The following is a 271,803-nucleotide window of genomic DNA, read 5'->3' as shown; positions in this document are numbered from 1 at the left end:
TGAACTAGACTTGAATTCCTGTTTGCGAGACAGCAAAGCCACCTTCATGGTCTTGAAGTTCTTTGGGGAAATCCCAGGAAGAAAACTCTGAGAATAATTGCAGAGGGTGAGAGCAGGTTAAGTGTGGTTTGGGTCTGAGGACCTGGTGTCTTTGTAGGTAGGCACACTGACACAAACTGATCGATATCTGTCTAGCCTATGACAATCAAAAGAACCAAGAGACTATTTGTGCACGTTTTACTATTTTCAAAGACTGAGGTTTTCAGAAGGCAAGTTCACTGCCCAAAGTTTTTGAGCTCATACATGATGAAAATTATAGTGTACATTCTGGCATTAGGATGTTCTTAGCTCTCACACACAAAACCAACAAGTTCTTGTTGCACGAATCCTAAATGGTCACATAATAAAAACCCAGAGCCAGATATTAGGGTAAATGCTGAAAGATCAGAGGACACAAGCCACAGCCACTTCTCACCTCGCCAACTCTTCAGCCAATCCTGTCTCCACAAATCCTCGGACTGAATGCCTCTGAGTCCTCAGCGGAAAGGGCCTCTAGTTCCTGTCTCCTCACGCCTTATATGCCTTTCTCCACCCAGCCATTTCACCTATCTCAACCTCCTTGGTTCTGGGATTAATGGCGTGTGCTGGAGTTAAAAAAAAGTGTGCCACCACTGCCTGGCTCTGTTTCTCTCCCAGACTGGATCAAGCTCTTGTAGTCCAGCGTGGCCTTGAACTCACAGAGATCCAGACAAATCTCTGCCTCCCCAGTGCTGGAATTAAAGGTGTGTGCCACCACCGCCTGGAGGTGCCTTTAATCCCAGGACTCGGGAGGCAGAGCCAGGTAGATCTCTGTGAGTTCAAGGCCAGCCTGGGCTACAGAGTGAGTTCCAGGAAAGGCACAAAGCTACACAGAGAAACCCTGTTGGTGGTGGTGGGGTTGTATGCCACCACTGACTGACCTCTGTGTTTAACTCTGTGGCTGACTCTGTCCTCTGATATCCAGGCAAGTTTTATTAGAATATAACAAAGTATCACCACAGGTTCTAGGTAAGGGGCCCTTGAAATGGCTTCATCCAAATTGCTAGCCTGCTCAGTGGAAAGAGGGAAGAGACTGGTTGTAGCGTTTGAATTCAGTTCAGATGGGTCTTAGATGGAAGCAGAAACAGGAAGTGCGTGAAAGCATTATAAATTGAATTGTGCCTACCCCACCCCCACCCCAGAAATCATAGATTATTCTCAGTTCCTCTGATCTTATTTGGGCATGTGATTAATTAAAATGAATCCTTTCAGAACAGACAGGTTTCTATTCCAATATGACTAATTTTAAAAGGAATCTGGACACACGGTGTGTACAGGAAGAATGCCATGAGAGCAGAGTGACGCATCTGCAAGGCAAGCACAAAGATTGCCAGGAGCCACACAAAGCCAAGAGAGAAGTGTGACCAGATTCTCCCTCGAGGAAAAAATTAAGTGACCCCATAGATACCTTGATCTTACATGTCCAGATTCCAAAAGTTTGGGATAACAAGTTTCTGGGTTTTGAGGCACCAATTTATGGCAGTCTGTTATAAAAGTTCTAGAAAACTAGCATAAAGTGAGTTCTAAAAGTCCAAATGTGTTTTGTAGACTGGTGTTGGGCTGCCCACCATTCACTCCAATAACCGCGCTGTTCCATGGAGCCCAGCCATCACTGGTGCCTCCCTCTTTTCTTTTGTCTGTGTGGTCGGGGTGAGACATTTGAATCTCAAGGAGTGCTGTGACCCAGATGCAAACCCACAGGCACAGCACAGCGATTGCTGAGGGACCAATACGAACAGTCAGGTTTGCATGATAAGGCTGGAATGGGACCTTCTCTCCTCTGCCTGCTGGGCAACAGCAGAGGCTGGTCCTCCTGAGCAGCTGGCTCCTGAGCTCCTGGCTCCTGAGCTCCTGGCTCCTGAGATGCTGGCTCCTGAGATGCTGGATCCTGAGATGCTGGATCCTGAGATGCTGGCTCCTGAGCTGCTGGATCCTGAGAAGCTGGATCCTGAGCAACTGGCTGTGCGTGCGACCTTCCGATGGTACAAAGGCAGCAGAAAGACCAAGGGGAGGGGAGAGAAACAGACTTCATAACAGCGCCTGAGCCCTGAGTCTTGCTGGGCCTTGGACCACATCTCCCATTACACCTTTCAGATGTCAGCCAAAAAATTTCCTCTTGTTCTTAAGTCATTTTGACATGGGTTTTCTGTCACTTTTAATTAAAAGACTCCTTACTGAATCATTTAAATTATCACTTGCACAGTTGGATCTTATACATGACTAATTACAGCTTTATTCAATAATTGTGGACTAACAAATGAAAAAATATTATAAAACAATATAATATCTCTTTTTACAACACATAGCTGTAGATTTAGATACAAACTGTTATAGTGCAAATGCTTTTTCAGAATAAAAAAAATGCAAAATGATCTCTAGTGCCTTGGAGCTTATCTTGGGATGGCAGAAACTAAAACAGTTTCTGTTTTCTTGTCTTTCTTTTTTGTTGTTGTTTCTTTCTTTTGTTTTTTGGTTTTTTTCCCCCCATCTCTGGCTAGGAAGATAGTTCATAGAGTAAAGCAATCGACCTCAAAGCCAGACAGCTTGCGTTTGACCCCTGGGCCCCACCTGATGGAAGGAAAAAATGAACCTTCTTAGTTGTTCTCTGACCTCCACACACGCACATACTCACACCTACACAGACTTTTTTTTTTTTTTTTGGTAAGTAAAAGGTTGGGAATTTAGCTCAGTGGTAGAGTGCTTGCCTTGAGTGCACAAGGCCCTGAGTTCAATCTCCATTGCTGCCAAAAAAAAAAGGAATATATATATATATATATATTATATATATATATATATGTGTGTGTGTGTGTGTGTGTGTGTGTGTGTGTGTGTGTGTGTGTGTACTCCTCATTCTGCCTTTCTCTTTGGGAGGCAAAGTGAAAGAAATTTTTATCTTCCAAACCTAAGCATTCCAATAAACAGTCATTCTTCAGGACTCGAGTTAATAACAGGTTAATATCCTGACTATATACTGAGGGGGCTATGGCAAAAAATTCCTTCAATAAACTTCCACCTGAAGGGACTTTGAAAATAAAATCCTTGCAGTAGATCAAATGAAAATACAGCTTCTGAGAAGATTTTTGACTTTTCCAAATGTTTCTATGTGCTCTAATGAAATTGACAGCTATAGGAACTATGATGAGTGAGGTCCTCACAAACATATAATTCTCTCTCTCTCTTTCTCTCTCTCTCTCTCTCTCTCTCTCTCTCTCTCTCTCTCTTTCATAAACTTAACTAAAAGATAGGCTTATGGTTACACCCTAGAGAGGAATGGGAGAAGAAAGCCAACTTTCAGAATTGTAGAGTCTGCCAAAACAATGTACTGTAAATTAAGGGTGGGAGAGCGCATTTGGCTCGGTTCACAATCTACTCACCCTTTGTCTTCAGTGAAAACTGAACTCAGACCTTTTGATATCTGAGTTCCATTTGCTCTTGGCAAAGCTCAGTTCTCTGGTTCAAATAAAAAAAAATTTAAGCCTTATGAGGCCCACAGGGTTTCTTGGACATCAAATGGTGGTTGTGAAAACAGTGTTTTGATGAGCTAAGTGTGACTGAATCCCAAACATACAGAGTACGTACAGAGTAAGGATTTTCTGGAGCACAGAGACCCTCCCATGCTGCTGGGGGGGAAGGCTGGGGGCAGTATGCTGCCTGTCTCTCCCTTTAAGGGGTATCCTTCTTTACAGTGTTTTATCCTCTTCTCAAGAAGCCTTCGGGTGGAGGGAGGAAAGCCTTTGCCAAATAGGAAGGGAAGCAAGCATGATGTTGATTTCTCACAGTCCTTTTCTGGTTACACTTGAACACATGGCTATGACCAGAGGAGGAGGTCAGGAGAGGATCTCTAGCCCATCTCTGCCACTGAATGGGAGGATGTCTTTAACTCAGGCACAGCCCTCTCTCCCCTGATGCCCTAAGCTTCTCTGCAGCTGTCAGGACCTATGCAGAGAATCTGAAGATGGGAGCTATGCTCTGTGAGGCCTTCACTGGGTTCTTTTGTAACAGCTTTATTGGGGAAACATGCACATACCGTACAATTAGCCTGTTTACAGTGGAGCTCAGTGGGTTTGGGTTATCACAGCCATCACCACAGGCAATTTCAGGCAATTTTCTTCATCTCAGAAAGAGATCCATGCCCTTCGTATTCACTCTCCGCCCCTTACCCTCATCTTCCATACCCTAGGGAACTGCTAATCTTTCTGTCTGAGTAAACTTGTCTCTTCTAGAAACTGTATATAAATGATATTGGATATTGGAGTTTTTGACTGGCCTTTTTCACTTATGTCATTTTTAAGATTTTGGGGTTTGGGTTTGGTTTTTGTGGTTTTTATTGCTGCTGCTGCTGCTGCTGCTGCTGCTGCTGCTGCTGTTTTGTTTTGGGGGTTTTGTTTGTTGTTTTGTTTTTCAAGACAGGGTTTCTCTGTGTAGCCCTGATTGTCCTAGAACTCACTCTGTAGACCAGGCTGGCCTCAAACTCAGAGATCCACCTGCCTCTTCTTCCCCCAAGCATTGGGATTAAAAGTGCATTCCACCAAACCCAACTTTGTTTTTTTTTTTTAATAATTTTATTTTTATTTTATGTGCATTGGCGTTTTGTCTCCATGTATGTCTGTGTAAGGGTGTCAGATCTTGGCATTACAGACAGTTGTGAGCCACCATGTGGTTGCTGAGAATTGAACCTGGGTCCTCTGGAAAAGCAATCAGTGCTCTTAACCACTGAGCCATCTCTCACAGTCTCCTAGCTTTGTTTTTTATTTTTAATTGCTTATATTGTGTCTGTGTGGGGATATGTATACGTGAGTGCAAGTGCCCTTGAAAGCCAGAAGAGGGCATCAGATCCCCTGGAGCTGGATTTTCAGGTGCTTGGGAACACCCTAAAATGACAATTTAAAGCTTATCCATGTTGTAGTATGTACCAGTACTTGATGCCTTTTTATTTCCAAATGCACTAATAATATCCCACGTAATGGAGGATTACCTTTCACCAGTGACTGAACATAAGTGATGTTCCCACTTCGGGGGTACATGACTATAGAGGTTTGAATGAGCATGTTCCCCGTAAGCTCAGATGTTTGAATGCTTCAGTACCCAGTTGGTGGAGCTGTTTAGATAAGGAAATGTCACTGGGGGCAGGCTTTAAGATTTCAAAGCCTCACACCGTTGCCAGCACCTTCCCCCTGCTTCCTGCGTGCAGTTTATGAGCTCTCTGCTTGCTCCTCCAGCCATTGTGCCTGCCACTTCCCAGCCATGATGGACATCAATCTGTCTGGTACCCTCAGCCCAAACAAACTCTTTCTTCTATGAATTGCCTTGGCCATGATGTTTTATCACAGCAATGGAGAAGTAACTACTACAATGAGCAATGCTAGTATTGAAGTTCATTTACGGCCTTTCATTTGCACATATATTTGCTTGTTTTGAGTAGGTAGCTAGGAGGTAAAGAGTTCATCACACAACCATTCCATTTACCCCTTTGAGGAACTGCTACTGTGTTTTCAAGGATGACTGACTGGGTCATTTCCCATTCCCAGCATCACTGCAAGGCCCAGGCACTATTCTCACCACACTTACTGTCCTCTTTCTTTTCTAGCCATCCTGGTGGGTAGGAAGTAGAATCTCACTGTGGTTTGGGTTTCTATTCTTCTGACACTAATGACAGCTTTTTTTTTTTTTTTCATGTTCTTATTACATTTGTGTGTCTCAACAGGATGATGTGTCTTTTCAGACCCTTTTCCAATTTTAAATTCAGGTTGTCATTGTTATTGCTGTCAGTATTGTTGAACTATAAGATTTCTTTATATATTCTAGACGCAAATCTCTTATCAAGTGTATAATTTGCAAATAATTTGCCCCCTTAAATTGCTGTAGGTCATTGCATTTCAAATTCTGCTGAGGAGCTGGAGATTACTCAGTGGTTAAGAGCACTTGCTGTTCTTGCAGAGAACCTGGGTTTGGTTCCTAGCACCCAGCTGAGGTGAATCCAGTTGCAGGGGATCTAATGCCCCCTTCTGGCCTCCACAGACTCCTGGGTGCACATGGGGCACATATGTACACATAAAATAAGATTAATAAATAAAACTTTAAATTCTGATTAAATGGCAACACTTTAAAAGAAGATGTCAGTATGTAAACACCCTTATGTTCAGTTTCATTTGAAAACTCACGTTGCTTCGGAGCCTCCGCCCTTCCTTCCGTTCAGGAACAGGCAGCACACGGGGAGGGGGCAGCCCCTCCCCCAAAGATGAGGTAGGCAGCCCTCCATCTGGGAAGCGGACCGCCGTTCTCTACCTGCCCGACATCTGATTTGTGACCCCTCTTCCCAGAGAATCTAACGAAGCGTGGCCTGGGTTTGAACCCCACTGAAGTTGTCCTTGGGATCGAATTAAGCAGCTTCTTGCCAGAATGCTGTCGCCTTTGGCACCGGAACAGACTTCCTCCCAACTTCACACCGGCCAGCAAGCCCTCCACTCTAGGTATTTTGCAGTTTTGGTTTTTCAAGTCCCGGGGCAAGTCAGTGGGACCTGGCAGAGCTCCGGCAGTTCAGCCAGGACTGATGTCATGAGTGTGCCCTGCCATATGCATTCTCTTTACTAACTCAAACCAGCCAAACAAACAAATGGAGCCAAGAAAACAGACCAACAGGCTGCTCGAACTTCAAAACACCACATTAAAATACTCAGAAAAAATAAAACAGTTCAGTGCTTAGGCCCACATCCAAGAATGAAAATCACCATTTCTCATTCTTAACCATCACTTGCCCTGGTCACAATTTGCCTGATAAAAGGCCTGTCTTGAAATAAGCTAGGTACCCCTAAATCTTCTATATGTTAGTGAAATGGCTGTTTGTATAGCATGTGAGCACGTGGGGTGAGCACATGGCGGGGTGCACCCATACGTGTACGTGGAAGCCAGGGGAGGGTGCTGAGTGCACCATCACTCTCCACCTTATTCCCATGAGACAGGGTCTCCCTGAACCTAGAGCTAAACTGGCAGCTACAAACCTAGACAGTCTCCTGTCTCTGCCCCCCACAGCATCAGGTTACAGGTGGGCAGGTAGCCACGCCCATCTCCTTATGTGGATGCTGGGGATTTGAGCTGCAAGCATTCTCATCCCTGAACCATCTGCCCAGGTTCCTTATTCAGAACGTTCCTATTCCTGTTTCTCACCGGCCTTTATCTTTTTACCTCTTGCTTCCCTTAAATATTCTTTTTCATTTAAACAGCTTTATTGGGATATAGTTCAGATACCTTACAATGCGTCCACTAAAAGATTACATTTTGGTGGGGTTTGTGTGTTTGCAGAATTGCACATTCATCACCACAGTCCATTTTGGACATTTTTATCACCATGCAAAGAAACGTCATATCCTTTAGCATAACTCATTTCCTTCACTCTTCCCAGCCTTGAGTGTCCCCCACTCTGCTTTCTCTTTCTTTGCTGTAACCTTGACCACTTCATATGAACATATGCCACTCTGGCCAGCTTCTTTCACTTAGCACAATGTTCTCAGGATTGACCTATGATGTAGCACGTCCACAACTTCTTTTATTGCAGAATAATCCATTGAATAGGAATGCCACTTTTTGTGGGGTTTGTTTCATTTTATTGTTGTTTTTGTTGTATGTGTGGTATATGTACACTAGTGCGTATATGCCAAAACATGTGTATGGATGTCAGAGGACAGCTTTGGACTCACTTTTCTCCTTCTGCACTGGGTTCTGGGTATCGAAATTAGGTCTTCAGATGTGTGCAGCAAATGCTTTTACCCACTGAGCCATCTCAGCACTCCTGATTTTACTGTATTTTTTTGAAACAGGATCTTGCTGTATAGCTGAGGCTAGCCTCAGATGCACTGTATACCTCAAAGTGACCTCAAATTCACAATCCTGCTTTAGCCTCCCATGTGTTGGGATTACAAATGTGTACTACCACACCGAGCCACGTTTTATCTATTCATTCAAACAGACCTTAGAGATTTTCTACTTTGGGAGCACTGTAAATAATGCTGCTATAAACATTTGGGCATAACACATTCTAAAAACACATGTCTCGCTAAGGATAGAATTGCTTGATTGTGTTATAATGCTGTGCTTAATATTTTGAAGAACTGACCAACTTTTTAAGAGTGACCGCTCTGCTTTGCATTCCCAGAAGCTGATGGCTAAGGGTTCAGTCTCCTCTGAATCATTGCTATTCTTGTCATGCTTTGTTAATATGGATTCCATCCTTCCGTCCACTCTCCCCAGATTTCAGATGAAATTCCTGATGGTATTTGCCATTTGGGGAATCATAGTAGCATTTAATTTTAGGGTGACCGTTATTTAGCCTCTCCTTCTAGGAAATCTATTGGGGGGGAAACAGCCTTCAGTGACTTCTTTACAATTTACAACCAATTATGTTTCCACGGCGCAGCATAAGCCTGCAATTCTAAGTACCTAGTCTGAGTACATTAAATACAAACAGAATGGAGCTAAATTCAAGCCATGGACATGGAATTTGGGAAGTAGAAGAAATACTAAGGATTCGTTCACCAACAGTTTCGTTTCATAGATCTAGATTCTTAAATCAAACCAAGAGACTCATGTGAGCACAGCTATTTATTATAGAATAAGACTGAAACCTGATCTTATCAGTCCACACTGAAGTCCCAGACAGCTCTGCTCAGCAAACACAGGAGCAGTAATAATTTCCAGAGCAAGGGCAATATACATGCGCACACACACAACAAAGGTCATAAATATTCAGGCATAGCACATGCTAAAACTGAAAAGAAAAGCTGGAGCTGATTCTGTCCAATTGTATTGAATCCATGTTACGTGGCATTTTAAGATTTTGCTGGGGGGGGGGATGCAAGAGCTGGCTCTGCCTTTAGGAACACTTAGCACTCTAGGAGCACTTAACACTCTTGAGGACCTGAATTCAGTTCCCATATGGCCACAAACCATGGTCTGTAAAGTCAGCTCCAGGAAAACCATTGCCCTCTTCTGGCCTCGTCTGGTGCTGCACTCACATGCATATACACACAGATACATACACATACACATAATTTAAAACTCAATCTTTAGCAGGACAGTGGTGGCTCACGCCTTTAATCCCAGCACTTGGGAGGCAGAGCCAGGTGGATCTCGATGAGTTTGAGGTCAGCCTGGCCTACAGAGTGAGATCCAGGACAGGCACCAAAACTACACAGAGAAACCCTGTCTCAAAAAAAACAAACAAACAAAAACAAAACAAAACAACAACAAAAAAAACCCACCTCAATCTTTAAGAAGGCTTTGCTTAAATAGTTGCTACTATGGTTTGGGTATGATTTATTCCTCTAGAGGGGCTAAGAGACTGTGTGCTAAGAGGTTGTGTGACCTTTAAGAGAAAGACTCTATTAGAGATTTGATAGGTCGTTAGGTACACCTATGTTGGTAGGGATGAAGATAGCTCTCCTGGGACCCTGAGGAGTTCTCATAACAGCTAGTTGCTATAAGAGGGAACCTGACTCTCCCTACTTTCCTGCTTCCTGTCTCACCACACATTCCCATCTTGCACACCTTCCTGCTGATGTGATACATCATCACCTACAGGTCTTCAGGACAGCTGAGCAAAGGTCAGCATGTCCTCAAGCCTCTGGAACTATAAGAAAAACAAACTCTGTTTCTTTATTGAAAAACACAGCTTTGTGTATTTTGTTATAGAAATTGAAATTTGGCTAATACAGCTTGCCCATTCAGGAAACAAAGAGACTTCATACACATATCCAAAATATCCATTGACATCAAGCCTATGGCTACTGTCTAAATTTTGCAACACCCAGACATAATGGTGCGTTTCTGTAATCCTATCACTTAGGTTGGAGGCAGAATAATCAGGAGTTCAAGGTCATCACCAGCTACACACTGAGGTGGAGGCTGATTTGGGCTTTATAAGACTCTGTTTCAAAAAGAAGAGTCAGCTAGAGAAGAGTAATACAGTCCAGTGTTGGCCCACTGGGCTCATGTTATTGTCCTTCACGCCCACCTGTTTCCTGAAAGGATCTGAACACTTACCCCCCAGATGACTGGGACATATGTGATGTGTTGGTACATGTGCTGACTGCAGTACTTTGACCATACAGAGCTCTAGGAGAGAGGGGGAAACAGAGAAAGAAGCAAAGTAGGATAGAGGGAAACAGAAAGAAAGATATGGACAATCACCATGGGCAACAGATCTTTGCCTACGTGCAGGCTTGTCAGAAACAGCCGGGGGCGGGGGTGTTGGTGGGGCCTCCCTTTGGCCTACATTCACAAAAAAAAAAAAAAAAAAAAAAAAAAAAACCGAGCAGCAGACACAGCAAGACTCCTGCAGAGAAATGAAGACAGCATATTGCCCAAGTTCCCCCAAGGGAAGGTCTGGGAACAGTGTGCATTCTTTGAACTGAAACCCTTCACCTCCTCTCCTGCAAGAAGCTGGCTGTGTTTCCAGAAAGTGCTCTGCTGTGTAGTACATCAGCTCTCACCGTCACTAACTGATGACCTAGGCCATGGTAAGCCACAGTCCGGAGGACTCCAGATCCTGTGGAGTGCAGCAGCGCACAAACCAAAGACTGCTGCCGGCTGGTCCCTCACACTCCTGTCGTCATAGGGAGGGTGAAAGAAATGCTGCCCGTCATCAGCTCTCTTTTGGTCCTAGGAAGTGACCAAAGCTCAGCCTTCAGTGAGAGGAGTTCTAAATGCCAGAAAGCCTGGACTGCTTCTAGATGCGGCTGTTTCAGTAACTTTGTTTCCTCTCTCAATGAAGCAAGGGAAGGAATGCCCAACTCCAAAGGCTGTTCTAAAGACCAAAAAAGAGAAAAGTGCTTTACACTGTCTGGGTACAGAGAGAACTCTGCTCCCACGAGGCATTTTAAAAAATCTCAAGTCTCTAAGTCTTCGTAAATCATATGCTGTCACAGCAGGAGGAGTCTTTTGAGACCATCTATTCCACTGAACTTATAAGACAAGCAGCTTGCTCTCCCATGACATGAGGTGATGGCCCTGATCAGTGTGTGGTCCCATCAGTCTAAGGTTCTGTCAATGCCCTCATTGTGGAAAGCACGGCACACCTGCACACACCAGAGTAGATTTGCCCCTCACCCCGGGGGCGGGAGGTCTTGCTATTATGCTAAGCAGTCACCTTTCCCGCAGGGTTGGCTCACTATCCAAACCAACTTCAGAGGCCCCTGGATGAGACTGGGAGGCACATGAGCTCAGAACACACATGGGAGAGCAAAGCAAGATCTACAGTCTGTACTCTTTCTCTCTACGCCAGCAAGCTGAGTGTGAGGTGTAGGACAGACAGCTCTGGGTTGGAGGCAGGGCAGCTGTGAAAACAACCTGTCCCAGGCTTCGCCCAGCTCTGTCACAAAGGGGCCCCAGCAGCTTCTCGCCGGGGAGGAACTCCCAGCCCAAACAGAGAGAACAAAACAAAAGCTGCTGTTGTGTGACCTCAGCACAACCAGGTCACCCCTCCTTCCTTTGAAGTTAAGTGGGATAGAAATCATGTGGGTGTAAAGTAATGGGGAAAAGTAACATTTAAAAAAAAAACTGAAGATTTTCTTGCAGTTGGGCAGACGATTCAGTTGGATAAAGCACTTGTCAGGAGAGCCTGAGAACCAGAGTCCAAATGCCCAGAACCCACACAAAAGCCAGGTAGGCATGGTGACACACCTATAATCCCAGTGCTCTAGAGACAGAGATGAGGGACCCTGGAGCAAGCTAGCTAGCTAGACTAGTCATATGGATGCATGCTGGGCCAAGTGAAAGGCCCTGACCCAGTGAATAAGATGGAGAGTGGCCAAGAAAGACTGCACATCAGTTCCTACCCCCACACAGAGGTGCGCCCACTCGTGAACATGCACACATCATGAACACACACATGTAAAAAAAAAAAGTTCTCTCACATACCTGGCAACTGAAGGTGGTCTTAAACTTTCTAAGTAAGTTAAGGATATACTGACATAAATGGAAAAAGAAACTGTGGCACTATGTACAGTATAATATCATTCAGTCTTTTAAAAGGACATTTTTCCATTTGCAACAATACAGATGAACTCAGAGGACATGACCAGACATGAAAGAAAAATACTACATACTCAATAATATCCAGAATCTGAAAGAAAAAAAAAAAGACACATAGAAACAGAATAAAATGGTAGTTATGGGGATCGGGTAGATAGCAGGTGGGAAAGAAAAGAGAGAAATGTATGTCAAAGGCATTACAAAGCAGATCTTTGGGGTGAGTAAATTAAAAGGCGCAATCCAAAGCCCAAGGACTGTCTTAGATACATTTCTATTACTGTGATAAAACACCATGACCAAGGCAGGTTATAGAAGGAATGGTTTGTTTTGGTTTATAGTTCCAAAGGGATAAAATTGCATCACCATCACAACCATTCCGGAAGTGTGGCAGCATTAGACACAGCAGCAGGAACAGCAGAGAGCTCACACCACCAACTGCAAGCAGGAAGTGTGGAGATCACACTGGGAATAATGTGAGGCTTTGAAACCTCAACCCCTTCCCCATGGCATACTTCCTCTAACAAGATCACACCTCCTAAGCCTCCCCAAACAGCCACCAACTGGGGCTAAGCATTCAAATGCCCAGACTATGCAAGAATATTTATTCAAATGACCACAAGGACAATATGTACATTGTACCAAAATACCAAGTAGGGCTCATTATTAAGTATGAAAGCTCAGCCTATGTCTTAGGCTTGTCCCACTAGTTCTTATAACAAATTAATCCATTTCTATTCATCTGCATGTTGCCACATGACTTATGGCTTTTACCTCTCCTCATAAATGTCTGTTCTCTCTCTGCACCTGGCTGGTGATGTCACCTTTCTTCTTCCCAGAGCTCTCTGTCCCCAGAAGTCCCTCCTAACCTCTTCCTGCCTAGCTAATGGCCATTCAGCTCTTTATTAAACCCGTCACAGTGACACATCTTCACACAGTGTAAAGGGATTTTCCACAACAGTCTGTCTGAGTTCGTCTGTACCCCAGCCCTGTTGTGTCCAGCAGGCCTCGATTCCTAAGTGTCCTCCATCCCTTCTAGGTCTTACACTTTCCAGTCTTGTCTGCAGGGTTCCCTGAGCCCTGAGGAGAGTGGTCTGATAGAGACATCCCTTTTAGGATTGCGTGCTCCAAAGCCTCTCATTCTCTGCATAATATCTGGCTGTGGGTCTTTGTATTTGTTCCCATCTACTATAGGAGGAAGCTTCTCTGATGATGACAGAGCAAGTGCTGACCTATGAGTACAGCAGAATGTTGTTACGAGTCACTTTATTGCTACGTTCCTTTAGCCAACCAGTAGTATTTGGTTTTACCCAAAGTCCCTGACCATCTGGTCTCAGGTTCTTAGCCACCCAAGCAGCGCTGGGTGTCCCACCTCATGGAGTGGATCTTAACTCAAATGATATTGGTTGGCGACTCCCACAAGCTTTGTGCCATCATCGCACCATCACATCTTGCAAGCAGGTCACTCTTGTAAATCAGAGGGTTTTCACCTTTCTCCTTTGGTAACATGCCGAGCACCTTCCAGCACCGTGAACACTGGTCAGTAGGGGAAAAGACTGTGTAGGCAGCAGCTTGACTTCTCTGTGTTCAATGTGCTGGGTGCTATCTTCAGCAACAGGGCCTTACTGTCAGTTTGTGGAGAGCAACCGATAGCCTTGGAAACAGCCTGGGTTGTCTAGGGGTACCCATGGGACCCCTTTGACCAATAACTCAATTATATGTAACCCATTCCCAGTACTGGAAGCTTCATTTGGCAGCAAGAGATATCCAGTTGGGCCTCTGTCTCCTCGTTATTTGGCAATTTTATTTAGATCCCCTTGATATATGTATAATAAGAAGCCTCTACCGCACAAGGTTTCCAAACAGCTCCTCAAATGGCCCTTAGTTTTAGCTGTCCCTCCACCCATACTTCCTCCCTCTCACCCCTCTTCACTTCCTCTCCCCATTTGATGCTCCCATCCCAGTCCCCAACCCCCATCCATCCATAAGTTCCTATTCTATTCCCCCCTTCCTAGGACAATCCATCCCCTGCCCCCTCTGTGGTCCCTTACTCTCTACCTAACTGTACCTAGAGTTTTCTCCAGTCCTGCCTGGCCCTCGGTTAGGACAAATCTCTCTCACCCGCCAGTCCCACAGCCACTCAGACCCAACCAAGTAAACACACAGAGACTTATATTGCTTACAAACTGTGTGACCATGGCCAGCTTCTTGTTATCTAGTTCTTCTATCTTAAATTAACCCATTTCTATAAGTTTATAAGTTGCCACGTGGCTCATGGCTTACCAGTACCTTACATCTCACTTGTCATGGCAGCAGCTGGCAGCATCTCTCTGCCTCAGCCTATGTACATTTTTACACACATTATAAAACATTTAAAGTCTCGTTCCATCTGAATCTGTCTTATTGTGAATCTGTTGCTTTAAACTGCAGCATTCTAAGACTGAAAAGGCAGCTGTGACTGATGGCTCTGCCACCATCAGCTTCCCAACATGGCAGTGGTACAGTTTACAGCCAGCTCTGGGTCTGGAGCCATGTGTACCATCAACTATCAGAAGCAATTCTATCAAAGCAGCATGTAGCCCAGACCTAACCTCTGTGGTTATAGAGATTGTAGCTTGCTTATCAATGACTGAACAGCTAACATCCACATATAAGAGAACATGTACCATATTTGTCTTTCTGGGTCTGGGATACCTCACTTGGGATTTTTTTTCCCTTGTTTAATTCATTCACCTGAAAATTTTATTTTTTTAACAGCTGAGAAATACTTTATTGTGTAAATGTACCATTTTTTTTATTCATTCATTCATCAATGGACATCTAGGTTGTTTCCAATTTATGGCTATTACTAATAGAGCAGCAATAAACATGGTTGACCAAGTGTCTCTGTAGTAGGATGAAGCATCCTTTGAGTATATTCTCCAGTGTAGTATAGCTAGGTTTGGGGGTAGATCAGTTCCCATCTTCCTGAGGAACAACCACACTGATTTCCATAGGGTGTACAACTTTACACTCCCACCAGCAATGGATGAGTGTTCTCCTTCTTCCACATCCTTGCCAGCAAGAGCTGTCATTTGTTCTATTGATCTTGGCCATTCTGATGGGTGCAAGATGAAATCTCAAAGCAGTTTTGAGTTGCGTTTCCCCAATATTGAACATTTAAGTGTTACTCAGACATTTGCCTTTCCTCTTTTGATAATTCTCTGTTTAGATCTGTGCCCCATCTTTAAATAGGGTTATTTGTTTCCTTCACATCCAGTGTTTTTATTTGTTTGTTTGTTTGTTTGTTTGTATGTATGTTTTTATATGCTTTGGATATTAGCCCTCTACTGGATGCAGAGCTGGTAAAAATCTTTTCCTGTTCTGTAGGCTGCTGCTTTGTCCTAATGGTGGTGTCCTTTGCATCCAGAGGCTTTTCAGTTTCATGAGGTCCCATTTATTAATTTTTGTTCTTGGTGCCTGTGTTATCAGTGTTCTGTTCAAGAAGTCTTTGGTGTTCTGTTCAGGAAGTCTTTTCCTGTGTCAATAAATTCAAGGCTGTTCCCCATTTCCTCTTCTGTCAGGCTCAGTGTACCTTGTTTTATGTTGAGGTCTTTGACCCATTTGGAGTTGAGTTTTGTGCAGGGTAATAAGTATGGAACTATTTGTATTCTTTTATGTGCAGCCATCCAGTTTGATCAGGAGCATTTATTAAAGATGCTATCTTTTTTCCAGTATGTATTCCCAGCTTCTTTATCAAAATTTAGGCGTCCATAGGTGTGTGGACTTATTTCTGAGTCTTAAATTCTATTCCATTGATCACATGTCTGTTTTGTACCAATACTCTGTTGTTTTTATTACTATAGCTCTATAGTACAATTTGGGATCGGGGATGTTAATACCTCTTGCAGTTCTTTTACCACTCAGGAGTGTTTTAGCTGTCCTGGGTGTTTTGTTTCTATATGAAGCTGAAAGATGTCCTTTCAAAATCTGTGATGAATTGTGTTGGAATTTGGGGCAGATAAGGCTCACACACCAGATGAATGGGCTAAGCCTCAAGTAAAAAATCTGTGACATGTGCAGTAGTGCCTTGACACAGAAGAGCCTGAAACTGGACCCCAGATGGCAACTGTCAATATAAGACCCAGGGCCAAATCAAGAAATGCCACAATAGCCATAGAAGCAAAATCTGCCAAACAGCCCACTCATAAATACCTCAGCCCTTTGTTTAATAAACAAGCTTTCTCGAAACTCCCAGAATCTGTGTCGTTGACTCTGTGTCTTCTCAACCCCTGCCCACAAGGGTACCCAGGCCAGTAGAGCCAGAACAGCATCAGGAATTTCGATGGGTGCTGTGGATATCACTCTGTATAAATAAACACTGATTGGCCAGTAGCCAGACAGGAAGTACAGGCAGGACAAACAGGAGAATTAAAGGAACAGGAAGGCAGAGGAGGAGACTGCTGGAGCCGCCATCAGGACAGGAAAATGTAAGGTACAATAAGCCATGAGACACATGGCAAAATATAGATTAATAGAAATGGGCTAAATATACGAGTAAGAGCTAGACAATAGGCCTGAGCTAATGGCCAAGCAGTTTAAATAATATAAGCATCTGTATGTTTATTTTATAAGTGGGCTCCAGGACTGCTGGGGCTTGGTGGGACCCGGAGAGAAAAAACTCCAGCTACAGATGGGGATTGCATTAAATCTGCAGATTGCTTTTGGGAGGATGGCCTTTTTTACTATATTAGCCCTACCAATGCATGTGGGCTCCTGACTTCTAATGGCATTCTTTTTGATCTGGACTTGTTATATGTCAACTGGGTGAAAACACAACCTGTGCACTTTTTTGTAGCTATATTTCAGGGGGAAATTCTTTAAGGTACTTTTAGAAGAAAATACAAGAGGAGATCATAGATTGACTTCTTTTCTTTCTCTTTGTTCTTCTCCATTCTTTTTGTTTTTTCCTCTTTTTTTGTTTTTTGTTTTGTTTTGTTTTTGTTCTTGTTTGAAATACTAAGGATTAGTTGAACATTGGGTCTTATACATGCTAAGCAAGAATTGTTAGTACCATTGAGGTACATCTTCAAATGAGGATTTTTTTTTTTTTTCATTTTTATTTTCAAGACAGGGTCTTACTAAGTTGTCCATGCTGCCTGGAACTTAGAATCTCCCTGCATTAACCTCCTGAGCCTCCACAACTGGGCCCAGTTTAAAGAATTATTGGATCTGGGCTTGAGATATAGCTCAATTGGTAGAATGCATGCCCAACATGCACAAAGCCCTGCGTTTGATTCTCATTCCCAGCAAACCAGGTATGGTAACACATATCTATAATCTTAGTACTTGGGAGGTAAGGCAAAACCAGAAATTTTCCTTATTTCTTATATAAGATACATAAAACATAAATCCTTAAACGTTTGATAAATTCAATTTTATCAAACATATTTTAAATCAAGAAAGCAGAAACATATTTTAAATCAAGAAAGCAGAAACATATTTTAAATCAAGAAAGCAGAAACAGCAGCAGCAAAGAAGCTGTAAACATTATAAGAAATAATATCATAAAGGCGGTGCATTCATTTTGCCAGGATCTATGCCAATCCTTTGTAAATGTTATTCCCTGGACCCTTGTAACTACCTCTCAAGGACAACGCTGTGATCATCCCTGTTTTGCAGATAGGAAAACTACTATTTGAAGAAATTCAGTTACTTGCTTATGGGCATTTCACCTTAGTAAGTATGAGTCAGTAGTTGAACTCAGGAGGGTCTGACTTGGAGGTTTTTGTCATCAACCAGGTACACAGAAGACTAGGAGTCCCAATTGGAGAGTAAGGTTGGGGTCATAAGTCATGTTCCAGATTCCTTTCCCCATAGAGTCCAGCAATGTTTTCAGACAGAGTGGGTAACTGCAGTTCTGATGCCACTGCTGCCTTGAGATCACGGTTAGAGCTCTCGCCTCCTTATGGGCTAGAGTGAGTGAGTAAAACGGGGACTGGGGAAGGGCCAGGAGTGGAGAGGGGAGCGGCTTCTCCCGTTCATTCTCTGTGCCTGTCACCACTTAGACTGATGGCTTTCACAGCAGCTCTGAAGCAGCTCTGCACTCTGACTGGCCCTGTCCTCTGGCGCACACCAGTCCATTCCAACCCCGAGCGCTGCTCCTCCCACCCGAGAACCCTTCCCTTCCTCTTTACTTTGGCCAGGATGGAACCGCACCTGTACTCTGTCGGTGGCATGTGCTGCTCCAGACTGTTCCATGAAACTTTCCCCAGCGTGACTGTTCATTTGCCCTCTCCAACCCGGTGACCACTGAGCCACATGTGGCTATTCAGCACCTGCTATAACAAGCATGACTAAAAATGGCTGCCTATGGCCAGCAGCTGCCACACTGACACTGACTGTAGATCATTGCATTGATTAGATTTCTTCCAGAACTGAATACTGCGGTTGCTTGGTTTTCTATTTGACTTGTGTGAGTCTTGTCTTTGGATGTGAGCCATTAGCATAAGAAAAGAATTAAAGACAGGAGAAATCTACTTGTGTGGCCCTACAGTTCAGTGCTGAGCCCAGAGGAGAATCATCACAGTGAATTCCTATTAACAACAGTTTCTGGCTCACAATAACAGAAGTAGAAAACAGCCTGGAGCACTTGAAACCCCAAGTAGCAGATGTTCTACTTTCAAAGTCCAGGTAGACTATGGATTCCAGGAAGAAGCTAATAGCTTCTCTGTGGCACAAGTCAGGACCTAAGACCCAGCTGAGGGCAGACATTAGTCCTGGCCAAGCATCCAAAGTCCTCCAAGGCCTCATTGCCATTACCTATAATCCTCCTGCAGCTCAGTGGTGGCTCAGGATTCCACAGTGGGTCCCAAGCAGGGTCTGGAGAGGTGATATGTGTCACAAGCCAGAGGGAGCAGGGATGCCGGGAGTGCTAATTATAGGCGTTAAGTACGGCAGTCCTGAGAGCCTTGGACTCTGCTTTCCCTTAGCCAAGCCCCACGAGCACAGTTCCTGAAACTTCCTCTGAAGTGATAACAGACAGGCAGAAGGTGAAGGAGAAGAAGCTGAACTGGGGACACCTTTGATGGGTGCCTTGTCCCCGAAGCCCATCCCTTAGTGCCTGTACAGAGGTCTGGGCTGCTTCCAGGACACAGTGGTTGAGGGGGGGCAATGCCAGCTGGGGAGAATCAGCAACAAAGGGAGCTGTGGTTCCCTTGAGACAAGAAGACACGGCAGTAAAGGGCTAAAGGACCGTTAAAGAGTGGCCCTCGGAGCCTCTCAAATCCCGGATCTAATAACGGCCCTAGGTGGATGACAGTCACACTGGAAGATAAAGATAGAAGTGATTGAGGGGTCTGGGCATTGTGCTCAGTGAGCTGTCTATAGTTAGACAGTCTGGAGGGCGCCTTTAGGGACTTGGGAGAGGCTCTGGCCCCTTCCTTTAGGGTAAAGTAAGAGAGAGATAAAGGGAGATAGCCTCTACCACACATATCACACAGGATGTCCCATCTGCTCATGGAAGATGTCCCTAGGCTGGGGCAGAGTGGACAGGAAAAGCAGGAAGTTAGTTGGATGCCTGAGCACATTACCAATGACACCCTGACACAGCATCAACCCTTCCTGGTTTAGGAAAAGGAAGTATCTGGGGTTATGTGCTGCATGTAGCATGTGAAGTAGATTCCACATCCCCACCACCACCACCACCACCACCACCACCACCACACACACACACACACACACACACACACACACCTAGCCAAAAGGGAGAAGCATTCTGAGGTGAAATGTCCCGATAAGAAGGCACCTGCCACCTCTCTGTAAAGCTCTTTCAGGAGACAGGCAGGACCCTTTCCTGACTTTCACTCTTTCTTCTCCTTCACCTCCAGGTTCTGCCTCAGCCACATGACCCCTCATGGAGTCTCTTTACAGCGATAGAAACTCTAACTAAGACACACACATCATGTGCTTCTGGAGAACAGTACCAGGCATGGTTACTAGCATACCCCCTCCTCATAGTCAACAAGTTTATTTTATGGTTAGGTAGACATTAATTCTGCCCCCCCCATTGGGGAAAATTATAAAGGCCACTCCACGTAGTTAAAAGGAAGATTTATTTAGTGGATGACTTACAAATGAAGGAATGGATAGGTTGCGGGGGTCTGGGGAAAGTGTATCGCAATCCAGCGGTGTTCTCTGGAGCTCTGCACAATCAATCTCCACTATCCAGGGTCCAGGCGCAGAGAGCGCGCCCAGAGCGAGCGCTTGCCCATCCAGCTCTCAGGTTTCCAGCACCTCCCTCGCCCCGCCTCGTAGGCGTGACAGTTGCCAGAGTCTCAATGGGGGTTGGAGCTTCCAGATCCAAGCTGGAATGGCTACCCACTACATCTCCCCCTTTTTGTCTAAATAAGAAGGTTCTAAACTAATACAAGACTATATACAAAGGAATGGTTATCAAATATTGTCCAGAAATAATGAGGAATAATGACCTAGATAAGATGTAACTACAACCAATGCAAACAATATCAAGCAAGAAACACATTCTAAAATCCAGAGAAGTATAGAGCATAGGTAAATGGCATGTTATAAAGATCATTCAAAGGTGTCCTATCCTAAAGAACCTGAATCTAATACTTAATATGTTCTATCTAAGATATTATATATACTAAGTTGTAACTATAACTGCTAGTAGCCTCATGGACTTCTCCATGATCTTAAAATGTCCCCATAAGATACAGCGCCCCCCTCCAGCAGGAAGTAGTTAAGACAAGCTACGCCCAAATTCCCAAATATACCAAGCTGGCTTTGGAGGTGGAATTGGCTCACTCCCCCTCTAAACCAGACATATTGCTTTAAAAAAAAAAAATGGTTAAGAGATTCTTGTGTCCCAAATCAGAAGAGCCCTCTGGTGTGGGACAGAGAAAAACCAATATTTTTATTTAAAACAGGTTGATTATAAATGTGATCTCTTTCTAAAAAAGAAAAGGGGATATGATATATAGGAGGATATGGAGATGATAAGATAAAAGGGTAGATTAATGAACCTACTTTTAAAGAACAACTTGTTTAAAATGTTTTACATTGGTATAGATTTTGGTTCATTGATACGGGCTTGAAGTTAATTTTGTTATACTGTATATATATATATATATATATATATATATATATATATATATATATATATATATGTTTCTATTCTTGTTTGAGGTATTGTGTTTATGTAACTCATTTAAAATTGTAATGGATAATTAAAAATAGATTAATAATTAGTCATCTATGATAATCATATTTGTAGCCATGTTAGTTAAGTCTTCTAGGTATACATAGATATATTTCAGATAGATAGGTAATCTTCAAACACTTCATAGACCTAGAGAATATGGCATTTAAATAACTTAGAATTCTGTTGACATGAGACACAATTGCTCCTGGCTGCACCAATTGATCCCGAGAGAATGTTGGGCTTCTAAGACATTTCCATTTGGAAGTTTGTCTTCTTGCACAAAATGGCCTACTGGGCAAAGAACTGCCCTTGCCTTGACGGCTGACAGTACAAATGCAATGCTGTCCTTTCTGGACAAGCGGGACACAAGGAAAGCGACCACTGTACTCTGCCAAGACAGGGTAAGATGGTCTCTTAAAATTCCTGCTTCTAAAAATGGTCTGTCAGATACTCTAGGCCTGTAGCCAATTTGAATGCACCAACAATGCTGAGAAACATTAGGTGACTGTCCAGGCTGCCAGCTGTCTTGGTCTACTCTTGCAAGATTCCCGAAAGTTGCTTGCATCCATCTACCATTTCTCAGGTACCATTATGTTCCTTCTCAGGTCTTTGATGTGGTTGAAGACTAGATAGTTGTAATTTCCTCAGTTATGATAAAAGATAAGTTAGCTATAAAACCTTAAACTCACAAATATAAGATAGATAGGGCATCTTCTTTAATATTGTAACTATAATTCTTGCTCGGTAATTGTTTTGTTATATGTAATTTTACCATGTTAAAGTTAAAACCTTCCTTTTTAAAAAAAAGAAGAAAGGGGAAGTGCTGTGGATATCACTCTATGTAAATAAAACACTGATGGCTAGTGACCAGGCAGGAAGTATAGGCGGGACAAAGAGAGAGGAGAATTGGGGAAACAGGAAGAAGGAGGAGAGACACTGCAGCCACCGCCAGGAGAGGCAACCTGTAAAGACGCCGGTAAGCCACCAGCCACGTGGCAAGGTATAGATTTATAAAAATGGGTTAATTTAAGATAAAAGAACAGTTAGCAGGAAGCCTGCCACGGCCATACAGTTTATAAGTGATATAAGCGTCTGAGTGATTATTTTATAAGTGGATTGTGGGACTGTGGGGCTTGGGGAACCTGGAGAGAAGCCCTCCAGCAACACCCCCCCCCACGCCCCAATCCTTCCCATGAGAGGCGATGCTCACAGGGAAAGAATTGCTTTACTTGTGTAAACTCCTGGGAAGCTACTATTTTTGCTCTGTGTGTAAACAAGATAAGAAACTTCTGGAAGCCATCAAGGAATACTCTAAAAGCCATCCTAAGATCAATGGGCAGCAGATAAGATAAAGTAGACATATTGGAAATCTGAGGAGGAGGAGAAAGAGGAGGAGGAGGAAGAAGAGGAGGAAGAGGAGGAGGAGGAGAAGGAGAAGGAGAAGAAGGAAGAAGAAGAAGAAGAAGAAGAAGAAGAAGAAGAAGAAGAAGAAGAAGAAGAAGAAGAAGAAGAAGAAGAAGAAGAAGCAGCTATTAGAACTATTAGATCAAGCCTTGATTGACATATGACCGCTGGTGTCGTTAATGAATTCTTGAGGGGGAGGAGGTTGGGATGCAGTTTAGTGGTAGATCACATGCCTAGTATACGTGAGGGCTTGGTTTGGATCCCTAAAAACACTTAATAAATATATAAATAAGTAAATAAAACATAAAACTTTTTTTGGTTTTAATACTGTAGGAATTAGAGGTGGCAGGTGCCTTCTTATCAGGACATTTCACCTCAGAATGCTTCTCCCTTTTGGCTAGGTGTGTGTGTGTGTGTGTGTGTGTGTGTGTGTGTGTGTGTGTGTGTGTGTGTGGTGGTGGTGGTGGTGGAATCTACTTCACATGCTACATGCAGCACATAACCTCAGATATTTCCTGCCTGGTCACTGGCTCCAGCAACATCTGGGTAATGAAACTCCATGGTCTAGCTAAACTACATCCACTCAGGCAGCACCCCAATGTCAGTAGATGCTTATTTTAGAGGCCTGCAGGAATAGAAGGACCCATGAAGCACCTCACATCACACCATGATGGTGTCTAACTCTGCAGACTACATGTGAGGCTGAGTCTTTATTTCAGTTTCTCTGTCCCTAAATCCAGGTGATAAAACATACTTCCTTCTACCATCCCTGTGGTCGTGTAAAAGTGGAGAAGTTGAAAGTATTCAACTTTGTGTGGTTTTGTTTTCCACATCAAGAAGCATGAACTGTGTCTTTGAAAAGCAGGTCTCCTCACCTCTGGAAGGGCAATGTCTCACGAGACACTTATGAGAGGCCTCTGGGTTGGCTCTTAACATTGAGAAAATCTCTAATGAGGTGCCAGAATCAGAGGTCAAACCTCCACTCTTTATTCCCAGGACAAACTTATTAAACAGTAACACCTTGAAAATGAGTGTCGAATTAGATCAGTGACTTTTTAGCCATGCAATTCTTACATTGGTAAAGGGCTGCCCACTGGGAATGTGCATTGCAAGTGTGTGCTTACCCATCATTCAAGCACCTCGTTTACTATAATCACTGTTTGTTTTGTCTTCATAAATTCCATTCTAGGGCTGAAAAAAATGTCTCTGAGTACTTAGGCATAAATTTGCTGTTCCTCAGACCTGAACTTGGTTCCCAGCACTGGGGTCAAGAGGCTCACAAATGCCTGCATCTCCAGTTCCAGGTACTCCAACACCATCTTTTGGCCTCCACAGGCACCCACACCCACATCCCCTGACCTAGTCTAGCCACCCTACCTGCACCCCAACCTACCTCTAGGATTCTGTCAAGACCCACTCTGCCTAACCCCCAACCCACTGGACCCTCCCATACAACATTCAACCTTTCCACCCAGCAAGATCTACGCCCACACTCTGGACTTGTACCAGGACTCACATCCTGTACAGCAGCCCAGCACCTCTGTCTACCCAATTTCATTCCACCTAAGTCATTTCTAACCTCTAGGCCCAACCCACCCACACATCCTCCCTTCTGCCCCAACCTGCTCTGTCCATAACAGACTCAGAACTAACAAAAGAAGTCCCCATGTCCAGATCTCGTTGAAAAAAAGCACAAAAAAGTTATGAATGATCAAGCTAGTATCTTCCCTCCCAAACCTTCTAGTCCTGGAGAAATGTCTGTTAGTGAGAATTACCTAGATGAACCCCAGGACACAGAATTTAAAAGAACAATCACAAACTTCATCAAAGAATTCAAAGAGTTTGAAGAAGACACAAACAGCTCAATAAAATCAAGGAGAAAGGATGTAAGGGGAAGAAATGCCTCCGTGACACTCAAGAAAACACAAGAGTAAGGCTGATAGGCATGGCAAAGACAAGCCAGGACTTAAAGATGCAACTCAATAAAGAGACAGAAACACTACAGAGGACTCAAACCAAAATGAAGATGGAATTGGAAAACTCAGTGTGGAGAGGATATGTGCATGTGAGTGCAGGTGCCCTCTGAAGCCAGAGGCATCAGACCTTCCTGGAGCTGTATTTATTGATGGTGTGAGCCAACCAACATGGGTGTTGGGAGTTGAACTTGGGTTCAGCAGTAAGAGCAGTATATACTACACTCTTAGCCACTGGGCCATCTCTCCAGCCTCTCTATTTGCTCTTAACATCTCTCCATTCTCCTTTCCGGAATAGCCACACCCAGCCACTGTCCATGTGGTTCCAATGAGGCTGATCCCACTTCTAACCCTACCCCCACCCTAGAGAAAGCAATAAAGAATAGAAACAGCCCAAGCTAACTATATACCCATTGCCTGGAAAACAGTGTCTGCCCAAGCAGGGATTCCACTTCAGTCCCAGGAGTCTTAGTCCTGGGACTTAGGTTGAAGTCATTAAGGAAAGAAAACTCTGTTTCCATGGAAGGTGCTAAGATTTGAAGACAAAAGCCTAAGGCTGCTGGGAGCTGTTTATCACTCGAGAAGAGACTGGACAATGTCAATATAAAGAAGAAAAGACCCTAGAGACAGATAGAAAGGAGTCCTGAGGAATCCATTTGAATCCCTGGATCACCTCATGACTGAAGCCTGAACTGCTACATACCCGTTTATTTCACAAGTCAATAAATTTCATCTCAAGTCAGTTTGGGTCAGCATTTTGTTACATACATGAATCCAGATTTTGTATTTGCACAAAATAAGTTGGAAAAACAAAATTGCTCTCATCATAACATCTTTCTCCCTTGTATGTGAAATACTTTTGTTTGTCAGAGTGGAGAATGAGCTGCTGTGGGATGTCTTTCTGTACGCTGTGACTATGTGTGGCTCCCATTGGATAATAAATAAAGCTGTTTTGCCTACGGCAAGAAAGCTTACAACCAGGGGGGAAATCCAAGCAGAGATACAGAGAGAAGATGGGTGGAGTGGAGAGAGATGCCAACTGCCACCCAAGGAGCAACAAGATGCCAGCAGACCGGTAACGCCACGGCCACATGGCAACATATAGATTAATAGGAATGGGTTAATTTAAGATGAAAGTGCTAGCTAGCAAGAAGCTAAAGCCATAGGCCATACAGTTTGTAATTAATATAAGCCTCTGTGTAATTATTTAATAAGTGGCTTTGGGACTGCAGGTGGAAGACATTCATCCAGACTACTGGACAAAGCAGGACTGGAGAAATTTCTGCCTACAACAAGCCAATATCAGCAATGACTTGACCTATATTTTAGGTATCTGTAGAAGTAAGAAACTAATAAAAATCTGAGCCTACTAAAGTAATGTGTCTTGTCCACGCACACGAGTCAACTGTCTTCACAAAGTAAAGATGGAAACAATTTTTCTTCTAAGACTGCAAGCATCTCATGTAGCCAAGGTTTGCCCCAAACTGTCTATGTAGCAGAAAATGGTCTTGAACTTCTGATCCTCCTTCAGAGTGCAGGGATTACAAGCATGAACCACCACACCCAATTTATATGAAAATCTCTTTACTGTGCTATTACTGGTGTTTCATCTCTGCAACTTCTAGAGTGTGTAATTGACTGTTACTATCACAGCCTGTTTCTATTCACAACGTTTCATATTTTCCAAAGCACTTCCCTGCTGCATTTGCATTCACGTAACCCTGAGCAGTCAACAGTGATTCATTCCAGCGACTGGATCTGAGCAGGGTGAAGCAGCCTGCCCTGAACCAGAGCAGGGAAACCAGATCCTCATCCTCCTCTTGTGAGGGCAATGGGATCATGAATAGGAAAGCACTTTGGAAGGAAAGGAAGTCTATTGATGCCAGATGTATTATTACAAAGCCAAACCTGAGTACATGGTGACCCTGTTATCACCCCCAGAGGTGGGATGCTTACAGATCAGTCCTGTTCAATCTCTTCTACCCTGGGGGAAAGTATGTGGGACTTTCTCCAGCTAGGTTAAGCCTTGCATATGTCTGACATCACCTTTTCCAGAAAGGACCCATCAGGAAGAAAAGAGTGACAGCTCCTTTATTCTTTAAGAACATCACCCTCCGATTACATTCAACCCAGGCCAATCCAGACGTAGAGGATAATTGCAGAGCTGTCAGAATTCAAAATTTATAGACAGTGTGGACATACATGATGGTTTGTTGGGGGAAATGGATTCGTCATGTGCACAATCCATGGCAGCAGATAAAACACCCTGACAATATTACACACTTGGGGGTGCAGGGCCTGAGCATATTATTTTGAGAGCATGCTGTTATGACATTTTGGAAATTCCAGGGTCGGTGCTGAGCAGATCCAGAGGCTACAGCCTGCCCCATTATACAGCTGTGCAGGACCACGGAGAGTCGTCCATTTCACAACACAAACTGTATTTTCTCATTTCCTTTCTGTCAAGTCATGGCGTTCATTAAAGGGGTGTTTCATAAAAATTTGATTGAGATGTGTTCAAAATAAATTAGTATGACAATAGTAATATTCCTTTTTGAGGTTCTTAAAATAATACAAACAACTCTATTTAGTTTTAAATTCCAAAATTGCAAAATTTTTAAGCTGAAAGCCCAACCAACTGTAAAATCTACTTATTTCTCTCCAGCTGGCCAAGAGGAATTTGTGCCGTGTGTGTGTGGTGTGGTGTGTGTGTGTGTGTCTGTATGTGTGTGTGTGTATGTGTGTGTGCATGTGTCTGTGTGTGTATGTGTGTGTTCTGTATGAGAGTGTGTATATGCATGCGTGCATATATGTGAGCGTTTATGCACATGGGTGCATACAGAAGCCTGAAGAGGAAAACGTCTGGTGTTCTCCATCATGTCCCTTGCACCTAATCTCTTGAAACAGTTCCTCACCGGCTCTAAACCTGAAGCTCACCTTATTTTGTCATTGTTAGTTTGTCTCGTTAGTCTGGTGACCAACAATCCCCAGCGATCCAGCTGTCTCATTCCACCCCTGCAAAGTGTGAGTGGCCCTGGGGATCTGAACTCAGGTCCTCATGGTTACACAACAAGTGTTCTTACCCACTGAGCTATTACCCAGCACTTCAATGTCTGCCTTTCCGTCAGAGAGAACCTTGTGTCCTGAGGTGCATTTGCTTTCTACTCGGAAGAGATTAAAGCGTGTCCCTTTCACATAACAGTTTCCTCCGAGTTTAGCGCAGTTCATACCTCAGAGAGCTTGGTGTGTGTAGACTTTCACACATCTGCTATTTTAAACCTCACAACAGCCCAACCAGAGAAGCAACTCTCACACCCTCATTTACAGGGGAGCGAATGGAGACCTAGAAGACCAAGTTGCTTGTCCACATTCCTAAGCAGGTGGTTTTAGAGTTAGAACTCAGAGGTTTCCATCCAACGCTGCAGTCATTCAACCTGACACAGGCAGAGGGTATGTCTGCATGTTTTCACTGGTCTCCAAGCATGTAAGGCCCTGTGACAAGCACTAGTTTGACATGCACAAAAAGATGCCATAACTGAGATTTTTCAAAAGTAGGCAGTGGCACATGACACACGCCCAAAGCTCCAAGTTGGAACCAGAAGGTGTTGGCATTTGAAGATTTCCTTGATGCTGATATGGAGGTGGGAGACATGAAGCTCCTCTCCTCCTGGTGGAGCGCTACTAACAGCACCAGCAGCCTTGGGGGCCTATCTTTCTTGGTGAGGTTAACTTGATCCCAGAAATGATGGTGATTGACTGTAAGGACAGACACAGAAATAAGAAAGGTCAGCCAAAGAGGCAGCTCTCTCTGTGAACCAAAGAAAAGCTAAACACCAGACTGGTCCAGCTGGGCTTTAAAGAGCTTGGTCCTGGTCTGGGAACAGGGCTGCTGTGGTTCATTCCCAGAAGCAGGCTGGCTCTGGACTCCCAGAACTAGGGCTCACTGAGCTCCAGTGTCCTGCCACTGCCAAGACTCAGCAGTTTCCCCTCCCTCCCTCCCTCATAATGCTCCTGATGTTACTAAACAGCCCTCACCACCTTCTCCCAAACCAGAGCTAATTTTCACATCCTCTTCTGAGCTGTAAACTCACCTTCTGCTTCTCGCTCTCTCTGTGTCTCTTGGCTTCTATTCCTCTGACTAATTCTCTCACATGATGACTCCAGACTCTTGAGAGAAAGCATCTCCTTGGTCGAAGATCGAATCACTGTTTCCCTTTAATGCAAATGTTTGCACCAGGCTCCCTGATAGGCTGTGAGCTGACCTGCGGACTCACATAAACGTCCTGTCTGCAGTCAAGTGTTCATCAAAGATCAGCTAAAGCTCTGGAGATGAAGGTGGGGAGGGTCCTATGGGACAGAGCATGACCACACCTACCTGTGCATAAAGACAAGCTTTAGTGAGCTGGGGCTGTAGCTCTGTGGCACAGTGCTTTCCAGGCTACAAGAGGCCCTGTATTCCATCTCCAGTGGTACAAAACTAATTAATTAAAATTTTTAAAGCTTAAGTCCATGCTTTCTTTCCTCCCTGAGATTGACCTTTTCTGTGTAACCTTGGTTGGCTTAGAACTCTCTACTGCTGTGGGATGTTCTGTATGGCAAATGTGTTGCTCTGATTGATCAATAAATAGAACACTGATTGGCCAGTGGCTAGGCAGGAAGTATAGGCAGGACTAATAGAGAGGAGAAAAGAAAGAACAGAAAGGCAGAAGGAGTCACTGCCAGCCACCGCCAGGACAAGCAGCATGTGAAGATGCCGGTAAGCCATGAGACGTGGCAAGGTATAGATTTATGGAAATGGATTAATTTAAACTATAAGAACAGTAAGAATCCTGCCACAGCCATACAGTTTGTAACCAATATAAGTCACTGTGTTTACTTGGTTGGGTCTGAGCGGCTGTGGGACTGGCAGGTGACAAAGATTTGTCCTGACTGTGAGCAAGGCAGGAAAACTCTAGCTACACTCTACGTAGACCAAACTGACTTAAACTTGTGAACATCTTCTTGCCTCTGCCTCCCAAGTGTTAGTATCATACCTAACCACCATGCACTATTCAGCCAGGCCCTTGAGCCTATTATTTCATCAAGGAACAATAATCATAGGGTGGTCAGATAAAATTCAAGATCCTCAATTAAATCTGAATTTCTGATAAAGAGCATAAAAGTGTTCTAATAGTGGTGTGTGCCAAAATATTGCATGGGACATACAAATAGTATTCATTGCATATTGAGAAGTTTGTATTCTGGCCTGTTACATATATGGCTGTGTTATATGAGGGAGAAAGAAGAGTTGCTTCATGATACACAAGGAACTTGAGTTTAGAAAAACACAGCTCAACTAAGGCCAGGGGTTAGCCAGATGACTCAGCTGGGAAAAGGACTCACCACACAAGCCTGATGGCCTGAGTTCAGCCCTAAGAACCCACATAAAAAAGCCAGATGTGGTGGTACACATCTGTAATCCCAGCATTCCTATGGCCAGATGGGGAAGAGGGGCAGAGACGGGAGCATCCAACTAGCCAGAAGTACACAGAGAGGCAGAAATGAGATAAACCCTGCCTCATCAAGGTGGAAGGAGAGAACAGATTCCTGAAAGTTGTCCTCTGACCTAAGCAGAAGTGCTGTGGCACAGGTCTGCCCTGACACATACATGTGCATGGGCGCGCACACACATACACACACACACACACACACACACACACACACACACACCACATACATAACAGTAATAAATAAATTTTTATATAAAATAAACTTTTAAAAAGAGTGATGTAACCCCTATCTGGAAACATAAAAGGAGAAATAGCTAAGATGTGGGACATTAACACAGCTGGCTATTTTGTCATGGGCGCCTCCAAATATCCTTCCTGATCTTTGTCACAGAAATTCCCGAAGAATGTATGTTTGTCCCTGGACTTCAGTGCATCCTGGTTAATCTGATCTGGTTGATCAGATCAATATCCCTGTCTTTTTGTTGCTGGTTTTGTTTGTTTGTTTTTTGGTTTTTCGAGACAGGGTTTCTCCATGTAGTTTTGGTTCCTGTCCTCAATCTTGCTCTGTAGACGATGCTGGCCTTGAACTCACAGAGACCCACCTGGCTCTGCCTCCTGAGTGCTGGGATTAAAGGGGTGTGCCACCGCCACCTGGCTGATGTCCCTGTTTTGACACCAGCATACCACCCACTTCAAAACTGCATACTGGCCTTTCAACTTGACAGCCTATAGTGGTCCATAACCTGTTCCTGGTCACCAGCAGAGTCTCTGCCATTTGCATTGACTCTACTCTGACTCCTTGCCTTAGGTATTCATCCTCTCTACTGTTTTCTAAATCTCTGTTACCTGACACAGCTATTGAAAGCACGATGTATCTGCGTACTATAGATGTTAAAGACTGAGAACAAAGGGCTGACAGATGGATGGCTTAGTCTGTTAAGTGCCTGCCACGCAAGCATGGGGACCTGAGTTCAGGTTCCCAGCACCCATGTAAAGAATCCAGGTGCAGTGGTTTGCATCCATAACCTTGGCACGTGGAGAGTAGAAGGCAGTTGCCAGGACTTTACCAGGCAGCCACTCTAACCAATCAGTGAGCTAGTGAGCTAGCTGGAGTTCAGTGAGAAACCCCATCTCAAAAAATAAGATGGAAAGCAATTGAAGAAGGCATCCAGCATCAACTGCTGACCGCAACACACACAGACACAGACACAAACACAGACATAGATACACACAGACAGGCAGACACAGACACACACAGAGACACATAAACCACAAAGGGAAAAATGATAAAAATGGAATAAAGAATTTGTAATTTCATAGTAGCAACTACCAAATGAAACTATGATGAAGTAAAGCCAATCAAACTGATGTGGCAAGCATATGGCTTTATTGATATGTGATAAGGTCTGACTATGAGACCAAAACAGGAACAGGAACAAGAACACACCTTGCAAGATAATGGAAGATCGAGACAAGAAAAATATACCTTGCAGGTTAAGGGTTCTGTTTATAGTTAAGACAGTTAAGAATAAGTTCCTGATAGTTCCATGCTTGTTTGATCCACCTGCACCAGTTGTGCTTGATCACATGTGGGTGGGAGGTACGTGGGCAGGAAATACATCAGGATATGGGCTTGCCCATGATGGGACCTGATGGGATATGCAGTGAATTATGGCTTTGTAACCTCTTGCAACATGACTGGTGGTCATTTCCTGGGAACCCAGGTATGAACCTAGCCAGAGTCTACCCACCTGGCCAGCATGTAATTAAAACTTGCTTCAAATCTGGCTTTAAATTGTGGTAATGGTTTCATTCTCAATTGGTGGGATTAACACTGGCCTGTGGAAAGACTGGAACATGTTGGTCTGTGTCAGTGGCATAGCCTGCCTATGACACTAAATGAATCTTTAGCAAATGAAGTCTTAGTAAATACTTGCAGGTCTATTACAGTTCTTCTGGACACTAATAGTCCATTACCACCCTTCTGCTCACATAGAGGCCACATTCATTCCCTCTATCAGAAGATAACCCACTGGACTCTTGCTCAGTCACTGTGTCTTACATGAGTGTTACAGTTTGGATAAAAATGTATCCTAGCAGTTGGGAGTCAAGGAATACCACAAAGTCACACTGCACAACAAACCTCACCCAGAGACTTATTGGGAGGGAAAACCCCAGAAGTGTGGCTGCCCCTGCTCAGGTGAGAAGAAGCAGGGAAATGAGCAGAAGGCAGGGTTTATATAGTTTCTTGGGCGGGGGGTACTTTTCAGGATGGCTTGGGTTTGGTGGGATTATGTGGCCTGATTTTGGGGGCAAACTCAGGAACTAGTGAGATTTTTTTTTCTTGTAGTACCGGGCCTGGCCACTCTCCCGTCTGAGGACTGGGCTGTTAGGACCATTAGAGAAGTCTGGGGGTGGGGCCTGGCCATGGAGCTCTTCAGGCAGAGGCCTGGCCCACATGCACACCTTGAGCATTAGCAGAGTTTACAAAGCATACAAAGTTTACAAAGGGAGCATCTGCTGGCTTGAGTTGACGTGAATAGCCAATATCTAACTCAAAGTCTAGGATGCTAGACCAAGATGATGCAAGCTCTTGGCCAGTTTTACATGGGGCTCCTCTTGGTTCAGCAATTTATTGGCTAAAAGACCAGTTATCTGTCCCTTTAATACAGTGGTTCTCAATCTTCCTGATGCTGCAACCCTTTAATACATGTTGTGGTGACCCCAACCACAAAATTATTTCTGTTGCTACTTCATAACTGTAATTTTGCTACTGTTATGAATCATAATGTAAATATCTGTGTGGTCTTTGGCAACCCTGTGAAAGGGTCATTTGCCCCTCAAAGGGGTCATGACTCACAGGCTGAGAACTTCTGCTTTATCAGATCCACTATCCATGGTTGGAACAAGGACTTGATAACAGCAGTGAAGGCACCTGCCACACAAAGAAGAAAGGAAGAGGAAATACTTACTGTTTTACTTAACAGTGAGCAGTGTAAAGATTCTCTCTCTGGCAGGCTAAACCCCTTGTTATCCCTTGTCTTGCACTCTGGAGGGGGGACTCTTTGCCTTTAGGGTCTTCTATCTACTCTCTAAGGGAGCCCTCCTCACTCATTATCAATGGGACTGCTTCTAGAGTGACCCTCACAAAGACTGTCCAGCCTCCCGTAGCCCACTTCCTGCTCAGACAAATTTAGGACAAAAAGATAAGGTGTGGCCAACCAGAGATTATTTGTTTGAGCCTGAGATCTTTGTAATGCGATCCCCTCAGTAACAATAACCTTCCCACTTCTTTGCTTCCAGTAAATTCCAAATGCTGGTGGCCACACCCAAAGTTTGTTCCTAGAGCTAGTTCTGGAGTCTAAATTACTTGCTTTCTTATCTCAATAGCTTTCTTTGGGTCTTTAGATCATCTGAACAATTGGTTTAGTTGGAAAGGCTCCACCCTTAATTTGAGCTTTGCTGCAGGGTTGCAGGGTTGAGTTTCAGTATCTAATTCTTAATGGTCTTTTTTCCTTGTGTGTGTGTGTGTGTGTGTGTGTGTGTGTGTGTGTGTGTGTGTGTGTGTGTGCATACTTTCCGGTCTTAATCACACTTTGGGATCCAGAATCAACAAGCTTCTCTAAATCTTGGGACTCTTTTTATTCTCTATTTTTCTTCCTTTATAGTTTATACTAGCAATTTATTGCCAAAGATGATCATTTTCTAGTAATAATTTGTCATAAGCAGCAAGGGGTTCAACTCACACACAAATTCTGAAACTCCATCTCTCTATAAAGATGCTCTGGTTAGACTTACATGTGATGGCAGAGAGTCGATTTAAGGGAGACTTTGCCACAGCATACTACAGGCACCATTTTTTCAGCCTCCTCTCTTTTCCTGTCTCCCACTTTTTAACTAGTGAGTACTCCCTGTTTGGGGCTTTTTACATTTTTTTTTTATCTTCCACGTTTTCATTCATGTTGAGAGACCAGTTTCTGTACCACTTAGGGTGAATAATCTACTGTTAAAAAGAGAGGAGAGCTACATCACGATTCAGACACAATAAAAATCTGTTTCCCACTTGCATGACTGTAGGCAACGGCTCTGATGCACATAGTAATTCAGGAACAGAACCCCTTTTCCTGTCCCTCTGAAATGGTGCACCCCATAGTTCTACCTGTTAAATCTGGCAACCCTGTTGGAGAGAAGTGGGAGGGTATTAGAAGGAGTTTTAGATATCCATCCAAGGCCTGGCTGGTACAAAGAGAGGGGAGATGTGAAGGGAACACCTTCTGTCTGTTCAGAGAACACCCAAAATAGTCACCAAAACAAGAGACTAGAAAACAGGTACAGGGTGCCTTAAGCATGAGACTGTAAGCCCAGAACTCCAGAGGAGGCATGCACGGGAAGAAGAAGGTAGACCTATGGACATGAAAAGCTGTTCCCTCAGCTAGTACTCAAGTGATCTCCATGGAAACAGGAGAGCATGTGGAAGTGGACCATGGAAGTCAAGCCCATGTTTCTTCGTGATCAGACACACATAAGGGACTTAACCAATGCCCATCAACAGAAAAGGGAACGTAAGAGGGATGTTGTCTAGAAGACAGAACAATGTGGCCTTTGAGAATTTAGGCAGATACTGAACTTCTACAGAGGTCATGGAGCAGAAGCCTTGAGTAGAAGCCCAAGTGTTTCCATTTTCTCTGAGAATAATATCCTGCTTCTCTCTTTGCAATGGGCTCCCCAGGAAAAGTGAAACTTTGGATTCTCGTGTCTATAATAAGACCAACTTGAGCATATCTAATATGTCCCCAAACAGATGACCAAGTGGTTTTGCCCAGGAATGTGGAATTGGGCCAGTGAGAGATAATTAGTGAGTGGTAGGTGGTCCTTGAAAAAGGCCTAGAACATATGGTCATGTAGGTTGTGGACTGCACAACATTAGGGATTACCAGATGCACAGTGTGTAATGTAAATGTGACTTCTAGAGTCACATAACACACAGTTTGAATAATGGAATTTAGCAGTCCCACTGGAGTTATAAGGCTAAAATGACCACATTTGATTATGTACTTGTAAAAATATGCATAAATTATATAATATATATTTTACAAAGTTATGCTAGTAACAGCTGGAACTGGAATTCAACGAGGAAAGGTATTTCTCTGTATGGAAAAGTACCTTGCTCATCTACTCAGAGAGTTCTTCAGCAGCAAACATGTATTGGTGCCATGATATCAGAAACAAGGAAGCCACTCTGCTTGAGACAAAGGAAAAACTTTCAATTTCTGAGTTTTCTACTGAAACAGGGAGAAGGGTATTTGAAGAATATTATTTTAAGTGTAGGTTGCTAGCCTACTACCTGGAATATCAGTCTTTAATCAGGAGTGAAAGCTCCTGGGGGTAATAAAAAATGTCACTGAAAATGTAAAGGAAATAGAAAATATCAGGTTTCCAAAACTGAGAAAAAAAAAAGATATTTGTAAGGAATACCTTGATAATCTGTACCACGTTCAGATAAGCCCTGTGGGATGTGATTGCATAAAAACAGATAGTTGGTTTGAATTAACAGCTTCAGTAGACTGTCCCAGACCAAGGGAACAGAGCACAGCCTGGAAGTGAACCCACACATCTAAAGCCAACTGACTTTCTTTCTTTCTTTCTTTCTTTTTTTTTTTTTTAAAGATTTATTTATTTCTTATGTATACAGTGTTCTGTCTGCATGTATCCCTGCGGGCCAGAAAAGGGCACCAGATCTTATTACAGATGGTTGTGAGCCACCATGTGGTTGCTGGGAATTGAACTCAGGACTTTTGGAAGAGCAGTCAGTGCTCTTAACCTCTGAGCCATCTCTCCAGCCCCCCAACTGACTTTCAACAAAGCACTAAAAATACATGTTAGAAAAAGTGCAAACTCTACAATAAATGATGCCAGGGAAAATGGATATCCATACACACACCCATGAAAGAGGTACCACTGTACCTCTGCAGTTCCAAAACTCAACAGGAAGTAGATTGAAGAGTGTTCAGATAATCTTTTTGTACACTGGGTAAAGATGTGTTTCTATTTTACCTCGTCTGCCTAAGGCACCTTCTGATTGGTTTAGTAAAGAGCTGAATGGCCAATAGCTAGGCAGAAGAGGATAGGCAGGACTTCCAGAGAGAGATAGGCACTCTGGGAAAGAATCTAAGGCATGGGAGATTTGTCAGCCAGATGTGGAGGAAGTTGGACGTACAGTACTAAGAAGAGGTAACAGCTGAGTGGCAAAACATAGATTATTATTAATGGGTTAATTTAAATTTTAAGAGCCAGCAGGGAACAAGCTTAAGCTAAGGCCAAGCTTTCATAATTAATAAAAAGTCTCTGTGTCCATTATTTGGGAGTTGGTGGTCCAAAGAAAGACCTATTACAGAAGTTGTTTTTTGTTTTGTTTTGTTTTTAATTTTGAGTGGGTGAGTGGGTGTAGGTACAGGTATAGATGTGGGTATAGGCCCGTGCACATGAATGCAGTGCCTATGGAGGCCAGAAGAGAGTGCTAGATCCCCTGGAACTGGAGTTATAAGCCATTTGTGAGCTGTTCTCTATGGCTGCTTGGAACAGAGCTTGGGTCTTCTGCAGGAGCAGTATTTGCTGCTAATTGCTGAGCCATCTCTCCAGACTGAAGATTTAAACGTAGAACCTAGCAAGGAAGAGTGAAGTTGAAATGGAGAGCAGCTGTGTTGTTGTATTAAGTAGACTGTGCTGTGTCAACAAGTAAACAAAATGTTACACTTGCTCAACAACAAGAGTTTATGAGGTGGTGGCTGACTACAAAACACAGCAGGGCAGTTGCATGCGGACTCAGATCAGCAATGAGAGCATGCACAAAACCTGTAAAACTCAAGCCGGATAAAACCCTCCATGGAGCAGGGAGGTGGACACAAAGTCCTACCTCCAGCTGAGGAGCTATTAGAAATTGATGGCTACTGGGAGATGAAGAGTCAGTGTTCCTTAAGGGTGGAGCCCCTGGTAGATTGACCAGGCTCCAGCGGAGCACAAATTGGACCTGATGGGGAGAAGGGCTGGAGAGATGGCTCAGCAACTAAGAGCACTGGCTGTTCTTCCAGAGGATCCCAGTTCAATTCCCAGCAACCACAAGGTAACTCCAGTTCCAGGGGATCCAGTGGGTGCTTCCTCTGGCCTCCAAGAGCACCAGGCATGCAAGTGGTACACAGACTCATGCAGGCAAAACACCCACACACATATAATAACTTTTTAAACTATTTTTAAAAAGAAGAGGTCATGAAATTGGGTGAGTAGGGAGGTGGGGGTGGATCTGTCAAGAGTCAAGGGAGGAAGGGCGAATGTGATGGAAATATATTGTGTGAAATTCTTAGAGTTTATGTTTTACTCACACAACAGTCAGAAGACACTCTTCATCCGAGTGACGACTCAGAGCCCAGACTCCTTCCATGTGGGGGCTGCACCATCCCCCAGGGCTTCATCTTTATTGATACCCAATCAGCAGAAGATGTAGTGCAAGCAGGGAACACACCAGCTTCTCCACCTGAAATGGCTTCCGTCATAGCCATTCAGATTCTCTTAGCTAAAGCTTACTCATACAGCCACGCCTAACTGTAGAAGGCAAACTGTGCTCACCCTGAATTGCTCCACTTTATACAGGGAGCTACAGTATTACCCTATGCCACAGCTGTTACTCTGTGTTATAGAGTAGCACTGTGCTGAGAAGCACACTTTGAATACAAGTGATAACACACTTACTTGTCTGTGTAAGTAGATAACTAATAAGCTTTAGCTACACACAACTTATGGAGAAGAAAAGCTACCTTCTGAATGGCACGATTATAGAGCACAGAATGATGAATAATGCCATGCTAATAAAAGATTACCTGTGAACTTACTGAATTAAATCAGAGTTTCGTACATGTAAGGATTCACCGGACTGTATCAGAAAGACAGACACATGAGCTTATGAAGGACACCAGTACAGGGAGCTACCAAGGAGGCTCAGCTGATAAACTGCTTGCCTTGCAAGAACATGATGAGTTCAATTCTAGAACCACATTACAAAAAATTAAAAAGCCAAGCCTTGGGGAGTACATCCTAGGACCAGGGAGGCAGAGACAGGCTAGTTGCCAGCCTAGCCTGTTAATATTCTGACTGCCCCCTTGAAATCCCACCCCCTTGATGCCACCCAGAGCCCTGATGTAAAAGCCTCTTTTTAAGGAAAGTCTCTCTCTCTCTCTCTCTCTCTCTCTCTCTCTCTCTCTCTCTCTCTCTCTCTCTCTCTCACTTCCGCTTTTCCTCCCACGAGATGTGTGTCCCTTTCTCTCTCTCTCACTTCTGCTTTTCCTCCCATGAGATGTGTGTCCCTTTCTCTCTCTCTCTCACTTCCGCTTTTCCTCCCATGAGATGTGCACCCTCGACCTCTCTCTCTTTCTCACTGTCTCTCTCTTTCCTATCTTTCTCTTCATTTCTCTATTATAATAAACTCTCCATGTGGATGCAGCGCCTGGGTTGTGAATTACTGGCTGCTGCCGCTGCCACCACCATGTCTGCATGGCGTTCATCTGCCCAGCCCACCGCTGCATCTGCCCAACATGTTTCCCTGCACACGTGGGATGCCCTCGAGGGTCCTGTACCACCATTTTTCAAGCTGGAGCACCACCGGGACTCTTCACCCTGCCGAATCAGTAAGATTCCTCCCTTCCCTTCTGGCCATTTCCCCACAAGTTTTTCTCATTTCGCTCTCTGGTACCACTTCTCTTGCAGGCTCTAAGCTCTCGGGTCCCCAGCCCCATGCAACAGCATATGGAGACAGCTTGTGTCCACTTCCTCACTGACTCTCTGGGACGCTAGAGGTCGGATTCCTCTTGTTTTGCTTGCTGGTACCACGTGTCTTTTGGGCTTATAGCCCTTCGTGCACGGCTCCCCCACCCCCAGCTTCCCCGGTCCCTATGTGACAGCATATGGAGATGGCCTGTGCCTTCTATCATTGGCCCTCGCTGACCCTCTGGGATGCTGGAGGTCAGTCCGCTGGGCTTTGTACCTCATTGTGGAAAATGCACCAATGGCCCCCCGCCCCCACCACTGCTGCCAACCCATGGCTTGGGTTCATTCCCCAGTGGCTGCTCACACCATGTTGCAGCCCCTGGGGAGTCTCTTTTTCAGGTCTGTTTCTCACCCTCGACAGTACCGCCTCCAAGCTCCAATGCATTAACCATGAAAGCTTCCCAGAAAAACTTTCCTCCATCTTTCTTTCACAAAGTCTATTTCCTATGTGCGAATAGAAACGTATGATTGATATGGTCATCTATATTTCTTTCTGACTGACTTTCTGCTTCAATTTATCTGTTCCTGATCCGCTCAGTTTATTGTGAGAAAAAAAAAAAAAACCCACATGAATACATGGCCAGGCGCCATATTTGATAGGGGCAATCATGTGATCAGGTGGCGCCATCTTAAATAAGGGCAACCACGTGGTCTAGCTGCCATCTTGGCTAAGGTCAAAACAGGCTGGTCATATGACCTCACTGCCATCTTTATTAAGGGCAGCATGGTCAGGGCCCAGAGATGTATGCGTTCCCCTCTGGGGCATCAGCAGAACTACATGCAGGCGGTATCATTATACTAAGATTTTAAAATTTCAGATCTTAACATTAATACAATTCTGATACACTTTGGGTTACAAGCTCAGGATTTTAAATTTTCCTTGGCTACTTATTACCTGCTTTCCCATGTTTGGATTTCAGTACTGACTGATAATACTAATTTATCTGAAACTTTTATTTTTTTCCTCACTTGTCTATTTCTAAGGATGGTATTTTTTTCTCTCTCCTGGCCTTGAGACTTCTGCTCTTCCCAATTACTAAGACCATGGGCCAAAAAGCTCCAAATAAATTCATAAATTTTAACTCCCGTCTCTGCTCTATATTTAAGGAGGCTGGTGGAAACATCGAGCGGCAGTTGTGGATCACAGCCTGCAGCGCTTTCCCTGCCACGGATGCCAGCAGAGACTCTTGTCTATGTGATGTAGACCAGCCCAGCCAAACGTAATTGTTTCCTTTCTCTACAGTCAGGTCAGATGATAAATACCCCATTGCCTGAGTCCTGAACACCTGTGCCCGTCTCAGCTTGAAGCGGTTATGGAAGAGAACACATCATACTACGCTCCCTGTTCCAAGGACAGGCTGGAGGGCTAGGTTAAAGATGGAACCCCTGGCACAGAGTCCACTGTAGTGGGTAGCCATTCCAGCTTGGATCTGGAAGTTCCAACCCCCATTGAGACTCTGGCAACTGTCACGCCTACGAGGCGGGGCCAGGGGCGGTGCCTGGAGACGCGAGAGCTCTCTCTGTGCGCTGTGCCAGGACGCTGAACGGTGAAGGTGGACTATGCAGAGCTCCGGAGAACACCGCTGAACGGTGAAGGTGGACTATGCAGAGCTCCAGCTCCAGAGAACACGGCTGGACTGCGATACACCTTCCCCAGACCCTGCGACCTACCTATCAGTTAATTTGTGAGTTACGCCATTAAATAAATATCCTTTTAACTACGTGGAGTGGCCAAAATAATTTCACCAACAGTCCACCAAGAGGGTCCTTTTCCTTTTCTTGGATGGTCCTTTTCTCAGAGCTGGGCTGCACCCTGACTCACAAGCCCCTTTTCTCCTGTTCTCATTTGGCCTTGGGATTTTTCTCTGTCACTCTTCTTTTCCTTCTCAGGAGACAGCTTAAGAAATAATTATTTCTATATAAGTTATTTAGGATTATAATCTGATGGTATTCAAAGATCAGCCCCCCTGTCCTTGCTAACTGCATTAAGCTGTAACTAACTGGGAAACCTGTATATTCATATTTAAGTCATATATATATGCTCTCAAAGTTATAAATACATCTAACAGATGCTGTTCCCCCAGTCCTCAAGCACCTGTAGAGATCTGAGAATATGGCATTTAATATAAAAGCTTTTGATGATAAAGAGACATGTCAACTCCTGGTAGCATCCTGTATCTCCTCCAAGAAGATGGATGACCGCAGAAGAACCTCCACCCAGAAGCTTATGGCAAGGCGGCCATGCAGCAAAAAGCTGAGATCTTGTCCAGACTGTGAATAAGTGGAACAATGGAGGACCCATTGCCCCCTACTGCAAAGCCAAGGTGGGTCAGTCTCTCCACAGTTCTACACCACAGAAAAAATCTGTCAGATCTTCTGGGCCTATCAGCTGAACAAGTGCTGCCTTTGGGGCTTCTGCCACCCCCCAACACACACAATGACCACAGAGAGACTTGGGATTGCTGCCTAGGTAGCTGGAAAGCTGTCTCCACTTCTTCTTAAATTTATCCTTCTCATATCTGACTATGTTTGATGACTAGGGTATCAGTTTAACAGCCCCAGACTTCATGATACAGGAGAGACTAGTTTTAGCTATAACTCCAGAGGTTCAAAGTTTTAATACTGATAAATGCAGCTTTGATAAACTGATAGAACATTGACTACAAAGAGTTCTTAAGAGTCCTTAAATTTCTATGGATTTTTAACCCTTTTGCTATGATGTAAATCCATTCCAGCTGTCTTACAGATACTTACAGGTTCCTAGAAAAAGTTCTGCTAAATCTATTCCAGCTGTCTTACAGATATCTACAGGCTTCTGGAAAAAGTTCTGCTACTGTATCAAGAAATCTGGTCTGATGAAAAATGACAGTCTCCAGAGCCCATTTCTGACCCCACCTATTTTTCAAGCACACTTTGCATATTCCCTGCTCCCACCTGACCTCCAGAGAAACAGCAGATGCCATGGCTTCTATACTCCTGGCTTGGCATGCCATTTCCCCCAAGCTCCTGGAACACCACTGCTACAACCTGCCTCCCCAGCTCCCTCAAGGAACATTCCTGAAATCTTCTGCCTGGTGTGACTCCCGGTTCCTCCCTCCCCACTTCACCCCTTGTCAACTTGAAGTAGCCTTGAGAATTCAGTGCCCTTGTTCTCCCACTTGCTCCCATAATTCACCTCTTTTTATAATAATCAAAATGGAGGAAAGTTAATGTTCTGACCCACCCCTTGAAATCCCACCCCCTTGGTACCACCCTGAGTCCTGACGTAAAAGCCTCGTTCTAAGGAAAAACTCCTCCCCTTCCTCTCTCCTCTCTTCTGCTCCCCCCAATGAGGTTTCCCTCTCTCTCTCTCTCTCTCTCTCTCTCTCTCTCTCTCTCTCTCTCTCCCCTATCTTTCTCTTCATCTCTTTATTATAATGAACTCTCCACGTGAGTGCAGCGTCTGGGTTGTGAATTACTGGTCACCTCCACTGCTGCCACCATGCCTGCATGGCGTGCATCTGCCCAGCACTCACGGGATGCCCTCGGGGTCATTCCCCCCACCCCCATGCAATAATTCATAACATAGCCCCATGAGACACCATGTCTCGAAAAGAAAACATGGACAGAAACTGAGGAACAACACCTGGAGGTATCCTCTGACTTCCACACACACGTGTGTGCACCTGTGTACACGTACACACACACATGCACTTGCACACATATCTAAAACAAGAGCAGTGTAATACTGCGAGTCTTCCACTTGAAGCATATGAAATGAGGGGTATGTTATCATGTGATGGCTTCTGGAGTGACCCTCATGAAGACTGTCCAGCCTCCATAGCCCACTTCCTGCTCAGACAAATTTAGGGCAAAAGGATAAGGCATGGCCAATCAGAGATTATTCGTCTGAGCTTGGGATCTTTGTAATGCGATCCCCTCAGTAACAACAGCCTTCCCATTTCTTTGCTCCCAGTAAATTCCAACCACCAGTGACCACACCGAAAATCTTTTTCTAGAGCTAGTTCTACAGTCTCAAGTATCTGCTTCTTGTCTCAGTGTCTTTCTCTTAACTTAGACCATCAGAACAATTGATTTGTGTAGAAAGCCTCCACTCCTAATTTGATCTTTGCAGAACTGAGCTACTACAGTATCGTGTGTGTGTGTGTGTGTGTGTGTGTGTGTGTGTGTGTGTGTCTGTCTGTCTGTCTGTCTGTCTTTCTGTATATTTTTCAGTCTTTATTCCCTATTTGAGGTCCAGAATCACCAAGATTTTCCAAACTGGGAGACTGCATTTCCTTTCATCTTGTTAGCTATTTCTAAGAATCATGCTTTTCTTGTAATCTGTCATAAGCATCAAGGGACTCAACTCAAACACACACAAACATTCTGTCTCTGTTTAAGGGCTTTTCCTAGTGCTATAATCTCATCAGTGTCTGGCTGTACTTGCAGATTTTAGTAGTCAGCAATTTTAAGAACTCTTTTGCTACTAATAACATAAGGCACCACTTTTTACAGCCTACTCTGGTTGTTGTTGTTGTTGTTGTTGTTATTGTTGGTGTTTTGTTTTGGGGTTTTATTTATTTGTTTGGTTGGTTTTGTTTCCCATTGTACAACTACTGAGTGCCACTTTTTGGATATTTTACACATTCTCATTCCCTTTCCTCCACTGATTTCTACATTACTTAAGGTAGGTAAGCTGCCTTAATCCATGCTATGTAGTGACTCAGACACAATGGAAATCTATTTTCCAGTTGCCTAACGGTGTGATGCAAATGTTGTATGGTCATTTGGTTGCTCAACTCCACACAGTGATACTCCTTTACTGGGGGAAGTTCATCGTTATATAAACCCATCCTCAGAAGGTAAGGAGGATGTAAAGGAGTGTGCTTGCTGACTTCAACTTCTGGCCCAGAAAATGTCCACATAACTTCCATTCGTGTCCCACAGGCATTAACTCAGTCACATGATCTCTCCCAATTATAAGAGAAGCCAGAAAATTAGTCCCTGACTGAGCACACTTTTTCCAACAACAATTCTGTAGTTCTAGAGGTCAGGCTGTATCTGGCCCACTGCCTGTTTTTGTAAATAAAAATGTCTTGGAACATAGCCATGCTCGTTCATTTATGCATGATCTATGGCTGCTTTTACGCTATTACAGTGGACTTGGGCAGTTGGAAACAGAAGCCATACGATCCTCAAATCCTAAACTATTTCCTATTTGGCACCTTTATGCAAAACAAAAATTGTCAATCCCTTGGCTGTAGTTTGGATCTTGACTGTCCTCCAAAGGCCTGTGTGTTTCAGGAACCAGCCTCCTGTGCTATTGGAGGTAGAGACACTCTGACGAGATGGGGTCTAGCATAAGGACATTACCCTGGGAGCTTTAAGCGGCTCTTTCACCATGTGCCCCCACCAGGAGGTACCTGGGCCACATCAATTGCCCACAACAACCAAGAGACGATGGATGGAAACCTCTACAACTATGAGCCAAATACAACCTTTCTGCCTTAAAAATGGGCTCATCACAGGTTTTTGTTGCACTCACAGAAAGCTTCCAACCGTACCTGCCATTCCCTACGGTGTCTGGAACTTCTACGGCAGTCCTGCCCACAAGGGGGAGTCTCGAATTGCTAGGGCCCACCACCTGGAGGCTAAAAATAAAGCCAACCTAACAGAAGGGAAAGGGAAAAGATGGAGAGAAACCAAGTCCCTATGACCTCACGTAAACCCGAAGCCAAGCTAGCCTCCAGCTTTTCAGTTAGTTGATCCAATACTTGTCCTTCTCCATTTAAACTAACGTGAGCTGGGTTTCCTGTCTCATCACAAAGGGCCCTATATTGATAACCCCTTGCTCTCTAGTGTTCGCAGGCAACATAAGAAACAGTTTCCTTATAATGAAGACATAGGGATGAAACAAGTTTGATTTAATACCCCAATGGGTCCGACAGGAACCATGGCCAAGTCGACTGAGGCATACAACCAACACGTGGCACTTGCCTGAATTAACCCTGCAAGCGTTTTGAGACACGGATGGCTGAGAGCTGTCTCTGTCTGAGTTGATCAGATTTCTCAAAGCAGGTGAAGTGAGAGCAAGAGACCCAGATTCAGTGAGGCAGCTGCTCGGTGATCCCGAAGCCGTAGGAGACCTTGGATAAAACTTGGCTGGGAAACAAAGGCAGAGATTTTTAGTCCAGTCTGCCCCAGCAAGACACTGTCATCTCACGCAATGAAACATAATAGGCAGTCTCTCTTCTAGGCTGAGCCCTGGGAGCTCTCTGCAGGTGTGCTGGCAGAGCAGGAGGGACTGGCCGAGGCCAGGTGGCTTTGTTCCCCTGGTGCCTCCTCCTTAGAAGGCAGCTGGTGGCTGGTGGTGTTATATAACACAGGCTTAGCCTGATTCCACTGGAGTGCAAGAGAGAGGAAAATACCCAAATAGCTTAAACACACCACAGACTGGGAGACCACATATAGAACCCTTTAGACTTCGACAGACAGGCAATGCACTGAAGTCCTTGTGTGCTCTAGACTTCCTATGAGGAGCCCCTTATAAAGACAAACACCCACTCCATGATAAGAGTCTTCTAGAGTAGGGCCAACAATAGTAGTGCCTGTGTTTCTAATAATTCTTGGCATGAGCCAAGTAACTTCCTTTCATGGATCTCTAAGAGCTTTGCAAACATTTGCTGTGAAATAAACCCCCCACCAACCCCCCCATCTATGCTTACATTTAAAAATAGCCCTGTGAATAAGCAAAAGGTGATTACCCACACTCCCCTTTAATTAACAAATATATCCACCTGTAGCTGAATGTCCCCTGAGACATGAATAAGGAATTCAACATCCAGGAGGTAGAAATGAATCCAGCTCTTTTTTTAACCCTTTGGAAAAGTATGAGAACACGGCGTAAAGAATGTGGTTTCTGAGCTAAGGTATGTAGGGCAAGAATGCTCTAACAGAGTGAGGTACAAAAGGGCAGAAGCTCTGAGCATGTGGATATCTGTGCTTGTACGGAGCTCACCAGACCAATCAAGGTCCCTCTGGGTCAACATGTGGGGTCTCAGGTTGAAGGCACATCAGAGGAAGTTCTATTCAGGAAAATAAACAGCATCCAGGGGTGAAAAGAAAGTTTAAATTACAGTCATCTATGAGAAAAATACAAGGCTGAGGCAGACATGTAGAGCTGAGGGGTGAGGCAAGTTTAGAGAAACAAGCCAAAATCTGAGAAGGTTAGGTAGAGCGGTCACGTACAAGGTAAATCAGGCAAATGGTTCTGGCAGAGAGCCGGTCTTTTTCTATGTGGCTATAGGGCTGGCAGATCTGAAGTCTGTAGGGCAGACCAGCAGCTTGCAAATTCAAGTAAGAGCTGCCATTTCTGCCTTCAGTCTGAAATTTATAGAGCTGGCCAACCAGATTCCAACTCCAGCAGAATTTCTCAAGTGTTAAGACAGAATTCTTCCTCTCTAGGAAACCTTTGTCTTTGCTCCAAAGGACTTCAGCTAAATAGGTGAGGCCTGTACAATATAGAAAACAAAACACCTGTTTTATTTAATGTCAACAAGTTGTAAGTGTGAACCATATCTACAAGGTGCCTTCACCACAGCATTTAAACAAGTGTGACCAAGCAACTCAACCTAGTCTAGATGATTGACAGAAAATTAAGTATCTATTATGTGGCATTTAAATGATTGCTAAGTTCCTGATTTACAGTCTTGGAGCTAGAAAGTGCTCTATAGACAGGAAATCTAAGAACTGAGCAATGGTAAGAGGAAATCTAAGAACCAAACAATCACTTGGGCCACCCAAAGGAGAGAGTAACACTTTAGTCTCTAAACGCCAGTTCTGAGTTTTTTCAAATTCTGTATCTGGGCCTGGAAAGCTTCGGTGTGCCAACTCCCACACAGTTTCTTTTTTGATCAGATTCGGTTGGCTGTAAAACATCCAGGGGCCTTTAAGTGAGTGCCAGCTCGATGACATTCTCATCATCCAAGTATCCATTTCTTCAACAGCCTCACGAGGAAGTTAGGGATAGCAGAAGGCTAAGCAAGCACAACAACAAAATTCAAGGGTTTCCAAAGGCTGGAAAGCATATGTGGGTTCAGAGCCTTGTCCTATTTTTTAATTTTTTCCTTAACTGGCTACATCTACTCAGCGATTGCTTTGGGAATTCTCATTTGCACCTGTGTTCATCTACTCAAAAAACTGGGTTGCATCAAGACAGGGCTGTTCACTTTTCCATTCCTCAGGCCTGAAATCGTGGACTCAGCATGTTTCTGACTTTCTGTGAATGAAATAACAGTGTTTGCTGTGCAGAACCATCTGGCCATGCACAGCACTCATCGTTTGCCTCTACCCCACCCCCACCTCCCAGCGTCCCTCTGAGGTCAGGATTCTGCTATGGCTGGGGTGGTCCCAGGATATGCTTAGAGCAACAAAAAACTTGGCAAAATAATCCATAAGAGTATCACCAATGCAAAAAGTCTTTCCACAGTAGAACAATTGCTAGAGCAGTCTGGTGCTTTTCAGTGGAGATCAGGGTGTACTTGAAGAAATCACCAGCGACTGAGGCACAAAGAGACAGTCTATGCCATCCTCCCAACTTGACCCAAGCCATGCTTGGCAATGTGTAGGTGTTCCTGCACTGTCCCTCTCAGCCCTGGCAGAACAACGACCAGGACGACCTTTGCTCTTCAACTGAGCAAGTTCCTGGGGACTTGTGTGGTCTGCAGGGAATAGCTAATCGAACGTGCTGGGGATGTTTTGAGCATTTTACACGAACTAAGTCACTGAATCATCACAACAACTCTATGAGTTAATAGTTAATTCTTTAACTATCACCAGTTTTTAAACAGGAGGACGAAACAAAGAGAGGCTAAGTTAGAGATTCAATTTCCTGCACAAATACCATAGTCTATAAATGCTACGACAAATGTTTTTTGTCAGATTTTAACATCCTTGTTGCTGTTGTTTTTCAGGATAGGGTTTCTCTACATAGCCCTGGCTGTCCTGGAACTCACTTTGTAGACCAGGTTGACCTTGAACTCAGAGATCTGCCTACCTCTACTGGGACTCAATGTGGGTGCCACCATGCCAGACAAATTCGAACGTCTTTGAAACTGAGATGTGTCCTACAGTTGATGGCACACTACTATTGTGTCATAATTGATCATGCAGCTTTATGTCTTTCTTATTGATGCTGAAGACAATGATGCATCTTATAATCAATGGCCTCTTACATTATATGTGTGTGGAAAGCAGGAGGGGGGTTCGGCTGTCTGGCCCTGAACTTGGTATTCTCAGGATGCACAAAGGTACTCCTGCCTGCCGTGGTTAGAAGACCAAGGAAAAGGCTTTGATTTTAGAATCAGAAAGCACACCAAGTAGGTTTTTTGAGACTGCCTCACCCCTTGGCTCCTTCTGCAATTAGTCATTATTAAATAGAGGTTGTAGGCTGAGTAGCATTTGATTAAACAAGCATAAGGATCAAAGTTCAAATCCCCAGAACCCACATAAAAAGGCAAGTGTGGCTATGTGTGTTATGAATTATTACACAAGGGGGGGGGGGGACACCGCGGCTATCCCGCGCATGCAGGGAAGCATGCTGGCGTGCTGGGCAGAGCAGTGGCGGGCTGGTGGGTGACCCACTCCATACGGGCATTGCCACAGGCGGCAGGTGGACATTCACAACCCAGAGGCTGCATCGGAGTGGTAATGGTTTATTATCATGAGGGATAAAGAGAAAGAGGAAAAGACAGAAAGGAGGAGAGAGAGGGTGTGCACCTTGTGGGAGGGAAGTGGAAGAGAAGAAGGGGCGGAGTTTTTCCTTTTACTCGCAGGGCGGCACCAAGGGGCAGGATTTCAAGGGGCAGATCAGAATATTAACAACATGGTCTCCTGTAACCCCAGCACTGTGGTAGGCAGAGACAGGAAGATTGCTGGAGTTTTCTGGCTCCAGGTTCAACCAGAGATTTGAGAGGGATAGAACAGGATCTGGGCCATCTCCCGCTGCGGGCACACATGCCCCACTCCAAACTCAAATAAAACAAAAAACAAACAGGTGAAAGGCAGAGCTGCATTCAGTTAGTTGGGAAGTGCAGTAGCAAGGACAGCCTAAGGCAGTTTCTGAGCTGTTTACTTTTTAACCCTAACTGCTTTCATCAACAAAGATTTCATACTGGCTCCCAGTCCACTGCTTATGGGAATTCTGCCCTATTTACTCCATGGTTAACCCACTCAGAATAAGATTATTAGCCTAAAACTGCCCCAAATTCTCCTATTCCGTGCACAACTAGGAGTGGTATGTATGTATGTATGTATGTATGTATGTATGTATGCATGCATGCATGTATGCATGTATGTGTGTGTATGTACGTACAAATGTACGTATGTATGTATGTACGCATGTATGTATGTGTGTATGTACGTATGTATGTGTGTGTGTGTGTGTGTGTGTGTGTGTGTGTACGTACGTACGTATGTATGTATGTATTATGTATTATTGACCAGTCTTACTATGTAAGCCAGGCTGGCCTTGAACTCGCCTGGGCAGTCCAGGGTGGTCTCAAACTCTCCCCCCTCTTGCTTCAGTCTCCTGAGTGCTAGCACAGGTGTGGGTCACACCCTACCACAGGGGAGAGTTGATCCACCTTTCTCTTTTCTTATCTTCTCAGGAGTAATAATATTTACACAGCAGTAAATGTAAAGCCAAGGTGAGTCAAAGGCTGAAAAAGGAGAGTCAGTTTTAATGTGTGTGTTGCTTGGAATTGTTTTGTTTTATATTGGGGTTGGCAAGGAGCGCTATGTAAAAGTAAAAAGAAGAAGAAAATGTGTAATTTTAGCCAATTTCTTATTCCTGGTTTTTCTATCAACAGCACGTTGACTTTGTTGCCCAGGAAACTGGTGGGTGTTTCTGGAGAACTAATTACCTCATTCCAAACCAAGAGGTCACCACACTCCGTCTTTCCAACTCGATTTTTATGGGCAACAAAGGTCATTCCTTGTAGCTCACCTGAGTCTCCCCAGAGTCTGAAACCCGAGCCCCTGCTCATTCCTGGGATTTCGCACTTCCTGCTGCAAACCATATGTCAGCCGTCAGGGGGAAACCCTGTAGTCACTGCAGCAGGGGTGGGGAGGAAGAATGAGGTCACAAGTCCCTGCAGGAGGCAATCACAGCTCTATCCTGAGGCCGCTGGAAAAACACAGCCCAATAAATTAAATAGGCTGTTTTTCTAGCCTCTTGACTTTACTCTTCAGCTCTTGGTGGCTGCAAGTGTCTTTCCCTCTTCCCACTTCCTCTAGCTTCGGCAAATGCGAGGGGCCCTGACTGTAATTCATCTGGATTTTGTTCCCTGCACCTGGAAATTCTTTTAATTAGATGCATTTTCTCCCTTTCTTTGATAGAGACACCAAATGCTAGGGAGAGATGGATCCTCAAAAGCCACTCACAGACTGAATGGAGGTCTCAGAGACCTGTGTGATGCTGGAGTGCTAAGGGAAGATACTCTGAGTGTCTCAAATTCTAAGCAAAACCAACAAAACAAAACATGACTGGCAGTAAAGGAACTCAAGTCAGGATGGTGGAAGAAGAAGGAGACTTCAGATCTCAGCAACCTCAATTTGAACGCCAGCCTCCAGGTTGCCAGCGGAGAAACTGCTGTAAACGGCCGGAGAAGACTGTTTCTCCCTTATGTGATTAGAATCATAGAGCAAAACAGGAACACCATGAGAATTAAGTTCTAGCATGTATGCTCAGTGCTCGAAACCTAGAGAACCACAGAATGGATGCCCTCAGTCAGGAGGGAGCCTCTCTCAAGACTGTGGCTAGACTCTTGTCTTCTTTCCTACAACAAAAACTCAGACACACCTTATTTCTCGGCACACCTTATCAACACAGCTTATCCGCTTCTCTGCAAGTTAGACTTGCTTTTTTTCTTCTACCTCAAGACAGAGAGTGCAGAATCCTTATAGGAATTGGACTACTTAAGCCAATGTAAGTTAATGCTCTGAACAGTTCATACAGATTTTCTACACTTCCACAACCAACTTAGAGAGAGACCTTTGTCACCTCTGTCTTGCGATGTTGTTTTCATTTTTACAACTTTTAGAAGTCATTGGCTCTGTTTCTGCTTTCAGTTGTCCTTCCAGTAGCCTAGACACCTTTAAATGGACCGCTCATCCTTGTATATCTGCCTAAGAGTCGTCTCCTAGCCTCTTTGAAACTCTCTCTAGCTGCCTGGGCCCTCCCTGCTCAGAACTGCTTCTCTGCTGATAATCACCACCATATGGCTTCACAGAGGACTTAGCTTGCTCCACTGTGCTCTGCTCATCCCTCCAGGTTGCTAAGTCCCTTGACTCTGGCTGTGGATAAAGTACAGGACACCCTGTCAAATCAGAATTTCAGATAAACAACAAATAACTGAATGCTGCATCTCCAGATTTGCATCTCGTGTTCATCTGCTAAATCTGCAGCAGGAAGGCCAGACTCTCAGGCATCTGCACCTGATATACCCAGCATGGTGACATCAGTTCTGGCTATCCGACAAATGAAAACTGACGACAGCAACAGCAATAATGGTTAAGATTCATCAAGCACCAGCTACCATGATAAAGAATTCACAAGGAGATGGTTCAAACAAAGGTATCATGAACATGAACATGCTGTGGACAATTCAAGACAGAATAAGATTGGGTTTTTCAAAAATTTATTTTATTTTATTATTTATGTGTGCATGTGCTTGGTCTGTGTGAGTATACACTACATGTATGCAGGTTCCTGTAAAGACCCAAAGAGGGTGTTAGATTCCTGGAGCTAGAGTTACAGATGGTTTTGAGCCACCTGGTGTGGGTGCTAGGAAAGAACTGAGGTCATCTGAAGAGTAGCAAGTGTTCCTAACCACTGAGCCATCTCCTCAGGCCAAAAAATATGTTTTGTTTTGTTTTTTCTATTTTGAGGTAATGTATTTTAAGGTCAGAGAGGTACTCTGAGACATATGGCCCAGCAATGCCACCGTCCTTATGGCTTTGGGATTTGTGTTGATTTGGTTTTTGGTTTGGGGGGTTTGTTTGTTTTTTTTTGGTGTATGCATCATCTGTTTATGACGATATACACATAAGTGCAAGTGCCAGCATAAGCAGAGACATTGGATTCTCATGGAGCTGGAGTGGCAGGCAATTTCAAGCCATCTGATACTGGGAATTGAACTCAGACACTCTGGAAGGTAGTGTATGCCCTTACACTGAGCCATCTTTCCAGCCCAGACCTTGAATTTTACATGATTTCTCCATATTCTCTCATAGTTGATAAGATGATGATGACAGTAGCTCTTTCCCCCTGAAATTATGGGTAAAAGTTAAATGTAAGAGTATATGCAGGGCTTGTCACAGTGTTGTGACACACGAAGGCCTCGGACAATGGTAGCCACTGTGGTGGTAGCAGTGGGAAGAATGCTGCTCTCCTGAGAACCAAGATCAAGCCTCTTCGGCTTGAGTAGTTAGAATAGCCTTCAGAGAGTCGGAATGTCTTAGTTACTCTTCTGGCTGCTATGACCAAATGCGCCAGAAGGGATGTTGTAAGGAGGGGAAGGTTTGTTTGTCTTATGGTTAGCAGGGCACAGTCCACCCCAGCAGGGAAGGCAAGGCAGCAGATGCAAAGCTGTTAGTCATGTAGTCTCCACAGCCAGCAAGCAGAGAGCAGACAGGGAGCCTAGCCAGGCTAGAAAACCTTCATGCCTCTCATAGTGACCTGATTTCTCCAGAGGAATTCCACTTCCTAAAGACACAACCTTCCAAAAGAGTGCCACCAGCTGAGGACCAACTGTTCAAAGGAGCCTACTGGGGACATTTCCCATTCAAAGCACCATAGGGAGATTCTGTAGGACAGAAGGAAGCAGTGTGCATTCTTCAGATAGTGAGTAGACTTCAATGTGTTGCTTCAGTCTGCATGAACTAACTCAAAATCTTCACCGTCAAAATTCAACTGAAACCTTCAGTTCTCATAGGTTGGTTTGGTTTTGTAATCTTGACTAAAGCAATTACAGGTCTAAAGACATAGGCTGAAATTTCAGCGATCGAATTGAAAGACAGAAAAAAAAATAAAAAGGAGACACCAGGAATATTCTGGTGTTTGTTACCTGCCACGGCATATTACCTTCAAACCTACCATGGAGATTTATTCACTGAGGCACTGAGGATCTGTCTATCCATTGAATCAAATTTTGGTATTAAAACCTTGAGGATCCTCTCCAAAAATTCCTCCCACTTCCTTCTCTGTCCCTGGAGGATGGGGGGCACAGAATCGGGGGCACAGTCCTCAGGGGTTTTTGCTACATCTGGGCTTCCGCTGAGGTTGCTACTCTGAGCTAGGACTGTGGGAATGAAACCAGAGAGGGTGCCAGATGGTAGGGTGTGGGAAGTCCCAGGCTGGAAAAGGATGGCCAAGATAAACAAGCGACTGGAGGTCTGAAAAATGAATGGATAAACATTCAGACCAAAGTCAACAGTGATGGAGAAGCCAACCCAGTCTCCACAGCCAGGGAGGTTTTGACATATGAGTTCAGCCACAAGTACTTAAAAGAACTTATGTGAATCTGATTCTGAGGTATCCCTGCCTTTGAAGGGAGCTCAGGAGGGGAGAGGGGCGCCCAGCAGGGAAGAGGGGTGCACAGCTCTTGTAACATTACAGGAGATGTTGGGTTTTGTCATTAGATCTTTCCGTCAGACTTCTGATTAAAATTCCACAAACAACTGCAAATTTTATCTTTTAAAAGAAGCAATTTTAATTTTATGAAGTGTGATAGTAGTTTGGTGTTTACAATTTTTAAAAGTTACTTATATTTTAGAGCGATGTATGGGACCCTCAGAGTGAAATGGCAGTGATGGAGTGGAGGCTAGGGCTGAGACCTAAGTACAGACGTGTCTAAGCTTAAAAAACAGCATTCTCTCTATTTTAAGATTTATTTTATATTTAGTGAAATATATGTTTGGGGGGGTACAGTATGTCAGATATGCATCAGATCCCCTGGAACTGGAGTTATAGGTACTTCTGAGGCACCTGATGTAGATGCTGGGAACCAGGCTCAGGTCCTGGGGAGAGCAGCAGATATGCCTAATTGCTCTGATCCACCTCTCAGCTGCTAGAATGAAATCAACAGAGACAACACTAACAGTCATTGAAGTGACCATGGTATATGGATGATCAGTGATTACTCACAATACCCATTCCCAGTGAGCTATGCTTTACCAGTATGTTAGAGCTATGTGGCTGAAATTCCAAAGTGTTGTGGGACATAGTGGTGCACACCTTTAACCCTGGCTGAGGAGGCAGAAGCAGGTGAATCTCTATGAGTTTGAGGACAGCAAAGTCTACATAGCAAGCTCCAGGCCAACAAAGACTACATGGTGAGACCCTGTCTCAAAAAAATTAAAGAAAGAAAAAAAGTCTCTCTAAAATACCCACGGTCTCATCTGTGGGTTCCTGTAAGATCAAAAAACAAGTTAAATATTTTCTTACTCCAAGAGGGAGAACAAGGGCACAGTTACAATCTGAACAAAACAAAACCAAAATCCAACAGCGTAAATAGTTCAGAGCTTGATGTCTGTCTGGAACACACTCAGGATCCTCAGTCTGGGCAGCTGGCCCCACTTCTTGGGCTCTGCCACACACAGCACACATACCTTGTCTCATAGGCCCAGGCTGGCTCCACTCCATGACTGCTGCCACCATTGGTGCTCATCCTACACTACTAGCATCTCCAAATTGCTCAGGTCTCCTGCTGCAATTGAACTGCACTTTCACCAACAGCCTCTCCTGAACTCTCTTCAGGGACTCTGACCCTGCCACATGGGGCCAGTCTTCAACTTTTCTCTGTGATCCTTTCAATCCTGGCCCTTCTACTGCACCTTCATCAGTGGCCTCTCCTGACCTTTCTTCAGGGACTCCAGCCCTGCCACATAAGGCCAAGCCTCAGCTGCTCTCCATGACCCCTTCATGCCTTCAAAACCAGAACCACTCAGGTGACTCTTACTCGTTACCAAATTCAGCTGCCCACACAGAGTGCAACCTTAGTCCTTTCTGGACCACAGCTTCTGTGTGCTGACCTGGAAGAAAAAAATTGCCAGAAGATTCTGTATCGAGTCTTTCTCTGTCCTGCCAGTCAGCTTCCAAATAATGACGTGGAGACTTATTAATTATGAAAGCTCTGCTTATAGCTTAGACTTGTTCCTAACTAGCTCTTATATCTTAAATTAACCTGTATTTTTTTTTTATCTACATTCTACCACATGGCTTTTTATGTTTCTTTCATTCTGTACCTCCAACTTGTTCGGAGTCTCCTGGCATCTCCTCTGTGTACCTACATTCATCTCTCTTCCTCCCCGACAACCAGGAAGTCCTGCCTATACTTCCTACCTAGCTATTGGCTGTTCAGCTTTTTATTACACCAATCATGGAAATACATCTTCACACAGTGTACAAATATCCCACAAGAGTCTGTCTCAATGATGCTGGTCTCTTCTTAATTATAGATGGATTCTTCAGCGCCCCCCATCAGTACTGATTGTCCCAGAAAAGCAAACATTTCACTTTACTGGTCCTTAATTCAAAATATTAATAACCTCATAAAGTATTTAAGGAACTCTCAAAAATTCCCTCTGAAACTTCCCAAGCCCAGCCTCCATTGTCCGCACTCTCTCAGGAGTCTTCTCTTCTGAACTCCCACAACACTCCTTTAAGCTCTGAAAAGTCAATGGTTTTCCCAGCCCGGAGTTCCCAAGTTCTTCCACAATCCTCCCCAAAGCATGGTTCGGGTCTGTCACAGCAATACTCCACACCTGGTACCAATTTCTGTCTTAGGGTTTCTATTACTATGAGAAAAACACCTCGACTATGAGCAACTTAAGAAAAGAGAGGGTTTGTTTCTCTTATACTTCCACATCATAGTCCATTACCCAGAGATGCCAGAGCAAGAATTCAAGCAAGGCAGGAACCTGGAGGCAGGAACTGAAGCAGAGGCCAGGAGGGAGTGCTGTTTACTGGCTTGCTCCTCATGGCTTGCTCAACCTGGTTTCTTATATCATCCACCATAAGATGGGCCTTCCCACATCAATATCATTCAAGAAAATGCACCATGGGCTGGGCATGGTGCCACATGCCTTTAATCTCAGCTCTTGCGAGGCATGGGCAGGTAGATCCTATGAGTTTAAGGCCAGCCAGGTCTACATAGTGTGCTGTGGGATGGTCTGTATGTCAAATTGCTCTGACTGGTCAATAAATAAAACACTGATTGGCCAGTGGCCAGGCAGGAAGTATAGGTGGGACTAACAGAGAGGAGAATGGAGAGAACAGGAAGGTGGAAGGAAACACTGCCAGCCGCCACCATGACCAGCAGCATGTGAACCGGTAAGCCACGAGCCACGTGGCAAGGTATAGATTTATGGAAATGGATTAATTTAAGCTATAAGAACAGTTAGCAAGAAGCCTGCCACGGACATATAGTTTGGAAGCAATATAAGTCCCTGTGTGTTTACTTGGATGGGTCTGAGCGGCTGTGGGACTGGCGGATGACAGAGATTTGTCCTGACTGTGGGCAAGGCAGGAAAACTCTAGCTACAATAGTGAGTTCTAATCTAGCCAATGCTACATTATGAGTCTCTGTCTCACCACAGGCTTTCTCACAAGCCAATCTGGTAAGGACATTTTTCTCAACAGACTTGCTCAGAAGTTAGTCTGGTGGGGGCATTTTCTCAATTGAGGTTCCCTCTTCCAAAATTACTCTAGCTTGTGTCAAGTTGACATAAATCTAGGACACAGGGATTGAACACCAGACTTGCACTGCAAATGCCTTTTTTTTTTTTAACCCACTGAGCCATCTCACCAACCCCTTAGTTTTTTGTTTTGTTTTGTTTTGTTTTGTTTTGTTTTGTTTTGTTTTGTTTTGTTTTGTTTTGTTTTTCAAGACAGGGTTTCTCTGCCTTAGTTGTCCTAGAACTCAATGTGTAAACCAAGCTGGCCTCAAACTCAGAGAGATTCACCTGCCTCTGCTACTCAAGTGCTGGGATTAAAGACATACGTCAACACCCCTGGCTTATTTTTTTAAGACATGAAAGATACTAGTCCCAGGTCTGCAAAGCACAGAGACAGAAAACAAGCAAAACGAAACCATCTGGAGCCAAGCACTAACCTCTTCCTCAGCTGAGTATTTCATAACAAGATAGCAATGTTTTCCTGTAAACTCACAAGCAATGTGTGTGTGATACAATTGGTACGGTATTCTCACGTCTCTGATAACGGGGTTATGAAAGCCTAGCTCAGTAAGCAGTAGGTTCAGAGAGTAGAATTGGTGGTGTGTATCTAAAAGCTGTTTCAGCAAAACAGTTAGTGCTTGCTTGGCTGATGATGACCCCTTTGCAGGTCAGCTCGATATCAACTCACACAGCACAACAGTGCCGAGCCAAGCACACTGTCCCAGAAGCCCCTGCTGGCATTCTTCACTGACTTCATTCATTTCCTCCTAGCTTTCTGGGAAGATTGGGGTTTTCTTGTTTATTTGGTCTGTCCTTTCAATGCCTGATAAATTCGAATTAAAGTCACTCTATGATGTGCGTAAAGTGTTTAGAAATCCTTGTTTAAACTAGAGTAAGTGATTCGGCTTTGAAAGTAATACATAATCATCATTTCCTGACCCGCAAAAGACCCCAGATCCTGGATGACCAAAGTCAGTATTTATATAACAACAACAACAAAAGCCCTTTTCTGTTTGCCTTCTTTGGGGCTGGATAGAAATGCCTGACCATCGCTCTAAAGTACAGCCGGCACGATCATCACTACATCACCTTCCTTAGGTTGAACACACTCTTAGCACATGCCATGGCACATAGGTGTTAATGTGAAGAGCTGGATGATGCAGCGCAGCCTGCTTGGAGCAGGAAGGCAGGGTGCAGGCCTAGCTACTTTGCTTTCTGGGCCCAAATCAATTATGCTCTAATCAGGACTGTTTCCGGAACTCGGCCGACTGAGGTTCAGAATGAAAGGGAAAAATTGCTATTTCTCCCCAGATCTTGTTTGCATTAGCAGACTCCATCTGAGACACATCCTGTTTGACCCCTGGTGTGTCCGGGGAGGGGACTGTTCTGTTTGACTTGACTGTCACTGATCTGAGGCCCTTTTCTTCTTCTTCTTTGTCATGAAAAGCTCACATGAGTCTTAAAACTTAGTCATCTTACTCAGTCTGGAAGGGTACACTGGGTAAGCTATCCAGGTTTCTCAAAGAGTAGTTCCTGGTGCAACAGAATCCCTAGGACATTCGTTCAAAATGCAGAATTTGGCACAGTTTTTAGAAGCGCTCATCTAATCAGCCTCCCAGATGATTCTGAACTGCAGCCAAGTTGGAGAGCATCTGTCAGGGAGAGAACTGCTCAAACCAGGGATCTTCCTCTGGGTACAGTCCCAGGCAAGCCAGGCTCCCCGATTGGGACCTCGTGATGGGAAAATGGGTTTCTGTTTCTTTCTTTTTTCTTGTGGCTTTTTGTTTGTTTGTATGTTTGGTTTGGTTTGTTTGGTTTTGGTTTTTTAAGACAAGGTTTCTCTGCATCACCCCAGCTGTCCTGGGACTCATTCTATAGACTAGGCTGGCCTTGAACTCAGAGATCTGTCTGCTGCTGCCTCTCAAGTGCTGGGACTAAAGATGTGTGCTACCACACCCAGCATAGTCACATCTTTCTAAAGGTATTGTATGCTTTCTGTTAGAGATTCATTGTTTAATGTATTTATTTTTAGAATATTAATATGTAATATTCTTTGTACAAAATTCAAGATATACAATAACTCCTTCATTGACTATGTGGAAAGCCTCTTCCATCTACCCAAGAGTTCTTGTCACCAAGTCTGTTACTTATTTCTGTCTTTTTAATATATATATATATATATATATATATATATATATATAATTTATTTTATTTTATGTGCATTGGTGTTTGCCTGCATGTATGTCTGTGTGAGGGTGTTGGATCCTGAAGTTGTCTGTAGACAGTTGTGAGCTGCCATGTGGGTGCTGGGAATTGAACCCGGGTTCTCTGGAAGAGCAGTCAGTGCTCTTAACCACTGAGCCATCTCTCCAGCCCCAATTTCTCAGTCTTTAAATAAAGCAAACCTCTATGAGTGTACAGAAGAAACATTAAAAACTCACTCTTAATATGGGAGATAGCATTTCACTTTAGAACATTTCACGCTAGCCGGCTGGGCTAGCGAGGTGCCTGCAGAGGCCCGAGTGATGTCACCAACAGTCCGTTCTTTGTCACAGTCACCTCTGTGTGCAGCTTCTCACGGCTTTGCTCAGGCATACCCTTTGGCATCTACGTGTGTCTCTGAGGCCTGGCTAGATATTCAATCATTTGTGAAGAGACCAAAAAAACCATCACACTACAAGATTCCTACTTAAAGTCCCCGTGTAGACCAAGCTATCCTGGAACTCCTGCCTCTAAAATGCTGGCATTAAAGGTATGTGCTGCCAAGCCCTGCCTGTTTGGGTTTACTTGAGACAGAATCAAAGAAGCAATAAGGAAAAGAGAGTGTATTGACTGAAGAAAAAGAGTGTTTTGGAGATGACGGAGGGGCATCTTCGAGAATCACAGGGTCAGCATCAGGAGAGAGAGGCACAGGAGATCCCGGATTTGCCATTTCTGAAGTTCAGTTACCTATCATCTGCTACTGTAGGAAATATTGTCATAAAAATTTTACAATATGAGCTCAGAATAAGTTTTAAATGCCATTCTGAGGAATAAGGTAGGGCTGGAGAGATGGATTAGTGGTTAAGAACACTGACTGCTCTTCTAGAGGACCTGGGTTCAATTCCCAGCATCCACATGGCAGCTCACAACTATCTGCAATTCCAAGATCAGACACAGACATACATGCAGGCAAAACACCAATGAACATAAAATAAATAAATTATTAAAAAGAAAAAGAGTAAGGTAAAATCTTATACTATCCTACTCTGTGTTCTACGCAGGAAGTGAATCACTTATTTGTCCAGCATAGTTCATATTGCATACTGCATTTCATGGAGAGAGAGAAGGAGGATATGCAAGAGAGCATTCACTCAGTTACAGTAAAACTTATATTTTATTGTGAGTTTTATTGGAAGTCTTGTGCATGTAAATGTTACTGTAATATGTATGTACTGGATCCAGTGGTTTCTTTCATTTCAGGCATCTACTGCAGGTCTTGGACCACTACTGTAGATGAGAAAGAAATGGAGCTTCATAGAGAATAGTAGAGTCCTTGACAGTGTTCAGAAATTACAGATAGAGGATTCAGAAGAATCTCACTTCACATAACTTTTGTTCTGGGTATTCACCAGAGAAGACTGCTCAGAAATGGGTTTAAGCCAATAGAAAGTCTTTATTAGATGGCTGGCAACTACACTGGGTACTCAGGATCCCACTCTAGCACTGAGCCTTCCTCAGGGGGAGCTTTTAAGCACAAAAACCATTTCCTGGGTTGACATACTTCAATTAACAAACAGTTAGCCAGAAGCAGAACTACAGAAGCCAAAAAGCAAGGTTAGGACATTTAGAGACTTAGTTAGGGTTTCTATTTCTGTGAAGAGACACCATGACCATGGCAACTTTTTGTTTGTTTCTTTGTTTCAAGGCAGGATCTCTCTCTCTCTGTAGCCCTGGCTGTCTTGGAACTCAGTCTGTAGACCAAGCTGGCCTCGAACTCAGAGATCGGCCTGACTCTGCCTCCCAAGTACTGGGATTAACGGCATGCACCACCACTGCCTGGAAACCATGACAACTTTAAAAAAGGAAAATCTTTAATTGGTTGCCTTACAGTTTCTTTCTTTTTTTCTTTCTTTCTTTCTTTTTTTTTTTAAGATTTATTTATTTATTATGTATACAGTGTTCTGTCTGCGTGTATGCCTGCTGGCCAGAAGAGGGTACCAGATCTCATTACAGATGGCTGTGAGCCACCATGTAGTTGCTGGGAATTGAACTCAGGACCTTTGGAAGAGCAGCCAGTGCCCTTAACACTGAGCCATCTCTCCAGCCCGGCTTACAGTTTCAGAGTTTCAGTCTATTAACATCATGGTGGGACATGGTGACATACAGGCAGACATGGTACTGGAAAAGGAGCTGAGTGAGTGGAGAAGGACCTACATCTTGATCTCATAGGCAACAGGGAAGTGGTCAGACTCTGGGCATATCTTGAGCATAGGAGACCTCAGAGTCTGCCCCCACTGTGACACACTTCCTCCAACAAGGCCACATCTACTCCAACAGAGCCACACCTCCTAATCATGCCACTCCCAGTGAGCTTATGGAGGCCGATTACATTCAAACCACCACAGAGACTTTCTCATAACTATGAACTTTGAAGGATCAGGTCTTCGTGTTAGTTTTGGCAGGTCTTGGGTCTAGTAAGGTCTGGGGCCCTGTTAAACTTTTTAAAAGAAGATTTATTGTTATTTTGTGGATATTTTGCCTGTATGTATGCATATGTACCATGTGTGTGCCTGGTCCCCATGTATGTAAGAAGAGGGTGTCCGCCCTGTCCCGCAACCATTTCCAAATAATCACTCAGAGGCTTATATTAATTATAATGTTTGGCTGATAACTCAGGCTTATTACTAGCTAGTTCTTACATTTAAATTAACCTATATTTCTTATCGATGCTTTGCTATGTGTTTGTGGCTTATTACTTCATTTTCTACATGTCTTGCTTCCTCGGTGGCTGGCTGGCATTTACCCTGACTCTACCCTTCTTCATCTCCCTTTATCTCCTTTTGGCTTTCCTGATGAGCCTTATTATGCCTGGCTATAGGCCAAAACAACTTTATTATCAACCAGTGAGAGAAACACATATTCACAGTGTACAGAAGGACATCCCACAGCATTTCCCTCCATTGAAGAAAATAGACCCAAGTGCTTAACAATCCTCATTTCTCCAATGCCTACTCTAAACTGCTTCCTACTAGTGTGATTCCCCAGCACTACATGAACTAAGCATGGTGGCACACGCCTGTCATCACAGTATTTGGGAGGTAGGGGCAGGAGGATTAGAAGTCCAATATCATATTTGGTACATAGAAACAAGTTTGAGACCATTCGAGACTGTGCTGGCTAGTCTTGTGTCAACTTGACACAAGCTAGAGTTAGTTGTCTGAAAGGAAGGAATCTCAATTAAGAAAAATGCTTCCATATGATCCAGCTGTAAGGAATTTTATTAAATAGTGATTGATGGGGGAGGGCCAGCCTATTGTGGGTGAGACCACCCCTGGGCTAATGGTCCTGGGTTCTACAAGAAAGCAGGCTGAGCAAGTCATGAGGAGCAAGCCAGTAAGCAGCATCCCTCCATAGATCTGCATTAGCTCCTGCTTCCGGGTTCCTGCCCCGTTTGAGTTCCTGTCCTGACTTCCTTCGATGATGAACAGCAACATAGAAGTGTAAGCTAAATAAACTCTTCCTTCCCCAACTTGCTTTTTGGTCATGGTGTTTCATCACAGCAACAGAAACCCTAACTAAGACAGAGACCCTATCTCAAAAAAAAAAAAAAAAAAAAAAAGAAAGAAAGAAAGAAAGAAAGAAAGAAAGAAAGAAAGAAAGAAAAGCTAGAAACATAAAATAAAGAAGAGGAAAGTCTAGAGAATTTACTTCAGAGGTTAAGAGCACTTGCTGTAGCTGGGCATGGTATCATTCAGGAGGTAGAAGGAGGATCTCTGGGATCACCGTAAGTTCAAGGACAGTCTGATCTACATGGTGAATGGTAGCCAGGGCTATACAGTGAGACCCTCTCTCAAACAAACCAAACAAACAAAAAAGAATGCACTTGCTGCACTTCTAAACTGTGGGTTTGGCTCCCAGCACCCACACCAGGTTCACAACAACTCCAATGCAGGGGATTCAATGCCTTCTTCTGGCCTTTATGGGCAGGCCCCTCCCACCACAGTGCACCATACATGCACCCAGGCACACACACACATACACATAAAACAATAGGTACAATTTTTAAAAAGATATAACATCTAGTACTACCCTCTTTCTTTTCTCACCGGTGGCCATGCACCCTCTCTGTGGTCTAATTTTGCCTACAACATTCCCCTGAGCTTTGTGGCATAATCCTTATTAACCTCCTTTAGGTGGACTTTTCTTTCCTGCCCACCAGTTCCCAAATAACTAACAGGGAGACTTACTGTTAATTATAAATGCTTGGCCAATAGCTCAGGCTTATTACCAACTAGCTCTTACAACTTAAATTAACCCATTTTTATTCATCTACATTCTGCCATGCGCTACCTCTCTTTCATCTTGTACCTCCTGTTTGCTCTCCATGTATGGCTGGCAACTTCTCTGACTCCCCTCTTCTTCTTTCCAGTGTCCTTAGTCTGGTTCTCCCATCTAACCTTATCCTGTCCAGCTACTGGCCAGTCAGCTTCTTTATTAAACCAATCATAGCAACATATATTTACACAGTGTAAAGAAATATTCTACAACCTCTCTAGGCAGAAACTCTGCTGTTTTTATCTTAGGTGGCCAAGCTTTCCAGTCTGCAACTATAAAACATCAGGTTCAGTGTGCCAGGTACCTGCTGGTCATTATCTAACCCTCACAATGGCAGCAGGCAGGTTTCTGTTCCCTCTCCACCCTCACTTTAGCCAAGGGAAGCTGACTCAGAGAAAGCAGTAACTTATCTAATAATGGAACTAGGATTTAAGCCCAGAAATATTTGATTATGAAACAGCCTAATTATTGATATTCAATGCCACTTTTGTTTATTATATAATGTACTGTATACTATACACCTTATGATATTCATTATCTGATGTATTTATTATATAATGAAATTATTAAATTGCTGCTTATTAGTATTAGAGAAATCCATTATTCAGATTTCATAGACTGCAATTTTTTGTTTTGTTTTATTTTGAGACAGGATTTTTTTTTTTATGTAGCCCTGGCTGTCCTGGAAACAGTTCTGTAGACCAGGCTGGCCTTGAACACACAGAGATCCAATTGCCTCTACTTTCCAAGTGTCGGAATTAAAGATGTGTGCCACTACTACCCAGCTTAGAACGGAAAAAAATTTTAAATCTCTTTTGGGGCTCTGGTTAGCAGGTGCCGTGTGTGTGTGTGTGTGTGTGTGTGTGTGTGTGTGTGTGAGAGAGAGAGAGAGAGAGAAGAGAGAGAGAGAGAGAGAGAGAGAGATAATCTTTAGGTCATTAAAAAATATCTAACTACAAAATATTATCACTATCATTTAGTTTGTCCTCAAATTCTCTAAATGCACTGATACAGACTCCATCTGCAGACAGAGGATTTTTTGGTTCTGAACCATGTACCATGCACATACCATGATGCATTATGCTATTCACTTCCATTTCTAAGTAAGCTATTCAGGAGGAAAGCCCACTGGGAGGTGATTGGTCACCAGAACAAACCCTCAAAGTGAGCAGTGAGAACAGGATGGCTGAAAGAGGACAGGAACCAAGAGGAAAGGGCCTGGGGCTGAGAGCTAAAAGTATTCCACACTCCTTGGAAGGAAGAAGTCTTTGCCCCTCAGTCTCCTACTCCTCTTCCTCTTCTTCAAGATTCATCTCTATTTTTAATTATGTGTTTATGGAGGGGGTGAACACATGACTTCAGGTGCCTATGGAAGCAAAAATGGGGGTCAGATCCTCTGGAGGTGGAGTTATGGCATAAGTGCTGGGAATCAAACTCAGGTCCTCTAGAAGCGCAGCAATTGTTCTTAACCACTGAGCCATCCCTCCAGCCCATACAATTAGTCCAGTTTACATGTCTCATCAATTCAGCTGAAAGATGGATGCCAATCTGAGCAAATGAAGCTCTTTTCACAAAAAGAAACACAGGGGGAAAAAACAATAATAATGAGGAGGAGGAGGAAGAGGAGGAGGAGGATAATGATAATAATAATATAGTGCCAGGCGAGGTGGCGCTTACCTTTAATCCTAGCACTCAGGAGGCAGAGGCAGGTGGATCTTGGTGAGTTCAAGGTCAGCCTGGTCTACAATGTGAGTTTCAGGACAGCCAGGGCTCTGTTACACAGAGAAACCCTGTCTTGAAAAAAAAAAAAAAAAAAAAAAAAAAGGAAGGAATAAGGTAGGAGAGATCGAGGGAGGGAGGGTGAAAGAGAGAGACAGAGACAGACAAGAAAGAGAAGGGAATGCAGGATCAGAAAGGCCAGGCAAGCCATGACTGTGGAGTCCCTGAGAGCCCAGGCTTGGAGATTCCACAGTCCCTGTCAAGTCCTGATTCTGTCAGTTATTATCTGTGCATCTATGGATGCATTGCTTAATCACTCTGAGCACAGTGGAAACTGTGCAGATAATAATTATGAAGATAATAACCATACCTACTTTATAACCTGTTGTGAACACATGTCTAGGGCATTGTGCCAACAGGAGTATCGCTCAATAAATAGCTTCTATTGTTGTCAATAGGGGTTCTTAGAGAATTGGACCTCATGCATGTGTAAGAATTGTTTCAATAGGCTTTTTCATTTTTGGAATGATTTTAATCTACAGAAAAATTACAAAGGTAATTCGGAGTTCCCATATGCCCTTTTAAAAATGTTAATAATGTAGCATTACCATGATTCATCTGTCATAACAAAAAGCCAACCTTGGTACATTATTATTGACTAAGCTCATTTTTTTCAGGATACAATCTTAAAGTATTACATTTCATTTAAAATAATTTTAAAATTAGCACAACAATCAACATCATTAATCAATTAGTGTTCCTGTTGGCAAGATCCTAACACACCTTTCAGAAACACTTGCAAGTTATTGAGAATCATTTACTCTCTTAAGAAGCTTTTACAAAAATATAAGGGGATGGAGAGATGGTTCTGCAGTTAAGAGCACTTGTTGCTCTTATAGAGGATCCAGGTTCAGTTCCCAGTACCCACACGGTAGTTCACAACCATCTTTAACTCCAGTCCCAAGGAATCTTATATTCTCCTCTGACCTCCATGTGCCATGAAAACAATAATTAACTGAAACAAATGTGTTGATCTCTTAATTGGCAGAACAAATCCTTCTTGCATAGTTAATGAAATAGATACTGGCCAGAATCTGCTTGCATTATCACAGTATTAATTTGTTCGGATTTGGTCCAGCAAAATGGCTCAGCAGCTTAAAGCACTTGCTGCCTCTCGTGCGTGCTATCCCAACTCCCACAAGCTGTCCTCTAGCTGCTGCACATGTGCCATAGCAGGTGCATGTCTGCACACACATGTGAACACACACACAAATTAATAAATGTAAGTGTGGTATTTGATAAATGTTCTCCCATGGGCCTATATATCTGATTACTTGGCCTCCAATTGTTGGTGCTGTTTGGGAAGGTTATGGAGCCTTTAAGGTGTGAGCCTTACAGGAGGAAGTGTGTCACCAATGTTAGGCTTTGAAATGTATAATCTCATCCCCACTCCTTGGGTCCTGTGCATATTCTCTCTGTCTCTCTGTCTCTGTCTCTGTCTCTTCTCTCTCTCTCTCTCTCTCTCTCTCTCTCTCTCTCTCTCTCTCTCTGTCTCTCTGCCTCTCCCCTTCCTGTTCCAGCCACCATGCCATACCCTCCCAGCATGAGGATTCTGTCCCTCTGGAACAATTAAGCTTCTCTCCCTTGAGTTGTTTTTGGTCATGCTATTTTTATCACAGCAACAGAAAAATAACTATGCAGAGACAAAATAATGGAAGTCATAAAGTTCGACTTTGCATAACCTCCTGCAAAGTGACACAGTGTGTTGTGGATATCGCTCTGTATAAATAAAATGCTGATTGGCCAGTAGCCAGGCAGGAAGTATAGGCAGGACAAGGAGAGAGGAGAATTCTGGGAAGTGGAAGGCTGAGGCAGAGAGACGCTGCCAGCCACCGCCATGCGAAGATGTTAAGATACCGGTAAGCCACGAGCCATGTGGCAACTTATAGATGAATAGAAATGGGTTAATTTAAGATTATAAGAACACCTAGCTAGAAGCCTGTCACGACCATACAATTTGTAAGCAATGTAAGTCTCTGTGTTTACTCAGTTGGGTCTGAGCGGCTGTGGGACTGGCGGGTGAGAAAGATTTGTCCTGACTGTGGGCCAGGCAGGACTGAAGAAAACTCCAGCTACAACAGTGTGTGACACATAGTAGGTATTCAAAAAGTGTACATTGCTCAGCTGAATGTAAAAGTGTACTCGTGCCTCCTAATGGCTTGAACTGCTTACGAGCAATTGAGCTTCCCACGGAATGGGCCTTGTTTTGAATGATCTCTTCTTGGAGCTTAACTCTGCCTCTGCGCACAGAACCTGTTTGTACAAGACTAGACAGAATCTGAGCAAATAAGATTTACTGTTTGGAGAACCACACATTTCACTGCTATCTTTCATGCACCAAGGCTTATCCCTTGGAGGGAAATTGATTCTGATGTTGAAAATAAATGTTTTCCTTTCATCTCTAAAGAAAAAGAAATATTCACGTGTACAAATTCAATTTCTGGGAAGCTGCAGTAGTTGCTGTTTTTAATAAAAAGTATTAACCACAGCTGATGAGAATCACCATGGCCATGGTGGCAATGAGAAAGAGATGGTAAAAGGCTCCAGCTTACCCATGAGATTCCGGGTGTGACCATGTGGGTCTGCAGCCATCCTGCTGGGACCTCAGGGCTACGTTATCACAACACAGATATGGCAAGAGCATGCGTTCCTTCACCCATATTGAATCAACATTGCAGCTGAGTAATTGAGGTGACCAGTCATTTCTTCTACTTAAAGCACATATCAGGCAACAGTCATAGATCACTACCACTGAAAGTCACACCCATGGATCACATATTCACCTGGAAGCTTATTAGAACCGAAGAATTTGGAGGCAGAGACTGTAGCTCAGTTGGGAGAATGTTTGCCTAGAATGCATGAAGTCTTGGGTTCAATCTCCAGCACCACATAAAACTAGATGTGCAGATGTTCACCTATAATCCAGCATTTGGTCAGTGGGAGCAGGAGGATCAGAAGTTCAAGATTATCCTTGGCTGGAGTCCAGCCTGGGATCCATGAGATTTTTCTCAAAAATTCACAAAAAGTAGAAAACAAAGAAATCTTTACAGACAGTCTCAAATCAGTCAGCCCAAGTACTGGGTAGACTGCTGAGCCAATGTACATGAGGTCTAACTCCTCTGCCTCTGTCTCTTCCTCTGTGAAATTGAGATGATAAAAATAATGACCTGTGTAGCGGTACTTTTTTGTCAGGACCACCAGTTTGCAAATAATGACATGAAGACTTTTTATTAATTATGAAAGCTTAGCCATTAGCCTAGGCTTGTTCTCAATAAGCTCTTATAACTTAAATCAACCCATTTATATTGATCTATTTTTTGTCACGTGGCTTGGTTATCTTTACTCTGTACTGTATGTCTGACCTCTTCAGTGTCTCCCTGGCATCTCCACACTGCCCATCCTGCTTCCTCCACATCTGGCTGGCGACCTTACCCTTCTTCTTCCCAGAGCTCTCTCTCTGCCCAGAAGTCCCACCTATACCTCCTGCCTAGCTATTGGTCATCCAGCTTTTTATTACACCAATCACAACAATACATCTTCACACAGTGTACAGACACCCCATGCCTCCAGTGGTCACTGGGACACTGCAGTGTTTCTGATAACCACTGCCTGGTTATAGCCACCAGCTCTCATACACTGCTTGCTGGAAACTAAAACCGTGCCTGGTGGCAGAGGATCCAGAGGAGCAGAGAACAACCAGCATATGATAGAAACTGAAATAAGTCGATTAAAAGAGAAGAAAGATAAGCAAACACTTGTACAGCACGTAAGGACATAGATGTCCCAAAACAAGTACATTTGAGAACTCTGTCCCCTGGCTGTTCTAGGTCCTGGACCCCACACAATCCCTGTCTGAAGGTCACTGGAGTCAAAAGACTCTCTAAGGCCATGAATTCCTACAGAAATTTCTGATTATGAAGGAAATGAAGTGTGAATTTGAACACAGGAGTGCTTTTAAGAACTTGAAATTAGTTGTGTTCTCAAAACTGCTAAAGATTTCTAAATATGCAGAGGAGCTCAGCTACTCCAGGTATCAAGCTGGCAAGGCAGCTGTGCCAACAGCAGTCATGCACATATATCTGAGGGCAAAGGTCACCTCTTCTGTGTTTGTCTAGTTTCCGATTGGCCAAGACTTCCAAAATTTCAGGCTCCTTTTGTTAGACTGAGAGCTACTTTATTTTATTATTATTAGTCTTTTTTTTAAAAAACTTTTTTAATGAACTTTTGACCCCAATTGTTTTTCCAATGTTCAGTCATTTAGTGGAAGGCCATTAACAACTGGCTAAAAACACACATGTGCACATACACTCATATATTACATTTCCAAGCCAATTGAATTACAGAAGGAACCAATTTGAAAAGTTATTGAATTAAACCCTAGAAGAGAGAGATGGGTTTTATTGTTAATGGTTGGCATAGCAACTTGCCTTGCTGGAGAGTGAGATGTGCTGAGTTCTCCTAGTTGGAGACTCTGACACGCTCAAGGCCAGGGCTCTGCCTCTGCATCTTGTTGCCAAGGTAATGCCGCATAGGCCAGAATCCACTGAAAGGAATACCTCTGACATCTCATGCCAGCAGGAGCTATCTGATTAAAAGAGAGCTTTAAAAAGAAAAAGAAACAGTATTTTTGCAAAACCCAGAGGAGAACGCAAAGGCGGGATACTGAAAAAATGATCAGCAGGAAATCTAAAGGGAAGCAGCCAATGGGTGCCAAGAAGTAACTAAATAACGGGGCTGTTTTATGAGCTAGAGGTCGTGGTGTGTGAAGGCCCTCAGGCAGGAATTCCAGCCTGCCAGGCCATTTTGCATGTGAAATGATACTGTCCTAATTTGCCTCCATGGCTCAAGTTCAGCAGAATAATATCTCGTGAGTCCTAGCCACGGTCCCACCCCCATCCATCCACGGCAGACTTTAATTTGACAGATTTTCTTCTCCGATAAAATACTAAGGAAAATGGATCCTAAGGGACTTCATAGGTTACATATATTTTAAGATGAAAAGGGAATCCACAAGAATTTCAGCCCAGAGGCCACCTAAATGTCACTGCCTGGGAGCCTCTAGAACAGCCTTTTGGATGTCTGTCATATTTGTGTCTTGGTGATTTGTGAGCTGATTCACAGGATAATAATATTCTTAGGTTCGTGGTCTAATGGGGTCCTCATTTTCCTCAGTTTCATGTGCCAGTTTATCTTGGATTTGTTCATGATGAAACTATGATCCTTGAAGGTTCTTTTGCTCTAAGATTGGAGAAGGACAAGTCCCCAAATGCATGATCATCTTTAACTGAGGGATCTGATCCAGGGTCCGCAGGAGAAGCTCCCCCTTACACTTCCAGGGACTTAATGGCAATAATCAATAAACAGAGATTTGTGGACAGAAAGATAAAGGATGGAATCTGAAAAGAATTCAGAATCCCAAACCAGCAGTTCCAATCTAATGCTCTCAGCTTTCAATCACACCATTATTTCATGAATAAATAAGGAGGGGAATCCACAATATTTATCTTGGCCTATACAAATTATTTACAGTATATAAACTATGATGGAAAGGTATTACCTTTGTAATTACGGTGGTTCCTTACGATTAGCAAAGGATGCCCTCTGGGTACCAAAGTCTGCAGGTGCTCAAGCCTAGTGTATACAATTGCACAATATTTGCATATAAACTACACACATCTTCCATAAACTTTAAATCATCTTTGGATTACCTATTATACCTAATGCAATATAAGGAGCTATAAGACAATCTAAGTAGCTAAGTATACTGTACTTTTTTAAGGAATGACAACAAGAAAAGAAGTCTATGTGTGCTGAGCACAGAAATCAATTTGGTTGCTTTTTAAACTTTTTTTTCTGACTATAACAACAGCATTCCAACTCCTGTCTCTGCAAATGATTTGCTAAATGAAATTTGGCGAAGTTATTTAATGTGTTTGGTCCCTGATTCTTAGGAGGTTGTTGTTGTTGTTTTGTGGGTGGGTTTTGATTCATTTTGAAGACACAGTTTCAATATGCTGCACAGGCTGCTAAACCAACTTTTCTGCCTCAGCCTGCTGAATAGCTGAGACTACAAGTACTCATCACTATGCCCAACTGGTTTGATACATCTTTTAAACAAATAAGGCATGCCCGCTTTCATCCAAGTGGGGCGCTTCTCTTCCTAGAATGTACCTCCAAAGCATGGAGGGAACTTCAAACAAATTCAGAGCCTCTGGCCTCACCCTAATCTCTACCAAGCCAGTGTGCGCTTTTCAAAAGCTGTACATGTGATGCTAGTTTGCAGCTTTGTTTGAGTATCACCAAAGATTAAGGTAGCTTATAAAGATGATCTGGCTTATATATATGAGTTGTCATAGGCTCATTAATCAATCAAAATGGGGTACAGTTAAGCCCAGTTTATATTTTTTTTTCAGTTTTATCTTAAACATGTAAACAGAACAAGGATATCTGGAATGTGGGGAAGCTGGCATGCATAAAGTGGTTATATTTCCCTCCACCACGTCAAGCCTTCAGTGAGCCTAAACTTTGAATGAAAAGCTCTTTGAAGTGACTGTCTCTGTTCATGGTTTGCAATATTCCCTCCAGCCTTCATTGATCCAGACAGGATGATAATGATATTTATCTAATGCTCACTGGTGCTTACTGTAAGTGCTCTGGAAGCTTAGCTCGTTTGATCTTGCTTCCTCCAATCAAGCCTGCAGGGAGATGACGGGATTGGAGGTGAACTTTGAACCTAAGAGCCCCACTCTTAATGCCACTCAAGACTGTTTGGTGGGTCAGATGTTTCCAGTGAACAGCCTGACATTTTCTTGTCCTTAGGTGGCTTCTTCTATCTGTGATGTGTAAGCACACACTCAGGGGCCAGAGTTTGATGCCAAGAGTCTTCCTCAATGATTTTTCCATCTTATTTTCTGACACAGGATCCGTCACTAAACCTGGGCCCCACTCTTGCATCTAGAATGGCTGGCCAGCAAGTCTGCAGGATCCTGTCTCCGCCTTCCCACATTAGGATTCCATTGCTGCACCTGGTTTTTGTTGGTCTTTCTTTTTCTTCCTTCCTTTCTTTTCTTTCTTTCTTTTCTAAGACAGGGTCTGACTGTGCAGCTCTGCCTGGCCTGGAACTTGCTATGTGGACTAGGTTGGTCTGGAACTCACAGAAATCCTACTACCATGTACCACAGCACCTGGGTTTTTGGTGTTTGTTTTTTTAATGTTTTCTTCTATCTTTGAGACTATAATTACATCATTTCCCCCTTCCTTTTCCTCCCTTCAATTCAAACCATTACACATATCCCTTCTTGACCTCTTTCAAACTCGTCCTCTTTTTTCATTATTATGTACGAATGTGTGTGTGTGTGTGTGTGTGTGTGTGTGTGTGTGTGTGTTCTTATATATTCCTGACTATATACATACAACCTGCTCTGACTGCCTAAACATGAACTGAACAAGGACAATAGTAATAGACATGCTGGCATGGATGGGGACAGCTTGTGAGGTCTCAGCTACACAAAGAACTAAGGAAAGCTGAGAGTGGGACCTCAGGGAAGAGCACACCAGCTGGTTACCCAATACCAAATGGTCATCCCCAAAAAAACATATACACATACCTGGCTTTTTACACAGCTCCTAGGGCTCTGAATTCGTCTTTACATTTGTATGGCAAACACTTCACTAAGTCTCTCCCTAGCCCAGATCATTACTTCTCAAAGTGTGTACCTGAGGTGCAGGGTTCAAAGACCATTCCCAGTCCACTCCTACTGGAATCTCATGGTGCAAGTGGGCACTGGGGACAGACATTTAGAAATACACTCCTCAGGTGACTCTTGAGCCCCAGAAGTTTAAGAACCACTGGCCTGGATCATTGTTTGTAGGTCACTAACATTAGGAACAGGGAAGAATATATTAAGGGCTGTGGGAACCAAAGTTGTTTGCCAGGATCCATCCTCAGATTCCGCCTGGGGCAGAGAATCAGTCCAGAAGTTCCTAGATGGGTTGTACAAAGTACAGGCTCTACCCAGGAGGTCTACTGTCTTGTACAAAGACAGCAAGGTTTTTCAGGGTCCAGACCCCATTGCCAGACTCAAGGGCAGTACTCATGATTAAGAGGAAGGGCCAGTACTGGCTTGGAACTTTGATGTTGTCCTTTTCACTATCCAAATACCACAGAGACTCTGTGTCCTGGTCCCAGAAGGGCAGAGGCGGAGCAGGCCTTTTGGAATGCAGTCTGCCACCCCCCTTTCCCCTGGGGCCTTGTATTGAGCTGATCTTGCAAACTCTCTGAGAGTTCACCGGGTGTCTGTTTCAAATGGCAGATTAAAGGAGGCCAAGAAGGTAACTTGCAGGGGTTACGTTTTCATGAATTTGAAAATCTTTTACAAAGCTCATTGGGGTGTAATTTTATACAGTAAACCTCGCCTTTTTAAAATATAAAATTCCATAATTAAAAAAATGATTTATTTGCTTTTATTATATGTGTATGAATGTTTTGCTTGCATGCATGTCTGTGTATCACATGCATTCCTGATGTTCAGGGAGGCCATAAGAAGGTATTGAATCCCATGGAACTAGAGTTAAAGATGATTGTAGCTGCCATGTAGGTGCTGGGAATCAAGCCCATGACCTCGCAAAAGCAGCCAATGGGTCAGATGTTGGACATCAAGTAAGATGCAGAACATCTGTAGGTCCTTAGAAAGCTTCCTATATAACCAGCCCTAGTCACTTTGTCCCCAAGTCCTTGGCTGGCAACGATCTGGCATCTGCCATGCAGAATTTCACATATATGAATCTCATCATTTGAAGCTTCGTATTGTCTATAACAAGAGTTCATTTCTTTTTATTGCTAACTAGTAGCTACTGGATAGATGTACTATAATTTTTTAATTAATTCATTGATGGGCATTTGTGCTATTTCCAATTTGAGTAGGACACTAGAATTTCAATAAGCAAGCGTTTATTGAGCCTATCTACCAGGACGCTCTAGAAAATGAGAAACTTTATGTTTACAGCTTCTTAGAAAAGACAATCACTCCTGAAGTTCAAACTAATACCCCCTGAAAGAGGAAGGAACCTGGGCCAACGTGATCCTTTGGTGGGAAAAGGCGTTTGTGGCCAAGCCTGAAGACCCAAGTTCAATCCTCAGGACCCACATGATGGAAGGAGAGAACCAGCTCCTGCAAGTTGTCCTGTGGCCTCCACAGGTACCCGCTAAACAAATGAATATAATAAAATTCTTTTAAAAATAAAGAAGTAGCTTCATGTGTGGCTCTAAAAATATATGTGAAGGAAGAGACAGCTACTGGATGGCATTGGAACAGGGGTTAGAAAAAGTCATAAAGCAATAGTGAGGTGTTGAGACACATGGGGGCGCTCTAACAAACCAACACACCTCCCTCCCCCCTCCCCCCTCCCCCCCTTTTTTTCCATTCTTACACAGGTTGTTTATTTTTCCAGTTTGTTGGAATGCTGTGAAAGCCTCGATGAGTTCTCACCCTCACCCTTGGTCTCATTGGCCACTCCTGGATGTCAGAAAACAGTCTGGCATCAAGTGAATCTGGTTTTGACTACGGGGGCGGGGCAGGGGGAGTTGGACCCAACCACGGTTTTATGGAGGCTCCAGTCAGTTTCCCTGATTAAACTCACATGGAAAGGTTTCCAAGGCATCTCATAAATCACAAAGAGAACTGGGATTGTCCCTAAAGTTCCTTTTTCATTACTGTTGTTTCCAGGCCTTCCCGGAACGTCTTCAAAAAGAATTACTGGGCGATGTTTCGGAAAGACTGATAACCGACGCCATGCTGGTGGGTCAGCACCTTGGCTGACTGTGTGGCTCAGGCTCTTCGAAGGAGTCTCAAGGATCCTAACAGAGAAAGGCTAAGCAGGCCGGAGAGCTTAGGGTTACTAGCTCTTGGCTTCTGAGTGTCTGTTCAAAGCAAATAACAAAAAGAAAAGAAAATGTTCTGGATATGTTTAAAATTTTTTTGAAAAAAATCAATGACTCATTTGTTACAGAGTAACAAAGTACAAAATAAAAGACACTTCATAAAAATTGCATTCAAACACTGTGGTGGAACTCTGAGTGAACTTTGTGCTGAGGGTACGTGATTTTGGAGCAAGACCTGGTAGGGTTAGGGGTCCCGTCTCTGGAAAAGCATTTGATCTATGGCATGCAAGAATGTCTCTGCAAGCCCTGCCACTAACAGAATAAATTGCTCACTTGAGAGATGACTTTTTCTCTGTCAAACTGATCCAATCTAAAATATGACTAATTGTTTTAAGCAGAAAATTATCTCTGGCTGTTATATGCAAATTATGCAATACCACAGCCTGAAAATTAGGAGAAAGATACTGAAGAGATGCCAAGGACAGGGTGTGACTGTCCATCATAAGACTTTTTAGGCTATTTTGCCCCATCTCCTGTTCTGGGATCTACCCACAGGGACCACCCTAACGTGTTCTTTCTGTTTGGCTTGAGTTCTGAACCATTACACAAGAACTGGGAGGGACCTTCACACAATGCCTCTCTCCACCACTCCCTTCAAATGCATTTTTCCAAGTGAGCCTTGTTCCTTGGACTCAGAGCACACTGACTGATGAATGTTGTGTTAAAAGCATAGAGCAGAGGTAGGAATGCAGCTCAGTGATAGAACATTCGTCTTGCATGCATAAAGCCCTGAATTTGATTTCTAGAATGATAAAAAAAGTCAATTAATTAAATATAACAAATCACTGCTGATTGTATGTTCACAAGTAAGTGAATAGTAATAGTACTTATCTGAAGTTACTGAGATTAAATAAGATAATACATATAAAATAATAAATCCCAGAATCTGGCAAGTGATAAACCCTCATTAGAGACCAACATTTTTTTATGTATGTGTATATGCTTGTGCAAAGTGTGTGTGTGTGTGTGTGTGTGTGTGTGTGTGTGTGTGTGTGTAGGCAGGCAGGTGTGTAAGCCTGTGCATGGAGGGCCACCGGAGAACATCAGGTATCCCCTTCTGTCACTCTCCTCCCTATTCCCTTGGCATAGTTTCTCTCCACACTTAGACAGAGGCAAGCCCCAGAAAGCCTCCTGTCGCCATCTCCCCAAAGCCCTGAGGCTATCGGTGAACAACCGCACCCGGCTTTTTACTTGGGTCCTGAGGATTTGAACTCACATCCTCATGCTTGCACTGAAGTGCCTTTATCAGCTGAGCTGTCTTCCACCCAATCGACAGTCTTAGTCTTATTAGCATTAGTGTAATAGTCAGCGTTATTATTATTAGTTTACATTTCAGCCCCTCTCATTATGATCTGACCTTCCTGTGGCCATCCTAAGAAGCTATGGAAAGAACCTTCCTAGCTTTTCAAGCCCTTAGCCTCTTCTATCTGCATCTCTCTTAAGGATTCGGCCACCTTCCCACCGGGGTTCACACAGAATATGCAATCACAGCTAACACTGTCCGATTACCATTAGAGCTGTGCTGAGACACCAGACAGCAGTCGCTTTAGCCAGCTGTCAATTTGCATGGATTTCCCTTAACAGAGGCACACACTCCACTGCATTATAAATACCTGCACCAGTCATCCATCCAGGGCAGAAACGAGAAGTCAGGAGCATACTCTGTCGACAGTCATCTGCTTGTAAATGAGAGACAGGAAGAGCAAATGTGAACAGAAAGGTGTTCTGTCTGCAGAGAGACAATGCTGCTTAATATCATTCCAATTATGTCACCGGCAAGCAGTAAAGTCAAGGCACAAGCTGGCAATTACAGCTCTGTTTGGCAAGAGAAATGTAGCAGAGAGAAAGGAAATCCAAAGAGACAAAGATTCTAGTTTTTCAAAATTGATTCAAGTCCTGCAAAGGACCAGTGAACAGAAGGGAAGTGCTTCAAAAGTAAATGTGCTAACATTTCTTTGGATAATGAAGGGCAGTATCTCACAGATAATACAGAAGAACTTACAGACCAGTTGCGCATATGTACATATTATATATAATATATTTTGTACATATATAATATATATATATATTGTGTGTGTGTTTCTGTGTGTGTCTGTGTCTGTGTCTGTGTCTGTGTCTGTGTCTGTGTGCAGTGTCAGGGATTGAACCCAGGGCCTTGTGCATGCTAAGCAAATGCTCTAATCATGAGATGTACCTTAGCCCTCTTTTTACTTTATATTTGGAGACAATGTCTCACTAATTCCCTGGGCTGGCCTGGAACTTGCAATCCTCCTGCCTAAACCCCGTGAACATTGAAGATTGAGGGCCAGTGCCACCTGGCCTCACAAACAGTTTTCTTAATCATCGGGCATACTATTTGAGTGTGGATTCTGTGTGTAATTGGGCTTGTATTCTACATCAACCCCTTACCCTTTCTAAACTTCGCTTTCCCCACATGTCAGAAGGAGAGTCAACATTATTCCACTCATTGGGTTGTGGTTAGTATTAAATAAGATGAATTATTTTTACCATCAAGTGGAAGAACTGAAAATGGGTAAGAGGATGAGAGGAAGGAGAAAAAAATGACAAGGCAAGAATAAGAGACAATCCGGGCAGATGGCAGAAGGGCGTTCGAGTAGGCAGTGGGGTCAGCTCACCTCCTTGCATGTGAAGTCCAAGCTAAGCAGTGGAAGGACTTCCGGCAATGACCCCTGCTAATGTACTCGCCCGTCGGCGCCTTTTATCTCATTTTCTCTTTCTCCACTGAGTCCTAATGGTGAGCATGCGTGATAGCCAAGTTTCCGAGAAAATGAATACTAAACAAAAAGTGGCCAAAGTAACCATAGAAAAGTAATCCACCTGTGAAACCCACTTTGTGGACTCCGAGTCAGCCCTCTGAGACTGAAGAGGTTAAGTGGCCTCCTCAGTCACACAGCTAGGGAGGCACCAAGCCAAGACTGGACTCTGTAGGCGACGTACAGTTCTCCCTGGTCCATCGGGCTTCAGGAGGAGTGCAGATATGGTAACAATGCTATTTATTTCCTATCTGATGTCCAACACAAAAATGAAAGAAGAGCTCTACCAGAAGAATCTTTTCAAGTTTCACTCACAATAGGCCTTACACTTTAAAAATGGGTCATTCTCTGTCACCATGGTGATTTTTTCCAAGTTCTCCTGGAATCATCAGCTGTTTCCTAATGAGGAAACTCCCCACAACTTGCAACTCCACCAAACAGATAAATATTTCCCAGTAGAAAACACTTAGTTCCTCATGGAGCTTAGTCAATAATTGCTTTTCCTCCTCTCAGGAAGATCGCCTGAAGCCTGTGCCTGCATTTGCTCTGGGTGTCCTTTAAGCCCCTTGGTTCTACCAATGGCAAGGTACTTCCCTGGGGTTTGTGTGGTTTATGTATTGAGAATCAGCTTCCATCTTGCCTTTCTAACTGAACATAATAGCGCAATTGAGAAGCCCTAGAAGAGTATGGTGGCACCTCAAAAGATTAACAAAACAAAACAAAAAACTACCCTGTGATTCAGCAATTTCACTTCTGGAAACTACCCAAATGGGTTGAAAGCAGAGTTTTGAAGAACTGTTTGCAGATGCAAGCTCATAACTGCATTATTTGCTATAGCCAAGAGGTGGAAGAAACCTAACACAGTTCAATCGAATGAATGTGTAAACAAAATGTAGCAGATAAGGGCTGGAGAGATGGCTCAGCATAAGAACACTTGCAGAGAACTTGACTTGGGTTTCCAGCATCACATATCCACTCATAGATGCCAATAACTCTGGTTCCAAGGGATCTGACACCATCTTCTGGCCTCCGCAGGCAATAGTCATGAAGGAGTGCACAATCATGCATGCAGGCAAACACTCATACATATCAAACAAAAATGAAAAATTTTAATGTAACAAATAGAGAGATAAAGATATATGGGATGTGCGGCCTTATAGCAGCTAGGGTCTGTGTTAACGTCTATGGCCCATGTTGCTACCAAAGGTTACACAGAAACCCTGGGTCTTGGCTGAACCCTGTGACCTTGTTGGTGTCTGAGTGTGCCACAGCAGGAGCCACATTGGTCTGGGTGACCTATGGTGCCACCTGGGTCCATGATGTTGTCTAGGCTGGGCTGCTGCCAAAGGTCATGTCTCGGTCTGTGGCCCTACAGCAGCCAGGTCTGAAAGCCGGGGGTCTGTGTTGATGTCTAAGGCTGCTGTTACCATTGAAGGATATGTGGATGCCCGAGGTTTGGGGCTGTATTAGTGTCCAAGGTTGCCTCTAGGACTGTGCAGATCTGAGTTGCCTGGGACAGTGGTGACATCCAGATCAAGCTGCTGCTGAGGGTCATGTCTGGGTCTGTGGTCCTGCTACAGCTGAGGTCTATGCTGATGTCTGTGGCATGTGTCACCCACGGGAGCATAGGAACCATGTGTGGTGAAATCAGAGGGCCAGGCTAAGTTGGCCTTGCCTTTCACTGGTCCTGCCCCTCACTGGATACTGCAGCAAGAAAGCTAGCCCTGATTTTCACGGGAGAGTCATCCCCTGCCCCCTGCACTTGGGAGAGATGGCCCCACCCCTTACCACAGGTAAGGGAGAATCAACTCTGATGGCATAGCATAGGCGAACTAGCTCTGACTCTGCCCCCTTGCCTGAGGCAGGCAGTCCCAGTCACCCGGACTGACCAGCTCAGCTACCACCCAGGCCCACAGCCAGGCCTTGGGTTGGCCCACCCTAACATCTGCCCCATCTAGGAACCTGCTGGAGCTCATGAAGGGACTGATCCTGTAAAATGATAATTACAGGATCTCCATGACTCAGGGTGGCCACGGGATACCCAAGAGGAGTTCCGGTGGGAATCCAGTGAGGATGGTGTACCAGGAACCAGAGGCCTTGAACCAGACCAGTGACTCATTGCAATGAACATTTGCAAGCAAAGCTGATTAGACAAAAGAGTACCTGTGTGACACACTGAGACTCCCAATCCCACCAGGACAATGAGGTATTAGAGAGGCAGGAAATATGGAGAAGTGAAGAGGTTTTTGTTTTGCTTGTCTTGTTTTGGTTTGGCTTGATTTTTCTAAAATTTTGTTTTGAGGAGGTGCTGCAAGGGTGAGGAGAGGATATGAGGGAATGGGAGATGAGTGGAATCAGGGTATGTGATGTGAAATCCCCAAAGAGTCAATAAAGAAACTATGTTAAAGTAACTATATATAAACATATGATGAAATACACAGCCTTCAATAGAATGAACTTTGAAAATATTAAGCTAAGTAAGCTAAGTCCCAAACAAATAGACAAATGCTGTATAATTCCACTTATATGGGATATCTAGAACAGTCAAATTCATAGAAACAGAAAGCACAATGATTGTCAGCAAGGGATGGGAGAGGCAGAAATGGAGAGTTGTTTAAAATGTGTAAAGTTTCAGTTTTGTGAGATAAGAAAGAACGAAATATTTGACAATGCTGAATTACACATTTAGAAATGTCTGTGATGTTAGATTTTATAGTATATCATAGGTAATTGTTAGAAAAGATTTATTTTGTGCGTGCGTGCGTGCATGCGTGCGTGCGTGCGTGCGTGCGTGCGTGCGTGTGTGTGTGTGTGTGTGTGTGTGTGTGTGTGTGTGTTCATATGTGCCTGTGTGCACACAGAAGCCAGAAAAGGGTGTCGGATCCCTTGGAGCTGGAGTAACAGGCATTTGTGGGGTGCCCAGCTTGTTGTGGGGTGCCTGAATCTGAACCTCTGTTCTCATTATGGCACAGCACATGCTCTCACCCTCTGATCCACCTCTCCAGTCCAACTGGTAATTTATTTTTTTATTTTATTTTTTTTTTTTTAAGGCAGGGTCTCACCTATGTAGACCAAGCTGACCTCAAATGCAAATTCACAGACATCTGTCTGCCTCTGCCTCCCAAGTGTTGACGTTAAAGACATGAGCCACTGTGACCTGGTGGCCATAATAAATTTTTTTATTTTTAAGAAAGAAGTTCAGAAAGCAAAGCACACAGGAACCTGTCTCGAAAAACAAAAAAAAAAAAAAAAAAAAAAAAAGAACAAAATGGCTGGGCAGTGGTGGTGCACACCTTTAATCCTAGGACTTGGGAAGCAGAGGCAGGCAAATCTCTGAGCTCAAGGCCAGCCTGGTCTACAGAGCAAGTTCCAGGACAGCCAGGACTACACAAAGAAACCCTGTCTCAAAAATTAAAACAAAACAAAAGAACAAGAGACAGAGACAAAGAGAGATATAGACACTAAGTCCTATATAGTTTTTACAAGCACATGTGGAATTACTTGTTATTATTTTTGCAGTATTTCAGATTTAACCCAAGGCCTCACACATGGTAGGCAAACATTCCACAATAGATGTAGGTGGACTTTTCTTTCCCACCCACCAGTTCCCAAATAACTGAAAAGAGACTCAATATTAACTATAAATGCCTAGCCAATAGCTCAGGCCATTACTAGTTACTAGCTAACTCCTACATTTTAAATTAACCCATATTTTTATCTATACTTTACCATGTGCTTTGATACCTTTTCTCAGTATGGCATGTCCATTTTGCTTCTTTCTGTATCTGCTCACTCCTCACAACTCTGCCCTTCTTCCCAGCATTCTCTGTTTGGCTCTGCCACTAACCTCATCCTGTCCAGCTATTGGCCTGTCAGTCTCTTTCTTAATCCAATCACAGTGACACATATTCACATAGTGTAAAGGAATATTCCACATTTCACCTTTTTTTTTGTCTAATTAAAAAGAAAGGTTTAATTTAACACAATAAAATTCTATATAATAAAAGTTATTAAGTAAGAATTACAGTTACAATATTTGTATTTGGCAAAATTAGAGAAAATATTCTATTATTTATCTTATCTTTGTGACTATAAGTTTTATACCTAATTTACCTTTTATTATATCTAAGGAAAACTTTAACTATAACTATCTAGTCTTCAGTTTCATCAAAGAGCCCAGAAGGGTGAAATGTTACCCAGCATCAGGGACATCTGGCTGTCTGGACAGTCAGTCTAGGTTCTTCTGTAATGTTGGTGCATCCATCTTGGCCTACAGGCCTAGTATATCTGACAGACTTTACTGAGAAGCAGGGAATTTTGAAGGACTGTCCTTCCTTGTCTTGGCAAAGTTTGGCAGTTGCTTTCTTTTTTGTTCTGTTGGTCTAGTTTGGACAGTATAGTGTCAGCAATCAAGGCAGGGGTAGTTTCTTTGCTCAAATGTCTAGCTTTTGCCATAAAAAAGTAAACTCTATATAGAGTTTCTTCAATGCCCATCATCTTCTTTGAAGTAAACTGGTGCTGTCAGGAGCGAATGTATCTCACCATCAAGAAAAATCTTATGTTATTAAAATATTTGAAATGCCATATTCTGTAGGTCTTTGAAGTGTTTGAAGATGATCTATCTATCTAAATATATCTGTGTATGACCTTGAACACATACCTAACATGATATAAGTTTGACTATTCATCTATATTTTTAAATTCTACATCATATTTTTAAATGAGTTATGTAAGCACAGTACATAAACTTCATTTAAGTGTTTGATAGCAGGGCCTCTTAGAAGAGTCATGTCTATTTTTTTTTTTTTTTGCTAGCACTGAGCCAGAAAGCCTTCTCTTAAAGGAGCTGTGTCTCTGCTTGTCAGTAGCAAACAGAGTCTATGTGAGAAAAAATGGTTACCAAGAAGCTGAGTTTGACTCTGTTTTTGTGTGTTTAGAATCCTTTTTTAAGATTTGTTAGGTCTTACATGGAAATTCCAGCTCCATGTTGGAACATCATTTATAGGCAGACTTTTCTTTCCTGCCTTCCAGTTCCCAAATAACCAACACAGGACTCAATATTAATTATAAATGCTCGGCCAGTAGCTCAGTCTGGTTACTAGCTAACTCTTACATTTTTAAATTCACCCATATTTCTTATCTACCCTCTACCATGTGGCAGTACCTTTATTAGCACAGCACATTCACCTCCTGTTCCCTCTGGGTCTGACTGGTGACTCTTGACTCTGCCCTTTTTCCCAGAATTCTCAGTTTGACTCTTCTGCCTAACCTTATCCTGTCCAGCTATTGGCCAGTCAACTTGTTTATTAAACAAATCACAACAACATATATTCATACAGTGTACAGGAATATTTCACAAATGGAACTATGTCCCAGCCTGTACTGCTACTTTAAATGATTAATTTGTAATCTAAGAAGACATGCTGTTCTGCATTTTTCTTTCCTTCAATTAAAAAGACCCTTTAGTCTCATCACTTAGCTATAGTCACAAAGGTGCACTGTAGACATCTTAGGACATGATGTCTTTCACAATCATGAGCTTAAAGTAACACAAATAGACAGTGAGTGAAAGAAAAACCAAGACCCTGAATTGCTCCAGTTTCTGCTGGGACCATATTGACCTCCCATCAGCTAAAGATAGCTGTTGCAGGTAGAGGCTGAAGAGATGATTCACGGGTTAACAGCAGTAGTTGTTCTTCCCAAGGACCCAGGTTCAGTTCTTACAACTACCTATAACTCCAGTCCCAGGGAATCTAACATGTGGTACACAGATATTACATGCAGACAAAATACCCATATATAACATAAAGGGAAAAATTAAAAGATAACTACTTGAGTTCTTTAAATATTACAAGAGTTCCTGTGTATAAGTTATGGGTTTAACTAAGGCCCAGAAATGAGTTTATTGAATTAACAAAAAATTTTTCTATTGCCTCCAAAATGGACCAACCAAAATTCTTGATGTTAAAGACCTTGCTTAGGACATTGTTCATGAAAGAATTTTTATGCCTGTTTTTATGAGATTCCTATGCAGAAATTCTGACCCCAATTTTAGAATGTGACCTTTTGTAAACAGAGATGTTACAAATATAATTAATTAAAAGGAGGTCATATTGTAACAGTTTCTCCAATTCAGTATGACTCATGTCCCTATAAAAAGAGATATTTGTATATAACTACACAGGAAGGATATCATGTGCCATGAAGTCAGAGATCTACCAAGCAAGGAACACCAGAGATTTACTTACAGATTCTCAGGAGCCAGCAGGGAAGAACAGATCATACTCTTCTCGGAGGCTTGATGAAAAATGTTTGCTAAAATCTTGATCTTGGTACTGAAGTCTTCAGAATCATGAGACCAATACATTTCTATTGCTCAAGTCACAAACAAACAAAAACAAGATTTTCATTCATGCCACTGTTTGTGCTCTCTTGATTCTCTTGCCTCTTACCCTACCTTGTGTAAGTGTGGTGGGAGACAAGATCTCAGGTAACCAATAACAACCTTAAGCTTCTGATCCTCCTGCCTCTGTCACCTAAGTGCTGAGAGTACAGGCCTGATACCACAATGCCTGGCCCTTGCTCTCCCCCACTCTGTGCACCCTAATAAACTCATCTGGGGTCAGAGACAGAACAGCCACTAGATACAGAGGCTAGAAAATGGTGGCACTCACACCTTTAATCCTAGCACTCCAGAGGCAGAAATCCCTCTGGATCTCTGTGAGTTCAAGGCCACATTGGAAACAGCCAGGCACAGGTGACACACACCTTTAATCCCAAAAAGTGAGCCTTTAATCCCAGAGAGTGATGACAAAACCAGAAAGATATATAAGGTGTGGAGACCAGAAACTAGAAGCATTTGGCTGGTTAAGCTTTCAGGCTTTCGAGCAGCGCAATTCAGCTGAGATTCATTCTGGATGAGGACTCAGAGGCTTCCAGTCTGAGGAAACAGGATCAGCTGAGGATCCGGTGAGGTGAGATAGCTGTGGCTTGTTCTGGCTCTCTGACCATCCAGCGTTTCACCCCAATAACTGGCCCCAGGTTTGATTTTATTAATAAGAACTGTTAAGATTTCTGCTACACCACTCCATTCCATTTGTTTGCTTCAAACCTTCCCTGTCCCTTAAGGCTCTCATCTAATGCATCATACTGTATGATGATATCCCTGGACTTTATTTTATGAAATCGAATCAGTATGTTCACTTTGTTATGAAGTAACAAATTTAAAAGTGTATTTTGATGAGGGCTGTGGAGATGGCTCAGTGGAAAAAACACTTGTGTGCAAGCTTGAGGACCTGAGTTCTGATCCCCAGCACCTATGTAAAAAGCTGGACTTTGTGAAGTCCACCTGCAGCTCCAGCCTTCAGGGACAGACAGGAGCATCTCAGGGGCTCTCTAGCCTGCCAGTCTAGCCAATCAGTGAGAAAGCCTGTCTTGAAAAGCAAGGTGGAAAGAAAAAGAGGCACAACTGAGGCCCCCACACTTCTGTGTACAGGCACGCACGCGTAAAATTGAAAGTCTACTTTCATACAATTTGTAAAGTAAATAAAGTCAAAAGAAAGAGACTTTTCTCTTCACCTCTGAATCAGAGGCAGCTTCCCCAGACTGAGCTGTTTAAGGTAGAATCTAGCTTTCCAAATGTTTTGTTGTTGTTAGCTGAGACATGACAGCTAGCCTTTGTACCTAAAGGTGACCTTAAACTTCTGATCCTTCTGATTCTGTCTCCCCAATTCTGGCATTACACGTGTGCACCACCACGCCTGACTTATTCAGACCTGGCTATCAAATGCAGGACTTTAAAGATGCTAGGCAAGTTCTCTGCTAATTGGCATACCCCCAAGCTCTGTTTGTTTTCTTTGTTTGTCTTTTGTTCTGCTTTGGAGTTGGCAGCCCACTCTAGCCCAGGCTGTCCTAGAATTCACTACATAGTCCAGGTTGGCTTTGAACTTGTGATCCTCTGCCTCAGCCTACCTGTCTTAGTTACTTGTCTATTGCTGTGAAGAGACCATGACCAATGCAACTTAGAAAAGAAAGGGGACTTGCTTACAGTTTCAGAAGGTTACAGAGTCCATGATCACCATGGCAGGGAGCATGGCAGCAGGCAAGCAGGCACTGGAGCAGGAGCTGAGACTTAGATTTGGTCCAAAAGCACAAGGCAGAGAAAGGAGAGAGAGAGAGAGAGAGAGAGAGAGAGAGAGAGAGAGAGAGAGAGAGAGAGAGAGAGAGAGAGAGACCTGGCCTGTGTTGGTTTGAAGAATGGCCCCAATAGGTTCATGTATAAATGCACAGTCACCAGAGAGTAGCACAGTTTAAAAGGATTAGAAGGATTTAGGAGAAATGGCCTTGTTGGGAGAAGCATGTTACTAGGGGAGGGCTTTGAGGTTTCAAAAACCCGTGCCAAGACCAGGGTCTCTCTCAGCCTACAGATCAGGATGTAGCTCTCAGCTACTGCTCCAGTTCCTGCCCACATACCACCGTACTTCCTGTTGTGATGATAACAGACTAAACCTCTGAAACTGTAAGCAAGCCCCCAATTAAATGCTTTCTCTTATAATAGTTTTCCTGAGCGTGGTGTCTCTTCACAGCAATGGGACATTGACTAAGACAAAGCCCAAACTGGGAACATCGCTGGCTTTTGAAACCTCAAAGCCCACCCCCAGTGACACCCCTCCTCCAGCAAAGCTACACCTCCTAATCTTTCTTAAACAATTCCATCACACATAAGAGTCTAGGGGGGCCAATTCTCATTCAAACCACCACATACACTCCCAAAGTCCTCCAATTGCATATGATTTACATATGGTTTTAAAAGATAAATATAATTTAAGAAAACATATAGTTTTGTGCCTTGCTTTTCTCCAGTTCACAGTATATCCTGAACAGCTTTTTGTATTAGCAAGCATGGGAATTACCTCTTTCTTTGCCAAGGTTTCTTATTTTATTTAACCAGTTTATAAAGAATATTTACACAGATTTCCGTTTACTGCTATGGCAATCAGCACTAAAATTAATATCCTTATATTTGTATTTCTGAGCATTTATTTGAATGTATTTATTGGATAAAAACTCCTAAAACTATCAGGTCATGCATTTTAAAAATAAATTTTTTATTTTATGTAATTGGTGTTTTTGCTTGCCTGTATGTCTGTGTGAGGGTCTCCGATCTCCTGGAACTGGAGTTATAGAACAGTTTGAGCTGTCATGTGGGTGCTGGGAACTGAACCCAGGTCCTCTGGAAGAGCAGGCAGTGCTCTTAACCACTGAGCCATCTTTCCAGCCCTAAAAATGTATTTTAAATTTCCTCATGTATTTGCCATGGGCCAACAAGAATGTTGGCAAATAGTCAACAAGGATGCGGCTGCAACTGGAATCTGACAATTGCTAGTTGTGTTACTTCAGAAGAGTTATTTTGAGCCCGGTATAGTGGAGCACACCTTTAACCCAGCACTCAGGAGGTAGAGGCAGGCGGATCTCTGAAGCCAGCCATGTCAACAAGGGCTACATAGTGAAACCCTGTGGTGAGACCTTATCTCAAACACACACACACACACACACACACACACACACACACACACACACACACACACAAAACCTCAGTTTCCCCAGCTTTAAAATGGATATGATTTTGTCTGTCTCGGAGTTGTCTATGGATCAAACGACACATGTGGTTCGCAATGACTAGCAGTTCACATACACACACCCCTTTCTTTCTCGGTCATTTCCGGTCCCCTAACATCTATTTTAGTTTTGCAAAAAATTGACAAAGATACCGTTCCATGTCAACAAATATTTATGGAACTCTCAACTTCAGGGTTTAATAATAGCTGGAGTGACTCTGTTTTGCTTTGTTTTTTAAAGATGTACGCTATCTGTTTCAGAGTTTTCTGTACCAAAGAGGAGAGGATTCTCCAGATTCTGATCTAAGGTCATCCCAAGGAAGCGATGTTGAAAGAGTAACTTCATATGGTCTGAAAAAGAGCTGATGGTGGTCCAGCAGTTTTGGAGTGATGGAGAGGGAATTCATTACCTGGCACCTCCACCTGGCACCTGGTGGAAGGGCGAGTGCAAACAGAAAGCAGAAAGCCAGAGTATTTGGCTGGAGATGAACCTGTGCTTGTCTTGGATCCTCACATACCGTCGGCATTCTACTCAAGAACACATCAATTGCTTCCAGATAAATGGCATTTCTCCCTGCTCCCAGGGGAACATGAACATTCCAACAAGATGTGCGTCTTCATCACGTGGCTCTCCTCTCCTGTGCAGCAGCTTCAGGGATGCTGATATTTGCATCTGAGAAGTGAGAGGAAACTTGACCCTGGCTAACGCTCACTTCTGCTTTTGTCTGGGTGTGCTACATATTCATCCGACTTCCTCTTCCTTCCCAACTTTCTGCTAAGATGCTTCCTAACCTCATTGTCTTCTCCATCTTAGTTTTGCTTTATTTTCAGCTACTCTAAATTTTATATTGAAACTCTACTCCTCAAGAAATGCTTAGGAAAAACAACTGCAAACCTTTCTAATGACATTTGAGGTCACTAAGGCACCAGGGGAAGCTCCGTTTGTCCACGTTGTGCTGGCTCCTTCGCCTGTGTCATCCTCACTGCCTGTGACAATGGACTCCTGGCGGGTTGTCACTTGTTCCGTTTAAATCTTGAAGAGTGCTCACACTAATGCTGTGGCTGACTAGTGCAGCCCAGAGTCCGTGCACTCACAGAGCTTTTTGTGTTTGCACAAAGCTGGAGGTGGAACATCTGTTTTGAATTGCTTCTCCGGATCCTTCATTTGGCCACCTCCTATCTACCCAGCCCCTCTGCATGGACTCTAGGTTAGGGCCTCGTGTTCTTTCACGTAGGCGATCTCTCTCTCTCTCTGCTTTCATGAGTCTCTTTCCTCCCTACACTCCTTAAATCTGCGAGGTTGATTTTTCTAACGGACAAATTAGACATGCCTCTTGCCCTTTTCAGACTTAGATGGCAATAATCCCCAACTACATACAGCAAATCGTGATGTTTGCTTAGACAACTGAGAGAAGATGGCTACCAAAAATAAGTAAATTAGTTTAAAAAGGTGAACATACATTGAATAAAACACAAAACCCAGCAAAACCAACCTGTGGCATAGCACACTGGCCATTTTTGCCAAGAACCTGGGTCCAGTTCCCAGCACCCACTTGTCAGCTCACACTCCACTGTAATTCCAGTTCTAGGGGACCTGAAACCCTCTTCTGACCTCGACAGGTGCTAGGCACACAGGTGGCACACTTTCATACATATAGGCAAAGCACTCATCCTAAAAATAAATAAATAAATCTTTTTTTGGGAAAATAAACCATCTTGATTTCTAATTCCAGAAACTATTTTTAAAGGTCTCATTTGAAACATGTTATCAGCTGGATTATGTGGTGTGTTCCCTTTCGTGTCTAATTTTTTTGTTCAGCGGTAGGGTTGAGATTCACCCATGTTTCTGAATGTAGCAATTGTCTGTTCATTCCCGTCTCTGGATGACATTCCATTGTAGCAACCCAGCACTGCTGGTCTCTTCATGCTTTTCTGATGAAGATTGAGCTTGTTTTCACGTTCTCAGTTAGTGAATAGGGCTGTTATGAACATCCACATGCATGTAACTAACGCACTTACGAACTTATTTCAGAAGACTTTGGGGATGCCTAAAATAGTATGTGGCACAAAAGTCTTAATTTATACTTTTCAAAATAAAAGGCAAGATTTGAGAGATAGCTGCATAGACAATAGCTTCTCTATTAATACAATTCCTAGGTATAGCAGTGGGTCTAACAATAAATATGTATTTCAAAATAATAATGTGCATAAGTGAAATTTCAACCAAGCTACAACTTTCTGTGAAAATGTTTTTGATTTCTATTAGTTATGAAGTCATATACACTGGAACACTTTTATGATGTATTAAATACAATCGTAATTGGTGGAAATATTACATTTTAATTACAGGGTTTTATTTTGTTGCTTTGTTGGTTTGCTTCCTTGTGGTTTTGGTTTCACTATGTAGCCAAGGCTGGCCTCAAATGCACAACAATCATCCTTTAGTCTCCTGAGTGCTAGGATTATAGACAGAATACTAGAAGCTTTTTTTTTTTTTTTTTTTTTTTTTTTGAGACAGGGTCTTTCAGTATAACACAGGCTGGCCTCAACTTATCATTCTCTGCCTTAGCCTCCAAAGTGCTGAGATTATAGGCATAGGGTTACTGAAAAATAATGATTTTTACCTTCCTTCATTTAAGTTCAAGAAGCCCCTTAATTGTATTACCCTAAGAAACCCTGATCTATGTTTAACCTCCTTAAAAGCAGGGAACACAGTCTAAACAATTTGCTTTAGTTCTTTTTCTGTTGCTGTGATAAAATATCATGACCAGGGCAACTCATAAAAGGAAATCTTTGTTTAATTTAGCTTATGGTTTTGGAGAGTTGGAGTCTATGATACTGGAGTGAAGGGACAGCTATCAGTTCACATCCTGATTCATAACCATGAGGCAGGGGGTGGGGGAAATTACAGGAATCTTTTGAAACCTCAAAGCCTTCCCTCAGGGACACACTTCCTCCTATAAGGCCATGCCTCCTAATACTTCCCAAACGGTTCCACCAAGTAGGGACCAAGTATTCAAATCTATGAACCTATGGGGGCCATTCTATTCAAACCACCACAATAATCAAATTCAGAATCTGGCATAAAATTCAGTATACAATCCCAAACTCTGTGCAATAATTCATATGCGTATGCTTAAAAACTCTGTGTGTGTGTGTGTGTGTGTGTGTGTGTGTGTGTGTGTGTGTCCATTCCTGTATATGCTGGTGCACATGTATGTATATGCACACACATGGAGAGGCCGGAACACAGACTCCTTCAGTGTTGTTCCTCAGGTGCCATCCGGCTTTTCCTCACTGACCTCAAGCTTGTCAAGGAGGCGGGGCCTGCTGGCGCTGAGCCCCAGGGGTCCTCTTTTCTGGGCTTTTCCAGCACTGAGATCATAAGCATGCTCTGCACAGTGCCTGGCTTCTTCACTTAGGTGCTGGGGGTTGAACTCGGGTCCTCATGCTTAAGAAGCAAGTGACTGAGCCTTAGTCACTAAATAAATATTGTTGGGTGATAAACTCATGAGTGACAATAGCTAACTTTTATTGAGCTTCTCATGTGTGCCAAGTGCTATGCGAAGACATTTTAAATGTTTTTCTTTTTTATTTATTGGTTCTTTGTTACTTGTTTATTTGTTTTGTGACAGGATCTTTCTTTGTAGCTCTGGCTGTCCCGGAACTCTCTCTGTAGACCAAGCTGACCTTGAACTCACAAATCTCTCTTGTTTCTTCCTCCCAACTGTTGGCATTAAAGGCAAGCTGCTTTTTTTGTTTGGTCGTTCACTTCTTTTGGACAGAATCTCCCCATATAACTTGGCTGGCCTTGAACTCACAGATATCTGCCTGCTTCTACCTCACAAGTGCTAGAATTAAAGGCATTTGCTACCACACCTAACTACTCTAAATAGCTAATAATAATGTCTTAAATCTTCTTTACAAATTATTGATTACTGTCAGCAGTTTATTGATGAGGAATCAGAGACTTGGATAGGTTATGTAACTTGTCAAGATCTTGTAGACAGTAAATATTTGCCCCGGAATTCAAACACACACATTTTTGATCCTTAAACCTATAGCTGACTGCTACTTTCTCACCTTATTGCTGACAACCAAATGAAGGAAGAGATTAATGTACACATAAAGGAACCAATGAGTGACTTTAACAAACTGTATTCACCAACTAACAAAACGAATTTCAAGAAGCAGTTGGCAGGTGTTAGTGACACTGTGGTCATCAGATAGATCTTTGTGTAAGGCAGATTCCCCTTTGGAAAATGTTACACCCAGGTATTCATTATCACTGCTTCTTACTCAACTGAACCAGCACATGTTAGATGGCATGTGTCCACAGTGCCAGGCTGAAATGGGTGAACTCCCGAGGCACAGAGTGACCAGCACTTAGCCTCGAGTGCGTACAGGCTGTTTGTGGGAAAGTATCTGATGCCCAAATCTTCCCTTCTTCAAGGACAACACTCATAAGAGTCATACTCCAGTCCTGACATTTTGCTTTACTTGAGATGCAGAGGAAGAGGTGAAAAGGTAAGATGACGCCCCCAGGGACTCAGGAATTCCAGATAAATCTCTTGTCCCGAGGGCTTGGATAGTGGGTTGTTTTTATAGAGGGCTAAACCAGACTGTTTTTCAGATCTGAGACTCTTCTTATTCAAAGGAAATAGACTAAGTCTGTTCTCTTTAAAAAGGTTTTCTCAGGCCAGCAAGATGGCTCAGCAGGGAGGGGTGCTCAGAAGGCAGGGGTGTTCAGTGGGTAGGGCTGCTCAGCGGGTAGGGCTGCTCAGGGGGTAGGGCTGCTCAAGCGGGTAGGGTTGCTCAGCGGTTAGGGCTGCTTGCCTTTGCCAGGCCTGACGAGCTCAGTGTTATCGCTGGAACCCACATGATGGAAGAGAGAACTAACTGCCACAAATTGTTCTCTGACCTCTACTCACATTGAAGCACATGCATGCCCCCTCAATTAATTAATTAACTAATTGTGGGGAAAATTAAAAGTATTGTCCAAAGAAAGTCTCCTAATATTTGGGGAAAGATTACCAAATGTTTAAGCATATTTCTGAATTTTGCTATTCTTATTTTATCATTAAAAATTTACCCAAAGAATATTCACATGTGTAAAAGTAAACAAATATATAAAAACTAAAGTGGCAGTGAAGCCGGGTGGGCATGGTGTTGTTCGCCTTTAATCCCAGCACTCTGGAGGCAGAGGCAGGTGGATTTCTTTGAATTAAAGGCCAGCCTTGTCTACCAAGTGAATTCCAGGACAGCCAGGACTAGGTAAAGAGAGACCCTGTCTCAAAAGAAAGAAAGAAAGAAAGAAAGAAAGAAAGAAAGAAAGAAAGAAAGAAAGAAAGAAAGAAAGAAAGAAAGAAAGAAAGAAAGAAATTAAGAAAACTCAAAATAAGGGGCTGTGGGGAGAGAATCACCATCACTCTCCAGATTCTGTCCTCAGAATTAACTAATGTTAATGTTAACAGTTTCCACAGATTTTTTTTCTAAGTATATACACCCTACACTTTGTATCCTTTTTTGCACATAAACATATACAAGCAAATACAGTTAAATATGCAAATGTAGCATCTTCCTGTACCATTTTCTTTTTCCTTGGTGACATGTCATGGACATGCACAGGTTGATACCATGCTTCATTGCTAGTATGTAGAATTCCATACATATACCCAGTACAGCTGTTCTTCACTCTTCTCTAACTGGAAGCTTCTTTCTATGTCTTTAGTTTGCTCTTGGAAACCACAAAGCAACAGACAACTGCCTTTACGAATGCTCATGCTTGGATTTCTGTAGCAGAGCTCCTTTTCCGTGGATTTACTAGGTCAAAGAGCCCTGTGTTTTCATGGTCAATAATTATGGACAAATTCCGGAGTAACCATTTTGAAGCTTCTATCCTGAGGACATTTTCCATGACGTTTCAACTGACTGAGACCCATACTTCTAGGATATCTCACTCCCAACCTCACAAAATTCTTCCCCAGAAAATTTGACATCTTTTCCCTTCAAGGGATATTTTAGCTTCTACCCAACCTTCTTTTATTTCAGAGGGATGTTATTTATTTGAGGCAAAATTTTAAAAACCTTATGTCCCAAGTAAGAGATGAAGTGTCACCTCCACTGTACATGTTTTGCCCTTGATCAACATATACAGACATTTAACTTCACTAAGTTCAAGTCCAAGTTTCCATCCGACTGTTTTCAATTGTGCAAGCAAAAATAACATTGGATTGAAAAGGACAGGAAACACTAGGAAATATATAGGAAGCTGTTATTTGTTTAAGATTGGTGCAAGGGAACGGTGAAAAGAGTTGCAGAAAAAAACCACCGGAACAAGAACCTGAAATCACCTCAAGGGTAGCACACTTTTAATCCCAGCAGTTTGGAGGCAGAGGCAGGAGGATCTCGATGAGTTCAAGGCCAGCCTGGTCTAGAGAGTGAGTTTCAGGACAGCCAGAGCTACACAGTGAGACCCCCTGTTTCAAAAACCAAAACAAAACAAAAGGATTTGAAACCATGCCATAAACTTCAAGCTTCATAAACATTGATTTTGTGGTATGCTACAAAAAGAATCTTCATAATTTTATCAAGCGTCTTTTATGTCAAGATGTTTTTATAGAAATTATTTCTAACCTTCTCAATAAACTTTCTACACAGCTTACAATATCTCCATAGTTTACAATATCTTCATTAGACAGACAAGGAAACTGAAGCTCAGAAATCTCATGCAAGGTTTTGCAGCAAGTGAAGTGTTCAAGTTGACTCAAGTTCACCTGATTTTCTTTCTTACAACAGCACTGTCTGTCTTGCCACCCCAGGTCTTGACTCCAGCCTTCATGCAAATGGATTTGCCAAGATGCAGAGCTTGGCTCAGTCAGCGGGACATGCTGAGATAAGTGATTTTTTTCCTGGGAAAGTGGTTAATAGGTCACCTGTCAAAGAACATTGTAAATGAGGTGCTAAGGATGTAGCTCAGTTGGTAGAGTCCTTGCCTAGCATGCAGAGGGGCCTGGGTTCTATTCCCAGCACATTATAAAACCAGATTAGATAAAGTGGTGCAAGTAATCCTGAGCTTAGAAGGTGCCAGGAGGATCAGAAGTTCAAGGTCATTCTCAGCTAACATGGAGTTCTAGATGAATATGGTTTTCATAAGATCTTATCTCAAAAAAAAAAAAAAGCCAAAATCAATTAACTCTCTGGAAAAAAATGGAGGAAGTAAAAAAAAAAAAAAGAGGAATATTATAGATGAAAGTCTGCAGTTGATCAGATGCTGGATCAATAAACTTTCAAACCCTCTTTCCAACATCCATTTTCTACAGAAAGGAAGAGACATACAGAACGATAAAGAACTTGGCTCAAGCCCACAGCTGATGGGCCAGAACTTTGGTGTCTCTCCTCCTCACCTAGCCACTAGCAGATCCAAGCTTCCAAATTTGCAGACACACTTTTAACATATATAACCACACATATATAACTACATAACTACAAAAGGCTGACTCCCTTCATTAATTTGTGTGTGACTTTGGCTAACCTAGGCTCCACCCTTTTCTTCTGTTCCTGTCTCTCACATAAACAAAGGCACAAGGAAGGATCTAAGGCAAGACCATCTGGGGTCATCTTACTTTTTCAGTGCTCTGAATTCCTAATCCACCACAATGACGAAAGTCCTGATGTACTTAAAGCTGCAGCATAGGAAAAGGAGAGCTGAAGATAAGAAAGCCAAGCCCAAGCACAGGTGTATTCTGTCAGAATTCTGGTGGTCTTCAGAAAAGCACTCAGGGCTGTATCAATCCCACTGCCCCTCGGAAAAGGAGAGAAGACCCCTGGGGGTGGGGAGCGGTGGTGGTGCAAGCCTTTAATCCCAGCACTCAGAAAGCAGAGGTGGGCAGATCTCTGAGTTCTAGGCCAGCCTGCTCTACATAGTGAGTTCAGATCCAGAACAGCCAAGGCTATGTAAAAAGACCCTGTCTCAAAAAAGAAACAAACAAAAAACAAAAAGAAAAGAAAAGAAAAAGAAAAAAATGAAAGAAAGAGAAGAAACCAGAACTGGGCCGCAGCATTTTGTGTCATGGGTAGACTTCAAGGAGAGCGGCTGAGAAGACCATCCTGTGCCTGAAGTGACCCTGTGTGTTGGAGAGTAGGCTGCTTGCTGTGTGCACACTTATTCCATCTCAGGGACACGCCAGACGAGAGGCCCAGCTGGTCTCTGAGTTACCTCCCTGACAGAGAAACGACATCACCTCTCAGAAAAAAGAACCCACCTTTTTGGGGGGGGGGGGAATGCACCTATCCTCCATCCCAAAATCTTTGTAACAAAAGATAAACCACATTTGAAAACTGAGGGCCTTGCTCTGTGTCTGGGGCCTGGCTTAGGTAGATACTTAAATTCTTACTGTTTAATTTAATGTAAAACTCGGGTGCACACACTGCTGTAAAGGCTGCCGTTAAAGCTTTACCATTAAGTTAACGATTAACATCCAAGCAACCTGAATCTCAGAAAGTCTATTTATTTTGACTACCTAGTTCAGGGAGATTTTTTTTTTTTTAATGTAGCTTTAAATAGTCAGAGAGAACCTCATGTATGGGTAGATGGAAGGGCCAAGTTCTGACTCTCAATGGCCAAGCTGTGTTAGGTGAAAAGAAGGGGTGGAAATGCAGGATTCTGGAGCCACTGTGTTTCAGGGACTGAAAATCCAACATCTGTTATTCCCTGACTCTTTGATCTCAGGCAAATCACTCAGGACCTCCACTGCATTGCTTCTAAGTGGGTATACTAGGGTAATGCCTGATGGAGAGCTAAGGGTGGTTACATGAGTAATAAAGAGCTTGCAATAGCTCCCATCCAGGGTAAGTCCTCAGCAAAGGTTAGCAACAGTACTCCATCTTTCAGTGGTAAGAATGATGACCTCCTATTGCTTGCATCTCATATGAGGCAACTGGCCATACAGAATCCGTCTAGTTTTGTATCTGGATATTGTTGTTATGTTTAGTTTTCACAAATAGCAACCGCTCGCTCCTAAAAATATAAAATAAAAAGTTCATTAGACTGGCTTTAACAGTTGATCTCTGTCAATGTTGCCTGCAATCTGCAAGTGATTAGCTTTCATTTTTATGACTCCTGTTAAACTGTAACAGGCTTGTTATCTCTCCCTGGGTGTGGTTTACACTCAGAATGCTGTTAGCTGTGCTCGGCATCCTATTTCAGCTATCATGGTGAGTGAGATGGTGAGAAACTCGCCTTGTTCTGTTGTTCATAAGACATGAGTTATTAATTTCTTAGAGTCTTAGAGTTATGGGTCTTTAAAAATATGGGGAGAAGAAGGTCAGCAAAGGACTAGGCTTTAACCCAAATGATTAAAAGGACAGGATGTTCTTTTTTCCCTTGGGGGCCACAGAAGGAAATGAGAACTAAATTTGATGTTATGAGTTCTCATGTTCACAAATTGATGTCTTAGGTTTGTGTGTCCTAGTAATTACGTCCTGCTTCAGATAAGGTTCACCCTGAGAGTTTAATCCTAAAGTGGAGATGCAGTTATTGAGGCAGCTGCCTAGAAACTCTAAGAGTTGAGAGCTTCCAGGGAGGTATCTACTTATGCATAAACGCAGGGCAATTGTGAAATGGGATCCAAGGGTTACACTCCCGCTCTTCATTTCCTTCCCTCTTTAGGGGGTGTGACTGATGTTAGTCCCTAGAGCTGTCATTCTTTGCCTGATATCAGACACTTAACACTTCAGTGAAACAAGTCAAGATGTTACCACGCCCAGGAAGGACTTGCTATGAAATCTCTGTCTCTAATTGTAGACTGCAAGATTTGTATCACCAGATCACAGCTTATAGGACAAGTAAGTGAGACTGCTGTAGCTTAAGACAGGCATTCCCTGCAGGAGTAGGACTCCGGCTTATTCTGAAGGAAAAAACGGGATAATCTGGCCTGGGAAAGGACAGGGTGCCAAAGCCAGTTCTGGGAGATCTTTGAAGTCTTATCTATTGGAATTCTCTGCAGGGACCTCCCCTGAGCAGGACTCTGATCTTAAATCTTTGTGACACTCTACTCCAGACTCACATGCCAGGGAGGGAACATCCCTATCACAGGAAAGGGCAGGATGCCAGCACCATAGCAATTGAGTGAAAAAGGGGTTCCTTGAAGGACCTTGGGGCACCCTTCCCAGAAAAGGAATGGATGCTGTGCAAACAAAAATTACATTTGCTGCGACCACCAAGAAAATTCCACAGACCTGTATGCACAGTACACCTCGAATATTCTAGCAGATAGGCAGCCAATTTTCTTCATATGTCAGCCGCTTCTAAATGACCCTATTCTGGTCTCCAAGCACCGACTATAAGTCAAATGAAATAGGAGAGACTTTAGGATTCCTTCACTGGTTTTCTCTCAAAAGCTTTGAATCAATATGTTGCAACTTCACTGCATTTAAGAATATCATCATATGTATGTATGTATGTATGTTTACATGTACATATGAACCCAGGGTGACCTTGAACTCATGATCTTTCCACCTCAGGGGCCTCTGGAGCTAGGGTTACAGGCATCCAATACTTTGAGATACCACTGAAATGTGACTTCTAAGGTGAACATTTGTGTTAACACTGACAGAGCTCAAGTACTGCATTAGTCTGCAGTCCACAGCCACCTACAGTGGGGATGCTACAGTTTCTGAAGTGCAGCCCAGCCCACAACAGCAGAGTTTGGTAGAGATGGGTTAAGGTGAAGGCTGTTTTTTAAATAGTAAATAATCTGGCCAGATTTTGGCGTTGCTTAGCTTTGAGATCTACTGAACCAGATAAAAGGGAATTCCCAAGTGTTTGCTGGGTTCCTTCCAGTGGTCTAGACACAAAGACTACCACAGTGAACAAGATAAACTAGGCTCCTGCTCTTCTAAGACCTAAGGGGAGGAAATGACTGTTACACAGCAACAATAATTACAGGATGGAGTAAGTTGTCAGGAAGAGAGAAGATGGACACCTCGAACCCAACGGAATGTTCACTTTGCTTGACAAACAGTTGCTTCTCAAGTCTTCTTCATCTCAGGTATTGGTGCCACGGTTTCTCCCAGGCCCTTAGGCCAAAGGCTGGGAGCCTGGATCTCCCGCTCTTCTCCTTCCCTCACTTACCCTGTACCCAGCATCAGCAAGTCACGTGGGCTCTGCCTCCAACAGCAACGCCAGAGCGTCTACCTCTGCCCTTAACCAAAGCTACCCCGCAGGACCCCAGCTGCTCCCATAAGTGTGACATCAGTGGCTTCCTAACTGTCTTTCCAGCTTCTGACCATCTCTGTGTAGTCTTTACTCTCTGTACAGCAGCAAGGCTGAGATTTCAACTAGCAACGAGACTCCTTCCTTGGCCGGAAGCCTTCCGAAAGTCAAACAAACCCTCCTGGGATCTGCCGAGTTTTCATGATCCAGCCCCTGCCCAGCTTTCTAGCCAGGCTCCAGCCCCTCCATCACAGCGCTCCACTCCCCTGCCCGCCCTCCCCGCTGCCTCTCAAGCACAGCAAGCTGATCCAGCTTCATGAACTTTGAACTTACCTGTCCATCCGGCTGCCTGACTACAGACCATTTGGGCCTCATCTCATCCTAACAAAAGTAGCACCCGCCCGCCACATCCACTGTCCAGAAGTGTGGGTATCTGCAACGTTTCTCCCTACTCAGTTCCGCTCTAACGTCTCTGCTTTCTCAATAGAAGAAAAATGAAGAGATCTTTATTTTGCTCACTGCTCTGTCCCTGTCACCAGAAAAGCAGCTGGCACATAGCAGGAAGTCAACCAACACTGTTACCTTGGGAAGTGAAGATCAGCGAGGAGATGAACAGGAAGTACTGGAGGTGGGCAGCTTGGGCTGTCCGTGAAGGGAAGCTCTTTTAGGACTATGTGTGTAATGCCGCCCGGCCTTTGGGCCACATTAAGGGCCGGGTTTTGGGTTTGTAGAACACATAAATTCTAACTTTGTTTTCTTCTAATTCTCCACTCCAGACAAACAGGTTTGCTGTTTTTCTACTGACATGCGAAGAGCCCTGAGTCATGCATTCACCATGCATACATTCCTGAGCACAGTTCTGGGTGGACCTGACCTACAGGGTGTACAGGCACCCCTGTGCCCTACTTCCTCCACCATCAAAAGACCATTGTCCAGACAGTCACATTTTATTGAAAATTTAGGTCAAGGTATTACTGCTCCCAGGAAAGACTTGTTTCAAAAACTTTATCTCTAACTGCAGACTGCAGGGTTTGCATCACCCAGTGTACTCTCCACGCAGAGACCCCTTCCTGTTTTCTCCAGCAGAATTGACTCCCCATTCCTCTCCGCACACACTGGGGGTTGACCTCGGGACCCTGCACATGCAGGCCAAGTATTCTACCACTAAACTATTCACCCCTTTATTTCAAGACAGACTCTCACCAAGCTGCCCAGGCTGGCCTTGAAGTCACTCTGTACTTCAGACTGGCCTGAATTTGCCTCAGCCTCCAGCTAGCTGAGGTGACAGTCCTGTGCCACCATGCCCAGCTCCTTACTTTTTGACTCCATTGTATATTCCATGACTGGTGAGTGTGTGTTGGGGGAATTCTTTAGCTTCTGTGGCCTTCAGTTTCTTCATGTGAGCAAGAGAACTCATAATACTGACTTAGCAGAATTGCTATCATGACTACACATACACAGAACTCCCAGCACAGTGCTTAACACAGAATCATTCATTACATGGTGGCTACAGCAGTTATTATTTCTTCTTCTTGTTATTAAAAGTATAGCTGGATCATAATAATTATTAACATAGAAAATATTATCCATAACGTGACAGTACTTTATTACGTGTTTATCATTTGCTAGAAGCTTCACATTTGTTATCTCATATGAGGTAATTTTATAATCTAGTTACTTCATAGATTTCTGTTTTATTTCCCAACTAGACAGGCTGTATATTTTTAAAAAATGATCCTCTCGGTGCCAGATGAGTATATTGCTCATAATAAGGATTCAGAACTATTTGTAATTACGTGTAGTTCCGAGATTTAGAGACTTGAATTATGTCAGAGCATAAGCTGATTTGGAAAGCCAGATCAGTGTATCTGCAAGTTTTGTTTAAAAGCATGGGTTTGGCTATGCAAGATGCTGAAGAAGTGTGCTGGTACAAGATCTGTCTTCCACTGGTTCCAAATATGCATGTGAGCACCTACTATGTGTTAGGCTGTGTTACAGGTAATTAGTATGATCTTCGAAAGCCGGGAAACTCAGAGGTCTGGTGGCATAGCGGGCGGTACGACATGTGCTTAGCATGTGTGAGGCCCTGGATACAGTCCTCGACACTCCCCTCTCAAACACATAAACAAATGAAGGAGGAAATTATGGCATTAACTTGTCAGTGTTTCTGGCATGTTTATAAACGGTACTTTTGCAGTTGCGTTCTCCCAAGAGATGAGCTTATTTGTTAGAATCTAAGTGCTTAGAGGATACACAGAACATGCAGCCTAATGAACAGTGAGGTTCTGGTGTCAGAAAACCCAGGCCTGAATCCCAGCCCTGCTAATGATTTGCTTTGAGGCCCTGGGAAAGTTGCAGAAGTAACAATAAGGCTCTTGCCTCAGTTTCTTCACCTACAAATAAAAACAGTAGTACCTACCTTTAATGTTTATTCAGAGCATGAAATTAAGCGCATAAAACATTCAGTACGGGCATGCTTTGTTTTATTAGAGATAGAGATTGAGCCTCAGGGCATGGTGCATGCTAAGTAGTTGCTCTATCAACATCTGCAGCCCAGGACTGGCATGTTTTAAAAACTCAAAATATGGACTACAGATATGGTTCAGCCACTAAGAGCACTGGCTGCTCTTCCAGAGAACCCAGGTTCAGTTCTCAGCTTCCACATGGCTGCTCACAACTGTCTTTAACTCCAGTTCAAAGAGGATCTGACGCCCTCTTCTGGCTTCCCCAAGCATAAGCATGCATGTGGTTCACAGAAATACATGCAGCCCAAACACCCATACACATAAAATAAATCTTAAAAAGAAACTCAAAGTATCAGCTCTCCTTCCATTACTAGCTTATATTTACTCTACAGATCATAACAAGAATGGGGAACAAAGAGAATGCAAACCCAAACTCAGTTTTGGGCACAGAAGAAGGGAATGAACGCATACTCCAGTTAGTCAGACATCAGAATAGAAGCTCTACAAAAATTGAGTCATTTAATCTCACCCATCAAGCAGGTATTTTCTTAAGGGTATCAGGAAGTATCTTGGACAAGTTTACAGAGTAGAAAAGGCGTGGCCAGATTAGTCTCTATCTGAATCCCTTTCACCTAATGGAGCAAGAGCTGAGCTGCCTCTTGAGTGTTTTACTTAATCACGTCTCTGAGGCACCATACACACTGCATTCTATAGAACCACAGTGCTCAACTGGGGTCCTATATATTCAAGACTCATCTGGAGTGATTCAGTCTACAGCCCCAGAGTTAAAAATTCTGATTCAGTATATTTGAGGTAGAGCCGAGGAATCAGTATTTTTGGAAACGCTGAGTGATTCTATTGCAGGTGGTGTCTGATTACATCCTATACATACAGCCATGTCTGTCAAGATAGTTTAGCAGGTGAAGGCACCATTTGATAAGCCTGAAGACCCGAGTTCAATCCCTGGGATCCACATGATAATAGGAGAGAATCAACTCCTGAACATTTTCCTCTGACCTCCACGTGCAAACCATGACACGTGGGCACTCACACACAAAGACCAAACGAATAAAAATGTAATAGAAGGGGCTGGCAAGATGGCTCATTTTCACATATGTATTGAAGATTAACAGCCAACAAGTTATGACCATATGATGAAAAGATGCCTACACAACTGATATATTTTAGGTTTTATGCAACAATGACATCATTTGCATCCACTTGCCAGCTTCTCTGTACACAAACTGACATTTCCATTTTCCTTTTTCTTTTTCTTAAAGGGAAGTAAGATCTTTATGTGCTTCCCAAGTAAAGCAGGCAGAATGGGTTGTTTTGAGGACTCAGGTAGACATCAAGTCTCTGGCTCTTCCTTGGTGTCAATCTTAGCTGGGGCCTCAACAGCAGTGGTGGCAGGTGGCTGCAGAGGCAGAAGCAGAGGCCTCAGTGATGGCAGTTGCTACAGTGGTGGCAGCCACAAATGCTGATGGACATCTTTGAGCTTTTCAGCAGATGGGAAGGTGGTCTCAGTCTCCACAGCCAAAGCCAGGACCCACCTGTACTCATTGATAATAGACTATAGTTGGTGGCATTTAGACAAAGGTCTGCAGACAAAACGTGGACAACATTGTGGGTGGGCACCTGTCTTAATTAGGGTTTCTATTGGTTCGAAGAGACACTGTGACATGGCAACTCTTATAAAGAAAAACATTTAACTGGGGCTGGCTTACAGTTGCAGAGATTTAGTCCATTATCTTTGTGGCAGCTTGCAGGCAGCAGAAGGAAAAACTGCCAGACTTGAGCTTGTAAGACCTCAAAGCCCACCTCCACTGTGACACACTTCCTCCAACAAGGCCACACCTACTTCAACAAGGCCACACCTCCTAATAGTGCCATTCCCTACGGGCTAAGCACTCAAACACATGAGTCCATGGGGGCCATATCCACTCAAAGCACCACAGCATCCCTCTACGAAGGAAATGAGAGGGCAATTTCCCTTTGATGGCAAACACTCTGTTGTCGAACACCTGCTGGACAATCAACCCAAAGAAGTAGGGGGAGGCAGTTAGCACCTGCAATGATGTGGCTGTGCTAACTCCCTCTGTGTCTGCGATCTTAACCTCTGAGCCATCTCTCCAGGCCCCTTGTGTCTGCGATCTTAAATCATCAGCACACCCTCAGTTTCAAATGTGCCTCTGAGGAGTTTAGTGGTGAGGCCTGAAGCCTGGAAGATGGTTTTTTTTTTTTTTTGGTTCCAGACCAGTGTTCTGGGATGGCTTAGTGACTTCGCACTAGGCAATAGCCTCAGCTCCAGAAGCGGGTGGTACCTCATTGGCTAGCAGCATGCCCTTGATCTCGGTGAGGTCCTCCTTGATGAACACAAAGCCCACATGCCCTGCATATGAGGCAACAGTTTCTCCAGAGTCAGCTTGCATTCCAGATGCCCTGGAATGGCCTTGCATATCACAGTGTTCTCGTCTATCAAGACCATAGCCTTCCCTCCAAGGGACAAGCAGGTCTGCTGCATTTGCTTGGAGCCTACATTGTCTGTTCCCACAAAGAAACATTTTGGATAAGCCTCAGAAGGTGGATGATCTTAAAGGAGTCCTTGGGTTTCCAAGTCACCCCATCTTCCCTGGGCATCATAGTGGTGAGTGTACCAGAGATTGCTATGCAAGATTTAAAGACGAGGTCATGCTAATGAGAACACCTGATGAGAGAAGGCCTAATGAATTTTTTTAAATCAGTGGTTCTCAACCCTCCTAATGCTGGGACCCTTTAATACAGTTCCTCATGTTGTAGTGACCCCCCAACCATAAAATTATTTTCATTGCTACTTCATAACTGTAATTTTGCTACTGTTATGAATCATAATGTAAATATCTAATATGCAGAATATCTAATATGTGACTCCTGTGAAAGTTTGCAACCTACAGGTTGAGAATTGCTGTTTTAAGCAATGATGCCATTTATTTAAAATGTTTATTCCAAGAAAGAACACACACACACACACACACACACACACACACACACACACACACACATTTCACAGCACTAAACCAGGGATCTTCAACCGAATCACATCATCCTCATTTGTTCCCTTAGCACTACCCTCTCTTTGATGACCAGAGGACTTGAGCTGTTGGGTGGCTAGAGCAGTCTACACCCAGGGCTTCCCACCTTTCTCCTGTCCTATTGGCATTTTCCTGTGAGGAAAGTTTTGCCAAAAACAGGGGCTGTAGCCAGGCACAGGGGCTAGACCTGATGACTCTTAAGTCATCATATGAGTGTGGATTGCTTTCTTTGGGTGAGCCTCTTATTCGCTGATTCCTATTTGTAGCAGTTGTTTGCTTACTTCCTTGGTGATGATGATTTTTAAGCCACCAAATAGAAAATAAATACTTAAAAAAAAAAAAAAGAGGACCCTGAGGGTGACGGCTCACTAACCCACAGGGATTTATCAAGCCTGACTTAAACAGTTGTCTGTCAGATATTAACCAAGGTAATTCCTTTAAAACAAACCATATAGGTCACACAGTGCTAATAAAATATGCTGATGAATCCTTGAGTATTTTGCCCTGATTATGTCTCCTTGGGGAATAGAAAACTCATTAGCATGAACTCCTTGTCAGTCCTTCCTGCCTTGTTCCTCAGTTGCTTCCAGACAGGTTTGGCACAAAGCGGTGATCAGAATGTGTGCAGTGTGGTCAAGTCGCAAAGGAACGGCTTTTCTACCCCACTGATTGCACGCGACACCGAAGAGCATGCGAAGGCTGCTCTGCTTCGCTGTTAAGTCTACTTTTCTGTCCTAGTACTTTAAAAAAGTAAATTCGGATGACTGGGCTATGGAGAGAGTTCTCTATACATGTTTAGCACTTCATACTCAACTGCAGATTGTAGTTCCCAACATGGGAAGATCCTCAAAGCCAAGAGTGGTTATAAATTGGAAACAGCAGGTGTGTGTGTGTGTGTGTGTGTGTGTGTGTGTGTGTGTGTGTGTTTGAGAGAGAGTGTGTGTGTGTTAGAGAGAGAGCTGTTTTCTTTCTCAAGTGGCAAGTAGCAGAACAGGTTGTTTAGGGAAAGTCTCTTGAACTAGATAATTGATTTAAAATGCATCTTCCTATAATAATACCTTATATTTTTATGGTGCTTCAAAAAGTTCAAAGCATCTTCACATTTATATATTTCATTTAAACTTCACAACAAGCCCATAAAGCAGCGAGTGCGAGTATTCCAAGCCACCTGCACCACTCAGCTCTCTTGAAGCCCAGGAGATCAAGAAACTTGTTTGAGGTCATATAACCAGTTGGTGTCACAAAACCAGAACACCAGGATTTGGAAACTTAGGCCTACGTTTTCTTGGCAGAAAGTGTCTCTGTCACAGCTTGATCTAACCGGAGCTCGTGTGGAGGTTTGTGGCTACAATTTAATTGGAGAATACAAATGAGGCATGCTTAGAGCACCCTGTAGAAAGAAGGCTGTGTGTCCCTTAGATGATGACTGTGTCAGGAAAGGGGGACAGAGAATAGACTCAGTTCTTTCAGACAAAGCAAATTAAAACACAAACAAAAACACTCTGTGATCAGCTCCAGGGCATTTGAGAGGCAATTCATTCACTAAATTGTGCTTTCATTTTTCTAAAAAGTATCTATTAAGTACCTTTCTATAAGATACTGTGCTCAGCATTTTGGAAAGATACAAAGGAAAGTATTTAATTTGGGGGTTGTGTGTGCTTTGAATCACACAGATAATCACTGTTTTATCCATTGTTCACTACCACCTCGTAGATGAAAAGACTTCCAGGCAGAAAAGAAGTATAAACAAAAATAGATGATGAAAGAAACTGGAAAACTAATTGCCTTCAATTCTCTCCTGGTGAGACACTTTTTTTTTTTTCCCCTTTTTGGTTTCAATGTGATGAAAACTCTCCTGCTAGGCACACAGAGCACCAAAGTCGCTGTGTCACTTAACATAAAGTACATCACAACACTAACGCTTCCTTGAAACTCAGGGGACTGGTGGCAGATTGGCGCCAGGTTCTTCACCAGGAATACTAGGTCAGGATTTTGCCCAAGGCCTACAGTATTCCCAAAGCTTTCCTAAAGACCAGAAATACATTTATATAATGTTTTTCTTTCCACGGCTCAAAACACAAACAAAACCATTTTTCTTTGTGTCAGGCATGTTTGAGACTGCAGACAAAAGGAAAGGCACCAACATGTGCAAAGAAACAGCCGGGCGGTGGTGGCGCATGCCTTTAATCCCAGCACTCGGGAGGCAGAGCCAGGCGGATGTCTGTGAGTTCGAGGTCAGCCTGGGCTACCAAGTGAGTTCCAGGAAAAGGTGCAAAGCTACACAGAGAAACCATGTCTCGAAAAACCAAAAAAAAAAAAGAAACAAGTGGACGACTAGTGAAAGGTCCTATTAGGTAAATAAGAGTTGGGGGCTGGAGAGGTGGCTCAGCAGTTAACAGCACTGGCTGCTCTTCCAGTTCAATTCCCGGGGATCTGACACCTTCACATAGACATAGACGCAAGCAAAACACCAATGCACATAAAGTAAAAAAAAAAAAAAAAAAGTTTATTTAAATAAGTAAGTTCACTTAAAAAAAAGATAAATAAGAGTTTGCTAATGGGAAGTTGTGAGTATTCCCCTTGCTGGTTTTTTTTGTTGTTGTTGTTGTTTTTGTTTTTGTTTTTTATATTGCTCTTGACAAATTTCTTCACTTTCTGGCACAAGCATGTCTAAACCTGAAGGCAAAATTTGTATTGCTACTATATTGTAAGTACTAGTTAATATGTTTCTTTAGGGTGTCCTAGGTATACACAGTGTTCTGAGTGTAACTACTTTGTTTTTGTTGACAAGTCCTGTTAAGCCCCCAAAGTGAAGGTATAAAACTATGTATGCATTTTCATAGATGTTATTTATTCACCTTGCTTGTGTGGGAAGAATGGGCGCTCAGCATTAACTCTAAGACTGTCCTGATTTTACTTTTCTGGATTTCTATGTTTTCCATGTCTGAAAACAACAGGTGAACTCTAAAATCAGTTCCAACTCACCAGATGATGTTCCAGCTTTTAAATAAAGGTCAGATGTCAGCAAGGTGAGGTGGTGTTCATCCAGCTCCTCTGCACACTGAGGCCCGAGGACAATCTGAGGATTGCTTCCAGTGGGAGTATGCTAACCCCCCCCCCCCAGCTCTGGGGATCAAAGCCAGGATTTGGGCTCACTATGCAAGCGCTCTCCCACCAGTCACATTCCCAGCTCTCAAGCTTTATCTCAATCTACGCTTTAAGGAAAAGTAATTTAAAGTGGGACTCACTTGCATTTCTGTTAAACAGCAGAAATATTGGAATACCATGAAGTCACTGTTATCTGGAATTGGGAATGACTCTTTTAGCATTTCTTCTTTCCTTTTTGGTTTTCGAGACAGGGTTTCTCTGTGTAGCTTTGCACCTTTCCTGGAACTCACTTGGTAGTCCAGACTGGCCTTGAACTCACAGAGATCTGCCCGCCTCTGCCTCCCGAGTGCTGGGATTAAAAGTGTGTGCCACCATCATCCTGCTTAGCATTCTCTTTTAGTAGAAATTTCAAACCAATTTTCACATTTTAAAAAATGGAGACCTAATGACCAAATGATAGTTACTTGTTCAATACCATACAGGTTATTATCAAAAGCTGTTGAAAGAAAAATCAGTGGCAGAATATTTTCCATATTTTTATCTATTCTTATTTGTAAACCACACTTCCATACTCAGTATGATGAATAGGGTAATAAATGCTCAGTGCTTAGATGTAGGAATATTAAAAACAAAATTTGAGGCTATAATACAGATTCCTGACAGGCAGGGTACATTTTAATAATCTAAATAGGAGATTTATAAGCACTTAAAATAAACAAAACCACTTAAGTTTCTTAATTCTGCTGACTTGTGAATTTTCACTCAATAACATAGTAACCCTGCTATCATTTTCTAAAATTATTTTAGATATGTTTTATTGTGTATATAATAAATACTGTGATTTTATAACATGGAAGTATACATTGAAATCTGTCAATAATATATTTTCTGGTATTGAATGCCAGTATCAAAAAATATATTAGAACTGGTTGTAGTGGTACACACCTGTGATCACAGCAGTTGGATGGCAGAAGCAGTCAGATTTCTGTGAGTTTGAGGCCAGCCTGGTCTACATAGCAAGTTTCAAGCCAGCCAAGGCTACATGGTAAGGCCTTGTCTCAAAAAAAAAAAAAAAAAAAAAAAATCCCCAAAAGTGTGTGTGTGTGTGTGTGTGTGTGTGTGTGTGTGTGTGTGTGTTTTAGAAGTTTCAGGTATATTTATAGGCGTCAGCACACACATAAAGTTTACATTATTCCTTCCATACTTGTAGTAAATACTAAATAGCCTCTCTATGGTTATTTAGTACAGTGGTTGGAAATTAAATATTAGCACAAGTTGCTGATCCGTTTCAAGGCACACAGCTTTATTTTGGCAATTAACCCCGATATTGGAAGTAGAGAGGGCTCTTTAAAATTAGTGCTTCTAGCATTTCTCATTGACTCACTCTTGTCACTCCCTTCTCGCGGTTAATTTTAACCTTGACCTCCCACAGCTGTACTGCTTTGCTCAGTCTAAGAAAGAAACTCCCTGATTCCACCCTTTCTTTTTTTTTTTTTTTTTTTTTTTTTTGCATCTGATGAAGCAACAGTGGAGAGGAAAAACCAAACCCATTCCTTTAAGAAAGATTCCGCCTCCTCTCTTCTAAGCAAGCGCCTCACAGCAACGGTGGAGTCTCTAAGTCACACACTTTACTACTCAGCATTGGGAGAAGCAGCAGCAGCCGCCGCCGCCGCCGCCGCTGCTCCGCGGCTGCAGTGGGTTCCCGTGCAGCACTGCAGAATCCACACCTAGCCAAGGAAGACAGACGTACGTCGGCTCCCCTGCACGCAAAGAAGCTTTGGATCGTCTGCAGGTAAGCACATCTCTTACCGGTTTTGTTCAGGAACCGTGGGAAAGGGAATGGTCGTGGAATGCACTCTTCATCAGCCATGCTTAAAACGTTATGGGAATCTGTCGTCCTTTGGAGGTGGGTTGGGGTCTACAGTTCTGTCTGGCACACGTCCTGTGTAGTGGAGACTATTATATGATATGTGCTCCTACAGTAATTTTTTTTGACTATGCATAAAAAGACTAACCTTGATGCATGCAAAGCATTTTTTTCTTTTTAAAAGAAAACACAGCCACTCCCAATCTCTCTCTCAAACACTGCAGATATTTTTAAATGGCAAATAAAATGATGGGCTGAGCGTTTCCTAAATATCATTTTCTTCTTAAGCCTTAGCAAGACTACCCCACGATTGTTGAGGAGTATTTAAAAATAATAAAGCATGGTCAGGATTTTTTTTTTTTTAAGAAAATGAGAGATAGTGACAGACTAAAATTTCTCTAGCTTTAGTCCAGTGGAGAGAGAAAAGGAGGATAAATGAATTGCAGTGTGTGCCAAGAATGCGATTCGTTTGCCACACTTCATTTGTGGGCAGAGGAAACTACATTTTAATTAGCACATTTTTAGAGAAAGAGGGGATGAAGATGAGGGGGCTGGCGTGAAGTATTTGAGGGGGAAGAGAGCCTGCAGATGAGGAAGGAAATGAAGTGGCCTGTCGCCAGTGCCTTGAAAAGGACGGGAGATAAGGGTGGAGAACGAAGTTTGCTGTGTGTGTTAGGGTGGGGTTAACCCTAGGGACCAGGAATCACTAGAATGGCGCGGGGAGGAGTGTGCTTGAGGGTGAATTCGTGCAGGGGAGGGCATGTGTGCTGGAGGGGTGTGCAAGTCGTGGGTGGCGGAGGAGAGCGTGTGCCTGGAGGTCTATTTCGAGAATAGGTTGGAGTGAGAAACATGTCTGGGAGGCGGGGGTGGCAGCCCAGTGTCACCTGTGGAGGGATCCCCAGCTCTGCAAATGAGTGTTGCAAAGTTTGCCTGGCCTCAGACTAATTTTGAAGGCTGCTGGCGGAGCCTAGACTTTTCATCTCCCAAGAGGTCAGCTCTCAGAAGGTTTAAGAGGCAAGGGGCCAAAGTAGGAGTGCAGACTTTGGGCTGGTCCAGATGAATTAAGGGTCCTTGCCCTGCCCCTCAGTGGAAGTGAGTGGAGGCAGGAGGCTCCCCCAAACGCAAATGTGCTGAGAAGAAAATCGAGGCCCCTTCTGTGGGGGACGTGCCGAGGTCGAACCGTAGGGCCGCCCCGGCAAAGCCCAGCAGCCTCTGTGGGCCGCACAGGCTCAATCTGAAAGCTGAGGTTCAGCCTCATTGGGTGGGGGAAGCATGTTCCGACTGGGGGAGGCAGATGTTTCCTAGGCGGAACCCTCTCGCTTTCAATCGGGTTTCTGTCGGGGTCGTTTCCCTCTGCGGCAGCGGATCGGAGCAGCACGGAGGGAGGAAGACTTTGCCGAGGCGCCAGGCAGCCGCCCCGCAACAGGCCCTGGGCCTGCGGAGCACGTAGGCCCCCCACCGCACAGATACTGAGCTTGTAGCCCAGAGGGGGCCTCGAGGGGCGGGGCCAGAGATCGCAAGGGGCGCCGGGGGCGTGGCCTGGGAGCGCAAGAGCTTGTTGTGGGCGTGGCCTACTGGACGCGGCGCCTGGACGCTGGGGGGCCGACGGGGGGTGGGGGAGGGACAGAAGGGCGGAGCCAGGGCGCTCGTGAGCTACGAGGGCCGAGCCTGTACGGGGCGGAGCGAAGGGTGCTGGGGCGCGGCCTAACAAGAGGCGGGACCATGGTTCCCGGGCCCTGTGGGGCGGGGCCTTGAAGTGGCGTGCTCGGAGGGTCAAAACTGTAGGGGGCGGATCAAGGGCGCTGGGGCGTGGCCTATGGCAGGCGGGGCCAAGGCGCTCGGACCCTTGGGGCGGGGCCTTCGGGGCGCTAAGGGGCTATGAGGGCCCGGCCTGTAGGGGGCGTGGCCATAGGCCCTGTGGAGGCGGGGCCCAGGGGGGCGGGGCAGAGGGCGTTCGGGGGTAGTTCGGCTAGTCCCGCCAGAGTGTGAGGCGCCTGCCGGTAACGGTCGCCCGGGTGAGGGGCGGGAGGGAGAGGAAAGGGTTTAAATGTTCTGTTTTGAAACAGCGAGACCCAGACGCGTCGGCGACCAGGTGTCGCCGCTTCCTGCTGCCGGGGGCTCGGCGTCTAGGTTCCCTCTCCACGCCCCCTCCCTTCCCGGCCCTCTCCTCGGGAGCTGAGCGACGCTTGGGAGGAGGCTGCGGCTGACCCGGCGGCCGCTGCAGCCCGGAGGTGGCGGAGGCGGGGGCACAAAGCCGGCTGCGCTGCGAGGTAATCCTGCGGGGAGCTGGGGTCCGGAGGGGACTTCTTACTGGCTGGCCGCGGGCCTCAGGTGAACCGTGCCTGGGGCGGGAAGGCGAGCCCCGCGCGGGCCGAGGGGCGCAGACCCGGGGACGAGGGGTCGGGGTGCAGCGGTGCGAGGCCGGGTCTCGGGGTCCGCAGAGTGGGCCGCGATTCTCCCGGGTGTCCCCCGGCCACCCCCGGGACGGCATGGGGTTGTAGAATCCTGTTCTGCCCGAAGCCTTGCTGACCCCGAAGGTGCGCGCGAGGACGGTGGGAGGTTCCCGCGCTTGGAAAAGGTGAAGGAGACGGTGTTGATTTGTTTGGTTTTTAATCCTCCTGGTTTAATAAACTTCAGTCAAAAGTTGAAGTTGTTCAACCACTTTAATCAGGGGAACCCTCCCCAGCACACATAGTAGGCGCGCGCGCGGCACACACACACACACACACACACACACCACTCACGCACACACACACGCTCTCACACAGTCACGCTATACCCTTTCAAGCATACATGTTACGTATTCTTCATTGTGGGGTGACAGCCGAGTTGGCAGCAGGTTTGGTTTCCTGCTGTTTGGGGCACTTCCAAGCTCTTTGGAGGTATGTAATAGTTGAGGCCACGGCAGGTAGTCTAAACCAGGCCTCTATTAAAATGGTTAAGAATGGCCTCAGGTGAACTTTTTTGTTGCAGAGATTTAATTGCAAGTAGATGCCGGTTTAAACTGGGAGTGTAAGGGAAACCACTACATATCCTTGGCACATGTGCTCATAGATTGACTTTGCTAGAGTGCTGTGGGATTTAACTCAGCCAAGAGGCTTTGGGTGAGGATTAGGAGCAAGGCTCGGGAAGGAATCGATAAGACTCAGGCTTGGGACGAGCTACATAAACATGTGTGAGTTCTTTATGATGAATTATGAGAATTTTAGAGTGAGCAATGTGAAATGGTTGCCTCTTCTTACAATAGACTCCCATCTACAGCGTGCTGAAAATGTACTCATTTGGGTCTTAGGAGAATTCTAGTGAGTACGAGTACAGTGTAATGTGTCTTTTTAAAATGAAGTTACTTGACCTGTGTTTTTAAGGTATAGGACTGACTCACTGATAGCATTGTTCCTTTTCTTCTTCTGGAAAGGTTTTAATAGCTAAATCACCTTTGTGTTGTACTTATTTGCTGGGTAACTCTTTTTTTTTTTCCCTTAAATTGATCAGATTAACTTTACTGAGGAGTAATGTGGGTGGTGGGGGCACTTTTTTTTTTTTTTTTTTAACAATTCTTCTACCTTTTTAAAGATAGAATTCAGTCTTTGCTAATTTGAAATTGGCCAGAGTGTTGGCATGTTGGTAATAGTTGCTTTAAAGGGAAAAAACCCAGCAATTATCTATTTAGAATGTTAAACATAATTTAAGGAGTTCTTTAGATACTTGGTTATGAGACTTACATACAGTGCAGCTTTTTGCATGTGTCATATCAGGAAATGTTTGATAAAGTTTTGGCATATGACATAGAAGATCACATGACCCCTGAAAATATTTATTTTGCATGATAGGAGGGTATTTTCAGAATGTAAAATTTAATCAGTGATTAAAGATGAATGAGAAATTATGTTGTACACTTTACTATTACTTTTTTTTATCAATAATACTTTTCTGGAATGAATGTGAGTTTTACTCAATGATGTACAATAGTTTTTATAACTTGCTTCACCATTGTGGTTGGTATATCAAACAGAGTAATTATTAATAAGGAGCTACTCAAGCTATGTTTAGAATTATTAAAGAGAGCTAATATGCCCCTTGCTGATAACTTGATGTTAAAGGGAAATGCTAAAATAATACATTAAGTAAAGGAAGTGTAGAATGTCCAAAAGATGTGCACAAGTTGCTAGTCTGGTTTTGCCATAATTAATAGTACTATTTTACACTCCTTTGGAAAAATTAGCCATGTAGAATTTGAGTAGGAAAACTTAACATGTCTAATCAATAGTGCTTTCTTTCCTTTTAACTGTAAGCTTAAGTGAAATTATTCAAGTCCAATTTGACAGTTGCTGAACAATCACAGACTGAGTCATGTTACTGAGATTCAAAATGAATGCTTCAGTACTTTCTTCTTGTCTCTTACATTACTGTGCTCTGGTCTGAACTTAGGGTCCATGCCAAGTATTTATAGATGCAATTGCTAGGAGATCTTTGGGTTTTGTCATTGGTTTAATTCCCTGGCTGAAAGCCAAGACAGTTTCAGATTTACTATAGTGGTTGCCTGTACTAAATCTCTGAAGTACACATGTGAGAATACTCATACTGACTATGATTTGGAAGGAGGAGGTTTGTTATTATCTGCTAGATGCATATAGAATAGTTCTCGGTCATTTGCAGTTTTGCTTTCCAGGATTTCAGTGGTTTCTGGTCAAATACAGTTTAAAAATAATAAGTGGAGAATTTCAGAAATGAACAATTATAAGTTTTAAATAACTTTATAACAGTATACTATGTCTTATAATTATTGTTATTCCTGGTATGTCTAATTTATATATAAAACATTATCTAAAAATAACATAGAATATATATACCAGTAATTTCAGACTTTTACTGGGGTCTTGGAATGTGTCCCTCTAAAATAAGTAAGATAAGCTGTAATTATTTCATTTGGAGATGGTAAATTATAGGGGGTCTGTGTGTTTGTGTGTATGTGTCTACTTGGAATTCTGTTATTTTCAGGTAAAATTAATGAATTTGCCTGGTTTTCATTCAGTAAATGTTTACTGAGTACTAGCAATTAAAAAGTATTAAGCAAGAAAAAGAGATTTGCAGTTTATTTTGTTTTACTTGATGTGTTTTAATAATAATGTTGGTCTTTATAGCTAGACAAGTCTCAAAGTTCAAGATTTAATTAATTTTTCAGTTTAAAGCATATTTGAATGTTATAAAAATAACATTTAACTTACCCTAAAGCTTTGGTGTATGCATAGATAATGAGACTCAAGAGTCTCAGTGAGAACCTCTTTCATCCTTCTAAGACATTACTTACTACACTTAGTGAAGAACATGCTAGAAGCCTTGAAGAATGATTCTGGCTTTCAGAATTGTCTGAAGGTCCCAAATGATCGTGATCAACAAAAAGTGTAAAATGGACAAAACCTAATCTTTTTGAGACACAGTCTTATGCAGCTCTGGCTGGCCTCAAAACTACTATGTAGCTGAGGATGACATTCTTGAATGCCTAATCTTCCTGCCTCTACCTCTGGAGTGCTGGGATTAGAAGTACATGCCACCACACACACTTCTATGGTGCTGGGGTTCATACCCAAGGGCTTGTGCCTACTGGCAAGCACCCCACCAGCTGAGTCACATCTCTAGCCCTAGTCTTTGATTTTAAAAAGACAGTATTTGAAAGTTTGCATCTTGAAAAGGTAGCATAGATTAATCTTAACTGCGCTAAAATAAACGTGAATAGGCTCAGCACAGAGCTTTATACAGAGGCTGGGTCTAAAGGGAACCTTTCAAAAGGTTTTGAACCTTTCAAACCTTTCACATCATTACCTTATACATTTACATCTTTTTCAAAGTCAGCTTTAGTTAAAGCCTAGCTGGAAGTGTGAAGACTTACTGATATAAGATGAACTTTGAAATCTGGGTTTCATATTCCCCGAAACTGGTGGTGAAGGTACTGGTATGTAGGAGGCACATTGGCCAACATTTAGGAATGTTACTTCCTCAAACAAGACTATAGCTTGGATATCAGGTTGTAAAGTTTATTTTTTGAGGGGCAATGGACTGTAGCTGGACAGAGAGAGCAAATCAGATGATAGAGCAGCAAGGCATATAGGAAGTCAAGCTTGCATTTGGAAGCTGTGGAGTTGGTGAGGTAAGATTAGCTCCTATAAAATAATTTTAATGCTTACATTATGCATTAAAGGCAAATAGATATCAAAGCAAACATTGAATTACAAACAGAACTTAACTCTGAATAATATGCATGAGCTTGTTATTTTATTGTTTTAGCCATCCCCTTTAAATTTATTTTGTGATATTTTATTCCTAATCTCCAACCAAGAAATACTGCCCTTATATGAAAATGGAGAGGGCTGCACAGACTGTGAATAAGCTTATTCCACTCAACTCTCGGGGCTGTTGGCTAATTACCTGCTATTAAGCTGGAATTCCCAACAATATAGCAATCATTCAGGTTGGAGACGTTTCCTCGATCTTAGGGTATATGCCTTAATTTGTCAACATTATCCTCATCATCAGTGTTAGTGTAGAGTTCTTCCCCAGTGGCTGTACTCATTCTGTGCAAGGATAGTGTTTCTTTCTTTTCCATACAGTATTCTCAACTTTGTTCTCATGGGATGACTGAATAGCAGCTGAAAGATGAATTTACTCCATCTCTTGATGGAGGAGATAGTTAGGCTTACTTGGTATGTCTAAAGAAATATATTTAGGGTTACCTGCCCCATGGAACTTTGAAAAACACTACTTTTAATCCTTTAGAAATGAGATCAATAACTGTTAGCTTCATGACTCTTCTATTTTCACTTTCTAATTATTCATGGAAAAAAGATTCTGTAGGGCCAGTGAAATAGCCAAGGAAGTGGTTGGGAAAAGGCAATAGTGGGACCTTAAGTGGAGCTGCGATTGGGCATTAGAGCTTGATGAGTGGGACTTCGTTGCTGCTCATGGGTCTGGGACAGATTGATGGTGGAAAGGGAAGAGGTTGGAAGAGAGTACAGCGCTCTCTCTCTCTCTCTCTCTCTCTCTCCTCTCTCTCTCTCTCTCTCTCTCTGTTTGTTTGGAGACAGGGTTTCTCTGTATAGTTTTGGTGCCTGTCCTGGATCTCACTCTGTAGACCAGGCTGGCCTCTGCTGTGCTGGGGTTAAAGGCATGCACCACCACTGCCTGGCTGATCCTCTCTTTTCTTAAGCATTAGAATAGTGTGCTGCCTTGCCTTTTGCTTACGACTTTAGTCATCAGGGCAGTAGTATTCTCTCTCCTAGGGAAAGGTAACTTTTTTTTCTAGGTTGATTCCTATGTAATTGCTGAAGATTAGCTTCCAGTTGGAGATTATACTAGGAGTAGTTTCTTCCATTTCCACAATTGACTTGCTTTTTAAATCTCACAGAAGTGTGAAAACTTCACGTATCACCTAACAGTTGGGAACAGTTTTTTTTTTTGTGTGTGTGTGTGTGTGTAGACACACCTGCATGTATTTACACATGTTCATATGCACATATGTGTATATGCATATGGAAGCCAGAGGTCAACTTTGGGTGTCATTCCTCAGGAACTGTCTACTTTGTTTGTTTGTTTGTTTGTTTGTTTGTTTGTGTGGAGGCAAGGTCTCACACTAGGAATTAAATGGGCTTTGCCAAATAGGCTAGGCTGGCTGGCCAGCCTGTGAGCCCCAAGGATCTTCCTGTTTCCATCTTCAGGGCAGGGATTACAAATATGCACACACCCCTCCGCCCCCCCCCCACGGGGCTTTTCCTGTGGGTACTGGCATTGAACTCAGGCTCTCAGGCTTGTGTAACACCTTTGCTTACTGAGCCATCTTCCTGGCCTCAGGAGCCATTCTTTATTAAAGTAAAATATCACCAGTGAATGAGAAATTCACATTGCTTTAAACGTGTTTTATTTTTACAAAACCAGATCTTCAGTGGTTTTGTATCAAAATGTTTGATCTATTTAAGTGGGTATCAAGGCTTATTTTGTTTTTTAAAAAACAATTTATTTTTATTTTATGTGCACTGATGTTTTGCCTATATATATCTGTGTGAAAGTATCAGATCCCTTGGAACTGGAGTTAGACAGTTATGAGTTGCCATTTGGGCACTAGGAATTGAACCCGGTCCTTTGGAAGAACAGCCAGCGCTCTTAACCACTATGCCATTGCTCCAGCCCCCAAAGCTTATTTTCAATTAGTGTTGAAACTAGTGTATTCTTTGTCTTAGTAAATGTTGACAATGATACAATCTTAGTTCCCTAATAGTCACCCTAATGAATAGTGCATCATAGACAATGACCTAGTCACCAGCCATGTAAATACTATCACCACTACCACTAAATGGAATAGGAATGGGACATTTTATGCCTGAATAGGAAAATAGTACTTGCTTGCCATAGTAAAGGCTCTGAGAAACTGATTACTTAGTAGTCACTTGAGTTAGCGATTGTATGTTGCATTTGATGTATATGATAATCTCAGTTTCCCTGGGCTTTTTATAGGGCTTTGCACATGCTAGGAAAGCACCCTTGGGCTATTTTAAAGTTTCTGGCTTGAGCCATCTGCTTTGATGAGCACATTACAGGAGGAATTTAACTATCAGTTAAGTGCTTTGAAGAAGGAATCTCTGCTTTGTATCTATCACACCTGAATGTCACAGCACATGCCTCCTGGAGCTTGTTTAATTTGACCCCAAAGAGAAGAGTGCCATCTACTGAATGGCCAGCATTAAGTTGAGCAGCATCTACGTTTTCCTTGCAGAACTCAGGCAGTTTCTGGAGAAACCAGGCCTTGCCTCATTTGGAGGATTTGAAAAGCTCTTAGTACCAAGTGGAATTGTTGCCTGCTTAATTTTAATTATGTTTCTCAGCAGGAGGCCTGAACACACAATGAAGAACTAATTCAGCACTTGTTGGAATGCATGGGAAAGAAGAAACCACAAGAAGTTGTTGGATTGATATTAAAAACAGTCTAGCCATGGTGAAATTAATAAACTTAGGTGGTAAACAAATTTATTTTTTGAGGTATTTTTATTAGTAGGTCTGGTTATTGATGGCTCCAGCAAATAGGAATGAAGCTCTCCTTTGTGCTTTTTTTTGTCTCAGTGTCAAAAGCAGTGATTCCTACTTGAGTAAACTCACTGATTCCAAGAGGGCTTTTGTTTTTTAGTGTTTTTGTTTTTTCTTTCTAATGTATCCTAGCTATCTTCTTTTGTTTTCCTGTCTTGCTGAAACTGTAGTAGCAGGTGTGGATAAAGCTGGTGTTAGTAAAAAACTGTTATAGGTCAGTAGAGGCTACCTGGAACAAACCTGTCATAGCCAGATGAGAAGGAACTTTGACAGTAAGAACTGAAAAGAGGCTTTGAAATTGTTACACTAAGAATACCCTTGATTGTTCTATATTCATTATATAACTAATTGTTACTGTAAGAACACCCTTGATTGTTCTATATTAGTTATATAACTAATTAGGTAGCCATTTTTATCAGCCCTTAAAAACTGCCAGAATCATGATAAAGTATTACATTTATCTGAAGTTTAGTAAGACTTTCATACAAGATTACAATCAAGAGTTGTTTTAGGGACTCAAAGCTGTCCCTAAACACCATGTTGTGATGTTCATAGGTTTACACATGTCCTTGTGGTGACTGCATAGAAGGTTTGAACCAAGGTTATATTTCTTGTCTTTATTGGAAAATATTTTCTTTTAAATGAGTGAACATATGGGTAAACAGGATTGAATTTTCACTAGAATCAGGAAGTATTCATGAAGTAGATTTTGAAGTATTCTCTATTTGTTTTTTCTGTACTGTTTGTTTGTTTGTTCCTTTTGCTCTTTTAGTTTAAGCCAACATGAAGAGTTTATTTAGCCATGAAGTAAGTTGTTTCACATGCCATAGCCACTGTGCCTAAAATATATGACTTCCTGGGAAGGGAGGATGAGTTACTTTACAGGTTTCTGCTGGACTGATTTATGGTAAGGAATAGAAAATTAGGGGTTTGTTAGTTGTCTCTATTTTTACGTATCATTTATTTTAATGTGTGTGTGTGTGTATGTATTTATATGAATACAGGTGTCTGAGGAGGCCAGAGGCATCAGGTGTCTCCCCCCCCCCCTCCCCGACCGCCCAGAACTGGAGTTAAAGGCAGTTGTAATGCAGGTAGTTCCCTGATGTGGCTACTGGGAATTGAACTGGGGTCTTCTGCAAGAAGAGTATACTCTCATAAATGCTGAGCCATCTCTTCAGCCCTGTATTTCCCTTACTCCTAAATATTTTTAGGTGGTAGAACTTGCAGTAGGGCCAAGATAGCCCATGTCCATAGCCTGAACATCTCGTGTGTACCAAGTACACTTTGCACACCACTAAATATAATACACTGTATGTCATCTATATTTGATAATATTTTATTGAGTTCATGGAGCCATTCAATTAAGAGATTCATAATTGTGTGTGTGGTGGCTCATGTCTGTAAAACCAGCACATGGAAAGTTTAGGTTCAAAAACAGGAGAATTGTGACCAGTTTGAGAATACCCTGGTCTACATCCTGACTAAACAGGACTACTATATTGGACCTGTCTCAAAAACAAACAAATGACTTGCTTACTCGTGTGTGTGTGTGTGTGTGTGTGTGTGTGTGTGTGTGTGTGTGTGTGTGCTGTTCTTGTTTATTTTGTATAATTAACCCTTAAAAGACATCCTTATTAGTTTAGAAGGTTGGAGATCATTGTTTTGATATAACTAAAAGCCTCTTTAAAAAAAAATTGTGTCTATGTGTGGATTTGTGCATGTCTATGTGGTGCCTACAAATGCCAGAAGGGGGTGTCAGGTCCTCTGGAGCTGGAGTTATAGGCAGTTACGGGCTGTTCTATGTGGGAACTGAACCTGGGTCCTCTGCAAGATCAGTTTCCTTAACCACTGAGCCATTTCTCCAGCCCCTAACTAAAACCTTCTGACATTGTAGTTCAGCAACAGTCATGCTGTAAAACAGTCAATACTTTAGAGCTGCTGATGGCTTTTCCCTTTTATATGTAAGGTTTGATGCTGCACCATAGAAGCGTTTAGAAAACTCTGTAGATTGTGAAAAGCATAACTCCTTGGGATTCTGACTTCTGCTGTTAAAAATAGGAAAAGTCAGCAGCAACTATAGAAACAGAATAAAAGATGTTACTTGCTAGTATGTATTGGATGCCAAATGACAGGCACAGAAAACAGATTCCATAGAAAAGAAAACTACATAGAGTATTTAGGAAGGGGGTAAGAGTGGGGCAAAGGGAAGTTAAGATTTTACTGGTTAGAAACACCAGAAAGGATTTTGGAGAGAGATTTCTGACCATGAATTTTTTTTCTACAGCATGATGAAAATTATTTTTAATTATAGCCCACAATCTCTTCTTCTGTAAGGCGTTAGGAGGTCACACCATACAAGTGCTGGGAACTTTCCTCTCTAGGTGGTATTAGAATATGGCATGTGGTGCTAGTAGTAATGAAGATCACACAGACATTAGCAGTACTTTCATTGGAGCCCCACATGAAAATGACAGCTCAGAGGAGCATTCTTTTTTTTTTTTTTCTTTTTTTAAAATAAATTTATTCTTCCTGATAGCAGGATGACAGCAAGTCAAATCAAGAGCATGTAGTGGTCTAGTAGGATAGAGGAAGAGTTTGTTTTTTGTTTTCTTATGTGCATTGGTGTTTTGCCACAGGTGTTGGGTCCCCTGGAACTAGAGTTACAGACTGTTATGAACTGCCATGTGGGTCCTAGGAATCAAACCCAGGTCCTCCGGAAGAACAATCAGTGCTCTTAACTGCCATCTCTTCAGCCCTGAGAGGAACATTCTTACAAAATGGTTGAAAGTCAAAATGCTTAGAAAGTTGGCATCAGCAGAAGACTTTAGGAATCCTAATATTCCCAACACTGAATGAATAAGCAGCCTCCTTTAGGGAAGAGGCATGTATTTTTAAAAAAGATTCTCTATTTGTTGAACACTAGAGAATAGTTCTGTTGTGTCTTACTATCATTTAAGGAGGGCAGATAGATGGATGGAGTGAGTTGGTGATATTATGCGATACAGCTATTTTAAAATTTTTGTAGAATAACATTCTGTTTTGTTCCAGAATATCTCAATTGTCTCACTTGGACTTGGCCATGCTTATAATTTACTACTTGGAAAAGAGTATAACTTTTGAAGACATATTTGGTGTTCTGTGTGTTAAAATATGTGAAGGGTTGTGGTACATCCTCTTAAGATTCTTGAAGGTGGTATGTTAGTCAATGCAAAGAACACAGATCTTGCTAGTTAGTGGTTTTGGTTGCGAGATAGCCAAGACTCCTCTGATTGTCTGTTGTGAAGGTCATGAAAATGGGTCTAGTAGAAGGCAAATGCCGTGCAGTCCTTGATGTGGTGTCTCTTTGTCCACTAAGAGGATATCATCATTCCAGGAGCTTGTCAACTCTGGGAGTTTGAATTCTTCAGGAGCTGGGAGAGGGTGGGGGGATTGGCAGCAGCAGATCCTTTCCAATAACAATGAAATAAGCCAAGAGGGCAACTTTTCCTAAAGCAAACTTCACAAGCATTGTGGTGTATTTTTCCAGAAATGGCGCTGCAGCTCTCATCCTGATTGTGTTGTGCTTAGTAGTGTTTTTCCTCATAAATGTTCCTGTGGCCTCTGTTTAGGTTTCCTTTTTTTGATCAGCTTGATGCTTCCTTCCATTTGTTCCTGAATTCATTCAGCAAATATTTATTATGCAGTTAGTAATGTGCTGGCCCTGTTCTAAATGCTGAGGATTCAGTAAACTAAACAGGCAAACCCTTTTAGCTAATAGAGTTGGTGTTTGTGGGAACAAATAGAAATAAATAAATGAATACGTTATATGTCATGTTGTGGAGAAATGTAGAACAGGGAAGAAGATAAACAGAACTTTGCGGGGATAAACACCAGTTTAAATAGAATGACCAGTTCAACCCCTCACTGAGAAGGTGGCACATGAACAGAGTTGTAAAAAGAAGGCACAAGATTGTGTGTGAATATGTGAGGAAGAACATTGCAGGCAAGGGGAACAATCCCAGAGCCCTCCCAGCCCATTTAGCTCGCATGGATGAAACAGAATGGGAGAAGGAGGAAACAGGAAGCCTCAGGATGGTTTTGAGTAGAGATATGACAGTCTGACATGTTTTTTGTTTTGTTTTGTTTGAGATAGGGTTTCTCTGTGTAGCTTTGCGCCTTTTCCTGGAACTCGCTTTGTAGACCAGGCTGGCCGCAAACTCACAGAGATCCGCCTGCCTCTGTCTCCTGAGCACTGGGATTAAAAGCGTGTACCACCACCGCCCAGCTGACATGTATTTTTTTTTAAGATGAATTTGACTGTTTTGAGAGTAGCCCATAGCAGGCAAGTGTGGCTACAGGGAGACTGCTGAAGAGATTGATTCAACAAGCTGGGCGAGGAATACATCAGGGAGAAGTGGTGAGATTGGGTTGGATTCTGGGTATATTTTAAGGGTAGCATCAACAGGATTTTATAACTGGCTTGTGGGGTATAAACGAGAGAGGAGAATCAAGCTTGATCCTGAAGTTTCAGTCCAAACAGAAGTTTGCAGAAGTTTAGAGAAAGGGTGATAACAGGAGCCTGATCTGAGAGCATTATGGTTGACAAAACTTACTAGTCGTTTGGAAGTTGCTGTGAGTGGAGGGTGGTGCTTAGCTATAGGCTGACTGTAAGTTTGAGAGTTGTTGTGGTTTCTTCTATCCTTTTTTTTTTTTTTTTTTAAAGGATGCATACTCCCTTTAATGACCAGAAGAAAAATTTTGTTGTAGTTAAGGCTTGAAATACTATTATATGTCCTTATGCTTTCAAGGCCTTTAATTTACCTTACCCAAACTTTAAATTTATTTTAACTTCTTTTTTTTTTTTTTTTGGTTTTTCGAGACAGGGTTTCTCTGTGTAGTTTTGGTTCCTGTCCTGGAACTCGCTCTGTAGACCAGGCTGGCCTTGAACTCACAGAGATCCACTTGGCTCTGCCTCCCAAGTGCTGGGATTAAAGGCGTACGCCACCACCACCCATTATTTTAACTTCTAATGACACTTGGTACCCAAGGATATCCATTTTGTCTATAGGTAAAATAATTTAGTTTTAACTAAAATGTAAAAACAAATATGTCATTGTTACTGTCATGTAAGAATGTTTGTGATTATAAATGGAATAGCCTGGCTGTTTCTCAGTTAGCATGGTTAAAAATAGTAACAGAGTTATCATTATGACCCAACAATTCTGACAGCTATATACTCAAGAGAACACAAACAGGTTTACACACACACACACACACACACACACACACACACACACACAAAAGTACGGCAGTGTTCATAGAAGCATTATTTATAATAGCCAAAAAGTGGCAGGTGAGCATACATCTAACAATTGATAAGCAGATAGGTAAGAGCAGTATATCCACAGGGTAGAAGGCTAATCAGTCATAAAATAGAGTGGTATATGTGTAAGATGGAATACTATTCCATCATAAGGTAGAATGAAGTGCTGAGACAGATAAACCAACCTGTGCAAGTGAAGAAGCAGGCATCAAAGGGCACGTGCTGTATGGGTCCACTTACAAGATGAATTCTGGTGCAGAGGAAGGTGAAGGACTGAGTTCGATATATACCAGGCTTCCTTTTAGAGTGCTAAGGTTTTGGAACTATATAGTGGTGAAGGTTGTAATGTTGTGAATGTATTTAAAAGCTACTGAAATAGACAATTTGAAAGAACAAACTTAATGCTACATGGATTGTACCTCAGTTTTTAAAAAAGTATCAGGAAAATGTGTATTGTGTACATTCATATGTCCATAAAAAACAACTAACAATTGATGTGACCCTATTTCTGAAACAGCACTGCTCTCCCACACCCAACTTTGTTTAGCTTGCTTTGCTTAAAGAGGTTAAGATGCGTTGTTCATACAAATAGAAATCAAGAGGTGTTCTTGGGAAGTCGTGAGTAAGTCTCTTGAATGCCCATTTTCTAGGGATGACCTAGCTAAGCAAAAGAAAGCTCTGTGATTATCAGTGCTGTGGGCTTTGGGGAGCAGAGCCAGCTTATTTATGTTTGTGAGGTCCTAAGTCAATAAAGATGATTTATGTTTTTCATAATTAAAGAATATGGAGCACTCAATTTACAATATTTCTGGCAAGCCCAAGATGATATTTAGCTACTGAAAAATATTGCCATTGAAGATAACTTGTTTAGAAAGTACATGAAAAGATTCTTTACTTTGTCATATTATATACCATCTATATTCATATTTTAATTTTTATTACTATATTACCACCACCACCACCACCACCACCACCGCCACCACTACTACAACCATTACTACTATTTTGAGTTCTTTTAGGGTGTCATGTGGCCCGGTTGAACTCCAACTTACTATTTAGTTGAGCATGACCTTGAATTTCTGATTCTTCTGCCTCTAGATTACAGGGGTATGCCACTACACACAGTTCTGTGTGGTGCTGGAGATTGAAGCTAGGACTTTATCAAGCTTGGAAAGTACTCTATCAGCTGAGCTACAATCTCAGCACTAGCACCCCTTTTTGAGACAGGATCTCACTGTGTAGCCAGAGCTGGTCTCATTCTCAATCCCCTTGCCCTAATCTCCCATATATTAGGATTGCAGGTGTATGCAACCATGCCATCTAATGTTCTTTTTTCTTTGCCAAGACATACTTCATATAGCATAAAATTAACTCCCTAAATTTATTTTAGAAAAAAATAATCCTTATTAGAATGAAACTTTCTAGAAGAGAGGAGTATGTTAATTGATGACTATGACTCCAACTCCAACCTGAGAATTATGCCACGTCAAGAGTGAAGGAAGTGCATCCAGGCATGATGGCTCACTCCTGTCATTCCAGTACTTGAGGCAGGGAGACTGCCACAAGATACCGGCCATGTGGCTACATAGTGAGTTCCAGGGGAACCTGAGTTACAGTATCATATCCAAGTAAAGGAAAGAAGGAAAAGGAATGGCAGGCAGAGAAGGACTGTTTATCCTGTTGAGGAGGATGTGGCATTTGATTTGAATCTGATAGGTCCATTGGGATTTTAGCTACTAGGGAGGAAGGTGAAGTATCAGCCAAGAGAGTGGAATCCCAAAGCCACATGAAATTCTTGGGTGGGTGTGGTGGGAGCAGTGAAATTGAGAGCACTCTTGTATTGAGAGCGCTCTTGTTTGGAGTGGTATTGTAGGGAATTTAGATTTAATTCTAGTAAAACCTGTTTTCATCGGTGAAAGCCATAATAGGATGTGTCAGAGATTTGGTGTTACAAATACGGCAATGAAGGGAATGGGTGCTGGCAGAGTTGAGCTTAGAGGCATTTAGAGGTGAGCAGGTAAACGGAAGCTGTGGTATTGTATTCCCCCAAATATTGTGCATGCTAATAAACTTATCTGGGGTCAGAGACAGAGCAGCCACAATATTAAACATAAAGGATAGGCAGTGGTAGCACATGCCTTTAATCCTAGCATTCCAGAGGCAGAAATCCATGTGTTCAAGGATATAGACAGGCATGGTGACTCATCACGCCTTTAATCCCAGGGAGTGAGGCAGAAAGCAGAAAGGTATATAAGGTGTGAGGACAAGAAACTAAAAGCATTTGGCCTGGTTAAGCATTTGGCTGGTTAAGCATTCAGGCTTTTGAGCAGCAGTTCAGCTGAGACCCATTCTGGATGAGGACTTAGAGGCCTCCAGTCTGAGGAAACAAGACCAGCTGAGGATCCGGCGAGGTGAGGTAGCTGTGGCTTGTTCTGGTTCTCTGATCTTCCGGTTCACCCCAGTACCTGGCTCAGGTTTGATTTTATTAATAAGAACTTTTAAGATTCATGCTACATCAAGCCATGGCTTTGGTATTAGAAAGGAGTGCTAAAATGTTTATGTTCACCCCAACTTATTGAAACTAGTCTTTAATACGGAACGAGGTCCACAAGAGTGGGGTTAATGCCTGTACAAAAGGGACCTCAAGGAACTCTCTTAGCCTTCCTGCATTGGATGCATGCAGCAGTTAACCACCTATAAACAAAAAGCTGGCCCTCACCAAACACCACATCTCTCAACTTCTAGATCATGACTTATCCAGCCTCCAGAACTATGAGAAATAAAAATCTACAAACATCTTTTCTGTGGTGGTGCAGAGACCGCTGTGAATAACAGGTGGAACGGGAGATTTTGAAGGAAAAAATTCATGCAACTTGGTGAAGATCCCTACAGATACAAAGTTAATGATTTTACTCTACTTACACTACTCTTGGCTTGTGATAGAGAAAAGATATAGCAGCTGTCCTACTGGGAATTAGGTAGCTTGAGCAAGTTTTGACGATATCTCTTCCTTCCAGTACATCTTTTAGAAACGTGACTATTAATCTATTTTACTACTTTTCAGCTATTTCTCATTGACAGTCTTTGAACTTGTTTTCACTCGTGCATTTAGAAATAGTTGAATAGTTATTTTGGCCAAGGAGTAATCTTGTTTGTTTCCAAATGAAACTGCATCCCCATGTTATGCTTTTGTGTTTCATTTTAAACTTTTGGGAAGTGGAATAATAAAAAGGAAATAATTGGGGGCATTAGGTGTTGCAATACCATGTCTATCATGTCATAACTGTAGGAAGTCATTGTGTCATTATTGTTTTTCTTTGATTGCAGTTATTGGTTCCTCTTAAGAAGTTTAAGAGTGACACACACGGTGACACACATAAGAAGCTAAGTAGAAAGGTCAAAGATTACATGCAGGGTCTTTTTTTTTTTTTTTTATAAATTGAGTGAAGGCTCTAATCCAGTAAGAGGGTATAATTAGTATATTAGTGAAACAATTAGTATAAGATTTAGCTACTCTGGTGTTTCTGATAGCTTTATTATAGAGAGAGTTGGGTATTTTATGTATCTCTTTATAATAAGACATGTAAAAGGACATTGTGGTTTTACAACTGTGGAAAAATACTGAATTTCACAAAATTAACTTGTAAATTATTTTCAAACCTTGCTTTAGTGTTGAAAAGTTTTAAGTATTAAATAATGTTGGGGAGTAGGGCTGAAGAGATTGCTCGGTGGTTAAGAGCACTTGCAGAAGGCCTGAGTTCAATTCTTTTTTTTTTTTTTTAAATTTAGAAACAAGTTTTATTTAAGATCTGAAATACAATTCCTAAAATACCAACTTTTCAGAAAACTGTGGCCACACAATAGTGCATTGCCTCTATCGTGTGAGAACGTGCATTAGACTCAAATACAAAACCAGGAAGCGAACCACCGTCCTTCAACAATTTGAGCAAAGATGGAATGAATGCCCAAGGAACAACAAAGATGGATTTGCAGAGGATGGGCTGTTGACGTCAAGCACCATTAAAAAAAAAAAGAGCACAAATGCATGGGCTTTCAGGTATATACATTAAGTTGAACCTTTGGCACTAGGAACCTGGGCATCTTATCACGTCTTGGCATCCACATAGCCCTCAGAACCATCTGTTATTTCGGTTCCAAGGAGTCTGATGCCCTCTTCTGGCCTCCGTAGGCACTGCACACATGTGGTGCTTAGACTGACTGACTCACATACATAAAACAAAATAATAAATCTTTAAAAAAATGTTTGGAATAACTTGTTTATCCAAAAACATTCTTCATAAAATTTAAAATATTTTATGAGCATAAAATATAATAAAAACAAATCAGAAGTATAAAAGGTACCCAAAATGTATAAAAAACAAGATTTATTTAAGTTTAAATTAAACTTACTATTTTAACCTAACTTTTGTAAAGTCAATTTTAAAGAAGTAAAATTATTTTTGAGTAAGAAATAGAGACCAGAGTCTGTAAGGCACCAGAGTTAAACAGTAAAAGTTGTTACTCCATATCGCTAAATGGCTTAAATATCCTTGTACATCTAGAAATGTTTTCCTTTATTTATTTTTAAGTTTCTGAATCAAGACTTCCTGTTTATACCTGTCCAATATATTGCTACATAAGAATTCAATCTAGATTTGGTCTCAGAATAGCCTGGGGAAGTCGTCAACAAGATGTTACATCTGTTATCTCTTTGTATTGAAATTTCCTTTCCTCCCTTCCCTTCTGCTCAAGGCATTTGGAAGTGAGAGTTTCATTGCAGTTACTTTGCACTCACACTCCAAATAATACCCCGTATTTGGTGGATTTCAAAAAATAGTTCCAGCCAGAAGTGGTGGTACCACTTTAATCCCAGGCTGCAGAGGCAGGTGGATCTCTGTGAGTCGAGACCAGCCTGATCTATGAAGTGAGTTCCAAGACAGCCAGGACTATCTTGAAAGAACAAACAGTTTAAAAACTAAGGTCTATGTTTTGCAACAATGATTATGTTTAATCCTCAAGCTTCTAGATTGAGACGGGGGCCCAAAACCTCTGGCCATTATTATAAAGAGGAATCATGGACCTCATAACTAGATGGGCCCTCCACCCAAGCTGGACAGAGACGATTTGGTAGAGGGAAGGGAATTTGAGAATTAAGGGAAGGGAGGGATCTTCAGGGGAGGCTGACCAGCTGACATCTATCTGCCTTCATGTCTCACTTCCTGGACTTGCAAGTTTCTTTGGCTGCTAAAGGTTTACCTTTTTCTTGAGGTTTATAGTGACAGGAGCAAGAAGTCTTTGAAACTTTTAAATTTGGAGAAAGGGAAGTAAAGAACAGGAAAGTCTAGAATCCCAAGGCTCTCTCTCCTTCTGAGCAGAGGCAGAGGCCTGGATGATTATGAAGTGTCCTGTGAGGCTCTGTGTGGCTCACTGCTAGATGCCCGCCCACTCTGCAGTCCAGTGCTCTCTGCTGTGTTGAGAAGGGAGCCCCTCGGTGCAGCTCTGCTGAGGGCTTACTTGACAGTTCCACGTGACCTTGCCTAGAGCAGAGTTGGTACAGGGTGAGACCTCAGTGGTTTGGGCTTAGAGGATTCTTTTCAGGAAATAGAGCCTAGCTTTCCCTTCAGTTTTTAACTCTTTCATTGAATTGGATAAGAGTGTGTGTGTGCGTGTGTGCTGCGTGCGTGCGTGCGTGCGTGCGTACTGGCACTTGTCATAAACTTTCTTGTTTTCTTAACAAAAAGCCATGCTGATCTTTTGTGTATTGTTCCAATTTCATATGCTTACCACTGAAGCAAGTCATGTATATGGTAAATGTTTCTGACATGTTTAGGAACATTATATTGAAAATTCAAAATTCAAACTGAATGAATTTGGCTGCCTTGACTTTTTTTTTAAGGAACGTATTTAAATGAGAAACAGTTGCACTCCTCCAAAGCAAAGGAAATGTTTTAGATCATTTGTTTGAGTGAAATAGATTATAAAACTTTTGACCCCAATTTTCCATTGTTTTCTGCTAAGTGGGCTATTACATAAGGCACAGTAAAGAAAGAAATCTGTCATGTTAGAAATGTTAGTATTTTAAAGTCTAGTTTTGTGATTTGAGAATTTTAGCTATTAAAATGTATTTTGAGACTGGGGAGATTGGCTCAGTATGTGAAATGTTTTCTCTGTAAGCACAGACTCTGACACCTGTGTTTTCAGATAAGGTCTCACACTGCAGCTCAGACTGGTTTAGAACCTGCTTCTGCTTCCTGAGTGTTGGCATTACAGCCATGAGCCATCATGTGTGGCTAAAAGGACAGCTGTTGACATTAGGCAGATCTGATTTCCATTGCTGTTGGCCTTTGGCAAGCTAGCCATCTGTGAGCCTTCCCATTGTCTTCAAATGGAGAACTGTGATAAAGAAAATCTCTCACATTGCTTTGAAGGTGGTGTGAGTATGACGTGTAAAGTATGTCATAAGTACAGTATCATTACATAGTTGATCAATAAATGTACTGACTACATGTTCCTGCCTGCTATACAGAATTCCTACTGAGAAAGGAAGAAGGAAGAAGCAAGCGTGAAATGAATGTAGCATATGCAAGAATATTGACCCATTCCTAAGTTTGACCAGAAGAAAGTAGGCTGTAAGCATTGTGGTTGAGATGGTTCTTTTGTTTTTTTTTATTTTTGGTTTGTTTGTTTGAGACAGGGTCTCACTGAGTGTCTTTGGCTGGCCTGGAACTTACTATATAAACCATAGAGCTTTGCCTGCCTCTGTCTCGAGTGCTGTGAATAAAGGTGTGCACCACTGCACTTGGCAATATTGAGTTTTTGAATCAGAATTAAAGGACAGGTTCAGAAAGCAATGATGTAAAATTGTTCATACTCTGTTTTGCGTGTAGTAAGACACTGATTTTAATTTAATTTTAGTGCATTTATCCCATTAGTCAATAGCATCTGTTTGTTCCTAAATTTGTTTCAAGTGCTGAAGACAAAAATCATCAGTTTTCAAAGCTTCATTTTTTTTTTCCTGAGCTAAGATACAAGTCCATTGTGTTCTGTTCCTTATAAAGTTTTTGTCAGAGGGGCTGTTGTCTTTGGAATTTCAGTTCACAGAGTAGTAGGTCATTCTGATTATTATAAACTTGTATAGTAACTTGAACAGAGGAAAACTTTTCTAAAAGAAAGAAAAACAACCACTTAGAGACTTTGAATTAACATTAATTTAGTATTTTGTTTTCAATCAACTTTTAACATCAGCTCACATTTTTAGATAGAATGGTGATTTTTTTTTAATGACATTAGCTGTATGACATGTTCTGAATCTGTTTAGGAAGGGGTATTTTTAGTCACTTATATTTATGACTTCCTATGCATCTTGGGAAATTTGGTTAAAAATCCAAAATATTGAAATGTGCGCAAGAGAGTTCCAAAGAGCCAATTGTTGAATTAGATATGAACTCTTCAAAAGTTTACCCTCACCAGTGTGTAGACCTCATCTCTGGTATTGTTCTTGGTGATCAGTCATGCTTGAAAATCCAGTTGTTTGCCAACAACATCTGGTTATACTTTATAAACTTTGAACACATTCTTGAATTGAAGACAAGCAAGCCATATGACCAGTTTTCTTTGCTGATGGAAAGCTGTTTACAGTTTGGTTGAACTTTAACAAACTTAGCATAACTAAAGGTAGAGCATCCACATGTGTGGGGTACCACTAAACTTTATAGATGAACATTTCCTACAATTTATTGACCTTTATTTTTCAAAACATTATTTCAGTGAAGTCCCTTAAGGAAGTCTTCTTTCTAAAAAATATTCTCTTAGATTCAGGGTACACCTGATTGAAATGTGTTCCCCTAGTGAGCAGTCAAAACTGGTATTGATTGATGTGGTCAACATCCCTTCATCAGTTTCTACAGTTCCAGCAACTGTTGTCATTTGCTTGTGTGTATGTTGTCATTGCCGACTGTGTCAGCTTTTGGATATACTGTCTTTCCATTACAGTACTCAAGGGAATAGAGTCTTTTGTCAACATAAAGAGGTCTGTGAAATGATTATAAATGCTAGAGCTGCTCCAACTGAAACTTAGTAGATAGCAGAGATTCTTTGGAGTGAGCTCAGGCTTGCTGCCAAATTACAGAGCTCCACTATCCAAATGCAGCCACCAGCCACATACATGTGACTGTTGGCTACTTGAAATGATGTAAAGTACACAGATTTTAAAGACTGATTACAGAAAAGGCATGTAAAATACCTTAATTTTTAATAATGATTATATGCTGAAGTGAACTTTCGGTGTTTCTTTAAACAAAATGCATTAAAATGAAGTTGGGAGCTTATAACCCCAGTACTGAGGGAGGAAGTGCAGTGTGGAGACAATGCCCAGGGTCTCATCAGGCAGCCCATCTAGGCAAAGCAGTAAGTCCCAGGTTCAATTAGAAACCTTGCCTCAAAAATAAACCAAGGATGAAAAGTGGAGAAGCCATTGAGGAAAAACATCCTGACATTAACCTCTGGCCTCGGCATGTACCTCAGTTGGCAGGCATACCTGCACACAGGTTACATAGTACACCCCCAAACCCCCATACAAATTAAGTGATTGCTTTTTTTTTTTAATGTACCTACTAGAAAATTAGAAATGTGTATATGCCTTTGGCTCACATTATATTTCTGTTGAACAGTGCTGCCATAAAGGAAAGAGTTCATGCTGTGTTCCTTACAGGTGGGAGCCAGCAGAAATCTGGAAAATGCTTCCTCAGGATTTTCTAGCTTGCAGGTATTCCAGCCGACATGTGTGGCCAGCTTGTATAACAAGTGCTATTTTGGGGACTGTTACCTACATGAAGCTACTGCCTCTTTATTCTATAGCCTTCCCAGGATAAGGTTAAAAACAAGAAATGGTTGTTCTACTCAGATGGGTTCTTCTTGACCAGCCTTCTTAAAGACAGGTGACAAAAATAATAGCTGCTGTTCTTTGAGCACTTGTCATATAGGTACATTACATAAAATCTTCAATCCTAGTGTTGTCTGAGCCAATAGGATGTTCTATATATTATATTTTTAATTTCTCTATGGTTTGTTATGAAACCATATACCTTCACCATTGCAATAGGTAAAGAAGTGAAAATATTATTGTCAAATGACGTTGAGTGATCACTGCTTAGGTCCCTTGACTTATTTTCCTCCAGGCCACCCTGTACCCGCATTTGGTACCTGGTGAGTGGATCAAACGTTAATTAAGTTTTCCTTTTAAAAATTTAATTGAGGAAAATTATATATGTTACCTTGTACAATATGTCTTGAAGTAGTATTACACAGTAGCTAAATTAACCATTTACATGTGTCTTACCTATTTTATATATTCATTTTTTGTGGCAAGAACACCTCAGATGTTTTCAAGAAAGATTTAAGGTTACTTAAGTCTTTTGAGTAGGGTGGAGCATCTGAAGCTTGTGAAAAAATGTCCTTCTCACCTTGAACTCTGTCACCAAAAGTTATTCAGAAGCTTTCAGGAAAAGATACAAAAAGAATCTCTGCTAAATGGCAGGAATATCAAATCTTGGGCTTCAGAGACCAACCACATAAGGAAGGGCTTTTTTATAGACAGAGTGTTGAAGTAAAACAATGGGATAAAATAAGCGTATTGAGCTGGATAAGCCTTGCATAATCCTAGGCCATCTCTAAATGGCCATGTCCTTGACATTGTTGCACTAAGGACAATCAAGCGGAAATGTCAGAGTGCTGACATGTTAGCTGCTAAGTTGGAATAGCTGTGATGATGATCTGAGTGTTGTACAGGACTGGATGCTGCCTTTGCTCAACCCCTGCCACCTTCCCTCAGGTTCAAGTATGTGTTGCTGACTTTGGAAAGATAAAAGGAAGAACAGAAATATTTAAAAAGTAAAGGAAAACTGGGGAAGATAGAAATGATGATATCTGAGCAAGTTCCAAGAGCAGAGCAGAGCCAGGCATAGTGCCATACATCTGCAGTCTCAGCTTGAGCAGCTAAGGCAGGAAGATTTTGAGTTCAAGGCCTGCATAGGCTTCAAAGTGAGTTTGAGAGAAGAGAGAAAGGTGGAGAGGCGCAAAGTGCAAAGCGTAATATCACACTGTACATGTAATAACATTAATATAAAGAGCTATGTGAATTATGGTTATTGTTATTTCAGAAAAGAAACTGATGTATTAGAAAGAACATAGCATTCCTTTCTGACTAGGTAGTGTAGATTCAGTTTTCCTAAGTCTCCCTGTATCCTAACTATAACTTTAGGAAATTGTAGAATCTGAGATGATCAGATTCTGTCATTTTCTTCCCCACTCTGCCTTTCCTTCCTGACTGAGATCATGGCAAGTGTAAACACACTTTGTTCATACTTATAAGCTATACATGTTGACATTGTTTTTATATCGTTTATTATTTATCTGAAGTATTGTCTACCTGAAATTTCGTTGAGAGGAAAGGCATGTGTACCAAAGAGCATCCACATTGTGATGAAGAGAAGTGAGAGTTCAGTTGGCTAATTTGGCTTTCATTCCTGGGCCTCATAAAGAGACAGTGGCTGCCTTGTGGGGGAGGGGAATGGGAACCTAATGACTTACTTAATTCAATCATTCATCCCTATAACCCCTTTAAAACTTGATTTTTTTTTGGTAGGTCAATTATATAATGTTTGTATGCATGATGTTGCTCTGAGTGAAAAGCCCTGTTGAATGACTATTTTTGAAGAAAAGATTTCAACATATTCATAGTAATAATAAGCTTGGTTTTCATTTCTGGGTGACTCATGATCTTCAGCTTCTAACCAAGTTAGTGAAGGGTTGCTATAACTACCAGATGGCAGACTTTCCCAATCCAGTATTAGATGCCAGCAGACTAATAACAGAATAGATGGATGCAGAGTTAAAGCACAATATTGGAGTATTATTAAAACTGCTCATCCAGTTTAAACTGCAAATTTAAAGAAGATACATTTAATACATTTGTGTTATGGTATAACTGTTTGGTTTTCAGGACAGTCTTAGAATGCATCTTTCCTGTGTAGTCTATGTAAAATGCTGTGTATGTAAGAGGTATTTGCCAAGTGCTGATCGAAATTTACTTGGGATCCATCCAGCTGGCAGATCAGATGGGCTCATTTCTGGAGAATGGGATTCATAGTAGAAGGCAGTGTTCCTGCAGTATAATTACTTTAAAATTAGTTGGTTTATAATTAAAAATTCTCAAATGCTATATTAAAAGATACACAGTACAAACATTAAATATCTAGCAGAAATTCTTCATACTCATGTTGTATTTTTACTGCTAGAAGCTTACAGTAAAAGACAGGGAAATAAATTCAAGTACTACCCTTAGTTGCTTTTAATTTCTGCTTTGAGTTCCTAGGATGATAGCTTGCTTCTATGAGTCTACAAACAAGAAAGATGCTGAGGTGCAGATGGCTTAGCCTAGTGAATAGTACAAGTTGCTGTCTTTGTATGTGGAGAAAGTTGCAGTCATGTTAAGAGAAGCAGGTAGTTGGGCTACCTGAGTACAAGTTGGTACAAGTGAAAAGGTCACAGATGATGACTGGAACTTAAGACCAGTGGACCTTTTTACACCTTGAGGTGAGCTTTACATAAGTATAGTAATACACTACCTTTTCACACTTTATGCCCAGAGGGTTATTTCCCACTGTATGTTCCATACGTCATTAGTTTTAGGATTTTTCAGCAAAGTAGTTCCAAGCATGTTGGGAAAACTACTTTCTTGCACTTTCTCTATAAGGTTCATGATACACCTTAGCATAGCAAAGAAGTGCTGCTATGGGTAGCCCTCTTTGTTCAGATCCATTGTTTTCTCCAGGAGACTAGAGCACAAAACCAGTGTCTCCAATAAAACCAGTCTCCTAGTGGAGCTCTCTTGCTCTTGGAACATGTGTTGGAGAAACAGTGCTAGTCAAGTGACAGGTTTGCACAGTTAGGCTTTGTTGTGATTACTTTTTCCTTGAAAATTCACACAAAAGGTCTCACCTGTCCCCCCCCCCTACACACACACACACACACACACACACACACACAGGTTTCTCTCACCCACAGTCCACAGCTGCTCAGACCCAAGTAAATACACAGAAGCTTATATTATTTACAAGCTGTATGGCTATGGTAGGCTTCTTGCTAGCTAGCTCTTATATCTTAAATTAACCCATTTCTATTAATCTATGTTTTGCCACGTGTTCCATGGCTTTACCTGTCTGTTGGCATCTCCTCCTTCGGTGGCAGCTGGGATCTCTCCTGCCTCTGCCTTTCTTCTTCCTGTCTCTCTCTTGGATTTTCTGCTTGGCTATAACCTGACTCGCCAATTTCTTTATTAACCAATCATAGCAACACATATTCACAGCACACAGAAAGACCATCCCACGGCACTTCTCCTTTTCTGTCTAATCAAAAAGGAAGGTTTTAACTTTAACATAGTAAAATTACATATAATAGAATAGTTATCAAGCAAGAATTATAGTTACAATATCTAGTCTATTTGTATTTGGCAAAATTAAATACTCTATCCTATATTTGTGAGTCTAAAATTTTATATCTAATTTATCTTTTATCATGACTAAGGAGAACTGTAATTATAACCATCTAGTCTTCAACTACATTAAAGATTTGGATATAATATTACCTAAGTAAACAAGAAGTGCTTTGTAAGCAAATTCCAAAATTCTGGAAATGACAGAGATAGCTGGCTGCCTGGACAGTCACCCAAAATTCCTCTACAATGTTGAGGAATCCATCTTTAACCTGTAGGCCTAGAGTCTCTCAGTCAATTCTCCATGTCTCCTCTGTGAAACAGGAACCCGAAGGACCATCTTGCCTTGTTTTGGCAAAATTTAGTGGTCATTTTCCTATGGGTCCTGTATGTCCAGTTTATACAACATATTATCTAGCAGTCCAGGCCTGAGCAGTTTCCTGCCCAAATGGCCAGTTTTGTCAAGAAGAAGATAAACTCCATATGGAGTGTCTTCGATGCCCATCTTCCTTTTTGAAGCAAATTGGTGCTGCCAGAAACAGACATGTCTTACTGTCCAGAAATGTCTTAAGTTCTTAAAACATTTTAAATGCCAAATTCTGTATGTCATTGAAGTGTTTGACAATTACCTACCTAATTGAAGTATATGTATGAATACCTAGAAAACTTAACTAACATGACTATAAGTTTGATTATCATAGATGACAAGTTATTAATCTGTACTTCTTAATTATACATTATAATTTTAAATGAGTTGCATAAGCATAATACTTTAAACAAGAGTAGAAATATATATACAGTATAACAAAATTAACTTTAAGTTTGTATCAATAAACTAAAATCTATAGCAATATAAAACATTTCAAACAAGTTGTTGCTCTTTAAAAGTAGATTCAATAATCTACCCTTTCATCTTATCATATCTATAATATCCCCTTTTCTTCTTTAGAAAGAGATTGCATTTATAATCACCCTTTAAATAAAAATAAATATTTATAAACAATATTTTGGGAATTTGGGTGTAGCTGTTCATACTACTTCCTGCTGATTTGGGGCACTGGTAATCTTATGGGGATCCTGAGAAAATTTGGGATAATGGTCAAGTCATAACTGGCGTGGTCTGTGAGGCTGTATTGTCTGAGCCAGTGGCTTTGAAGCTGTTCTGGATGTTGGATCATCTGGAGACCTCTCAAGGGGTCTTCCTTGATGGAACCATATTAACCTGGAAGGAATCCACAGCAGGGAACTTCTTTTCTAAAGCAGCATATCCTTAGACATAAATTTTGAAGTCAAGATACCTTTAAAATATACATATTGGTTTAACTCAGCAGCCTTTACAATCAAATGTCTTTCTGCAATTAAAAATCCCAAAGACAATATAATCCAGACTCTGATTTCCATCTTTACATAGCTTATTTTTTATATTACTTTTACTGTCTCTTTAAAGACTTTATTTTTAAAACTATTTCTTTATATAACTCTATATTTATTTTCCTCTCTCTTCCAAGCCTACATAATTTTTTACACACATTGTAAACTGTTCAGAGGTTTATTCCATCTGAATCTGTCTTATTGTGAAGCTATTGCTTTAAACTGCAGCATGGCTAGGATTGAAGCTGCAGCCTTGGCTGCTGACTCCACCCATCTTCAGCTTCCCAACATGGTGGAGGTACCTTTACTGCCATCTCTGACATCTATGTTTATTGAGTCTGCGAAGCAGTGGGTCTATGCTTCCATCCAGCAGTGTTTAGCCAAGAAACCTTTTTTTTTTTTTTTTTGGTCTATACTAACAAAAGCAAAATCCACCATGTAGTCCACTGCACAGTTTAGACACACCTCTGTGTACCGTGGCAGGAATCCGCCATGCTGTAGGTCAAGCCTACATGCCTTGAACCTGCCATACTATAGCTCACGGCTTGCCTGAGAGACACAACTAGGAAGCTGTTTTTAGCTCTGTTTTACTTTCTCAGGTTTTGGGTGGAAATTCTTGCTGCTACATTGAGCACCATTAGTACTTCTAAGGCTATTTTACATACAAATATTTATTTTCTGTGAAATATTAATTTCTATAGGGAATGCTCTTGAATTACTGTTGACATGTGTGTGTGTGTGTGTGTGTGTGTGTGTATACATATATATCTTTGTAGGTATTTTAATGCTTTTTATAAATGTACTTTTCCTTTTACTTAAAAAAATAACATTTGCCTTGGGGCACGCCTTAATCCAGCATGGGAGAGAGGGGATTCTGTAGACCAGCTGTAAATAGCTAAAACGAAAAAAAAAAAAGTGAAAAAAAAAAAAAAAAAAAATAACATTTACCATGTAATTTTCTTAACAAGCTATTTTTACAAAATTATGTATATCAAAGGATTAAAATATAGCTATTTTAAATGTAATGATTACATTAAGACATGTTAATGGTATTTAAAGTAGGCTGTTTTATTTTGATTTGAAAGTGAAATTAAAGATTTAACTATTCCAAAATACTGCTTTATAATCAGTTGTATTAAGTGAGGTTTTGAGGTTCATCCTAGACAATGAATTCTAAAGGATGTTCAAATTACAGAGATGTATATATACCAAAGCTTAATATTTAGAGTCTCTAATTTGAGTATGTACATCAAAATTTTTAAGCAACATTTTGCTTTCCATGAATTCCTTAAAAATGATATATAGTAGTTTTTGGTTGGTTGGTTGGTTGGTTGGTTTTAATTTAACAGCAAAATATGAATCCTGAATCATTCTAGGGTTGAAACTTGTGTTATTTTGTGAATAGTAGAAAATCCTAAGTATAGTTAAGCTAAGTGTAAACCAGTGTATAAATTAAGTAAATTAAAGAAGCTTAACTCACTATATGTCATGTTTTGAGACATGTGGTTTATAACTGACTTCCTACCAAAACAAAATTATTTTCTTTTTATCATCCACCACACCAAATACTGAGATGGTGTCTAATTTCATTGTATTTAGAAAATTGTGTGTATGGCTTTGGTTTATGTTATGGAATATTATTTTAACTATGTAAAGATGTGTTACATTTGTTTATGCTGCAGAATATTACTTTAACTGTGTAAGGTGTGTTACTTTTCATGCTGCTTTTGTTTAATAATATGAGAATATGGCTTTAATTATGTAAAGATGTGTAGCATTTGTTTCACCTTGCCTGCCTAAGACATTTGATTGGCCTAATAAAAAGCTGAATGGCCAATAGCTAGGCAGGAAAAGCATAGGCAGGGCTGGCAGGGAGAAAGAATAAACAGGAGGAGAAATCTAGAGGAATGAGAGGAGGAAGAGAGGAGGGAGAAGCCAGCACCAGAAGCCAGGCAGCCTACAAGCAGCCAGACATGAGAAGCAGCAAAAGTAAGTTACACAGAAGGAAAGAAAAGTAAGCCCCAAGGCAAAAGGTAGATAAAGAGAAACAGGTTAAGTTAAAAGAGCTAGCCAGAGTAAAGAACAAAGAGGGCCCAAAGAGGGATTGCATGGATTTCCCTGGCAAGGGGAAATAGAAAAGATCTCCTGGGTAAACTGGGAGTGGGGATGGAGGGATGGGAACTTGAGGGCATGGGTTAGGTGGGCTGGGCACAGGAGGTGGGTTGGGGGTGGGAGAGTGATGAAAGAGATGTCTTGAAAAGGGGAACAAATTTGGGGTTAGGGAGAAACCTGGAGCTAGGGAAACTCCCAGAAGTCCACAAAGATGACTCCAGCCAAGACTTCTAGCAATAGCGGAGAGGGTACCTGAACTGGCCATCTACTGTAATCAGATTGGTGACTACCCTGACTGTCAACAGAGCCTTATCCAGTAACTGATGGAAGCAGATGCAGAGACCCACAGCCAAGCACTGGGCCAAGTTCTGGGAGTCCTCCTGAAGAAAGGGAGGAGGGATTGTACAAGCCAGAGGGTGGCAAGGTCATGACAGGGGAATCCACAGAGACAGCTTACCTGAGCTTATGGGAGCACATAGACTCTGGACCAACAGTTAACAAGCCTGCATGGTACCAACCTAGGCCCTCTGTGACAGTTGTGTGACTTGGTCTGTTTGTAAGGCTTCTGGTAGTGAGATCAGGACCTGCCCTTGGCACTTAGATGGCTTTTGGGAGCCTGTCCCCATGCTGGATTTTCTCGCCTAGCCTTGATTCAGGGGGAGGAGCTCAGTCCTGCCTGAACTTGATGTGCCATGCTTTGTTCAAGCCCACAGGAAGAGTGGATGGGGAGGGCAGTACATGGGAGTAAGGGGCAGGGGAGGAGAGGAGGGAGGGGAAACTGTGGTCGGTATGTAAAATAAATGAAAAATATTAATTAAATAAAATTAAAAAAAAATAAAAGAGCTAGCCAGAAATGAGCCTAAGCTAGGCGGAGCATTCAAAACTAGTAAGTCTCCATGTCATGATTTGGGAGCTGGTTGGAGGCCTGAAAGAAAAAGCCTGCTACAGGCTTACATTTGCTGAATAGCTAAAAATGGTGTTTTAATGCAAGGCAGTTCTTAGGACTAAGCCATCAGATGGGACTTGAGGGCAGGAACCTTTCTTACTGAAACATAAAGTGTTTTCTGTAGTATTATGGTAGTTTCTTTGTGGGTTTTGCCCTAGTTTTCTTTCTCCATGCCTGAACCAGAGCTAAAACAGTAGGTGATTATCCATCCTGTTTAATTTGTTCAATCCATCCATCTTTCTACTCAGCACCCCAAGCTGCTGTGTCTTCATTAATACTGCCTGCATCCTGTATCCAACCCTGCCTATCAACAGTACATGTTTTAAGGGAATTTTAGGGTATAGGGAGTAAGCTTGCTTGCTGGCCATTTGTATATATTTTGAGAACTGTCTGTTTAGGTCTGGTGCCCCCCCCCCTTTTTAGCCAAATTATTTGTCTATGTGTTGTTCTTTATGGATTCTGCATATTCAAGTCCTGTCACATTGTTTCAAGACTATCTCTCTGTCTCTGTCTCTCTGTGTCTGTCTGTCTGTGTCTCTGTCTCTCCTCTCTCTGTGTCTCTGTCTGTATCTATCTATCTATCTATCTCCCCCCCCCACGCCCCCGCCCCAGGTTTCCTTATTGTTCGGAACTGTTTCCTTATTGTTCCAGAGCTCTTAGTGTGCTCATTTTTGCTTTTGCTCTTGTGGGTCTTACCCCCTCCCCTTTACCTTTACAAAGTCAAAACGTATCATTGTTATGTTTTCTTTTTTTTCTTTCTTTCTTTTTTTTTGGGGGGGGGATTCCGAGACAGGGTTTCTCTGTGTAGCTTTACACCTTTCCTGGATCTCGATCTATAGACCAGGCTGGCCTCGAACTCACAGAGATCCACCTGGCTCTGCCTCCTGAGTACTGGGATTAAAGGCATGTGCCACCACCACCAGGCATGTTTTCTTATAGTAGTTTCATAGTTGCCAATCTTTGAGTCTTTAATCCATTTTTAGTTGATTATTTTATTTTTTGAAGTGGTGTTAGCAGGGTCTCAGTTTCATTCCTTTTGCGGATGAAAGAGTTCCTAAGATGTGGCCTTTGTCTTCCCTTGGAGTAATTGAAGAGATGCAGAGAGAATGAGATCCATGTTTTTTCTTTCTTTGTTTTTTTTTTTTTTTTTTTAAATAACTTAATCTTGCACATACAATCACTTCTGTCATATGCTATCCTTGATGGTAAAGTGTGAAAAAGAGCTACACAGAATGTGAGTGATAGAGAATGGGATCACTGGGGCCATCTTAGAACTTTCTAACCTCAAATATTGATTCTGTCAGTGATGCCTGATCTTCAGTGTCAACCTAATTGGACTTAAAATCACCACGGAAACATGCCTCTGAGTGTGTCTATGAAGGTGTTTCTAGAAAAGTGTAGCCTGAGGGAAGACACACCCTGGGCAGCAGCATCCGCGGGGCTGGGCTCTCAGACTTAATAAAAGGAGAGTGATCTGAGCACACTTCATCTTTCTCTGCTCCATGACTGTGGACACAGTGTAACCGGTTCCTCGTGTCCTGCCGCCATGCCCTTCCCACATGACACACCTCCAGCTGAGCACTTTAGTGCTTTGTCAAGTGTTTAGTCACAGAAATGAGAAATGTAATCAATATACTTACTGCTTTAAGCAAATCATTAGGGAAATTAATTTTTCTACAGATTTCCAAATTCTATTATATTGAAAAAATGTTAGCTATTGCTACCCTGAGTGAGGTGGGTAAGAATATATAGAATATTTAGTGGGATTATGTAAAACTTTTTATTTTATTTTTTATTTTTTTTATACAATGTCTTAGCATGCAGCTCTGGCTGGCTTGGAACTTCCTTTATAGAACAAGCTATTCTACAAGTCATACAAATCTGTCTGCTTCTGCTTCCTGAGTAACTGGGATTAAAGGGGTACACCTCCACTTCCTGCGTGATAGTGTAAAGCTTTTGTCAAGATGAAAAGGTAGTTTAATGGGCTAGTTTGCCTGAAACATGAGTGAACAAATGGACAATGTCAGAATCACACAACATACGTGTTGTAGAACCTGTTAATTTCTGTGTAATTGCTCTGTAATTTTTATGATTATCACCTACTATAAGAACTACTTAATTCCATATTTAACTATGCACTATTCTATTATAAAGCAGAATAGATTTATAACAGATTATGCCACAGACATTTATATGCCATGTTCTTTGGACTGTATTCTGTGCAAAATGAAAAGGCATTGAAAGATTTATAGGAAGTGGAGTGATGTGGTCAGGTTTGTGTTTTTAATGTCTTATTTTGGCAGTGGTATTGAGAGTAGCTGGAGAGGTATAAGGCTGAGGTAAAAAGATCACTGTAGTATTCAGAGAGAAAGAAAGAACTAAGGCATGAAATTAATGGTGTCCAAGAATGGGGAAGGAAAAACTAGCTTAAGAGGAAAACTAATAAAGTCAGAAGACCATGGGAGGTGAAGGTTAAAGTGAAGGTCAAGTTAAAGAAGTCCTGGTTCAGGCGTGGAAAAAGAAAACTAGGGCAAAAGTTCACACTTCTCCTCTCATTGTCTCTCCCACCCTCCTCCCCGCTTCCCTCCACTTGTCTTCCCATCTCCCGACTGTGGAGAGTAAGAGTTTGGTTGTTTAGCACATGAAGGTCAAGGCACTGGGGCAGGAGTAGGAACTATAACAGGCAGCTAGAAACGCAGATCTGTGAAACAGTGGCAGGAGAAATGGTGGCTGAAGTGTGGCCGACAGACGAGGCTCTCCAAGAGGAGTGTGCAGAAGGACACCAAGAATGGAACTTTGACACATACCAAGGCATAAAATCATCCTTTTTTAAAAGCCACAGCCCAGACTAAGACAATGCTTCGTGAGGAATCGTTTCATCTACAGCCCTGACTGAGTTGCAGAAATGAGGTCTGTCCCTAAGCCTATGTTTCTTTGTCTCTAGGGGATAGGGAATGGGGGTAGGGAGTCCAAGCCTCTGGTTCTGAAGCGTTTTCTGCTGGACTAATTTAGCATAGGTTATTCATGTGCATGGCACATTTCCACAGATGCCTCATAATTGTGGGTACTTCCTGCTGTTCTGACACTCTGTCATATAAGAAAAGTAGCAAATGAAAATGTTATTCTACTAAAGATAACCTTGTACCTGGTGTATTATATACTTCCAAAAGCGGCCACCTCACAAAGAAGTTCGTAATCAGCAACGAGTTGCTTACCACCCATCTGAAAGGCATGTGCCAGTGAAATCATCAGGTGAACTTTTAAAAATTCTTTGACAGTTTTATGCATGTGTATAATGAAGTAGTAATTTTCACCTCACATTCCTCTCTCATCCATCCCCCTCCAGATGAAATCCTTCTTCCCAAGTCTTTTTCTCCCTTTTATGTCTTCTTCTTATGTGTGACCCACTAAATCTATTAGAATTGTTTGCACACGGGCGGTGGTGGCACACAGGTCTTTAATGCCAGTACTCGGGAGGCAGAGGCAGGAATTGTTTGTACTAGCTTCAGGGAGGTATTACTAGAACATGGGCAACTTATCCGTGGCTGCACCACAAAGAGAATGACATGTCCTCACTTAGCAACCATTAACTGCAAAGAGTCCTTTAGGGAAGGGTGAAGCCTAGTGGGCCCTCCCCCATTCCTGATATTTTGTGTCGTGGAGGCTTAAGCAGAACAAAAGTTTGCTTGCTGTCATTTGATCAGAATTAGCACTGAGGTGACTTGGTGTATTTATAAGAGTGTTAGGTGAGATATGATCCTGTAATTGATTGATTGAGATAGCGTCTGTGTAGCCCAAGCTGGCCGAGAACTTTTTCTCCTGCTTTTATTTTAACCTTCCCAAATTCTGAGATTACAGCTGTACCACCCCAGAGACAGCCTTATAATTCTTTTGACAAAGAAGAAACCTTCGTGCTTTGAAAGAGAAAAAGAATAATTAATTTCAATTAAAACAATGCCATTCTTAATAAAAATACCTGTAATATGAAATGTAGATTTTGTGTGTTTATGAAGGTTTTGGTGGTGTTAGAAAAAGCTGTTTAGAATTAGCACACTACTGCTAATAATCTTACTGACCAATGAGTTTTGTCTGATACTTCTTTTCCTTAGTGTTTTTACTTTTTAGACTGGGAACCCAAATCTAATTCTCTTGATAATTACAAGCAAGTACTGCTTTATCCATCTCTAGCAATTATTTCAAGAGAGAAACTTCCCACTATTGGCATAGCAATTTGGCTGCTCTTTGTCTAAAAGTATGCACACATCAGGGAAAAGTCTTCATTGATTTTGATCTAAATTTGAGAAAAGACAAAATGCATAATTTTCTACTTTAGAGCTTTGACAAGTTTTCTAGTACGTTTATATGGATGTGCATATGTGCTGTGAAGGTAGGAAAAACTCCGTAGCTATTCTCCCCTCCCACTATCTGAGGAACAGGAACTGAACTCTGGCTGAGTCATCTTGCTGCCCCCTCCTTGAGTTTTAATGTGTTACTTTATAATTTGCTTTTCATGAACTATTATTTGTTTCTGCTACTCAGCAAATTGTATATACCAGGCCAGTAATGATTAATCTGGATTAACTGGTCAATATGATTGACTTTGAAAAACTCATTCTCAGAGTGTAAAATAGTATATAGAGCAAGTAGCAATTTTGTTTTTGGGGACAGGATCTCATTGTGTAGCCCTGGCTGGCCTGAAACTTGCTGTATAGACCTGTCTGTCCTCAAACTCAGAGATCCCTCTGCCTGTGCCTCCAAAGTGCTAGAATGAAAGGCATTGTGCCCCTCCCCCAAATAAATAAACATAATAAACAGTAGTAGCTTCTAATGAAACATAAGACACTGCTTTGAAAATATTTGTTTGAGTATTGAGAAAAAGTAATAGTACTGTCAGAATCTAGTATATTTTAGCTTATTTTTGTGTGTGTTTGTTTTTGGAGTTTGTGTTCTAACATTGCTGAGATGGGTGTGATTCTGAAGTGATCCCTACAGTGAGCCATAAGGGTGTCCAGCAGGTCAGAGATGCTCATCCCAAAGACAATGGAGTAGAATTTTAACCACATCACTTTTGTGTTTAAAGACCACACTTTTCTAGTATGCACTGGATATTTTCACACATAGCTTATAGCAAAAACATGAAAAACTAATGAATGTTATTTTAATCAATCCTGAAAACAATTCCAGAGGAGATACAGACACATCAGATAGTAAAGAAAAAGACTTGCCATAGATTGATGGAAAGGCCTTAGGGCCCTCTGGAGATAGGGTTGCTAGAGAAATTTGAGTAGAAGAGGAGGAACTTCTTAGAGCCTCAAGAAGCCATTGTTGAAATGAGTGCAGGAACAATTGTATTGTACGTACATAGCATTCTTTTGGCTCAAGGTGTTAATAAGAGGCCTTAAAAAATCTGTTCTGAAATGGGCAAAACAAAGCATATGGAATAACAGAAGAGGAAAAATAGTGCTTTTAGTTTTGTTAGTGACTAAAGACAGCTTCCTAGTAGTGTAATAAATATAAACCAGATGGCTGAGAGCATTATGATCATAGCAGAAGAGGGAAAAATAGTGCTGGCAATTTACCATAGTGATCTTTTTACATTTTTTTTTTCATTTAGTTCAATAACAGAAAGAATGGTTTTGATACACTTTTTGGTCTGTGCTTGGTTATAGTGTGGATGCATTCCTTTTTGTGGCAGTTGGTAATAAAGTAGCTTTTCAGTTTTCAGTGAGCATTTTTGTATTGCATATGTTTGGTTATTACTATTATAATTGTCTATATGGATTCTACAAGGTCATTTAAGTGTTAAGTTATATTTTTTTGTGTCTGCATTTCTAGAAACACTCCATTAAAATAAAGTGCATACACTCTTATACTCAACTGTTTTTATGTATAAAGTTAAAATAATAAAATTTGTATTATACTGTTGTCTTAGTCAGTGTTCTATTGCTGTGAAAAGACACCATGACCATGGCTCTGATACAAGAAAGCATTTAATTGGGGCTGGCTTACATTTTTAGAGGGTTGGTCCATTATCATCATGGCAAAGAGCATGACAGTATGCAGGCAGACATGGTGTTGAAAAAGTAGCTGATAGTTCTACATCCAGATCCTCAGGCAGCAGGAAGAGAGAGACTCTGGGCATAGCTTGGGCTTTTGAAACCTCAAAGCCCACCCCCCCAGTGACACTCTTTCTCCAACAAGGCCACACCTCCTAATCCTTCTCAAGTAGGGCCACTCCCTGATGAGTAAGTGTTCACATATACAAGCCTGTAGGGGCCATTCTTATTCAAACCACCACAACAATGTACTAAGATTATTGTTCTAATCAATATGCCAAAAATAAGAATGAGTGAAATAACCCAGAGCAGATATTAAACAAAAACATAATTCTGATGTATGTGTCTTTAGAAGTTTGACTGTCATATAAGGTAGTTTGTCAGTATTTATCTGTTAGTTAAATACTGATGAAGCAAGTGATAGGAGTATTTAACTAACAGATAAATACTGACAAACTACCTTATATGACAGTCAAACTTCTAAAGACACATACATCAGAATTATGTTTTTGTTTAATACTTGCTTCATCAGTTACATTTATAGGAATTTGCTTTGCATTTTATATCCAAAAGACAGCCAAGTTGTATGTACAAAGATATGCATGAGAACTGAGTTGATAATGGAACTGTTACTCAGCTGGCTTTGAGAGAAAGGCAGCGTCCTGGTGAAATCCATTAGAAGTACACATTTAGCATCTAGTAGGTGCCTGGTGACATTAGCCATTATTATAATGCTGCTAAAATCTTCTCTTGACTGACATGATGTCAAACTGGAAAATATTTCATCATGAAAAATAGGCATACATTTTGCTAATAAAACATTTGATTGAACTGTTGAACTTTTTGCCCCAGTATTCTGAATTATGTTGTGTAGATATAGAATATGAAAGTAAATTGAGACCTTCCATAAACTGCTCAGCTGCTTATCACTATAATCCTTAATTTCAAAAATATTGAATGTTATATTTCCTGAATATTACCTGACTTCAAAATGCACATATTTTGGACTAAGGACACTAAGGACAAAAACTCTGTGTTTGGCAGAGTTGCTAGAGAGACAAGTTGCCAAATTTCACAGACTAAGTTGTTAAAAGGATGGTATTTTCTAAGGTTGAAAATGATTCATGAACTTTACAGTGTTAGTAATATATTTTTCCTTGAGTCTTCATTTTGTATAACATAGAAACACTCAGATTTAAAAAAAAAAAAAAAGATTAAAGGTAGATTTAACAAAGAAGCAGGCCTCAAAAGACTTGGGTTCCTGTCCTAACTTTGCTATTTACTAACTTTATGTCCCCAATCCATAGATGATCTTAGTCCATGGTGCTATAATTATATAAAGTTGACTTGAACATAATGAAATAATGGATATGAAAGTCATTGTAAGCTGGAGGCTTCATGCAGATTGAAGCCATGTAATCCTTTGTTAATTTAGACTTTCTTTGCATTGTATGCTTTATTTTGTGAGTTGACATAAAAGCCCATCATGTTAATTTTCTTAAAGGAAAGAGACAGTGATGGGCAAAATGGAATTTATTGTAAATCCATGCTAACCACTGTGTAATATGTAATAGTAGCTAAGGAACAATTTTACATTCCAAGATCCCAAACCCCAGCCTCTGTCAAATACAAGATGATGTTCTCTGTGGTCTACCTACCTTCCTCAGTAGCTTCACCGTGTACCTAGAGCCAAAAGAGAACTTTGTCTCTCTTAATTAATTTTAGTCTTTTGAGGGATTTTTTTAGACATGTTCATACTAGTGCAGAGATGGCATTCTGGTGATCTTTGATTCTGTCCAGATTTGTGTCTTTATTACACAGTTGTTGGACTCCTGTGGTCAGTTCAGTGCTGTGAGGTAACACTAGGCTGCTATTAACAGTTTCCATTGTTTTTCTCAAGAATTCCTTTGTTGTTTAAATCTTTTGATACCTTTGTTGATAGACGTGAGTGTGGGGTAGTGATTGCCTTTATGAAGTTTATGATATACAGTCTTTGTTTGTACTCTCAGTTCTTTCTTTAGCCCCTTCTGTAGCCCACTCCATATATTTTTCTAGTCGGGTATTCTGTAGCAGCTAACCTGCCTGTATATGGAATGTATTACATTGTTGGAATGATTGCCAGTAATTTTCCTTAATAGCTGCTCTAGAAAATTCTCTCTTAAAAAGATGGAAGAAAGCATTTTTACTACTGAAGAGGTGTTTTTGTTGTTGGTACCAGATCTTTAATCACTGGGTTCATAAATTAGATAAACATATTCACCAAACTTAGAAGGCATGCCTTTATAACATGAATTGAAATATATATATATCATGTTTTAAAACTTGGATTATATTGTTTACCAGTATATTATAATAAAGACTCTTGACGATCTTAGAATTGGGGATTTTGTAGTTTTTGTTTGTTTGTTCATTTGTTTGCATATGATGTTAACTAATGTTTCCATTAGTTTTTTTTCTTAAATTAAAAAAAAAATCATCTGGATGATAGTGGTGAACAGTTTTAATCCCAGCCTAGAAGCAGAAACAGGTGAGTTTGAGGCCAGCCTGGTCTACAGAATGAGTTTCAGGACAGCCAGGACTACACAGAGAAATCCTGTCTTTAAAAACCAAGAGAAAATTTAATATATGTGTCCTGTGTTTGCATCATTCCCCCTTCCAACTCTTGTGTCCACCCCCAGTAACTCCCCCATAAAATTGCAACTTCTTTTTCTTTATTGTATACATATGAATAAACATGTAAATACAGCCTACCGAGTCCATTTAGTGTTAATTGTCATTAGGTTGTTTTCTAAAATCAGGACATGTGCTATTACCAATTACATTCTTTAGACATGTAAATGAGATGCAGTATTAAGGATATTCTCTTTTGATTAAAAAAAATGCTACTAGAAACAGTATAATGAATACTGTCATGCATGGTGTAAGTATTTGTAACCTGTCTGAGATCAAAAGCTCAAGAAAGAGACTGATGAAACATTTGCAGGGTTGAGCAGTAGCATCTGACTGGTAGAATGCTTAGCCTATAGTAAGCTGGATAAGTGCAGGGTCTCTACACCAAGGGTGGCCTTTTTCCTAGGTAACACATAGGATATCAGGCATAGACATCTGTACACGTCTAACACAGGAACTCTTAAGAATTATGTGAATTATATATATTGTTTTACTTAAACAAAGTATTTAATAGAGCCAGCTCTTTTATAGGGAAAAGTTAGTTCTATTGCCTGTTGATTTAAATTGTTTTTTAGGGACTAGAGAGATGACTCAGAAGTTAAGAGCACTGGCTGTTCTTCCAGAGGTTTGTTTCCCAGCACCCACATGGTAACTCACAACGGTCTGTAACCCCAGTTCCAGGGCATCTGACTCCCTCTTTTGGCTTCTTCTTGAATCAGGCACATGTGTGGTGCTCAGCAATACATGTACGTAAAATACCCACACACATAAAATAATACTAATAAAATCAAATTGCTTTTTAAACACATCTATGGAAATACAGGACTTTAAATGATAATTTTCCTTTATAAAAGACTTGTTTTTGTATCCTTTAATTTTAATATTGTTAATTGTAGCTACTTTGGGACTGAAAGCTTCGTGGTGATTTAAAAAGATTTTTTAAATTGTAGTTGTGTTTTCTTACATGTACCCATGGGCATATCTGGGCACCTGTATGCCTTGGTGCATGTACAGAGAACAGAACACAACTTCAGGTCTTCCTCTGCCATGTGGGCCCTGGGGAATAGACTGAGGTCTTTTAGTTTGGTGGTAAGCACTTTTACGTACTGAGTCATCTTGCCAGCCCCTAACTATTTTTGCCTGCAGTCTTCCCATTACAACAAAAACATATTGATTTTTTTTCCTACCTAAGGCTAAAAAAATAATTTTAAAAAAGCAGACATTTAAAAACTTTTATGTCATAATTTTTATATTCTGAAAGTACCCTTGTGTACTCCATGTGTGTTGGCATATCCCCAAATGAGTATTCTGTCATCCTTTTGAGTACCCCAGATGCTCTGAGCAGGAGTTGTTCTTCAGCTAGAGCAGGACCAGGAGCAGCTATTGTTGTGAATAACAAGTGACTCACTAGTCCCTATCAATGAACCTCCTCCCCTCCCTTTTGTTTGAGATCAGAAGAATGCAGGGGACATTTGAATTATCTGTTTCCTAAAATTGGGCACTGTGCTCTGAGACTCAGCATGATTTTTCTGTGGCATAACCAGAAGCTTAAAAACTGGCACATGCCTTTAATCCCAGCACTTGGGAGACAGAGCCAGGCAGATCTATGAATTAGAGGGTAGCCAGGTGTACAGGGTGAGTTCCAGGACACCCAGGGCTACATAGAAAAACCCTGTCTTTAAAAAAAAAAAAACTTAAATAATAAAACTACGGTCTGTGTTCATCCCTGAGATTCTCATTTAAGTGATGGCTACAGCAAGGGTTGGTTTTTTTTTTTTCCAGGTTTGTTATCTACATTTTCATTAAAGCTTGGAAACTGCTCTGATGAGTAAAACAGTGAGCACATGAAAGAAAATGAGCTCATTTCTAAGCTCTGTGAAGATAGCTTGTTCCCCAGTATGTCTCCAACACAAAATGGTGTTATAGGCACTCAGAAGAAAACTGGCAGAATAAAGAAATATACTTACTAAAAATGTATAACTTTACATTGTTTTTAAGATAATCTGAATAAAGCTAAAGTAGTGATGAAATTTGTATGCATATGTAGAAAATTTGAACCTGTATAGTCATTTAAGAAAGTTATAGATTGGGGCTGGAAAGATGGCTCATCTAAGAGCAAATGGGCCTACTCCTTCAGATGATCGGGGTTCAGTTCCCGGCACCCACAGGGCAGCTCACAACTGTTTGTAACTCCAGTCCCAGAGGATCCAAGGTCCTCTCTGGCCTGCAGGGGAACCAGGCACACTCAAGTTATAGGAACACACAGCCATACATTCAGCCAAACACACATATATATTAAATAAATGTAAAATATATATTTTCGTATTTTAAAAAATATAGATAAAGGGAGTAGATAAGACATAAGAGGACAATTGGGGTTGTATGTGATTAAAAATATTATGTACATATATGACATTATCAAAGACTTTTAAAAAATACAGATAAAAATCCTTACAGAATATAAAGTAGAATTAATGATGTTCCTTTTAAGGATATTTGTACTTGAGATAGCCCGCTGGATGAAAATGATTCTCCCACTGAGGCTAACTCTGCATTTCCTTGAGTTATTTTCTCTGTTACCTCCTGAAAAGACGTCTCCTGCTTGCTTGTCATGTGTAGGTTACGTTTTGTGGAAAGACAGTGCTGTCTTTGCCTTCAGGAAGCACCCTTTTTTTTTTTTTAATGTAGAATGTCTTTTTTTTTTTTTTTCATTTCTACTTTAATTTGAATTAAGAAGTTACCCTTTTCTATGAAAAGGAAATTTCCCAGCTGTTCACATATTCTGGTAGCTGCGTGAGAGGGTAGAATCTTGGAGCAGAGTGCCTTCTCCCTGCCATGGGTGCTGCTGCTCCCTTCGTGTGTGTGTGTGTGTGTGTGTGTGTGTGTGTGTGTGTGTGCTGCTCCTTTCGTGTGTGTGTGTGTGTGTGTGTGTGTGTGTGTGTGTGTGTGTGTGTGCGCGCGCGCGCACGCGCGCGCTGTCTGTCGGCAGTGGCTTCCTGTTTCAGAGCTAGCTGTTTTGTGTATCAGACCTGTGGTGGTGGTGCTTCCTGTGGGGACCAGGGCAACACTGTTCTGTTGCCCTCTGAGGTAAAAAGTAAATTGGGAAATGAAGACATTGAAAGAAGTATTATTTTTAAAGTAATTCTATAGCATTTTCTTTAAAAATGCTCACCACTTCCTGTCTTCTAAGCATACCCATCGAGCACATAACTATTTCCTTTGTTTGGAGTTTGTCTTGTTTATATATGTATAATCATCACATAAACATACACTCCTGCCCATGCACCAGGGGGTCTTTAATCAGCATTTATGCATCCAAGCAGATTGTTTTTAGTATTGTAATTTATTCTAAAGTGGGGGCTGGGGGAACACTCCTCCATATTACTGTTAGTTATCATTGGCCCCCAAATGGACCATTTTTTGTGCATATTGCTCTGGTGCCTGGAACACTGTCTCAATGTTTTTTTTGCTTAACTAACTTTTCTTTTTAATTTGCAATTTGTAGGACACATGATTTATAAATCACATTTTAATTCCATATACTCCTTTTTGACCTCTGTTGCCTGGGATCTAGATTAAGTGCGTCACATCATATTCTGTGAAGAGCAAAAGGAAAATTCTGATTTCTAAGTTATACTTGTTGCCACAGAAACAATTTTCAGAAGGGTATTCAGGTATGGACTCAAGAGCTGAAACTAGTTTGTCATGCTTGCTACAACCTGTTTATTCAAATAATACAGCAAACACATTGGTCCCATGGGGTTCTGTATTTGGGAACATGGTAACTAAAGGTTACTTGTGGACTCCCCAAAATACCATGCTGATACTTCATCAAAGAGGCTTGGGCGGGCACATTGCATAGGCCCAGGTCAGAGGGTGAGAGTGTGGGGGAAGTGGGACGTGAGAGCAGTAGAGCTGGAGCTTGGGAACGTTTGTATTTTCAGATTGCTGCTTCCTGTTCAGCCGAGGAGATAGTCATGTAACCTTGCTGTTAGCTAAAGAAAGTCCTGTAAGCTTGACAGATCACAGCTGTATCCTGTACTTGGTGTGAAAATGTGTTTGCTTCTCCCTCCCCACCCCCACCCGTTCATTTAGTTTTTCTGATTTCCTAATGCATTAAATTGTATTCCAGTGTTTCATGGAGCAAGAGGTTGGATACATGCCCAGATGAGAATATGAACAACAGCTAAATACTTGGTTGGAGACACATAGTGAATTAAACATGGAGTTTGTGTGTTTTTGAACTTGAATGACAAGTAGAAAGGACCCAGAATAATTTTGTTTTTTGTTTGGTTTTTTTTGTTTGGTTGGTTGGTTTTAGTTTTCTCTGTGTAGCCCTGGCTGTCCTACAACTCACAATGTAGATCAGGCTTGCCTGGATCTCAGAGATCTGCCTGCCTCTGCCTCCAGAGTGCTGGAATTAAAGGTGTGCGCTACCATTCCTGGCTTAGAACAGTCTCAATAGTAGGGCTACGGCATTCATGTATCTCCATGCCTGGATTGTTAATGTTGTTTTAGGAGGGCTCTTTGTTTTATTTTTAATGTGTATGGGGTTTTGCCTGTATGTATATCTGCACCACATCTGTGCCTGGTACCCAGAGAGTACAAAAGAGGGCATTAGATTCCCTGGGACTGGAGTTATGGACAGTTGTAAGCTGTCAATGTGGGTGCTGGGAAATGAAGCCAAGTCCTCTGGGAGAGCAACCAGTGCTATTAACTGCTGAGCCGTCTCTCCAGTCCCTTTATGTAGTATTTTTAGCATTATGTATTTACCATTTTATTCGTTCTTCATCTCACTCTTCCTCACGGTTATTTTCTTCTTCATTCACCTAGATAGTTTTCTTGGATAGTTTCAAGCCAACACTTATTTCTGCTAGCAGTTGGAAAATTTTGTTTGGTCTTTAGTTTTCTTTTGAAGTCTGCTGCCAGTGTGTCCGTCTCTTGAAGGTAAGACCTGTCTCTGGGCTACTAATCTGTTTCCAGCCTTGCCCTTTTTGACTCTGGCTTCTTCCTCATCCCCTCTGTTAGTTCTTTAGCAGCTACACTCCCTATTTTATATTGTTTAATTATTCTATTGTTTGCAGTTCTTGGAGAGGAGGATGGAGTTTTGTTCCCCAGTTTTTCTCCTGGGTTTTGTTTAAGGAAGTATGTGTACTTGTGTACATTGTTATTCTGAGTTCTGAAGTTGACAGGGTTCTATCTGTGGGAGTCCTTAAGCCATCTATTTATTTGTTATTAATTATTAATTTTCTATACTGAGGGTGGAACCCAAGGCCTCCATCTGCTATGCATGTGTTCTGCCCCAGAGCCTCAGTTGGGACAAGACGATCTGTTTTGAGCACTACTCTTCTAGAAAGGTTTCTGGTTCCCTTTCTCCAGGTGTATCAGATTGCCATGGGCCCAAGACAACACAGTGTTCTTCTTTTGGCTTAGACTTTTCTGAACCACCTGATACGTAAATTCCAGGTGTAAAGTTGAAGAAATCCTCCTAAGAGAAGACCTGTTCCAGTTCTCAGGAAAGGTCTTCTATTTTCCACTCACCATTCTGGGGAAGAACAAAAAGCAGAAGGCTTTTTATTTGGGGTTGAGTGTTTGAAGGGTTTTCTTTTAACATGGTTTTGCTATTCTAACCCAAGGTAGCCTCAAACTATCTTCCTGCCTCAGCCATGCCCCATTCCCTGGGGCTGATAGGTATGTACTACCATACCTGCCTCTGTTTCTTTTGTTTGTCTGTGTTCACATTTCTTTTGTTCCCGAGTTAGTGGGCAGATGACATATTTGTCTAACTTTGTGTGACACGGTCTCACTTTGTAACTTAGGCCTACCTGGGACTTGAAATCCTCCTGCCTCTGCTTTCTCAGGACTTTGTTCATTGTTAACTAGTAATATAATTCATAATTCAGACTACTTGTCATTTTTTCAACCCTTAATTATTAGTGAATTTTAAAAATTGTCTTTAGTTAGCATACAAAATGATCTGAAACACATATGAAATAAGAAAGGATTTCTGCCTTCTCTCCTCCACTTGCTGCTTCTATAGAGTTCCTGACTGGGGCTGTCATAATCCTTTTGTAAGTTTTTGGCAGTTTGTATTGAGATGTAACTAAATGTGCAGGAGTTTTGGGCACGACTCTGCTGCAGTAACAGTGTCAGGCCTAGGGCTGTGCTTGCTCGGTGGTGGAACGCTTGCTTGGGTTCCATCTCCACACTCCCCACCAAACCAGACACAAAGCACTACTGCGTGACTTGACATCAGAAGAGGTGAGAGTCCTCTTTTGAGCCCTAGCTACACTCTTTGTTTTTAATCTGAGCCAGAATGTTAGTGAAAGAGCTGCTTCTGTTCTGTGTTAAAATGTTAGTCTAGGTGTCCCGACTGTTTTCTGCTTTATCGGGTACATCTTGAAATTTCTTGTCACAGGAAAAGCAAACATTACTGAATAGATGGTGCCCTTTTTCCAATTCTGTAGACAAATATTAATTAATGCTTAGAAGAATGAGCAGAGTTGATTAATATAGTAAATCATCCACAAGAAATGCCTCACCAAAGCTTGAAGTACCTCATCATTGAGAAGGATTGTGCAATCTTCCAGTTACACAGAACCCGAAGTGTTCACTTTCATTAACTTTCCTTTCTGAGAGTGTAGCAAAGAGAATATTAAAGTTGAAACTGAAAAGTTATTTTCTTCTCACAGAAGGCCTTTCTAAAATCCATCTTGTGGCTTCTAGCCACACAATTGAAATAAAGTGTAGTAATAATTGCTTCCAGTTCACAAGCTGATTGGTTGGTTGGTTTGGGATAGGAGGAATGTGTGTGTGTGTGTGTGTGTGTGTGTGTGTGTGTGTGTGTGTGTGTGTATGTGTATTCCTGTTGTCAAGCATATGACCTCAGGCATACTAAGTAGAACCCTTTACCATTGAGCTTAAAAACAACTCCAAAGGTAGTTGGGCCTTCTTCATCCACCCTCCTTTTTTAGTTAAAGCATCCTATCACGTGCTATATTGGAGCTACAGGAATCAGTTGAAAGGAGTCTAGAGCTGTTACAGATTAACAACTTGGCAGCTTGGAAAGAACCCAGCAGAGCCAAGTCCTGCTTATCTTGAAAGAAATTTTAAAAGCCCAGCCATTGAAAGAGAGTTGTTGCTATACACTGCCAAATTTTGAATCAGAACAACAAAAGGCTGTGCTTATCCAGACACCCCAAATTCTTTTCATTATAACTTATTGAGGCCTTGTTATTTCATGATGGCATAGTCTATGGGAATAAAAGGGTTATTATCATGAAATAATAGATAATTCCCTGAGTTAACATGGAGTTTTGTTTTTCCTCTAAGTTCTCATTTTTTCATTTTCCTCTATAAAGTGTACATACTGCCTTTCTGAAATACTAAAAATGCAGTTATTTTTGCTTGACTCCCTTTATCCTATTTCTATGATTGGTCATTCATTTTTTAAATACTTGTAAAGAGATAGCTATTTATACATCTTAACTTGTTCTGTGTTAGAAACACTCCTATGCTTCCCTTCTCATTGTAGGATTGTGCAACCTTTCAGCTAAACAAAACCAAAATTGTTCACTTGCTCAATGTCCCACCCCTTGAAGTCGGCTGCAAAGCTCCCTGTGGGTGTGACCCACCACACTTGATCTTCTTATCTCCTGCCTCCACCCTGGTCTCTTCTGAGGCTTTCCTTACTCCACCCAGCTTTGGGACAGCCTCAGAAGCAGTTGTTTTTGTGACCTATTTTTTTCCTTCTATGTATTCTGAGGAAGTTACTTATATGCTCTCTTAAAGATAAATGTTTCATCGAGAAATTCCTGCTCCAGGATTAAACTGTGTGAACAGTTGAAAAGGCAAAATAGTTTTTTCCCCTTGTCAGAGCTTAGATATTACAGGTGTGAGCTCATAAATGTAAATCACAGGTGGCTTTTCTTATGCAAACCATTTGTTCCCCAAAGTTGGCTGCACCCCAGTAAATGTGATTAAATGCAGGAGGTTACTATTTAAAAGAACCTGGCAAAGACTAAAGAATTCACATAATATAAATAACTTTCCCTTAATTTCTCTTTTGTAAGTAGTTTTTTTCTCATGTTGATGTGTGCTGCAAATGATCATCATGTTTGAATTTTTTAAAATGGGGGACTCATGTATAGTTTGATGTATGAACATAAATATTATGAAATTTTCATATCAAAAATAGCTTGATCAAAATATCTAATTGTTGGTAATCTGGAATAAGTCCTTTTACCTTTAAGGGTCCTTTTCATCATTTTAGCACCACCCCCACCCCCACCCCACCCCTTTTCAAAGCTCAGAGTCAAACTGAAAGCCTTACTAGGCCTGTGGCTCTCAGTCACTTAGCTACCTTCCCTGCACACTCCAGATTTTCTCTTTAACAGTCCATAGAAGTTCATCTCTCAGGTGCCTGTTAAACACTCTGTTAACAGTGTCTTTTCCCTCTTCTCAGCCCTTCCTGTTGAATCTAGCATGCTTATGCTTGATGCCTTGAAGGTCTTTAGTCCATTGACTGGCTGGGCTTTCCCATAGTGAGTGGGCCTTAGTCTACTGACCCTGATGCCAACCTAGAACATTCCTGTGCCTCTTTCTGTGGTGCTGACTATGTGGCAGAGTAGAGTTTGACCAGCTTTCATGATCCTTGACCTGAATTACTTATAAGATTGCTTAACTCAGGGTAAAAACAAGTATTGTTCCCAGACAGCATGTAAATGACTCTTAGATTTCTTTTCTTAGCATATGGGTCAAAGATCAAAGTGGAAGTAAAAGCACATGACACAAAGTTGTGTAGTTTGCTAATAGATTATAAGTTTCTTATAAGTAAAAATATACAAACCACTACAAACTGTTAATCAGTGACAGTTTCTTTTATATCAGTTGCAGTGTCATATTTTAATGTTAAGTAATGCTGTATATAAAATACAAGTTTAAGAAGTATATTGTCAACTGGGTGCCTTTAATCCTAGCACTCAGGAGGTAGAAGCAGGTGAATCTCTGAGTTCAAGGCCAGCCTGGTCTACAGAGCTTGTTCCAGGACAGCCGGGTCTACACAGAGAAGCCCTGTCTTAAAAAAACAAACTGAAGTATATTGTCTTTGCATGTCTTTTCCCTCCCCCTCACATAGCATTTATGCTTTTTAAATCAAGTTCCAAGGTAGCATCCTTGGAACCTTTCCCAATGCTTTTTTTCCTCTGAATCTATAATACACGAATGGCACTACAATAGCACAACGTACTACCATTGTTTAAGAAGTTTTCTCCTCCTCATATACACTAAGTTACTAACATTTTAGGGTTGGAGCATTCTCTCATTTTGTTTCTTGTAGTCTCTTCCATGCTACCTGCTCTACTGTGGTGCATAATAGGTGTGAAATAAATTCTTGTTAGTAGAATAGATGAATTCAAGCAGAATGTAGAGAAGAAACATTTTATTGGTTTAAATTGATTTACCAATTTAGACTTTAAACATAACTTTAAACATCTAAATTCAGAGTGACCATTTGGTAAGTACAGCATAGATTTACCATAGAGCAAGTTGAAACTTTAGTAATACTTGGGGACAAAATTCAAATCAGAGATATATATAAAACATTTTTGCTTTGGTTTGGTTGTGATGAAATCTCCTATCATGCTACCAATTTGCCTAGTAGCTGACAAATCTACCAGCTATAGAATGGGAAAACACTTCAAGATACTTTTCACTGAAGACAGAGTTGTGCATGGGCTGAAGAATGAGGGTAGACGTGGGAGAAAAGTGTCTAAACCTCTTTTCTGTCTCATGCACCTCAGGAACAGTGTGATGTCAGTGTCAGAGGATGAGGTGTGGCCTTATGAGTAGCAGTGCGTTCTCTGCAGCTCAAGCTCCTGCTAAGATGGTTACTTAAGTTGTCATTTGTCAACCTTGCTGACAGACAGCAGTGCTGGATCTGCTTCGAGGAGGACCTGTACAACCACCATTTATAATAATACATTCCCTAAGACTAAAAAGAAAAAAAGAGCATTTACAAGGACAAATTATTGAAAGTGTAAAACATTTCAAAGTGATTTGTTCCATGGAAAAAGCAATATGAAAATTCTTCCATGGCCTCATATCCTTGCATGCAATCGCTCAAAGCAGGTAATATTTTAATAAGCAATTGCAGGATGAATGCATTCTTTAGAGCTGCTGAACAAGTGGGCCTACCCAACCAGTAGTGAACACTGAGCACAAAACCTCAAGAAGGTAACTTCCTCATTGTGTTGTCATCGTTAAAACTTGAGCAGAATACCTCAGAAATGATTTAGAAAACAAAATATTAGAGGAAATTGTATGTTGCATATTTATGGCTATAGTGCATTTTTATGGTTTTGTTTTGGGTTTTGAATTTTGTTGGTGTGTTGTGTAGTTTGGTTTTTTGTTGTTTTTATTTTGTTCTGGGTTTTTTTTTTTTTTTCTTTCTATTATCCTATCACTTGGGAGATTTAAGCAGAAGGATCATGAGTTCGTTGCTAGCAGAGTGTTCTACATCAGTCAGGACTACAGGCTGAGACCCTTGTGTCAAAACTGAAACAACCACATCCTAAAATCCAAGCTGATATCATTCACAATTATAGAGGGCTTTATATATATACATTTTAACACAATTATCGAGTTTTAATAAAATTCTCAGTGGTTTTGTTTGTTTTGAGACAGGGTTTCACTATGTAGCTCTGGCTGGCCTGAAACATGGTAGATAGATCAAGCTGTGTTACTCACAGAAATCTACCTGCCTCTGCCTCCGGAATGCTAGATTAAAAGTATTCACCATTATGTGTGGTCTACCTTTTGAATTCTGGATTATCTCTTTTAACAATTAGCAGTGTAGCAAATGTTAGAGAGGCAAAGGACATACATCATTTATCATCCATAATATTTTGCTAAGAGGCCCTGCCTTTAAGTAGCTGAGCGTCAGGTATACCAGTGAACAGAAGGTATGAATAGGTGTAAGGAGTGCTATGTTGGAGGTCAGCAGAGGGCTGTGAAGCTTGAGGCTTATAAACTATGGAGTGGTAGCCACCTTTTATAATCTATCTTCATGGGACAAGTAAAGCCAGTGTTTTCCTCAGATGAGAAATTGTCAGACAAGAATTGCAGTTCACAAACCCAGAGAGGCGACTTGTCTTCCTAAGTTACCAAGGATTGCCTTGAGCCTCCCACAGTTCAGAAGCATCTCTGACTCAGGCTGTTGGACGGCAGACCCTACATGGAACACAGCACGTTGCCTTTGGCTACTTTTTGCCCAGACTTTGTCTCTCTTTGAATTTTACTCTCTCAGCTAAATATTTTGTACAATTTGGTTGTCCCCAGAACTGAGTTTTCTTTAATCAAAAGTCTTCACACTAAGTATAAAATTGGCCTATTAAAAAATTGTCTATGATTAAGAAAACACTTAAAAGTTGATATATATATATATATTGTGGGGTGTGTGCGCGCGAGCGAGTGCATGTGTGGTCAGATGATAACTTGTGGAAGTTGGTTCTTTCCTTCCACCATGGTATTGTAGGAATCAAACTCAAGTCATCAGGTTTGATGGCAAGTGTGAAGACGTCTTGCCTACCTATGTCTGTTTTTAATCTTGATTCCACTGCTTTTGTGACCTTACTTGCTTACCCTCTCTGGTTTTAATCTTTCCTGTAGGGTTGTATGTAAAGCACACAACGGTCTCCCTTATTCCAGTGGTGCTTCTCTGATGACATACATGTTTGCTCATTTACTTTACTGTCCCATGCCTGTCACTGTCCCGTTAGTGTTTTGCTTTTCATTCTTCTTGCGCTTTGCCTTCTTGGTGAGTGTTCCACCTTAGTTAGTTTGCTGCTTGGTTGAAACTGAATACCTGTTCCAAGATACATTCGTTCATTATGCACTTACAGAAGATTCCAGCAGTGAGGCTCTGGACTAGACTTGACAAGTGCTTCCAAATAAGTAGATGAGTCCCTAGAAGAGGAGCAGCTAGCCATCATGAGGAGTTCTGTAATGTAATGTTTAGACCACTGTTTCTCAACATGTGGGTCATGACCCATTTGGCAAATCTCTCTCTAAAAATATTTACGACTCATTAACAGTAGCAAAATTATGGTTATGAAGTAGCAATGAAAATAATTTTATGATTGGGGGCCCCCACAACATGAGGAACTGTATTAAAGGGTTGCAGTGTTAGAAATATGGAGAACCACTGGTCTAGACAAAAGCAACTGTGGAGACATAGATGAAGGAGCTTTAACTTAGCTCAGTCAGCTAAGAAAGAGGTAGATTTATAAGGCCCAGAATGCTTCCTTGATTCCTTGGTGAAGAAAAGGAAGACCACATTAGGCAAAATGAGTTTTTATGCAGACAGTTAAAGGGAAAGTATTTACATAATATCTAGTCACTACACAGTCAATAATCTGTGCCTCCCCAACTCCAGTTCTGGTAGCAAAAAGGAAGTACCTCTCTCTCTTTTCCCAGATACAATTTTACCACTATCTGCTTTAACAGTGAATAGAGGATTCTAGCCAGGCCTGGAAAGCAGAGACAGGAAGATTGCAAACTTAAGGCTTGCCTAAGCTACAGAACAAGTTTATGGTCACCCAGGGCAATCTAACTGCCTCAAACCAAAAAGTTAAAGAAAAAAAAAAAAAAAAAAAACCAAAAACCAAACTGACCTACTCTGGTGATCGGGTAGCCAAACACCCTGTCATCCTATGACTGATGGAAGCCAATGCAGAGATCCATGGCCAGGCCCCAGGTGGAGCTCATTCTAGAATGGAGCAAGAGCTGCTACATGAGCTGTGTATCAGGTTTCTGCCTTTCCAATAACTACTGACTAGTTGAGTGCCCTAAAGAGGCGAATCAGAACAGTCTAAATTTTGCTTTATTCACTTACAAAGTTGAGTAATTGAAGTAGCTGAGTCTATAGTCACTTTTAACTTGTGAGCTCTTCTTAGATTCCTCCCATCTAGATGATTCATACCTGCCAGTTGTCATTCTTTGTGACCCAAGTATAAGCTATATAGCACAGCAGGATAGTTTAATGCATTGGTCTCAAAGGCTTAGCTATTGAGATTGCTTCTGGAGCAGTAGGGCAGGACCTGTCTGGAAAGAAGTATGAGGGAAAATTAGGGGATACAGATAATATTGCATAGCTCTATAGGAATTAGGGTCATCGAGGTACACTTAGCTTTTAAAATATCATTATGTAAATTTTACATTGAAAGAAAATAATGAACTGTAGTTAGTGAAGTAACTTGAAGTGTTTGGGAGAAATGTACTGATGCCTCTAATTTACCTTAAACTGCACTAAAAATAAAATGAATAGGTGGATAGAGGAGTAAAGAGATGATGTGACAAAACTGGTACACTACAGTGTTCTGAGCAGACCCTAAGCAATGTTTGTATGATGCTTGATATAAAATTCCTTCAAATTTGCTGTATGTTTAAACATTTTATGATGAAATAGTAAATGTATAATTAAAATATAAGAGACTTAGAGAAATGGCTCATAAGCATATTCTGCTTTTCCAAAAGACCTGAGTTTGGTCCCCAACAACCAGTTGGTCCATCAATAACTCCAGCTCCAGGGATTCAGATACCTGGCCTCTACAGGCACCTACACACATGTGTACATATTTATGTACAAACACACACACACACAAATATTAGAAATAAAATTTAAAATTATAATAAGCTTTTTTTTGGATACTCACTTTAAAATTTCTTATCAGTGGCCTTAATGAAGATTCTTGCTAATGTAGCCCCAGTCCAGAGGCCATCATGGATTGAGTCCAATAAGCAGCTTATTAATTTATAAAGACAGGACCCCTTTGCCTTAGCCCATCTCATAGGTGAGGAAGTTCCTTCCCCTGGGTATTTGAAGCTAGCCCGAGAGTCTTACAGAGCTGGAATTTGCCAGACAAAGTTTTAGTCACTAATGGTTATACCATACTTCTAGAGGTAATGTCATATGAGCAGAGATTAAATTCTCTTCCTCCCCTGTATGTCTTCAACTAGAAGACATTTACTGGGAAGGAAAAAGCCCTGTTTTTGGTGGTGTGTTCTATTTTCCAGTCTACCACATATTTAAAATGCATTTATTTAACAAATGAAGCTTCAGGCTTTTAGGACTCAATTGAGTTTCTTTTTTTTTTAAATGCCATCTTTTTCTTTTAACTTTCATGATAACTAGTCATAATCATTTTATATACTGAAAATATAATTTATTTTATACAGGAAAATATAACAATAGTATTTTACAAATATTTAAATGACAAATATTTCAGATAAAATTGGAGGAGAAGGGCAGAGAGGGGGCAGAGATTAACTTTTTGAGTTGCATGAATCCATACTATGATTGTTAAGCCCTCTGTCACTCAATAAGAGGGTTCTTACTTAAAATCCACAAAGCTGATGAGTGAAAGGAAAGAAAATTTTCACTCCTTGACCATTACCCTAGAAGACTGGATCTATAAATATATGTGAATCTCTGAAATAGACAGGATGTCAAATAATATTTGAACCAACTAGAAAAACTTGCTTTACTGCATGATTGTGGTATGAATACCATTTGCTGATGACTTTTACATTAAATGTCTAGGGGGGATGTGTGTGTGTGTGTGTGTGTGTGTGTGTGTGTGTATTCAAAAAAATATTAGCCTTATTTAACATCTTAGGGGCATGTGGATTCCTAAGAATGTCACACCTTGTCTATACCAATAAATCAGTGTGTCTATTTTTGTTACTAAATCTAATATCATTGGCAGATTTTCCTCTCTATTGGAAGGGTAATACTCAGAAATGAGATTTCTTTTAATGTATTTCTTCTCTCTGTGATTGGGGTGTTTTTGAGTTTTTAAAACTATGAAATAATACTGACAAGCTCCAAGAAAACTGAATCTGGATTTCATTTTGTCTCTCAACTCTGTGTGATCTTGTGCACATTCCTGACATGTTACAAACAGCTTGTGTCTCTGAATGTGCAGTATCAATTTTCAGTGGTGAAAGCCCCAAAAGGAAACAGACTGATTCCTCCATGCACAAACAGCTGGGCAGTTGTGGATGGAATTAATTGCTGATATGTATTGGCTGTGTTTTTCTTCTCCTGTCATTTCCTTTGCAGCTGTGAAAGTGAATTTTGACTTGAAAACAGACATTTCCAGCAGTGTAAATCCAAAAAGTATCAAGACGAGATTCTTCTAATTAATACCCAGCTGGCACCTTTGAGTTGTTCAGTGTTGGGGGTGGGACAAGGAAGAGCAAAGGATGGGAGTAGGTGATTCATAATTAATGTATGGTGAAAAATAACTAAACCAGGCACTTGCACTGCAAAAGGAGTTTTTGGAATGATTACTTTTTATTTGTTAGAGGTGACCTCACAACCTAAGAAAAGCTAGATTAACGAGTACCCCCTTCATTAGATCCTTAAAGAGGGTGTTTCAGGCCATCTCTCAGATGTCCAGTATTCCATAGTAATTTATTCTTTGAATATGAGGGGTAACAGTTGTTGAAAATAATATGATATTTTCATTAAACATATTTTTCTGGTTTTCTCTCAAAACCTTTTCTGTTGTTTGTTTTACATTGTGTGTAAACAATCCATGACAACTTTAAAAGAAAAAAAGAAAGAAAGAAAGAAAGAAAACATGCTTAGCCAGGTGGTGGTGGTGTACACCTTTAATCCCAGCACTTAGGAGGCAGAGGCAATTGGATCTCTGGGTTCGAGGCCAGCGTAGTCTAGAGAGTGAGTTCCAGAACAGCCAGGGCTACTAGAGAAATCCTTCTTAAAAAAAACAAAACAGACAAAAAAAAAAAAAAAAAAAAATGTGCTTGAATATTTTAATCAGAGAAAACTATTCAATTGTATGATTATGGAATTTGAATGAAAAATTAACTTGCATCTCTGAATGTACATATGCCAAAAGTGGTATTTGTTAAAAATAACATTAAATAAATTATTATATAGTGATAAAATTAATACTGAAAAACTAAACAGATTTTTTTAATATAGTACTTGCATTTTTATTCCATAGAATATCTTATTTGGAAAAAAAGTCATACAAAAAAATTTAAACTAAAATTCTTATAAAATTTTTACATAGATGACTGTAGAAAAATTTTGAAATATAATGCATATTAGTTGTCATCAAAATTAATTTCTTTTTATGCATACATTTTAATGACATACCAAAGCAAGTCCATAAAATCACATCCCTTTTCTTTTATATGTATTATGTGTGTATGTTTTGTGTATGTGGGCTCGTACATGTGCTGAGGCTCATGTGTGGAGGACTGATGACAGCTTGTGGGAGTCGGTTACCTCTTTCCACCATGTGTGTTCCAAGAATCAAGCTAAGGTCATCAGGCTTATTAGCAGCAAGTGACTTTACCCACCGAGCCTGACATCCTTGCTTTGAAGGCAACTCTTGCTAATTGTAAATGTAATGCTTTTATTTTTTTCTATGTTGGTAAAAGTAGAGAAGTGGTGAGGAAGAAAAAATGGATAGTTTGTGTTTGTGTTCAAGTCCCCTAAGTAATATTCTAAAGCAAGCTGTGTTTCTGACACCTTGAGATATGCAAAAACTGCAGTTGCTAAACTTAGAAGCTAGCATGGTTGGACTTCCTTTACAGTAGTCCACTTCCACCTACCAGTGTGTGGATTGAGCTGCCTGGGCTGTCTCTTTTCAAACAGAAATCAGCCTATAGTTCATGCTCTGGCAGGAAAGCTGATCTCCAAACACGGACTTTTCCTCTGTTACTTTGGGAGGAATTAACCAATGAATTTTGACTCTGAGGCCCTGGGAAATGTGGCAATATTAATGTGCAATTTGCTCTGACTGAAATCTGTCTGGGTGTGTTGTTTCCCCCAGAGTGGGCTCCACCCTGCACTAACCACACCGTGTAGATAGCTTGCTGTTTAAAACAAAGATCATTTTTAGGGCAGCATTGCATCAGAATTGCCACATGAAAATGAGTTTAAGAAATGTACAGAGGCTCCGGGGGTTTTGTAAGTAGTGGGTTATGTATTGTAATACCTAGAGCTACCAGCTTAGGAAGGAAACAAAGCCGATGGTTAATGTTTTGCCAATTACTAATAGCATGCAGTACTTGTCTTTGGGAGTAAACTGTGGCTTCTCACTCAACTGATTGTTTTCTTTTAGATCATTTGTCTGCTTTTTATTTTCTTATACTATTTATCTACTTGTTCTTATTTTTAACTGTTTGTGGGTGTCATTGGCTGTTTTAAAGGGAGGAAAATACTAGTAGTCTCCAAGTGTGCTAATTTTCCAACATTAAAGTGTTTAAAGAAGGGTTTTGTACTGAATTTATTAGTCACTTTTCTAGCATAATTGGGCAGTACTGCATTTCGAGACATCGTGGCATGAACTTTGTGTATAAGAGTGGGTTCATCGAATTAAAAAAAAGGCAGCCTCTAAAGGCCCTTTATTTCTGTCATAATGATGCTTTGTCCTGTTGCTATTGGGTATTTGTTGGAAGAGTTGGGACAGGCTGCAGCCCAAAGTTCTGTTCCATGCTTGGGCAGTTCCGCCGGTTCCGTGCCTCCGTGTTCTCTAGAATTTGTGACGTGGATGGTAAGTTGAACTGTAGGAGAATTATTGTTCAGCGAGGTCCATGTTGAGCATTTTTTTCCCAACCTTCTCGTCAGATGTCTGGGTTTTGTTTGTAGCTGAGCTTTAAATGTCTGTAAAGGATTCAATTATTCACTGACCAACACGGGCATGTTGAGAGAGGCTGAGATTGTGACTTGTTCTTGTGTTATTTGTTCATTGTGTACTCTTTCAGGGGTAGACACATCCATTTAATGCAAGCAAGTTTAACAGCTTGCCTTAGTCGAAATCATAGTTGAATGTTGAAACTGGCGGATTTCTGTAAAGCTTTTGGGGTGACATTGTGTCATCTTTTTTGTTCTTAAACTTCCTGGCCACCATTGCCTTGCTTCACCTTCCTCTTTGTTACTTGTTTTAAGTTAGCTGTCTCTAACTTAACAAGAAGGGAAAAATAAAGTCAAGTCTGATATCACTGAAGAATGCAATCAAGACAAGTTTACTTTGGACATTACTTTCTTCACCTATAAAATTAGGGATTTGGATTAGCCCCCTTAGATATTTTCCAGATTAGAATACCCTAAATCTCTTTGTAATGACACAAACTTGTCCAGAAACCTCAATAGAGAGTGTGTTAGAACTAAGCAAAGATTGTTTAGCTCCCAATCCAGGGTTTCTTATAAATGACAGGAAAACCAAAGCTGTGCTTTCGAATGTATCTGTCAGGGATTTAGGACATTTGTTTTTTAATTATCTAGGATGCAGATCTGACTGTATGTCACCTCCCCATCAAAAAAATGGATTCCAAGTGGAAATGAGGCCAGCCCGTGTGGTGTAGCTGTTCAACTTCTTTGAACATCCTCTGTACTCAGTATGCAGTTATTATCTGTATGGACTTGGCTAAGTGGCTTTTAAACTCCCGCCCCCCAATGTGTTTTGCATCAAGACCCAAACCACACATTATCATTCAACCTTGGAAATAAATTTCTCATGTAATACAGAAAACAGTCTGCTGTTTTCTCTTTCATTTGAACAACTCTGCTGTGCCTTTACTTGTAGGAAAAGAGAATTTGACTTGAGCTTTTACAATTGTGCCAGAGTAAAATTTGACATCCAGTTTGTTGGTAAATGTTTAATTAGATTATTTTAAAGTTCATTTTATTTGGAACCTTTATTTAAAAATCAGTAGTTAGTATCTCTATTAACACTCTTATTTTTCTTATGATAATTACATAATATAAAAAATAGTGACTTTTTACCTTGCCTTACGTACTTGCTCCCCAAACCCTGTTCGCTCTAGGAATGCTAAACAAATTTCTCCTCATTCATGCCATAGCTTATCCATGAAAACTGATAGATAGACTATGGTATGAAAAGGATTGTAAGGTTTTTTCTAGAGAAGTAGCTATAATGGTAAGTATGACTAGGTATAAACTGTCAGATTCTCAGTGATAAATCCCTCCTTTACCTTCCTTACCAAGAAGTTGCTGCCCAGGGCTTTATAGTCCTTTTCTCTGCTTTAATGTACATTTGTTGTTGTTGCTATTTATCATTGTCATTACATACCTTAAATGTTTTTATATTGACCAAATTTTTCATTACAGTGTTCCTTTAAAGAGAAAATGCACATGTAAAAAGGTGAAGGAATATAAAAGAATGTGTGACAAAATGTCTCTTTACTACCTTAGTCCCCTTAACTTTATTTCCCAAAGGATAATTTCTTTTCTATATTTCCAGAAATTTTCAATGAATATGTGTATGTCTGAATGTGTCTGTTTCTACTGAAATACTTGGATGACTGTTTAAAATCCATGTAAAGTGAAGCTATACCTGCTATTGTGTGTTTAGCTCCTACTTCCTAAGGAGTTGTCTAGTAAGTGCTGTGTACTGCTTCAGTGTATGCTCAGATGGGCTCCCGATTGAGCGTTCTTATTTTGATGTTATGTGGATTATTTCCAAGTTGCTTCTCATACATTCCTTCTATTGGATGTGCTTCTGCTGTCAGTTCTTCCGCCTCCATTGTGGGACAGAGCCCGTGGACTGTTGTGAAGGATGACAGTGTTTCATGAGAACAGAAATCCCTCACCTGCCTTTTCGCATCTGATTAGACAATCAAGAGTAGGCCTCCTACTCAGCCATGCACGAGAGGATAAGAACTGTTCCAGAGGGGAATAATTTTCAGTACAACAGGGAAAGAAAAGAATGTAGAAATTCATCTACAGAATGTTGGATTTGAAGTCGGGTAACTTGATTGTGAAATTATGGGATTGCGGGTGGGTCACTTAGCTTCTTTTTATTTATTTTTTCACCATCTGTAAATTGAGAAGTTGGATAAATGAGTTTTAATGTTCCTTTCAGCTTTAATATTTACATAGTTTTTTGATGGAATAGTGATTTAACTTACAGGACCCAAATTATATAAGATTTCTGTTATTGAAATAAAAGACATAATATATATAATAAAACACATATATATGTTTTATATATAATGTTTTATATATCATATTAAACTGTATGTAATTTATTTGTAATTTATTTGACATGCCATATGGCCTAAACTATTTGAAAGTTTAAGGAGGTGATGAGACAGCTGAATATTATTCTATATTTTTACAGAAACTGTCCTTTTCTGACAGCTCTTTTTCAATATTATAAAACCCATTCCAGAAGTAAAACTAAATCTTTTGACCAAACTTTAATAGTTGAGAGAAAAGAATACAGGGCGACACTTGCTTTTAAAGTGGGTCCTTATAACTTTAATGAGCCCCAACCTTTAAGAGCTAATCCTAGGGCCTTTAACTTGGGCTCCAAGGGCCAGTGAGATGGCACTTGCAGCAAAGCCTGATGACCTGATTCAATCATAGGCAGGACCCACGTGATAGAAAGAGAAAACCACTTCCTACAAGTTACCCCCTGACCTCCTCGCTTGTTGTAGTATGTGTACACACACAAATAAATGTGACATAGAGCTTTACAAATTAGCTTCAAGAGCTATGTTTAAAATTGTTTTAAATTTTAACCCTCTCATTCTCCTCCTTGTCTCCTTGAATGCCAAAATCATCACTACTAGATGTGGTCAGTTTTCTAACTTAGTGCTGAGGAAGCAGGCTAAGAAGTGAACTGTACAGGGTTATCCTGCCAAGAAAGTTAAAAGGTAACAAGGGCTGGGATTGTTGCCGCATCATACCTAAGGTGTCCAGCATTTCCTGTTTCAGTTTCATCTCACTGAGTTGGATGCGAGCTGTTCTAAGCAAATGACATAAGAACTGCATCTGTGGTTGCAGCTGTGTGGTAAGGCATCTCTGAAGACCTGGAAATAGGGGAGTGTCTGTGCTTGTGTGTGTGTCTTGCACTGACTTCTTGGTGGAAGGCTTGGTATACCTTAAATAAGTGTACTTTAAAATCAGAGGTTGCTGTTTACCCAATGTTAAGTTACTACTGCTTTCTGTGGTGACTAGCATATAAATGGCAAGTTTATTACTGTCCTAGAAGCCAAGCGCTGTGTACATGGTGAGTGCCCTGATGACTGAGATAGCCCCACTGCAATCTCCTGACCATTCCTCTTCCTTCTTGTTTTGAGAGAGGGCCTCACTGCATAGACCAGGCCTTCCTGAAACTCCTAATCCCCCTGTCTCAGTCACAGATGCTGGGATCATAGGCAGGTGGCACCATGCCTGACTCCTATTCCTTTGTTGTTTTCTATTATCAACTGGCCTATAAAAGTTGGCAGAGAAACTTGTTAAAGTTTGAGTTTATGAAGACAAAGTACATTTTAAATGTTTTTAAAGGTCTGCTAGAGCAGTTTCAGTCCTATCACAGTGCTCTTCTGTATGAGGATCTGCTAGGGACTACTCCTTACTAATCAAACTAAAGCAATTAAATAGTGTTGTAGTACTTGAACTAGTAAGTTAAAGTTCAGTTGTTCCTACTAAAATAAAAAGATAGGGAAGCTTGTGATTATTGTGCTTCATACATGGTTTCTTTAAACAATTGCTTATATGAAATGAAAGCTTGGAAATGGGATGTACTGTGCTTTGAGGACACATCCTGATAACTTCTTTGTCAATTATTCCATCTATTGTGGCATTTACAACTAAGGAAGTTCTCCGTGGTTGGGAATATACAGGATGCTGCTGTCTACAGGATGTTGAACAAACTTTGCTTAAACATTTGAAGTCATTTTAGGAAAACAGTTCAGCAATAGCAAAACGGACAAATAGATTATGGCTTGAGCTGAAGCAGAAATCATTTTAAAGAGAGGGATAAAGAGGAGGAGGAAGCAAAGGAGAGAGAGATAGGGAACAGAAACAGATTCATCACTACTCTGCTCTGACGCAACCCTCCCAGTGTTTGCCTAGAGTCCTGTGACACACAGTGGGAATTCACTTCCTATCAGGAAATGCTGATTTTCAATGTATTATCTCGTTGAGACAACCACAGTGGACAATAGGCTATTAACATTTTAGAACAACAAGTGTCATAGCTAAGCCAATATTTGCTTTGTTTTGAGTATTATTCTAAAAAAAAACTTTGGCTGGGCTTCAGAATCCATTGGACCATCAGTAACTGCTGAACATACTAAGTCATGATGGTTAAAAGGAGCAAAGCAGAGAAGGGTGCTGAAGCTCCAGGAGGGACATTATTTTACAAAAGAGTCCATATTTAAAAATGGGAACCTTGATTTGATAGGAAAAGAAGTTGAAAAAATTTGCCAAAAGACCTTAACAACTTTAGGTCTAAATGACTCAAACTTGGGAAACATAAGTGGAGGTAAAGAGAATTGTGGTTCTAGAGCCAAACACCAGAGTGTGAGCTTAGGTAAATAATATCTCATCTTTGCTTGTTTCCTGTGGTAGTTTGAGAATGGCCCCCATGGGCTCATATGTCTGAATGGTTAGTCCCCAGTTGGTGGAACTGCTTGGCAAGAATTAAGAGATGTGATCTTGGAGGAGATCTGTCACTTGAGGGTTGGCTTTGGGATTTAAAAAGCCAACACTATTCCAGGTGGCCAACTCTCTGCATTCTGCTTATGGATCAGATGCAAGCTCTCAGCTACTTCTCAGCTTCTGCTCCAACACTATGCCTGGCCACCTACTGCCACAATCCCACCATGATGGTCATGGACTCACCCTCTGAAACCCTAAGCCCCCAATTAAATGCTTTCTTTTATAAGTTGTGTTGGTCATGGTGTCTGTTCACAGTAATAGAAAGGTAGCTAAGACATTTCCTTATCAATATGTTGGGATAACAACACTCACCTCTCAGGGTTATTATGAGATTCAGTGACTCAAAACACACTCCATCATTAAAGCAGTTAAACAATGATGGGAGCTCAAGAAATGTTGGCTACTTAGTGAACATTTCCCCTCTTGCTGTATTTTTATTCCAGTGTGGTTTGGTGAAAACACAGACTAAAATGGAACAGAGTGGCTGAACAAAGATTTAGAATTCAGGTAAATAAACCCTTGAGAAGAGGGCAGTTTCTAACAAAAGGCAATTGGAAAGAGCCCAGTTACGTGAACAGTGGGTTTGAGGGATTTGTCAAGCCCTGGCCTGTAGGCAGAACACAGGGACAGGGCTCTTTTGGCAAAGGGTGGTAATTGGTAGAAGTCCACATAGAGAAGCAATGGGAAAGTTTAGCATTTGAGTATTTGAAATTATGCAGTAGAAAAATAAGGAAGGGATTTAGGTCACTCAGGAATGATTTAGGGGGTCTTAGAAATTAGTGATTCAGCAACACTTTTGTCTGTTTCTTAATAATTAAGTAAAGTCAGCTATCAGCGTGGGATCCAGTAACAACATGAACTTGACACTAAGTTGCACTAAGCCAGCTTCTTACAGTTTCTCATAACCCGAGGGACCAGAGTCAGCATGCAGCTAAAGCTGCAGACATGGTATAAACAGTTTCTCATGTAGAGAAAAGCGCAGAAACGCATGCATACATGGCAAGCATGTAAGCTGAACAAGTGACATTTGAAATCCACCCTTGCTTAAGTGAAAAGGACATTTCTTCAAACTACTATTTTTTGATCTGATACGTACTTTAACATTTCAGCTATGGCAAAAGCAGAAAAACCTGTTGCAACTTGTATTTATGATTGGAATTCATTTTGAATTATCTTCACAGGGTTTTACAAAGATATTTTTGTTCAGAATCTAATATGATAACATTTTCTTGGTTCACATTTCCTTGGATACTTTTCAGTCTGATGTACTTAGCAAAGGTTACAGCATGGTGGAAAAACACATTGTCTTTATATCAGATGTTTTGTTCAGATTACTACTTTAATGGATTTTGTTAGTTCGGCGGAGTTTGATTCTACAGAAGTGTGCTCTTCACACTGTTAGGAGAGTAAAATGTTCCCTAAGTACATATTAGGATGGAAATTCCATTGGAATAGATTAGTTTACTAGTGCTATCATAACACAATACAAAATTAGATAGCTAGAAACAACAGCATTTTATTATTCTTTTAGAGTTCTGGAGGCCTGAAGTGCAAGGTGTCTGCAGACTGGTTCCTTTGGAGCGCTGGTTCTCAACCTTCCTTACGCTGCACCCTTTAATACTGTTCCTCATGTTGTGGTGAATCCCAATCATAACATTATTTTTGTTGCTATTTATAATTGCAACTTTTCTACTGTTATGAATCATAATGTAAATATCTGTGTTTTCCGATGGTCTTAGGCGACCCCTGTGAAAGGGTCATTTGACCCCCAAAGGGATAGTGACTCACAGATTGAGAACCATGTTTTAGAGGTTCTGGGGAAAATCTAGGCCATGCCTCTTCTGGCTTCTAGAAATGGCCACCGATGCATAGTGTTTCTAGGTTTGCGGCTTGATGCCTCTCATCACCTGCCCTTTGTCTGCATGTGCCTCCTCTGTCCAGATCTTTTATTTCCTTACTAGAAATAAGGTCATGTTCAGAGGTTCTCAGGACATAAAGGAGCTTGGGGACAGTTGTTAATCCAACTCAGTATAGATGCTCTTTAACTTGTGATTGGATTACTTCCTATAAAGCCTTCATAAATTGAAAATGCATTTCATAAACTTACCTAGCAAACACAATAGCAGAGCAGCTTAGTATACTGTAGAGTACTGACTGTGTTTGTAGTTGAGTGGGTAACTAAGAGCAATGGATTACTGGCTCCCAGTAGCAAGAGAAAATAACCCTGGACAGAGAAATGGCTCAGTGCTTAAGAGCACTTACTGCTCTTGGTTCCCAGCACCCACCTAGCAGTTTACAGCTATCTATATAATATCTATCATTTCAGTCCCAGGACATCTGATGCCTTCTGCTGACCTCAGGCACTGCTGCATGCATGTGGTACACAGACATACATGCAAGCCCCATACACATACAATTAAAAAATGAAGTTTTTTTACAGCTTTTCTTTCTTTCTTTTCTTTTTTTTTTTTTTTTTTTTTTTTTTTGGTTTTTCGAGACAGGGTTTCTCTGTGTAGCTTTGAGCCTTTCCTGGAACTCACTTGGTAGTCCAGGCTGGCCTCGAACTCACAGAGATCCACCTGGCTCTGCCTCCCGAGTGCTGGGATTAAAGGCATGCGCCACTACTGCCCAGCAAAGGAAGAAGTTTTTTAAGAAGAGAGAAATATCACATAGGGTGGCCAAAGCACCAATATTGCATGTTTAATGAGTATTGTCTTATTTTTCTGATATCAGAAGTTAATTAATAAAGATTTTAATTAACTTGAGAAAAAAAGAGACTATCCCACTGTATATTGTGCTAGGCCTATAAAAAGATCAAAATTCGAAGTACCATTTCTTTTGAATATATATTGCTCTCACAATATCATGAAGTTAAAAAAAAATGTGAGTCAAACCATCCTAAGTTGGAAATAATCTGTTCTCTATGGAATATCAAACTTCAGCTTTAGGGCTGACAAGATGGCCCAGTAGATAAAAGCACCCGCTAAACAAACCCATCAACCTGAGTTTGACCCCAGAGCAAAGGGTAGGAGGAGAGCAACAACTCCTGAGGTTGTTCTCTGCCCTCTACAGGAGTGCCTTGGCACACCAATGTGCTCACACAAATAAATAATAAAATAAAAATGTAAAAAAAAAAAAAAAAAAAAAAAAACACCTTGAGACCTAAAGGATGATTCTTTTGGCAAACAAAGATTTGAAAAACTACTTTTGTGGAAAAAAATAACATTTCTGGGGTGATGGAGAATATCTTTTTGTAGACTTCACTTAAAAACCATCATCAGGTTTCTGTCTTGGTAGGTTATAATCAAAAAATACTGTAATTTCTAGGCACCATTTCCTGCACTTAATGAGTTGCACTTTTATGGCTCAGCACTAAGATTTCCAAGAAGAAATCAGATCGAGTTATGATTATGTGGGCCCTCTTACAAGCCCAAATATAAAGGCTTGGAAGGTCTTGTTCAAATCAGACCCCTTTGTAGTAAAAATATGTTGACTTTAGCAGCTGTGTTTTATAAGTTATGAGAAAGCCAAAAGTCTCTAGCTGAAATACCTAAAATAGAGCAAAGTCCCCATTAAATTTTTTGTGTGTATTTTCTCCACTTTTTAAAAAAGATTTATTTATTTAGTTTTGTTTGTTTGTTTTTTTGAGACAGGCTTTTTCTGTGTAGCCCTGGCTGTCCTGGAACTCACTCTTTAGACTAGGCTAGCCTCAAACTCAGAAAGATCCACCTACCTCTGCCTCCAAGTGCTAGGGTTAAAGATGTGCACCGCCGCCGCCACCACTGAGCTTATTTTTAATATTTTTAATTATGTGTGTACATGCATGCATGTGCATTTCTGACTGTAGGTACCTACTGAGGCCAGAGGCAGTAAATCTCCTGGAGTTGGGATTAATAGGCAGTGTGAGCTGCCCAGTGTAGTGCTGGGAATGGAACTCAGGTCCTCTGCAAGAACAGTGCATGCTCTTACCTGCTGAACTGTTTCTCCAGCCTCTTCTCCACTTCTTGAAGTAAGGCCCTTTGTCTTATTGTCCTCCTCCATCCAGTCCTCTCCTATCTCCACTGATCACAGAGAGCATCTTAGGAATGAAACTCAGCAGTACAATGGATAGTAACAACTCAGTTCTCTAGACTTTGGGGTAAAAGTTTCTTTTACAAGCCCCACTTGTGTTTAATAATGTGCCTGGTAGGACTGTATTTCTTCAGATTGTATAGAACTGAAAATTTTTTTGGTATACCTATAATCCCAGAATTTGGGAGTTGGAGGCAAGAGGATTGAAAGTTCAAGTCCAAAAAAACACAAAACAAAACAAAACAAAAAAAAAACCAAATCATCACAAAGCAAATAACCAAAACTTCTCATCTTTCTCATGGAAGGAAAAGTCTATTTTTTCCCCTCAACCATTTCCAAATATTCCATGTTGAAAACAAATGATGACTAGAGAAATATATATAGACTGTTCATCAGAATAAATGAGATTATGTAGAATACAATATCTGAAAGTGTATGGTTACAAAAGGAATAACTGATTAGAGTTTCGGCATGTATATGTATACATAAGTTTGTTTTGTTTTGTTTTGTTTTTTGTTTTTTGTTTTTTTGTTTTTTGTTTTTTTTGTTTTTGTTTTTGTTTTGTTTTTGTTTTTTTTCCGAGACAGGGTTTCTCTCTGTAGCTTTGCACCTTTCCTGGAACTCACTCTATTGCCCAGTCTGGCCTCGAACTCACAGAGATCTGCCTGGCTTTGCCTCCCGAGTGCTGGGATTAAAGGCATGCGCCACCACCACCCGGCCCAAATTTTTTTTTTAATCTTAAGAAATAGATGTAAGCCAGGTGCTGGTAGTGTTGACCTTTAATCCCAGCACTTGAGAAGCAGAGGCAGGTGGATCTCTGTGAGTTCGAGGCCAGCCTGGTCTACAGAGCTCTAGGACAGCCAGAGCTACATAGAGAAACCCTGTCACAAAAAAGCAAAAAGAAAAAAAAGAAAGAAAAAGAAAGGAAGGAAGGAAGGAAGGAAGGAAGGAAGGAAGGAAGGAAGGAAGATAGATAGATATAAAATGAGGGTTTGGGGAAGTTTTCTGTATCGCTTGTATTTTAATATTGGTTTAAAAAAATTTATACTGAGTATGGTTATTGCAGTAATACTTAAGAGTGAATTTGACTTCAAACATAAATGAAGAAAATGTCAAAAGCAAGGAGTTTTGATTTTTGAAACTTAGTCCTGCATAAATAATTAAGTAGACTTAAGTTCATGAAGTATGTGGGAGTTGATCCTTATTCCCAGGAGGAGTATCTAGGTAGTGAGCCAAAGATTTGAGGTATTGCTAGAAACTGTGAGTGATGAATCTTTCTCTAAACCCTGAATCTTCAATGATTCTTTTCCTTATAAACCCCTCATTTATCATGAGCTGTCAACATTCTGAATCATTTCCTGGATCTCACATTTTAAAATGTCACTGATACTAGGGAACTCAGTAACAGAACTAATCTCAAGTCATCTTTCTCATGGAAGGAAAAGTCTATTTTTTTTCCCCTCAACCATTTCCAAATACTCCATGTTGAAAACAAATGATGACTAGAGAAATATATATAGACTGCTCATCAAAATAAATGAGATTATGTAGAACACAATATCTGAAAGTGTATGGTTACAAAATGAATTACTGATTAGAGTTTCTGCATGTATATGTATACATAAGTTTATATTTTGTGCCCATCTTTGATTTTTGTGGTTTTAAATTTTTTATTGTATGTGTACATGCAGTGTGTATGTGTGTCTGTCTGTCTGTCTGTCTAGGTCAGAGGACAACTCTAGAGAGTTGGTTCTCTCCTGACACTATGGAATTCCAGGATTAGAATCAGGGTGTCAGGCTTGTAGGCAAGCACCTCTACCATGTTATCTCTCCCCCCACTTTCTTCTCCTGTACTTATTTGACAGTCACACACTATAGATCAGGCTTGTATGGAACTCACTGTGTGACCTAAGCTGGCCTTGAACTCTATCTAGTCCTGGGATACAGGCATGAGCACCACGCCAGACTCCATACCTTACCCATTATAAGCCGATTTTTTTCCTTCATTTCTTTGTTGTTGTTCTTGAGTCAGTGTTAACTCCACTGGCCTTAAACTCCCCATCTTCCTTCCTTTATCTCCTGAGCTTTAGGAATGTATCACCTATCTGGCTTTCTTAATGTCGGTCACACCCCCATTCGTTTGGTATATTGTACTCGTTAGATTGCAATATAATCTTTTCCAAGCTCATTTCATGATAAAACCCTCAAGCTTTCCAGCTTGCTTAGTTTTAGAGATAAAATGGAAATGTGCATGTTTGGCTGATAGCCTATAAATGATACATAGCAGTTATCTGTAAGATTAACAGCTACAACTTCCAAAATATTGAGCAGTGCTTGTGTGGTCTTCTGTACCTTTCAGCTAAAGGCCCTTACCCTGCATACTTTTCTTTTTTGGCTTAGAATTCAGAATTGTGTGGAATATACTGCAGTGTTTTATGATGCCATTTATTGTTGCCTACATTACACTTTCTAGTTTGACCATCTCCTAATACTATTAGGAAGCTTATTCACTTATTTTATTCAGCACTACTGGGGAAAAAGAGCAAGTATATAAGATGAAAGGTCATGAGGAAGTGGGTGGTGGGAGAGGCCTGTTCCAGGAGCATTGAGCATGCTCATGCTAAATGTGTGTATTTAAGTACATCTCATTATTAATACCTCTTCATTGATAAACAATCTGGAGAAAAACAAATTTGGGCTAATTCTCTTTTGCTTCCAAGTGTTTAAAGACTAAGTGAAAGGGTATAATATTAATAAAATGTTAATGGATATTTCTATATCTATAATAACTTAGCACTTCAGGAAAAACATGTTCCTTCAGTACTTCAATGAAACCATTATATGATTATCTCACTCCTGCATCTATCTGTACATACTAAATTGATAGACCAATAAGGTCATTCATAAACCACTGGACTTTAGCTCTTTAGCATTATTTGTATGACAGTGGCATTTATTGAGTATAAACAAGTATGGTGTGATGGGCCTATTCACTTAAATTTCATTGAAGAAGTAAATTTAGACTGTGGAATAATCTGAAAATAACATGTAACACTAATAAATGCCATTGCTATGATTTTGTACCAGTATATGATACCTTGAGCATTGTACTTTAAAAAGAAAAATCACCACCTTAAAGAATATATAATTTGGTCTCATCTGCAAAATGTGGTCTTTAAATCCAACATAGTCCAAGAGAACTGGCATAGTATCAATAGCCATTGTAGCAATGAGATGTAGTATTGGTGAAATTATTTTGGCCACTCCACATAGTTAAAAGGATATTTATTTAATGGCGTAACTCACAAATTAACTGATAGGTAGGTCGCAGGGTCTGGGGAAGGTGTATCGCAGTCCAGCGGTGTTCTCTGGAACTCTGCACAGTCAACCTCCACCATTCAGCGTCCCGGCACAGAGAGAGCACACAGAGAGAGCTGGCCCATCCAGCTCTCGGGTCTCCAGGCGCCTCCCCTGGCCCCGCCTCATAGGCGTGACAGTTGCCAGAGTCTCAATGGGGTTGGAACTTCCAGATCCAAGCTGGAATGGCTACCCACTACATCTCCCCCTTTTTGTCTAAATAAGAAGGTTCTAAACTAATACAAGACTATATACAAAGGAATGATTACCAAATATTGTCCAGGAATAATGAGGGATAATGACCTAGATAAGATGTAACTACAACCAATGCAAACAACATCAAGCAAGAAATACATACTAAAATCCAGAGACGTATAGAGCATAGGTAAATGGCATGTTATAAAGATCATTCAAAGGTGTCCTATCCTAAAGAACCTGAATCTAATACTTAATATGTTCTATCTAAGATATTATATATACTAAGTTCTAACTATAACTGCTAGTCTTCAATCCCATCAAAGACCTGAGAAGGAACATAATGGTACCTGAGAAATGGTAGATGGATGCAAGCAACTTTCAGGAATCTTGCAAGAGTAGACCAAGACAGCTGGCAGCCTGGACAGTCACCTAATGTTTCTCAGCATTGTTGGTGCATTCAAATTGGCTACAGGCCTAGAGTATCTGACAGACCATTTTCAGAAGCAGGAATTCTGAAAGACCATCTTACTCTGTCTTGGCAGAGTACAGTGGTCGCTTTCCTTGTGTCCCGCTTGTCCAGAAAGGACAGCATTGCATTTGTACTGTCAACCATCAATCTTTGCCCAGTAGGCCATTTTGTGCCAAGAAAACAAACTTTCAAATGGAAATGTCTTAGAAGCCCAACATTCTCTCGGGATCAAATTGGTGCAGCCAGGAGCAATTGTGTCTCACGTCAACAGAATTCTAAGTTATTTAAATGCCATATTCTCTAGGTCTATGAAGTGTTTGAAGATTACCTATCTATCTGAAATATATCTATGTATACCTAGAAGACTTAACTAACATGGCTACAAATATGATTATCATAGATGACTAATTATTAATCTATTTTTTAATTATCCATTACAATTTTAAATGAGTTACATAAACATAATACCTCAAACAAGAATAGAAATATATACAGTATAACAAAATTAACTTCAAGTTTGTATCAATAAACTAAAATTTATACCAATGTAAAACATTTTAAACATAAACTAAAATCTATACCAGTGTAAACCATTTTAAACAAGTTGTTCTTTAAAAGTAGGTTCATTAGCCGGGCATGGTGGCACACGCCTTTAATCCCAGCACTCGGGAGGCAGAGGCAGGCGGATCTCTGTGAGTTCGAGGCCAGCCTGGGCTACCAAGTGAGCTCCAGGAAAGGCGCAAAGCTACACAGAGAAACCCTGTGTCGGAAAAAAAAAAAAAAAAAAAAAAAAAAAAAGTAGGTTCATTAATCTACTCTTTTATCTTATCATCTCTATATCCTCCTATATATCTTTATCAATGTAGTGTGTTGTGGGATAATTAAATCTTCCTCTTAGGAGGCCATAGAAAGTGCCGTCTTCATTGTCTGGTGCCAGTTTGTTTCATTTTTTTCAGCTACATGTCTTGATCATTTTTTGTGTCAGTTGTATATAAAACTGTGGCTAGCGGATAAAAGCAACTTATGTCTTTCTGAGCTTAAATAAAACTTCAGTGGTTAAGGATATGGTTTATCACAGTTTGTACAGGGTCTAAGTTGTTTTCTAGAGCTTTAAATGTCCTCACCATTCCATAATTATGGTCAGAAAAGCTAACACAATAAACAGTGCTTGTTTCTTAATCAAGTGGTGTTTTGAAGTCTTGACATGTTTGATTATTATTCCAAGTGTGGGACAGTAGGCTGAGACTTGAAAGCACAGCATCTATCCTTATTGGAAAACAGTTAAAACTACCAAGAATTTGAAGTTTTGAAAGACTTTTTATGAGTAGTCTTTCTGTTTGAATTGTTTATAGCCTACATGAGCTATAAACTCATAGTACCCATAAACTTACAGTACTATGAGCAGGTTAGTTAGAAAGAGTTACAAATGCAGCTCAGCGCCCTGCATACAGGACAGTCCTCACTCCAAATTTGCAAGATGGTCAGGGGCTTCTCTAGTGAGAATTTTAAGGTCATAATCTTTTTTTTTTTTTTCTTTTGGTTCTTTGATACAGGATTTCTCTGTGTAGTTTTGGTGTCTGTCCTGGATCTCGCTTTGTAGACCAGGCTGGCCTCGAACTCACAGAGATCAGCCTGGCTCTACTTCCCGAGTGCTGGGATTAAAGGCATGTGCCACCACCTCCCAGTGGTAATAATCTTAATAGGGACATAAATCACACATCATATGCTTTTCCTAGTTAAAGTATATGATTTGTTTCTTTGTTGTTGTTGTTTTAAAGCAGGGTCTCAAGTAGTCCACCCTAACCTGGAACTTGCTTGGTAGTCAAGGATGACCTTAAATTTTTGATCCTCCTGCCTCCACATCCCAAGTCCTAGGATTACAGGCTTGTACCACCACACTTGGTTTATATGTTGCTGGAGATCAAACCCATGGCTTCATGTATTCTAGGCAAACACTGCCAGCTGAGTTAAACCCCAGCCTGGTTAGTCACAGAATTGTACAATTATAGTCATAATTTTAAGACATTTTCATCATTCTTTAGAAGCAATCTCACTAGAAACTACCCCTTATTTTCTCCCAGCCTTAAACATCCAGTAATCCAGATTCTTCCTCTACAGGCCTGCCTGTTTGGACATTTCATGTAAATGTGTGGTCTGTGGTAACTGGCTTCTTTCACTTTTCATGGTGTTTCATGATCCAACCTGTTATAAAATGCCAGTACTTCATTTTTTTGTGTGTGTTTGTTTTGTGAACTGGAGATTGTGCATGTGTGACATCTGTGGATGTATGTGTGTGGATATGTGCACCTATGTGTATGAAGGAGAAAGACATTGAATGACCTTGTTCTTTCACTGTCTGCCTTATTCTTTTCAGGCAGAGTCCCCACCTCCCCTTCTAAGATGGGGTCTCTCTATGTAGCTCTGGCTGTCTTGGAACTCATTCTGTAGACCAGATTGGCCTAGAACTCAGAGATCCGCTTGCCTCTGCCTGTTCTGGTATTAAAGATGTGTGCTACCACTGCCCAGCCGGAGCACGGTCTGTTACTGAACCTGGAGCTGGACTGGCAGCCAGCAAGCCCCAGTGATCCAATCACAGAATGCATCTGATGTCAACCTCTGACCTCCCATGCACACCTGTATATGGCATATCACACACACACACACACACTCGTGCTCGCATGGACCTAACCATACACACATATACATGAAAAAAAAAATCAAGGCATCACACCTTTCTCTTCTGTCTCACACTCATTCTCTGTATGTCGTACCACACACACACACCATGCATCTTTCTTTTTGGTTTTTTAATTGACTGTAACTTAGAATTTCTAGAGTAGCACCTTGAAACCATATGGTACAACCCACTAATAAATCAGTAATCAGTATCATTAGCATTTCATTAAAAAGGGGCAGAGAAAAAGACATTAAAATATCAGGATTACCATCAAAGTATCACATCATTAATTCATTTCATTATATATCCTAATGTTTTATGTGACTACAATAAAAAAATGTTTTTCTTATTGTGAATTACTATTTTTCAAGCCACCATTCTAGCATACCACATCTATTTGTGTCTTGTCCTAGTCTGTCAACACTCATGCTGGATTGTTACTCTACAGATTCTTGGCATAAGACTTATTAAAAGTTTTGTGTATTCTCAGTGTCTTCTCCTCAGCTCTCCCCACCCCAATACCCAGAGCTGAGAATCAACTCCAGAGCCTTGTGCTACTAGGCAAGTGCTCTACCACTAAGCTAGATTTCCATTCCCTCAATACCTTCTTAAAATTGTATTACACTCATTTATTTGCATGCATGTGTGGATATCAGAGGTCGAATTTCAGGAGTCGGTTCTTTCTTCAAGCTCAGGTTGTCAGCCTTGGCAGCAGGTGTCTTCACCTACTGAGTCATTTCACTGGCTCCACTCCTAGTGTCTTATTTCTAATCTGTTAGCCAGAGACTACAGCAGAGGAAAGAAAACCCAGAGGGCTGACAGGTTTACAGTGATAACTGCCAGAAGTCTTTACAGTTTATGTTTAAAAAGTATATTTTTTCAGCTGACAGAGCTCTCCTCAAAGAATATGATACTGTTTTGCACGCTGGTTTACACTAGTTTATACTGTTTTTAAGTACAGGTGTATATTACTCGTAAGTACTAAAAGCATGCCTGGATGGATATGCATTTTTAAAAGGTGTGCTCAGTTTTAAAGAGAAAGTACCATGTAGCTAAAACTTATCAGATATTACCTGGAATTAGAAGTATTATGCTTTCAGTAAATTGTTTGGAGCTGAGTGGATACTCCACCACTAAGGTATCCCTTTCTTGGGAGGCATGGGAGCCAGAGATGACTGATGAACAAGTTCCTTTCAAGAGAGGGCAGTGTGTTTGTTTGTTTGTTTGTTTGTTTGTTTGTTTGTTTTGGGTGGAGGTTCAGGCTTTCCAACACTGATAATGAACTGACATTGAAAAAGAACCTACCTGCCAAACTCGTTGATTAGGATCATGGGCTGCAGGCTTCAACAGACCTAGCCACAAATTCCCATCAGTCATCCCCGTCAATTGGTAGCTTTTTTTACTTCATTTCCTCATCTGTAATGTGAAGGTGATGTATTTACACAAAATTATGAATAGTAAATAAGTCAGTCTATGTGCATTCCTTGGCCCAGTGACTGATGCGTAAAAATCTATCCATAGTCCAGTCTCTGTAGTAGGCTGCTTTTTTGGTTGGAAAGAGCACATAGATGGAAACTTTCAGAATTTATTTTAAAATTTTTTAGGCTAGTAATCAGCTGAAATTCCTAGACCATTTCAACAACATTTAGCTATGAGAGAGATCTTATAGAGAGTGGTCATATTTAAACTGCTCTGACCACAAAGCAAGTTTCTATCAAGTGCATGCTTGAGTTAGTATTTCCCCTGCTATATCTTTTGGTGTGTCTCCTAACTGGTACTAAGATCTGAATACTAACTACTAAATGCCTATTCCCTCTAATGCTGCATTTCATTCCATGTCCCAGGGAGTTTTGTATTTTAACTGTGTGTAGCTTAGGAAAACTGTTATGTAACCATTTTACATTCCACAACTCCTTGAATCTGCATGAGTATTTGTGATACTGTATTCTAGGTACTGTTAACAGGATCCATGCACATTTATTCAGATACAGTTTAGGTGTATTGGTTAAACTTTCTGTATGCTGGGAATATGTATTGCTCTGATTGGTTGATAAATAAAGCCATTTGGTCTATGGCAAGGCAGCATAGAGGCAGGTGGGAAATTCAAAGAGAGACAGGAAGAAGGCAGAGAGGGACGCCAGTGAGCCGCCCAAGGAGCAACATGTAATGGGACGCAGGTAAAGCCACAGAACATGTGGCAATACATAGATTAGTAGTTATGGGCTAATTTAAGATATAAGAGCTAGCTAGCAAAAGGCTTGAGCCATGGCCATGCAGGTATAATTAACATAAGCCTCTGTGTGTTTGGAGAGATTTGTCCAAACCGCCAGCAGACCAGGACACAGGAAATATATAACACATGTAACCATGTTACATTCTATAACTCCTTGAGTCTGCATGAGAAGTATTTGTGGTACTGTATTCCAGGTACTGTTAACAGGATCCATGCACTTTTATTCAGATGCAGTTTAGTTGTATTGGTTGTTGTTGTTAAGAAATATTTTCTAAATAAATAGTTTTTATTTACGTAAAAAGTCTTTCTAGTATTTGTGGAGAAGTTGCCTTCCTAAATTTTTTTAAGTGCTGGTAATCAAACCCAGGGCCATGAGTGCACTAGGATAGTTCTCTCTACCACTGGGCCTCCCATCAAGCAACCTTCCTCCATGAAGCTACTTTTTATTTATTTATTTTTTAAAATGTATGGGTGTTTGCCTGCATGTGTGCACCATGTATGTGCCTAGCTGCGGAAACCAGAAGAAGGTGTTGAATCCTTTGGGACTGAAGTCACAGACCATTGTTAACTATCATATGGGTGTTGGGAATTGAACCTGAGTTCTTTATAAGAGTAGCCAGTGATCTTAACCACTGAACTCTCTCTCTAGCCCCTGAAGCTACTTTTTAAAGAAAGTTTAAATGTTCCAAAAGTTTTAAAGTTCTACTTGGCTCCTGTAAAGTGTTAATAAGGTGTCGTAAGAAATGCTCTCCTGTCTTTGTGTTTATTATGTAGAGAACAAGACTTGAAACATGAGTTCAGACACCAGCCAATCTGTGATCACTACTCCTCCCCTCCCCAGCATGCCTCACAAAGAGAGGTATTTTGACCGAATCAATGAAAGTGATCCAGAATACCTTCGAGAGAGGAACATGTCTCCTGATCTACGGCAAGACTTCAATATGATGGAGCAGAGGAAGCGAGTTACTCAAATCCTACAGAGTCCTGTGAGTTAAAATTATTCTAAGTCTTTCTTCCTCTTTGGAGCCCATGATATAATGTAATGAGAGGAGAGGTGAAGAAAGAGTGAACTTTTGCTTAAAGGAAGAATGGACTCATTTATAAATGTGTGTGCAGAAGAGTTAATCAGTTCTGTACATTGTCTTTGTGCGTTTTCTGGGTATAATTGCTCCTAAAGATGGACAGATAGTTCTATTGAATGTTTGCAGATACCCAATCAAGACATTATCTGAGCAGAGAGGCGAATACACTCAAGTCACGGGAACGTGCTAGGTATATTCATGTGCATGTTTTTGTGTTCCTTTAGATACCTCACCTTCACACTCATAGCAGAATAGAAAAACTTCAGGATTTTGTGAAGTTCTATGCTTTGGTAGCCTACTATTAATATGTAAACACATTCCACACTAACTAGGCTAAAAGTGAATTATAAATTTAACTGAAGCTGAAAATTTTGTCAATACAGCAGTTGACTTAAATTGTGTTCAAGTGATTTGTTAAGTTTCTTCCAATGCTTTAGTGGACTGCACAGGTCGAGTAAAATGATGGGAAATGATAGAATTCTTCCATTTGAGAAACAAAATGGATTTATGCATAATGAAGATGGTAGGACTCTCAAAGCAGAGTTAGCACAAATAAGCACATGGTATCTAGGTTAGGATTATATTAGGTTTCCAGTTTAGCTGCTAAAATAATCACTGGCTATCCAGCTGCCTGACGTGGCCTGGTAAGTCATTTTGTTATGTGCCCTTGTGAATTTAATCATAGGAGTAGAGTCCAGAGCCAAAGGGGAATTCCATTCTGAGTGATTTTCCTGTACCAGTGGCCTTGATGAAAGCATCAAAAGACAAGTTACAAAACAGTGCAAGCTTTGATGGATTTTCTAAGTATAGTGCCAGTTTGAAAGAACCCTTTCAAATGGAGCAGAGACCAACCAGAGAGATGATGATGGTGGAGTACATGCTCAGTGCCTTGCTGTACTCAAGCATAAGAAGTAGAGTCGTCTACTCTATCCAAATGATTATTGTAATTTATACTGTAAGTGATTGATCCTTTAAAAAAAAGTTAATATTTCAATGAAATCAAGGTCAAATTTTGTCATGTTTTTATTTTCAAGAAAAGAAATATTTCTTTCTGGGAATTTCATACTACTTTTCATATTTGATTTTTTGTTTTTTAATGCTAGAGTGTAGGTGGAAGTTTCTGTCCCACAATTCGCTCCCAAGTAACCACACAGAGACTTAATATTAATTATAAATGGTCAGCCAATAGTTCAGGCTTGTTACCATCTAACATTTAAATTAACCCATATATCTTATCTACCCTCTGCCATGTGGCAGAACCTTCTTTCAACACTGGATTTTCATCTTGCTTCTTTCTGTTTCTCCCTTGACTCCTATGACTCCTTCCTTCTTCCCAGCATTCTCTGTTTGGCTCTCCCTGTACCTTATCCTGTCCAGCTATTGGCCAGTCTGTTTCTTTATTAAACCAATCACAGTGACATATATTCACATAGTGTAAAGGAATATTCCACACTAGAAGTCAGGGCCAGGAAGATGGTTTAGTGGGTAAAAGCACTTGCTGCACAAACCTGATGGCCTGAATTGGATCCCGAGAACCTATGGTGGAAGGAGGGAACCAACTCCTGGAGGTTGTCCTTAGACTTCATGTGTGCACAATAACTTGCATCTACCTGTACACACATACACATACTCATGTGCATGCACACTAGTAATAAAGAATTTCATTCTGGAAAGCAAATGTTAGTGCATAAACTAGTTTAGATCATGGTTTTTTCAATGTAGGGCTGGAGACATGGCTCAGCAATTAAGAGCACTTGCTTCTCTGACAGAGGATCGGAATTTGATTCTTAGCATCTGCATTAGGCAGCTCACAAGTGCCTGTAACTCCAGCTTCAGGAAGACCTAATGCCTCTAGCCTCCACGAGCACTTGCAGATTTCTACATACAGATACATTTAATTAAAGATTAAAAATAATAAATCTTGAGCCATAAGTTCTCCTTGACTAATATACTCCTCATATATAATGTCTGTGGAGACCCTAGATAATAATATATCACCTTTTATCAAAAATGAAGTGAATGTCCAGGATGGACTGTTGGGTCTTAAGTGGTACTTCATCCAAGTTAAAAAAGCATATAAATGGACAATCTAGCAGAGAACACCTTGAACTCTGTAGGTGTTTAATAAATTCTGAATGCATGGGTAGATAGATATGTGAATAGTCAAGTGGGCTTTGAGTAATAAACATTTGAATATCATCCAACAGCTCAAACTGACTGCTTAATATGGGCAACAGTCCTTGATCACCTTAGGCCTTGCCACCATAGGAAGCAATTTGGACTGGTTAGCACATGAATGCTATAATCGGTAAAACAGGAAAAGTATAGGTCATGTAGCTCAAACACCTGACATAAATAGTATTTTAAAATAACAAAGAAATATTTTGTGGTATGTAAGCTTATTTCTAACATAGAAGAAACTTCAAAAGCATTTACATTTAGTATATGATTTGTAATTAAGGCCTAAGTGTTAATGGCATATAACCTGATGAGAGTAATTGGTCAGAATCACCATGTTCTTTTTGGTCACTTAGGAAGCTTAAGATTCTTTATAAACTTTATTTATATACCAACTTGAAGAAAATTTATTATTCTAACCTTGCTTTCATATTAAGTCATGGTATGGGAAGACCATCCAGAAGGAAGTTTGATTTGTTTTTTCTCCTCAACAGGACCAGTGATATCTATTTCCAGATGAATACATTTCTTAATGGAAAAATTCTAAGGAAATTATTATGCTCCTAATCCTGCTTTAGGGGAGATCTCATAACATAATTGTAGGGTACCCTGGGAGCAAGTCTGTGATCCCCCTCCCCCGGACATACACACCCAGTTTTCCTCTCTAGAAATTATGAGGTGTACAATATCCAGAAGTGGATACTTAGAGTTCATTTAATGTCTTTAACATTAACCAGGATTCTGTTACCTAAGTCTCCTAAGGTAGATATTAATGGTAAATCTGCATGTGTAGTTTATTGTTTGTAGCATTAGCTAAAATAGTTGCATCAGGTCAGTTTGTTTTCCCAAGTTGCTCTTCTTTTAGTATCTATGTGTTTGGGTAAGTGTGCAGGTGCTCTTGTGTGTGTAGCATGTGCACATGTGTACAGAAGCCAGAGACAGTTTCAGATGTTGTTCACTGCCCACTTTTTTTGGCAGGCAGGTTTGTGTGGGTGGGGATGTTTCTTACTGACCTGGAACTGGCCAAGTAGGCAAAGCTGGCTAGCCAGCAAACCCCAGAGATCTCCTGTCTCCACTTCCCCTGCAATAGGGTTATAAGCATGTGCCACCACACCTGTTGTTGTTGTTGTTTGAACATTTTATTAATTCTCTGAGAACTTCACAATTGCCCCACACACCTCACCCTAACTCTTTCTGTATCCAACCCCCATCCACTACCCCTTTCCAATTTCATAACCTCTTTTTTTATGTAACACATCAAGTCCAATTGGTGCTGCCTGTATACATGTCAGTGTAGGGCCCATCCACTGGTACACAGTCAACCTACCAAGGGCCATACTCTCAAAGAAAGCAGACTTCCCTCCCGTAGGAACCATCAGCTGTCAGTTGCTTCTTAGCTAGTGATGGGAGCTTGTAAGCCTCTTTCCCTCCATGCTGGAATGTTGACTGACTTGATCTTGTGCAGGCACCCTCAGCTGCTATGAGTCCAGAAGACACTGTTTGACCTAAATCCTCTCCAACCTCTGACTCTTAACTCTGATGCTTAAAGATGTAAAGCATCCAATGAAGTTAAAATCTTATTTTTAAAAACGAATTTATCCTAATAGATGACAGTTTTGTGCAGTTGTTCCACAGGAGAAATGAATCCTCCATTCAAGTGACAGACTGACAAGACTGTTTCTAAGTAATAACCCATGAAATGAATCTTTGCCATCCTTTACTCAAGTCAAGATTCTTCACGTTTATCTAGGAAAAGGAAAAGAAAATTTATTTTGGTAACTGAGATAAACTAGACACAGAGCATCTAGAAAAATGAAAGGCACACTGCCCTAATCATGAACTCTCATGGTGTGGTAGCATAGGAAGAATAGGTTAGCAGTACAGATGTAAGACAGGCACCCTGAACGTGATGGAAGGAAATGTAAAGAGTTCAGAATGGGTCATAAAAGAGATGAAAGACTGAGATTCCTCCTAACTAGGGTGTTTAGAAGGGACTCCAAGAAGGAGGTTGCATTTAAGACAAATGTTAGTTAAAGGGAAAGAATTCCTGAGGAAAGAAGAGCAGTGGAAGCCAGCACTTCCATTTGACTGAGTAGAATGAGCAGGCAGACAGAAATGCATGTTGTGACGAGAGGATGCTGAGGGCTGGACCAGGGCATTCGGTTACCAGGGCCTCAGGCAGATAAAACCAGGAAAATTATAAGGCCATTGATTGTGCAGCTCCTGAAGTCCCAAAGAGCCAACATATTTTCTCATTACTTCCAGTTTAAATCTTTCATTTTAAATGTAACACACAATACATTTGTGTACAATGCTTGTTTTGTATTGGTGTTCAAATTTTACCTCAATCATCATTTATTAGGAAACTCACTTAGCTTGCACACCAGTTTCTTCATTGGTAAACAAGGGAACTACGCATTTGCTGTGAAAATAAAAATGAAGCAACTAAGGTGTATAACTGTGCCTAGTACACTGTGGGTAAGTGTTGATGTAATTCTAAACAGTCTTATTAAATAAGAAACACAGCCAAATAAAGAGTTAAAAGACCAGAGATCGAGCAGTAGCCAAGAGCTAAGACCATCTTATCTTACCACTCGTTGCCGTCCTTCCTCTGAGAGAGAGAGACCTTCTTCCTGTGCCCTCTCTTTTTATTGCCTTTCTGTTCTGCCTTCTCATTGGCTCAAAACCCAACCACATGACTTCCTTGTCACTGCCTGTCTATACAGACCTCCAGATCTCTATGGTTGGTACTGAGATTAAAGGCGTGTGTCACCAGGCTTGGCTGTATCCTAAAACACACAGACTCTGCCTGCAATGTGATTGGATTAAGGGCGTGTGCCACCACCACTGGACTTCTGCTAAATGGCTTGCTCTTAGCTCTGATCCCCAGGAAAGTTTATTTATTGACATACAAATAAAGTCACATTTCAGCACAAATAAAATATCACCATAGGTAAGTGTTTTGTGAAGCATTTATCTAATTATTCAATAATCAATAATTCAATATCAATAAAAAATCAGGAGTCAGATATTGGGGTAAGAACCTGAATGGTCAGAGAAGCTGAGAAACCACCAGTGACCTCCTATCTTCTGTTCCTCCAAACAAAAGGGCTGAGATCCTCTCTCAGCCCTGCCTTACTGCTACTACTGCCTCCTATCTGTCCACACTCCTCCAAAACCTCTATGGTTAATTTTGGTCAGCTAGTGGCTAGCTCTGCTTTCTCACTCAAAGCAAGCTTTATTGTCAGAATGGGATCAAAATACCACACAACAGTTTTTTTTGGAAATTGTATACATAAATTGCTAAATTAAAGCACATGGTACTTTTGTGGCAATCCTTTGAAGATTATCGTCATGATGTCTTAGATGATAGTCTGATCTTTGAAGGCCTTAAAGATTCTGTCACTCTGATAGCATTCTGGCTTAATTGTACTGTTTGTAGAATGTCACAATCTCCATTTCCTCCTTTGTTAATGCTCCTCTGAGGAGGACGATACAGTTTATACTGTGGGTTTTTGTGTATGTTTACATAATAGTTAGCTATCTCCCTTTAGAAGCCAGGGCATTACCTTGATGCCTGCTTATAAGCTACTGTCTCATTGTGTTTTGATGAATTCTTGCTGCACAGAGGCAGACATTTAGCCTAGTACTCCAGGATTGCCATAATCCACTAAATAACCTCATTTGTTTTGTCCACATCGAACCTACCTGCTCCACTGCAGGTAGGGGGGCTCACTCAACATTCTGGTTCCAGCATACTTGCTGCTTTATATTTGGTTTCAGAGGTACACCCCAGCTATGATAAAATTAGGAAAAGATCCTCTGCCCAAGTGAAAACTCTAGCTTTAGATTTTTATTCCCTTTACTTATTAGCTATGCAGCCTTGAGCAAATCATTGCATACTTTAGGAATTTTTCATATGTTCATATCAATCAACTACAAAGAATTGCTTTATTGACATTTGATTGTTGTAAGACTGTGGTTAATAATTCATCTTAAAGACAAAGTGCTTTTATTGGTTTCTTTGTTGTAATATAGGGTCTTACTATGTTACCCAAGCTGACTGGCCTGGAATTCAGTATGTAGCCCAAGTTGTTCTCAAAGTCAACATCCCCCTGCCTCAGCCTTTTAAGTGCTTGAATTGTAAATCACTGTGCCTGGCTTTTTCAATATTTGAAAGTTGATAAATTTAATGATAGTTTTCTCAACTGAAAGTTTATATTGGTAGTAATTGTTATAGTTAATGCTGTTTTATGGCCTAAGTAATTATCTGAATAACCTTCCAAAAACATACAGAACAAAAACTGAGTTGTGAATATATGTGACAAAAATTTAAATCTTTAGCTGTAAAAGAGTTATCTTGATGTATTGTCAACTATATGAAAAGGCTAGGATATGTTTATTTACATTGAAAATAGCTTTCTTTATAATACATAGAAGCCATTTAGACTTACAGGGCACAGTCATCTTTGACTTAAGAAGGGCTTTTACACCCTCCCATGACACCACAGATAATCCAAAGCTTTAGGGTGCTGCTTACTATATTGTGGGTTCTATAAAAGTGAGAACTTTTGTTTTGGTTTTTGGTTTTGAACTCAGAGATCTGCCTGCCTGCTTCCCAAGTGCTGGGATTAAAGGTATGCACCACCACCAAAGTGAGAACACTTTTACCAACAAAAAAGCTTTGTTGGTGTCCTTACCCCTGACATTTACAACCTGTGTGACTTAGGGTAACCTTGTGACGATGTATTATCTCACTTAGCAGAAATTTTTGAGCAATTAACAAATACCTGTAGCTCTCTTGCACAGCAAGTTGCTCATTAATCTTGAAACTGTTGTATTAGTACACTGAACAGGTGTTCCTGATTCATGTGCGTCCCTTGGGAGAGGAGATAAACTTTAATCCATTTCTAGCAAATATGTGCAACTTTATGGTGTATACTTAATAGTATATATACTTAATATACTTAACCTCATTCCTGGTTCTTACCGACCTCATTGGGTTTATTTTTCTCGTTAGCTTGACTTTCTTTGCCTATGTTTAAATTATTTTATTTTTGTTCATTTTAATCTATTGGAAGCTACCTTAAAGGCTTCCTGGGAGAATATAAGGCCAAGGACACTAAATAAAATAGAGTGTGTTCCCTTCTTACAGCTGATGTATAGAATAGAATGATATACATCATACATAATATTTTTTAACTGAATCAGAGAATATTAATTATAGCTGCTTTAAGCTGAGGAATGCTTAAATGGCTTTATTTTAAAGGGAAGATACAGTTTTACAAGAACAGATTGAACTATTACTATGTGTCCAAGTTTTTTCTATAGTTCTATAAAGGTAAATGAGGATATCTGGGGATGCTTTTTTTTTTCAGCTATTAGCATGGTAAAATACTTACTTTATTCATCTTTATAAGGGTGTCAATTCATCTTAGACACAGCTCACATATATTTTATCCACAGGGTCTTGGATGGCATGTCTTATGTAGTATGTCTTAGAGGATTTTTATGGTATGGTTGATCTGGTTTCAGTCATATATTTAAATGCAATTATGTGTTTTTACATTTTTATAATTGTACTGATGATTTATATTTAACAAGCCTTCAATCTATAATGGAAAAAAGCAAACTGTTTCATGGACTCAGAATTCTAATATGGTCATTGTTAGCAGTTTTTTAATTAATAATGCAAATATCCACCTACCTTATTAACAGAAAGTATAGCTTCTTCCTTTTGGCTTTTGTATTTTCCCTGAATCATCCCAAGAACTCTAAAGCTTATACCATCCAGAAGTCTCATCCATGACTTCTGTATCCACTGAATGTGCATGCCTGTGTGTGGGTAAGTGGAGAGTCTGCACATTTCTACTGCATACTTTGCCACGTGCTGATAGAGCTCAAAGATAGTTTTCCACTGAAAAGCAGAACTGCTGCGGGTTTACTTTGAACCCAGATCCTGATGTGGCCCAAATAAATAGCAGGAAGGATGACATTCTTCCTGGTATGGCCCCCATGGTACAGCAGGAAGGGTGACCCTCTTTCTGGACTGAGTTCTATCTCATGATGACTCAGCTTGTTCAGGTCATGATTGTGGAGTCCTCTTAACTGCTGTTCTAAGAACAGCATATAGTCAGGCCTTGTCCTAACATGTCACCCCTATTTTATATGCTTGCACCCACATTTCTCCTGGCCATCATGGAATCCTATGCTATTATTCATTCTTTAGGCATTATTACATCTCAGTCCTATTTCACTTTTTTTATTTGCATTTATGAAGAATGTGACTCCCATTGTCTAAAAGAGACTGATCTTTCTAAGGGACATTTCTCCAAGGTGTCATTATCTGCCTTCTCCCACTGAAGTGAAAGGAGGAAAATTGAATTTCATTTCTTACTGGGCTTCCTACTGTACATGTAGTAGTCTCAAAAAGAAGAGCAGGTTTTGAGTGAGTTATCAACTTTTATGTTTAAAGTGAGTGAAACGTACATGAGCAAGAGGATAAATGATAAAACTAACAAATTTAAAATGGATTGGATGTGCTGGAAAGACAAGACCAACTTTTTAGCTAATTTGAAGGATTAGAGACATTTGAGATGATGAGTCATATTAACAGCTCAAGTCACTGGAATGACTGAGAAAGTAGTTCAGTAGACTGTTCACCTAGCATGTGTGAGGCTCTAATCATAATCCCAGTAACCTGCTCCCCAGAGTGACAAGAATAAAGTTGTTCTTTGTAGTACTCAGGATTTGACTTACATATACATGATTTCTGCCACCACCACTCCCAATGAAAAGATACAGAATAGGAATATACAGAACCCCAAGTGAGAAAAATTTGTAATTTCTCTGATAGTATTGTAGAAGAGGAACACTTAGCGCATAGTTCCTATTAGTTTAAATTATCATTTATAGAACTGACTTCAAAGGAACTGCTGTGGAAATCATAAATTTCCTAAGTTTTAAAATACTTTTTTGCCAGGCAGTGGTAGTGCAAAAGGCCTTTAATCCCAGCACTCGGGAGGCAGGTAGATCTCTGAGTTCAGGACCAGCCTGGTCTACAGAGTAAGTTCCAGGACAGCCAAAGCTATACAGAGAGACCCTGTCTCGAAAACCAACATGCATGCGTGTGTGTGTGTGTGTGTGTGTGTGTGTGTGTGTGTGTGTGTGTGTGTGTGTGTGTCATATTTCTGCATCCAGAGGGATACCACATTCAAACAGGAACTAAATTAACTTATCTGACAAAGCTTTAAATTAAGAAATATTCATTGGCATTGGTTTATACCTGGTGCTCAAGTTAAATATTAATAACAGTTGTTTTATCTGTGCCTGTCTACTGTAGATATTATATCTCATTTTCTTTGAGATTAAGGATGCCTAATTTTTTCTCCCTTAAGAGCTTCTTACTTTTTCTAGTGTCTTATTATTTTATATTTCATATTTAATTGTAAACAGCATAGGAACAACCCTCAGAAGAGGTTTGGGAGAAAGTGTTTATATGTGAGATGTCTGTGCTCAGGTGGTTGTTTTATGTATTACAGGCCTTTCGGGAAGACTTGGAATGCCTCATCCAAGAACAGATGAAGAAAGGCCACAACCCAACTGGTTTACTAGCCTTACAACAGATTGCCGATTACATCATGGCCCACTCTTTCTCAGGCTTTTCTTCACCTCCCCTAAGTATGTCTATTGTGATTTGTTTTCTCTACTGTAGAACACTACTTCTCTAGCTATTTTTTCTGTTCAGATTCAGCTCTTAAGTATATAACATAGAGCTGGGTCTGGTGGCACAAGCCTACAGTACTAACTGCTCAGGAATGGAAGCAAAGGGTTATAAGATCAAGGCCAGCCTAGGCAAATTAATGAAGACCCTCAAAAGTTAAAAAAAAAAAAAAAAAAGTCTGAGGATATTGTTCAGTGGCCATTACTATGCACAAGGCCATAGGTTCAAGCCCCAGTACCTTTTAAAAGTTAATAACATCTGACACTTATCAGCCAGCTGTGTAGTCGGAAGTTTTCCTGTGTACCTCCTGGTCCTGCAGCCGCTTAGTCCCAAGTAAACACACAAAGGCTCATATTAATTACATACTATATGGCCTATTGCTTCAGCTTCTGGCTAGCTAGCTCTTTCATCTTAACCCATTTCTATAAATCTATATGTTGCCACGTGGCCATGGCATTACCAGTCTGCTGACATCTTGTTGCTCCTTTAGTGGTGGGCTCGCAACTCTCCCTCGACTCCCCCTCAACTCAGCCCTTCTTCTCTCTCTATCTCTGCTTGGATTTCCCACCTGGCTGTAAGCTTTCTTGCCATAAGCCAAAACAGCTTTATTTATTATCCAATGGGAGCCACACGTATTAACAGCATACAGAAAGACATCCCACAGCACAGCCACTTAGCAGACTTTGTAAGCCTTATAAACTATTCTAAGACATAGTCCTATCCCAGATAATTGTATTTTAATTAACCCTGGAAGACCACTATAGTAGTTATTTTTGTTTATTTTGGCTCACAGTTTCAGAGTGGTTTCAGTTTATCGTAACAGGAAAGGCAAACAGCTCTGGCTGTGAATGGGAGCCTGAGGCAGAGCAGGTGCTCACAGCACAGGATGCAGAGAGAGCAGAGTGGGTCTGTCCATGGTGGTCTACTTCTCACCAGCCAGCCTCCTTCCAGAGGCTGTACAGCCTTCACAATAGGGCACAAACTGGTGGCCCAGCATTCAACACATAATCCTATAGTGGACATTTCAGATTCAAGCCATAACAGTAACTGTAGAGGAAAAAGTTAAAAAGTAATTATCTGTTACCTGGTCCTATGTCCCTTATGCTGTGAGCTGAGAGTTGGAGTTGATGATTGCCTGAAGGAGACTGAAGAAAAACTTGATGAAAGAAGAGGATCAGTTAGTCAGATTTCGAAGGGTATTTTAGTGAGAGCTCTGTGTAAAGGAGTGGGTGTTTTATTCACTGCATAGCTCATTAGTAAGAGCAACAGTTTGTGTCGATGGACTCCCTCAAGTAAGACCCATCAGCTGAAAGCTCCGATCTGTGACTGTTCAGAATGTCTGCAGTGGATGGCAGATGTGGAGGCCACAGAGAGCTAGCAGACATTGCTGCATGGAAGACTCAAGAAATAGGTCCTTGATTTGCTCTTTCTTTTCTTTGTCCCCTACTTTCTCTTCCTTTTGTCAGTAGAGGTATCCAAGTAGGATTTTACTGAATTCAAGTCTTTTCCAAACACTTGAAATGTGATAGTAGGAGCATGCAAGGCAGGGGTCTTTGTGGAACTCCAAGTGCACCACTGCCTTGGGCCTGAGGGTCCTGGGATAGCAGTCTAGGGAAAGGAAGTGAGTCAGACTGAAAAGACCCTTCACTGTTAGCCCCAAGACAGCTGCCAGCATGGAAAGTGAAAACCTGTGTGAAGAAAGAATTAATAGTGATGATGCGAATGAGTGCCAGGAAAGAAAAAGAAAGTCAGATCATTTAAGAACCATGAAAGAATCTCCAGGAGAGATGTAAATACCTGGATTAGTGCTTGTGGGTGTGTGAGGGAGGAAAACAAGAAGAACAGAGCCGAGAACCAAAGGGAGCTTAGTGGCAGGCCTGATGTGCTGGGGAGAGGCGAATGTGAGTCACCTTAGTGGTTGGGTTCTAGCTTCTGAGAAACAGTCTACCAGCAGAAACAGACATTCAAAGTTTGACTCTATAACAGTGGGCATTTGTACCAAGCCCACTGTTACAGGGACAAGGACTACACTGGCAAGATTCTTTTTCTCTTAGAGTTTGAAAATACACTAAATAAAGTTAATCAGACTATAGAGAATGCCATGCAGAGAATTACAGTATGGTTATATGCTGGAAGTGTCTGGGTAGTACAAAGGTAAGGTCATCAGAGACAACCTCTTTGTCTTACATGTCGTCATGTAATCTGATGCTTGAAGAGTAAGGTATGTGGTATGTCTTAAGATGGAAAGAAAATATCCAAGTCCCAGAACCTGGTAAAGGTGCCAAGTGGGGGGGGGTAAGTTTGGGCTCTTCAAGGAGCAGAAATAAAAATAGTAGCCTACTTGTTCTCTGAGGGACAAATAGAACAAAATTAGATAAAAGCACAGGCAATGTTGCTTAAATGTGATTGTAATGTGGCTGGAGGTCAGTTCTCATAGCCAGGTTTGGAAGTTTGAATCTTGTTCCTACTTGTGGGAAGACATTTTTAAACTGGAGAGTGATTTTTAAAGCCCCACTAGATTTTCTGTGCAAGAATGGACCTGAAGATTTCATAGGATCAATAAGAAAAGTAGGAAGGGCCAGAGTTTAGGATCCAGTTTGGCTTGAGACAACGAAAGACCTTCAACTTGTGGCCTGTTTGCTTTAAGGTGCTGAGCTGTGGCAGTCGAGGGCTCAGGAGAACATCTTGGCAGTAGGTACAGAGAAGTGCTGCCCCAGGAGCCTCCTCTGCACACGGCTCTCACGAGAAGGCGGAGGTGGGGTTAGGAGACAAGGGGAAATTTAAAAATTCTGAAGAAGGCTGGCAGGGGAAAGAACTAACAAGACTCTGCCCTCTGAGCGTCCTTTGGGGTTGTAGATGGCAAAGCATGGCAGCGGGAAAGCCATGTCCCAGAAGTGTCCACAAGTCAGGAAGTGGAAATGCACTAGTTTGGAAGATTCTTTTGTGGTGGTGTCAAAAAAGTGAAGTTACTTTGGGGGCGGAAAGAGAGCAAAGAATAAAATAATGGTGACTATAAGATTTCATATGGGCGGTGGTGGCGCACGCCTTTAATTCCAGCACTCAGGAGGCAGAGCCAGGCAGATCTCTGTGAGTTTGAGGCCAGCCTGGGCTACCAAGTGAGTTCCAGGAAAGGTACAAAGCTACACAGAGAAACCCTGTCTTGAAAAACCAAAAAAAATAAAAAATAAATAAAAAATAAAAAAATAAGATTTCATTAAAAATTAAAATATTTTAGCTGGGTGTGGTGGCACATGTGTTTAATCCCAGTACTCGGGAGGCAGAGGCAGGCAAATCTTAAGTTCTAGACTAGCCTGGTCTACATAGCAAGTTCCAGACCAGTCAAGGCTACAAAGTAAGACCCTGTCAAAGGAAAGTTAAATAATAAAAAGGAGTAAAGATGCTAAGAATTGAGCTTGTAGAAATTGTAATGTTGTCAACATTAAAGAAATAAAGAGAAGAGGAAGAAAAGTGAAAGAAAGTCAAGTCACTTTTGGACTTTAGATTCTGTATGTTACTCTGTCACAGGCCATTAGAAGTAGAACAGAGAAGGAGGAGGTACCTGGTCAGAGATGGCGATGACCTCACAAAGTGATACCAGAGAGAATATAACATGTTTTCATGGAAAGAAGTAAAGTAAGGCAGGAGCATAACAGAAGCCTGAGCTCAGGGAATGAACAGGTTGGAGGAAGGTGGGAGAAGAGAACTTATAAGTAGGAGGAAAGGGAGCCAGGAGTCAGCACAGAACCCTGGGCATGGGGACAAACTCTAGGAAGAAGGAGGGCACACTGCAAGGTCACCAGTGACTAGAAGCCGAAGCTGGCCACTGACTTGGTAACAGCTGACTTGGTACTTCGAAGAAGGCCGAAGCCAGACAGTTGTTTGCCTGCATTTGTTTCCATTTTAGATGTTCTTATATTTGAATATGCCAAGAGATATTAGACATCTTTCTTTTGATGCCTTTTCATTATAAGAAACAGATGTGTTTCTTAGTAGCAATTTTTACCTTTGAGGTCATTTGACCATCTTTTCCCAGTGATGTAACTTGGTTACCCTCTCACCGGTACTAGTTGAAATACACCTCACCGAGTAAGTCATCAGTGAAAATAACAACCCTTATTTTTGTTCTCAGTACACTTCTCTGGAAGGAGGTTGAACTAATAAACTGTTGTATGCACTGATAAATTTCAGATGGTTGTTTACAAAGCTGGAATTCACAAAGCATGGGCTACTTGCTGGGATCTAATTGTTAGGTTAAAGAATGGTTTGACTCAGATCTCTCACACTTTTTTCCACTTAGGTCTTGGCATGGTCACACCTATTAATGACCTTCCTGGTGCAGATACATCCTCATACGTGAAGGGAGAAAAGCTTACACGTTGCAAACTGGCCAGCCTGTACAGACTTACAGATTTATTTGGATGGGCACACCTGGCAAATACATACATCTCAGTGAGTTCTTTACTTTTGGTTCCTTTTTTCTAAAATTCCAACTAGATACCAACTATGACCTCTCATCTTTGCTTCAAAGTCCACTTTTCAGACTTAATGATAAATTAAGCCTCTTCTCCAAGGAAGAGACTAATTCCCCAGCTTTTCCTCTCCCCTCTCTCTCTCTCTCTCTCTCTCTCTCTCTCGCCTGTGAGGTTCCTTTGCAGTCCAGCTGTAGAGCCTGTCCAGGAAGAAGTCATGCAGATCATCCTTTTCCATGGTCTATAGCTGAACTTCAGTGGCATTAGGAAGCCCTTGGGACAGGGAAAGGAGAGGACGGAAGGTCTCCTCCCTGGTGGTTGGGATCTTTAAGTACACTTCTTATTCGCATACAGACAAGCACTGAAGGTTGGGAGCCACATGTGAGAGAGCATCAGATTCTTGTCTCTCTGAGCCTGAGTTGTAAGTGACAGAGTAGAGAAGAGGCTTCCAAAGGTGAGAGGGCATGGGAGGGGGAGAGGCTGTGCAGGAAGAAGGGCGAGAAGAGAACAGAGACCAATTCTCTTTGGAAAATGCCACAATGAAGCCTAATGCTTTGTAAGCTAATAAACTATCAATAAATAAATGCACTTTTCCTGTTCACTGCCATCTCTTTTCACTTTGCACACTTGGAGGGATGACACCGTTTGGAATAAAAAGCATGAACTACTGTGATGAAGTGGTAGGCACACAATCCTGCAGGTTACCACCAGTCCTGTTTCTTCTAGCTATTCTTTGGTTCCCCACTCTGTCTCTACCTTGATTCTTTCACAGGAGAAGGTTTTTCCCTCCAGACTCCTGTGCGTTGGAAACATAATCCTAGCCATATTTATGCTGTAAGTCCAAGTGCCTCAGAGTAAGTCCTTGTTTTCTCTTTCTTCCAGGTGCGAATAAGTAAGGAGCAAGACCATATTATAATAATTCCCAGAGGCCTCTCTTTTTCTGAAGCTACAGCCTCCACTTTGGTATTGTTCTCATTCCTCTGTTACTTTTTCTGGGTATCCTTGTTTTTAAGAAAAATTTTATAGAGTCCAGGAAAAATAGGATGGTTGACAACATTAATAAGTTGAGTTGTAATTACCTTACCTGATTTTTTTTTTTTTAAGACAGGAGTTTACTAGGTAGTCCTGGCTGGCCTCAAACTTACAGAGCCCTGCCTGCCTCTCCCTGCCAAATGTGGGATTAAAGGTGTGTGCCACCACACCAGGCCCTGCCTGTATTTTAAATAAAATATTCTAAATACTGTCCAACTGTATACATTGAAAAAAATTTTCCAAACAAGGTCAAAATATAGTCCACAGTTTGATTTAAACAGTTTAGTTGATGTGAAGATGGCCTCTACCCTGTATTTTGTTTTCTCTGTGATTGCATGCCCAGCTGCTACCATGAGCATGGAAGACAACTGGAATCACACTAGGCCTGGGTGCTGCCGTGTTAGCAAGTGGCACAATTCCAGCCGTTTGCAGCAAATGCTAGACTTTGTCCAAACCTCACATGAAGAGCTTGTTAGTCAGTTTCCTGGAATCTGTGCTTCTTGCTATCTAAATACATAGTACTTGTTTTAGAAATAAAATTTTATGGAACAAAGCTGTACCCTTTCTTCTACAAATTGTTTCTAGCTGTCTTTGTTCTGTATGATGAGTTCAGTTGTTGAAACAGAGGACCATAACATCTAAAACACTATCTGGGCAAACTTGCTACACCCTGGGTTAGCTGTGGGATATAGGTGAAATTTGGTACATATGTACAAATTAAACATATCCTTCTGATTTTTCCAGGTAAAAGTCAATATAATAGGAGAAGTGGTTGACCAGGGAAGTACCAATTTGAAAATCGACCATACAGGATTCAGTCCGCATGCTGCAATCTATTCAACACGTCCTGATGTGAAATGTGTGATACACATTCATACCCTTGCTACTGCAGCTGTAAGTTAGTCCTGTGCCCCAATCACAATGACTACAGAAAGTACTGTTTTCATGACTTTCCCAACATGGCACTTCATGCTACATCTTCTATCACACCCTGCAAACCCCTCTGCATTCCCAGAAAGCAAAAGGTTCTTGGAACCAAATGCTACCACTCTAGGAAACACTTGCAGAAATAAGTGTGGATTTAAAATTTAAGGAGTATAGTGTAGATGTAACCAACCGTCTTATTAAATAAGAAACACAGAACCAATGTAAAAGAGAAAGCCAAGAGGTCAGAGCTCTTAGCCGGGCGGTGGTGGCGCACGCCTTTAATCCCAGCACTCGGGAGGCAGAGCCAGGTGGATCTCTGTGAGTTCGAGGCCAGCCTGGGCTACCAAGTGAGTTCCAGGAAAGGCTCAAAGCTACACAGAGAAACCCTGTCTCGAAAAACCAAAAAAAAAAAAAAAAAAGAGGTCAGAGCTCAGAGCTAAAGTCTCACCCTTCCTCCTGCCGTGGTTCCAGCTTCCTGAAAGAGAGCTATTTCCCTGTGTGTAAGTCGTTTCATAGTCATTCTGCCTTCTCATTGGTTGTAAACCCAAACACGTGACTGCCTTGTCACTGTCTGTACAGCCCCCCAGGTCTTAAAGGCGTATGTCTCCAATGCTGGCTGTATCCCTGAACACACAGAGATCTATGGGATTAAAGGCATGCGCCACCACCGCCACACTCTGTCTATGGCTCTTTATTTATTAACATACAATCAAAATCACATTTCAGTACAATTAGAATACCACCACAGTGTAGGGCTGGAGAGATGCCTCAGTGGTTAAGAGTACTGGCTGCTCTTCCAAGGAACCTGGGTTCAGCACCCACATGGCAGCTCACCACTGTCTGTAACTCAAGTTCCAGGAGTTCTGACACCTTCACGTAGATACACATGCAGGCTAAACAACTATGCACATAAAATAAAAATAAATAATTAAAAACTTTAAAACTAAGCAGTTTAATAATTAGATCAATGAGGATTTGAGGGGAGAACATCTTTCATAATATTTGACATGCATTTGAATTTGTGTTGTATCCCTTTTAACTCCCTCCCTTTCTTTCTGGAAGAAGTAAAGAATTAGAGTGGGAGGTGGGCTGCACCATAGTGGTAAGCACCCCGTGCTTCCTGGGCAATCTAAGGAATCAAATCCCAATGAATGTGTATAATAACTAAATTGTAATCTTGGACCCCATCCATAGGTGTCCTCCATGAAGTGTGGGATCCTTCCAATTTCCCAAGAGTCTCTTATCCTGGGAGATGTAGCCTATTATGACTACCAGGGGTCACTTGATGAAGAGGAAGAAAGAATTGAACTTCAGAAAGTTCTGGGTCCAAGCTGTAAGGTATGGAGTGGTCTGTATCTAAGGGGTTTTTGTTGCTGCTGCTGCTGTTGCTCTTGGTAAAAACACTGAGCTGTGCAGTTAACCTGCTGCTCTGGGCCTCTGCTGTAGGTGCTGGTGCTCAGGAACCATGGCGTGGTGGCACTTGGCGAGACACTTGAGGAGGCTTTCCATTATATTTTTAATGTGCAGATGGCCTGTGAGATTCAGGTAGGAGCCGGTCGTTCCCTCTTTTTTATTGCTTTTCATTTGTCAGTTTAGTTGGGTTTTGTGTTTGTTTATTTTCAGAGCCATATTGGCCAGTGGCTTGTTTTATCTTTTGATAGACGTTCTACTCTATTTTGGTAACGAAGCTAGTCAACTCGGTTATCCTTTGAAGTAAAAAAAGGAAAAGAACTTAAATTTACATGCCAGCATCTGAGAGCCTGGCGAACATCATTTGCCCACAGTTTGTTTCCGCTCTAGTGATGGTGCTGACTAGAAACAGAGGCGCCTGCAAATCAAGAGCTGGCTGTGTTGTGTAAAAGCTAAGACTAAGGCCGGATGTTTTGTAAACTCATGCCGTTAGCACCCCTTCACCCTCTGTGTTGTAGCACACTGGATAGTGATTGACCACCTTCCTCAGAGATGCCGAGTGTGTGCAAAGGCTCTAGTATCCCTTCAAAGTCAAGCAGAGTCACAGAAGTAAATAACAGTTGTTGTCATTTGTTTCAAGGACCAGGAAAAAGAAAAGCCGTTTCTATAACTTGAGGAAACACAGTCTCTCTATGTAGCCAGTGCTAGCCTCAGACTTGACATCCTCCTGCCATAGTCTCCTAAAGTTAAAATTTCAGCAATGTGCTACCAGGCTCAGTCTTTGTCTACTAACTCTAAGTTGTCTTGACCAACTTCTCTGTTGCCATTAAGGCTCTTCTCAAGTGCTGTGAGAAGCTTAACTAAGACAAAGAGTGTCACCTTCTGCCTGAATGTCCTTAAGTGTGAACCACAGTATCTCCGTAGTCCTTCTCACGTACACCTTTTAACAAAAAATATTAGCTGCGGGCCTGAAGACATGGCTCAGTGGTTAAGAGCACTGACTGCTCTTCCAGAGGACTCGAGTTCAATTCCCAGTACCCACATGGCAGCTCACAACTGTCTGTAATTCCAGTTCCAGAGGACCCAATATCCATGGCAAAACACCAATGTACATAAAATAAAAATAAATAAATTAAAAAATATATATATTAGCTGCATAGCCATGGGAAATTGTTCAAGAAAAGGGCTTTAAAATTTAGCAAGAAAGCTCAATTACTTGAAATATGTTAAAATGTGGCTCCCCAGCTGAAGTATGGGAGTCCTGGAAGGCATTGTTCCTGATGGGTAGGAAAGGCTCTGCAGCTGCTGACTGCACAAGAGTATTAGTTTGTCTCTTATTTGTTATTAGCAGCTGACGCATCTTGTGAGCTGTTGCCAAATTGAAATTGTGACTTTGGGAAAGTTAGAGCCTTGTTACTGTCTTCACAATTTGCATCTCTGTATTTCTCCACTAATTACAGGTGCGGGCGATAGCAGGGGCAGGGGGAATAGACAATCTGCTCATCCTGGATCTTCAGAAGTATAAAGCTTTCACCCATGGTGTAGCTACGTCTGGAGGAGGTGGAGTAAATATGGGTTCCCATCAGAAATGGAAGGTTGGCGAGATTGAATTTGAAGGGCTGATGAGGACCCTGGATAATTTGGTAGGTGAAATTTGAACCTAGACTTGTGTTTCATGTCTGTGGATTCAAATGCAGTTGACTCCATTGCCCATTGGTTTTCGAACATACTTCTAACTTCTTCAGGACAAGAGTTTGAGCCTACAAAGGCACTACAGTGTAATTTAACCACATTTTTAAGAATCAGGGTCAGGAGACAGGTTATCTTTAGACCTAGGAAGAAGGACTCCCAGATCTGGTTTCCCAAAACCAATTTCATAGCAGGAAATGTTTCTGACATCAGGGTTGAAGTTAGTTAGCTCTGTCGGGCACAGTTGAGTAGAAGTTGGAGAGCCAGCTGTAGTCCGTTTCAAACTATCTAGAAATGGGCTCCATTTCAACGCCAGTGTTATATGGAGGCCATGTGCAGTTTATTTTCCTCCTGTCTTTCAACAGGGACTCTTTGAATCTTGTTTAAAGATGTAGCCTCCAAGTTTGTTAGAACAGGTCTGGTTGATTCAGTGTGGCTTTTCCTCTCCCAGGGCTACCGAACAGGCTATGCATACAGGCATCCTCTCATTCGAGAGAAGCCTCGGCACAAGAGTGATGTGGAAATCCCAGCAACTGTGACTGCTTTCTCCTTTGAGGACGATACTGTGCCTCTCTCCCCTCTCAAGTACATGGCACAGAGACAGCAGCGTGAAAAAACAAGATGGCTGAACTCTCCAAACACTTACATGAAAGTCAACGTGCCTGAGGAGTCTCGGAACGGGGAAACTAGTCCCAGGACCAAAATCACAGTATGGTGTCTCCATTCTGTATAGATTGCCTTCTCAGTGTTTTACCTAATTACTCAGGAATGTTCCACATCTGACTTATAGGAAAGTAGGAGGTACTGTAAAAATAATGCCACTGTCATTTATCAGGGATTATAGTCTTTCTTTCTTCTCCTAATACAAAGTGGATACTTTCTCCTTTTTTTAGATGAGAAAACCAAAAGAGGTTGACTCTTTCTTTCTGGTTAAATCAATTTGAGTTTGAATAACAACAGTGTCCTGAACCTTCTTCTTACCCACTCCATGACACTGCATGACACTGCTATATGGCTGATATTGCTCAGGACATTAAAACAGGAACACTTCCAACACCAAATCGTGCCATAATTGCATGAGTCAGTCTACAGTAGATACTTATTTTTTGGCATGACCTTATAGAGATTGAGTTATTTTATCTGTCTCAAATTTTTTGGTTCAGATTTGGCTTGGTTTTGGAGTACATACCATCAGACTTATTTGGGGTTAGGTGAAGAGAGAATGTCTTACTGTGTAGCCCTGGCTGGCCTGGAACTCACAGAGACCTGCCCACTCTGCCTTCTGAGTGCTGGGATTAAAGGTGTGCACCCCAACACCCAGCAGCTCCACCAAATATTCTTTAGCTATTAAAATTAGTTCAACCTGTCATCTAAATGAATAACATTCAATATGGAAATGTTTAGACATTTAATTCTAATTATCTAATTCAATTATCTCCAGGAAAAGATACATAATTAAACTCAAACATTTACCAGAATTCGTTTAATAATCAGAGCTTGCCAGTCAGCCACCACTGATCTTACTTAGCCTTCTCTCAGGATTAGATAGAGTGTAGAGTGAGTAAAAAGAATTCTAGAAGGTCCTCTAAACACTGTGTTTCCCATTATGCTACATGCTTCAGATTACTCACTAAAGCATTCTAATTCAAGTCTGTTCAATATCAGCCAAAACTAAAAGGCAAAAATCTAAAAAATTGTACCTTAAAGACATTGCTTGAGTCTTTCTATGACTTCTTGTCTGTTGTCACCTGATGAGATTCAGTGCAGTGGACAGAACTCTAAACAGCAGTTAATGCACAGTCATGCTGTCTGTCTGTCTGAAGTAGTTTCCACATCCTGCTTTCAGCTGTGAAAAGGAGAGAGCTTTAATTAGAAGTGTGATTAATTACTCGTGTGCACTGTAATGTCGTTTGCTTCCTCCAGAGTGAGTGTTTTGGGGAGGCTCTGACTAGCATGAGGTAGGAGTTAGCTACAAAGACGCTTCTTAGTAAAGTATGCCCCCTTGAGACTCTGTTGGGCTACTCAGTGTCTGATATTTCTTTAATGCAAAGCTTTCCTCTAGAAATAATTTTATTCTTTATTCTTTAGTGGATGAAAGCAGAGGACTCCTCTAAAGTTAGTAGTGGAACACCTATCAAAATTGAAGATCCCAATCAGTTTGTTCCTTTAAACACGAACCCAACTGAGGTGCTAGAAAAGAGAAATAAGGTAAGCCATGGCTCTGTGGCCAGAGAAGACATCTTTATCCTGTTCAGTGTAATTCACTAGGGATGGGATCTGATCACATGCTTAGAAGTGTGAAAACCTAAGAGTTAAATTCACGAGTTTTAGCTTGATCGGATACCTCCAGCTCTGTGCTAGTCATCAGTGAACAGGCTCTATGAGAAAGGAATAGTCAACATGTTTCTGCTTTAAAGTCCTTCATAGCAATGGGAAGTACAATTCTCTCACAGCGTAACACAGTAGGAAACTAAAAGCCAAGAGGGTGGAGATAAAAGGGGCCTTACTTCATGGAGGTGAAAATCAAAGAGACTCTTCCTTGGGAGTGTCAAACAGTAGCTTTTAGGAAAAGAGGAGGCAGAGGTCATCTGCATGGTGACCCCAAGAACTTACTGTTTCCATTCAGATTCGGGAACAGAATCGATATGATCTGAAAACAGCAGGACCACAGTCTCAACTGCTCGCAGGAATTGTTGTGGACAAGCCACCTTCTGTAAGTCTGGGGCATTGTATCTTGGGTTTTGATCTGCCACATAGATTCTTTGCTTTTTTTTTTTTTTTTAACTGAGGTTGCTAAAAGTAAAAATGTAAAAGTCAAAAGAATCCATCTCATCCCCAGTTTCCAGAGGCAAAGACTGACTGTTCCTTCAATTTCCAGAGGCAAAGACTGATTGTTCCTTCAGTTGCTTCAAGCACTTGCCTTCATGTTTTTAAATAACATCTTTATGCTCCAGCTCTACACACCTGTAATTCTGATTTTGGAGGACAAGAAAGGAGGATTGCAAGTGTGAGGAGAGCCTGGACAGCATAGCATGACACCCATCTAAAATACACTTTTTTTTAATCTGCTTTTTCTTGGTTTATTAGATTTAAATCTTGACTCATTTTATCAGGATAACTTTTTATGGGATAACAAGTATTTATTTCTCACTTAAAGAGAAAAGGTACTGCCATTTATATTATAGGAAGCTATAAATTATGATTTCCAATTTCAGAGATTAGAAAATGTGGGGGAAAGTTCATCTTAGAGGTAAGAGCAGTGGTGACCCTTTTATGGATGAACATTTAGTTCAACCTGTTTACAAAATGCTTCCAGTCCTTCCACCAGCCCCCTAGGAGGTGTGTCATATTTGGTGTTTGTTTGTTAATAAATCAGCTTCCGGGGTTTATGGTTGTTATGTGTTTGCTATTGACCAGGTGGGTCTCCCATGTGCATTCTTTCCTTTCTCACACAGCCAGCTCCCAGCCTTAAGTTAGTAATTGCTTTTCTTTCATGTTAGCATGGTGCTCAGGGTACATTGCCATAGCTCTCCCCAGACCTTTTCACTTGACCCTCAAAACCACCCACAAAAGAGACTGCAAATGAATAACCTTAGTGATGTAGCTTAAAATGAAAATAAGCCAACTCCAAATTTAGTAAGAGAAAAGAATAAAGATCAAAATGGAAACTATACATACATCCGTAGGTAGGTAGGTAGGTAGGTAGGTAGGCAGGCAGGCAGGCAGGCAGGTAGGTAGGTAGGTAGGTAGGTGGGTGGGTGGGTAGCTGCTAGAGGCCATACTAAACAAATGAGAAAGAAGACATAATGAAATTAGAGTTGAAAAGTGGGATATTAAAATTCAGACAATCATTAGGGAGTACTCTGAAAATTTACATTCTAATAAGTTGGGAAATATAAAAGAAATTGATGAATTTCTACATACCTATGACTTACCAAAATTGGGCCAAGAAGTTAAAAAAAAAAAAAAAAAAAAAAAAAACCTCAACAGATCAGTACCAAGCATCTGTTACAGAGGTGTCTGTTGTGCGCCACGAGGAAGGAGAGCAACAATACTTAAGGGTTCCCAAGTCTCTAGTAATCACCTAATTGGGGTCGCAGATAGGTCAGAGCTGCAGGACAGGACTCGAGAGCCGCGGTGCCAAGTTACAGTTACATTGTCACCACGCAGGATTCAGGGATTGGGGCTTTCCTTAACTGTTCCATCATTGTCAGCCAACACAGAATGTCCAGCCGGTTAGATTCATCTGTTCCTTGTGTTGTTAGATTTTGTTGTTAGGAACAGGCATTATGCTTTGGGGATTGTTTCCTAGGGAGGAAGTTGGTTCGATTCTGGACAGTCCCCCTGGGAACTTGGACTTTGTTTCACCCTACAGGTAAAATGGAGTCTGAAGTCAAAATGTCTCTGCTTAGGCCAAGGTACTTTTGTCTGCTCCCTTCAAAACAAGACCAAAGCAGTAACAGTGTCCCAGCAAAGAAAACCCTTGGGCTGGACAGTCACTATTGAATTCTGTCATACTTTTGAAGAAGAGTACCATTGTTCCTTAAACTACTAGCTCATAAAATAGAAAAGGAACACTTTCACTCATTCTACATAAACAGTAATACCTTGATTCCAAAACCAGATAAAGATACAGTGGGGGGAGGGGGAAGCTGTAGGCCAGTTTTCTTAATGAACACAGATGCAGAAATCCTCGGTAAAATATTTGCAGATAAAATTCAAGAACACATTGAAACATCACACACCAGGATCAAGTTGGTTTCATTCTAGGAGGAGAAAAGGAAGGAAGGGTTGGGAGTATTACAATGCGTGACTCCAATTTATTCCACAGAGCCAGAGTAAAAAAAAAACAACTGGCAGTGACGGACAACCCTGCATGTAAATCAGCAGGGTACAACAGAGAACCCGAAAGAATCCCACAGCTATATCCAAATGACTTGACAAAGTGCCAGAGACATATAGGAACTGCCCGTCCACTTGTAAAGGGCCAAAACCAGGTCCTGCTTCTCACCCTGCACAGAACTCAATGCAAAATGTATCAAAGACCTTAATCAGAAGCTGGAGTTCTGACACTGCTGTGAAAAACATCCTGGGGAAGGAACCTGGAGAGCTAGGTAGCAACTTTATGAAAGGAACTCCAGTTAGATGCAGAACTAAGCAGGAGTTGATAGCCGTGACATGACAAAGTTTAAAGTGTCTACACAGCACTGGGGAGCAACAGCAAAGAGAAGGGAAGAAATCTTTGCTCGCTATTCTTCTGACAAGTGATTAGTACTGAGAAGACATAAAGAACTCAAAAAGCTAAGCACCCAGACAACAAATAAGCTGATCCATAAATGCAACAGAATAACTACATGGAAAAAAAAAAAAGTTCACTATCTTTAGCCATTAGAAAAAGTGCAAGAAAACTAAAATTCACCTGAAGTACAAAAGACCCCAAATTGTCCAAGTAACCCTGAGCAAAACCATACACATAGGAAGACTGAAACTAGATCCTGCCCTCATCTTGGACAAAGTTGCCTCAGAATGGGTCATAGGCCTTGGAGTAAGATCTGAAACTTTGGAACTTATAGAGCTCTTCAAAACTTAGAGTTTATTAAAATGACTGTTTGGCAAAATTACTTCAGGTGAGGAAATTTCATACCATGAGTAAAATTCCAAAGCTCCTCTGGAATTTTTCCATATACGTGATCATATTCATGTCCCATTATTTTTGCTTATCCTCTCCCCAGCCCCATTCCTCTTCTCAAATAGCCACCTTCCTGTTTTCATGATCCCTTTACATTCCAGATTTCACATATGAGAGATAACTTGATGATATGCATCCTTTTGGATCTGTCATGTTTTCACTTAACATGATGATCTCTGGTCACAACCATTTTCCTGCAATAATCTGATTTTGTTATTCTTTGTGGCTAAATAATAATACTCCTTTGTGTATATGTACACTTTCTTTGCCTACTTATCTGTTCCCATGTATCTCTATTATATATTGACTGGCTGCTTCAGGGAATTATATAGTTGGATCATATGGTAGTTCTGTTTATAATCTGATCAGAGTATTTTAAAAGTTAAAAATCATGTTGCTTTGTCATTTCTTACAATTACTATGAAGTGGGTAATCACAAGCATTTATTTGGGAGTGTGTGTGTGTGTGTGTGTGTGTGTGTGTGTGTGTGTGTGTGTGTAAATAGGTAGATAAAGATATGAAAGATATGCAAAGCATTTGATAATGAATCAAAGTTGTTGGGGTTTTTTTCTTTGTAAGACCATGCAATTCGAAGATGACGATCAGGGCCCACCAGCTCCTCCTAACCCATTCAGTCATCTCACGGAAGGAGAACTTGAAGAATATACGAAGACAATCGAAAGAAAGCAACGAGGCCTGGACGGTCAGTTCCTCTTAGGTTAGGTCTGGAATCACCACACTGATAACATAGAGCACCCAAGCTGGATGACAGATCAGTCAGAGCTTTTGCATTCTATTGTAGCTCATCTGCTCTAGTCCTTTCTGGGTGCAGGTGAGGCTAAAATGCAGAAAAGCACTCCTACTTGTTCAGACAGAGAAACCTGCTCTTCTCAGAAAGCAGTCTGAACATGGGCCATGTTACCTTCAGTTTAGAACACCAAGGCCCAGAGGAACAGAGGCTTTCTAGACAAAGTAAAGACAGCTCTTGCTTAGACCATTGCATGGTATGTGGATTGTTCATCACAGATTCTCAAGGACATGACTGTGATGCTTTGTGAGATCTCTGTTCCTGGTGTCAGGGTACCAGGAGAAGCATTTCCACATCAACATTTAGCATATACTGCTGGGAATTTGAAGTTACTTTCTTAGGGCCCATGGGTGCTCTACTGCATTGAGTTTCCCTGACTTTGGAAGTCTTTGGAAGTTTATAAGTGGGTAGTTAAGAACTGGTAGTGAAGAGCCAAGTATAGAGGCATATGCCTGTAATCCCAGCACCAGAGGCTGAGGCAAGAGGATTGTTAATGGAAGACTAGCCTAGGCTAAATAGGGAAATTTTGTCTCAAAAAAGTAAATAAATTACTAATGAAAAAGCCCTAGCAGTTGAGTCCTAGCTCTGCTTTGCTCTAGAGTAAGAGATTGATCTTAGCAGGGTTTCTCAGGGCTGGGTCTTTAAGCCACCTGAAAAATAGACAATGAATTATGTATGAAGTCATCTGGGCATGCAGGAATCAGGGTAGAAAATTACAAGTCTGATCCAGTAAGAGACCCTGCATTGGCTCATCTACAGTGCCCATTTAGCATTTCTGCCAAAGCAAAGCAGAAGCCAATGATAAAAGAAGTGTCTGTGTGGCCAAGTTCCAGACAGCCAGGGCTGGGGCAAGGGGTGGGGGTCTCTATGTTAAATACTATGGGTTACCTGATAGCTAATGGCTAGTCTCTCGACCATCCAAGAAACCATTTTTATCAGTGTATTCACTTGATCACAAAAGCAACTCACCCTACTCATTAACATACTTACAGCAAATTTTTCTCAATGGCATATTTAACTGTTTGTTCTAACATAAGACAGAAACATTTTATTATAGTTTATAAAATGTCCCTGTTTAATCTCTTATTTTTGAAAGCCTAAAGATGCCAGGTAATAAATATACTCTAGACATCACTTTTTGTATATAACTTTGTAAGTAATTTCCTTTACATTCCTGCATTAGCTCACTAATACTCTCTAACAGGAATCACTAACTGGAAATGGTTAGAAACTCATTAATGTGGCAACACTGTAACTCTTCTCATCTGCCTATGTAGATTTCGGTTTCCCATACTAGCAAAAGCTAAATGCATATGTTTTCTTTGTCTGGGCTGACAATATCCATGCTTCTTTTAACCCAGTATGAAAAATTACAGTTCATGGCCAAAAGTTTTAACACATTAATCTCCTCAGAATCATAGTCACTGACATGTGGGATAGCTCTTAGCATGCTCAGCTCATAGCTGAAGAACTTAGCGCCTCTGTGAGCAGGCATTGGATGTGCACACTAACCTCTGAAACCGTAAGCTTCCTTGTTTGTTTGCATGGCTTTTAACTGAACATCTTATTCAACAGACGCTGAGCAGGACTCACTCTCAGATGACGCTGCATCTGTTTCACAAATTCAGTCTCAAACTCAATCACCGCAAAATGTCCCTGAAAAATTAGAAGGTATTCAATGTAATTTCCCATAGCCTTCACATCGTAAGAATCTTGTCGATTGTGCCCATGTAAGAAATTGAACGCTTGTTCACAGTAACTTTGCCAGGGTTTTACTGAATTCTCCCAGAATGTTACACATTTATGAAATGGGATGCTACTTTTATTCATCATTTATATTGATTCACTTTTGCCTGCCTTGGGCTAACCCATAATTTTTAAGAATTTGTGGAATTAGCCGGGCAGTGGTGGTGCACACCTTTAATCCCAGCACTCGGGAGGCAGAGCCAGGTGGATCACTGTGAGTTCGAGGCCAGCCTGGGCTACAGAGTGAGCTCCAGGAAAGGCGCAAAGCTACACAGAGAAACCCTGTCTCAAAAAAACAAAAAAAAAGGATTTGTGGAATTAAAATTGACTTGTCATGTCATACATCTTCTAACCAATAGCATGAAGTTCTTTACAGTTTTAAATGTCAAATGACCCTCAAACTAGAGAAAAATGTGTTGTCATCTTCATTTATAATGATTTCATTTACAGTGAAATGACATGACATCAAACTACAGTCATCTTTGACTCCTTTAATGCCTGTGTTCTCCTCCCTCTGTATCACTTAAGAAACTTAGCTTCATGCTAATAGATAGATACATAGGTTATTAAAATAATAATCTGTCCTCATTAAAATTAAGGCAATGCCTCAGTACATTACTAAAACTTCTGTTTTGAGAACTAAACAGAAATATTGACTGTGTAAATCATAATCCCCCTAAACCTTCCCCTTTTGTAGAAAACCACGAGCTATTTTCCAAGAGCTTCACCTCCATGGATGTGCCGGTCATGATTGTGAACGGCAAGGATGAGATGCATGATGTTGAAGATGAGCTTGCTCAGCGCGTCAGTAGGTTAACTACGAGCATGACCATAGAGAACATCGAGATCACCATTAAGTCTCCAGAAAGGACTGAAGAGGTCCTGTCACCTGATGGCTCACCCTCAAAGTCACCGTCCAAGAAAAAGAAGAAGTTCCGCACGCCTTCTTTTCTCAAAAAGAGCAAAAAAAAGGAAAAAGTTGAGGCATAAGTAGTCTTTTTGTAATTTGTATATTACAATGTGACATTGCACAATTAAATACCACATTTTAGTTCATTGTTAATATACAGTGGTAGATTGGATTGGGGGTATGTAGCAAACTGGACTTTAAAAACTGGAAAGAAGTTTTACTAAAAGAAAAACATTATGGAAAACTTTTAAATTCATCTCTTTTTATATGTCCAAAAATGGCTTTGAACTTTTAAACAGTTGCTAGTTTTACTTAGCACTACCCTCACAAAGTATTATTGCTGTTAATCACTAACAGACACCTGTCTGTTACTTCAGGCCTTCTCCACCATTTCTGCTGGAAAGAAATTGCCAGTGAACAAGTGAGAATTTTGCCTTCTCAACAGCTGCCTCACTTGCTAATCAGACTGTGATTTTGTCATGGTTATTGACTGTGTCTTTTGGGTCCCCATTGTTACAATGGGCATTAATGGAATGCTTTCAAAGCTTCTACAATAAGAATCTGTAGCATTAGTATACACTGGCACATAATTTTTTTAGATGTTTTAAGAAAAGATTTGTTTGGAATTTTACTCATTGTATGAAATTCCCTCACCTGAAGTAACTATTTGCCAAAAAAGTCATTTTAATAAACTATAATTTTTGAAGAACTTCCTTTTTTATTAGTTTAGAAAGCCCCTTATTTTTCATAGAGGGGATTTTGTATACATAACATGAGTTATTTAGTTTAACTCTGGCAAAAACAATTTTTGTATGTTGAAACATTTGTATCCCTTCAGTATAAGGTGTCATGTGCATCTACCAATCAGTTGGCAGTAGAGCATCCCTCAGGCTGCTTGATACCCAGTGTAGTTCAAGAGTCCAGGGACATGGCATCCAAAGGGCATAGAAAGGTCTAGATTCTTATTTGAACCGTATAATGTATTTTTCTCTTAGTATTGCTGACGGCTGAAGAGTATCTCCTAAGGAACCAAATGAAAAGGTTGAAAGGGGAAGGGGAAGTAAGGGAAAGGATGGGAAGGAAGAGTCTACTTGGATGATGACGTATATCCACAATGAAATACATAGTTTGGTTTATTGAAAATCAGTCCCAAATTTCTAAAATTCTGTTTCTCTGCCAAAATCAGTCTTGGTTGGTATTTGAGTTATAAAGAGATTAAAACGTATGTACATACGTATGTACTTTTAGAGGACAGCACTAGAACCAATCAGCAGGTCTAATCCCACCAGCAAGAAAACTACCACTTCTTGATTTTTGCAAACTTAAAAATTCTTTTAACTTTCTACTGTAAATACAAATTTAAACCTAGGTTTAATATAGTTTTCTCCATTTTCCCAAGTGATGTCACAGATCAATGTAAATGGATGTTCCAAACTACTCAGTGAGTACACATAATAAAGGCGTCCTGGGGGGTGAGTTGGCATGCGGAAGTTACATTGACCACAGTGTTCTCTGGGCCGGTTCTGTCTGACTGTGAGCTGATGCAAACTTGAAACAGAGCCTGCAAATGTCATTTTAGATCTCACTAACTACTGGAGTCTGTTCATCTCGTAGTGGAAACTCTGAGTTGCTGAACTATGTATCTGAGGACTGTTTTATGTTCTACACCATTTTTGTTGTATTACAACATATGTAGACACAGTAACCTGTGAACTATCCTTTTCCATAACTTTTAAAGAATATATATATCTAAATGAATGCAATGTGCATAAATATTTTTTAAACACAACAGTAAACTATTGCACCTTTTGCTAATGCTTCTATTTACTTGCTTTGGCATAATGAATGAGCCAGTGAACTCAGTGTCCTGTGGAGAAATGTGTAAAAGTTATCTGATATTGCTCTTAGATGTTATGCTAATTAATGTTAAATCACAAATAAACAGTATTTTAAATATATGCATTTGGTATAATGAAGTTTCCATTCAGGAATGATTTCTTAGTTTATACATTGTGGTCTGCCAAGTTTTATGTAAAACAGTGGAACTATTAGATTGTCTTCTGAGTAAGGAGGTCTCTGATAAATCCGTTTTCAATTTAGTTCAACATTCATATATATAGATGGGCTTAGTAGCACATGCCATTAATCCCAGTAGTCAGGGGGCAGAGGCAGGTGGATCTCTGTGAGTTCTAGGACAGCCAAGGCTTCAATAGCAAGACTTTCTCTTAGAAAAAACAAAAACAAAAAAATGTCACATGCATATATGTATCAAGTATCACACATATTTACATATGTATGTATATATGTGTGTATTTATATGCATGTGTGTGTGTGTGTATATATATATATATATAGAGAGAGAGAGAGAGAGAGAGAGTGTGTGTGTGTGTGTGTGTGTGTGTGTGTGTGTGTGTGTGTGTGTAGAAAACCTTTTTGTCCTGGCCGGGTGTGGCGGCCTGAGAATGCTGCTAGGGTAGAAGATGTAAGCTGTGCACTGGCTCACATTACAACCCTGAAACAACAGTGGAAGGAGAAGAGCAGGAAAAAGGAAATTCACTGTTTTAGCCAAAAAAATAAAAATAAAAATAAGGTTGTAATTTTTCATTCCCTTCTAGTTCTTGCTCAATTATGTCTGTATTATGTCTGTATTTCCTATAGGTTGATAATCATAGCACGAATATCATTTCTATCCTGTTTTTTTCTACTTAGAATAGCCCGCCCTAGAAACACCTGTAATCCCAGCACTTGGGAGATGAAGGCGCCAGGAGTTCAGGCCTTAGATGTAGGAGACCCTGTCTACAAAGAGGAAAACACAGTCTTACAGGTTTTCAACCAAGTCCCTCACGTGGATAATTTATTTTCAGTTTTCCTTACTTTGTCCTAGAAATGGAGTACAAGAGGGAAAAAATGTGTTAATTGAAGGTTATGGTTAATCAAAGATTGATAGTCTTGGTTACCTCGGCTTGTAAATAACTCAGTGGTGGAAAACAGTGTTTCAGAACAAAAGTCTCCTTACCCCTGGTTCTCACCTGAGTGAGCGTAGATTAGAAAATGATTGTGTCTTTAAGTTAATATTTCATCATGTCTCGTAACATTATCTTTTTTAATGGGCAGAAAACCCATAAAAGTAAATGAGCTATTTTTAAACTCACGTACATATGCAAATGATCTTGGCCAAACTATCATTTTAAAGAGCCGTTTTCTTTGTGGCCACTAGGGGGTGTGACTACCTAACAATCCAGTTTCCAGTTCTGGCACTCTACTTTTTTCTTAGACTGTAAATACCATGTTTGTTGTGAGGAACTTGGATGCCATTTCTTTTGTTGCTTATTCTCGCGAGACTGGCCCTCAGCTCTGTTTTAGCAGGTCCTAGTTCACCAAGGCCGATGTTACCCGCAGTGGTTGTAATGCCTGGGGAGATAGAGAACACGTCAACCATAACAGGAGTGACTGCCTACAGGTCTCATACTTGTGACAATACAGTGACTTCCTTCTTTTTACTAAGGAAGTAGTTGATAATACCTGCTGTTTTATGTCTCTGAATACCAAAGATTATGCTAAGTGCTTTTCACATATTAGCACACTTGACCCTCTCCGCACCAGCCCAATAAAGTAGAAGGTATTACCCTCATTTTGTGGGTGTTAAAATGAAGGTTTGTGGCAGACAGACCTGGTGTATTGACCATAGATTCAGACCACAGGATTACTAGTGGCACCTTTGTGCTGACTTCAGTGCAGCTCTAGTGTGTTTGTTCTGTGTTGCTATGTTCTGTTCTTACAGAGAGCCAAGTCCCCCCACAGTGAACTAGTTTTTAGGTATATTTAGATAAAACACTGACTTTTGATTTGAAAGAATTTCTCCTCCCCAAGTCACCTCAGAATGAAGAACTGGGTGGGAAGTAGAGATGAGCAGTGGTGATGGTGTCTGCATGAAGAATTGTCTCTTGAATCCGTGTGTCCTTCTGACTGGGGGAGTCGGGAGACAGTCAAAGGCAGTTTTAAAAACCTGCAGAGATAGCTTGGTCCAGATATAAATTTCAAGATGAAGTGAGCTACTTATTAAAGTGAATATTGAGATGGTCCTTCTTGGGTAGAAAAACATGCTGGAGTTGAGAATGATTAACTTTTGAGGAGCTTTTAGTAGAAAAAAGTGGTAAACTTGGTTTCCAAAGGGGATTCATTGCTAGAAGATGACTATAAGGAGGCAATACTGAGTCTATATTTAGTTAAGGAAACTTCATTTAATTTTTTTTTTTAATTTTGGCTTGAAACTTGATGAGTATGCATCACGAGGTACAATCTAAAGTTGAGGGAAGTTTATAACTATCAGATTGTGTCCTGTGGTCCTTAGAGCGAGGTTATCAATTCTTCAGAGAGATTATAAGAAAGGGGACTAAGTCAGAATTCAAGAAGGGGTCTTCCACATTTGTGTCTCTTGCTTTCCTACCATAACATGGGCTTTCTTGGACCCCTATGGGAACATAACTCAGGATTAGGTAAATTCTATGTTCCTACAAACTAGTATTTAGTATTTAAAAATAGGGATGAGTAAAGGACATGTATTACAAGACCAAGCTTGAATGTTATTTATCAATCACTCTTTTCTTAACATTTAAAGTTATTGGGGGCTGGAGGGGTGACTGCTGTTTGGAGAGTCAGGGGCCTGGGTCCCATGACTTCAATCTATGATTCCACAGATCCAATGCCTTCTTCTGACTTTCGAAGGCACCGGGACATGTACACAGACATGCATGCAAGCAAAACATTCATAAACATAAAAAATTTTTAGTTAAAAGAAGAAACTTTAAAATGTTTGTAAGCTATTAGGTTATCCTTGAGAGTTGTTTAAATATTCTCTCAAGTTAATCATGGTGAGGTTTTCTTTCCACATGGAACTTAAATTTTTAAATGTCACTTGTGATTCAGATGACAAATGCACGTTTTGTTATTCCTTATGCCTAGCAGGGGAAAAGATAAAGATCTATCCAGTCCACAGTTGTTTTTAAAACCCAAAGAATTTCTGTTGGGAAAGGCTTGCCACCAAAACTTTTGCTTCTAGGTTTTATCCCTACACACTGCAGGTTTTGTCCTCCGGAACCAGCCTTGACCTTGGTTCTGAGGGTAGGGAAATTCCTTATTTTCAGTCTCATGGAAGTTCTGTCACTAGGCAAAATACTAGTTTCCCGCTGAACTTCTTGCCTTAAAAGAAATAGCGTTGATTTTGCTCATTGAATTGGGATGTGCACTGAAGAGAGTTGGGTTTCTAAGAAATCAGTCTAAGTTTTGGTGTTTTGTGTTTTTGTTCATTGTTTGTTTTTGGTTTGGTTTGGTTTGGTTTGGTTTGGTTTGGTTTGGTTTGGTTTGGTTTTGGCCTTTTTGAGACAGGGTTTCTCTGTATAACCTTGACTACCCTGGAACTTACTCTTTAGATCAGGCTGGCCTTGAACTCAGAGATCCTCCTGCCTCTGCCTCCCAAGTGCTGGGACTAACGGCATGTGCCACCACTTCCCTCACGCTTCTAAGATTTTTTAAAATGTGATTTTGAAATGGCAACTAAGGATGAGTATGTCATAGGATAGGTATCATCAAATGACAGAATGTGTGGACACTTTCTCTTCATTATTAGACTCTTCTCAAAAGGCCAGTAAGTCCAGCTTGATGTTCACACCTGTCATTCCAGCATTCAGAAGCAAAAGGACCTGAAGATTAAAGCCAGTCTGAGCTATATAGAGACGCCTCCTATGGGGGTGGGCGCTGGGAAGTAGCTAAAATGTGCAAGGCCCTAGGTTCAATCCCCAACACTGCAGACAGAGTAGTAAGCCAGTGCGTCCTGTAGAAAAGCCACTTACTTCAGAGTGGTAACTTACCTAATCTCATGGATCAAATAATGCGCTTCAGGTTAATGACTTAACTGTGAGAGGTGTTGGGGTTTCTTTGGTTGTTGTTGCTGCTGTTGTTAGTTTGGGGTTTTCTGAGATAAGGCCTTACCGTAAACCATTTTGGACTGGAACCCTTTGTCTAGTCCGAGTTGGTCTCTTACTAGAGAATCCTCTTGCCTCAGGTTGCTAAGAGCCAGGATGATAGTAGTGAGCCACCATGCCCAGTTATAGATAGGTTTTCAAGAGGGGAAATTCTTTTCAAAGCAGTATTCAAGACACTTTGACTAATGGGATGAAGACGAGGAAGAGGATGTTATATTAAGTGGTAGTTAAGAGGTAGCCTGTCTGAATTTCCCTGGGGTAGTCTTGATTTAAATTATAGTTTTCTGAGATACATATATTTTTAAAAGGTAGCACAGCAAAATGATACAAAAATGCCATTGAGTTCATTTTGTGTTGGTCAGCTACTCCTGGGCGTGGGGCCTGCCCTGGGCATGGTTCATAGGCGATATGAGGCTACATTGGAGGAAACTGGTTTTCCCTTTCCAGTGGGTATCAGTTGCAGATAGCTTCTTGGTTAGGGGTGGGAGCCCATGGCCACTTCCCTCATCGATGCTGGGACCTTGTCTGGTTTTAACCGGTACAGGCCTTGTGCATGCTGCCCCAGTCTCTATGAGTTCATATGTGCCATGTGGGCATCAGTCCTACTGTGTTTGGACTTTTTTTCCGTCTTACCGGTCTCTTTTGTTACTTTGATTTCTGGCATTCTTGGGGAAGGGGTTTGTGTGTGATGTTTCTTTTTGCTTGGTTTTGGTTTGGGGTTTTTTTTTGTTGTTGTTTTTTTTTTGTTTGTTTGTTTTTTTTTAGACAGGGTTTCTCTGTGTAGTTTTGGTGCCTGTCCTGGATCTCCCCCTGTAGACCAGGCTGGCCTCCAACTCACAAAGATCCGCCTGCCTCTGCCTCCCAAGTGCTGGGATTAAAGGCATGCGCCACGCCCGCCCGGCTTCTTTTTTTTAGGAGAGAGGATAAGGGACAAAGTTAGGTTGTTAAGTAAGTGAGGAGGATCCTGAAGAAATGGGAAGAAAGGAAAAACATAATCTAAATATATGGTATGAAAAAAATACTTTCAATTAAAATAAAAAAGGTTACCAGCCCAGCCCAGCCCAGCCCTAGAGCCAGGGCAGTGCTAGAGCTTCTTCAGAGGCTGCTGGCCATGGAGGAGGACATTTTCCTCATAGGCGGAGTCCAGACAAACCCTTCTACAGAACAGTCCCGTGTGGAAGAAGTAGCTGTGCTGGCACCCATCCTTTCCTGTCTTTCCTGTCGGTACTGCTGGGGGCGGTTTGCAATGGTGACTGCCGTGATGGACTCTGACTTCAGAGGAGATGGCCCGTTCTTAGGAGAGAACGTGTGGATACAGCCACCTTGGTGCAGGAGCAGGCAAACGCTCCCAAAGTTGTTTACTGGACTAACAAGGTTAAACATTACTTCCTACCTGGTTTCTATTTTGGAAATGTTGGCTCAATTTGAGCTGAAAGAAAGGTCATTTGAGGAAAAGGAACCAAAGAATGTAGCCCAAATGTAATGTACTAGTCCACAGAGAGGCTAAGGAGGAGTAAGCCTCCCTTTGCCCTCAAGTTTCTTCAGTTTGTAGACTTCTCAAGTTACTTAATTTAAAAAAACATATTGTATGGAGTTCCAAGCCAGTCAGGGTTACACTGTATCTCAATTTTTTTTAATTAAAAAAAATAATTTGCCAGGTTGGTGATGGCACACGCCTTTAATCCCAGCCTTCAGGAGGCAGAGGCAGAAGGATCTCTGAGTTCGAGGCAAGTCTGGTCTACAAAGCGAGTTACAGGACAGCCAGGGCTACCCTGTCTGGAAAAAAAAGGTGTGTGTGTATGTATGCATATGCACATATAAAGTATGATAGAGACTTTGTTTCAAAATATGTCTTAGATAGCTTTGTGTCTTAGGACTGTGTATATAAAAGATTTTTGGCTCCATCTGACCTTTAGGTTAATATTGAGCAAGAGAGTATATGCGCATGTACTTGCCAAAGCCAGGCAAGCATGGCTCAATTAACTGAAGAGCAGGGCAGACTGGTGGGGCAATTCTGGAATTCTTCCCACTCACTGATCAGGTCAGGTGTTAGGAGACCAGATGGAGGTGAAGAGGCTGGTAGCAAGTTCAGGCCAGCAAGTACAGCATGGGACCTGGAAGACAGACATCTGTGTTGGGGACGCTTATGTCCCTGTCCCCATCAAGAGCACGGGGCTGCTTCCTCCCCTTTCTGTGGAGTAATGGCAGAATTAAGGCAGGACCTCAGGCCTAGGGGTCAGGGTATACCTAGCAACTCAAGACAGGAATTTGGATATAAAGAAAATGGCCCACGGGGATCTTGTTACCACTGAGAAGCCAGAGACCAGGCAGTGTTCAGTGCCAAGGCAAAGTCCAGCCTGGCTGAGTACTAACGGCTTCATGTGAATACTGCGGAGAGAAGCTGGATGCCTGTTTCTCCATCCGAGGGAGATGAGGCGGCCCTCCCTCAGAAGGAAGGAAGGAAGGAAGGAAGGGCACTGCAGAGGCAGGAGGGCCTGATCGGCTTTCACAAAGGAAGTGACAATGAGGTGCCAGGCTACGGGAGGGGCCATGAGTGTTGCACCAGAACCTGCCTAGAGCAAGAGGAAAGACTATTGAGCAAAGGCCAAGTGTTACCCAGACCAGCTGTGAAGATGCTCCTGTGTTCTTTACAAGCTAATGTTGTCTATGGAGGTCATTTCTCACAGAGCACTGAATATGCACCTCAAGAACACTAACTGGGCGGTAGATGACCAGAGTGTGGTCAGTGCTTCCGAGATGTGCCTGTGAGAGCCTTGATTGTTGGCCTGTCCTTTATAAACTGCCTGTCTCACCGCTTTTCGCCACTGAGTCAGAGGCCTCTCGGACTTGCGTTGCCACACTTGCCCAAGTAATGACCTCCTTTTACTCCTCAGGCCCTGCTGTTAGAGGCTACCCTGTAAGAGCAGATCTGTACGTGCAGCTGTCCACACAGTGACTGAGCCTCACCTGGGTGCCCACGGGCTTACTCCTTCCCCAGTTTTCTAGGTACCTTCTCTACCTGGCCCCACTGGAGGAAGATGTTTCCATTACCAAAATAGCTTCTCCTGCTCAGTGCATGCTACTAATCTATCATTGGCTTGCACTCTGAATCAAGGTAGTCCCAAGTTCAAGTCCAGTCTAGGGTACATAGCGAAACTTTGGCTCAAAAACAAAGGCATAAATACACTCTAACAAAGTAGAAGTTTGTTTTTGGGGCCGGGCGGTGGTGGCGCACGCCTTTAATCCCAGCACTCGGGAGGCAGAGCCAGGCGGATCTCTATGAGTTTGAGGCCAGCCTGGGCTACCAAGTGAGCTCCAGGAAAGGCGCAAAGCTACACAGAGAAACTCTGTCTCGAAAAACCAAAAAATAAAATAAACAGCACCACTGATTTTGTATCTGACTGTAAGACAGCTCCAGAAAAGCAGGGACTCGACGGTGCTTGGCCAAACACAGACTGCCTTTTTGTCAGTCATGGTTGCTAACACGATCCACCTTAGTTATATGTTAACATGTACATAAGCAAAAGATACTCCAGACACATCCACTGAACAGGCTCCAAAGCTGCCTCTGTTTTCCATCTTGGGGAAGCTCTGGTTGACCAGCTAGTCCAGACTGAGAACCGTGGAGAAGCTGGAGAAAGACAGGTCCATGGCAGTCCTGGGCTGGGCAGGACGTTCAGAAAGTAAGAGTGTCACTGCAGCCACCTCGTCATCGGCTCGCTGCCGGCCCTGCTGCTGCTGCCCCTCTCTTGCCTCTTCCTCCTTTTCTGTTTTTGTTGGTTTTGAGTGTTATACAGCCCAGATTAGCCCAAGATTCACAGTTGACAACAACCTTGAACTCCAGGTCTTCCTCCACATTCCAAGTGTTGGGATGACAGGCCTGTGTCACCAGGCAGCAAAATACACTGCTATCTTTGTTTTGGTGGTGGTGGTGGTGTTTGTTTTGTTTTACTGGGTTTTGTAGGGGCTTGGGATGGGGTTGTTTGTTTTTCTGTTTTTGACACAGTCTCTATAGAGCCTGGCTGTCTTGAGACTTACTGTGTAGACCATCCTTGCCTCAAATTCACAGAGATCTACCTGCCTCTGCCTCCAAAGTACTGGAATTAAAGGTGTGCGCCACCAGGCTCAGCCCCTTCGTATGCTTCTTAAGAAATGCCTGTGTTCGTATGACAGTCTGTGGAATGGGGGCAGGGTTGTTAAAAGTCTTTCCTACAGTTTGGTGCCAGATTATTCTTGAAATGTAATATATTACACACATTTGTATATATATAGGAAAAACAAGAAAAAACACGCAAACATCATGTTTTTAACAGTGGTGCTGTCACGCCTTTAATCCCAGCACTAGAAACTGGTGGATCTCTGTGAGTTTGAGGCCAGCCTGGTCTACAGAGCTCCAGTACAGCCAGGGCTAAAGGGAGATCCTGTTTCAAACCTCCCATCCTCCCCAAAATGGCACTTTCTTGGTGGTAGAATGTGTGCCTTAATTCTTGACTTTTTATGTTTCTGAACTTGAATGGAAAAAAAAAATAATCAAAATAGAAAAAGAATCAACCAGCATGATGGTTCACACCTGTAACCTCAGCATTCAGGAGCTTGATACCAGAGGATGGCTAGAAGTTAGAGGCCAGCATGATCGACAAAGTACCAGATAGAGCTACATGGCGCAAAAAAAAAAAAAAAAAAAAAAAAAAAAAAAAAAAAAAAAAAAAAAAAAACTGTCTCAAGGAAAAAAAAAAGTTGAGGGGGAGACTCTGAAAATCAAAAATTGTTCTAGTTTTCTAGTTGAAAGACATTGCTGTGAGTCACATCAGTGCCTAATAGTCGCCTTCATGGCACAGAGCAGCTGCCACCTTGTAATGAAGGGAGACAGTTTCTGTCATGTGTTTGCATGTACATGAACATTCCAAAAGCAGAGGATGGGAATCACACAGTGTGCTGGGTAGAAGGGAAGTAAGATGTGGGGATGAGAGAGAGGCTTCACACCCTCTATCCATTACCTATGTTAAAAGTCAATCTGTAAGACACAGTGCCTTTTTTCTATTTTATAATACCAAGAGTCCCTGAAAACTCAGAAAATGCTTCACTGTGACAGTGAGCTGTTAGCACTGCTTGTTGCCACTTCAGAGGTGCTTAGTGTGACCTAAGTAGGCAGAAAGTCTCAAGGTGTTACCCATCCTACCAAGTGTGTTTATCCAAAGGCCACGTGCCAAGTGGCTGTCCTCATTAAGAGGGTGACCTATCAAGTATCCTTCCTGTCCCTGGCTTCCAGTGACCTTAGGACTATGTTTCATCTTCAGCTAGGTTTTCTGGTTCAGTCAACCCACACCCACCCATCATTTATGTATTTATGTTCCTCCTGCCTCTACCTCTTGGAGTTAAAGGAATATCCCAGCACATCTGGCTGACCCATCATTTATGACATTAGTCATTTTTCATATCTCCCCCTAGTTTTCCATGTTGTTACACATTAGCTACATGGAATTTCAAAACTTTTTTGAAGGCAGTGGGTACCTGTTGCCAGATGATAAAACACTCCAACATATAGGTACTTAATGCACATTTAAAGGGGCTGGAGAGATGGCTCCCTGGTTAAGAGTACTTGCTGCTCTTCAAGAAGACCTGAGTTTGGTTCCCAGCACCTACATCAAGCAGCTCACAACTGCCTGTAACTCCAGCTCCAGAAAAATGGATTTCCTCTTCTGTTCTCGGTATCTACACTCACTTGCGTGTGCTCCCTACCCCACCAACACACATTTGCTATTTTATCTCAGTTTCTCTGGGGCTGAAACAGGAACCTTGCTTGGAGTCTTGAAGTTGCAGTTAGGACGTCAGCCAGAACAGTCTGAGAACCTGGCCAGGCTTGAGGATCATTGGTATTAGCTGATGGCAGACATTAGATGTTCCCCACAAGGACTTGTCCTAGTCTTCTCCAGTGTCCCTCTGACTAGGTTGTGTCAGAATGGCCCGTGTAGAATGGAAATTGCAGTACGTGGGCAGGCGTCATGTGCTTTCATTCAATGTTTTATCCATCAAAAACAAGCCATTAGCTGAGTGATGTGCATGCCTGTAATCCCAGCATTCAGGAGGCTAGCCTGAGCTACCATAAACAAGACCTTGAGCTGGCTGTGGCAGTGCACACTTATAGTTCCTGATACCCAAGAGGTTCAGGTGGCCACCAGTCTGGTCAAAATAGCAAGGGTCCCACCTTAAATGAGGGAAAGCAGAAAAAGGAAAAGAAAAATAAGCAAGCCATCTAGTCCACCCAGGTGCATTAGTTTTTACCTTTGGAGAGAAGAGTGTCACTGTTCTATTGCTGTGAACCAGGGGCACCAGGACCAAGGCATCTCTTAGGAAAGAAAGCGTTTTACAGGCGGCTTGCTTACAGTTTCAGAGGTTTAGTCCATTATCATCATGGCAGAGAACTGGCATGCAGGCAGGCACTAGAGTAGTAGCTAAGAACTACATCCTGATCTGTAGGCTGAGAGAGACTAGGCCTGGTGTGGGCTTTTGGAATTTCAAAGCCCACACCCAGTGACACTTCTTCCAACAAGGCCACACCTCCTAATCCTTTTAATCCTTTAAAATAGGGCCACTCCCTGGTGACTAAGCATTTAAATATATGAGCCTATAGGGACCATTCTCATTCAGCCAGGGTCCTATTTTAAAACCAATTAGTCAAATAAGATGACAACAGAGTAAAGGGAAGCCAATATGTAGCAGGATCAGCTAGAGTTGTGGGTGTTTCTGCTGTCTACTTGATATACATTGTGGAGCTTGATTCCATAGAAGGAGGAAAATGGAACTCTTGAGAAGCTTGCTCAAGGTCACAGCTAGTGACAGAGGAGCACATTAGCACGGCAAGCCAAGGTCCCCTCCCGGTCCCCCAGTAGAAAACAGAGAGCCAGGAGCTTGCTGCTCTGACTTTTGTGAGCCAAGGCTATTTCGCCACCAGAGAGAAATGAGATTTAGCATATGAAGGTGCTGTTTGATGTGCTTCTAACACTCAGATCTGGTGTGGAGTGTCCTCCAACTGCACCTCGGTGTCTTCTTTTGCCCATATTGGCTTCCTTTGACCCCTGGCTTTGGAAACCAGCCAGCTCCTAGTCTTATTATGGCTGCTAGTGGCGTGGAAGCCCATGGGGTCAACAGAGCAGGCTGACGCTAAGCCCAGAGGTATATGAGGGCAAGGCCCTCTTCCAGGGACAGAGCCAAGTCCAGCAGGGTGGAGATGGGAAATCCCATCTGTCCTGGTGCCATGCTGTACTGTGGGCACCTGATAAGGCCAGAGAACCACCCACCCAACCCTTATGTGCTCCAAATATAGATTTCTCCCCATTCTGCACATGTCCATAGTCATGGCAGTGTGTCTTCTGAAGATAGCTGACTGTCTTTTCTCAGCTGGAGATGGAGCTAACTCTTAAGGGTGACAGCTTGGTGTCCGGGAGCCATGTCCTTCCCACGTCCACTTCCTGTCAGAAGTGGCAGTCCAGGCCTTCTGGAAACGAACGTCACCAGAATTCTCCACTGGCGGACGTCGAAGGCACAGAGAATTCCCCCTAAATTAAAAGCTGAAGGGCCTGAGACTAATTGGTGGACCTAGAACCCAAATAAGAAGCTTGTCCACTGACCTGCTAATTCAGCTCCTGAGACAGGCGGGCATAATGAAGAAGGTTGATTTAGCAAAGTGCCTGGTAAGGGAGAACACTACCTGAAGTGGAATGAGCAGTGTGCTGAGATACCTAGGGGAGGCCTAAGACTCTGACATCCACTGGTTGCCAAAGATGATCTGGTTACTAGCCAGAATTGTGTCTGGGTGTGGTTCAACCTCCTCTCTGGGTAGAAGAGTAAAGGGAAGTAACTAACAGGCAGAGGTGCCAGGCTTCACTGCTGTAGAGGTGTTGGGTCCTGGTTGGCCTGGTTACGAGGCACATGTGTTTGGGCAAGTTGCCCTGTCCCAGCAGGGACTTTGTGGGATGTGCCAGAGCCACCCTGTATGGAGTAGAGGCAGACTGGGAGTGACCATGTCTGCACACCTACTGCTGACTGGCTGCAACCGACCTTCAGCCTGGCTTTAAAGCCAGCAATTTAGAGCTGACTTTCCTCCCACCCTCCTCAGAGCTGGGTTGGTCCCTTCCTTGGCAGCGCCAGGACACTTAGCACTGATGAGCCTTAAAGTAAGGTGAGTCTGTGTCTTGCCTGGTGGCCAGCCCTGAGTCAGTGCCAGTCTGTACTGTGTGCTCCTGAACCAGTCCCTGCTCAATGGCCTGTTACCACGTCACCCTGAGCCCCTGGAAGTGTGATGCGTGGGCCTGGGGAAGTTACCTAATGTCAGAGTGCATGGGAATGAGAAGCAATCCCAGGATGGATGTGGTCCCCGTCACGGCAAAGGCGGCAAAGGCGTCGAGCCCAGTCCCACCCGGACCGTTCCACTCTTCAGACTGCGAAGATGTTGGGCCACAGCCACCTACCCTGTCCATGAGTGAGGACCTGCAGACCCCTAGAGGCTCAACACTGTGCCTGCCCCCTGATTAAGTGGAGTGAGGATTCCAAGCCTGGTGTCTGACTCCTGAGGCCTGTGAGCCACACTGCATCTCTATGAGTAGTCATGGTTTTTGTGCCCATGATCTCCATGTCTCCCTCCTGCATCTCTGTCCTGCCTCAGCCCCTCCCCGAGGACAGGGGCAGTGCCCTCTCACCCTGGAAGCTGTTCGGGTAGCCCCAGGTGATTCCCTAAAGCAAGAAAGGCTTTTCCAGAGCGAATTGGGTGTGTGTCGTTCAGGAAGCAGAGCCCGGCCCAGCAGAAGGGTGCTGGGTGACAGGTGCCCTAGGCTATGGTTAGGGTTGACATACTCTGCCCAGAGGACAGCGAGGCAGGGGCTGTGGCCTCGAAGTAGGTGAACTTTGGAGCCATAAGCTCTGCCCTGAGACAGCCAAGTGGCCTCAGGCAAATGTCCTCTGTGCTCAGTTTTCTGGGCTGTGAAGTGGGGATGGGCCTATCTTCCTTGTGATATTGGTACTGGAAATGAAGCAAATGTGAGTCCTGATGTCAAAGGCCCCTGTGAGGCGAGACCCTTCCTGGAGTCTACCTTCTGCCCCCATCCCCCGCCATGCCTCTTCTCATCTCTCCTTTTCTCCTTTCATCCTTTCTTCATAGGCGGTTGGAAGCCTCCAATAGGTCAGGGCGAGACCAGGCTGAGCCTTGCCCTCACTCAGCGAGGCGCCATCGACACACCTGTAACACTTTGCCCAGAAAGGTTAACTAAGCCAGGTCTGAGTCACCGGATGAACTGTGTCCTGTGACAGCCAAGCCCATGCCCCTGGTCTCTGCATCACCCCTCACCACAAGCCTCCGCTGCCTGCCACCTCTTCCTCACCCCTGACTTCCAACTGGGGACTCCAGCTGTGACTGGAGAAGAAGCCGCGATGGCCGCAGGGACCATGACCGTGGTCATTTAGCCAGAAAGGATGCTTTGGGCTTCTGTTCTTCCTTTTTCCCTCTCCCCCAACCCAGAGGAAGACGGCAGCACGGGGAGGTGTGGGGACAACCATGCCTGGATGGCTAGCTTTCCGGATGCAGGGTATTAGGCCGCCTAATCCACAGGTGGCAAACAGGGTAATGGCTCTGGGTCAGAGATAAAGGGGAGGGGGCTCCTCAGGATAAGGGGTGGGAGGGGTGCAGGGCTGAGGGTCTTGGGAGAAGACCAGATGGCTCTCTGCCATGTCCCCACCTGGGCCTCTGCTCATGTTAAGTCAGGTGAGCAGAGCCTGGAGAACAATGGCTAATGTGCACACGAAGGACCATAGGAGGCGTGGCCTGATGGGAGTGGATTGGTGGAGAAAAGGATGGGGTTTCTCTTTTTCTAGGAAGCCTAGGAGCTTGGTACTCTGCTCTGGAGGTCATCCCCAGGCACCAAGAGAGAAGTACCAAGCTCCTCATTCAGGTGAATCTTGCATCCTGTCCACACTGACCCTCAGCTCAGCCCCTCCTATGAGGAAAGCCCTGGGTAGCAGTCATGGTCTCTGTGTTAATTTTTTTTTCATTGGGAGCCTGAACTCCATGCAGTCCTCCTGATGTCAGAGCTTTCAAGAGCCCAGGGCTGCTGTCTAGTCTCAACCACCCCCAACCCCCGCCTGAGCCTGGCTCCCTCAGAAGACAGGGTTTGGAGGGAGAAAGAATCCCCTTGCACCTCCTTTCTCTCTTTCCAGACCCATCCCGGGCACAGTGCAGCCAAGTCCTTCGCAGAGACAGCAATCGGGTCTCTGTCTTGCCACCTTGGTTCTCTCATCTGTACCCAGGAAAGTGAAGAGTGAATGGAGGGGAACCTGCTTTTCCTCTTGGCAGGCGCCCTGGGACTGTAACTCGAAGGTCATAAGGCCACCAAACCCCATAATGATAGCTCTGACATCTCCATTTTGGCTCCTTTTCCAAGGCCGTTGTCCAGCCTAGTCTAAGCTCCTACTGCCCACCTGAATCATTTAAACAATGAATCCATTGGCACTTTCCCAACCCCCACGCCACTCCAGTACCCACACCCCGTCCCCCTTTACGCTCCCAGTCTGGGCCTTTCCAGCCAGCCTCATAGCTGGAAAAGGAGCTCTTTAAAATGCAGCTCAGTCCCGTCACTGTAGCCTCGTTACCCTGTGACTCACTAGAGAGATGACATCTAACCTCCTTTCCATGCAAGGTAGTCCGTTGGTGATCTGGTCCTACGTGTCTCCTGGCTTTATTTCCATCCTGCCACCCAGTCCCCTCACTCCAGCTCCTTGCTCTGTTACCTGGGCCTTCACACATGCTCCTTTCTTGGCATGACCTCACCGCGCTCATGTGGACAGAAGGGCATCTGCCGTGTGCCAGGTATAAGCCAAGTAATTATGTGATCGTGCCCACTTGATAAAGTCAAGTCTAAACTGTGAACACCAGGTCCGGCCTGCCCTCACTCACAGCCTCTTTCTTCTGTCACCCATCTCTGGAGACACCTCTTCTCCACAGCCTTCCATGGCTTCAGGCATGGTGGCTGGATCTGACTCCATGTTTTGTGAGGGACAGGGTGTGTAGGTGAATTTCAGAGAGGCAAACTCGTCCGTTGGGGTACATGCAGGACTATTCCAACAAGCACACGCTCAGGAGCTCCTGTATCCAGGAACTAGTCTGGTGCTGTGTGCGGTTCAAAACTGGCCAGGGAGCACCCTGAATGTCAGCATATGAGTTATTTCTCAAGAAAGCGACTTTGAAAAGAGAGAAAACCTGAATGCTATGATAATAGCAGAGTGGCTGAGAAAACAGCAGGAGTTGCTGGTAGCACAAAGAGTGATGTGGAAACATTTTTAAATTGTTGAATAGTAACGAAGAAGTTATGGAACTCAGAACAGAGCATTTAATACTGTGCTGGCTGTGTGTGTGTGTGTGTGTGTGTGTGTGTGTGTGTGTGTGTATAAGGAAGATCACCAGATACCACAGGTCTTTTCTGGGGCATTATGGATACATTTATCCTTTCGTGGGCTGGATGGGTGGGGTCCATCTAAACTTTCTACGGTCTTCATACCATAAGCATGTATCAGTTGGTGATGTCTAAAATGAGAGCATGAGAAGTCATGTGTCCCCTTCTCCCCTGGTTCACAGTGTAGCCAAGAACCCACAAACGCAGCAAAGGGAAGCTGAGAGCGTGGGACAGGGTGGTTCAGTCTCAGTGAAGGGCTCCAGGAACACAAAACTTCTGTTTGTCCAGTCTCTGTGTGAATGTTGAGACTAAGATCCACCACTCCCTTTTCAAGACTTAGGAAACTTTCCTTTGGAATGTTCAACAGCCAAAGCTTTGAGGTCCAAGCTAACAAGGTTTAAAGGGGTTAAGAGAACACTCAGTTAACCTCTGTGGTAGTTAATAGTTGCTACCAACTTGATTAGATTTAGGATCAGAACGGAAACATACCTCTGGGTGTGTCTATGAGGATGTTTCTAGAAAATTTTAAGTGAAGTACAAGACCCATCCTGGATGTGGGCGGCACCATCAATGAGGTTGGGTCCCAGACTGAGTCAAGAGTTCGGAAAAGTGAGTGAACACCAGCATGCGTCTCTCTCTGCTTCCTGACTGTGGGGGCCATGTGGCCAGTGGCCTCTGTGCTGCCACCGTGCCTAGCCCACCTCGACAGACAGCACCCTCAAACCGTGAGCCAAATCCAGCCCTTTCTTCCTCAAGCTGCCACTTGCTAGGGATTTGATCACAAGAACCCGGAAAGTAACACACTCCTTAAGGTCACCCAGGACCCAGAGGATGGGAATCCTAAGAGGGCCCTACAGTTCCAGGAAGTCTCCTGTCCTTGTGATCAAAGAGGGCCACAGAGACCCCGGAGGCTGACTCTTGACAGATGTACATTGTGCAAAGGAAGGAATCGGTGGAGAGGAAATGTTTCCTTTGCTTCCGAGGGAAGCCGCACAGTCCACAAGACTCTGAGCAGCCCCAGCGGATGCAGCAGCCGACTGGGACAAGCTAAGCCCAGGGCCCTGCTGAGCCCCTGTGGAGCCTAGACTGACCCCGACAGGAAAGAAGAAAACATTCATTTTTGACCATCTGTGTGTTTTGAAACCCCCAGCCCACCAAGAACCTCGGCCTAGTCCAGTTCTGCCAGGGCACCTGGTTCTCTTAAAAACTTACAAGGTGCCCGGTATGGTGCCACCTTTAATTCCAGCACTAGTGAGGTAGAAGAAGGATGATCTCTGTGAATTCAGGGCCAGCTTGGTCCACATAGCAAGTTCTGGGCCAGCCAAGACTACATAATGAGTCCTTTTCTGAAAACAAAAACAAACATCAACAGAAAAGCAAACAAAACAACAAAGGCCTTCCAAACACACCCAGATGACCAGCTTCTGCCCATTTTAAAGGGAACTTTCCAGATCTTATTAAATATTCCAAAAGCCATCAATCTCCAGGGAATTAATTGCTAACTAGGGTGCTTTCCAGAATGTGAAATACAAAAGAACCCAGGTGGAACTGTAGAACAATCTTCTCTTCAAAGGAGCAGCTTCAGAAAATCGACCCCTGAATCCACACCCCATAGCTCCTTTAGTGGATTCCGGGGAACAAACTCAATTCTCCAGGCTCCCACAGCAAGAGCTTTACTCATCCAACTACCTCAGTGGCATTTGAGGTGTTCTATTCTTTTGTCAAAACTACTATTTACTCGGCTCTGAGTAAATAGAAATCTAACTCTATTAAAAACAACAAAAAGGGCATTTTTCGTCCATGTCCTCAAAGATCCTGGGTCCTGTGGACTGTTCTCCTCCCAGGGCTGGTGAGAAAGGATGTGCATTGGTCCAAACCATGTTCGGGCTGGCAGTCTGGACCATGTCCCCGAGAGCAGCTGCGCAGTGGGCAGAGGGGATGGGGAGAGAAGGAGGGGGTCCTCTGTGCCCTGCTGCTTCTCCCTCCCCCTCCGCTTCGCCTTCGGTCTTAAATGCTAGTTCCTCCCAAGCTGGGGAAGTACCCCGTGGGCTGTGAACAGAACTTACAGGCTGTGAAATGAAAACAACCTTCATAATCAACAGGAAGCCCAGGGACAAGCCGGGAGGGGGTGACTCTGGGGGCAGGGACAGCGTGTGTTGGGCTCGCTCTTATTTTCAGTGGTCATGGTGGTGATAGTGGTGGGGAATTGAGGCCAGACGCAGGAAGCTGGGTTTCCCAGCCTCAGCTTTTGATGGTTTCTGGGTCCCCTCGGGCCTGTTGAGAAGAGGCCCACTGAGGTGATAAACCAGCCCTTTTAAGTTGTCTCTGAGCGATCTGTTACGATCGGCAGAGGTGCCCTGAAGAGGGCTTCCTCAGGTCGGGAGTAAGAGGGGAGGGCCATGTGAACCAGGACAGCCCTGCTGGAAGCACAGCGCGGGGAGTGAGCTCGGTGCAGCCCTCCTCCGCGTGCTCACTCTGGACCAGGACATCCATCGGGCTTTCTCGGGGACCCACTGCCCGCATCCAGTTAGCGACCACAAGCAGGAGCCAAGAGCACTGGACTGGGAGCACTCCGGCACTATGACGAAGCTACGGCTCAGTGGCTCATGAACAGAGGTCTCTTTTCTAAGGGACACAGCTTTGTAATTATTTATTTTTTGAGGTGCTGGGGAACGAACCTCGAGTCCCACATGTTATATACAGTATGTACCCTCCCACCGAGCAACATCTTCAGTCCCAGAAACTTATTTCTCACTGTACTAGAGGCTGGGAAACCCACGGTCTGGAGAGGGCTTTTTTTTTTTTTTTTTTTTTTTTTTTTTTTTTTCTGGCTTCTTATCCACGTTCTCCTGCGGAGGCGAGGCAAGGACTCTCATCCCAGCGAGAGAGCTTTGCCCCCATGACCTAATCACCATGGAAAGGCTTCACTCCCTCACACAATCACACTGGATGTGAGAATATCAGCATATGAGTTTTCAGGAAGATATAAACATAGCAGGAAGTAACAAAAAAAAAAATGAATCTCATTCTCGTGAATTATTTGCTGTGTGATTTCAGGCAAGCTCCTTGATGTCTCTGAGCCTCAGTTTCATCACTGGAAAGTTATCTCAATGTGGTGTTATATGCAAAAGCAATTATTTTTGATTTGAAAAAATAGTTGCTGATTCTGACTCCCCTGGGAACATGGGAGAGCATCTTGGGGCAAGTGTGCAAAGAGCACCCAGTTCAGGCACCTGTGATAAACTGGTCCCCAGCAGGGTCAGGATGGGGCTCAGAAGCTGTTCAGAGGCTCTGCCACAGTGACCCCCCCTCCCATTTGGCTCTCCTCCCCCAACAGTCTGTTCCCTGATAGTTCATCTACTCTGAACACCCACCAAGTGTCTGTCTTACTCCTTTCTTGTTGGCCTTTCCAGCTGCCACAGGACTTACCTGAAAGCTTCAAGGCTAGAAAGCAGAGGAAGGGAAGGAACAGGACCTGACCTGGCTTGCAGCCAAGCCAGGAGCTGCGAGACCCCAGACAACCTTCTCCCTGCAGACTCTGTTTATTCAACTGTGAGGAAGGACTAATTAAGAGTACCTTTCTCTTCAGCTAGGCGTGATGGTGCATGCCTGTAATCCCAGCACCCTGGAGGATTGTGAGTTCAAGGCCAGCCGAGCTACACAGCCAGACTCTGTCTACAAATAACAAGCAAATAAATAAATACGTTTCTCTAGGATGGTGTTCTGAAGATCAAGTGAAATGTTGCACGTGAAAGTTTACACGGAATGCAGTGAGTACTCAGGGAGTCTTACCTATCCCTCTTTTTTTCTCCTGGCATGTCACATTTAGCCCTTTATCCGGGTCTCACTGCCATGGACAGTCTCGCCATTTTAGAAGGCACTGGCCATGCTCAAACACTGACTCTAGACTCAGGTCACCAAGTCTAGTACCAGACAGTGTGGCAGATTCCCAGGTCAGGTGTGTTGGTATGCGCCTCCATTCCCAGCACCGGGGAGGCAGAGTTCAAGGCCAGCCCGGTCTACATAGTAAGTTGCAGGCCCGCCAAGGCTGTATAGTGAGGCGTGTCCAAATAAATACATAAGTTAAATAAAATATAGATCCCTAGCCTGAGTCAAGCTCTGGGAGTCGGACCTGGGCCTCTGCACTGGGTCCTCAGGTGCCTCAGGCAGCCGGGAGGCTGCAGCTCCAGGGAAGCTCCCTTCTCACCGAAGCTCCTCGCTAACATGCTGTGACTGCTTCGCTTCATTACCCAGAATGCCCACTGGCCATAGGCTTGTTAGTTCATTCATTCAACAATACGTAGTGAGGACTCCGTACAGCAAGTAAGAGAACTCCCTCTGAAAGCAGTAGTGTGAGTTCAAATCCCCAACACCCACAAAGGAGATGGGCATGGCCGCATGTGCCTGGGACCCTGGTATCAAGGTGTGGAGACAGGCAGGTCCCAAGAGCTCAGTGGGCAGCCAGCATAGCCAAAATGGTGAGCTGCAGGTTCATTGAGAGATCCGGTATCAAAAATAAGGTAGAGGGACAAAGGGAGACGCATGACATCATCCTCTGGCCTCTGCACATGGGCATGTCCGTTGTCCACCCCACACCACCACCATCCCCCATCGCTGCTCCAACAAACACACAAAGTATCCATTTAGTGCCTGCTGTGTAGAACCGAAGTAGAAGTTTAGGTTCCGGGCCAGTTCACACCCACTAAGATAATGGTAAACAAGATCGATAATTTAAGTGTTGACAATGATCTGGAGAAATTGAACAGTTTCTGTACCACTGGTTGAATGCAACGTGGCATAGCCAGTTTGGAAAACAGCCTAGCAGGTCATCACATTACTGAAAGTGGGACACCATGTCCAGCGATTGTACTCCCTGGCTACGTACCTGAGAGAAAGGAAAACACGTCCACCCCAAGTCTTGTGCAGAATGTTACGCATGATGGCTCATGTCTGTGATCCCAGCACTTGGAAGAATGAGGTCGTAGGACTGGGTTCCAGGACAGCCTGGGCTGGACACTGAGACCTTGTCTCAAAGAGGCAAACAAAATCCCCAAACAAAAGCCTGGTTAGAAAATGAAAACGGGAGTGAGAGAAATGGCTCAGCAGCTACAAGTGAACACTCTTCCAAAAGACCCGCGTTCAGTCACTAGCACCACGTCAGGCAGCTCACAATCTCCTGTAGCTCCAGCTCCAGGGGGTCCCACCCTCTCTTCTGGCCTCCACACATACCACATGCTCATATGCACACATGGAACACAGACATAAATACAAAATAAAGCAAATATTTTTTTAATGAAAATAAAAGCAATGTCTATCAGAGGCCGAGTGAGCAAATGAAATGTGGTACATCAACAGGATGGACATTGTTGATAGGAATTCCAACCATGCCCCCCTGGTCGTGCATGCCCGGTGGGACACTGAGTCATCTCTGCCTAGTCCCATGCGCATGCGTGGAATAGCCACGTGGGCCTGTGTGCGCAGGTGCGTCCTGGCCTTTATAAGTCGGGCCCCATGTTCCCCCACCCTCTTTCTCGTACGTGTCCTTCCACAGGCCTGATCACAGCTGTCCCTTTCTCTTTGTCTTGATAAAACTCTTGTTACTGGATTCTGTCCTGTTTCATGACTTTTCCTTCGGGGCAAGAGTGCTGCTAAAAATCCACCAGCTGTCAGCACAAAAAGGGTCTGGATACTACTGAACACAGACAAACCTTGAAAACAATAAGTGAAGGAAGAAGGTCCCAAGGGACCACTGTTGAGGGTATTTATTTAACTATGCAAAGAGGTGTTATCTTTGTTTAACTATGTAAAGATCTGTTGCTGTTTTACCTTGCCTGCCCAAGGCACCTGATTGTTCTAATAAAAAGCTGAATGGCCAATAGCGAGGGAAGGAGGTGTAGGCAGAACTTCCCAGCAAGGAGAGTAAGGAGGAGGAATTCAGGTTCGAGGAATAAAGAAAAGGAGATGACAGGGAGACACTGCTGGCCAGACAGACAGACAGACACAGAGGAAGCAGGAATGTAAACATACAGACTAAAAGAAAGGTTAAAAGCCCTGAGGCAAAACGTAGATGAATAGAAAGAGGTTAAATTAAGTTAAAAGAGCGAGTGGGACAAGCCTAAGCTAAGGCCGAGCAGCCACAATTAATAAGTCTCGTGTCTTTATTTGGGAGCTGGTTGGCAGCCCAAAGAAAATCCCAGCTGCAGACCACATCTTGCCTGGCTTCACTTCCATGAAATTCCACAGTCCACAGCGACACAGAAACAGGAAGTAGGTGGGTACTTGTGAAGGACTGGGAAATGGGAAATGGGTGACTACCAACTTCCTGAGATGATGACACTTGGTACCGTTGAGTGACGAGATGGCCTCAAAACTGGCTCAGTGCAGACTTCAGGTGGGTGGATGTTATAGAATGCCAAAGACCTCAATACATCTGCCATTTAAAACAATTAATTATATCACACATTAGCCGGCGTGGTGGCACACGCCTTTAATCCCAGTACTCAAGAGGCAGAGGCAGATGGATCTCTGAGTTCTCAGCCAGCCTGGTCTACAGAGTTCCATGACAGCTAGTGCTACAATGAAAAACCCTGTCTGGAAAAAAACAAAAAACAAAAAATTATTTTTTCTCTATTCTTTGTCAGTTTCCTACATGTATATAATGAATTTTCATCTTTCTCATCCCCTATTTCCCTATCTCATTCCCGCTCCCTCTTCTACTGAAACCTTTCTCCTTCCCAGCACATCCTCCTCCTACTTTCCTATCATTCATGAGTATGTGTTTGTGTGTGTGAGTGTGTGTGTGTATGTGTGTGAGTGGGTATGTGTGTGTCTCTGTGTGTGTGTAAGTATGTGTGGGTATGTGTGTGTCTCTGTGTGTGTGAGTGTGTGTGTGTGTATGTGTGTGTGAGTGTGTGTGTATGTGTGTGTCTCTGTGTGTGTAAATATGTATATGTGTGTGAGTGGGTATGTGTGTGTCTCTGTGTGTGTGAGTGGGTATGTGTGTGTCTGTGTGTGTGTGAGTATGTGTATGTGTGTGAGTGGGTATGTGTGTGTGAGTATCTGTGTGTGTGTGAGTGGGTATGTGTGTGTCTCTGTGTGTCTGTGTGTGTGAGTATGTGTATGTGTGTGTCTCTGTGTGTGTGATTGTAGTGTGTGTATGTGTGTGAGTGGGTATGTGTGTGTCTCTGTGTGTGATGAGTATGTGTATGTGTGTGAGTGGGTATGTGTGTGTTTCTGGATGTGTCTTGTGTTCCGCTGAGCTTACTTAGGGTTGCCTGCTTGAATGTGGGGAGGTTATTCACCGCAGTAAGGCTAACCTATCAGTGGTTACACTCCTGGAGAAAGTAACACCCCTTCCCTCAGCCGCCATTGACTCTCAACAGTCCCTCGGGGAAGAAGGCCTCATGAGCCCTCCCTCTTCCATATGAAATGTGCTACAGTCTGGTGAGTGTGCTGACTAACCAACTGATATGAGCAGGGGGACATTTTACAGGAGTTATTCCCTCCTGGATAAAACCTTAAAGTGGGGGAGGTAGAGAGAAGGGGGGAGGGGAGGATGGAAGGAGGGAGGGAGAGAAAGAGAGAGAGAAGGGAGAGAATTAACAACGCTGGGGAAAATAAAAGAATTTCCCACATCATTAACTTATCTCTTGAGAATTTTTAGCAGAGAACCAAAATAACTACTTAAACTTATTTAATAAACCCTATAATGAGATTCTTTGGTGGGTTGTTGGTTGGTTGGCTGGTTGGTTGGTTGGTTGGTTTTGAGACAGGATCTTACTACGTAGCCCTGGCTATCCTAAACTCACTCTGTAGCCCAGACTGGCCTAGAACTCACAGAGACCCGCCTGCCTCGTCTCCTGAGGGGTAGGACTGAAGGTGTGTGCCATCACACCTGGTTGAAATTCTTGAAAAACAAAACAGAGTTCAGGCTCTGAAGTCTCGCTCCCCAGGTTAGATTCCCAGCTGTCGTGTCACTAGCTGGGTCATTTGGGCAAGAACTATCACTCTTCGTGCCTCTCTCCTGACTACCACTGAATGGCAAAAACAGATGGGGATCTTAGATGAGTTCCCGACCCGTGTCAAGTGCTCAGCAACCATTGGCTGTTACTGTTTGGAGCCAGGCATACTGTAGGCCTGTGCTGTCTGGTGCAGAAGGAACCAGAAACGTTTAGGCACTCTGAATAGAGACACACCGAGAGCCTAACCCATGACACGTTTCAAAGGCTTGGTGTGCAAACAGCAGTAACTTGACACTAACTACGTAGGGTGATATCTTGGGTTAAACCAGCTACAGTGGCATCACTTGTTTTCTCTTTGCCACACAGTATGCAACTGAAGTCACAACCAAAAGCTTCCCCTAAGACTACCAACAGGTGGCGCCGCCTGCTCATGCTACTTTTGGGGAATTTTGCACCAGGGGTTCTAGGCGGGAAAGCTAAGTGAAAAAATCAAATGAAAGGCATTCAGCTTGAAAAGAAAAAAAGTGAGACTATTTCTATTTATGTCCATGTGTCTGTCTACACAGACAAGGGATCTTTCAAAGGTCCCGAGACATTTCCATCTCCCTACTCCACCCTCCAAAAAAGTGTCAAAGCCAGTAGATGTGTCTAGCAAGGTTTCAGGATACAACACCTGACAGAATCTATTCTATTTCCATACAATACCAACAAAGAATCAAAAAATGAATATGGGAAAATAGTTTTACTTAAATAGTATCAAAAGGACCAGGATGCTTAGGAATAAATGTAATAGATTTGGGCAGTAAAAACTGGGAAAAAGTCGTTAAAAGAAATTAAAGACCCAAATAAATGCAATGCCATCGTGGATACAGCTTGGAGAACTCAGTGTGGAACAGCCCACAGATAGAAATTGGAAGATGGCAACAGTTTCCAAGCTGTTAGAACTTAGAAATTCAATGCAAACTCTCGCCTGACTCTTTTCAGGCATCCATAAACTGATGCTGAAATTAATGTGGAAACACAATTCACACAGATTAGACAAAAAAAAAATTTTTTTTTGAAAAGAAACTCAGAGGTCACATATTTCCCAAATTAAAACTTACTAAATCGATGATCACCAGCACAGTGTGAAGTAGCCTAAGGGTAGACATACAGATCCACAGATCAATGGGATGAGGCTGGGCAGCCAGAAATCAGCCTCACAGTTAGGGTAATTGATTCCCAACAGGGTGCCATCACTGTTCAATAGGGAAAAAAAGAAGATCTTTTCAACAAAGGATCTGGGGCAAACCGAGAGTCACATGCTGAGGGCTGAAACCAGATCTACCTCTGCACCATATGAAAAATTAACTCAGGTGATCAAAGCTCCAAGCTAGCTCAAGAAAGCTCTAGAAGAAAACCCAGGGATCAGCTTGTGTTGCCGGATGTATAACCCCAGCACTTGGGAGGTAGGGAAGGAACAGCGGTGATTTGAGGCTCGTCTGGACTGTATGGCAGACGCTGCTTTCGAAAAACAAGACAGGAGTTTAAGATTACAAACATTAACGATGTGTTGGGCGCTATAACTAACACAGACGTGAATGTATGTGTAGGTGATAAGCAGATTTGGCCCCATTTTACATGAGAGGCTTGAGGATCTGAGCACAAGCGTCTGTAGGGTCCTGCAATGGTCTTCCACATCCCTGCACAAGTACAATGTCCAGACTGGGCAGATCTACGACCAGAGGAAGATGTGTGACTGCCAGAGCAAGTGAGTGGAGGAGCAGGGAGCGATTGCGGACGGACGTGGATTTCATTTGGAGTGATGGGAATGTTCTAGGAGGCAGTGCCTGGGCAACCTCTGAGTATACCAAATCTACCAAAAGGTACACTTTAAGAAACAAATCATGCACAATATGAGTTAATATCTCAAATATTGCAATTGAAAAATTACATAGATGCCTCACATTTATTAAAAGCCATCTTTTTATTTATTTATTATTTATTTATTCATTTATTTATTTATTTATTTATTTATTTATTTATTTATTTATTTATTTATTTATTTTTTGAGACAAGGTTTCTCTGTGTTACAGTCCTGGCTGTTCTTGTAGACCAAGCTGGCCTTGAACTCAAGAGATCCACCTACCTCTGCCTCCCAAGTGCTGGGATTAAAGGCTTGTGTCACGACTGTCTGGCTTAAAATTCTTAATTAAAAATTATTTTAAGTTCTTCTATTTTTTTTTTTGTTTGTTTGTTTTGAGACAAGATATTGTCATGTGGCCCTGGTTGACCTGGTGCTCACTACGTAGACCAGGTTGGCCTTGAACTTGCTATGATTCCACTGCCTCTCCCAAGATTGTTGGTGTATGCCACCATACCCAACCCAAGGTCCACTTTTTAAAGCAGGAATTTAAAAAGAACAGCTTCAGGGTCAGCACAAAATCCAGCAGAAGGCGCAGAGGTTTCCCACATAGCCCTGCCCAGCTTCCCACTGTCAATGTCCCAAACAGAGTGGCCCATTCCATGCACTTGAAGGAACCACACAGACACACCATCACCCTCCCCCAGAGTGTGAGGTCTACACTGGGGATTCTGCTTGGTGTTAGAGACTCTGTGGGCTTTGGTGACTGACAGGCGTCCACCAGCAGACCATCAGACCATAGCTGCACAGCCCTAAGAAGCTTCTGTGCTTCACTGATTCCTCTGTACCCCAATCCCTGACAGCCACACTGATTCGTCTACTGATTCCATAACCTTGCCTTTCCCAGGAGGCTGCATGGTTGGAATCACACCTGGTGGAGCCTTTCCAGACTGAGGTCTTTCACTTAGCACTACACACTCATGTTTCCTCCATGTTTTTTCCCAGCCCAATAGCTCATTTCTTTTAAAGATGACTACAATTCCATTTTCTGGATTCATCACAGTTTATTTTTCAGCTCATTTACTGATGGACACTTAGTTTTCTTCCAAGTTTGGACAATGAGGACTAAAGCTGCTATAAACATGGGTGTGCAGGCTACTGTGTGGACATAAATTTTCAGTTCATTTGAGTAAATACCAAGAGATGTGATTGCTGGTCTTGAGTTAGGAGAATATTTAATTAGTTTTACAAGAATCTGTCGAGTTGGGTGTAGTGGCCAAGTTGGTGTAGAAATACATGCCTGTCATCTCAGCACTAGGGAGGCTGAGGCATGAGGACCATGAGTTCAAAGCCAACTCGGGCTACATAGAGAGACCTTCTCTTAAATAAATAAATAACACTTCAGAGAAGCCCTTACTCACCTCTGAAAAAGCCAATGAGAATGTAGCAGGACTGTGGGGCTTGAAAACCACAATTTTACAAAAAAAAAAAAAAAAAAAAAAAAAAAAAAGGAAGGGGTTGATTGGGCACATGAGTTAGCTGAGGCCAAACAGTTGTTTTGGGGGCTGGGGGGATATTTACTTGCATGTAACATTTTTTTTTCTTGAGAACTTCATAAACACTGCATCTGTATCAATCACAGCCCTCTCTCTCCCCTTCCAATTCCTCCCACACCCTCTCTAAGTTTAAGACCTTTTCTTTTTAATGGTGTGTATGTACATGTATACATACACACGTGTAGAACCGACTGAGCCCATGTATACATTACTCATATGTAGATGTGTCGGGGCTAACCGCTTGAGGTTGGACAGTCATAAGGGAGCTTGTCCCTGGAGGAAACCATTCCTCTCAGCAGCCACTGACGAGGAAGTCACACAGCTGTTTCAAGACAGAGAAGCAATACGACCCATGTTTCCTGAGTTCTGGGTCAATGGGTGAAGGTGGTTGGGACTGGACATCAACCAAGAAAGGGAACGCCTTTGTCTCTTCTTGAGATCCCAACTGGACCTCAGAAAGTCACCCGACGACAGTGCCCTCCTTCGAGTCCTAAGACAGTACTGAGCTTTGAGCCAGGACTTCACTTCTAGAGATTTATGTTGCACGCACACTCACAAGTTCAGTAGCTTAGACTTGCGGTTACTCACCGCAGCCTCATCTGTAGCAGGAATCCTGGAAACAGCCGATGACATCCCTGGGTAGCTAGCCAAGTGCAGTATGATACATCCGTAACAGGCTACAACTTAGATCACATGGAGTAAGGAAACTCTTTGTGTATAAACAGGAAGCAATTTCTAAGATCCGTCATCTAGTGAAAAAGTAAGGTTCAGCCAGGCTTCCTGACACAACCACTCGGGAGGCCGAGGCAGGAGGGTGGTGAATTTCAGAGCTGACAGTGCCACAGACGGAGTTGAAAACCAGCCCCAGGGACTTGATGAGACCTTGACTCAAAAGAAAGGAAGGATGAGGCTGAGAATGTAGCTCAGGGGTGAACCTGCCTAGCATGTAAGAGGCCTCGGGTTCAACTACTAGTCCCAAAAAAGTAAGATGCCAAGAGTGTATGAAAGCTGTGAGCTTTCCAGGTGGGGGGGGGGGCGCTTGGGCAGAGATCCCAGAAACTGGACTCATTGGCTGACTCTGGGAAGGAACTGGGTGATCTAGCAATGGGACAGGAGAAGCGTGCTTTGTTAATGTCTATGTGCAACTGGGGGAAGTGAATTGTATATGTAAAAAATAAAATAAACAAGTTGGCAGAACTGGTTGACAACTCTAAACACAGATTTCTTGGCCAAATTTGAGCTGAGCCGCCAGGCAGTGGTGGCGCTCACCTTTAATCCCAGCACTCGGCAGGCAAGAGTCAGGCAGATCTCTGTGAGTTCGAGGCCAACCTGGTTTTTGGCGGTCCGGAGCATGGGTTAGCCTGTGCAATTGCTGTGAGTGTGACTTCTGCTCAGGAGTGGAGAGAAATGGATGCGTGGAACATGCCCATCTCACCTCCAGGTAGGTGAGGCACTAAGATCTTTCAAGCTAAGATTTGGAGTCTAGGGACCTGGGAGGTAACAGAAAAGGACAGCTGCAGGTGACACTGTTGGTGAATGCGGCTCACAAGGCAAGTTCAGGGATCCCAAGACTGTGACGAGACCCCCTCCCCCAAGGAGAGGGAGGAGGTTCACGCTGGGACTTGATGTGGGAAGTAAAACAAACAAGAGACTCTTCCAGCTGCCCTCCCAACTTCATCCCTACCCTCCTGGACTCACGGGGCTGGGGTGGGGATGACAGCGATGGGGAAGTGAAACCCTGACTGACCATTTTCTCTGGAACACCAGGGTTCCCAGGAGGAAGGGAGCCGGAGCTCTCCTGAATGGAAAATGGCTGTCTAAAACATGTAGAAAAGTCAGGTCCATCAGTACAGACCTCGAACCCTAGCAGGGCTGAGTCCACTGTGACACATCAGATGTCACGTGCTGTATCAGGTCACAAATGTACTTGGCCACAGAACCACTGTGGAGGACAGTCTGTGTTAAAGAGTACCCTATGAGAAATGCTGGGCATCAACCGGAAGTGAACGAAACTCGTGAGTGGAGTGTCACGTGACTGCCACTCAAACAGGCCCTGTACGGTGTTTGTTGTCACTTGGTGTTTGCTTTTTTCAGCATGAATCATGAACTATTAGTGAGCGGTGACATCAATTTAGTGGGTTACATCCAGCTCTAAAACAGATGATTTGGATAGAACAGAAAGTAACAAGAGGTGGCATTTTTACCATGCACAAGTGCACACATACTGGGCCGAGATACTGGACGGTACCCAGGCCAGAAACCTCAGCACACAGGAGGACGAAGTAGGACAATCGCTGACTTTGAGGCCCCTTGTACTGCAAGCTCAAGGCCAGGCAAGAATGCAAAGCTTGGGGTCTGGGGAATTGTTGTTTGGTTGGTTGGGTTTTGTTTTGTTTTGTTTTTTAAGTAGGGGTAGGAAAGGAAGAAGAGGAAAAAGAAATGGAAAGAAAGGAAGTTTTTTTTTCTTACTGTGGGCCACAGTGGAAAAGTTGGAAAGGCTCTGCCAGTGCTGGGGAAGGGGAGGGATTCCTCCTCTTCCAACCTCCCCTGCCCGGAGCTTCTTCTTGGGAGTGGGATGACTGGGCCCAGGGAGACACGGGGTCCCCTCGGATAGTGATGTGGTCTTCACTCCTTTGTCCCATGCTGACCGCTCTCCCTGACTGAAAGTCTCAGCCTGGGCAAGGCAGGATTGGGAGCCCCAAGCTTCCAGGTTCCCCTGGACTGTGTGGAGCGCATCTCCAGTGCCTTCAACCCTGAAAGCTCATTTTGTCGTTGTCTTGGTGACTTCTCATTAGCAATTACTTTTTTTTTCCTCTCTTGTTTTTTCTGTTTTAAAACGAGGGTCTCTTAAGTAGCCTGGGCAGCCTTCTTTGGGGGTTACAAGCACACACCAGCACATTTGGCTTTGAATTTTTATTTTTCTTTGTTTTTCAAGTAAATTTGTAAATTGCAGTTTTGTTTTTTTGTTTTTATTTATTTTGTGTGGCTATGTGTGGGTGTGTCATGGAACAGGTATAGAGATAGGAGACAGTGAGCAGGAATCGGTTTTCTCCTCTTACCGTGTGGGACTCAAGGGCATTGAACTCAAGTTGTCGGGCTTGGTGGCAAAACCTTTACTGACTGAGCTGTCTTGCCAGTTCGGGTCTTTCTTTTTTAAAAATATGGTGTAGTGGCAAAACCACTTCCTTGTTCTGGTTCCTGTTCTCCGGCACGGGTGAGCATTCTTCATTTAAACCTGGAGACGGTTCATCATGATCAACCAGAGACAGAACCCTGCAGTGCCCCCTCCCATCCTTCTGCGAAGCTGAGTGTGGTAAAACCAGGGTAGTCCTCTGCTGGGTGTGTGACTTCCGGCAGGTGGCCTCCTCCCTCTGTGCCCATTTTCTCATCTGTCCAATAGAGGCAATAAAGTCTCCCTCACAGGGAAGTTATGAGGATTAGACGAGACAGGCTGTATGAGATCTTTATCACAGTCCCTGTACATAGCAAGAGTTCAGTTAATTAATGCAGGCACCTGCCCTGCCATGGATTCCTGCTAGTATAATTCACCTATGTACGTGGAACCACAGGTGACTGGGTCCAGTCCTCGACGTTAGGGACTTGTGGTGACTCATAAAAGAGCTTTGGGGCCTGGGGAGACAGCTCAGTTGGTAAGGTGCCCTGAAAACATGAGGACCTGACTTAGATGTCACAAACCGATGTGAAAGAAAGCTGGCCATGCAGTGTGTGCTTATAATCGCAGTGTTGGGGAGACAGACAGTGCACATGCATTGTTGGGTACTCGCAAGTGATCATCCCCCAGCCTGCACCCGTCCCCTTTCCCCTGAGTAGAGTCCAGTACCATAAAGTGTTCAGGTGGGCTCTTCTGTGCATGGAGAGCATACCCAGTCTGTGGCAGATGAGCTCAAATCCGCCTGTCCTTTCCATCCTAGGCAATACACCCGTCTAGTTGGGAGAATGAGGATCTTTATTCCCATACTTGCCAGGTTCCCCTGCAGAGGCCTTCAGGTCCCCAGACAGCACTCCCTGCAGTCCTTGGAATCCCCTCCTGCTGAGATGTGTGCTCCTTCCTCACTAACTGCTCCGACTTCCTCATTCCCAGCTCTCAAATACCTCAGGTTCACTGACATTTCTCACTTAACTGTCCACCTTCTCAACTAGACTCCAGGTCCCTTGCAGCCAGGGACTGTGTCTTGTTATGTCAAATCTGGTTTGTCTCCCTGCATAGCACACAGGTCAAGGTTTAGCAAAAGCCAGTGAGCAGCTGACTGCACAGTGGGAACTTCTCAGGATGGGGGGTGGGGTGTGGGCCCAGCCAGCAGGAGCTCCAAGGACTACTTCCCTCTCTCCTCACTGACTAGGTCCACACCCCTCTGGGATTCTACACTCACACACTGTCCCAAACATGCAAGATTAACCAAGAGGCCTAATGACTCTAACTATGAGCAGGGAGGTCTTCAGCCTTCATCAGTAGGTCATGCTGTCAGGAATGCTTGTGACCTTTATTAAAAACACCAGTGCCAGGCTGCCTCTCGGCTACGCCCAGAGTGGGGCCCAGGAACCTGCTTTTGTACAGGTGACTGATGGAAACTAAAAGCTCAGAACTCAAACACTTTCTTTACCTGCCCCACCGACAATTTCCTTCCCTAGACTCAAACCCGGGCTTACAGTTTCACAAAAGGACAAATGTTGGACCAGCAGTTCCAGGACAAGGGGCTGTGCATTGCCCACCGCAGGGTGAGTTAGGAAACATAACTGATCCTTCTGGAATTGACAGCCTGGGTTTCCTTTGAAGTAGCAAGCCAAATCTTCGGTGTTGTGGCATACAAAGACAATAACCTAAGCCCTGGGTTTTGTTCACCTGGAACTGGACCTCAAAAGAGGGCCTGAAGAGAGCCCAAATCTTTGGAACCAAGTACACACGTAACACACGTGTACCTCTCTGCTTCTCTGTTTTGAAGCGACATAGAGCAGTGGCCCTGGCGCCAACTCTGGAGTCACCAATGTGAAACCAGATTGCAGTTTAGGACCAGTGCAGCCATCACTCTGCCTGTTGTTACCGCATGGGCAGACCTAGCTAACAGCCCTCCTTGCCTCCTATGGTTGGCAATGGGATTACCCAGGTAGTCTAGACAAAGGACCTAGGACAGTTCTTGCATTTTGCCCATGGCGGATATTCCTGATTGACAGCTAACAATAGCTTCAAGCATTAAAAAAAGCAGATGCCCTGGAACCTGGTACCCCTGTGCTCTCACTCAAGAGGCCGATGCAGGAGTTTGAGGCTAGCCTGGTCTTCATGGGGAAACAAAACAAACAAATCCCCACAGAACTTGTAATCCCAAGTAAAAGTTATGAAATGACATCCTTTGTGTGCTCCTGGAAAGGGTAATTTCACCTCCCTGGGCCTGTAGCTCATCTGTAACATGAGCAAAATCATGGTGCTTACTTCAGGCAGCCCACATGGACGCTTGTTGGAGGGCTGTGGTGGGGATCAGCGGTATAGTCCTTGGCACACAGCAAGGAGGGTTCAACGATTGCCACTGTCAGCGTGGGTGCTGCAGAGGGAGACGGGACTGCAGTGTCCTCTCCGCTCGTCGCCCCAGACCATCTCCTAGCCACCAAAGCAGCAAAGAAAACAGTACTGCAAATAAATCTTTCTCTCTTCACCCACATGCTTCGGGAAGGCTAACCTGGCTGCAAAGGAGGTTACAAGCAGCGGCTCCCTCCCGACAGTGGGCCTCAGGACGTCAGAATCACTGAAACTCCTCAGAAATGAAAGCACACGCCCCCTCTGCCCCCGCCCTCCAGCACGAAGCCTTGCATGGCTCCTCCCAGCCAGCCCCGCTCCAGGTATCTCTGGGGCATCAGGGCGGCTCCTAAGACAGCCCAGGTGCCTTGGAGCCTGTTAGAAGGTGCCAGAAAGTCTGACACAGTGTCTCAGGAAGGACTTGCCTAAAAATAGAATCTCAAAATCTCAGGCCACCCAGGAGTTAGGAACCCTGATAGGGCATCGGGCACAGGGTCTCCCAGGCTTCTCATACTTGCTCAGTACTGGGTAACAGCAGATTCTAGGGGCCCTCCCGGTAGGCTCAGCCCCTGCTCAGAGGGGGCGTCTGGGAGCGGGGATGTTGAGGAGCGTGTCAGGTGATTCCTATAGCCAGGCAAGTTACAGCATCTCTTGACCACCCTGGAGAATGGGGACCTCACCATTGCTTTTCAAGAGCAGCAGCGACGAGGGAGTTAACCGCTAAGAATGTAGACTTTGGAGCCAGATGTGGGCAGGGGCCTCGGCTCTCCCAGCTGCTTGCTCAGCCACATTCATCCAGTTACTTAATGGTTTCTCCTGTGTGATGTGGGGGCTGTAATTAATTGCAGGCATCTAGTTCCCAGATGGTCAGTAGGTTTACTGATGCCAGTGTAGATAAAAGTGCTTAGTGTAGGGCTTGACGTCGTCGTCCCCAATAAACGGCTGCTGCCGGAATGGCTGCTGCAAGAGGAAAGTTATTTTTCGGGTTGTGTTGCAGTCTGCAGCCCTAGGGTGTGGATATACCCATGGGCACTGGTGCCTCAGAGCCTCGTTTCCAGATCTCGCCTTGTGACAGTCCTACAGGCAACTGGAGGCAGATGCGACACCTCCCCTTTCTCCACCACCACGATCATCCCCCAACATACAGAAGATGTTTTCTTCCATCTCTTTGACTGTGAGGCTCCTCGAGGATGGGCGGAACCACTCAAGCACGATTCAGAAGTTAGGCTGCTCCCCCCCCCCAAGACCATCCGTGGTGTCCCAAATTCACAACTTTTTACATCTATATTGCCACAAGGCCCCAGTAACAGTGTATCTGAGCCAAAGAGGGCACAGGTGAGCTGGTGGAACTTGATAGCTCCCTAGCAGGAATAGCCATAAGAATGTCAGAGGGGCAGGCAAGATGCGGAATGACTCCGTCCAACACCTGCGTGCTACCCGAATCCCCAGTTAGGGGGCCTTCAACCACTGGCCAGCACCCTCGAGGGCCCAGGGTCTTCCCATGACCAGCCTCAGGCCCTCTCTTTCCTTCTGTGGAACATATGCCCCCCAGACACTGGAGTGACTGCGCCCTCTTTTCCCTGGAGGAGAAGGGACCCTGAAAGTGGCCTGCTGGGGGATGATGGGACTTGGCCTGTCTATTTGGGGCACCTTCCCTCTCTGTGGGGATGGAGGGTTCAAACCACTGAGCACCCACGAAGTCTCTCCAAGCCTCCAGTTATCTGTGAAAAGGAGAATCTTTAGCACCCATTGCACATGGTTCCTCTGAGAAATAAGATAACCCATATAGCAGCCAGTATACAATCCTTCTGTGGTTCAGCTATGGTGACAGGACCACCACTAAGGTTATCCATGTGAGCCATGTAAAGTGCGCGTGCGTGCGTGCGTGCGTGCGTGTGTGCGTGTGTACGTGTCTTTTGCTTTGTTCCCAGTGGTAACACTAGCCACAGGCTATGAGCCTGTTTCCACAGCTGTGAAATATTTAGTCTATGCTCTGGGAGCCAGGGCGTTCCAGGAGGGCCCCATACAGCCTACAGGAGGCCAGGAAGACTGGATCAGCCACACAGAGAGGTAAATGGTTCCATTCCAAGAGTTGGGGCTGTGCCATCCATGTCCCCAACCCCGGGCAGATGATTATATGATGGAGTTGAAGTGCTGACCCTGAGGCTCTTCTCAGAGGTGAGACACCTGGGCACCTGCTGATCCTGGACTCTGGTGCCCAGGAAGGGGAAGGGCAGAAGCCATGTCCTATTTTCTGTACATGTGGTGGACACTTTGAAGGCCCACGGCGCTGTCTTGAGGATAGAAGTGGGTGTGTCCTGGTAGTACAGGAAGTTTTCTAGTGCCCAGAGCCTGGGAAGGAATCTTTTCGCTTCTTGACAGACGTGTCAAGGACAGGAAATAGTCCAGTCAGTTTTCTGATGTGTGGTTGGTCCAGGCTTTCCCAAGAGAGCCCCCTGCCTTTTGCCTTCCTCCTGGCGGCAGGGCCATCAGTGACCAAAAGCAGTTTTATTACATGCATTTGTTTGTTTATTTGTATGTGTATGTGTGTGTATGTGTATGCGTAAGTATGTGTGTATGTGTGTATGTGTGTGTGTGTGTGTGTGTGTGTGCACATGTATGCCATATGGTGGTCAGAAGACAATTTGCTGGAGTTGGTTCTCTCCTTCTATCATGTGGGTTCTGAGTATTGAACTTGGGTCGTCAGCCTTGGTGGCAGTTGCCTTAACCCACTGAGCCGTCTCCTCAGCCCCCTAAAGCATTGTTTTAAGCAGCTAATAAACAATGCTTTTTCTATTCCACACGGCACGTAGCAACTGTAAGCTTTCTAACACACATGGGAGCCCCAAAACAAAACCAGGAAAGAGAGTCTCAGTGTGTTTCACCATTGGGTCTGCTCCAACTTGCACAAAGGGGTGGATCCCGTCTACAGACGGCTGCTCTTTGGAAGTTCTTAGAGAGTAAGACACAATGACCGTCGTCACTGCTTTCCGGGTAAGATCTTTAAGCTCTGAGGAGCCTCCAGGTGTCGAGTGAGGAGCCCAGTCCTGCTTCCCTAGATGAGAAACCTGAGGGAAGTGACTCACCCAGAGAGCACCTGGGAGAATCTTCTCCTCCCTCACTCAGGAGGGGAAACCCTGCCCCATGGTTCAGAGTTAGCCAGACCCACATGCAGTCACCATTACGTGATGCTGCACATGACAGCTGAAGCTTCTGGAGGCACATTCATCTGCAGAAATTAATGCCTCTTGCGGGGTTTTGTGAGGACGTAATTATTACATGTACCTGCCTAGTAGGTCATCATCTACTCATCCCAGAGCTCAGCCCTCCTCCTTCTCCTCCTCCTCCTCCTCCCTACACAGTCCTTAGTCACTCCTCTTCTGCCCTGACTCCCACAATATTTACATGGCTGCCTTGGAGTATTTCTCATTATTTTATTAAAGTCATTGATTTAAGCCTGTCCACTCTTTCACTGTGAACACCTTGAGAGAGATGGAGCGTCAGAAGGGCAGCAGGCTTCTCTCTGTGTCTGTTGGTCTGAGTCAGTCCACACAGAACAAGGTGTCATATACCCCTGGGCCAAGGCTTTACCCTGGTAGAGATGGCATCATAAACACAGTGCAAAGTCCTAGGAAAGACGTTTGTCCACTCATCCTCAGTGTCCTGAGGCCTAATACGCTCCCTCTTGCCTTCAGTTTCCCTTTTAAAATACAAGAATGGCCCACATAGCTTCAAGGGGCACACTGGCAGAGAAGAGCCAGGTTAAGATTTAAACTTCAAAATAAATTGAAGCCATTTTGCTCCATGTTTCTTGAGGTATAAGACCACAGACACCAGTATTACCTAGCAGCCTTGTTGACAAACAGTCCCTCATCAGAAGCAGGATCAAGAGGTGGAGCCCGGAATCTGCAGACTGTACATTTCAGACTAATGAAAAGCTGAAGGAGAGAAGGTTTGCCTTGCTGGATGTGTAATTTAAGGTCCTGGATGAAGAAGGGAGCTTAGAGGGGAGATACCCCAGAAACATCCTACATTGAGCTTCCTCAAAAGATTTGTCTGCAAAACAAATCGAAGACACATATCACCTTCATCCTGCGCTCTCTCTCTCTCTCTCTCTCTCTCTCTCTCTCTCTCTCTCTCTCTCTCTCTCACACACACACACATACACACACACACACACACACACACACACACACACACACACGCTCGCGCGCGCGCGCTTAAAGACAGGAACTCGTATACTATTTATATTTTTAAAACAGGGCCTGACGAGACGGCTCGCTTGCAAGTGTGAGGACCTGAGTGCGGGTCCCCAGAGGCCTCATAAAAAGCTGCATGTGACAGTGCATGTTTGTACTTCCAGTGACATCTAATAGGCAGATCCATGGGCACTCAAGGATTTCCTCTGACATCCACACTCAGGTACATACATGCTTATGTGTAAACCAACATGAGGACGTGCTCCCCCCCCCCACACACACAGGGTTAGACGACCTGTCTTTCTTGTGATTAATAAGCACCTGACTTGCTGATGTAATTGAATGATGCTGAGAAGCCCTCCCTGCCCTCCAACCTCCTCTGGAAAGTTGGCCTGTTCTGTTCTGGGTATGAGATTCTGTCATAGATGTTGTTGAATATTCTTTGGTCTATGTTGGTATATTTGGGGTCCTTAGAAGTGTCCCCCAAAGTGCCAACTCAGCATGGGTACATCTTTAAGCCACTCAAAACCAGGTCTTTATTTTCTTACAATGCTGGTGATTGGAGCCAAGCTCTGCCCTCTACCACTGAGCTGTGTCCTCAGGCCTCCAAGTTCAGGGCTGAAAGAACCACCTCTGGTTTCCTCAGTGCTGGGCACTTCTGTGCTTTTCACATGTGTGGTTCTGAAGTCAGCCAGGATGTGTCTCCCTCACTATCTTTTAGACTTATCATCATATATTAACCAAATATGACTACAAAATTATAACAATGCTCATTACCTTTAAAAGACTGCTGCTTTAGGCCGGGCGGTGGTGGCGCACGCCTTTAGTCCCAGCACTCGGGAGGCAGAGCCAGGTGGATCTCTGTGAGTTCGAGGCCAGCCTGGGCTACCAAGTGAGTCCCAGGAAAGGCGCAAAGCTACACAGAGAAACCCTGTCTCGAAAAACCAAAAAAAAAAAAAACCAAAAAAAAAAAAAAACACTGCTGCTTTTATTTTATGATGCCTTCCCACAGTTATTATTCCTGGCATATAAGATTTTTCCACCAGCATGACCAAGGCTTAGAAACTGGCTTTTGCATATTCATTTGTCTGGTATTGTTTCATAAGCCATAGACATACTTAAACTTCATTATTAACCTTAATATTAGGTGAAATAACAGTCCATCAATTTGATAAAGCAAAGCATACTCAACCACCCCATTTTGTTGAGTGGTGGGGCAATTTCCAAGCCTTGTCATGCTGCATCATGCTGTTACATATTTAAACAAATAGCTCTTTAACTCTTGACCAACTTCTCAGTGATCGTTTTCCAAGAAAGGCATTTCCCAGGATCCACTCCCTTTGGATTTTGATGTCCTAGATTGAGAGGGTTTACTTGCTGTTCCATTCACATTTCATGCTCTCCTGGCTTCTCTCAGTGACTGCTGTCACCCAGCCCACCTTGAGAGCTGTCGGCATGTGTGGGCTGCCAATGCTAGGAAGCCTTCTTGGCTTCCTTATGGTCTTCCTAGAAAAGGGCTGATGGTCTTCACCAGAAAACACCACAGTCCTTGAAAGATTTGGCTGCCAGGACACATCATGCAAGGTTTGTGGGGGAGGACCTCCTTAGAGTGTCTAGAGGAAGAATTCTCAATATGCAGGCTGGCTTCTGTCATGCTGGGGCACACGGGGCATGAATGATACTCCTTGAGAACTGTTGTGAGAGTGAGCGATGGAGACAAGAAGAGGCTCTCCCCACAAGTCCCCAGAACTCCCAGGAAAAACGTTCCTGGACCAGAAGAGTCTAAGACCTCCATGCTGTGTGCATGTCAGTACTGATTCGTGCCACCAGGACACTGAAAGGAAGTGTTGTAAGTAAGGTATATGGTATCCAATTAGCTGAACAGTAGAGGACACTGTCTGTCTGATTCATGGGACTCCTAATGGGCTGTCAGCACTACAACAACTTGATATGCTGGGGAGCATCCAGGGTCCTTGGGGCCCCAGCTCTACCACTTATCAGCTGAGTATCAGAGAACAAATCTCTTAGCATCAACAATTTCTTTGGGATTTGCACAATGGGAATAATGCTGGTACTTAGGGACCCTGTAAAGTTATAGTAAATTTAGCGATGTAATAGATATGCAAACATGTGGTAAATACAAACAAGAACACTGGATTTCTAAAATTGCCTTTGGCTCTCATCAGCTAACAGAAGAATGCTTCCTTTGTGCTTCTGAATGGGGGGCCATGACAAGTGTCTCCTCTTCAGTGTCAGGTGACCAGATAAACAGCTCAACACACACACACACACACACACACACACACACACACACACACAGAGAGAGAGAGAGAGAGAGAGAGAGAGGATCTCATTATCACATGAAAGAGAAGAGATAAATTTTGTGGGTGCCAGTTTTTCCCCCATCACCTATTTTATTCAACATTGTATGAGAGATATTATTGTTCCCATGGAAGAGAAATAACTCTTAAATGTTAAATAATCGTATGCATGTTAAACCTGAGATTTGAACTCTGTCTGTCTGACTCTAGGACCTGTGTTCTTGTTCTGATAACTTGTTATCTCTGTCTTTATTCAACATGGTCAACAGATCAGGAGAATAGGCAGGAGGTATTAGAGCAGTGTTTCTCACCCTGTGGGTTGTGACCCCCACCAGGGTCACATATCAGATATTTACATTATGATTCATAACAGTAGCAAAATAACAGTTATGAAGTAGCAATGAAATAATTTTATGGTTGGGGGTCACCACAGCATGAGAAACTGTATTAAGGGGCCTCAGCATGAAGAAGCTTGAGGACCACAGTTCTAGAGGAAGGAGAAAATACATTAATAGCCTCTTGTGTATATCAACTAGGTGTTGCTGCTGCATAGCAAGCCAGTTCAAAATGGCTTAAAATATTACACATGTAGTTAGCTCTCCAGTCTGTCCTCCGACCTGGAGATTCTTCTGATCTAGAATAGCCCCTTGCATACTCTTGTGGTCAGCTGTGGATTAAGTGTGGGCTGATTTGTTGATCTTGGCCAGGCTTTCTTACCTGGTTGGGGCCTCAGCTGAGACAATAAGGCTGACTGACTCAGCTCTGCCTCACCTACTCTCTTATCATCCAGTAGGCTAGCCTGGGCTTGTCCTCATAGCTGAGTACAGATGTAGGCAAGACCTTTTGGTGTCTAAACTCAGAATCAGCCCATTGTTGCTCTTGCTAGTCAAAGAAAGAAGCAATATTTCTGTTATACATGTTTACCCCAAACTAAAGTTTTTAATCCCCTTAACACCCGTATGGAGAGAAACTACTAAGGGCTGTTTTACAGATGGGGATATTGAGTTACAGAAGTATTAGGCAAGTTTACCCAAAGGGGTAGAACCGCTCGGTGGCAAGGGCATGATTAGAACTAGAATCCACTCCCTTAACTACGGGTGGCTTACAGTCAGGTATCTGTGACGCAGTACTCCCCCGAGGAAGGACAGACAAAGGGCCGGGCTAGATGACACAGCTCTGAGCCTGCCTGTACAGCAGTGGCAGGCAGCCAAGTTAGCCAACTTCTGTGACCCTCTTCTTGAAAGGAGATACCGAAGAAGAGATGGGAATGGCCTTGAAGGATGGCATGGTCCAGCCTGGGCCACTGGCCCTCTATCTCCAGAAATTTTTGTTTATGTCTCAATGTTTTAGAGAGCTAGGACTTCCCACGTCTGGCTCAGTGACAGAGCTGTTTGGGTGATCTGGGAAGCCCTTGGACCTGAGAGGACCAAACTGCTTCTTCAGCTCAAGCCTGTCACAAAAATAGCCCTCGTCTAGGAAGGCAGGTACCCCCCCCCCCCCGCCCCCCGCCCCCTGCATTTCCCCTCCAGCCCCGCCTGGCCTCTAAAGAAAATGACACAGAGCTGACTGCACACAGGACGAGGCAGGACGAGGCTGGGAAGAGGGCTTGATGGAGACTCACCAGCAACAAAGGCAGGAAATGAATATGCAGTATTAGTAATTATACTGTACACGTCCCAATTTGTATTTCAATATGTCATTTCCATAATAAAACTGCTGAAGTGAGTGGTTAATGACACGGACTCATGTCAGGGAGTTGGGGGAGGAAGGGGGTGGACCCCCCACCCCAACAACAAAATTGCTTTCATGGCAGACTGGCTGTTTACAAGGCAGTGTATCCAGGAGATGAAGATGCAGCCCGAGGCTCTTATGGAAAAGGAGTCAGGGTTGACCGGCCAACTACTGTGCTGCCTGGTCTCCAAAGCTGTGTGGAGCTGTGCTCGGGGGGAAGACGCATCCTGCAGGACCCCCAGACCGGATTAGAACAAACAGAGACAGGCTTTGGGCTCTGGACAGCCCTTGCGATAAGGTACGAGTCACAAACAGTCTTATGCCTGTGGCTGTCTCCTACAAAGCCCCCAAATCTGTTACTGAAAACCTCCACACACACTTTTCCTGCCCTTTCTCTATTGCTCACTTGCCTGTTTGAACGTCAAATTCTATCACCTCGCGGGGACTGGCCCTGACCACACTTGCCAGAACCGCATGCCCTATTTGGGGGGCGTCTGTTCTCAACAGGCCCTGGTTGGCACCTGCAACACTAACTACACCACAGAGTGATTGTTAGTTCCCTTATCCCTGCCCCCACAGCTACCTCCACTGACCTGAGAGTCCCCTCAAAATGAACAGAGGTGGTTCAGGATCACTCAGAGGGAGGAAGAGGAGCCAGGCACCAGTAAGAACATTCTCCACTTCCTTAGCCAGAGGATGCAGTCAAACTCATCTATCTCTGTCCAAATCCCATTTCCCAGCTTTTAGCCAAGATAGAATGGAATCCTCTGGAAAAATAACAGAATCAGTGTCAGGGCACAAAAAAGGTAACCGTGGTGCCCTCGTAATTGTATGGTACTCTCCAGTCACACAGCTCTTGGTGGACACTGTGTCTGCTGGTCCTCTCATCACAGCGCTGTGAGGTGAGCACACAGGTATTATAATGATTCTCATTTCACAGAGGAAGCCAAGGCCCCCAACAAGGGATCTGCCCGAGCTAAGTACTGTGCCGGTGTGCTTGGAACTGAGGCTTGAACTCTGGTCTCTTGAACCCAGGGCTAGAACAGCAGCCGGCTAAGATGTTGCCACTGTCCCCAGGACCAGAGGACTTGAGTTACTTTTAGCCCATTTCTTTTTTGAAAAAGCCCATAGAAAAATATTAAAAACATTATAGACAAAAAGAATTTGGCTTTTCTGAAAATGATGCCAGGTGAATGGTCATTCTTTAGGAATATACCCTCTACTGAATTTTGATCTTAGAGCCAGAAGTTTGGGGTAGAATGAAAGAAAATGAAGGAAATTCTCCAGGTGGGAGACCTGGAACACACATTTTTCTTTTTCATTTGGAGAATTGTATCATACAGTTCAATCTTTTAATTCCTCAAAATTTCCTTTTCTACCCACTGTCTTATCCATCCAACCAAAAATCAATTTCAGCTTTCCCTTCAGAAAGAGAATCAAGTCAAATCAGAGACCAAGGGTCGATGATGGGGAGAGGAAACAAAATACATAAAACCTTTTCTCTGATACACAGAATCTATCTTACACATACACACTCACACATACATGTGTGCACACACACATAAACACACATATATTCACACACATACACTCACACACATAAACACACATATATTCACACATGCACATGTACACACACATGTGCACACATATATTCATACACATACACTCATACACAAACACATATTCACACACACGTGCACACACATAAACACATATATTCATACACATACACTCACACACAAACACATATATTCACACACACACGTGCACACACATAAACACATATATTCATACACATACACTCACACAGAAACACATATATTCACACACCCACATGTGCACACACACATAAACACACATATTCACATGCATACACTCTCTCTCTTTCTCACACACACACACAAACATACATGCATACACACATGGCATTAAAGCAATAGGGAACTATTTGCAGGAAGGAAGAAGAGAGACGGGTGTAAGCAAGGGACCATGACATACACGTGTAAAAATGTCATAATGAACCCGCCATTTTGTATGTCAACTAAAAACTTAAAAAAGAGAAAAGAGAAAGAGCCGACTCTGACATGTGCTTACCAAACACCAAGCTTTGTTCTAAGCAGTAAATAGATACTTAGCTCATTTATTTATGTATTTTATGTATATGGATGTTTTGTCGGCACGTACATCTGCACATCAGAAGGGGGCACTGGATCCCATGGGACTACAGTTATTAGACGGTTGTGAGCCACCATATGGGTACTGGGAATTGAACTCAGGACCTCTGGAAGAATAGCCAGTGCTCTTAACCACCGAGCCAGCTCTCCAGAGGATATTTAGCTCATTTAATTATAAAGATAGGCAATGCAGGGTTAGCACTGTACCTGGTAACATTTCTTCAGTAGAAGATCTTGAAGGAAAAACCAGCCTCAATCAGCAAGCAAATAAGAGACTCCTCCTTTCTTCTCTTCTTTTTCTACTTGGCCCCAGTCTCAGAGCTCTCCCAGAATCTCCACGTCTCAGACTGGGGAATTGTTTGGCTGGTAAGGTACTTGCCACACAATCATGAAGACCAGAGTTTCATCCCCAGGACCAACATGAAAAGCTGGGCGTGATAGCACATGTTTGTAATCTTCATGCTGGGAAGGCAGAGACAAGATCTCTAGGCTCACTGGCCAGCCTCAGTTCCAAGGAGAGTCCTCTCAAAATACAAGGTGGATAACTCCTGAGAAAAGAACACCTGAAGTTCTTCTGGACTCACAGGTAACTGCACACACACACACACACACACACACACGCACGCACGCACGCACGCACGCATGCCTACTATCCACATATGAGAACACCTCTCTGCTGTCTCCAGAGCTGCCCCTTCCCTGAGACCCTCCTTTTGCTGCCCAGGCCTCACTGGAGGTTGCTCACGATTCATTTCTCCCTGCTTGGTGCACCCTGGACACTGGTTACCAATGAAAGCTTTCCCCAGTCCCAGGTACACATAGGTCCTTCCCCACCCCACCCCCCACCCCCAGCCCCCAACTACAGCTCTTTGCACCTGATTTTACTGTTCATGGGATGGCCAGGCCTCATGGGGGTGTGCTCTCCTCTCAAAGCTTGGCCCCCTGCTGATCTCTGTGGGAATAAAAGAAGGGAGAAAAGGAGGTGATGGCGGCTTATATTTAAACCACAAACTATATTGGCAAATGCACTTGAGTGTGCACAGAATTCTTTTGAGGTAGCTAGGTGTGGGTATCTGGGAGTGAGAGAGAGAGTGTTTTATGTCACTAAGTCAGGCACTAGGGACATATCAATGGGCAAGATGGGCGCAGTCTATTCTCCTTTGTACTGTCTGGGGTTTTCCATATGCTCATTCCTGTTTCAAAATCAAAATAACCATCTTAAAAAATAAAACAGAACAGAAGAAAGATGCACCCACACTATTGAACACCATGCACTTGTTCAAAAGAAGGGAACAGGAGCAAAGTTAAAGTTTCACAGAAGAGAACATTCAAATCACAATAGTATATTCTCTGCGGATAAAGTGTACATCTTCAAAAATCCGTATGTCTGTGCTTGCATAAATGAATGCAGACATATGAAGAAAAATCTGGAAAGGTGTGCGTGGTTGAGAGTGTGATAGGATACATGAGAATTGCACTTTTAACACCATTTTATTATGTTTATATCATTTCAAGCGATTATGTACAAAAAGAGATAAGTTACTAGATTTGAAAAGAGCCTGAGACCAAAGCTGGTCTCAGAGAGATAGGATTCCTTGGATCTTTGATGGCCACCTCAGCCCCAAATTTGGATGGGCACCCCAAATCTAGTCAAAGCCTAAAAGCTTCTCCTCTTGGGAAAAGCAAGTCTGCTGGCTGTGAACCCCCAAAACTCGGTACCTGAAGATAAGGCAGAGGCTTCAGCGGTGCTGGTGTCAGCAAGGCTGCCGTGCGTGGGAGGGGCCACGGAGGCTGGGACAAACCTCACTGTTGCTGCTGTCGCCAGGGCCCTAGCTCCAGGAAGCAACAATGAAAAGATATTGGCAACTTTGACAGGGAGGAAATTGCTTTCTTCTGTAGGAAGGAGGAGTTCTGTGTAGGGGACAAAAAGCCACTTGCCCTGACAAAATGTTTAATTAGAAGATAGGCCAGGGAGGTGGGGGCGGGGAGGCGGCGTCACTTGCCGGGATCCTGGGGACTGTGTGCACACACATTCCGTCTTCTGAGTCCTGCAGTCAGGGCTGACCAGGGCTGTGTGGCCACTGGAGAAAAGCGCGGGAACAGTTACAATCAAGGCTGTCTTGGCTGGGCCTTAGTTTACTCCTGTCTACCCTAGGACGGTAATTGCCCCCTCACTAGGGGTAGAGAGGATTAGCTGAGTTCCCAGCGTGGCGCCAAATAGCTGCTCACAGCTTAGCAACCTGAGGATGAAGTCTCGGTGGTTATCGCACAGGCAGTCTGCGCAGTGCTGAGGACATGGGTTCTAGGGCCAGAGCCTGCGGGTGAGATTCCTGGGTCCTCTACTTATTAGCTGTGGACTTGGTTATCTCTTGAACTCTGTGCCTTGGTTTACCAGTCAGCAAAATGAAGATGCTATTGTTTCATTCACCTTATAGACCCGATTGCTAAGATTAATTGAAGTAATACCCATTCACATGTGCCTGGACCACAGTGGTCAAGATTTGGTACACAGGAGGACTATGATATGTTTAGTGATGATAAACATAAGAAAGCATGCCCAGGGAACTTGGAGTTTTTATTCTCATTGGATATTCTCTAGCTGTCCACCCGTTACGTTGCAAGTGAGACAGAGTGGAGCATCCCTCCCTTCTGTAGGCAGACAAGAGAAGGCAGAGAGGGAAGAGGTTACCCTTCACAGCCTTGGCTATCCCCACTGCACATTGAGACTCATCTTCCCAGTTTCAGGACAAACACTTCTATCTCTAGATGTGCTTCTTAGACACAGTGGCCAGCTAGAAATGTGGGCCAAGTGCCCACCTGCTGTGCGACCTTGTGTAGCCCCGACCAGATGTGGCCTCTTGAGGAGAATTGTTAAACAGTGATGGTCTCCAGGCATTGCTGACCACACCCTCGAAGTCCAAAATCTGTGTTTGTCCCCACGGGTGGGTACCACTCACACTTGGACTCAGCCATATGTAGGAATCACTCCTTCTCCACCAACTCAATGCTCCTAAAAAACAGTCTGCCATGGTAGTGGTAATTAGGGGGCGCCCAGTCACTAAGAGCCAGCAGCAGATGTTACAGGAGTGGTCCATCAAAAGGACCACACTGGGACTAGGGATGTAGCTCAGTTGGTAGGGTCCTTGCCTAGTCTGCATCAGGTCCTGGGTTTTACCCTCAGCACCGAAAAAACCAGGCACTGTGGCGCTTCCCTGTAATCCCAACACCATCAAGGTGGCAGCAAGACTATCAAAAGTTCAAAGTCGCCCTCAGCTACACTGTGAGTTCGAGGCCAACCTGGGCTATGTGAGACCATGTCTAAAAGCAGGGGAAGGGGCACACCATTTATCACCCTCCTCAGATATCACATCTAAAGCACCAGTTTCCAAGGCAAAGGCCATCTGCCTCAGCTATCTCCTCGGTCATAAGAAACTGGCTGTCAGCACCTTGAAGGTTAGAACAATACCCACATGATGAAAACAGTGTGTGTACTGAGGTGCGTGAATAGGGCGGGAAATGGACATGTTCCTATACAGCTGGTGGGAACAAAAAAAAAAAAAAAAAAACACCACAGGACAATTGAACAATCACCCTCTAAAGATGTACACCAGGCTATTCCTGCCTAGGAATGTATACTAAGGAAAGAATTGAGAATGTGGACAAAGATTTTACAGCAGGATTTTACTGTGACATTGTTTACAGCAGATGTTTACTGTGACATTGTCTATAGCAAGAAAAGCTATTTGGAAACATTTAGCTATCTATTCTTGAAAGGTGGATTAAATAAATTGTGCAGCAACAATACAATGGAATATTATTAGCATTAGAATATTGTGAAAGAATACTCATTGACCAGGAAGGATGTCCAGGATTAGTGTGGGATGGTATATAAGTCTGGACAGTATGATACATTTTCATTTAAAATAAATACTTCTGTGCTCTTTGGCAGCACATACACTAAAAAAAAAAAAATCCTTATGCACATAAACATATACCATGGGCCAGGGAAGGCATTCTTTCAGGCAGAACTCTGGTAGTGGGTCTGTAAGTCCAATGCCCTGTGTTGTGCATCATGACAATAAGGGTTTTTTTAGATTTTATTTTTATTTATGTATATATGTATGTCTCTCTTTGTGTGTGTGTGTGCCTGCATGTATAGGTGCCTGCTGGGGCCAGAAAAGAACGCATTAGATCCTCCCGAGCTGGAGTTCAGGTGGTTGTGAGTCACCTGGTGTGGAGGACCTGAAATCAGGTCCTCTGGAAGAGAAGTTGTGTGCTCTTATCTCTAGGCCATCTCTCTGGCCCCAGCAATAAGGTTTTGTTTTTGTTTTGACATGTGTTAACTTTACCCCAGAAAAGTTAGGAAAGTAAAAAGTAAGGACTTTAGGTGGGGAAATAGTTGTGTTGTTCTGTCCTATCAACCAAACCGGTACTAACTGGGACCGGATAATATTTGGAGGGTAGACAGGGGCTGTGTGTGACAGAATCTTGCTGTGTAGCCCAGGCTGCCCTCACACTCGTAATCTGTATAGCTCCCACTCCCAGGTACAGGACCAATGTGTGTGCCACCACATCAGGCCATGTCATTACATCTTTTATTTTTTCATCTCTGTGCTTCTATGATGATTAGTTTGAGTTTTTTAATTTTTTGTTTTTGTTGTTGCGGTTGTTATTTTCTATTTATTTTTGAGGACTAATGGCAAGTCAAGTTGGAAGCCACAGAACCCTGAGATCTGGGAGGAGGAGGGAGTGAGAGGACTCCAAACTCCAAACGCTGCAGAATCTCAGCTGAAGTCCCTCAGTGGCCAAAGCCGCAGCACAGCCCCTGAGCTTTCTGGTCACCTTCTTGGGGCACACGCCAAATTGCCACAACTTGCTGAATCCTCTTTCCTATGGTCACATCTATGGTGATACATTATGTACCCTAATAAACTTTGCCTGAATCAGAGAGACAAAGGAACAAGCCACTGCCACGCCTTAGCTCTAGGACTCCTCAGCCTGAAAGAGCTCTAGTTCCTGTCTCCTCACATCTTATATACCTTTCTAATGCTTACTTAGCTATTTTATTTTACTATGTTATTTCCTTCTTGGGTCTCTGAGGGAACTGAAGATTAGATAGTTATAGTTTTTCTTGTTAACAAATTCAGAAAAGAAACTCACTACAGAGGTATAAAGTGTATAAGTTTGAAAGACATTCAAAGATAGTTCTGGGTTGGTAATACAAGTTAGGCTAGAAAGTGAATTAGGTACAACATTTTGGACTCACCAAAATAGGATAGATAATGGAGTATTTTCTCTGAATTTGTCAAATGTTTATGAGCTGGACATTTTTAATGTAATTCTTGACTGTATATACTGTATATAGTTATTGTACTTATTGTATATAGTTTTTTTCTTACATTAGTTATAACCTTCTTCTATTATTTTAGACAAAAACGGGGAAATGTGTTGATATATTGTATATCCTAATAAAATTTGCCTAAAGATCAGAGAACAGAACAAGCCACTAGATTAAACATAGAAGCCAGGCCGTGGTGGCACACACCTTTAATCCCAGTACTAGGGAGTCACATGCCTTTAATCCCAGCACTTGAGATCTTATGCCTTTGCTTGGGAAGCACACACAGCATTAATCCCAGCACTAAGAAGGAAGTGATAGCTGGGTGGAGAAAGGTATATAAGGCGTGAGGAGACAGGAACTAGAGCTTTTCCAGGCTAAGGAATCCTAAAGGTAAGACCTGGCAGAGGCTTGTTTCTTTGTCTCTCTGATTCAGGCAAATTTTATTAGGTTACACAATATTTGACCACACAGATCTCCTTGCGAGGATGGAGTGGACATGTTCTACATTATGGAACTGGGCAGACGTTGGCTCTGCCACATGACTACCTCATTGTTTGATGAGGCCATTAAAACAAGAAAGAATGAAAAGAAGGAGGAAGAAGAGGAGGGTTGGAGGGGAAGGAGTGGAAGGAGGGGAAGGGAGAGCCCCAGAGAGCTGTGAGTGGGAACCGGCTTTGGTGGCTAGTGGTCCCAGTACACAATGTGTACAGTTTCTAACAATGATTCAGTTCAGAATTTCTAAACTCTATCATGGTCAAAAGTGATACACATTCACAAGGAACTGTCCTTCAGAGTTGAAACTCTTATCTTTGCAGGCTAGCAACTTGCGGCAAGAGAGCATGGTGGGCTGGGGCAAGAGCGGCAGCCACGGCCATGTTCTCCCAGGCCACACACCAGACCTGTGTGCTGTAAGGTGAGCTGCCGATGCTAGGTGTACGAGGAGCATAAACACGCTTTGAATGTATGATAATTTCAGTTTACAATGGAGATTATCAGGGTATCACCCCACTGTAACTCAAGGAAGTCGTGTGTGTAACACACACAAATCTGCCAGGGCCTCAGATGATGGAAGGAGAGACCTGACTCCTGCAAATTGTCTTCTGACCTCCACAGGGGTGCTATGTAATACATCACACACACACACACACACACACACACACACACACACACACACACACAAATAAATAAATCAATGAATAAATAAAAAAATAAAAATGAAACAAAAATATAGCTACATTTTGGTGGCTGACCTTGGAGAAGAGGGAACCTCAATTACAGAATTGCCTCCAACTGACTGGCCTCTGGGCATGTCTGCGGGGCATTTTCTTGATTGCTAATTGATATACGTGCCATTTCTGAGCGGGTGGTCCTGGGTTGTGTAAGAAAGCTGACTGAGTAGGGTCCCACGCAAGAGAGCGAGACAGTAAGCAGCACTCCTCCACGGTTTCTGCTTCAGGTTCCTGCCTTTGCCCCCCACCCGTCATCCCCCCACCCCCCCACTATCATGATCTGTAAACCGAAACAAACCCTTTCCTCCCTGGGTTTCTTCTAGTTGGTGTTTCCTTATCACAGCAACAGAAAGCAAACTGGCACACTTCTTCATAATCAATTTTAGAAAAAAATAAAAATTGATATATTTAAAAATCTTGCTAGGGCCATCGCTAGAAAATACATTAAATGCATACCAGGGTGGAAGGGCCGGTGTGCTTGCCGTGTTCGGTCTTCTAGTCCGTGGATGTGGATTTTTCACAACTCATTTCTCACGGTCCTCTCTGGTTCCTTCAGTGAGTGTCTCACCAACAGTGTACACACTGGCTGCAGTTCAGCCTTAGTAGGTCTTTCATTGGGAACTTTTTTTTTTTTTTGCATGGTTTTAAGTTGTATTACATTTTCCTTCTAGTGTTTGTATTCATTGCTAGTGTATACGGCTATGATACAGGTCTTGTACCTTCATTTCATTTCCTGCATTACCACTGCCCTCTCTTACTCCTTCTGGGTTTCTTTGTTTTCTTTTCTTTTTTGGTAGGTTCCTTGGGACCGTCTATATAAACAACCATGTTAATGTAGGGTTGGCTTAATTTTAACTTGTCCTTACAGTTATGTCCATATTGCATTCTCTTCTTGCCTTACTGCATTAGTGAGAACTCCTAGACATCCAGCTAGGAAAAAAGCAGTAGTGTGATTGTGATGCTGGGGATTCTGGGGGATGCAGTTTGTCATCAGGTTGAGGCAGTTCCTGCTTTTCTGAGAACTTTGTCTTGTTCTCATCGCACATGGGTACTGCATTTTATCAAATGTTTTCCTGAATGAATTGACAGGATCATGTGGTCTTTTCCTTAGCTAATTAACATTGTGTATCATGAGTTTTCAAACACTGATTACCATTGCATCTCTGGATCAACCGCTCGGTTAAGGTGTATGACTCACTAGACAGTGCTGAGTTTTACTCACTAACACTTCATAAAGGGCTTGTGCATGTATGTACATGATGGATATTGGTGTGTAGATTTCTTTTTATGTGCTGCCTTTAATTTGGGTACCAGTACCACCTTCATAAATGACTTAAGAAGTATTCCTGTTCTGTTTCCTGAGATTGTTTTGAAATGGTGTTAATTCTTTCTCATCTTTTAAAATATATATATTTGTTTTTATTTTATGCATATGGGTATTTTGTTTGTGTGTTTGTCTTTGTGTCACATGCACGCCTGGTGTCACCAGAGCCAGAAGTGGGTATTAGATCCCCTGGAACTGGAGTTACAGATGATTGTGAGCCTCCACATTGAGGAGCAAGGCAGGGAGACTCAAGTGCTGGTCCTCTGGGAGAATAGCCAGTACTCTTATCTGCTGAGCCACCTCTCCAACCCTGGTCTTCTTTGTAAGCTTTGTAGACTTCTATAGTGAAACTTTATTTCTTAGGCATGCTTTAATTAATTCAGTTCACAATTCAATTTACTTAATAGTTGATGGGATGCTTTAAATTATTCCATACTAAGTGGCTTGTGGTTCTTGTGTAAATGTCACACAGTCCCTTTATCTTGTTGATGCCTTCAGGGCCTCAGTAATATTCTCCGTTTCATTCCTGATATTGATAATATGTGGGTCTCTTGCTTTTTTCACTTGTCAACCTTGCTAGAGATTTGTCAACTTTATTGACCACGTCAAAGAAACAGTTCTCTATTTCATTAAGTTTTTCTCTCTATTTTTTGTTTTATGTTTTGTCAGTTTCTGGCTTCATCTCTCCCTTCTTGCTCTGACTTTGTTTTTGCCCTGCCTTTCCTGGGTTTTTGAAGAGTACGCGTAGATTATTGACTTCAGATTTTTCTAATGTATTCATGAGAGCTGTGCATTCCATTCATCATTGTTTAGCTCTTCTATATGAATTTTGACATATTTTAATTTAATTCAGCTTAACACAGTCTTACTTTTCCTTGTGGCTTCCTTTAATCCTGGATTTACATAGATTGTTACTTAGTTTGTAAATGTCTGAAGATTTTTTTATTGTGTTTCTATTAATGACTTCTAGCTAGATTCTATGATAGCTGAAGAATAGACTCTAAGATTTCAATCTTTTATATTTGTTGAGGCCTAGGACACGGTCTATATTGATATATTCTGTGACCACTTGAAAACAAAGATTATTCTACTATAGCCAATGGGAAGGACGTTGGATTAATGTCAGTTAGATCACACTGGTTGGTGGTGATATTCAGTCCTTCTCCATCCTTGGTGATTTACTGTCTAGTTGCTCAATCAGTTATTGAGGCAGTTATCAAAAACTTTATAGTCAGGCTGGGCGGTGGTGGCACACGCCTTTGATCCCAGCACTCAGGAGGCAGAGCCAGGCCAATCTGTGAGTTCGAGGCCAACCTGGTCTACAGAGCGAGATCCAGGACAGGTGCCAAAACAATACAGAGAAACCCTGTCTTGAAAGAAAAAAAAAAAAAAAAAAAAAAAAAAAAACTTCATCATCTCCCAACTACAATCAAGGGTTTATGTGTTTCCCTTCGCAGTCGGCTTCATGCATTTTCCAGGGGTGCTGTTCAGAAAAAAGTTCCTTTAGAACCACTGCGTCTTCACTGTGTGGCCTTTTTATCATTGTATTTCTTTACTCTTTTTCTCTAGTGGCTTCTTTTTTATTGTTTGGATTTGAGACTTTTTTTTTAATCCTCTAAAGTCTACTTTATCTGATATTTATAAATCTTTTTATTAATGTTCACATAATATGTCTTTTAAACTTATTATTATCAACCACTTATGCTGTTATAATCAAAGTGCACTTGTTATAGACAGAGTATGATTGTTTCGATTGAAAGCATTGGAAGGTGGCAGCCTCCTGGCTAATAGCTCTAAAACAGTGTAAAGGGCAGATAGGTTTTTAATCTACTTTGGCAATCTCTGTTAAAAGGTTGATGAATTAGTCCAAATATTGATACACCATGCTTAAGTCTGGTATTTTAAGCTTTTGTCTTAGTTAGGGTTTTCATTGCTGTGAAGAGACACCATGACCATGGCAACTCTTACCAAAGAAAACAGCTAATTGGGGTTGGCATATAGTTTCCGAGGTTGAGTCCATTATCAGCCTGGCAGGGAGCATGGCGATGTGCAGGCAGACGTGGTGCTGGCTACGTCTTGACCAGAAGGCAACAGAAAAATGGACTGTCATACTGGGCAGTATCTTGAGTATAGGAGACCTCAAAGCCCGCCCCTACAGGGCCACACCTCCTCCAACAAGGCCACACCTCCTCCAACAAGGCCACACCTCCTCCAACAAGGCCATACCTCCTCGGAGTGCTGCGCTCTGAGATGATGGGGGCCAATTACATCCAGACTACCACAGCTTTGTTTTCTGTTTTTTTCCTTTTTCCTCCTTCCCTAGGGGTTACTTTTAGGCTATACTTTTTAGAAATCTATTACAATTTCTCTGTATTATTTATAATATGAGTATTTATTTATTTACTTATTTATTGCGAGTGTCTGTGCCACGGCATTAGAAGATAACTTGTAGGACTCGGTGTTTCTGCCGCGCCGGGGTTCCGGGCGCTCTGACTCAGGTTATCAGGCCTGGCAGCCGGGGCTCCCACTACAGAACTAACCCCTGTTGGTAGTTTGTCAGTGCAGAGTCTTAGGAAGTTTTAGAATTATTATATACACATAGCAGTCTACCGATATAATTTATCAATTTATACATCAATGGCCTCACTTCTCTTTACTCTCTCTCTCATTCATAATTATCTCAGCTATTTCCTCCTCCATTTAGAGCCATGCCAGGTAGCCCACTAATATTTGCTTTCAATGTAAAACACAATTTAGAAAGTTCTGGAGAAGGAGAGACTTGTGTACTGATCTACATCATTTTTGCTCACTGTGTCCTTTCTTCCTTCCTAAAGCTTCAAGTTTTCTTTGAAGTTCTTTTTTTTTTTTTTTTCTCCTTCTCACATTTAGCAAACTTTGAAAGCCATTCTTTGGGTGTGGCTGCTGGTGACAGAGTCTTTGAGTTCTCTTTATCTGGGAATGTTTTGATATTTTCCCTTTATTCCTGAGCGATGTTTTCACTGGGGATTCGAGTCTTGGGAAAACTTTCAGCACTTGAAGAAGATTACATTCTTTCTTTCTAGCCTCCAGTGGGTTCGGATGACAAGTAGGTCGTCATTCAATTTATTTTCCCATATACGTGAAGCGCCATTGTTCTCTGGCTGCTTTCTAGATATTTTTCTTTGTGTTTAATTTTCAGAATTTTAATTATGGTGAATGTTGGAGCAGCTCTCTTTGGATGAAGGCTGTGGGGCTTTGCACTGGTTAGAATTCTCATCGCTGTGGCCATTACCAGCAAAAGGCAGCTTTACGAGCTCTATTTGATGGTTTGAGTGACAGACCTCAGTGATGGCGGGAAGGCATGGTTGTGGGCCCCACTGTAGTGATGGGAGCAGCTGGAGGCTGCCTGCTCACCCCTCAGCTCACCAGGAAAGCCTTCCCCAAAGAGACCTACTCCTTCCCACCAGGCCTCACCTCCCAAAAGGAGCATCATTTCCTACAACAGCATGCCAGCCGGAGACCAAGTATCTAGACACATGAGCTTGAATAGGACATTTTACATCCAGAGTAAAGCGGAGTTCATTCAGCAGCTGCTGCCCCCTCCTTCGCCTCTTCCTCTTCATATTTGTTTTATCTTTTTAATTACATGTGTCTGTGCGTGAGTATGTGCACATCAGCGCAGATACCCACAGAATCCAGGAGAAGATGTCAGGTCCCCTGGAGCTGGAGTTACAGGCGGTTGTGAGCCACCTGATGTGAAGGCTGGGAACTGAACTCAGCTTCTCTGGAAGAGCAGTAAGTATCCTTAACCACTGAGCCATCTATCCAGCCCCTTCTGTCTTACTTTTTGAGACAGGGGTCTCTCACCAAACCTAAAGTTCACTGATTTGACAAGGCTATCTGGTCGGCCAGCCCCAGGGGTCCTTCCGTGCCTGTCTCCCGAGTGCCACAGCTGGCTTTTTGTGTGTCCTACATCATGGGGACGTCCTCCTCGCCCCTTGTCACTGCCTCCTCAGGTAGTTTTAAACCTTTCCTCCTCCCTCTCTTCTCTATGACTGTGTCTGTAAAATTCTGGTGATGTTTTCAGCCATTTTCTCCCAATTGCTCAGTTTAGGTAATTTCTCTTATTTCTATTCTCTGCTCACTGTTCTTTCTCTGCACCCCCACCCTCCACCCCATTCTGCTTGTAGACCCATCCATAGAACTTTTTCTTTTAATTATTGTGCCTTTCATTTCAAAATTTTCCATTTGACTCTTTATATTTTCTATTTCTTTACTGAGACCATTTTTTTAAATGTATTCTAACAATGAAACACATTTTTTTGTGGGCATTTCCTTTTATCTAGGTATTGACATCTGTTTTTAAAACTGACAAATAAAAGGTGTACGCACAAGGATAGGTTGGAACATGTATATTCTGCTAAATGACTAAATTAAGTGAAATAATACGTGTGTCACTCATATACTTTTCTCTGTGGCAAGGACACAAACTCTCGTTTCAGCAATTTTCAAATATACACTACATTGTTATTAACTATAATTACTGGATTGTACAATAGAGCTCTTGAATTCCTCCATTCTAACTGAAATTTTGATTATCTGACCAACTCTTCCCTAATTTTCCCTTTCTCCATATGTATTGTCCCCTTCCCCCTTGGATCAAGACCTTCCTGGTTCTTGGGATAATGAATGATTTTTATACTTGTACTTGAACATTTCCCTGTTATATTCTAAAGTCTTGATTCTTATTTAGCACTCCTGTTTCAAATGGCTTTTTCTGATATCATTATGGCAGAGAAGTGTTTCCCGAAATGCATTGTTACTGTAAAGCAAAGATCAGAGTTCAAGTTCCCTTCCTGGCCTCCATTGACATCTGGGGAAGATACCTAGTTAAATTGCAAAAGGGTGGGAGAGGACCCCTGTGTGGGAG

General features: G+C 42.3%; 1 protein-coding gene and 1 pseudogene across 5 annotated transcripts; one reads left to right on the top strand and one right to left on the bottom strand.

Annotated features, from left to right (window-relative positions):
• Nucleotides 1–102,906: 102,906 nt before the first annotated feature.
• On the bottom strand, nucleotides 102,907–103,666 carry LOC114697039 (annotated as a pseudogene).
• A 5,066-nt stretch (nucleotides 103,667–108,732) lies between these two features.
• On the top strand, nucleotides 108,733–216,224 carry Add3 (adducin 3). Of its 5 annotated transcripts, none has more exons than XM_028875051.2 (15): nucleotides 108,734–108,997; nucleotides 185,378–185,589; nucleotides 195,405–195,543; nucleotides 199,884–200,035; nucleotides 200,938–201,018; nucleotides 201,832–201,981; nucleotides 203,209–203,352; nucleotides 203,461–203,559; nucleotides 204,885–205,067; nucleotides 205,565–205,822; nucleotides 207,202–207,321; nucleotides 207,740–207,826; nucleotides 211,382–211,505; nucleotides 213,186–213,281; nucleotides 214,054–216,224. In XM_028875051.2, the coding sequence occupies exons 2-15, from the start codon at nucleotides 185,395–185,397 to the stop codon at nucleotides 214,344–214,346; spliced, it is 2,121 nt and encodes a 706-aa protein (XP_028730884.1). In that variant the 5' UTR covers nucleotides 108,734–108,997; nucleotides 185,378–185,394; the 3' UTR covers nucleotides 214,347–216,224. The 5 variants fall into 5 exon arrangements, with proteins under 5 accessions (XP_028730889.1, XP_028730884.1, XP_028730885.1 ...); XM_028875052.2 differs by lacking the exon at nucleotides 108,734–108,997 and adding an exon at nucleotides 111,058–111,342 and having other exon boundaries at nucleotides 214,054–214,346; XM_028875055.2 differs by lacking the exon at nucleotides 108,734–108,997 and adding an exon at nucleotides 165,331–166,093 and having other exon boundaries at nucleotides 214,054–214,346.
• Nucleotides 216,225–271,803: the final 55,579 nt, after the last annotated feature.

This window comes from Peromyscus leucopus, chromosome 1 (assembly GCF_004664715.2).
Source record: "Peromyscus leucopus breed LL Stock chromosome 1, UCI_PerLeu_2.1, whole genome shotgun sequence".
In the NCBI taxonomy this organism is placed as follows: Eukaryota; Metazoa; Chordata; class Mammalia; order Rodentia; family Cricetidae; genus Peromyscus; species Peromyscus leucopus.
The sequence above is the reverse complement of the archived record's forward strand: the minus strand, read 5'-3'. Positions and strand labels throughout refer to the sequence as shown.

What these genes read in the sequence shown, in the direction of transcription:
- Add3 (XM_028875051.2), top strand. Translation starts at nt 185,395, where the DNA reads ATGAGTTCAGACACCAGCCAATCTGTGATCACTACTCCTCCCCTCCCC. An exon ending in CTTTTCTTCACCTCCCCTAA is followed by an intron (nt 195,544 to 199,883) that starts GTATGTCTATTG and finishes TTTTCCACTTAG; the next exon opens with GTCTTGGCATGGTCACACCT. An exon ending in TGCTAGAAAAGAGAAATAAG is followed by an intron (nt 207,322 to 207,739) that starts GTAAGCCATGGC and finishes GTTTCCATTCAG; the next exon opens with ATTCGGGAACAGAATCGATA.